This window comes from Rhineura floridana, chromosome 9 (assembly GCF_030035675.1).
Source record: "Rhineura floridana isolate rRhiFlo1 chromosome 9, rRhiFlo1.hap2, whole genome shotgun sequence".
In the NCBI taxonomy this organism is placed as follows: Eukaryota; Metazoa; Chordata; class Lepidosauria; order Squamata; family Rhineuridae; genus Rhineura; species Rhineura floridana.
Window position 1 is genome coordinate 79,622,371 of NC_084488.1, and position 288,358 is coordinate 79,910,728.

General features: G+C 41.0%; 1 pseudogene; it reads left to right on the top strand.

Annotated features, from left to right (window-relative positions):
• The first annotated feature begins 112,641 nt into the window (after nt 1–112,641).
• On the top strand, nt 112,642–112,894 carry LOC133364201 (small nuclear ribonucleoprotein F-like; annotated as a pseudogene).
• The last annotated feature ends 175,464 nt before the right edge of the window (nt 112,895–288,358 follow it).

A 288,358-nucleotide genomic window follows, 5' to 3' on the forward strand; every position in this document is an offset into this window, starting at 1 on the left:
GTGCCTCTTCCTTTTCTAAATCCAGCTTGGATGTCTGGCATTTCTCGCTCCATATATGGTAAGAGCCTTTGTTGTCTAAAAATAGTCAAGGTTAAAAAGACATAAGCAGTACACCTTTAAAAAAGCACTATGTGAGGGACATTAGAAAGCCATGAAACTTCACTTGACAACTTTTGAGAAGAGGAGACACTGCTGCGGAGAATGTGATCTTCTCTGCAGCCAAATTCAACCCTGTCATCATCATCCACATCAGTGACACGCTAACATTTTGCCATTTGTGGCCATCAGCACCATAATAATATAAGAGGAAAATTGTGCATTCACTAGCCTCAGAGGGAGGCAATGGTAAACCCCCTCTGAATACCGCTTACCACGAAAATCCTATTCATACAGTAGCCATAAGTCGGGATCGACTTGAAGGCACTCCATTTCCATTTTTCACAGAGTGTCAAAGTTATGAAAAGATCTGTCAATTTCAGTTCTCTCAGTTTCACATTTTCCCAATCTTAAATTCAGTTCTCAAAACTCCTGCAGTAGTTTGCAATTAAAAAAAAATCCTCATGAAAATTCTCCAGCATTTTAGTGTGAATTTCTCCTAATAAACACATTTTTGTAGGCAATTTTGACTAACATATACATTTTTTTGCAAACTATATCTCTCCATATAATGCATTTTGTATGTTATTTTCACTTATATATGCATTTTTATGCACACTTTCCCCTAACATATGCATTTCTGTAAACAGTGTTTGGTTGGCAAACTGCACTGCACAATTCAAACGTGCAAATTTCGAATGATGGCTGTGTTTCAGTTCTCATATTGTCTCAGAAGATGCAGATTAGATACATCTGATTTGAAATGAGAACCAAATCAAATTTCTCATCCATCCCTACTCCTGATACAGCAAGAGAGTTCCATTGTGAGGTCATAAGCCAAATAAGTGCTTTGGATTGTGCTTTATAGCAAAAAGATGAAGATATGCTCAGTGTCCAAGCCAGGGTGAGATTAAGAGTATTACAACTGGAGTTATTCTATAGTAGTAGTTCAGCTGGAACACTGGCTGGAAGCCCTTAGTTAAACGGAAAAAAGTTCTTCCAGTAAACCCCACAATGGTATCTGAGAAATGAATATCACAAACATACTTGTGTCTAGATATGCTGCTCGTGACCACTCTGAAAATAAAGTAGGATTTTTTCATATAGATTGCTCAAAAGTTACTCCTGATCTGGGGGCAAAGATTCTGGAATAGGGATTCCGCCTGTTTTTGGATGGGCTACTGCTCCTTTGAAGAATCAAGACTGTCTTTTCCCAGCTTAAGCTGGTGCACCAACTGCCCATTCCTGAGGAAGTCAGACCTAGTTGGGATTCTTGAAGTACCCCCACATGGGGCTACGTTTGAAAAATATTTGGAAATTTCATTTGGTCGAGCCTACAATGCAACTGCAAGAATGTTAGTGAATGCTTGTCCATGGGACCACATCACACCTATCCTGCAGCAGCTGCATTGGTTGCCAGTTTGTTTCCAGTTGCAAGTCAAAGTCTTAACTATGACAGAAGTCATTTTGCTGCTGCTTCTACTTCTATTTCCTCTCCTTTTCCCAATAAAAAGACTTACCTTTTGTGGAAGTGGAAGGGGACAGAAAGTAACAAGGGGCTCCAATTTCTGGTAACTAATGTGTGGATTGTATTTTCTCACTAGGGATCATGGGGAATTGATTATAAGCCTCATGATCCTCAACAGGAAATGATGCTCCATTTGCTGCTGAGAAGTTGAACTCCACAATCATTTCAGGAAAAGATGTTACAAACATCAGTTGCCACTGACGGGAAGGCTTTCCTCTTACCAAAATAAGCCTTTTTCCCCTCAGCAAGGGAAAACTGGCAGAGAGAGCAGGGAGTGGCAGAAGTTGAGTGTGGGCCCAATTTGAGCCCTAGTTAAAGGTGGGCCTGCTAGAGGGGGTTGTGTTTTGTCTCAGATTGAAACCATTCTATTTGAGTGGGGGAAGGATCTCTAATTTTTACACATATGAGTCCTGCTTCACAGAGGGCAGTCCTCTATTGGAAGGACTGCCCAGTCCAAGTATAATTCATTAAGAGGCAAAAAAGCTTGCGGTTTAAGAACATACTTACAGCCAACAGATCTTTCTATCAAACTTTAAAAAGAAAGGAAATTGAGCAGTTATAGTTGAATGCATCAGGGGACCAGGAGACCTGCTCTCCTCTCTGAAATACTGTACTGCTCTACACATTTTTAAAAATGTAAACACAATTTGGGTTGGTCTTTCACAGTCCAATCCACTTCCTGTGTAGCTTGGAAGAATTTGGTAATGTGTCTCTGAGCATAAGGTGAGAACACTTACAATTGGTTCTTATTGAGCATGCCTACACTTATCAATGACTCCAATATTAATTTTCTTAAATTAATTAAAAATCAGCCATGCATGATTTTATGCCATGCATGACTTTTTAACTGAGGAAGATGGATATCAGAGTATGGGGCAAGTTCAGTAATAGGATTACAGGTACTCTGTGAACATGGCTGATTTTTAATTAATTTCAATAAATTATAAGACCACTGAGAGAAAAATGTCCAACAGGGTTCTGGATTTTTTTACTCTTGTTTTGGAGTTTAGACTGATGATTCTTTCTGAGTGTTTTGTGTACTGCCACGAAAACTTAGAGGGTTGTTAAGCAAGCATTTCTGATTTCAGGACTATAAGTTTTGTAAGGTTTTTCTTTTTTAAATGAGCTTGTGGGAAGCAGCACAATGGCATGGGGATATTTTCAATGTAACATGACAGGATGCAAAAAATCCATGCTGGCTATAATATACAGCCACCCTCATTGAAAGAACCATAGCAAGAGAGAGTGGGGCCTAGAACCTGCTCATCAACAGCACTTGCTCATCAGACTGAGCAAGTTCACAAGTCACCTAGCCATAATCTTTCCTAAGTATTTGAATTACAGTAATTGTTCCTACATTTGCATATATATATATTACTGTGATCACTCTTCCTAAATGTATTAAATGTATTAAATGTGATCACTCTTCCTAAATGTATTAAAACAATAATACATTAATGGATATATATATATTATTGCTTTAATACATTTAGGAAGAGTGATCACATTGTTCATTTCAATAGTTACAAGAATCAGTAATATATTTAGCCCTTTATCTAGATTTATTGATCTCTAGTTTAGATGCATTCCAGTTTGGAAAGGCTGTCCGGAAGCAATTGTCTGATTTTCATCATTTTGGAGTAGATTTATCATGATGCTTGGCTGCTTTGGACGATACTCTGCTGCTCTGATGAAGCAAAACAGAAATCATCTTGCTTAACTAGTCTTGGTTTATGACTGCTATGCATGAGACTGAAAAGCTTCAGAACCAAGAAGGTAAATGTCAGCCAAGAGAGATCCAAATGTCTGCAGTGTTTCATTTTTACTTAGAAGATAAAGACATTGACATTATTGATCTGCTCAGAAAGTTCAACAGCACAGCTGATTGATTTTGAATTGTCATGGAGTCCTCAGTAAAGTAATATGAAACACCATGAATCAATTTTCCCTCATAATTTGCAATTGACAAGGGTAATACTGTGTGGTGACATGAGATGGAGCCTTCTCTATTATAGCACCCAGGCTGTGGAGCTCACTCTTTCTGGAGGCACTGATAGCTACAGTGTTATTAAGCTTCCAATGCCTGGTTAAAACACACCTGTTCTCTTAGGCCTTTGGGGGCATTTAATATATTTTGGCTTTGACTGGTGCCTAAGGTCTTAGGTGGCAATCAAAACCCCTTGCTGGCAACAGAGGGGCATAATGGAGCAATGAATCCACCACTGCATCCACAGCCTCCCACTCATGCCAGCCAGGGTGGGAGCAGATAAAAAAATATTTTCCTGCGCCAGCTCCCAGGCAGGCACAGCAAGGAGGCCCAGATCAAACCTATTTCCATCATGTGATGGCAAAAGGGGAGGCTCAGGATTCAGTGGATCTTGTGCCAAGACAGAACCCTACCCACTCCAAATTAGGGGTTTCCAATGACTACCAATGGCAGGGATGCACATTCATCTGCCCTGCATTTGGGTGGGTGCATTGGGATGCTCCTTGCCAGTGAGGCTCCCCCATGAATTTTGGGGACAGAGGCCAGTGGTTCTGGGCAGGCTGAGGGACACCTGCACTTCATCTGAACCACTCCAGTGTGGTGAATCAAAAATGTGGACTGTTCTGCATGTATTTATTTTTTTATTTATTTATTAAATTTCTTAGTCGCCCATCTGGCTGGCTATCCAGCCACTCTGGGCGACGTACAAAATAAGCATACAGATACAATAAACATTAAAAATCTGGACACAAAGATAATAAAATCTAGCCCTCCCCAAAAGACTGCCTGAAGAGCCAGGTCTTCATGCCCCGGCGGAAACTCATTATAGAGGGGGCATGGCGGAGCTCCGCAGGGTGGGGGACACAATTGAAAAAGCCCTCTCTCTAGTCCTCAACAGTCTGGCTGTTTTGACTGATGGGATAGAGAGAAGGTCTTTTGAGGCTGATCTTGTTGGGCGGCATAGCTGATGATGCTGGAGTCGCTCCTTCAGATAGACTGGGCCAAAACCGTATAGGGATTTAAAGGTCAAAACCAACACCTTGAATTGGACCCAGCAAGCAACTGGTAGCCAGTGCAACTCTTTTAGCACTGGAGTTATGTGATCTCGCCGATGGCTCAGGCGTGCCGCCACATTCTCTACCAGTTGCAACTTCCGGACCATTTTCAAGGGTAGCCCCATGTACAGCGCATTACAGTAGTCTAGGCGAGAGGAGACCAGAGCATGTACCACCGATGGGAGCAGGTGATTGGGAAGGTAGGGGTGCAGCCTCTGTATGTAAGTCTCTCTGATTTGCTGCTCTTTACCTGCAGTTATTTTATACTAGATTTTGACTTGTTAATATTGTATGATTTGATTTATTTATGTTTTTTTTTATATTATGTAGGAAACTGACCTCTGATTATTAAGTAATGAAGGGCAGTCTGCAAGTTTGGTCAAGAAAATAGACAAATAAAACAAATAATACTGAGCTCCCCTCTCCCAGACACCTTAATAAGAAATCTCAGACATATTTTGTAGTCTTGTATTTTGCCTGATGCCAAACAGCAAGGCAACAAATGATGGTTTACAACTGACAGATGCCATAGGAATGTTTTCAGGAAGCAGATCCAAGGTTCCTGTGATATTTCAGAGAACACTTCTCAGAAATAATCTTGAGACAGTTATACAAGAATGATGTCAAATTTTGTGGCATTTTATCCATGCACACAGGTACAAAAGCACATGACTAAAAGTCCACACGAAAAAAATCATGTTTTATCAACGGACAACTGTGCATTGTTAAAATTCAGAGGGCAATCACACACATTGACTGAAGGAAGTGAAATCTGTGACAAATCATGGAGAAATATTTATGAGGTGATTTTATTAGAAATAAGATTTGGTAACTGGGAACTCCATAACTAGGGGAGAAATTCTCATGAGAAGCATGTCTGAAGCATCATAACTGCTGTCCCTTGGTAGGGGTGACTAAAAACCCCATCATCTCCAACCATTGGCCATGCTGGCTGGGACTGATGAAAGCAGGAGTTCAATATCATGAGAGGGAGAGGTGCTACAGGTTTCTCACCCCGTTATAAAGTGGCCCACAATGGTTGCTCTTTTTAAATCAGTTAAGATCAGAGAAAGCCATTAACCCCCCCAAAAAAACAATAGAAATAAGATTATAATGGGAATTAAATAGGAGACAAATCATAGTTAATCAGACACTTACTCTCTGAAAAGTGTTCTAGTTATTTACTTCTTTCACTAAATGGTGTGAACAGAAGATATTCTTGTCTTTACTATAGCAAAGATGATGCCAGATTCTATTTGCTATTTGATTGCTTTTCTCAGACAAATTTTAAGATGAAAATAAAGAAAAAAACACCCTACACTATCTAAATACCGTCAGAGCTTGGGTGAGCTCTGTTTTGTGTATTCCATCTCCTTCCCAAGTCTGTTTATATTTAATAGGTAATTGATTACAGCCATTGAACTGCCACATCATAAATTGTATGCAATTTGCAGTGCAATCCCATACATGTTTACTTGGAAGTAAGTCCTTCTGTGTTCAGTGGGTCATACTCTCTTGTGTTAGGACTGCAATCTTAGTATCTAACAGACTTTAATTCATAGTTTTCCTCTAAGGCAGCCTTTCCCAACCGGTGTGCCTCCAGATGTTGTTAGATCACAACTCCCATCCGCCTCAGCCATTGGCAATGCTGGCTGAGGCGGATGGGAGTTGTGGTCCAACAACATCTGGAGGCACACTGGTTGGGAAAGGCTGCTCTAAGGCAAAGAGAGGATACTTGCAAATCTTACTGAAATCATTGGATATTGTATGTTTCAGCAGAATTGAGTGGACTACACAGAGACTACATATTCTTTCTCTTTGAGAGAACATTTAGCCCCAGAAGGCAAAAATACCAATGGACTAGTTCCCCTATTCTCACACTCTTCAAACTTGGTCTTTCCTACTCTGTACAGCAGGGGTGGGGAACCTTTGGGCATCCAGATGTTGCTGAACTACAACTCTTATCAGCAAGCATGGCCAGTGGCCAGGGATGATAGGAACTACAGTTCAGCCACATCTGGTGGGCCAAAGATTCCCCACACCTGCTGTACAGCTACATTGTAAATGAATGGGTTTGTAAATCCTTCTCTTTTCCTGTCATTGAACACTCTTTTTAGAAATGAGAGAAATAGATCAAGTGGTCCTTCTGTACAGGCTGAGGCCTAGGAGTCCTTGCAATGAAGTGAAAATTACAACTGTGATCACCCATTCTCCAAATAAAACATTTTTGGAATCAATCTGCAATTATCTAAGGAGGGAGCCTAAGGAAGCTGAAAGGAGAAGCCTGTGCCTTCCACAGTTCATATTTACTAACAAAAACAACTAACATATATTTTAAAACAATAAAAATGACAACTAAAGCTAATTTTAAAAACAATGCAGAATAAATACCGAAGCTAGAGACCTTTTTACTTAGCTAGAAAAGCTTGTCAAAACAAACATGTTATCCATTGTTTCTGGATCGTAAAACATGTGGGCTGCCTACACCCATACCACATACTCCCTACTTCAAACTTCCCCCAATGCATGGATGGTGGGGGGGGCAGGGCAGACACAATGGAAAGGCTGGGACCAGCAAGCATGTGCCCATTTCCCCCACATGCAATTGCAGCTGTTCAAAGGAAGAACATTTGAACAAACTGGAAGTAGAATGAAAACATGGGAGAGTATTTGTCAGGGCAACAACTTTGTTCACAATAAAAATCAAACAGCAAATGCCTGATATGCTCAACTCATATGTTGTCTCCCACCATCCATGTAACTTGAGAAGCCTCCTATTGTCTCCTGTTGGGAAATATGAATTCAACTCAGTCAAACAGCTCATTGATCATGTGTCCATCATGTGTTCCTGGAAAGGGCAAACCGAGGGGGGCGCCTGGCTGTTTCAATCCACCCCTGATGGCAGTGTTCAGTGGGCTAAAACCTCCACATCCCAAGGACAGTTAACTTTGCACATCTCCTCTAGCTTGCCAGCAATTATCAGTAGGATGGAAACAGTCCCTTCAACCCCCAGGTGCATTAGGGTGCTAGCAGGGCAACTTATCTTATCATTCATTGGCAATCACTTATGGCTGAGTAAGATTGTCTTCCAAGATAATGGAAGGTCTTTAATGGTGGGTCCATGAGTGATTGTGGAGGCCAATTCTACATCCACACAGCTTCCCACAGTGAGGACATAGGTTTCCAGATGGAAGATAGTCGTGATGAGGATTTGCTTGACATGCCTTCCACTTAGCTAGTTTGCCCTTATCTTATACTTCCATCTCTGCCTGCATCTCCTGTAAGTTGTGACTAAGGAAAATATTCAGTAACCAGTTAGCCAAACCCAATGAACATCAAATCCTTGTGTGCGTAGACAGTACAGAGTAGGTGAAAAAAGGTGACCCCCACATATCCAGTCAGGAAAACAACCCAAATTCCTATGCAGCTCCCCAAAGGGGGACTTGCTAAATCCAAATTGTTCCACCAGGACAGGTGGGTGGGTTGCTGCATTTTTAAAGAGGCTGAGAAGGGGGGCACCACCTTATAAAGGCAACTGTGATCATTTATCAGACATCCCCCTTGCATCAGGATGCTGGCATGCCCTCTTCATGTGCTCCCATTCCAGCATCAAAGAGGCCAAGACAAAATCACCCTGTCTTGAGATGGAGCAATGGTGTTCGCTACACTATAGAAATGATAGGATACCCTTTTGCTAAAAGAAAAAGAAAAACAAGGAGTGGAGCATTCTGATTGAATTGCTCTAATCAGATCTGATACCTGGAGTTGGTAGTTGTTTATATGGTTTCCACATTCAATACATGTGATAGGTTTCTGTAATATCTAAGAAAAAAGTCAATGAGATTTAAATAATGAAGAGGCAGAAGTGTTTTGAGATCTTCTGCCACAACAGTCATCTGCAGGAGGCTGCCTGAGCAAGAATTACATGGTACATGCCACACATTCTTATGACTCTGTTTCATCTGCCATGTGTTGCAAAGGAGTTGCGCTCTTGAAACACAGAAACTTTCAAAAGGCTTGGTTCAGTGATTTTTTGAGGCCTGTACTCCATTAAGTTCTGAGCCCAGCTGAATCAAACAGTCTGTACAGCCCCTGGCCTTGGTTTTGAAAGAGTTGGCGACCACTAATGAAATGGCATAAAAGACTGCTGAGCTAACCTTTTATTTTACTACCTTGGACTGAGTTCTATTTAGTGATGCCACAAACTTTCTATCAGGTTCCTTCCATACAGTCCTTTCATGGGCCCCAATAAAGGAATGAATACCAGAACAGAGCCTTTACCCATTCAGTTTTCAGCTCTATTAGCTTTCAATACCAGAAATGTATTTAAAACTGGGTAAGGTTTGTTAAATCTAATATACCACTGTCACTCAACCTGAGTCGAAAGAATAAAACTATATATGTGATGTGATTTGCAATTCAAATGACACCATTTTGCTTCTTGAAAAAAGGCTGCTCTGGGGAGAAAGGAGGGTGTGTGTATAAAGGATTGTGTTAACCTACATCAATAATATTATAGCAACACGGTTCATGATACCATAGTAAGAGACATGGATTTCACTTTTAATCCCTTCTGACGATTCACAGGAGCATTACTCCACAAGTTAAAATTGGAAAGACTTGAGAAAGGTCACAAACAAAAGGTTCAATTCTTGTAGAGTGAAATTATACAAAGCTGTATTCCAAATGGTAGATTATTGCAATGGTGCATTAAAGAAAACAAAAAATGCAGCTTTTTTTGGTACTTTCACACTTTTTAAAAAATGCAATTTTATAGCAAAACTGTATTTTTCATTATTGTGACCACAACACTATTTCTTGTGCAATCTCATGTGTCTTTATTTGAAAGTAAGCCCTTCTATGTTCAGTGGAGATTACTCCAAGGTAGGGATGGGTGAGAACATTCATTCAGTTACCATTTAAAGGCAAAGCTACCTAATCTGCACTTCCTGAAACAATACGCAAACTGAAACACAGACATCCTTCAAAATTAGCACATCTCTGAATTTTGCAATGCTGTTCAGCAAGGTAAAATGCATATGTTAGTAAAATTAATATTAAAATGCATTACATTAAGGGGAACTGATTGCAAAAATGTGTATGTTAGGCAAAATTGCATTGAAATATATATATTCACTAACAGGCAAAAAACCTTGCGGTTTAAGAATGTACCTATAGCCCACAGCTATTTCTATCAAACTTTAAAAAGCAGGGAAATTGGGCAGCTATAGTGAACGCACCAGGGGAGCAGGAGACCTGAACTCCTCTCTGAGATATTGTACTGCCCTACAAATTGGTCAAATGCAAACACCATTTGGGTTGGTCTTTCACAGTCCAATCCCCTTGCTGTGTAGCTTGGAAGAATTGGGTAACATGTGCCTCTGAGCATATGGTGAGTGGTGGCAACACCTGCAATCAGCCCAAAGAATAGAAAGAAGACATGTGCTGTGCTGATCTTGTTTTAGCAGGGAGGAAGAAACATTATTAAGACAGTTGATATAGTTCAGATGGTCACTTTGAATATGTCTGTTTTTCTTTGCAATTTTAGTGAAGTTTCCTATAGGAAATGAGGCCTTGCCTTTCAGCAAACCTAGCTTGCAGGTGGCAAGGCACCTTCAGGTGGAGCAGGGCCTAAGTCACCCAGGAGATTGTCCAGGGAAACTGGAGAGTTCCTAACGCTCCCTCTCCCTCAAGGCTCTCAAAAGTCTTGTCCTCTGCCCACTATTTCTGATGTGCTTGGGATAGCTGGGGCTCAACATCGGGTGACATATTGGCGATATCCTGTAGTGCTGCCACATTTTGCACAAGCTGCAGCTTCTGGACCAACCTCAAGGGTAGCCCCACATAGAGCGCATTACAGTAATCCATCCTGGAGGTTACTAATGCCTGGACAAGAGTGGTCAGGCTATCCTGGTCCAGAAATAGCTGCAGCTGTCTAACCAGCCGGAGCTAGTAAAAGGCACTCCTAGCCACTGAGCTCACCTGGGCCTCTAGCAACAAAGATGGATCCAGGAGTACCCCCAGACTATGAACCTGCTCTTTCAGAAGGAGTACAAAGCAGGCAACTGACCAATTATCCAACTCAGGAACCACCATCCACAGTGCCTCCATCTTGCTAGGATTCACTTAGTTTACTGGCCCTCATCTAGCCCACCACTGAGTTCATGCACTGGTCCAGGACTTGTGTGACCTCTCCCAGTTCTGTTCAGTTACAGATAAATAGAGCTGGGTATCGTCAGTGTGCTGCTGACACATTGCTGCAAATCTCCTGATGACCACTCCCAAGGACTTCATATAGATGTTAAACAGCATGAGGGACAAGATGTTACCCTGTGGCACACCACAGCACAGCTACTAGGGGCTAAAAGACAATCACCCAATGCTATTCTCTGAAAACAACCCTGGAGATAGGATCTGAACCACTGTAAAACAGTGCCTCTGATATCCATCTCACCAAGTCGGCTCAGAAGGATGCCATGTTCAATAGTATGAAAAGCTGCTGAGAGATCATGTAAGAATAACAAGGTTGCACTCCTCCTGTCCTTCTCCCAATAAAGGTCATCCATCAGGCCAACAAGGCTGATTCAGTCTGGACTAACGGCTCAGTTCTATGTAGGTCAACTCAAGCAAAAGTCCCACCATGTTCAGTTGGGCATACTCTCAGGTCAATTTGTATAGAATTGCACCTTAAAGGTGTTAAATTTATGGATAATTTCTTGTGTGTATTTTTGTATAGTCAGTATCTGAATGCATAATATCTAGTTCTTAAAACCCTGTGATTCTGGGTCTGCCTTTAGAAAGCTATATAACTATATACAGTATTTACCCAATATTCTGATTGCATTGCTAGCAATTCTAATTCTAATTTGGCTGAGCCAACTTTTCTTTAATTTTAGAACTTACTTTGAACCTAGCACATTCTAACACAACTGAATAAATAAAAGGAAAAAAATCTCACTCCATGGCAGGGACTTCTAAAAAACCATCTTGACCTGAGGGGCATTGCTCCCTCCTTGGAGGATTAGAGCTTTATCGTGCCAGGCTGAGAACATGCCAACAACAAGCCTTGGACATTTATAGCCAGTGGAGCAGGTGAGTTGAATTCAACCCTCTTCTGTAAGTCTCCATTGCATACTCTTTATGTCACCCCGCATGAGGTTGAGGAAACATCAGACCTTGCAATAAGAAGCAGGGTAACTACCTACAAAAGCAATGCACAAACTGTTACGCAGGCGTTCATAGAACATCACAGACAGCTGTTTTCTTTCTGCTCATGGTATTTGGCATTCAAACCGTTATCACTGTATATACACAATAAATCCCATGATATGCAAAACCAACATCTCTTATCAGAATAGAGTTTTGACCAAATAAACTTTGTAAAACTTCTATTCTAGAAACCCGTATAGCTGAAGAGAGGCATAAGAAGAGTTGCAAGGACTCGAGGAAGGGTGCTCACAAAAGTGATCAGCCCTAGCTCAAGTGGTTTTGAGCTGGATCAATGCAAGCACAGTCTACACACAGCCTGTTTTCAGCAGGGTAAGTTTAGCCATGCTAGGTTTTTTCCTATGAGCCCGCCCTTCCCCTGCTCTAGGAAGCAGATACTCACCTTGGAGCATGGGGAGGAGGCAACAGAGATAGAAGCCACAGGTGTGCCCAAGTCCTGGTGGAACAACTTTTCCACGGTGGGAGATTTGACACTCTGTGCTTTGTAAGTACTGGGTAGAAGGCCCTCAAAGGCATTTACAAGGCTAATTGTGACATCATGTACGTGGTATCAGATGCAAGCATTCCTATGACTTAAATCTACTCCTTCCCATGAATCTTCCACTTTAATAAACTTTGTAACTTTAAGAATTGGTGCCTGAGGCTGCAGTTCTATGCACACATATCTGGGTGTAGGGTTGGGGGAGAAATTCTATTCAGTTCGCATTTAAAGTCAAATCTATCAAATGCACATTTTCTGGAACAATATGAGAACAGAAACACAGCCATCCTTCAAAATCCACAATTATACAAATAGTGCGATGCAGTTCTCCAACCAAAGTTTAAGAAAATGTACATATTAGGGGAACGGGCACATAAAAATGAATATATTAGTGAAAATAACATTGAACAATGCATTAGGAGAAACATGCTTGCAAAAACATGTACATTAGTCAAAACTGCCTACAAAAATGTATTTATTAAGGGAAAATTTATTTTAAAAATGGCAAATTGCTGCAGGAATGTGGAGAACGGAATTGCTTATTAGAAAAATGAGAAACTGAGACAACCGAAATAGACAGATCTTTCAATCCCTACCTGGGAGTAAGTCCCAGAGAATTCAGTGTAAGGATTTGACTGCAGGCTGGCTGGCTTTTCTCTTTCTTCATCCCTTTTTCTTTTTGTGTTGTGTTTTTTAGACTGCAATCCTGTGGGCAGGACCATCTTGATTTTATTATCTTATGTAAGCCATTCTTTCAAGCTGAACAGCAGAACAAAAATGCTATGAATGAATGAATGGCATCAGGATCTCAGGAAATTATTATAGGATGGAACTCTTGGGTATGGTGGGAAAGGTAATTTCCCTTTTCCAAATGGTGAGTTTAATTATCTTGTCTGTAGAAAAGGCATTAATTTTCTCTATATACATTTATATAGCATGCCACCATGAATATAGCTACCTGTGTATCCAAAAGAAGTCCTAGACAGCAACAACAACAAAAATCTGGAAAGTTTTCAAAGAGGAAAAAAATTGTGAACTCAAAATGCAGCCACTCCATTGAATTCAGGGGCAGACCTGGAATGTTGCCAAGGCATATTTATCTTCTTAGAATGGTCCCAGAATGTTAGTTTATTTCATTTGCAATACAGACCACATAGTGTATAATCTTAAAACATCAAGAACTCTGATTTCCTCTTGTATGGAAATACAGATGAGACTCTGGGATATAAAGAAATAAGAATAACCTTGATTGGTGGCGGGGGGAGGTTGAGAAGAGGGGAGAGCAGAAGACAGGAACTGAATTTTAAATACAGTCATTCCATTGAAATGAGAGGATCTAATTTGGTGTCCATACAAGTTTTTTTTCCTGGTTCAAAAGGTACAAAGGGAGAAGGATAGAACTGTAGTTTAGCCTATGAATACGTTATTTTAACAGCTTTGCTAAACATGTTTTGAAATAGCTGCCTACATCATAATCAAATACTATATCTGTTGATCAAATAATTACACTTTAAAATGGTTTTGTTATTATTAAAATTGTGTGCTGTACCTTGATATGCAACACTTGAAATAACCCTGGAAAAAAGTCTTCTCAGACTTTTTATTAAATTTCCCATTGAAAATGATTCCCTGCCCCCTTCAAGATGAATGAAACACACACACACAAATCTTTTATAGATCAGATTTAATTGTCCCATCTGCTTTCCCAGGAAATTGTGCATTGGATTGCAGCCTGGATTTCTTTTCAGTATTACAATTTTAAGATATGAATGCAACATGAGCAGCTAATATATGCTGTATAGATAAATGCTCGTATAGAAATATAAACCTAATTCTTTTTGTATTCAAAACGCATGTACAAATTTGGCTTAAAATGGACGTGCAGAAGCAAGTCATAATGGTGTTAAGGGATGGGGGAAAAATTCAGTTCAATTCACACTAAAAGGCACACCTACCAAATCCACACTTCTGAAACAATATGCAAACCGAAACACAGCCATTCTGTGAAATTTACACTTCTCCAAATTTGCAGTGAAATTCTCTAACCAAGTAATATGTACAAAAATACATACGCTTGGACACATGCGAGGAATCTTTGGCCTTCCAGATGCTGCTGAACAATAATGCCCATCATCCATGGCTATTGACCATGCTTGCTGGGGCTGATGGGAGTTGCAGTTCAGCAACATTTGAAGGGCCAAAAGTTATTCACTCTCTGCTATGGTTCGGTGTACATAAAAATGCATATATTAATGAAAACAACATTAACACACATTATATTAGGGAAAAGTTCTTTGCAAAACTGTCTATAGAAGGGAAAATTGCATACAAATGTGGATATTTGGAGAAATTATTTGTTGAATTTTTATGAGGACTTTTTTTAAAAAAATGGCAAACTGATGTGGAAATGTGGAGAACTGAATTTAAGATTAGAAAAATGAGAAGCAGAGCAATGAAAATTAACAGATTTACCCATTACTAATTGTGCTACGATTTTATTTTTCACTTGCAACATGCCCACCAATTAGTGGCATGATATGTAGTCAAATGGTGGCATATGTAGTTGGGCTGTACCTGAGTGGATGAGCAAGTGCTAGCCCAGTTTTTCTTCCCATCTGGTCTTAATCCAGCTTTCTTTCCCTAGCCCATCCTTCCCCCCCCAGCTCTTTGGAATCCTTGCCTATGTTCATTGTCTCACCCTGCACCTTTACCTCAAATGCTCCCTTCCCCTTTGCCTTCCGTATTATACAGCTTTAGCTCATGGTCAAGCTCAGCATGGTGGTCTGCTGATATCTAGACATGAAAATAGGTATGAGATGATGAGGAGAAATGGAGTAATGGCTGCTGATGTCACAAAGGCCCTGTCTCTCTCTTTTTGTTGAAGGTGCCCTATAATAAATGATAAACATTTCCCTTTGCAGTTTTTCTAGTGAAGGGGCATTTGTAGAAAGCTTTTTCACAGGTAAGAGGTTGCAGGTTTCCTAAAGAAAGTCTGCTACTTTCTCCTGTCCCTCAGTTTTCAGATGAACCTCTTCACTTTTGCAAATAAAGGGATTCAGAAGAAGAAGGTGGCAGGCACACTTGCAAAAGTATGGGACATTGTTCTAGAAGATACTGTAGAACTTGCAAAAGATACTTCAGTTTTCTGTAGAAACAAATGATTATTATGTTATTATATGTTAGTTTCCTGCACAATGCGATGCATTTAGATTAATGTTAACTAAATTATATTGCACCAAGTGTGTATTTGATCACCTTATATGGAACAGAACTCCTTATAGCCTTGGGCTATCTTTTAATTCCTTTTCTATCTTAATATTCATTCATTTTCCAGTGGTTTTACAATGTCAAACTAACCCCAATTTCCTTTTGAAGAAGAAATACTCACTTGCTTGATTTAATTTCACTCTCCCTGTATTATGAGAAACACATTAACAGTGCAGAACAGCTCTTTGAAGCTCAATTTTCTTGCAGGGGCACAAATGTAGACTTTTTGTTTCTCCATTAATTTCCTTGTTAATCTTGAATAAACACAAGCCTTTTGTATCTTGATAATTCAGGAACCATAAACTGAAGCTTCTCATCAATTTCTTCTAAATCCTGGTCTCTAGTCAATATTATACCTTCAAGCATTTATCAGATAAAAATAATGCACTTATTTTCCAGTATGTGAGTTTCTCATACTAAGGCAGAGAAGAAGTGAAGCAAGGAAATGACTACTGCAGATTCTGGCTGCTGGCAAGCACTTTGAAAGATTTCTGAATGCCTTAATCTCAATGGGTTGGATCCAGAGTAGGATAGTCACGTTCAAATAGTCACGACTAGATTGTCTCATTTGTTTCAGTGGGAGTAAAGCACGACTAACATGCTCTGGATCCAGCCCAATATAAACATTTCTTACTTCCTCTACAGATTTAGAAATATGTAGATTTCTTACAGTATTCTTGAGTGTCAAGTAAATTGCATTAAAATCAAGGGAATGCATGCTTGCTTAACTTCATGCTGGTCTTTTATGTGTAATAATCAGAAATCAGTATCAGCACAATACATCTAATTCACATGAATATTCTAATACAGTTGTCTGGCAAGCCATCCCTAAGGGTGAGTTCAAACATTCATGTCCATCTCTCCATAATTTCAGCCCATTTATTCTTCCTCCCCAGCTCTGTAGGATTTCTCCTGTATCCTGTCGCCATCATTCTGAGTGCTTCCCCCACCCCCTCTCTATAACATTGGATGCTACTAGTGGATTGAAAGTATGGGCAATACTTTAGTGTCAGCCTTGCAATTATAATAACTGATTGAGCTTCCCTGAAATATTTACGTCAATACTTCCATGTATGAAACAGCCCTCACAGATAAATACCATGCAGAGAATGTTTATATCACCTTACAGCAGGGGTCACCAGTGTACCCACCGGTGCCTCCTATGAAGGCTCTGCAACCACTCAAGCCAAATCTCGGTTCCAAAGCTGAATCACAGTGATATAGGGTGGGGAAGAAGGAGACACAGGCAGGCTGCCTGCCTCCTCAACCACATGTTTAAAACCCCGATTAAACATTTTAAACATGTGGTCAGAAGGGGGGGGAGATGGAGATGCAGATAGGCTGTCTGCATCTACTTCTTCCCGCTCTTCCAACTGCATATTTAAAACAAGTTACACTTGTGGTAAGGGGGAGCAAGAAGGAGATACATGCAGGCTGACTGCATCTCTTTCTTCCTCCCCACCTCCCAACCACATGTTCAATTAGGGATTTAAACGCTATAGTAGGGTTTTAAACCCTAAACACCCAACCTAACCATCCGGGGACAACCCAACCCGTATCTGGGCCTCTGATTTGATTTGGGGCCCAGATCCAAGTTGGGTTGGGCCTAGATCATCCTAGACTGGATTTAAGTCATTCCAGAGTGCGGGATTGGGCTCCAGATCAGATGGGGGGCAGGCACAGCCCTACCTCCTACAGCACCTGTGAAAGGTCTCAATAAATATCCCTTCAAAAAACCACATTGCATGAGATGCTGTTTGCTTTTCCTGTTCAAATCCAGTTTGCACTGACTTGGCTTCTCCTGCATGTTCCCATGGCAGCCATTTTGTGTTATGTCATATCTCCCTCCAACCATTTTCTAACTGGTACCCATGGTATTTTCTCAGAATTCCAAATGTGCCTACTGGCCCAAAAAGGTTGGTGATCCCTGCCTTAAACCATCTCAGCAGAAATGGTTCACACCTTTAGTCAGCTGCAGTGCAAATTGCTCATACCTTTAACCACATAAAAGAAATACTTGTTTCCTTGTAGATTGCATATTGTTTTAGACTTCTTCTTTAGAACTTCTGGGCCAAGACTTAAGACCTTAGATCCACCACATTTAGGCTATTAATGCAAGACCACATCTGGTCCAAAAAGTGGCCCACTTCTCTACTGGTACTTTTGAGTTCTTAGTCAGTAAGATATGAGTACATAAGTAGCATGCATCCTGGAAGTTATCTGAATTACCATTCTCAGATTCTTGATCACATTTCTGATGTGCAAGAACCATGGTAGGTTTGAATACCATGGTAGGTTTCAATTTTCCCTACCTGGATTTAGAAAGGGAAGAGGCACCAGAGATCATGTCGTAAACATATGTTGGATAATAGAACGGACCACGGAATTTCAGAAGGAAATCACCCTATGTTGTATAGATTACAGCAACACCTTTGATTGTGTAGATCATGAAAAACTATGAAATGGGGGTGCCACAGCATCTGATTGTCCTGATCTACATGCTCAACATATCATAAGGAAAGCAGGATTGGACCATGATGAAGGAGGTGTGAAATTTGGAGGGAGAAATATCAATGATTTAAGACAGGCAGACGATACCATACTCTTAGCAGAAACCAGTAATGATTTGAAGCGAATGCTAATGAAAGTTAAAGAGGAAAGCATAAAAGCTGGACTACAGCTGAACGTCAAGAAGACTAAAGTAATGACAACAGAAGATTTATGCAACTTTAAAGTTGACAATGAGGACATTGAAATTGTTAAGGACTATCAATACCTTGGCACAGTAACCAAACTGGAGACAATAGTCAAGAAATCAGAAGAAGGCTAGGAATGGGGAGCACACAGAGCTGGAAGATTACTTTAAAAAAGTAATAAATTACAGTTACAGTTACATGGCCCCCAAAAGTAGTAATTACCATTACAATTACAATTGCTCTGAAAGTAACTGATTACTTTTTCTCAAAAGTAATCATTACAGTTACATTTCTGTGCTGGCCTTGGCTGATGCACATCTAAGTAGCCTAAAACAACATTAAAAGTAAATACACACATACAGAGGTAGTAGAATAATTATTTTTATCCATGATAGCAATGATGGCCTCTCCACTGGTAAGGGCGGTGGGGAGGGAGGCAGAGGCCATTACTCAGATCTTTGCAAGTCAAACCAAGTGCAACCCCCCTCACTCAACCAGCAAGCACAATCTCTTTCACTTAACCACCTCCCAGACCCTGCCCTGCCACCAGCTAAGGGACACTCACCCAAGCAAACATTTTCCCCTGAGATGCAAAAAAGTTAAAGTACTGCAAATGCAGCACAGTACCCAGAGAGGGTGATGGAGGCCACTTTGTGTGCCAAGTGCAAGCACACACATGTCATCTTTCACCTCCACAGTTCTTTATCTCCATTCTGCTGCTGCCTCCTTCTCCTTTATCCATGTTCTTGCCCTCCAGCTCCTTTTTTCCTCCACTCCATTTTTTTAAACAATTGTTTTCTCCACTCCACCCTGTCTCACTCTCCACCTCCTCCCTTGTCACCCCCTACCACCACTACACACTGACCATGATGATAATGAAAGAGGAAACCACAAAAGCAGGACTACAGCTGAATGTGAAGAAGACTAAAATAATGACAACAGAAGATTTATGTAACTTTAAAGTTGACAATGAGGACTTTGAACTTGTCAAGGATTATTAATACCTTGGCACAGTTATTAACCAAAATGGAGACAATAGTCAAGAAATCAGAAGAAGGCTAGGACTGGGGAGGGCAGCTATGAGAGAACTAGAAAAGGTCCTCAGATGCAAAGATGTATAACTGAACACCAAAGTCAGGATCATTCAGACCATGGTATTCCCGATCTCTATGTATGGATGTGAAAGTTGGACAGTGAAAAAAGTGGATAAGAGAAAAATCAATTCATTTGAAATGTGGTGTTGGAGGAGAGTTTTGTGAAAAAGACAAATAACTGAGTGTTAGAACAAATTAAACCAGAACTGTCACTAGAAGCTGAAATGATGAAACTGAGGTTATCATACTTTGGACACATCATGAGAAGGCATGATTCACTAGAAAAGACCATAATGTGGGGAAAACAGAGGGGAGTAGAAAAAGAGGAAGACCAAGCAAGAGATGGATTGATTGCATAAAGGAATCCACAGACCTGAACTTACAAGATCTGAACAGGGTGGTTCACGGCAGATGCTATTGGAGGTCGCTGATTTATAGGGTTGCCATAAGGCTCCAGGCCATCTGGGCATGCCCCAGCCACTGAAGGACAGGAAGCTTGCTCAGTATGAGACCTCCCAGAATGCAGTGCAACCCCCCATGCCTCCCATCCCTCCTTCCTGCCCAGTCGCTACCTTGCCCACCCTCTGCACTGTGTTGTTGTCTGCAACACACCCAGAACATGGAGGCTCCATGTCTGAATCGAATGGCAGTCCTGCAGCAGGGTGAACCATCCCCTTCCCCCCCAATGTGAGGGGAACTCTGCCCCACAATAAATGCAATAAAGTTCCAATGTGTTGCTGCTGACAACTGTCATGTTTAGCCATGGGTACCCATAGCTGGGGAGGGCCTAGTTCCAACAGCAGGGGTTGCTGCATGGCACCACAGGACTCTGCCATTGGACCACAACTTCCATGAACCCCTGTGGTAGAACAGACAGTACCAATAGGTGCCTCTGGGAGTTGTAGTCCACAGGCAGAACATGAGGACATGATGCACACACCAGGTAAACAGGCAGGTTTGGGAAGCTGACAGGAAGAGCCTTGGAACCCCAAGCAATGGGCAGGGAACCATCTCAGGGCCTGAAGAACTCTCTGACAATACAATCATGGGCAGCTGCTCCTTGCACTCCCTGGCCCTGTTGGGAAGGGGGCTCCATTGGTCACATGGGAACTCTCCCTGTTGCTATAGTTGATGCTGGAGAAGCCCTTCTAAGTGCAGCACATCCATGGATGACTGCAAGCAGTGAGAGCCAAACTGGCATACTGAGAAGTTCCTCCTGCACCAGCTGGTTGCAGCAGGTGCTTTGCACTCGGGAAGGAGGACCTGCCAAGGAAAGGCCACCATTGCCTGGATTGGCACACTCAGAAGGGCATCATGCACAGCCAAGTCCTGCCAAAAGTGCTGGAATGACACCTAGAGGAACATCCACAGACATTCCAAGGAGCTTGTGCGGGCTAGCATGCCTGTCCAGGCGGCTATGGCATAGACCTTGTCTGAGGATAAGGAGATCCTTGGGCCAATCCTGCCCACTGACACTGTCTGTGGGACTGGCATGGATTCCCTGTCTGGTAAGCACTTCCGCAAGGGAGGGAAGGATAGCATATGGAGAGGGGGCTTGGGCATGATGTTGTGAGTGCTTGATCAACATGGAGAGCTCCTTAGTGGCCCAACCAGCTTTCCCCCTTGCTGTAGCTCCCCTGCAACCAGATTCTGATGGGAACTGTGATGACAGCCATCCACTTGTGTAGTGCAATAAACCTGCAAGACCATTGTATTTCTAGGAGGTTTAGGTTGGAGCACTACACTTGCTCCTTTCATGCCTAGGGATCCTTACTGGGCTAGAATGCATATAAGTGGTTGGTGCTTGCCTATAATACATACTACTTTAGAATGTTCTCTGACTGGTTGTATTGTTATATAAGTGATGTATGCAATGTTCCCTATAGCATGCTTAATATAGCATATTTTGGGGCTTGAACCCATGCTTATTAGAAGCCATTATATGAGGACTATATTGCTAACCAAAGTCAGTAAGTAGAGTACCTTTCTCCAGGAGCTTAAGTAGCTTTTTTGCTGTTCCCACAGTGCCGGGCTGTCAACTGCAAGCTCAGCCCTCAGCAAGAGAATTGTGATGAATAGTAAATGTCTTAAGAGAAACAACTAGGGAATATCTCCCTCTGATGTAGACCATCCAACTTTCTCACATTAAATGAGCTCACTGTCTCATGTCCTGCACCTGTTGCTTAGAACTAGGGAAGCTCGCTAGTCTGTTACAGATCTCAGCTATTTCTTATGAGTGCTGTCTACTAAGTGCTATCCAAGCTTTGTGATAAACAAACATCTTCACAACAACCCAAGAACAGCAGGCATGCTTATTAGCATCCAAGAGTATAAAAAGGCCGCAAAACAGTCCCGTGTTGGAACTCGGCAAAGACCAAAGCTCCTAGGATGGTATGCTGCATACCAAAGCTATAACAGGGGTCCATTCATTGTCGTTCTGAAGGGTTCCCCAAAAGCAGAAGGAATGTAAGGTTGACTGCTTTGCTTTCTTTATCTCTATACTTTGCTTAGTAGTTAATAAACCTGTGACTTTTCACCCAATCTGTGTTTTTATTGTATCCAAATTTGCAAAGAACTTTGTCCTTGGACATTTCAACTCACCCTGGGCAATACAGCTCAACAAAGAGCCAACACCTCTGGCAAAGTGCACAGGGGCTCTTGCTGATTCTCAGAGAACCTTGCAAGGCAGAAAGCATCCTGAGTAGCAGAAGCCTGCCTCCACGCAGCCTGACTCACCAGCCTGGCCTTCTGGCTGGGAGTGGGTGGATTGGGCCCACAGCTAAACATACCAGCAGAGCCTGTTGAGCTGCTCCTGCAGGCGATGCCCACCCACCCCATCGATACCCTGGCAGAGCAGACAGTAGACATGGAGCATGTTGAGGTGGACCACCCTACTATCCCTGGGGTGGCACCTCTGCATTTTGGATGGAGCCCAGATGGTGGGTGCCCCCTGCCAGCATCTTCCAGCAAGCTTCTCCTCAAGTCCATTGGCGGGTGGTGTGGGTATTGTTGTGCACCCAGTGTGTATTTCCTGGGCTCCTCATGGGCAGTGTGGTGATGCTCTCTCCCACCTTCTTCCCTTGCAGACTCCCTGGTGGTGCAAGGACCTCCTATAGTAGTGCAGTTGCCGCTGGATGTACCTCAGGAATGCCTGTTAGGGTCTCTCAGGGTCCTGCCACCACCAGAGGCTGCTCCACTTGTCCTGTGCAGCTCCCCACATCCCACCTCTGGCATCCAATTGAGAGCCCACTGTGCTGCACTCCATCCTGTAGGAGTCTCCCCAGAGACCTCTCCCAACTGAGCTGCACCAGTGGAGTTGGTAGAGATCATTGACCTGCTGCTGCTCCCGGATGAGCCTACTGCCCTAGATGCCCAGCCTGACCTCCCTGTTGTCCCTCCTGGTAAGCCTGTTGCCCCTGCTGGCCAGCCTGCCCTCCCAGCACCACCTCTCCTTCCTCCCCCTGCTTAGGCCACTCCTGTAGGGGCCCCTGAGGGTGGTGGCAGAGGCTGCCCTGATGGTGGGGAGTGTGGGCAGAGCAGCTGTGAGGCCACCAACAGCCATGGTAAGGGCAGCAACACCTCAATTGGATCTGATGGCATGGGGTCTGGTAGCTGATTCTTTCGTTGCCCCCCTCCCTATGAGACCCAGGATGTTGGGGCAGGACATGATGATGATGATGGAGGTGGTGATGATGGGGAACATGGGGATGGTAATGAGCTGAATGACAGGGAGGGCATCCATCTGCATGCCAGGGGCCCTCTCCCTGTGCAGCAACTCCCTCGGATGGTAGCTGGGCTATGGCCTCAGGTGGAGGCTGGGCGCTGTGAAGCTAGGTGCCTCTGGCATGATGCCACCACTGCCTTGGCTGTTTTCTATTTATTCATATAATTTAGGCTGCAGTTGATGTGGGCTTGGCTGCCACGCACAGCCAGTCAGAGGCCCTCCATTGGAGTGTTCTCCACATGTGCCAGGACATTGCTGCAATGGCTGGAGGGATGCAGGAGCTGCCCCCCTCCTCCATGCTTTGATCACAGCAGTGAGGGGCAATCAGTGAGGGGCTGGTCGTCGTTGTGGCATACAGATGAGAGTGGGTGACATGGGGATACAGGGTTGGGGATAGTCATGCCACTGCCATGGGTGTGGAGGGGGAGGAGGGGTTCCATCTGCCCATCCCCAGGGCCATCCCTATTTGCAGATGCCCCTAATGGCATGTTCTGGTGTATTTGCATTTGGCAGTGTGGGTGTAGGTGTGTGTCCTGTCCACTCATTGTTTCTTCTGGGGCTGTAGATGTCTGTATGAAAAATTTTCTTTTTGCACCAGTTCTTTGGGCTGGCATCCTGAATGTGTACTTGGGGTGGTTGTGGGGTAGGTGATGTGGGTGCCATCTGTGTTGTGGAGTGTGCCTGCAGCCTCCACACATGTTTGTTTACCTGGGCACACTGTGCCATGATGCTTGTGTGTGTGTGATTGGCAGTGCATGTGGTGGGCATGCCTGGGGTGTGTGATGCATGTCCTGCTGGATGGCTGCCAGGGTGGCTGTTGCTATGGACACCGTGCATGTCCTCCTTGGTATTTGTTTGCATTCCTGTGCTGGTGCTTCTAAGTTGCATGCCACAGGCTATCTCTGTGTAGGTTCTCTGTTAGTACACAGCTTTTAAAGGGGCTTGGGAACTCTCACATGCTCAGCAACAGGTGACTGCAGTTCCCATGGTGATGCCAACTGAGCCAGCACTCTGTTTTGTCCTGTATTTCTTTTCTGTCCATCCAGCTCTGCTGGCTCAGCCAGCATTCTCCCCTCCCAGGGGCTGCTGAATGGAGTTATGATGTAGCATACTTTATGTCAGCATAATTTACACTGGTGTAACTTACACCATCATCGTCCATATAGGATTGCTCTGTTACCCACATTTCACCTTGAGGTTCCAGGGGAGGTCACAACAATTTAAAAATACAATATTAAAATCAATTAATAATAAAGGCCTCCGGGAAGGGTGACTTAGCCTGTGCCTGCTTTTGAGACGGGCTCCTGCCTCAAAAGAAGCTTATTCAGATATATCAGTCAGTTTTTTTTTTTTTTTGACTGATTAAACTTCTCCCGGGTAGGGAGAAACGAAGAGATTAACCTCAAAGCCTATTTTTGTTGGGACGACCAGATCTCATTAATTTATGGGACGAGGTCCAGCCGACGAAGGTGGGACGGATTTTCAACAACAAGCTCTATCTGATAAAGCGAACGTTCATCTTATCTTCTAAGAGAGAACGCACTAACAGGCAAGCACCCTTCTTTCTATATTTTTCTTTTACTTGACTTAAATTGTTGCTGTTTAAAAGAGATTTGCCAGATTGATCGGTTTTTGACATCTCACTGGGGAGCCATAACTTCTCTCTGCTACTCACTAATTAATAGCTTATCTCTGTTTTTGTTGCAAAAAGCTGTCCTGGATTTGCATTCTAAAGATATACACAGAAGAGGGATTTCTATTCCAGATTTTTATTTTGAAGAATATTATATTGTCTGAGACTACTCTCTTTTTGGTCTATTTTATTTTGACGAATCTGTTTCCTGACGACCGCCATTAATTGTTTCGATCCTGGGAACTGCATTTTGTTTACTTAAGCATGGAGAGATAAGGCTGTCTGCTCTGTTTATACTGTGATGTCACCAAGTTTGGAGTATTAACCCAATTGTTGCTGAAATAAGAAGTGTTTTTCCTATATTTTTCTTTTAAAATGGCAATTAAGAAAGTGGCTGAGAATCTGGAAATAACTATGTTTCAGAAAATAATGGATGAGATTGAGATAACGAAACAAAACCTGCGACAGGGTTGTAAGGAGCTGAAAATTGAATTGAGTAAAATGAAGCAGGAGATTAAAGATATAGGGGTCCCTGTGAGAGAGGTGACCCTGGAAGGGGTCCCTGTGAGAGAGGAGACCCCGGAGATTGGAACAAACGTGGAACAGGAAAAAGATTTGGAGTCTATGGACTTTAGAAACAAAATCTATTGTTTGGAGACACAGGAGATTAAAGACATAGGGGTCCTTGTGAGAGAGGAGACCCTGGAGACTGGAACAGGGGTCCCTGTGAGAGAGGAGACCCTGGAGACTGGAACAGGGGTCCCTGTGAGAGAGGAGATCCCGGAGATTGGAACAAACGTGGAACAGGAACAAGATTTGGAGTCTATGGACTTTAGAAATAAAATCTATTGTTTGGAACTCAATGTTATCTCTGAAGAAATTAATGAAGATTCTAGAGATAAAGTTATCAATGGCATGGATAATCTTCTGGACTGGAATGATGTGATGGAGCCCAATATAGAGAAAATCTATGGAATTAACTGCAGCCATGTGACAATGGAAAAACTTTCAAGAGATGACCCAGTGTATTTTGAAAAAAAGAACAGAGATATGATTTTACAGCAGTATTTCAGCAACCTATTCAGAATGGATGGCAAGAAAATATTTGGGATAGAGGTAATTCCCATCAGACTCTTACTATATGACTATGGCTTTGACAGCAAGATTATTATGGAATACTGATAATGGAAGATTGGATACTGAAATTACTGGACTTAACAAGACTACTGAAGATGGAAGATGGAAAATGGAACTAATAGGGATAATAGAACAATGGCTACTGAAATTACTGAACCTAACAGATTCTGATGTGATGGATTAATTGAAATGTTTATTTTGACTATGGTTATGACAATAAGATTATCATAATTAGTAATGAGATGGATTAATCGATATGCTTATCTGGAAAAAAAAATTGATAGATATATTTCTTAAAGAATTGAAACCTCTCTTTGACTTTTTGTGGAAAGAATAAAGTAATGTTTATGAGATTTGATGATTAAGTAAGATAACTACTGGAGGAAAGTGATTTTATAATATGACTTAAGAGACAGGATTGTTATATATTATAGACTTATAACTGATTTGATCTTTGACAAATGGGAAGTCAATATTTTACTCTTTATTTTTTATTTTTGTTTTTTTTTTCTTTTTTTCTTTTTGTTTAACTATTTTTGATTTTGTTTTTTGTCTTTGAATGTTTTATGATTTCGTCTTGTATGTTTTATGAAAATCTGAATAAAAATTATTGAAAAAAAAAATCAATTAATAATAATAATAATAATAATAATATAATAAACTTTATTTCTAACCCGCCCTTTTCCCAATAGGACTCAGAGAGGCTTACAACTAAAAACAACACACCATTAAAACATACAAAGTATAAAATTAAAAATAGAATTAAACTTTGAGAAAAATTAAAACCATAAAACATACATTAAAAACAGCAGATAATTACAAATAATAAGACCATATAATGTAGTCACCAATCCTAGGACACTTAATCCTAGTCGTTCTCTATCACAAATACCCGTTGAAATAAAAGTCTTTACTCGTCGCCGGAAAGACAGCAAGGAGGGAGCTAATTGCACCTCACAAATTACAGTCAGGATAATAGGTTGGGCCCTCAAATATATTCTCAGGTGTCAAAAGCCAAAGCTGTGCCTGTTCCTGGAAATGCCTGATTTGACTATGGTGATGCATGCCTTAGTTACATCCCGTTTAGACTACTGTAACACGCTCTACGTGGGGCTGCCTTTGAAGACTGTTCAGAAACTTAAACTGGTACAAAGAGCTGCAGCCAGAGTATTAACAGGGGCTGGTTACAGGGACCATACAACTCCCTTGTTACAACAGCTCCACTGGCTGCCAGTTTGTTTCCGGTCACAATTCAAAGTGCTGGTTTTGACCTTTAAAGCCCTATACGGCCCAGGTCCAGGCTATTTGTCAGACCATATCTCCCTATACGAGCCTGCCTGGGCCCTGAGATCTTCAGGAGAGGCCCTTCTCTCAGTCCCAACACCCTCGCAAGTGCAATTGGTGGGGATGTGAGATAGAGCCTTCTCGGTGGCTGCTCTATCTCTAGCTTCTGGAACTCCCTTCCTAGGGAGGCATGAATGGCCCCCTCCTTGCCATCCTTCCATCGGCAAGTAAAGACTTTTTTATTCCGACAGGCTTTTGGGATAGAAGGTGTTTAGGATTGGGCTTTACAAGGCTTGTTTTATTGTTTTATATTATTATTTGTATTATTTTAAATTGTTTTTAGATTTTTAAGTGCCTTTTACAGTTTTAAGGTTGTGCATAGTTTAATTGTATTTTAATTGTATGTTTTTCTATGTTTTTAACTACATGTAGTTCTATTTGTAAGCCGCCCTGAGTTCCAGTTTGGAAAAAGGGCGGGGTAAAAATAAAGTTTCAATTCAATTCAGTTCAATAAAGAGGTGCATGTTCTTTAGGAGCAAATTCATTTTGGCTCTACTCAGTCCTCAAAGAAACCGTCTTCTCTGGTCAACATCTATGTGAAAAAAAAGCCTAGCTAATATATATACATGAAGAAATATTGCTCCTCTTAGCAGACTCTGGACCCAGTGACAACTCACAGTAGGCTGATGTGAAAGGAACCTGTTGATGTGAAAGGAACCTGGCCACATCAATCTGCCTTGAGTATAGAAAGTGGGAACAGTTCTGTCAGACAGTTAGGTTCAGTGCCACCTTGCGATGTAGCTCTACAGCAGTGCCTGTAAAAGGTGTTAGCACAGCCTCTTTCTTTAGAATGAAATAGCCAATAAAAATGCTTTCCATTTTACTGTACAACTGTGGGAAACTGTTTTGGCACAAAAAACAATCCTTGGCTTCAGTGAAGGTTATTTCATGGTGACTTTTGCAGACCACACAATTTCTTTTTAGAACAAAAATGAATGGCCACTTGAACAAGGAGGGAAAAATCAGGAAAAATATTTTTTATAGTTATGCTCTTTCATTAATACTTTCACGTAAGGGCTATTATCATTATTATTATTGAAATGGTTACCTTCCCTTCCTGCATTTTTGGGTGCTAAAGCAAGGTTTTCATCCTTGAAAGCCTCAGAACTAATCCTGTTCAATAATTCTCTCCTCCTGGAGTCTTTCCATAAGCACTACTGCCTAGCAGGTTATTTCGACTGAACAACGGATATGATATAGGGTTATTTGAAGGTTCATGGAACACATTGCCATTTGAAATAGCAGTTTTGTTATTACCTGAAAGGAAAGTTTTGACATGTGAAATTGTCCACCCACCATTGAAGGATTCAGACATGCCTCATAATTATAATGGGGGAAACTCATAGGCTAAATGACAGTGTTGACCTTCCAAAACAAATAAGGGAGACTTGGCTGCCTACCTTCCTCACCCAAATCATTAGCAGAAAGAAAGACATATTATTTGTGTAGATTTCCTTATGGGAAAGGGCAGCGCGATTTCACTAAAATGATAGCATTGTATACTCCGGCTTGAACTGTCCTGGCAAACTGCGCTAAAGAAAGAATTGCCTGTCTTTTTATAAGACGTCGAATGGATTAGCAACACTAAAGTAATGCTGCTATGCTTTCTTAAATTTCATGGCAAGAAGGGGGGCATTGCTGTTATTTTATAAGAATTAAATTTTACGTAAGATGCTCTATAGAGCTCTCTTAATTTAACTTAATAAATAAAGACCCCATTGAATCAGACCAAGTGTTCATCTAATCCAACATCCAGCTTCCATCAGAGGTCAGTCACATGCTTCTGTGAAGAACATAAGCAAGGCATGAAGGCAGCAGGCTTCCCCTGATGACTCTTCCCACACACACACACACAACTGGCAGCAATCCCCAGAACCTGTACCTGAATCACTTTCTTACCATTGTCCCATCAGTGGGGGAAGTGCATTGTGTGGTGATGCAGGATAGGGCCTTCTTTGTGGTGGCGCCCCAATTATGCAATGCCCTACGCCATGATATACAACTGGCACTTATACTTTGGCATTTTGGCACCAAGTAAAAACCTACCTGTTTGTCGTGGCTGCATCAGGGAAAGAGTTACCTGTTTGGCCCAGCTTTTTAATGGGATATTCATTTTTGTGAGTTATTAGTCTGCCACTGCAAGGAAGTCATGGGTGGCTGTATGATTGAATGTGTTAGTGGTGTGTTAGATTTTTACATACTCTTAGTTCTACTGTAATTTGTTCTATTTTACTGTTATTGAAATTTGTTCATGTATTATATTGTGCAACCATCTCTGGCTCTCTGGGACTGTACAAGAAACATATTTGGGCAGAGTCCAAATATCCCCCAATTCCCCAATTCAGGGGAAATCGGCGTAAATTGTGCTGGAGCAAGAGAAGCTGGCGTAAAGTTATGCGGCATCCAGTTGCCATTCAGGAACCTCTGAGTTGTCTGAATATTCATGTTCTCACTGTGAGAATTCATCACAAATGACTGAGCCTCCCTGCAAATGTTGTAACTGCACCAAGTCACCTGCCTGCTGTCACTTCTGTCCTTAATCCAAAGCAATGCAATCAAAATAGAAGAGACGCAAGCCCTGCTCAGGTGTTTGCTTCCATGCATTCTCAGAACTTGCAGAGGACACTCCATTTGAAACAGCAGCTCCATCTGAAACAACCGGAGCTTGGAAGTAACTCATTATAAATAATGCATTAATTGTAATTTACTACTTTTTTGAGTAACAAGTGGGTAACTTTGTTACATTTTGCTGGTAATAGAACGAGTAGTCATTTCATTACTTTTGAGCTGCAACTTTAACGTTTCCAGCGTTACTTTTGGGTAATACTTGGGGGGGGCAGGGAAAGTCTTCTGCTCCTCTGATTGGTGGATGAAAGGCATGTGCTTCATAATGGACTTCTGTGCAGCGTTGCTCTTCCTTTGTGCTCTGTGGGTGTTAGGAGGCGACAAGAGAGAAAGTGGAGAGAGAGACGGTCATGGAGAGGAGAGAGAGAGAGAAAATTGCTTCAAAAATGGACGGTGGTGGAGAACAAAGGAATGGAGAGAGAAAGCCGGAGGCAAGGACATGGATGAAGCATGAAGCAGCAGAATGGAGAACTGTGGAGGTGAGTGATGATGATATGTGTGTGTGTGTGTGTGTGTGAATACTTTCTTGTCCGCTGCCCTTCCTGTCTACTTGCTCCGTCTGTGCTTGGTGAGCCTCGATGGTTGCTAGCTGAGAGGGTGTGTGTGCATGCTTGCACTGAGCGGGAGAAGAACCTGTTTCCCCTGCCCTTCGTGGCTACTTGCTCCATCTGTGCTTGGTGACCCCGGATGGAACACAAAGCAGCTGAGTGGTGGCCTCTGTCTTCCTCCCCTCCCCTCCTCCCTAGGGCAGTACAACATCTCAGAGAGGAGGTCAGGTCTCCTGCTCCCTGGTGCGTTCACTATAGCTGCCCAATTTCCCTGCTTTTAAAAGTTTGATAGAAATATGTGCTGGCTATAGGTATGTTCCCAAACCGCAAAGGTTTTTTGCCTGTTAGTGAATATATATATACTTTATATTGTTTTTATTGTATTTTTAAATGCTATAGTTGTTGTTTTAAGCATGTTGTAAACTGCTTTGAGGTTTTCAGTGAAATACCAGTATACAAATATTTTTGTAAATAAAATAAATAAACATGCTGGGAGATTGAGGGGTATGTGTACAGAAGCATTAAAATGTTTTATGCATTAAAAAGAAACATTTTCCTTAATCTTTGTTACTTTATTGATTTGTTTGCAGGACCAAAGGCCAATGCAAATTAAAACAATACATATACAAAACTTTAAAATCAAATGGAGACATTTAATAGGGAAGCATTTAAGTGGGGATCTCATGTAAGAGAACTTGCCTATGTAATATCTCGAAGGGCAATGTAATTGACCCTAAGTTTTCTTGCTGCTATTACAAAAAGAGCTACTTTGTGGGTTACTTCCAAGTTATGATCTGACATTAAAAAAATGATTTTTCCATCAAGTGAATCAAGCTGAGGGATTTCTAACCATTTACTAAGAAATCTATTTCTGGGCTGAGTATAAATTGGGCAGTAGAGCAAAACGTGGGGAAGGTCTTCCGCCGAGGGTGAGCCACAGACACAATTCCTTTGATCCTTAGGGACACCGGCTAGTCGACCTTCCCTGTCCGCATTTGGTAAGGAGAAAAAACGTAGGGCTGTAAACACCCGTCTAAGGACAAGGGGTATTGGTTGAAGGAGATAAGTAGAGCAGTGGGGGTCAAGCTTAAATCGCCAGTACCAGGGAGATACCTTTGAGTTGATGGAGGATAGCCTATCCTGGTTCATAGAGTGGAGGAATATGTATTCACGTAGAGATTTATTATTTGGCATTGCGTTGAAATCCTGCTCTAAAAGGTGGTAAGTTGATAGCAGTTTAGTTAATTTAGAGCACCATAAGATAGAAGCGAATGGGTGGTCAAAACATAATTGTAATAATGTCCCGGGCTGGGGCCCATTGAGTGTTCTCAAAAATTTCAGAAGGGTAAAATGTATGTGAGCCATCAGTGGGGGGGAGCCCGTCTCAATTTGAGTCATCGCTGCAGAGGTTCCCACAGGGAGAGATAACTAGCACCTGAGAAAACTATTTAATGTCATGACATCATCTAAAATAGGGTGTTTTTTTTACCCAAGTTAGACAAGAAAGATAACACACATTTTGAACCTCTGTTGATGAATTGTTTTGAGAACTAGGTCTGGAAACTTCAACTGATACTAAATGGTACCACTAGATATTTGGTGGCAGAGTTAGGTTTGATCGTGTAACATCATTGTTAAAGAATTGTTTAATAACTTGTACTGGTTGCCAGTTAGCTACCAGTCTAATTTAAGATGCTCACTTTGGTGTATACAGCTTGGAGACCTGGTACTTGAAGGAGCAGCTGCTCCTGTAGCTATCCCATTGTCTAAGATGTGTGTGGGAGGTCCTACTGATCTTTAACCACAGCATGTGCCATTGTGACTCATGGTAGGGCCTACTTAGTGATGGCTCCTCCAATTGTGGAATTCTCTCCCACTGAAGCTGTCATCCTGCTGATTGACATCTTTTTATCACTTACTAAAAACATATTGGTTTAGTACGGGAGGATGTTTGTTTCGTGACTGCAGGTTGTGCTGCTGCTGATTATTATTGTGATATTGTGGTTTTATTGTTGATACTTAATTTTTGTATTGTATTTTATTTATTTTATTGTTGATGTTTCATTTTGTATCTTGTGTTGTATTGTCAATTGTTGACCGCTCCAGCTTTTGTGGAAGGACTATCTATGTTATGATTATGACTGATACTAATAACAGGGTTGCTCAAGGATTTTGTTTGGCCTGCATTTTTCAGTAAACCAACCTGATTTGCACTTCTTGGACTTGTATGCAGATCACAAAGCAGCTGCACTTATGGCTCTGCATTTCTCTGAATTTTGTGCTAAACTTCTTAGCTCCAAAAAGTACCAAAACACATACAAACGTGTATTTTAGCTTAACATGCATACAAAAATGCATATTTTAGGGAAAAAATGCATGCAAAATGCATATTTTAGAAAAAAATCATACATATGCCTATTTTAGGGTGCAATGTATATAAAATGTGTATTTTGTGAAAAAATCCATTAAAAAGACTGTTAATTTTCTTTTTAAAAAACTGCAGACTGAGGCAGAAACAGGATAGTACAGACTTATGAATGAATGTACATGCAGAACAGATATGAACTGAAACTAGACTAATCCATCCAAACCTAATTAGAACTTAGATCTCTCATGCATGGTGAAGACTTTACAGCAGAATTCAATACTAATGGTGAAATCAGATGTAGCTTCCAATGTGTGATGGAAGTGGTTTCGCACATTTACTGCATTCCGAGGCATTTGCTTTTCAGAGCAGAGAATGTCTGTTGAAATCACTTCCCCATGCCTGTTTGTCTTCACCCTAACAGTAGAAGTCATTCCTCCCTTCTGGAAACTGCATGCCTTAATATATGAGAACATTGTTCATCAAACTGAATTCATTTCCAAAGTTTTTTTTTACCTCTTTCAGTTTTCCCTCTTCCCTATACTAAACAGTATCAGATGCATGTTCAGGTCACAGCAGGATGGGACATCGCAATCAAATAAGAGCCAGAAGTAAACAGTTGGATCCATTATGGTTCAATGGGCAGAGTGTTATACTTGAATCTGAGATGAGCAGGCCTGCTGCACAATCCTATATATGCTTTCTTCAAAATAAATCCCATTGAGTTAGCTGCTCCCAAATAAAGGTAGAGAGGATTGCAGCCTAAGATGGCAATTCTGAGTATATCTGAACATGATTATGCTGCACAATTTCTGCCCAGCCTTGAACACACCAGATGGACTAGTCCAAGTTTTCTATCATCTGCAGTTGCCCCATTAACAAAATGGGAATTACTATAATGACACCCCTGACAGACATTTTTCAAGGACAAGACTGAGAGGCAACTGAAATACTTTCCACATTAAAACTGCTGTATATATCTATTTACTATTCATTCTGTTTATTTATTAGATTTATATTCCACCCTTTCTACCAGTAGGAGCCCATATATGATGTCAGAGTGGCTTAAAATAAGAGGTTTGCTTTCATATCAGGACCAAACTGATCTGAGGTTTAGAAGGAACCAACTCCTTCCTCTGAAGCATGTTGCATGCTTTGCTTGAAACCCTAAATGCATTCTGTTTGGTGCTGGGCAAAACTAAAGCTGATAAGAATAATGCATACTGTGAAATTCATATCCAGACAAAATATCCTAAATTGGTTTTGGAAGAGATTCAGGTTCAGCTTTTCCCCCAACTAAATAAAAGTTCTGAAGATGGGAATTGGCCAGCAAGAATGTCTCTTTATGTGCCCTTGGAAACATAGGAAGCTGCCTCATACTGAATCAGACCATTGGTCCATCTAATTCAGTATTGTCTACACACCCTAGCAGTGGCTTTCCAGAGTTTCAGACTGGGGACATTCCCAGCCCTACCTGCAGCGGGTGGGCATTAAACCTAGAACCTTCTGCATGCAGAACAGATGCTCTGCCACTGTGATATGGCCCTTCCTACTCAGACTTGGTATATGTCTGGACATAACTATTTATTAGCCTTTTTCAGATGTTCAGTTCATCTGGGAATAGTCTCAGTCCGAAAGGGGGATAAAATAGAGACATACTTCACTCTGTCCTCCTTATCACCAGCAGCACGAAAAATGGAGTGCATCTATGACTGGGGTAGGGCCATATAGAGACCCATGGAGATTTGATACAATGGCATTTCATTTTGACCTATCCAGTAAGAAATCAACAAGGATAGGCCATGATGTTTTTTCAAAAAAAGGAGTCTTCAAAGAGCCATTGTTAGCCATTTTCTTGATGGGTGTTTTATATTTCATATTTGAAAAACGATTTACTAACTTCTACACTGCTTTCATTGTTTTGCCCTATCACAAGAGTCATCTTCAAGCATTTCTTCAGACATGCTGATGTGGTAGGAGAGGAGTGACACACCTTCTGATCCTAGCCCCTGCCTTCCCACTTTTATCAAACCAGTGCGCAGAACCTACATACATATATCTGAATACACATCAGCCCTGTGTTATTGGAGCAGCACTGGACTTCTAGCCCTGCCCTAACTTTGCATATCCACCTGTAAACAACTGTGGGTTGCTCTTTGGAGTGCACTAGGGGATTCTGCATGATTGGGACACCCTGTTGCGCAGATCCCCGATCACCTGAAGCCCTTCTATGCAAGTAGGAGCTCTCTTGCTGGGCTTTCTCCTCAGACAATGGCAGGCAACACATGGTTGTTTAAGGAAGGAGCAGGCCAGCTCCAAATATAGATGGCAATGACCTATCCACAAGCAACACATGACTAGGGCTATAAACTCCCAAATATGCAATACATACCCTGGGGTGAGCAGGTATGAGCCTAATTCTCCCCTCCAAATGTTGATATCTACCCAAATGAACACTTGAACAGGGCAAGTGTTGAATGGCTAAAAAACAAAATTGGTTAGATTATTGCTAAACACATGAAACATTGTGAAAACAGGAAATTCTTTTAAGGAGTATAAGAGCGGTGTGCAAATCTAAAATGTATCCTATGAGAATAACACTATTTTGCACATTTTTCACAACAAAGTCAAGGGACTTATTCCCAGGTGGCAGTAGATGGGAATGTCTCTATTTCAATCTTTCTGAGTTTTTGTTCCATTCTTTTGGATGGTGATGACTAGGCCAAACAAAAGAAAAACAGATAAAGGTATGGAAAGAGTGAATTTTAAATTAAGCTGAACCATGGGTTGTGAATTCATCTGAGATAGGGTGTAGGACTTTCCTGCTTCCCACCAGGTCTAAAAGTTATTTTTGGCTTGCAGTGGAGGTAGAAGTAAAATAGCTTCCAAGGACATTTGGCTAGCTGAATATTGCTGAGCCAGGTGTCTGAAATGTATGAATCAGCGGGGCAGGTTCCTCCCCAGAATTGATGCTCTGATTTTTTTCCCCCCAGTGTGTTGGATCCTGAACAAGGAGTCTGCTGCTTAATAAAGACTCCATTGAAAAGGTATTAACAAATTGACGTCTGCATCTACTTGTTACTAGCATTCAGGGACATATTAAGTACACGTAAAATATTGCTTAGGAAAGACCTACAAAATTTATTTGTCTTCAATTACCTCTTAAGAGAATGGGCTCTTTCAAGCACTGAGTGGGTTTTCCCTATTTGTCTTTTATGAGACTCTCTGTTTGGAACTCTGTAGTTTAGATACCTTGTTTTGCCCCCCACTACAAACTTGTAAATTACGCTCAGTGACATACTCAGTGGTGTAATACCTCCCAGAAGCCCAGAGATTGAAGGTATGAAGACAAAGGTAATTGCTAAGATGTTGTGATTGAGAGTTTCACCTGTTCTTTGTGTTACTATAGCTAAGACAATTCATTCCCCCCCAATTCCATGTCTCCTCCCCACCCCCACCCTAACAAATGCCATATAAATCCAAGCAAAATTATTTATATCGGTCTTTCCTACAGGCTGTGTTTGAATGGAGCATGGCTGAAGGGTTGGATTCATTTGTCCATCTCATCCATTTCCTCTTCCCTTTCTAATATCCCAGCAACACTGCTGTAGACAGGCATACTTTTTTCTTTTTTTAATACTTTTATTCAGCCTTTCTTCCATCACAGTTTCCCAGCAGTCTGCCATCCAGTAACTGGCTAGGCTCAAACCTGCTTAGCTTTAGCATGATGGCTGCATTATGTGCCCTCAGACCATTCCTTGTGTCCATGAAATAATTTTCTATCATATTTTTAAATAATAACAAAAATAGGGAACTGAGATTCACTTAACCTCTCTCCAGAGCTTCAACCACAGCAGGGCTCAAAACTTCACCTTTTGATATGGTCAGGAAGGGAATTGATAATGTTGGGTGAGGTGTGAAAATACCAACTTTAATTAGTTGAAATTTTAACAAATGAACTGGGACACTATACAGTATTGCTAAGCAAATGGAGAGCATCCTATTCCCATGATGCCACCCTGGACTCCCTTGGGAGGAAGGGGGAATATAAATTTAATAAATAATAATAAATAATGATGCAGTTGCATCTAAAACTATGTCAGAGATTTGTTTTGGTTGGATCTCTCACAAAGCAAAACCAAACTAGATACATCTTTTCAACAGAGGCTTGCCCTTGGATAGGGAGATCCAACATTGAAAGTCTTCTTCAACTCGTTGCAGAAAGGTTCACAGCTGGTTCTTCTATAATGTCAGAGATGGCTAGAAAGAGATGATCCGGGGCATTCCAAGAACCTCTTTCTTGCTGTCTATCTCACTGCCCTTTATGTAATGAAAATAGGCATTATGCACTGTTTATGATAGTAGGTGGAATTTTTGGCCTAAATATTCCACAGGAGTTTGTCTTTTTGCTGGGCAATAAGGATTCTAAATTTTGGCAAAGAAGTGACATCTCCTAGATTTGAGTTCTGGCTGAATGGTGCATGTATCAATCTTTATATCTAGAATGTGACAGCCTTAGCTAATATTTTTTTCTGATAGAAATCACTTATTCCAATACTTGCCAAGATAATGTACCAGGGGCTTCAGCAATGTTACACATGGATGCAAATACCACATGAGAAGATCAAAGACACTTTAATGGCTGGCTCAGATGTAACACAAAGCTATGGTTTAGCAGTACATACACAAGTGTCAGACTTGCATTCTCCCGTCTCCTCATTTGGCAGGGCTGTGAGGTCAACATCCATAGCTATTTTTAAACTTAACTAGACTTCTCTATTATATCTTAAAGCACTGTTATTCAACCTTGGGTCTGCAGATGTTGTTGGACTACAATGCCCATCAACATCTGGGGACCCAAGGTTGAAGAACAGTATCTTAAAGAACTGAGAGGGAGGGACTCTGCTGAGTTCACACTATGGTTAGTGCTTTCTCCTAACTTGTTCGAACTAACCATAATTTAAATTTGCCAGAATTCTGCTGCATTTGGAAGTAATAGGTTTATTTAAAAGTCAAAAGAGAAGTTTCTGCTCTACTCCTCACAGCTAAAGGCTCATGCAAGCTTTAGAATTATATCTGTCTTCCGTGAAAATTAAAATTTCAGAAATATGCATGTGCTTGGAGAATCTATTGTTCTCCATAGTAACATTATTGTTAATATTAAATTTTATATTATATATATTATTTCCATAAGTATACATAATGACAGGTACATAGATGGGTCTTTGCTGCCAGCCCTGCATGTTGGAGCTAAAGGTCTGAAGAAGTGAGCCTTTTCTATGCACATAGGTGTCCCATATGATTTAGAATGCTGTATAATCAGGGCTCTAAATCATGCGGCGAGCTCACCCATGCATGTAGAACTAGGTTCCCCCCTTCTGGCCTTTAGCCCCAATGCATGATAGTGGAAATGGGGGCTGGTAGGGCTGTAATAGTGGGGATGGGGCCAGCATGTGTGGCTCTGCTCTCCTGCTTGTGCAATTGTGAATGCATGAAGACTTATTACAGCTGAATGTGCTTCTAAGGTTTATATTCATTCATTCCTCTCTCTCTCCCCCATTAACTATGTCAAATTCTTATCTTGTTCTGTTCACAACATCAGAAATTAATATGACATGGAGTAAAGTATAAAACCAATTTACAGCAATGCATATGCATATCTACTAAGAATCAAGTCCCATTCAATTCAGTAGGACTTGTGCTGTCAGGTAAATGTGTATAGGTTTGCTGCCAATATATTTTAAAAAGTTGAGAAGAAGAAAAATGTCCATTAAGATATTACTTTTAACATTACTGATGAGAACTCCATTTATTGTACTTCTCAGGATGGATGTTAGCAAGCTCTGAAGAAAAATATGTCCACTAGATGGCAGTAATGTACAGGGTAGCCTACTCTGGTGTGTCTGTCTGTACCTCCTTTGTGTCTCTCAAAAGCTTTCAAAACCTCAACAACACAAGTGGATTGGTGCTTAAGGTGAAATTATAGATTTTATATTGAAACCACTGTGGTATTATAAACCCCCCCGTCTTTATTTGTATTAGTAGCATATGAACACATTCCTATAGGGAAAACTGATCATCCCCCGTTGACTGGTTACCAGTTTTTTAAGTGTCTTTATTTTGGTGGTGGTGGTGATGGTGGTGATGAGCAAAGAAATATTTATACAGTGTATACAAGGAAACTTTGTTATTGCTTGAATATTCATTAAATAACCCCAATGTTTCTGTTGTGGGCCTGATCCTCTGAAACTGTATGTAGGTGACAGTGTCGCCATCAGACAATCCCCACATGCATTGTAAAGAGCCTCTCTGCTGGGTATGAGCCTGTCCACTTCTATGAAAATTTCTATCCGAATTACAGAATGCTGACTCAGGGTGGTGCTTAAGTTGGCAATCCATCATATCACAGGGGCAATAAGAACTAAGACTGCACTCCTAAACATGTCTACTCAGAAATAGGGATGGGGAAAACATTGATTCAGTTTGCATTTAAAGCCAAATCTATGAAATTTGTACTTTCTGAAACAACATGAGAACCGAAGCACAGCCATCTTTCAAAATTCTCACTTATCCAAATTTTACAAAAATACATATTAGGTGAAAGTGTACATAAAAGTGAATATAATTAGTGAAAATGACACACAAGAATATATTACATTAGGAGAATTTGCTTGCAAAAATATATACATTTGTCAAAACTGCATACAAAAATGTGTTTCTTAGAATAAATTTGCACTAAAATGCTGATAAGCAAGTAAAAATAAATAAATAGCAACATTCATAACATTATTCTCTGGTCATACTACTTTCCAAAGGCCTGCTAAAAGAGAGAGGACTTTAGGTGGCAGCAGAAAATATACAGACTAGGGCCTATCAAATCTTAGAGGAGAGAGTATTCTACAGCTCTAGAAAAGACTATTGCCTGGAATCTTATTTTTTTTTATTTACAATAATTTTTATTCAAATTTTCATAAAACATACAAAACAAAATCATAAAACATTCAAAGACAAAAAACAAAACAAAACAAAAATGATTAAACAAAAAAATAAAATGTTGACTTCCCATTTGTCGCAGATCAAATCAGTTATAGGTCTACAATATATAACAATCCTGTCTCTTAAATTATATTATAAAATCACTTTCCTCCAGTAGTTATCTTAATTAATCATCAAATCTCATAAACATTACTTTATTCTTTCCACAAAAAGTCAGAGAGGTTTCAATTCTTTAAGAAATATATCTATCAATTTTTCTCCAAATAAACATGTCGATTAATCCATCTCGTTAATAATAATAATAATCTTATTGTCATAACCATAGTCCAAATAAACATATCGATTAATCCATCTCATCAAAATCTGTTAGGTCCAATAATTTCAATAGCCATTATTCCATTATCCATATTAATTCCATCTTCCATCTTCAATAGTCCTGTTAAGTCCAGTAATTTCAGTGTCCAATCTTCCATTATCAGTATTCCATAATAATCTTGCTGTCATAGCCATAGTCATATAATAAGACTCTGATGGGAATTTCCTCTATCCCAAATATTTTCTTGCCATCAATTCTGAATAAGTTGCTGAAATATTGTTGTAAAGTCATATCTCTGTTCTTCTTTTTTACAAAATGCACTGGCTCATCTCTTGAGAGTTTTTCCATTGTCACATGGCTGCAGTTAATTCCATAGATTTTCTCTATATCAAGCTCCATCACGTCATTCCAGTCCAGAAGATTATCCAAGCCATTGGTAACTTTATCTCTAATATCTTCATTAATTTCTTCAGAGATAACGTTAAATTCCAAACAGTAGATTTTATTTCTAATATCCATAAACTCCAGATCTTTTTCCAATTCCACATTTGTTCCAATCTCCAGGGCTTGTATCTTCCCTTTATTTTTTCTTTTCTCATCTCTGATCTCATTCTCCTCTCTCACAGGATCCCCTATTTCTTTAAGCTCCTGCATCATTTTGCTCAGTTCAATTTTCAGCTCCTTACTGCCCTGTCGCAGGGTTTGTTTCGTTATCTCAATCTCATCCATTATTTTCTGAAACATAATTACTTCCAGATTCTCAGCCACTTTCTTGATTGACATTTTTAAAACCACGAAAACAAAACAAAACAAAAATAAAGAAGAACCACTTCTTATTTCAGCAACAATTGGGTTAATATTCCAGGCTTGATGACATCACAGTATAAACAGAGCAGCCTGCCTTATCTCTCTATGTTCAAGAATACAAAACAAATTTAGTTCCCAGCATCAAAACAGTTAGTGGCGTCGTGAAGAAGCAGATTCGTCAAAATAAAATAGACCAAAAAGAGAATAGTCCCAGACAATATAATGTTCCTCGGAATAGAAATCCCTCTTCTGTTTATATCTTTAGAATGCACTTCCAGGACAGCTTTTTGCAATAGAAACAGAGATAAGCTGTTAATTTCGTGAATAACAGAGAAGAGTTATAGCTCACCCAGAAGTTCTTTAAAGCTGATTCATTTGACAAATCTCTTTTTGCTGCAACAATTTAAACCAAGTAAAAAAAATAATAGAAAGAAGGGTGCTTGCCTGTTAGTCCGTTTTCTCTTTGAAGAAAAGATAAACGTATCGCATTAATCAGATAGAGCTTGTTCGGAAGTCGGTCCGGCATTGCTGGCTGGACCTTTTCTCATAAATTAATGAAATCCAGTCCTCCCAACAAAAACAGGCTTTTGAGGTTGATCTCTACGTTTCTCTCTGCCCGGGAGAAATTTCATCAGTCAAAAAAAAATGTTCTGATTTATATCTGAATAAGCTTCTTTTGAGGCGGGAGCCCGTCTCAAAAGCAGGCACAAGCGAAGTCACCCTTCCCGGAAGTCCGGAATCTTGACGAGCCAATGTTAGTCCATATCATCAGCACTGAACTAGATGGCACCAAGTGGCCTGAGTCAGTATAAGGCAGAGGGCGGGGCCTGCTTAAAAGGCAATCTCCCCCCCCTGGCTCTATTGGCCCAAAGGCCCAAAGTGACCTCCCTCCTCCTTTGGGCTAAACCACTCGAGTCTTCCTTGTGCTAGGAGGGGAGGGGTGAAGGCAAAGGCATCCCCACATATAGTAGGAATGGCATGTTGACGTGTGTGCGTTGTTGCGTGAAACAGCATACATTATGTTGGAGTTAAGTTGAGCAAGAAACTTCTTCAGAGCATTAGAGCATGTTAAGAGTCTTTATTAAGACATTACGGCCAAAGGCTTAAGAGTAAATACATGTAGAGTTTCTTCAGTCACCCCCCCTTCTGGTACATCTCTCTCCAAAGGTACACAGAAGACAACCTCTCAGTTCAGAGGCAATACACAGAAGGCCAGCCTCACAGTTCAGAGGCATAATTCAGAAGACACAACTTACAGACTCTGTTAGAACTTTCCCAGTCTATCAAATGGTTACCATAGCAACGGCTTTGGCAGCCCATTCCCAGACTGGGCTAAGACATAACTCCCCCTAGTTACAGTTTTGCAGACTTGATGGAAAACAGACTCAGTGACAGTGCGGTTCAATGGTCAACAATCCCCCCATTTCCCCATCATGTCTGTAATTCATTACAACAATAACAACAATATATTTCTCCAATACATCTTGCAATACATTTCAGTACAGTTCAGAATTACATCTCAGTACATTACAGTACATTTCAGGACATCTCTGTACATTTAGCTAGAACTTTATTCAATCAAACTTTGGCTGTACACATGTCAAATACAAAGTGTCAGCATCCATTTCCACCAGTTTATGCATTCCAGGACTGGATACTAACCCCACTGTGAATTTTTCAGGTGGTTTCCCCAAGTTTGATCTTGTAGAACGTCTTAAAGGTACCAGAGCTTCTGCTCTCTTGGCCCCCCCATCTGTGCTTGTGCTTGGCACAGCCTGCACAGGAGATTCCATTTCCTCAGCCTTGCATTTCTTTGATCTGCGTTTTGCACAAATGAGCTCATTCAAAGCATCTCTGAGAGGTATTTGTGTGCCTTCCACTTTAATGTCAAGATCTGGCTTAAATGATTGTTTTTCTGTGTCATCTGACCCTGTAAGAACAACTGTTTCCCTTTGATCCCAAGGTTTTTCTGAGACTTTAATGCTTCTGCTCAGAATTAACTGCTGTGTTTCTGGACACCAAACTCTGTAATATGCATTCTGAAATCCCAAAACAAAACCTTGCTGTGCCCTCGGCGCAAGCTTGCCCCTCCTTTTTCCCTGTGGAATGTGGATCCAGCACCTTGCCCCGAATTTTTGAATGTGTTGTATTTTCGGTTTTCTGCCAGTGATTTTCTCATAAGGAGACATTCCAAGAGCACTGTGTAATACCCTATTGTGAATGTAATTTGCATAAAGAATTGCTTCTGCCCAAAAAGAATTCCCTAAACTGCAATCCATCAGCATGGCTCTCATTGCTTCCTGAAGCACCCTATTTTTTCTCTCAGCAGATCCATTGGAAAACGGGCTAAAAGGAGCTGTGAAAGTCTTGTTGGATGTTGTATCTGGTGCAAGCAGATGCCCAGGATGCAGAACAGTATAGTGACAGGCTAGATGCCAGTTGAAGCAATGAGCCAGACAAGTAATAAGTTTTAAGAGTCACTTTACTGACAATAGAATATATCACGAGCTCTCTCTCTGTACAAACTCCTCGGCCCCCACACCGACTGGCCAGATCTGCTAAGTCTTATAGATAAGGCCAGCTGGTTGCCTTGGATACTTGTCCTTGAGATCTGCACGGACTCTGTGCTTCTTGGCCTTGTAACTCTGCTGTGGAAAAATACATTCAGGCACTCTTTCTTTGCCAACAAGTTCAGATGTCACAACAAACCATAATTTGATGTTACATTTGTATCATCCTATTATCTTCCACAACATCAACATAACTGCATTAACTTAACTAAGAAACACATACTGTATATCTGAATGTATGCACATTCTAGACTCTGTGCTTCTTGGCCTTGTAACTCTGCTGTGGAAAAATACATTCAGGCACTCTTTCTTTGCCAACAAGTCTGGCGTATTCCCTTACTCTCAAGGAAGTCACTCAATGCTTTACTCGTGAATTCCCCTCCCTGATCTGAATGAATCACTTTCACAGTGACGTCATGTTGAGTTTCGATTCTCTTAATGAACAGTTTCAGCTTCTGCTCAGCTTCACTTTTCTGCTTAAGCAAATAAACATGAGTGTATTTCGTAAAATCATCAACCAGTACCATAAAGAATTTCGCACCTCCTCGTGAAGCATTTATTGGCCCTGATAAATCAACATGAACTAGCTGGTAGGGAGCTGTTGTGGTTCTTTCAGCCTCCCGGTTAATTGGTGCAATAGTCATTTTAGCTTTACGACAAGAATCACAATCCATTATCTGTCCACAATCCTTCAAACGCATGCCTTCACTATGCAATGAGGTTTTCTTAATCGTGTCAAGGTTTGCATGCCCCAGCCTTTGATGCCATTCATGAACGCAGCCCTGATGTACCTGTGCCTCAGCGTTTAACACAGCACACCCTGCTTGACTGCTCTTTATTACAAACTGTGAATCATTAAGGCTTCCCTGCAAACACACTTGATCTCCCCTCATTATATAACATTGGTCTTTGTGGAACAATATAGAAAAATCACAACTTACCAGTTTTCTGACTGACAATATGTTATGAGCCAATTCCGGAACAAACAAACATTCTGACATTATCCTAAGTTTATCAAATCTCACCAGTCCACGGGCTTCCACCCGTTTATGTGATCCATCAGCAAGTTGCACAAAATCCTGCACTTTTTCTGAAGTGTAAAACAAACTTCTGTCTTTAATTAATATATGGCTTGCCCTGCTGTCAAGCAGCCAGTCTATAGGTCGTAAATCTTGAGACTTCTGTTTACAAACAAAGTTCACACTTCCCTGCTTCAAGCCTCCATCCCTGGAGTTTCGCTTGACTGCACAGTCCCGCTGGAGATGCCGTCGATCTCCGCAAATAAAACAAGCCGTCAGCCTCTGCTGTTCCTGCTTGTTTTCCTGTCTGCTGCTGCTTTCTTCTTTCAGCTTGGCTTTTTGCTTTTCCTCAGCACTTTTCTCCTCTTGTCTCCGCTGCCATTCCTGGGTCAGCTTTTCCTCAATAAAGGCAACGTTCAGACCTCCGTCAGGCATGGCTTCGAAAGCCATGACCATATTATTCCAAGTCCCATCGGGCAAAGCCAGGATCAGATAGGTCTTCTGAAGTTCAGAGTGTTCGATGCCTTGGTCCGTCAACTCAGCAAACAGGTGTCTGAATTCCGTGAGATGCTCACACATTTCGCACTCACCCGTGAAGCGCATTTGATAAAGCTTCCGTGCCAAACACAATCTAGATCCCGCAGTCTGTTGCACATGAAGAGCCTCCAACATGTCCCACATCTGTTTGGCGTTTGTAACATCTCTCACATGTAGCAGTTGAGAGTCAGATAGAGCCAGAAGTATAAAAGCCTGCGCCTTCTGATCTCTACGCATCCAGGCCGCAGTCAGTACCGCCGGAGTGGGTCCATCTATTGTGTCCCATAAATCTTCTTTTATCAGCAAAGCCCGCATCCTCGGCTTCCAGCTGCCATAATTCTTTTCCGTCAATCGTTCCATAGGCAAGCCTCCCCCAGACAGGTTTACAGCCATATTGCTCACCTCCGTCTGGTACAATCAATCAAGCTGCCCTCTCTGGAACTCGGTCTGCCGTTTAGACCAGCAACTTACTCCTGTGTAATGCGCTGTGGATCTGGGCCCATAACCCCTGTTGACGTGTGTGCGTTGTTGCGTGAAACAGCATACATTATGTTGGAGTTAAGTTGAGCAAGAAACTTCTTCAGAGCATTAGAGCATGTTAAGAGTCTTTATTAAGACATTACGGCCAAAGGCTTAAGAGTAAATACATGTAGAGTTTCTTCAGTCACCCCCCCTTCTGGTACATCTCTCTCCAAAGGTACACAGAAGACAACCTCTCAGTTCAGAGGCAATACACAGAAGGCCAGCCTCACAGTTCAGAGGCATAATTCAGAAGACACAACTTACAGACTCTGTTAGAACTTTCCCAGTCTATCAGATGGTTACCATAGCAACGGCCTTGGCAGCCCGTTCCCAGACTGGGCTAAGACATAACTCCCCCTAGTTACAGTTTTGCAGACTTGATGGAAAACAGACTCAGTGACAGTGCAGTTCAATGGTCAACATGGCATTCCTTTGTTCCTAAAAGAGGAAAGAGACCCAATGGCCACAGTGACTCTGAAATTTATTTATGTATTTTACTTACAACATTTATAGACCACTTCATTGTAAAAAGCCTCAAACTGGTTTACAGAAGGAACTAAAGCAATAAAATTATTCGCAAAAACCAGTTAAAAACAGGTATTTTAAAACATTCAAAATAAACTTTGTAGCTGATTTCCATTTTAAAAAATAATTAAAATGATTTATATGCAGGCAAAGTTTATGAAGTGATACAGATCCACATAATACATTTGAAGCACATCCAACTCACATTTAAAGCCCATAGCTTCCCCCACAAAACCCTGGGAAGTGTAGTTTCCCCCTCACACTTAGAGTTCTCACCACCCTCAACAAACTACAGTTGATTCTGTGGTGGGATTCATGTGCTTCAAATGTGTGTTGAATGTGCTTTACTTGGTGACCATGGGCTACTCCCCATCTCGCAGCATAATCTGCCCCTCAGGGTGAAAACAATGGAGGGGGATCATGACCACCCCAAGCAAGAAGGGCACATTTAAAATGTAGAGGAAATCATAATGTACAACTATAGCATGAAATCAAGATACATATTGAGACATAGTATGAAGAAATATTTATATAAGCATACATGTCAAAGATGTTTATTATTTACACAACCTGTAGAGATATTTATAGTGCAATCCTGTGCATGTTTACTCAGAATCAAGTCCCAATGTATTCATTGTATTCAAACAGGGAAGTGTGCACAGGACTGCAACTTCAAATGATAGGGAACTTCACTCACCAAACCTAAAATTCAGAATCATGCCACTTTAAGCTGTTTTGCAACTGTTTTATACTTGTTTTATGGTTATTTATTTTAAATTGATTTATTTATTGTTGTAAAGCTGCCTTGGTTTCCAACTCTACCTCATAGGGTTGTTTGACAAATTCCATACACAGAGGAGATGTAAAAATACATACACCCTACACATTGCAGAACATTTTTTTTAAAAAAAGATGAGTATTAGTTTCCTACCAAATAAAAGCATTGACCTTTGGGTGAAGAGCAGGTAATAAATTCTAATTCTGATAATAATTCTAAGTAAGCCCTGCCTAGTTGCTTAAAAAAAAGGATTGGAGAGGGAAAGATTTCCAACACAATCCTTTGCTAGGTTCACTCAAAAGTCCCATTGATTTACAGCACAATCCTAACCATGTCTACTCAAAAGTAAACCCTACTGAATTTAATGGGGTTTATTCCAGGTATGTGGGATTAGCATTGCAGCTTTACTCCCAGAAAAGTGGATAATTGATTAAAATTTCATATTGGGAAGGTTTTCAAAACAGGCTATGAATTAAACAAATAAACTGCTCTCTTCAACAGCCCAGTAAAATTTAAACTTGTTCAACTCCTTATAATTAGAACAGTATAACATATTATACACTCACTCAGCTTCTGATGTGCAGACAAACAGAAAAAGGAAACTGTTTTCAATGGATGCTATATATATCTGTTCATGGACCAGTTACTTTATTATATGTATATAATATGTGAGAATTGTTTGTATTTTTAGCAGAACCTATATAAAAAAATAAAATAAAAACTTGCTTCTTGACAAGATCAAGAACTAAGATGGGAACTTTAAAAAATCCATGTGGATCAGCTCGATGTAGAGATTTTGAGAAAATGCCATACCTAAATGAGACTAAGTCCACATCTGCACCTGGCATTTAAAACCATGTCAAACCCTTTGTCATGAATTCCCTCAAAAAATTACACCTTTGTCGAGCAACAAGAGAAGGAATAGGAGGGGCGGTGCTGGCTTAAATAAGCCCCTGACACCCCGCCCCTCCCACACCGCATGTCACACGTGCATATTCCATGCAATGTGCGATGCTGCCCACCTTCAAGATGGCGATTGCGGCAACACCTCCAGATGCAATTATGCTCCGCCCATCCAGGCTGCGTGCAGGCAAGTGGAGTGTCATTTCCCCCAAAGAATCCTAGGAGCTGAGAGTTGTTAGGAGACACCGATTCCCCTCACAAAGCTACAATTTGCAGGGAAGTTTGGTAACTGAAGCTCTGTGAGGGGAATGGGGGTCTCCTAACAACTCTCAGCATCCTTAACAAAGTACAGTTCCCAGGATTCTTTGGGGGAAGCCACTTGTTAAAGTGGCATAATGCTGCTTTAAATGTAAAGTGCAGACAGGGCCTAATGCAGTTGCAACGCATTATCAATATACGATCACCATCATTCTCATCTCAGAATGGTAAGTGGGAGGAGAATGGCTAGGGCAGTGAACTCTGTGTGAATGTGTCTGGTGCATCTCTTTGTGTGTGATTCACTCATTATGTGTGCTTGCACTGGATACTGGGTGTGTATTTTCAGCTTGATTTGAATGTGGTCAGTGGTTTTGCGTGTGGCTTGTGGCACAGTCTCTTCATCCTATCAGATTTCAGGGCACCAGCTGTCACTCTGTGAGCCAATTGACTTTGTTGATTTCTATGTCCTTTTTATAGCAGACTTTTGGCCAGAAATGTGCAAGTTTAGATTTTCTTTTTTAAACATGGCACACACACATACACAGTTTTGTTTCCAAATCATCCTCTGTACTCATTTGGTTGCTGCTTTAACTTCCATTCTGTGTTTGTCATTTGTGAAAGTAAGAGAAACAACACTAAGAAAAAATGAAGGCAAAAGTTTCATATTAGATGGTTGATTAGGGTCACACAACAGGCTTATGCTAGCCTAGCGGAATTTTTGATTCTTTTTTGCAGCCATGCTATATTGCAAAATGCATTTGAGACTTTGCTCAATTTCAAGAGAGGTTTGGCATGTGGTATTGGGAACTGCTGTTCAACAAAAACAGAAGTTCCTTGGAGTCACAGAAGTTGTTTCAAAGCTCTCTGGGTCCCGCCCCCAGTTTGTAGCAAGGCAGGGCCAATTCACATGGTGAGCTGGACTGATCTTCATAGTAGTGATCATCTGAGTACATCAGCATGCCATAAGGTCATATTCCAGGCTCACACATATTGAATTTAGGACATTTCTGCATTATTTCTTGCTGCTGAGGTTGTTGCTGTTGTTGCAGTATCAGTGTTCATCTGAGTTTAATTTGTAATTCACTGTCCAAATGTGCCCTAGCTGCTTGCCACTTCTTTCATACTACTGCTGCTTATTCTTTGTTGTCAAACTTCTATATTTCATGCTCAACAGAATACAACAGATTTCCAAGATTTCCAGTGCCATGCACCTTGATTGTCTTCAAATCATTAGTACTTTGCCGGCATAGATTCTATTGGTGACAGATCATCACAGCTGTGCCGCTCAGTGTACTTGGTTACATGCTTTTCAAACACAGCATGTTATTTTTTGTGTGTGAAAATGTAAAGTTTTTTTAAAACACACACACACAGTGGAGACCCTCTTTCTTCCATTGAGCTTTCTAATTCAATTTCAGAATTTTATACAAAGCTATGTTTTTCAGAGTGCAAGCATTCTGCCATGCAAAAATATCCTGAACACAGTCACAAGGTCTCATATTCTAGAGCATTGGTCTACAACTGGTGGGTCAGTACCTATCATCAGTTTTCAGCCTAATTGAAGATGGGTCACAACAGCAGCACTACCACCACACAACGTTATGGTAAAAAATTACTGAAACAGGTTAAAGGCCTGTAAAGGTTGAAGACTACTGTTCTAGGGCTTTCAGGGCCAGCTGCAGGCTTTAGGGACTTCCTTCTGGTAGACCTCCTCATCAAGTACCCTCTCCCCGGGGTTAGCTGATGATGACAGTGTCAGCAGTACTCTGATCAGTGCTAGACTGCTGCCATTTAAATTTCCCACAATGCCCACAACATAGTGTTATTCCAGGTCATTGTGGAAAATGAAAATGGTGGCTGCCCTGACACTGAGCACTGGAAATTTAAAGTGGAGGCCATGACAGGTCCCAACAGCTGTCTAAGAATGCCACATGATTTTCACAAGCCTCTCCTATTTTTCACAAAGTGCATAGATAAATGATAGTGCTAGAACAAGATGTGTTGATGCTCACTGACTTAGATGGCTTTAAAAGGGGATTAAACAAATTCATGGGCAATAAGTGGCTTCTAGTGATGATGTACGTATGCCGTGTTCAGGAGCAGAGGCAGCAGACACCTGAATACCAGTTGTTTATTATTGTTGTTGTTTGTTTGTTTGATTGATTTGTATCCCGTCCTTCCTCCCAGCAGGAGCCCAGGGTGGCAAACAAAGCACTAAAAACACTTTAAAACATTATAAAAACAGATCTTAAAATACATTAAAACAAAAAAGCGTTAAAAACATTTTTTTTAAAAAAACTTTTAAAAAGGGTTAAAACATTATTAAAAAAACATATTAAGCAATTCTAACACAGACGCAGACTGGGATAGGTCTCAACCTAAAAGGCTTGTTGAAAGAGGAAAGTCTTCAAAAGGTGCCGAAAAGATAGCAGAGATGGCGCCTCCCTAATATTCAAAGGGAGGGAATTCCACGGGGTAGGTGCTGCCACACTAAAGGTCCGTTTCCTATATTGTGCAGAATGGACCTCCTGATAATATGGTATCTGCAGGAGGCCCTCACCTGCAGAGCGCAGTGATCGACTGGGTATATAAGAGGTAAGACGGTCTTTCAGGTATCCTGGTCCTAAGCTGTATAGGGCTTTGTATGCCAAAACTAGAACCTTGAACTTGGCCCCTTATTGGGGAACATTAGCAGGAGAGGGATATTGCACTCATTCCTTGCTTCTTGGCTTCCAGTTGGCATCTCATTGGCCACTGCAGGAAACAGGATGCTGGAGAAGATAGGCATTTGGTGTGATCCTGCAGTGGTTTTCTTATGTTTTTATATTCTTATTCCAGCTCTTTTCTGCTTCCAGATTATATGAAATACTCACCCTTACTAATTTGTGTATGAAGTGTATATGGCTATGGTATTTTGGAGGTTTTCCTAAAAAGGAGTGGCAAATAGTAGAGCAATTCACTTGCCAAATATTGTGCTTGTATGAGGATGGTGCAAATACGATAGTGTGGTATTGGAAGAGAAAGGTCACTTTCATGTGAAGTGTAGAATAGATAAGGCATCTAGAGGCACTGGATAATCCAAAGGGTTGCCAACCTTTCTGGATTAGTGGACGCATTTGGAATTTTGAGAACATGCCTTGGGCACCAGTCAGAAAATGGCTGTCATGGGGGTATGGCATAACACAAAATGTGTGCCACATCTAGAAGAGCAGAAAATAAGACTAGTCGACAAAATGGTGTGAGCATGCCCCCACTATCAATTGAAAAAAAGCATTTATATCAGTACTGCCACACTTTTTCAGACAGAAAGCTCTTTGCATATCCCCTTTGTTCAGAACAGGTGGGTGTCGAATCATGGCATCCAATGCAATGTGTTGTTTAAGGGGACATGTTCAGTGTGGGAGAGGCTAAGCCAGTCCAAACAGAAACCAAGCAGGAAGAGCAAACATTCTCTCACAGATTGTTGATTTTGAGGGAATATTTACTGAGACCTTTCACCGGTACCACAGAAGATAGTGGTGGGTACACTGGTGCATATGGGCACCATATTAGTGACCCCTGGAATAATCACACCAATAAAGATGAATAGTGAATGAGTCATACACAATCAGCATACTTTCACTGCCAATCTCAACTTGAAGTGCATCATTCAGAGATGCATGCTTTATCAAAACAGGAAATGGAGACTGAATTAACCACTTGCTAAAAGGGTCATGTGTCAGTCCTTAATCTGTAAAAATAATGTCAGGATTGTTTTATGAGACTTGTCGTTATATATACTGGCATGTATTGGCTACTAACAGGAATGCTGAAATCAATGGGCTTTAAGTATGCCTAATTTTACACTGGATTGTGGCCATTATTTTTATATTTTTGGATATTTCAATATACCTTTCCCGTTGAATTGGGGCTTGTCATTATCTGTCTTTCTCTCAAGTTACACTTTTTCTCATTTACACAAGGGAACCACATTTCAAGCACTAGACATATAAACAGCTAGAATCTGCATCTGTATCTTGAGTAAATACCTGCACTCTGAATCACTATGTGGATTATTGTTGTTGTTAAATTTATTGCCTGCCCTTCACTAGCAGGTCCCAGGGCAGGTCACAACTATTTAAAATTCAATTCAATGTTAAAAACAATAAAATTAAATCTTATAGCATTTGCTCTGTATTTTATTCAAATCTATTATATCGTGCCCCATTGTACAATAAAATAATGATGCTTGTTGAACATCATTAAGGAATTTCAATAGTCCTAGAATAGAGCAAACAGCCCTAGATGATCTAGAAAGGATTAATTTTTTTAAAGAAAGAAAATTAGACTGGCAGTCATTCTCAATGAAGAGGAAGGCATAGAGAACAAGGGTAGGCAGACTCAGAGCCAATGATAGGCAGCGCCACAGCCAATGACATGCAGAACTAACTAATTCTAATTTTGTTTCCATCATCCTCCCTGATGTGTACTACAAGGACAAAATGCAGACTTGAGGAGGAGAAGCTTATAGCCAGGGCCATGCCTTGGGCTGGTTGTAAGAAAGATGCAGACAGATGGGCTGGTTGACGACAGACTGTGATTGGTGGCTCAGTGCCCTGTTTGACCTAATGGACCAACCTTCACTGCAGGTGACTAATTAAATTCATTGCGACAAAGTCTTCTTTCTCATGAGTAAAATGCACATGCCAAAGAAAGCTTGCTTCTGCTGACTTAAGATGAAATAACTCAAAATTTGACATGATTGTGACCAAAACAGCAACAGCCAGATGTAATTACAGAAGTATTACAGAAGTAATATTTGCAATATTAAAGAAACAATAGTACAAACAAAACTGGATGAGATTTGAACTGATACAAAGATTTCCTTCGGAAATCTGCTCTGTGCAGCTGAGAAACCAGGAAGAATTTAAAATGGAATCCCATCTGTGGATTTCACATGTGCCTGTTAGACAAGGGAAATAATATAGATGACCTTGACTGCATTGGGCAGAGCTGAATGATCTGAGCGTTGATAGGCATTGTCATAGTTTATACTCCTCTGTCACTAAATAAGCATCTGTTTTTTGCTCTGCTGCTGCTGCTGTTGCTGGGTCTTCAAGCAATAAAAACACTTAAAGCTACTTAGGAGGCAGTGTGACCATTACTTTATAATTCAGTTTTTATACCTGTCATGTCCAAGCAGGAAAGATGTCAACAGCTGACGGTCCAGGCAGATTTCCAAGGTTTCCATCACTGAAAAGGGAGTCTGACTGGAAATCCCAGCTTGTGTGAAGCCACTTCCAGGACTCCTGGAGAGAGGAGACTAAGGAATGCATGAAGGCAGCTTCATAGCAACTCCACCCTGGTTGCCCCTATATTTCCCAGAAGTCAGTGGGAAGAGCAAGGGCAATTGCTAGCAACTAGCCTCTGCACTGTGCCCAATGAACTCTATCTTAATCAACAAGGATGGGGAAGTGAGAGTTCCAGAGTTTTCCTTGCTGAAGCCCCTTGCCTTCAACTAATACTGGGTCTATTTCAAAGCTACACTGTCCTTTAAAATAACTGTAGAAGGCACTTTGAAGTTTTCAGAAGGGCTGAACTTCTATGTGAGGGATGAGGAACCTCAGGCTCGGGGGCAGAGGTTTGCATGCAGCTCTCCAGGCCTCCTTATCCAGCTCTTGAGATTGTCCCCAGTCCACATCCTCTCTCCTGGCCACACCCTTCTTCAGCCCTGCTGTGCACTCGCTTTGAGGTTATGCCTGACTGGGATGTGTCCTTCAGCTCTGATAATGGGTTTTTGCTTGCCTGGATGGAGGATAGAGGGCCTATGTGAGTGTGCATAGAAAGAAGCCTATTTTACTGCCCTGGGCTCCTACTGGGAGGAAGGGCGCTGTCTGTCTGTCTGTCTGTCTGTCTGTCTATCTATCTATCTATCTATCTATCTATCTATCTATCTATCTATCTATCTATCTATCTATCTATCTATCTATCTATCTATCTATCTATCTATCTATCTATCTATCTATCTATCTATCTATCTATCTATCTTCTGCCTCTCACCCCAACCACTACATGGCCCCCGGAAGGTTGCCTAGAAGGTAATGTGGCCTTCTGGCTGAAAAAGGATCCCCACCCAGCTATGTCATAGATGGACACAGCATAACAGCAACAAAATGCTGCTGCTTCTTTTTTCCTTTTGTAAATGAGGCGGTTAGAATCCCTTATCTGTAGTAATTCAGATGCAGATTTGTACTTGTAGATGCAGGTGATCCTAGCATTCAGGGTATGCAGTAGAGAACTGGCTCTGCTTCCTGAGTGACGATTTTGTAGCTGTGAACAGTTAAGGACTCTTTGGATTCTAGTAAAAAAAAAAAACCCAACAAAGTACACTCTGTAAATATGGAGCCTGTCCAAGCCTTTGTCTTGCAGAAAAGTTAGTGGAAAGTTCTGCTTTGTTTGTTTAAGTTGCCACTAGACAAAGATTTTGGGAGGCTGGGGTGGGGCAACGATAGAGGACAATGCTTTAATTTATTGTGACTTGGTAGTTGTCAGAGGGCTGACCACAGACTACAACTCCAATCATAAGCACATAGATTAAGAAGTCCCATTGATTTCAACAGAGCCTATTGGATTCCAAGAGCTACTTCATGCGTGAATGCTCATCTATTGATTACTGCAACATACAAACCCTATCCCAGCAGTATGCACTTATAGGGTGGGGGAGAAATTCAATTCAGTTTGCATTTAAAGGCAAATCTATCTAATTTGCACTTTCTAAAACAATATGCACTTTGCATATCTGCACTTGCCGAAACACAACCATCCTTTGAAATTTGCATTTCTCCAAATTTTGCAATGCCGACCAAATAACATTTTCCAACGTGCATATACTCAAATAAAGTATGCATAAAAATGCAAAAATAACATTCAGAAATGCCTTTTTGTAGGGAATATTGCTTTGCAAAAATGTCTATAATAGACAAAATTGCACGCAAAATGTGTATAGGAGAAATTTACACTAGAATGTTGATGAATTTTCATCATGACTATTTTTTTAAAAAATTGTGAATTTTCATGAAGACCTTTATCAAACTTATGTGGAAATGTGGAGAACTGAACTTAGGCTGGAAAAATGAGAAATTGAGAGAAACCAAAATTGGCACATTTGCCCAACCCTATGCCCTTATACTGCCAACACTGCTTGAAGGGAAGAATGGGACCACGTCCAGTGACTCCATCCCTACTATAGCATCCCTTGCCAGCACACACACACACCGCTGTCCACACATTGTGGCAAGGTCTGAAAAAGAAAATTTGCTCTGAGCGCATAGGCTTCCAAGTCAACATGATCAGGGATCTCAACCATGTTGAGAGCATGCTTGTGCAGAGTATGTTCCCCTGTTCACCTCTTCTTCAAATGCAAGGATGGTGAGAAGCCAGAGCCATCACTCAGTGCTTTTAATCATGGTTATAATCACATGGAAGAATAAGGCTACGGTGATAACTTGAATGTGTGCATGAGCAATCACAGATCTATCTGACAGCTACTGTCTTCATATTGGCTTCGCTTTAAATCCAACAGTTTTTCAGTTTGCATCAGTTCAAAGATTCAGCTGCAAATCAAACCAGGACAAATGATCTTCAGTTGCAAAGTATATCCTTCTGGCTAAACTAGTCTCTCATTTTAATTTCCTCCAAAAGTCCTCTGAAAAGGCCCTGTTCTGCATATTCTACATTATAGAATGTTAATGTGTTGTACATCTGTGGACATCCATTTTAAAAATACCTGTCATCTCCAGGTGTTTGTATATCTTAGAATAAACGAATCAGTGATAAAAACAATAAAGGCAGTATATGATATAAAGTGTGTAGTAATGATATAAAGAGTTATTTCAGTGGCTATCCATCAATTAAATGGCTATTACTTGATTCTTACACAGTGCTCCACAGTCCATTAGAAAGCATAGAACCATGATAAACTGCCATCTACTTCATCCAGTGCTGGGTCCAAAAGGAGCTGACAATCACTTACTACTTATAATCCTCATAAATGACTCTTTATAAATAATGTACTTAAAACCATTTATAGTACACATCACTCATGTCTATAACAGGTTTATAATGTAAACACAATTTATGAGCTCTTTTTAAATAATTTGTTCTGACACACTTTTCATTGGCCAGAAGACTTAGAATGGATATATAGTACCTCTCATGTGCCAATCACTCAGGATTGTTTAAGCAGTTGTCCCTTCATGTCTTAAAAAGCATCTTATCTCACCATTTATTCCCGCCTCTCTTGCCTGCAATTGCAATGTATTTTCACATATCCTACAATTTCTCTTAGGCTTTGCACCTTGTTTATTTAAGAACACTTTTAAATTCCATAAGACAGCATGGAAAGAAATATTCCAATGCCTAAAAGTTCACGGTTCCTCCTAAGATTCTTCCGTAAGGCTCTCCAGCTGTCCATAAGCTGCTTCATTCTACTGATTATAAGAAATGTCACAACCTCTATGCTCCACTCTGATGCTTGCTTGCTTCCCCCCCCCAACCCGGGATTTGCTTTTCTGTTGTTCAATATTTATTTATCTAATGTTTTTTAAATTGCCCTTCATTAATTAGATATCAGCATGATGTACAAAATAAGATCAAATGGTCATGCCACCGTAGATACCACCATATAATATACAAGTAAAAAAATCCAACCAAAAACAGCTTTAAAATGCAGTAAAACATGGAGGTGTTAGAGGAGAGCTTTGTGCCTATCATGGACTGCGAAAAAGACAATTGGGTGTTAGAACAAATTAAACCACAACTATCACTAGAAGCTAAAATGATGAAACTGAGGTTATCATACTTTGGACACATCATGAGAAGACAGGATTCACTAGAAAAGACAATAATAATTCTGGGAAAAACAGAAGGGGTAGAAAAAGAGGAAGACCAAACAAGAGATGGATTGATTCTCTAAAGGAAGCCACAGACCTGAACTTACAAGATCTGAACAGGGCTTGGCCTCCAAGAGGTCTTCTGTATCTTTAACAGTTCTGCAGGGGGAAGGGAGAATTCCACCTTGTGGTTTTTCCCATTACAGTGTTGCAAGAACACCTGCACTCGTCTGACTTTCTCTTCTAAACATACAGGATCAGTCTCAGGTCCTCAACCTGAATGCTGACTTACCTCATGAGGTTGTTCAAAGCATATCTGTACAACTAGATAAGGCATGTGAAGCACTTTGAACACTTGAAAATGCTATACATAGAATTATAGATATCTCAGAGATCATCTAGTCCAGTCCTCTGCTGAGTGCAGGATCTGCAGTGCAAGTTACAACTACAGCATCCCTGACAGGTAACTGTCCAACCCCTTTTTAAATATCTCCAGGAAGGCCTGCCACTTTCTGAGTTAATCCATTCCACCATTGAACAGATCTTAATATAAAGAGGTTTCTCTCCATGTTTGGCTGAAATCTGCTTCCCAGCAGTTTCCATCCATCGCTTCTAGTCTTGTCTAAAAGGGAGCCTACGCCATTTTCTTTGTGAAAGGCTTTCAGATGTTTGAAGTGCTATAATAATGACGATGATGGTTATTAAAAATGGTCAGAGGTCTTTCAATAGAGGAATCTGTGGCCCTCCAGATGGACTCCCAACTCCCAGCATTACTTATCATTAGCTATGTTGGCTGAGGGCTGCTAGGATCCAACAATATATGGAGGGCCAGAGGTTCAAAGCCTCTTAATGGAACTTCTACATTAATCACCTTCCTGCTCTTTTCTGGAGACAAAAACCAAACAAATATGAGCATCACCCGCTGACCTTTTTGTAAGCTTCCAAAGGCAACTGGCTGGTTACTGCTGGGAACAGAATGCTGGACTAAATAAATATTGGTCAGATACAGCAAGCCAATTCTTATATCCTTAGATATATAATTTGGAGAAATCTGCCTGACTGCTAACCCTGTGTTTATGTATACTTGTTTACAAGGGCAGTATTTAGATTTTATATAACCACTGTTTGGCATGAACTTATCTGCCTTGTAATGGAAAATGCAGTGATGCTGGTTATGATGACTGATGCATTCCTGTAACCATCAGAGCTCCTTTTCCTGAAATGGGATGCGTTGCCTCAAATATAGGGAAGTTAATGAAAAAAGAATTCATCACAATTTACCAGCTGTATCCTCCTTCCCACTCTTTTGTGCTCATAAAAGAGAAAGGAAAATAGCTGAGCAAACCACAGGTTTTAAGAGACTCTGGATCCCCGAAGTCTCCTTGTAGTTGAAAAGCAGCTGCTTGTAGTAAAGTTTCTCTGCTGGTGCTTGGAAAATAAAGATGCTTTTGACAAGAGTTGGTTTGGGTGGGTGTTCCTGTAGCAAAGAAAGAGAGAGCGAGATGGAGGGACCCACTGGACTGGTGTTTTGGTTTTGCTTTTTGAGGATATATTCTGCAACATTATAAGCAAAATGATCGAGCAAGAGTGTTGCTATTCATTTCTACTAGAAAAGTGGCCTTCAATTAGATCCACCTCTGACTCCCAAACTGCAACATGGGATCCACTGTCACATTTTCACTTTTGATTTAGGGCCCTTCCAAACTGGTGTTCTCTCTCTGTGTGTGTGTGTGTGTTTGTGTATTCTGCATAGGGATGGAAAGATCTGTCTGTTTCGGTTCTCTCAGTTTCTCATTTTTCCAATGTTAAATTCAGTTCTCTACATTTCTACAGCGATCTGCACATTTTTTTTTTTAAAAAAACCTCATGAAATTTTTCCACCATTTTAGTGCGAATTTCTTCAAATAAACACATTTTTGTAGGCAGTTTTAACAAAGATATACATTTTTGCAAGCCATTTCTCATCATTTCATGCTTTTTTGCATGTTATTTTCTCATGTATTAATTTTTATGCACACTTTCCCCTAATATATGCATTTTTGTAAATGTTGTTTAGTTGGGAAACTGCATCCCAACATTCTAATAAATGCGAAGTTCAAAGGATGGCTATGTTTCAGTCCTCATATTGTTTTGAAAATTGCAAATTTGATAAACTCTGCTTGAATTGCAAACTGAATTGAAATTGTCACCCATCCCTAATCCTGCAACATGTCATTGATGCAATAATAGGGCATTAGTGGTGGATTTATTCTACACTGTCCATGCATCATTCTGCTTTATTAGTCATATATGAAGGCACATGAGGCCAGCACCCTGCTGAAACTAAGCAGGGTCAGGTCTGGTCAGTGCCTGGATGGGAGACTGCCTGGGAACCATATCTAAGCTGCCTTGGTTTTCTATCATGAAAAGAAAGGCGGGGTATAAATGTAATAATAAATAATAATAAATAAATATTGCAATGCTTCCCCAATATTACCACATTATTGCCATCTGGAGGGGCACTGTTGTGCTATAGCACAACAAAAGTGGGACAACTCCCCCAACAAACTCAGAACATTTGTGGTATAAAAACAATTTCAGCAGGAAGTTATGGGACATGCCCTGATTGGAATTGAAGCAGTATGTCAACCCTGAAACTTTTGCAGGTGCAAACAGTACTGTAATTTGGATGACACATAACTGCTTTGATACTACAAACCATTATGAATGCACAATAAAAATAACAACTGGAGAGGCCTGGAAAGAGAAAGGGGGAGGGATGGACAACAATTCTCAGACATCTCAGTCAATTTTGGGGGGGGGATATGTGTGTATAAACTGTTTTAAACCCTGAATAGCACATGGTTACAATAAAACCACTCTGAATACACTTTCTTTCCCAAGTAAGACTGAACAAAAATGATTGAGTGGCAGTCCTCCAATCATGCACTCTAGAATCATCATGCATAGTTTAATTGTATTTTAATTGTATGTTTTTCTATGTTTTTAACTACATGTAGTTCTATTTGTAAGCCGCCCTGAGTTCCAGTTTCGAAAAAGGGCAGGGTAAAAATAAACTTTCAATTCAATTCAAGTTTCAATGCTACAGTCAATGGTGATATTTCAGAAAAAATATAATGGCTCAGATCCTTCCCTGAATTTTATGGAATTCATATTCACAGAATGGGGCTCCCCACCCTTCCATGTGCAGCTCTGTGCACCCCCCCCAAAAAAAATCTGCTGATGGAGGGCTGGGGATCCTGAGATATGGTGTAGGTTATGTTGCAGTTGGAGTTGGCAGAATCACCCCACTTGCATGAATGGAAAAGTAACCTAGGATCCAAGCCCATAATAGTTTGAGGATTTTTGACTTTTCACTGAAACAGAACAATCCTAACTGGGCCAGAAAACACAAGAGGGGCAGAGTTCCTGCTGATCAGGTTGGAAGGTGTGTACATGTGTGTGTGAGTGGTGGGGGTGGTTTTTCATTTATTTTTTATCCTGTTCCAGGGCTGGTGAAGCTGAGAGGCCCTTGAGAGATCTGTGGGACCAGTGACCCACTCCCAAATGAAGGGATTTCCAATTGCAATTGCAAGGTGGAGTTTGGCTGGCAGTAACTTGCTGTCCTCTTCTACCAACAATAATCCTTCCTGCTGGCCGGAGCTGGTGGAGAGGCAATTGTGCTGCATTGAAACCCTCCTCCCTGCCATCAACATTGGAGCATTAGAATTGCAGCGTAACCCTTTCAGGAAATATCTGTGACGTTTTGTATTTGGGAAAAATCCAACTATTATTAAAAAAAGAAACCGGTGCATTTCAAAATGTATACATTCAGGGCCACAGACAGGTAGAAAGGGAAGGTTTCTAGTGGGCCTGGGGCCAGCAGGGGACCTGGACTCTTAGCTTTCATATTAAAAAAGAAGCAACTTTCTACCTGCTCTAGAACCAAATCTAGACACTGAAATGTAAGCCGTCCCCTGCCCTCCTTCCACAATTTAAGCAAAAGAGGCTAGCCAGCTGGTTCAAATCCCCGCCCCTTCAGGTTTTTAGCCAATTAATGAAGTCAGAACTGTGGTTGATGACTGGACACTCATAGATCAAAAGCTGCTGTTTCCTCCTCACTGGCTAATGGCTTGTCTCTTTGTAATCTCCATTTGATCATTAGGTACTCTCTCTGAGTTATTTCTGGCAGATTCTACCACACAGTAAATGTGGGTGTTAAAGAATCCACCACCCCCACAAAAAATGGCAAATGCAAAGTGAATTATTTGCAAAAACAACAACCCACCATTGTTATAAAAATCAGGAGTGCAATGTAGCAATCTGCTTTCCTGGCTTTATGTTTTTATTTGTAGAATTTCATCACTCCACTGAATTCAATAGGACTTACTCATGGTTAGGATTGTGTTGTAAATCAATGGGACTTTTGAGAAGACACATAGGATTGTGTTGTTAATGTCTCCCTCTCTCCTCCCTCCCCCCCACAATCCTATTTTTTCAAGCAATTGGGCAGGGCTTGCTTAGGTCTCATTGCTGTGATGTGGAAGGAAACAAATACTGTTTTTTTTTAAAAAAAATCTGCAACTACCAACTGGTTTGACAATAAACTATGATATAGGGCGTATGTATTTTTACATCTCCAGTGTGTGTGTATGGAGTCTTTCCAACAACTCTGTGAGGTAGGTTAGGCTGAGAGTTGGTTCAGACAAGTTGTACATGCTGTGTGTGTGTGTGTGTGTTGGCAACCTTTCTTTGTTACAGTATTTCTGTAAAATACTAGTGGGATTTTGCTGTTAAAGGAATGGAAGTGGGTGGGTTAGTGCTTGTTTTTTCCCCTCTGCATGATCTGTCAATATGACATGAAATATTTGCACCTCTCTTTCCTTCCTGGGTCCTCCCTGCCCCTTTTGTCTTTGCAACAACCCTGTGAGGTAGGGTAGGCTGAGAGTGGATGAAAAAAACAAGAAGATGGCATTGAAAACCACGTTCCAAGTAATTTATGCATTACATGATGTGATTTCATCTACTGCTGCCACTTGGATATTTTCAGAAAGATATGGGTGTTGTTGAATGCTGTCCTTATTCATAAAGAACTTGAGATGGTTTATTTCTGTTTGAAATCTGTTTGGAAAGTTTTTTAGCTGCTGCTGTCTTTTAATATTATTTTTAATGTTTAAATGTCATTTAATGGTTATAATGCTTGAACTATTTATTTCCCCTGTTTGAAATGTTTTAATAACTGCTATCTTATTAATGTTGTTTTAATATTTAATTTTTTAAAAACAATTATCTATTATATGAATATGGTTTTTGACCTATTGATAACTGTTGTAAAATGCCTTGTGAGGACAGGAACTCTGAAAGGCAGGTTAAAATCTGTTAAATAAATACATATTAAGACTGTGGACTCAAAATAACTGTCCATCTTGGTAATATATGTACATAAGTAGCAGTGCTTGCCAAACCAATAGATTGCCAGGAAGCAGGGATTAGGTGAGAATGTAGGGGCCCAGTACATACAGTGTACTGGGCCCAGGAAATCCTGTTGGCATCCTGAGTACATTTCAAAATCAATAAGCAAAATATTTCTTTAATGACAGAGATGTTGCTGAGAACAGAATTCAAGATCTGGCCACTATTGAACTGAACTTTTTTTTTGTCTGCATCTCCTCCTTTCAAGAGAATAATTGTGACAGCATTTAAAAATCTCCAAAAAGGTACAGTGTCTTTTTATTAAACTCTCAAGAATATAGTCATTACAACAAATAATTAAATACATACACATTATACATAACTGCAATGTACATAGTAATATTTTGGGGTTTTCAAGATGGCTGGCATGGTAAGGAGCGCATTATCTTCATTTCTCTGGTTGTTTTAACTCCCACCCCAAAAGCCAGTAATTCGACTATTTAGTGCAACATTGGTTCCTCTAAGTTGTCTCTGAAGGAGTTTAAGTAAACACAGTAAGACGGAAACTGCTTTTATTCCACCCACTGCCTAATAGTCTCTTATCAGCGGCGTCAGCTTGTGAGGAGGGCAGCCTCCTCCTCATGTCTTGGATATGAACATTGAGCAACATAAATCTGTTGGTCAGTGAAGCATTCTGTGAGACTCACAGACAGGGTTTTTAGCAGAGAGAGTGAAACCTGAAGCAGAAGGGTTAAGCTGGAAGAACAGAGCGCCAGGTTTGCCAAGGTCAGCAGCTGGCTGGCAAGCAGATAAGGAGGGACTCTTGCAAAAGCTCAGTGTGGGGGAAAAGAGTCGTCTGTGGAGAGAACTGTGTCTAATGTCTTATGCTAAGTAAAGACTCTTACAAGAAACTTGCCTGGCCTGGCTTATTCCTGTTCTATGCGACACTTGGATTTCTTCCTTGTATGATCTATATACGCACGCGCCGACAGGGGTTATGGGCCCAGCTTATCTTACAAGGTAACGGGTTCGAGAGTCGTTGACGTGACGTTGTTGCAGAGAGAAACGAAAGTGCAAGAAAGAGGCAAGTAAGAGTGGACAACATGGCTGTAAACCTGTCATCCGGGATGCCGATGGAGAGACTGAATGCTGTAAACTACTCCAGCTGGAAGTGGAGAATGAGAGCAGTTCTGATTAAAGAAGATTTGAATGATGTCGTAGAAAACCCCCCTCCGGCAGCTCCTTCAGCAGCGTGGTTGAAGAAAGATGAGAAAGCGAAGGCTTTTATTACTCTGGGGCTGTCTGATTCACAACTGTTGCTGGTGAGTAATGAGCCGACAGCTAATCAGATGTGGGAGAAGCTAAGAGCCGCTCATGTGCAGCAAACTGCAGGGAGCAGGCTGTGTTTAGCACGGAAACTTTATCAGATGCGTTTTACAGATGAAGTGACTATGACAGAGCATCTGGCTGAATTTCGTAGATTAAATGCTGAGCTGCAAGATAGAGGAGTGCATCATAGTGACATTCAGATGGTCTATATACTGTTATCTTCATTTGATCAAAAATGGGATGTCACGGTCTCAAGTCTGGAAAGTTTACCAGACGGAAATCTAAATTTGGACTTTGTAGAACAGAAACTTCAACAAGAGTGGAATAGAAGACAAGAAAATAAGAAAACTGAGTTAAAAGAGACTGTGGCTGTACAACAACAACAATATCAAAGAAACAGGCAAGAGAATAAAATATGTTATTTTTGTGGGTCCCGAGGACATATACAGAGACATTGTTTAAGTAAGAAGAGAAATAACAGGGACTTTGGAAGTCAGAGAACAAGCGTGAACTTTGTTACTAAGGAGGACAATAAACTCATTAACTCTAAGTGGCTTCTCGACAGCGGAGCGTCTAATTGCCTGATCACAGACACTAGTTTATTTTACACTTCAAAGCCAGTGCAGGAGAAGCTTTATCTGGCTGACGGATCGACTCAGGACGCAATTGCAAAAGGCACGCTCAGGTTGAGTAATTTGGGAACTATATTGACAGATGTGTTATTGGTTTCTGGTTTAAAATATAACATTCTATCAGTTAGAAAATTGGCTCAAATAGGTTGTAAAATTACATTTGAAGGGGATAGATGTTTTGTGAGAAAGGATGGTGAAATATGTATGCAAGGGAAATTACAGAACCAAATGTTTATGGTTGAGTGCAAGCTTGATAAACCCACGTGTGCCTGGATAGGAGTTAATAAAAATAAACATGAAAATTGTTTACATGAATGGCACAGAAAATTGGCACACGCACATTTTGAAAAGGTAAAAAACACCCCAAAGCATAGTCAAGATTTGAAATTAACACATTGTGAGCATGTGGATGAGTGTGAGGTATGCTATAAAACAAAAATGACTGTGACTCCGGTAAATAAGAACTGTGAAAGCACGACCACTAAACCCTATCAGCTCATACATGTGGACTTGGCTGGACCTTTCCAGTGCTCAAAAGGTGGAGTAAGGTTTTATTTAGTGATTGTGGATGATTTCTCCAGATTTACACATGTATTCTTATTGAAAAAGAAAAGTGAAGCAGAAGAGAAATTAAAGGCATTTATACAGAGGACAGAGACACAATATGGGGTTGTTATCAAAAATATCAAATCAGATCAAGGTGGGGAATTTACCAGTAATTCATTTAAAACATATTTGGAAAAGAAGGGAATAATACAGAGTCTCACTGCTCCCTTCAGCCCATCCTCCAACGGAACTGCAGAGAGGAGGAACCGGTCATTGCAGGATTCAATGAGAGCCATGCTAGCAGATGCAGATATGAATAACACTTATTGGGGTGAATGTATTCTGTACACTGTTTACATTCAGAACTGCCTTGTGCACAGAGTGATAGGCATGTCTCCCTATGAGAAGTTGACTGGAAGAAAGCCCAGGGTGAAACACATAGAGCGTTTTGGGGCAAAATGCTGGGTACATGTTGCAAAACAGAAAAGGCATGGTAAATTAGACTCAAGAGCTCAGGCAGGACGCATTTTGGGATTTCAGAATTCATATTATAGAGTTTGGTTGCCTGAGAAACAACAATTAGTGTTAAGCAGAAGCATAAAGGTGATAGATAAACCTTGGAGAGACAGTCAAACAGTGATACTTGAGGGTGCAAGCAAGCAGGAAGCAGCAGATGTTCCTTTTGGGCATCAAATTCCATTAAGAACTGCATTGACTGATCTAATACACGGTGGCAAACGTACTGTAAAAAGGCTGAGAAGTGAAGACATGGCAATGCAAGATACAGAAGTGCCAAGTACAAGTGCAGGAACAGGTGCAGGTCCAAGTAAAATTGAGAGTGAGGAAGAAATGGAAATAGATAATGTTAGGAGGTCAGAAAGAAAAACGAAAGGACAACCACCTCAGAGATTCACATTTAATGTTACACACAAACATGATGAGACAGATGAATATCCTGTAGAATGGGAAAAAGAAGGACCAATAGATAAAGAAACAATGGATCTCATGTGGAAGTTTTGTGTTGAGGAATGAAATATAAATGTGATCAAATAAAAGTGAACAAAAATGACTCTGTGAAACTTGTGTGAATAAAGAAATAAAGAAACAAAACCTGAACTGAAAATGTAAATAGAAACTGTAAGGAAACAAATCATGTACTGATATGTATTGTAATGAAAAGTTAATATTGTAGAAATGTAATGATGAACAATGAAGTTTTGTAATCTGTGAGTCTCAGGTGGGGGCTGTTGGTCAGTGAAGCATTCTGTGAGACTCACAGACAGGGTTTTTAGCAGAGAGAGTGAAACCTGAAGCAGAAGGGTTAAGCTGGAAGAACAGAGCGCCAGGTTTGCCAAGGTCAGCAGCTGGCTGGCAAGCAGATAAGGAGGGACTCTTGCAAAAGCTCAGTGTGGGGGAAAAGAGTCGTCTGTGGAGAGAACTGTGTCTAATGTCTTATGCTAAGTAAAGACTCTTACAAGAAACTTGCCTGGCCTGGCTTATTCCTGTTCTATGCGACACTTGGATTTCTTCCTTGTATGATCTATATACGCACGCGCCGACAAAATCAACCTAGGCATGGTGCATAGGAATTTAATTATAGTGATCCTCATATACGCTGACGTTCAAACTGATAGCTTTTGATGTTGTGGACTTTTTGGTCACTCTACCTTTAACAGCCGTGCTCCTTAATTGCTCGCCTCTTAAAGCCATCATTCACATATAATGGTTCATACAAGGAAAATGTACAAAGATCTTGGCATTACCTTCGCTGAGGACACAAGAGTGCCATCTAAGCAGTTAAAAATTACTCGCTTTTTTCTCCAAACATGGACAAGAAGAAACTTGACACACTGCCTACAGTGGTAGACAGCCCAAAGAATGATGACAAGGGCTCTTTAAACTACCAGTACTCTAATAGTGATCCCATTATTTGCACGAACAGGAACTTGGACTGGTCTATAGATTTGAAAGGCACCCTCTTACCTGGCTCCTCGTCTCCTCCTCCACAAAATCTGGCGCTAGAATTAGAACAGGCTGAGCTAGAACTGGCTGAACATCTATCACACCCAGAGCACTCTAGCAGGCCAGAAAACTCAGCCCAAAATGGGGCTCACAATGGAGGCGCCCAGGAGGGTGCGAACTTTTCATGTATGTCAACCTCCTACATGCTCCAGAACCAACCAGGCCAGAATTCGTTAATAGGCAAACAGTGTGCTCCTAGCGTAGGTGATTTCCACTGGATGGAATCCCAGTTTGACATAATCTTGAGGGAAATTTGCTGTATTAAATTTTTTATTATGGAGACCAATGGCTTATTAACCACCCTCACTGAGGAATTCAAAAAAGTGATTGACTGGCACAAGATCGACACTACTTCAAATAACCCCTTCACGGAACAGACACAGCACCGTAAAGCTAAGTCGGGCAACCATAAGATGCCGGGGACGTGCAAATGTTGTGCTAAACTGAAAAGGACTACAATTGGGAAAAAACCAAAAAATATTAAGAATTACAAGGCCCCAAGGGCTAAGAAAATGAACTTTAACAAACTATTTAAATTACTGGATGCCCAATTAAAACCTAGGTATACGCATAGCATCTTAAAACTCTCCCAAGACCGATGCTGTCCGCCATTGGATCACCATACTGATACATTTCTTTTAACCATGCGGTCTCCAGTGTGGGAGCAACCACATGAGAAAGAAGTGCGGACAGACTTAAATCTTGCTTGCTCATTGAATAAAGGGAAATGCTGGAATTTAAGATATAGTCAAAATAAAATAGTTTTACTTAACTGTCCAAGGATTAATCCATATGACTCTTTATACAGGCAGAAATTACATGTATCCAACTTTCTCCATTCAATGACCTTGATGCAGATAAAGGCGTCAGACATTTCCATTGTGGAACCTCTCCAGGACATCATTACGAACAACAAGGTCCTCTTCACTTTCAGAGACGCAGAAATTGTAAGCTTTTTACAAGCTAACAAACACACTTTGCTGTTATATGGGATAACTACTCGATGGCACTTCCAAAATGTAAATGGCCCCTACCCTTTGTTACCAGAATTGAAGCTGACTCAGCCATCCCGAGTTGATAAAATTGCTGCCCATGGATTGAAAATCCCGGTCAAGAGATTGCTGGTTGTTGATGGTGTATCACCAACAAAGACGATCTCACTCGACAGGACTGCTACATTTCATCATTCAGCAGGACTTTGCCCTGATGTAAATCTGTCAATCCATCCTTGCCAGGACCTCAGCAACCTTGCCAATGCAGATAACAGGGAAGAAGCTTTTAGCTTCTTCATCGATGAAGAGGAGGAGCTTTTTACAAACTTTATCACTTTGCCAAACTATGCTCAACAAGACATCATCTCTAGACTAAACAATCTTATTACCCGGTTACAGGCCAGGATGTCTCAACCCGATTCCTCAGCACAAGTAAGACCAGAGATTCAAATTATGGCAGAGGCGCGGAGATCCTCTCGGCCTGAAGTGATGGGTCTTGCAGCCCAGAGGGAGGAGGATCAAATACACCTTCAACACCCTGCCAGTGCTCCTTTGCTGAGTGGAAGAGTATACTTGAACACCTATTCTGCACCGTCCTGGACCAATGTAAGATTTTTAGAGGATACTGAGATGGGAGATCACCATCCAAATGTACACCACTGCCCTCGATTCCAGTGTGGAAGCACCCTATATCTAACATCTGCAGACTGTCGCACACATGTGAGGCTATAGTTCATACTACGGACCATCACAATTTGACTCCATTGGACAACCTGCTGGATACATCATTTTCTGACTGACCGCCTCTGCCATTAGCCATAAAGAAACAGTCCGTTACCAGAGTGGTGTTCTGGAATGTTGCCAGCTGGTCCACTAAACTTGTGGACAGCTCGTTCAAACAATTGTGCAACCAATCCCAAATTCTTTGTATACAGGAAACCTGGGTTACCTCATCATCCTTTCCCTCACTCCCAGGATTTGTTTTTTTTTTTCTCCCCGCCTCTAAGTCCCCAAAAGGGGGTAGACCGCGTGGTGGATTGGCCACGCTAATTTCGGCTGATCTGAATGTGATTGCTAATCAGGTAATGCCTACTAATAATATCTTAATTATGCAAATTACTTGGACACCCAATATGAAATGGTTTTTGATTAATGTTTATGCTCCTCCCAGGAATTCTAGGCAGGTGGGTAAATATATTTGGGCAGAACTAGATCAGGTTCTGAACCATTTATTCCAGGAGTCTCCCGACCCCTCAGTTTTATTGGTGGGGGACTTTAATGCCAAACTGGGCTCGAATAACATTGAAATAGGAAGTAAATTGGGTCTGTCATTGGAGGATTTAGCTTGCTTCCCCTTAAGGGAATCCAGGGATCCAACCATCAACTCTGCAGGACATTCGTTATTTGCTCTTATTTTTAAATATCAGCTTTTTATTTGTAATGGCTCCTCTAGATTCCCGACAGAGGGCATGCATACGTATTATGGTCCAAGAGGGAGGAGTGCTATCAATTTGATGATTCTCTCTCCCCCTCTTACTCCTCACCTTGAGTCCTTTGCTGTTTTGATTAGATCGGAGAGCGACCACATGCCGGTTAGTTCCCTTTTGACAGCACATATGTCCATTCCACCTAGTGTTTCTATTCCCGCTGATAATATTATTAAGCAGGGTGGCCAGAGGATCTGCTGGAATGGAAAGATTAAAGACGAGCTAATTTGCCGTCTAAATTCAACAACATTATTTAACTTGTGCGAGCAGCTTCTTGATGCTGCAGATCTCCTTGAATGTTATAATTCCATAATTATGACCCTAAGGCCATTGCTGACTCACTCCACTTTGATTCCCTTGAGGAATCGAGGTTGGTTTGATAATCAATGTGCTGAATCCAAAAATAATCTTGCCCACGCCATTAGGAACTTAAGGCGGATAGATACACCAGAAAATTATGACATCTTTATACAGGTCCGCAGAGCTTATAAAAATTTAGTACGTTCCAAAAGAGTAAACCATATTCAACAACAATGGCTGGAATTGGGATTTGCCTCTCTGGAACGCAACACGGCCAAGTTTTGGAAGCTAATCTCCAAAGGATTAAAAGGGAATATAGCAGCTTGGATAATCAAATAACATCAACTCAATGGTGCTCCTACTTTTCTGCTATCTATAGTAAGGTTTCCCCTCCCTCTTCCACAGATGTCCAATTTAAAATTGAACATCTGTTAGCTCAATGCCAGGAATGGGAACCTGTCACCCCCCGCAAAATATCCACTCTGGTTAATTCCCTGCCCAGGAAGAAAGCACCAGGTGAGGATATGCTTCTGGTTGAACTGCTTAAAGCTGACCCTGATTGGTGGGCCCCTGCCCTTGCTAAGATGTTCGCCTTTATTAATCAGCATAGTACAATACCTAAGGGCTGGGGTGATATCATTGTGATACCACTTCATAAAAGGGGTTCGAAAGCTGATCCGGCCAAATTTAGGCCAATCAGCCTCCTCGACATGACTGCTAAAATTTATGCCAAATTTTTACTGGCTAAATTGGATTCATGGGAGGCTAAGAACTCGATTATTGCGGAAGAACAGGCGGGTTTTTCCAAGGGAAAGTCCACTATGGATCATTGTTTTATACTCTCCCATCTAATCAAGAAATACTTGTCGATTGCCAGAAAGGAATTATTTGTTACGTTTGTGGACCTTTCATCAGCCTTCGATCTCATTGATAGGGATCGTTTCTGGCAAAAATTATCCACCAATATAGACAGGCGACTGTTCTGGCTGATTCGAATGCTTCATACAGATACCTCACTCAGGGTCAGGCTGGGTGCTAATGGTCTCCTCTCTGACTCCATTCAAACTGATAGAGGGATATGCCAGGGCTGTCTTTTGGCCCCATTCCTTTTTAATTTCTATATCAACAATATTGTAATGGATGTCTGGGCCAGAGTATTCCCCCCCTCAATTTTAAATGACAAACTCTAGGTGCTATTGTATGCTGATGATTTAGCCCTCCTGTCCATCACCCAAATTGGCATGAGGAGATTAAGACAACTGAGAACATTTTGTGATAGGGAACATTTGCTAATTAACTACTCCAAGACTAATGTAGTAGTATTTGGAAATAAAAATAAAACCCATGATTGGAAAATAAAGGATAAGCCCATTAAACAACGTTGTAGCTACAGATATTTGGGTCTCACCTTTAACAACAAGTCCACATGGAAACCACACTTTGAGTTGATTAAACTGAAGGCTAATCATTCCATCCAACTCCTACTTCGGTTTTTCACATTCAAAGGAGGTAGCCTGATCCCCCCTGTCATTGAGGTCTTCCAAAGGAAAATAATCCCTATGCTTCTATATGGGTCTGAGATCTGGGGTCACGCCAACCTTTCCACCCTAGAGAAGGTACAAAATTATTTCATTCGATCTGTGCTGGCAATGCCAAAAGGTACCCCCATAGCTTTTACGAGGGTAGAGGCAGGCATTCTTTCATTAGAAGCCATGGCCCATGTGGCCTTAGCTGGTTACTGGCTAAAATTGGTTTGCATGGCTGACTTGCGTCTGCCGAAAAGATGTCTGCTCGAACAATCTCAAAACCTTACGTATAACAGCTGGCTGACTCGGACCAAATCTCTACTGTCTGTATACGGAATAAGTACAGAATCTCCTCCTTCTCACTTCTCGAGACAGGCGAAGAGATGGGATCTTTATGCCTCTACTCAGTCTTCTTTCTCCCTTTGGTACCCCATTTTTAAAACTACTTTTGCCATGGAGAAATATTTCTCTTATCTAAACGTGCCGCTGTTGAGAAGAGCCTTTATGGCTCTTCGTTTTCAATCAATGCCCACAGCTGTGCTTGAGGGGAGATATGCTAAAACCCCAGTTCATCTGCGTCTGTGTATTTGTAAGTCTGGTGAGGTTGAGGATGTTGCCCACTACCTTATGAGTTGCCCTCTGTATAAAGAGCCGAGGTCTAAATTCCTCTCCCCGTTCATCCGCTCTCTGGCGAATAGGCTTCCGCTAGAACAAGTTAGTGTACTGTTAGCTGGTGGAGACGTGTTTTTAACTTGTCAAGTGGCAAACTTTGCCCTTGCTGCAGGCAAAATTAGTTCCAAACACCTAAAGCAAATTCTAGCCTAGGCGTGTTATGAATGAATCTTATTTTAATTTGACTCCGGACCGGATATTTTACATGACAAGCTGGTGCCAAGTTGACATATCACGACTATGGATCCTATGTGGTCCAATAATTTTAAGGGTACCTGCTATTTTTAAATATTTGTATTCATAGATGCTGTAGTCAATTTTGTACCTTGTACTCCATACTCTGTATTATATTGTGGCGGCCGATGGCCATGAGCAATAAAGTTATTCATTCATTCATAGTAATATTTTACTACATAGAGAAGCTATTATATTGTTATGGGATTGGGGGTTAAGATAGATTTCTTTGGGTCCCCTTTCAAGTGTATCTGGAAATTGGAATCTGCAAAGGAAGAAACCTTCTTCACTGGTCTAACTAGTGTCCTTTGTTAACCTAATAGTTTAGCCAAGTCAGCCTGTGAGTTAATGGTTTTTTTGAGTGGTCAACCAGCATATCATTATCCAAAGGGATGTGGCCAAGAGAGATCCTGTTGCTTTTGGAACTCTTTTCAGGGGGAAGCCCTCCTTTCCCCTATACTAGAGCCAGAAAGAGGCTTGTGTTTTTTCATGTCATATTGGGGTGAAATTGGAAAGAGACACAGAGAGGCCTGCTCTCTCCAACATGGCTTTGGGGTTCCTTCCTACAAGCCTGATAGAAAAGTAAGATCAATTGCGCTGTTAATGCTGAGACCCCCTCCATATTATGGTCAGGCTATGAATATGTGTAAATAAACCATATATTCTGTAAGAAACCACTGCTGACCTTCTTTCCAGGGGAACCAAACCCTGAGTAAGCGCAAGAACCCCTGGAAGTCTCTCACTACTCAGAGATTGGGGTGGTGCTAGAGATGGAGTCCAATTTCACAAAAATTGGATTTGGGATGGAAATTCCTGATAATTCATATGTCTGTTCTGGTTGTGGATCGATCCTAAAGGGTTCCAGTTTCTGCGGTTTTTCCCTGTTATCTGATTTTTCTCTGTAGCGAACTCAGAAAGCTTCAGTGAGATATCACTCTAACTTTCCCTCTGCTTTATCTCTGGAGCTAGGAGAAGGTGGAAGTGCAATGCCCTCATCCAATGTGATTGCTATTGGGCAGGGCTAAAGGACATCTCTCCCCAGCCTCCTGCCTGCCTTCCTGCCTCAGTAACAGGGAGAGAGAAGCCGGGGAGTCTGGGGTGGTGCTCTGCATGCAAGCGAGACTTTCTGTCTTTTGTCCTGTCCCAATAGGAGATACGAACAGCAAGCTAATTGACAGGAAACGGAAAGGGAGACAAAGAGGGAGAGAGACTGAGGCTTGCTTGCTTGCAAGAAAGATAGAGAAAGAGAGAGAGATGCTTGCTTGCAAGAAAGAGAAAGAGAGATGCTTGCTTGCTTGCTAGCATTCCATGAGCAAAGTCTTTTCCTCCAGCAGCACTTTAATCGAACCGGATTAAAGCAGCACTTAGTGGAAACGAAGAAAAACGGGACAAGACTGCATTCCAGTTTGTCGGAAATGCAGTTGGATCAGGGCCAGCCAGTGAGCCTCAACCCTAGGTGGTGCACAACAATATTCATAATTTACGTTATATTTATTCTTCATATATTAGAGGATTCCACTTACCTTACAAAAATCCTCTCCTTTCTATCATATGTCATTGTAATCAATTCTGTAATTTTATACATCATTGTTGCCTTCCAAAGTTTTGCTCACTATTTTATTCATTGGTGGTGACCTAAATATAAGGTGTTTTTAATGATATTATCCTTACCACATTTCCCCTAAAGATTTTAATTATTGAACAAGTCAGCCAAATATATTACATATCTGCTCTTGAATGTCTGTATCAGGTAGTATAAATTTTCACTCCATATGGAATCATATCCAATTGGTCGGACAGTTTATAGTTATTTTCTCTTACACTGACCCAAAGAAATTATGCTGATTCCTGAGGGGGGAAAAATGTCCCCATTCCTGTTCTGAAATTCCTCTGTCAATTATTTTTACCCATTTTTCCTTAAGACTGTGCCCAGCTGGGGTTTCAAAGTGCTTAATAAAGCATTTATTTTATATGAATCCCCTTTCAGACTTTTAGTTTTGTAAATTATTTTCTCAAAACCTGACAATACTCTTTCCTCTGTATAGTGCCTCAGTTGCCTGTATTGGAAACATTGTGGTGTTAGACCTGTTTGGGTTGTTTCAACAATATTTTTGCAACAATCACTGCTTGTTATTTCTTTATATAATTACACTGTTATTTATCCAATTAGATATGTGACCTCCAATCTTTATTAAAGTCTTTATTAAACATAATTAAAGATAAAAGATGTCTTTTAAAAAAACCTTTAAATAAGGGAGTAAGTGCTGGTGGTGTTATTAGAGGAGAAATTCTTGGCCCATATAGCTTCTGAAGAAATGTGGATATCAAATAATCCTTTCTGTAGTTCTGACTATCCTGAGACCAATGAAATAAGATATATTGGAATTTGGGAATAGGAAAAAGGAGATTGAAGGGGGGTGGAAGTGGACACTCAGACGACAGAATATTTAGCTTGTAAAAATTAGCAAAACTTTTAAAATAGTTTTCTTTTTCACACTAGTGCACATCTGGGCAAATAATGAAATCTGAGATAAAAAACCTAAGGTATATCCCCTTCCGTAATGCCCTGATAGAAACCCTTTAAACTGCTGTAGGGTGAATACTGTCAGAAAAATAAAACTTGGCATTTAATTTCTTTTTTAATTTCTGATGTGAACAAAAAAAATGTGCATCAGCAAAAAAAGAAAAAAGGGGGCAAAGGGGAATAATAGAATTCAAGATGCTGAAATGACAAGCAAGTGAATCACCAGTTAGAGAATATTACAAAGAAAGAAAGAAAAGAAAATGAGATGAAATGACCACAACATTCCACAGACAACACATCATCTAAATTGGTGGTTGCAAGAGTATGATCAGCATCAGGGTTTATGCCAATCCAAAGGTGGAAAATGTAATCAACAGAAGGAACCAATCTTACATATTGACCCCTTCACATAAATTATCTTATTAGCAGCCTAAACATGAAATGCTGTTAATACCCAAAATACAATTATCACTGCAGTGGATTAATTCATTTCAGTTTTGGAATCATACCACATTATAGCCATTGTGAACAAAGGAGCGTCTGATGTTAATAAAGAGATTACAACAGGTTAAGTGCCAAAAGAGCTTAATTTACTGCAAAGTACTAAAAAATCCAGTAAGGCTACATTCTGCAAACTTAGACAAATGAATAAGATTATATAAGTTATGAAATTGTTGTTTGATACAGTGACATAAAGGAACAGGATTGTGTTGAATATCATGGGGAAAAGGGAGTCCCAAGCACTATATTTATCCTTGGAGAAGGGTCTGCAGTGCAGTTCCAGAGAACATGATGGAGTAACAGAGGTGCTGCAAGGATTTTTATTGCAGCTGTTTATAGATTCATTTATTTCCAGCCCTCTGGCCCTTTCCAACCATCTTGTGGATATTTCTATCCATGGGATGAGCTCCTCAATCCTTGCTATCATGGGAAGAACACTCACTTCCCAGATAGCCCCCCCCAAAAAAGTTTGTCCTTAGCCAGATTTTAAACCTGTATACTTTCCCTACCAGTCTGGGATTGGCTTCCTTCCTGTCCCCCTCGTCCAGCCCAAAATACTGCTCTCTTCATTGGAGTCGGCTTCCAGTCCTGCATCTTCCAGTATGTCTTCAGATGTTAGGGCATCAAGGTCACGGACGTGCTTGGGGGAATTTAATCAGAACTTCCTTCTAACTTATATAAGTTAATTTACTCTCAGACATTTCAATCTTTCTTTTATAGCTCAGTGTGTTGTATTAGGGCCTGGGAGTCCAGGGTTCAAATTTTCACTCAGCCATGACGCTTGTTGGGTAACCTTGGGACAATCACTGTCTCTCAGCCTACCGTACCTTGCCAGATTGTCACGAGGATAAAATGGATATGGGAGAACCATGTGAGTGTTGGTCAGTGACGCAGGCTGTGAGACTCACAGACAAGGTTTTTAGCAGAGAGAGAGAAACCTGAAGCAGAAGGGTTAAGCTGTGAGAACAGAGTGCCAGACTATCAAGGTCAGTGGCTGGCTGGGAGTGTGATAAGGTGGGAAACTTGCAGGAACTCAGTGTGGGGGAAGAAATGTCAATGGAGAGAGCTGTGTCTAATGTCTTTGCATAGTAAAGACTCTTACAAGAAACTTGCCTGGCCTGTCTTATTCCTGTTCTATACGGCGCTTGAATTCAAACCACGTTTGACCTATTCACGCACACTCGCCAACAGGGGTTATGGGCCCAGCTTATCAGGCGTGGTAGCGGGTTCAAGAGCCGGTGAAGTGGCGTTGTTGCGGAGAGAAACAAAGCGCAAGTGAGAGGCAAGTAAGAGTGGGCAACATGGCTGTAAATCTGTCTTCCGGGATGCCCATGGAGAGGCTGAATGCTGTAAACTACTCCAGCTGGAAGTGGAGGATGAGAGCAGTTCTGATTAAAGAGGATTTGAATGATGTCGTGGAAAACCCCCCTCCGGCAGCTCCTTCAGCAGCGTGGCTGAAGAAAGACGAGAAACCGAAGGCTTTTATTACTCTGGGGCTATCAGATTCACAACTGTTGCTGGTGAGTAATGAGCCGACGGCTAATCAGATGTGGGAAAAGCTAAGAGCCGCTCATGTGCAGCAAACTGCGGGGAGCAGGCTGTGTTTAGCACGGAAGCTTTATCAGATGCGTTTTACAGATGAAGTGACTATGGAAGAGCATTTGGCTGAATTTCGTAGATTAAATGCTGAGCTGCAAGATAGAGGCGTGCATCATAATGACCTACAGATGGTTTATCTCCTGTTATCTTTATTGGATCAAAAATGGGACGTTCTGGTATCTAGTCTTGAAACCCAACCTGATGGGAATCTGACTTTGGACTTTGTGGAACAGAAACTTCAACAAGAGTGGAATAGGAGACAAGAGAATAAGAAAACAGAATTAAAAGAGACTGTGACTGTGTCTGTAGAACACCAAAATCAAAGAAGCAAGCAAGAGACTAAAATATGTTATTTTTGTGGATCACGTGGTCATATACAGAGACATTGTTTAAAGAAGAGGAATAGCAGAAACTTTGAAAGTCAGAGAACAACCGTGAACTTTGTTTCTAAGGAGGGCAATAAACTCATTAACTCTAAATGGCTTCTTGACAGTGGAGCGTCTAATTGCCTAATCACAGACTCTAGTTTATTTTACACTTCAAAGCCGACGCAGGAGAAGCTTTATCTGGCTGACAGATCGACTCAGGACGCGATTGCAAAAGGCACGCTGAAGTTGGGTAATTTGGGAATTTTAACAGATGTATTATTGATTTCTGGTTTAAAATATAACATTCTATCAGTGAGAAAATTGGCTCAAATAGGTTGCAAAGTTACATTTGAAGGGGATAGATGTTTTGTGAGAAAAGATGGTGAAATATGCATGCAAGGGAAATTACAGAATCAAATGTTTATGGTTGAGTGCAATCTTGATAAACCCACCTGTGCATGGATAAGTATTAATAAAGATAAACATGATAATTGCTTCCATGAATGGCATAGAAAACTGGCACACGCACATTTTCAAAAGATACAAAACACCCCAAAGCATAGTCAAGATTTGAAGTTAACACATTGTGAGCATGTGGATGAGTGTGAGGTATGCTATAAAACAAAAATGACTGTGACTCCAGTAAATAAGAGCTGTGAAAGCACGACTACTGAACCCTATCAGCTCATACATGTGGATTTGGCTGGACCTTTTCAGTGCTCAAAAGGTGGAGCAAGGTTTTATTTAGTAATTGTGGATGATTTCTCCAGATTTACACATGTGTTCTTATTGAAAAAGAAAAGTGATGCAGAAGAGAAATTAAAGGCATTCATACAGAGAACAGAAACACAACATGGGGTTGTTATCAAAAATATCAGATCAGATAGAGGTGGTGAATTTACCAGTAATTCATTTCAAACATATTTGGAAAAGAAGGGAATAATACAGAGTCTCACTGCTCCCTTCAGCCCATCCTCCAACGGAACGGCAGAGAGGAGGAACCGGTGATTGCAGGATTCATTGAGAGCAATGCTAGCAGATGCTGATATGAATAATACTTATTGGGGTGAATGTATTCTGTACACTGTTTATATTCAGAATCGCCTAATGCACAGAACAATAGGCATGTCTCCCTATGAGAAACTGATTGGAAGAAAACCCAGGGTGAAACACATAGAACGTTTTGGGGCAAAATGCTGGGTACATGTTGCAAAACAGTCAAGAGCTCAGGCAGGACGCATTTTGGGATTTCAGAATTCATATTATAGAGTTTGGTTGCCTGAGAAACAACAATTAGTGTTAAGCAGAAGCATAAAGGTGATAGATAAACCTTGGAGAGACAGTCAAACAGTTATACTTGAGGGTGCAAACAAACAGGAAGCTGCAGATGTTCCTTTCGGGCAGCAAATTCCATTAAAAACTGCATTAACAGATTTAATACATGGCGGCAAACGTACTGTTAAAAGACTGAGAGGTGAAGACATGGCAACACAAGATACAGAAATGCCAAGTACTAGTGGTGCAGGTCCAAGTAAAATTGAGAGTGAAGAAGAAATGGAAATAGATAATGTCAGGAAATCAGAGAGAAAAACGAAAGGTCAACCTCCTCAGAGATTTGCATTTAATGTTACACAACAGAATAATGAGACAGATGAAATTCCAGTAGAATGGGAAAAAGAAGGACCAATAGATAAAGAAACAATGGATCTAATGTGGAAGTTTTGTGTTGAGGAATGAAATAAATGTATCATCAAATAAAAGTGAACAAACATGAATCTGTGAAACTTGTGTAAATAAAGAATAAAAAGAAACTGAACTGAACTGAAAATGTAAATGTAAACTGTAAGAAAACAAATCCATGTACTGAACTGTATTTGTAATGAAAAGTTAATGTTGTAGAAATGTAATAATTGTAACATGAAGTTTTGAAGTCTGTAAGTCTCAGGTGGGGGCTGTTGGTCAGTGACGCAGGCTGTGAGACTCACAGACAAGGTTTTTAGCAGAGAGAGAGAAACCTGAAGCAGAAGGGTTAAGCTGTGAGAACAGAGTGCCAGACTATCAAGGTCAGTGGCTGGCTGGGAGTGTGATAAGGTGGGAAACTTGCAGGAACTCAGTGTGGGGGAAGAAATGTCAATGGAGAGAGCTGTGTCTAATGTCTTTGCCTAGTAAAGACTCTTACAAGAAACTTGCCTGGCCTGTCTTATTCCTGTTCTATACGGCGCTTGAATTCAAACCACGTTTGACCTATTCACGCACACTCGCCAACAGTGAGCTGCCTTAAGCAACTTAGAGGAAAGGTGGGATGTAAGTGTAATAATAAATTAAAATAAAAGCTCATCAGCATATAAGGCCAGCCCAGAAAAATGGTCTGAAGTCATATTATATTTTTATGAGTGACACAAGTCTAACTTGCAAGCTTCCTAGATGGAAGATGTTCTAGAAAGCATATGCAACTCTCCCTGAATTAATTAGAGAAAGAGTTGCACGTAAGTAGTGATAGGATTGCACCTTTAAACAGATTTGTCCATCCCTACATACATATAAGTGTAATAAAGAAACAAGCAGATAAATTAAGACCTGGTCTGGCTATACCATAGGATGCCTCTGTATATAGTTAACATGATTTACCAGTAATGTTACTAAAAAATAACAGTAATATTACCGATGGCCATGAAAGCTCACATTCTTATGGCCTGATAAAGTATATAAAGTAGTGGATTAGAGATGTACAATACAAAAATGCCAGAAGTGCAGAAGTGGTTTGTTCTCTTTTTTAAAAAAAATAGCTTTGATTTACAGAGAAAACAGCTGTAAGATTGCAGCACAGGGGCATTTATCCACATGGAAAGTTTTCAAAATACATAGATTAGGGGAGAGCATAAGAATATGAGGAGAGCCCTGCTGGATCAGGCCAGTGGCTCATCTAGTCCAGCATCCTGTTCTCACAGTGGCCAACCAGGTACCTATGTGAAAGCCTGGAAGCAGTACATCGCCTTCATGACTAGTATCTACTGGTAGCATTCTACTCCATGAATTTGACTAATCATTTAAATCCCTTCATGTTAGTGGCCATTACCACATCTTGGGGTGGCAAATTCCATAGATTAACTGTATACTGTGTGAAGAAGTATGTTCTTTTGTCTGTCCCGACTCTTCCAACTTTCAGCTTCATTAGATAACCCTTGGTCCCATTACACAATAAGGAGCAGAACATCTCTCTATTTACATTCTCCACACTATGCATAATCATTTTATATGCCTATCATTCACCCAGTACTTGCTTTCTTTCTAAACTAAAAAACCCTAAACATTCTAACTTTTCTCTTTTGCTCCAGACCCTTGATCATGGTGGTTGCCTTTTTCTGAACCTTTTTCCAGTTTCACAATGTCCTTTTTTAGGGCAAATGGTGGGGTTGTACTGTGCCTGAGGGTTTCTGCTGGTGCAATAGGACTTCTATTTTCTCTTGTCCCCCACCCCCAAAATCTGTTCTAGAGGATCCCCCAGACCCGCAGAGCTGATTTTGACAATATGGAGGGGCTGCAGGGACAGGAGAGGGATTTCTGTTGCACACATGGAAGTCCTTTGCCTCAAGGGACCTTGGATATGCCAGCAGCTTCAGGTGATTTTATCTATATATGATGTTGTTGTTAAAGGCCAAATAAATAAAAAGTAGTGGTAGGCAGAATTCATTAACTGTTCTAACAACAAATACCTTCAAAGCTATTTGTTTACTGATCTTTGTAAGCCTTTTGTATCTACTGATAAACAAGAGCCAATGTTACATTTTTCACTTTGGCAACAATTCTCTTTATGAAAACATGGAAGAACAATGAAAAACCAAAGAAAATGGAGCTGTTCATTAGGATCTGTGATCAGTTGCCTTGAGTAACATAACTGCATTGCAAAAAATTAATAAATGTAAAGTTATTTCAGTAATGAATGTGTGGCCACCAGTAATACAATATTTGGCAAGTATTATACTGCCACGAGAGTGGCTGTATACTATAGTCAGCATGGAAAATACCCCCCATGCCATTCTGATGCTTCCCATAAACTAATTTCAAAACAAAACCTTGCAAAGTGTATAGTCCTGAACTCAGAAATGCTCACTTCACAACCTTCTAAATTTTCATGGTGATACACAAAACTGTCAGAGAGTTCGAAGTGTAAAAAGAGAAAAAACAGACTCCTTTCGGACTTTTTTCTGCTAGAGTTCTCATAATCTGTCGAAATTAATTAAAAATCAGCTATGTTCACAGAGTACCTGTAATCCTATTACTGACCTTGCCACATACTCTGACCTTCATCTTCTGCAGTTTAGTTAAAAAAAATGCCTGGCTGATTTTTAATTAATTTAAGAAATTTTGCATTGAACTGAATGATAGTGTTGGGCATGCTCAGTAAGAACCAACTGTCAGTGTTCTAAAAACCAGACTCACAGCTCTTGGGCTTGGCTAATCGGGCCCACACCCACACCAGACCCTTTATTTCACTTTAGACAGTCATGGCTTTCCCCAAAGAATCCTGGGAAGTGCTTCCTTAATGGTATTCAATTAATGTGTGAATGAGTGATCAAAGGTAAAATGCCAGACAGTCCTTGCATATCACCCAGTGTCACCTCAAACCCACTTTTGCCATAGTATTTAATTAATTAACAAAATTTATATACTGCTTGATTGTCATAAAACCTCAAAGCAGTTTACCAATTTGTGTCCTTTGTATGTATTTTAAATACATTTATTTTACCTTTCATCAAAATAAACGTGGAGATGGTTTACAGAATTTTAAAAATGAAATGCATAAGATGGCAGATTTTATTTTAAAAGTCAGCAAGTTCAAATAAGTACCAACTAACACCTTTACCTCCCATGCGTCATGAAACTCAGCATGATCTGGTGATGATACATCAAATGATGGTATGTATTTGTGAACTAGTTCTCAAGTCATTATGGTGAAGAACAATTTTCACCAGCCTAAAGCCCTTCAGATGTTTTGGACTACAACATGCTGGCTGGAGCTGATGGGAGTTGTAGTCCAAAACATCTGGAGGGCGGCTGATTAGAGAAGGATAGGGCACAGGTTAAAGAGCTGGGAACTGAGATGGAAAACACAGTTTCAAAATTAATGCTTAGCCATGAAACTCACTTGTGGCCTAGAGCAAGACATTAGCTCTCAGTCTAGCCTACCTCAGAATGAGGGCAGTTAAATGTGAAATATATATATGCTGTCACCTGTAATGATTTTCCTGGTAGACATCTAGTTTTCTGGCCATTGACGCTTCTTCCTCAGACACTGAGAATGAGAGACCTTGTCCTCTGTTGGCTAAGAAAATAATAATTACATGGAAAGGAAAACAATTACAGCTTGTTTTGAGCCATGTTCTGAGGCTCACACTGAGGTATTTCATAAGTTTCCCTTTCGGCAACTGCCATAACTACATGTCCAACCTTCATACCATGGCTGCACACAATTTCAACACAACTACATAAAAACCAAGCTGAAAAGGGGGGTGTGTGGGGTACACACTTTGGTGCTGCTCCTCTGGGCAAGGTTTAGGAATTAACAGACCCTAATACAGGTGTGGGTTGACACAGGCCACAGCTTTATTGATTTCAGCAGGTAGTTGGGATTAGCATGGCATTGGAGACAGGATCAACATCCCCTCAAACAACACAATTGTTGTTTGACAACCACCTCGGAACAATTACTGAGGAAAACCTGGAAGTTGGCCAACATAAAATGGACCCAGTGTGGTGCATGTCAGACATCTGGAGACCTGCTGGCAACTGGAGCTAAGTAGCTTCAGATCCGTCACCCTAAGCTTGGGCCATACTATGAGAGCCATGCCCAGACCCCTTATGGGGGTCCCCTTATGTTAATTATTCTGCCCAATGCCATTTCCGCCTTTACAAAAGTTGCAACAAAGTGTAGATAATGCCTAACAGTTCTTGCTATTCAGTGAGAGAAGGGCAAAAACAACTCCCGTGAAAAAATCCTTCCTGGCCCTGTTATCCAGCAACTACTGAATGCGTCAGTGGAAGCTCTATTCCAAAGGAGCGTGAATTGAGTGAAGTCTGTGAGGGTGGGGATTCGAAAAGGCTGAGATGACACCATTCCAGGTCTTTAAAAGTTTATAGCACTGCCCATCCACAAGATACCAGCACTTTCATGAGATTCGGGAAGATTCCTCCCCTTCCCTCTAGGACAGTGACTCTCAAACGGTGCACCGCAACACACTGATGCGCCGCAAGCGGTGGCTAGGTGTGCCGCGAATATTATGAAAGTATATTTTAAAAATGAGAAGAAACCCATTTGTAGAGATTTATTACATCCATGATCAATGACCATGCTTAATTTATTAAAATAAGATAATAGTTTTCTATAGTTTAAGTTATTTTTATTCATAGTTTAAAATATATTAATATTAATTAATTAATATTAATTTTGTACAAGAAGTGCACCTGAAAATGTTTATATGTTTTACAGTGCGCCACAAACCAAAAAAGTTTGAGAACCACTGCTGTAGGGCCAGCTGCGCAACCTCACCACCAGGTTCCAACATATCGTTGCACCCACACCTTTGTTTGGCACATAAGATTCTAAAAGAATACCTTAGAGAATTTTCTTGAAACAGAAATGTGCAAATAGTATCTGTGCATACTACATGGATGACATGTGCACACACATCTGAAATGTCACCTTAGATTCAGAATTTGAATGACATATATTGTTCTGATACAGAATTTTGTGTGCACATGCTTGTATATGTAGTGTGAATGCACAGGTTGTCCCATTGATCATTTCAACAGAAGAATATGATTAAGTCAAGCATTCCTTAGGGGAACTTCATGCGTACTTAGTTGGCCCTCTACTCGTAAGCAGTCATGGGACCAAATCATATAACAGCACTAGCAAGTAAATGTTACCAGTGATTGCTAATCTCTGCCTAGACACTGATAGGAACAATTATATTACACAGATCCCAGACTGCTCTGGGATTGTGCCTTGCAGACTTATTAGGGAGGCCTCAAGGACAAACGTTTATAATCTCTGTAGGATCATGCAAAGGCTGATCCTATCTTTCTTCTGTTCCCTATCCATATGAAACAACTTGTCGCCATCATCAATAACATCATTATCTGGAGTACTGAGGTTTGGTACCATTGCAATGCTAATATATCTGCCTTTATGACTCATTTGACTCATATTCTGCACTTTCAATGTATATATAGTAGGGATGGAATTCTGTCCTTTTTTACTTTTCATTTTTAAGTGTGGCACCCTAGTGATCATTAACAATCCGATTCCTTTTTCCTCTGATATCTTTTCATTTTTCCGATCTCCTCCAATAAGATTTTTTTTGCTTTGCAGAGAGTTATCAATATTATAATTGCTATTTATTCATAAGTCTCCATTGGTATTGATCTTTATTCTGAACTCTGTAATCATTGCTTGTTTACATTTCTTTTCAAGTACATTGCAGAGCAGATTAAAGCAGATAATCAAGTCAATGTCTTCCCCTCTGCTGTTTACAATCAACACCTCATTCCCCCCTGTTGCCTTCTGTCTGTCAGTTACAATCAAAACTTGATTGACATCAGTGAAAGGGAATACACATTTGAAGAGCTCAAGAATGTTAAAAAAACAAAGAAAAAGAAGAATGAATCAAAAACCAGGCACAGAGAGTTGCTATTTCAAAATTCTCTCTGCAAACACAGAGAATATCAGAAAATAATCTGATGGCAAATCCTATTATTGCAGAAACAGAGCCTATCGCTGATATATAGTGTCTGGCTGTGACAAGTTAGCCAATGGAAAGACTAAATAATGATTATTGGAAGACTTTGTAAGCTGAGATAGGGACTCCTACGGGAGGAGAAGCCCTTGTTGGATCATATTCTCCAGGTGTAAGCACTGACACAGAACAGTGTGAGGGCTTGCCAGGGCTCTATAGACTAGTAAGCAGGAACAGAAATTCAGAGTACTGAAACCACATTCAGCAAAAGAAAGATGTCCAGTCCTACAATCTTCAAGCAGAAGATTGGGGAAGGGCCATATCTCAGTGGTAGAGCATCTGCCTTACTTTCAAAAGGCCCCAGGTTCAATCCCTGGCATCTCCAGGTAGGGTTAGGAAAGAATCCTGCCTGAAACCCTGGAGAGTCACTGCCAGTTAATGTAGACCAGTGTTCTTCAACCTTGGGTCCCCAGATGTTGAGACACTACAACTCCCATCAACCATAGCCAGCTTAGCCAATGACCAAGGATGACAGACGTTGTAGTCAAACAACATCTGGGGACCCAAGGTTGAAGAACAGTAGTGTAATCAATATTGTACAAGATGTGCCAATGGCCTGGTTCAGTATAAGGCAGCTTTCTATGTTCCTATGATGGAACAAGCCCTTAGTAGTATATACACATCTGTGAATAAAAGTTTGACTAATATACGGTTTTGCAAGTAATTTCCCATAATATAAAGCATTTTCACTAATATGTGCATTTTTATGTATACTTTCCCCTAATATATTCATTTTGGTCAGAGAATGGCATTACAAAATTCAGAGAAGCATGAATTTTGAAGGATGTCTACATTTGGGTCAATGTATTGTTTCAGCAACTGCATATTAGATAGGTTCACCTTAACGTAAAGTGAAAACTGGATAAATTTCCTCCCTCATCACTACCTACACAGCAATTCCCCTTTAGTTTCTTCCAAATTCTGCCAACTCTTATTTTAGTTCAGCTAAACTAAGTCAGCATTCAATCCAGACATGACATAAGAGCTTCACAAAAATTCAAAGCAAAAGCTTTGCTCAAGTCAGACTGTTATAAACAATACGCCCTAGTCCCTTTTAGGGTCCTAGTGGCTGAGGATTCGCTCCCAAATACTCACCCAATAGAGTTCAAGAACGAATGAAACAAGATGGAGGATACAGTATATTTATTTCTAACACGTGCACGTGGAGAAGGGCCAAGCCAGTTCTGACAAACTCTGCTGTGCTGGCCTTTTTATAAGCTTTATTTTACTAATTATTCATGCATCAATTTCATCACATCTACATCATAACTACATCATTAATCCATGCCCATTTCCTCCTAATAACCATATTTAGAAGTTGTTTTTCACACTTGTTATGTTCATATTGACCTTGTATATCTGCAACATAGTTTGCAACATAGCCTGATACTTTCTTCGACACAGGTGCATTTGCAACTAAAAGCCTGTGAGAACACAGTTATCTATTTTGCAGACACAGCTTTACACAAACAATGCTTTTACAATTCAGCATATTAGCATTTCTCTTTACACACACACAAGTAACTTAACTGTCAGCATTTTACATTTTAGCACACAAACAAGGTAATTTTAGTTCATTTATACTATGGATTCAAAATAGGCCTAGTATTCTTTTTCACTCTAATCAAGCAAATAATTAAACAAGATTTGTACAAATAAGTAGAGTTCAGTGTCACAAGACCAGCTTAACTAGGCCTTCACTGGTAGGCTTGGATGCTTCAACAGAGAGGAAGGAGCATAGTGTGTGTTTATGGTTAGCATCAATGGTTAAAATCACTGTAGTCCATTTGTTGAGTTTAATTTAAGGTTTTAAAGTTCAGCCCTATATGTGAAAGTCAATTCAAATGTAATTCTTGGATTTTGGTAGGCTAAGGCTCTGATCCGAAGAGCACTTACTCAAAATCAGAAGGGCATATGTCTGAGCAAATGTTTGGAGTTGAAGTGTAAATGTATTCATGGCTTTGCATTTCCTGATTAGATACTCTGCATTAAAAGAAAGTGCCTGGAGATGAATGGTCTGTAAAATATACTAGGGATGAGAGTCAAAAGGAAAGAAGGGGGTCTAGAGAATAAGGAAATATAAAATCATTTCCTGTGTTCTTTTGTAAAAGAAGAAGCTTTATCCTTGGATACATACCTGGATACCAGATCATCAAAATTCTTCTTCCTCAGAGATGAACAGAGGAAGCCATAAACCAAATTTATTTGCACACTAGCAGACTTTACAATCGATTTTCTGAAGTCATTTCTGCGCTAGGCCATTACCGTGCCTAAGATGGCTGCAAATGCACTTGCATTTTGAGCATATGTGTTCTTCTTAAAATGCAACGTGTAGATAAATGTGTAGAAATGAAATCTCATTCCTATATACTCATTTTACACAGACAGTTTTGATGTAACGTTTAAAATGAAATTGTTTCCAAAATGATTTGTGCACTTTTCATACTTTCAAAAGTCTGTGTCTGTGTTGGAATTGCTTTTTAATATGGGTTTACAGCTCTCTTTTTTTTTAATGTTTTTAAGATGTTTTGTTTTAATATGTTTAAGGATGTTTAGTTGTAATATATTTTAAAGTCTGTTTTTATGATGTTTTAGAGTGTTTTTAGTGCTTTTGTTTGCCGCCCTGTGCTCCTACTGGAAGGAAGGGGTTGGTCTAAATCTAATAAATACATAAAAGAAATAAATAGACATGAAAACCTTTTGTCATAACAGGCCAAACACATGTTGCATGTAGTAAATAATCCTGAAAACTGAGATGTGTTTCATGACTATGATTCAGGTATCTGGATGATTGGAAACATAGGAAGTTGCCTTACCACATGAGATTATTTGTCCTTCTATTCCAGTATTGTTTACAGTAACTGGCAGCAGCTCTTCAGGGTCCCAGGCAGAAGTCTTTCCCATTGTCTAGGACCTTCTGCATGCAAAAGATGCCCTTTACTGCTCTGCCATGACTCGTCCCCAAAAGCATGTCTCTGGTGTGATTGGAACACACAGCCTTCCATCTGGAGTCACAAGCACTTTCAATGCATCTCAAGAGCATTGTCAAATCATCCATTATAGCCAACTGAGATATGACTGCTCATTGTTTCCTCTGTCTCTGAAGAGCCTTCAATCAAACTGGTAGTGTGGATCTTCTTATAGCTGACTATCAGGTGACACAATTGGATTGCCACATTTTGTGATCATATCACTTTTTTCATTACTTTGAAAGGGATGATAATTGCTGCTACTCGAACATACAAAGAAAAAAATGGTTCTGGCTACAAAATATAGAAAACAACTTTGCTGCACAGCCAGCTGTGAATTTGCTACGTGCTCAAGGCCAATTGGGTGCTTGTGTGAATTGGTCACAGGACTTTATACAGCTGCCTCTCCATTTCTCTTAGGATGGTAGATGCTTTCAAATAATGGAGAGCTTGCCACCATTTTGTAAAGATGTCACAGTGGCTTGTTTAGATGCAAGACAATAAATCTACTTGTCAGTCCTATCAATGCTATACATTGTATTTATTTATTACATTTATACCCCACTTTTCTTTTCATGATAGAAACCCAAGGTGGCTTATATATGGTTCCCAGGCAGTCTCCCAGCCAGGCACTGACCAGACCTGACCCTGCTTAGCTTCAGCAGGGTGCTGGCCTCATGTGCCTTCAGACTATAGCCTGGTCTGGTCCCATTAACGTGCATCCACTCTTGTCATCATTTTTTCAGATCTTGGAAATAACAGTAATTGCTTGCCCCTGAAATTTTTAAAATGTCACACATGCTACAGATTTTAGTGTCATAAGCTGTAAGGTGCACATTTTTTCATGGCTCTCAAATGGAGTTTTTGCTTCTAATACTGTTGGGTTTTGATATAGTCTTTGTGTGTCCTAAAGTCTCTGGGTCTTAGCCAGTTTTCAGCCGTGCAGAATATGATATGCAAAACTAAGTATGGTGAGGCTATTTCTTAGACTCCCAAATAGGGCTATTTCTCAGTGGCTTGGCATGCAAAAAGACCAGGTTCAATTCCTGGCATTTTCAGGTAGGGCTGGGAAGGACTCTTTCCTGAAAACCCAGAGAGCTGCTGCCAGTCAGTGTCAACAATACTGACCCCAATGAACCAATGGGTTTGTCTTAGTGTAAGGCAGTTATTACTAGTATTTAAAGGGCCATCGGATGTGAAAGTTTTATTTATTATTTATTTATTAAATTTATTCATCGCCCATCTGGCTGGCTGTCCAGCCACTCTGAGCGACGTACAAAATAAAAACATACAAATACATTAAAACATTAAAAATCTCAACAATAATAATAAAACCTAACCCACCCCAAAAGCCTGCCTGAAGAGCCAGGTCTTCAAGGCCCGGCGGAAGCTCATCATAGAGGGGGCATGGCGGAGATTATTTGGGAGGGAATTCCACAAAGTGGGGGCCACCTGGACAGTGAAAAAAGCGGATAAGAGAAAAATCAACTCATTTGAAATGTGGTGCTGGAGGAGAGCTTTGCGGATACCGTGGACTGTGACAAATAATTGGGTGTTACAAATTAAGCCAGAACTATCACTAGAAGCTAAAATGATGAAACTGAGGTTATCATACTTTGGACACATCATGAGAAGACATGATTCATTAGAAAAGATAATAATGCTGGGAAGAACAGAAGGGAGTAGAAAAAGAGGAAGGCCAAACAAGAGATGGATTGATTCCATAAAGGAAGCCACAGACCTGAACTTACAAGATCTGAACAGGGTGGTTCATGACAGATGCTCTTGGAGGTCGCTGATTCATAGGGGCCCCATAAGTCGTAGTCGACTTGGAGGCACATAACAACAACAAAGGGCCATCATTAGATAAAATAACTCTTTTAGAAGTAGTAGGAGAAGAAAGTCTCTGTCTTCCCTAAAAAACTCAGCTAGTCCTGTTAGGTGGGGCAGGGATTTTTAAAAAAGAGAGGAAATCATGCTTTAAAACACATGATGTCAGTAACAGCAGGTTGAGCATGAGAAGACCTGGAAATATTGTTAAGGGAATAACTTCCTTTCCTCCCCCCCTCACCACTTTTTCATTTAACCTACACAGAAGTGCCAGAGGCATGAATAACTCCCTGCACTGCATTGCTGCATATTTATTTTGTTTATTCAATACACTTCTATATCATACTTTGTCATAAATAACCTCTTACACATATAAAATATATAAAAAACCTATAAAACTCACCAACGCATTAAAACCAGTACTAAACCAGTATTTACATAAGCATGTTCAGCTTTCTTTGAACTGTGTCCATTAGCTTTGATTAGCAACTGGGATGGAGAACCAGAGTCATTACATTGTTGCCTTGTAGAGAACCTAAGAGGTTGGGGTGTATTTGGAGGCTGGCTCCTCTTAGCTGTGTGATCTGTGGGGCTGGATATGGAATGTCTTTGTAGCTGCCTGGTCTCATATATTAGGAGCTGTATGGCCCTGGCATGAGGCTGGGGTTGGTAAATCTCCCTATTCACCTTAAAAGTGGGGCTCAGGTAAGGAGTTATGATCAAGTCATGCCCTTGCCCTGAGCAGGGTGGCTCGCACAAGTTGCCTTATTCTGAGTATGACTTAAGTCATATACTTACAGTAGCCCAGTCCTAAGTAAGTTTCCTCAGAACATAAGAACATAAGAAGAGCCTGCTGGATCAGGCCAGTGGCCCATCTAGTCCAGCATCCTGTTCTCACAGTGGCCAACCAGGTGCCTGGGGGAAGCCCGCAAGCAGGACCCGAGTGCAAGAACACTCTCCTCTACTGAGGCTTCCGGCAACTGGTTTTCAGAAGCATGGTGCCTCTGACTAGGGTGGCACAGCACAGCCATCATGGCTAGTAGCCATTGATAGCCCTGTCCTCCATGAATTTGTCTAATCTTCTTTTAAAGCCATCCAAGCTGGTGGCCATTACTGCATCTTGTGGGAGCAAATTCTATAGTTTAACTATGCGCTGAGTGAAGAAGTACTTCCTTTTGTCTGTTCTGAATCTTCCAACATTCAGCTTCTTTGAATGTCCACGAGTTCTAGTATTATGAGAGAGGGAGAAGAACTTTTCTCTATCCACTTTCTCAATGCCATGCATAATTTTATACACTTCTATCATGTTTCCTCTGACCCGCCTTTTCTCTAAACTAAAAAGCCCCAAATGCTGCAACCTTTCCTCATAAGGGAGTCGCTCCATCCCCTTGATCATTCTGGTTGCCCTCTTCTGAACCCTTTCCAACTCTATAATATCCTTTTTGAGATGAGGCGACCAGAACTGTACACAGTATTCCAAATGCGGCCGCACCATAGATTTATACAACGGCATTATGATATCAGCTGTTTTATTTTCAATACCTTTCCTAATTATTGCTAGCATGGAATTTGCCTTTTTCACAGCTGCCGCACACTGGGTCAACATTTTCATCGTGCTGTCCACTACAACCCCGAGGTCTCTCTCCTGGTCGGTCACCGCCAGTTCAGACCCCATGAGCGTATATGTGAAATTCAGATGTTTTGCTCCAATATGCATAATTTTACACTTGCTTATATTGAATTGCATTTGCCATTTTCCGCCCATTCACTCAGCTTGGAGAGGTCTTTTTGGAGCTCTTCGCAATCCCTTTTTGTTTTAACAACCCTGAACAATTTAGTGTCGTCAGCAAACTTGGCCACTTCACTGCTCACTCCTAATTCTAGGTCATTAATGAACAAGTTAAAAAGTACAGGTCCCAATACTGATCCTTGAGGGACTCCACTTTCTACAGCCCTCCATTGGGAGAACTGTCCGTTTATTCCTACTCTCTGCTTTCTGCTTCTTAACCAATTCCTTATCCACAAGAGGACCTCTCCTCTTATTCCATGACTGCTAAGCTTCCTCAGAAGTCTTTGGTGAGGTACCTTGTCAAACGCTTTTTAAAAGTCTAAGTACACTATGTCCACTGGATCACCTCTATCTATATGCTTGTTGACACTCTCAAAGAATTCTAATAGGTTACTGAGACAGGACTTTCCCTTGCAGAAGCCATGCTGGCTCTGCTTCAGCAAAGCTTGTTCTTCTATGTGCTTAGTTAATCTAGCTTTAATAATACTTTCTACCAGTTTTCCAGGGACAGAAGTTAAGCTAACTGGCCTGTAATTTCCGGGATCCCCTCTGGATCCCTTTTTGAAGATTGGCGTTACATTTGCCACTTTCCAGTCCTCAGGCACGGAGGACCTGAGGGACAAGTTACATACTTTAGTTAGCAGATCAGCAATTTCACATGTGAGTTCTTTGAGAACTCTTGGGTGGATGCCATCCGGGCCCGGTGATTGGTCAGTTTTTATATTGTCCATTAAGCCTAGAACTTCCTCTCTCATTACCACTATTTGTCTCAGTTCCTCAGAATCCCTTCCTGCAAATGTTAGTTCAGGTTCAGGGATCTGCCCTATATGTTCCACTGTGAAGACAGATGTAAAGAATTCAGATGTAATCATACTGACTCAGAGGGGTTTATTACGAGGTAAGGGCTTTTCCAAATGACCTGCTTATTGAGTATTTGTCCTGATTTGTTTTCACAAAGTCTGTGCAGAGGTTATATGGTATTCACTCTTTATTGGGCATTCATAAAACCATAAGAAGAGTCTGCTGGATTAAGCTAATTGCCTGTCTAGTCCAGCATCCTGTTCTCACAGCCAACCAGATGCCACTGGGAAGGCCAAAAGCAGGACCTGCATGCAGCAGCCCTCTACCGACTTGTGATCCCCAGCAACTGGCATTCAAAGGCATACTGCCTCCAGCAATGGAGGCAGAACAATAGCCATTCTGGTTAACAGCCGTTGATAGACTTAACCTCCATAAATTTGTCTAATCTTCTGTTAAAGCCATTCAAGTTGGTGGTCATCACTACGTCTTGTGGGTGCAAATTCCATAATTAAACTATGTGCTGTGTGAAGAATACATTCCTTTGTCATTCCTGAGAATCTTCCAATATTTATTTTATTTATTATTTGATTTATATCCCACCCTTCCTCCCAGCACAAGCCCGGGGCAGCAAACAAAACCACTAAAAACAATTTAAAACAGGATAAAAACAGACCTTAAAATACATTAAAACAAAACAACTTTAAAAACATTTTTTTAAAAAAGCTTTAAAGACATCTTTAAAAAAGGGTTAAAACATGTTTTTTTTTTTTTAAAAAAGGTTTTTTTAAAAAAATATATTAAAAAGCAATTCCAACACAGATGCAGACTGGGATAGGTCTCAACTTAAAAGGCTTGTTGAAAGAGGAAAGCCTTCAATAGGCACCGAAAAGATAACAGAGATGGTGCCTGTCTAATATTTAAGGGGAAGGAATTCCAAAGGATAGGTGCCACAACACTAGGTCCATTTCCTATGTTGTGCAGAACAGACCTCCTAATAAGATGGTATCTGCAGGAGGCCCTCACCTGCAGAGTGCAGTGATCAACTAGGTATATAAGGGGTAAGACGGTCTTTCAGGTATCCTGGTCCCGAGATGTATAGGGCTTTGTACACTAAAACTAGAACCTTGAACTTGGCCCGGTAGCAAATGGGCAGCCAGTGGCAAATATTTAACTTTATTGGATGCTCCTGAGTTCTAGTGTTATTCATTCTGATTTGTTTGCACAGAAGTTATGCAACATTGTGTCAAGCAATTGTTGTCCCACAGCATTTCCAATGCATTTTCCCATCACTTAACATAAAAAATCCAATTTTGGTGAGGCATTGAGTTTGATGTGAAAGAGCAACAAATCCACTTTAACTGTGCAACTTACATTTGCCAGTGCGTAACTGAATCCCACCCATAAAATAGTGACAATCTGGAAACAGGATTGTGCTTAGGATTTCAGTCTCAGAGGGTTTGAGTAAGACTAAAATGTATGATATTATTGCTGTTGACCATCAGAAGTAAGAGACAGAAGTGAAGTATAAAGAGACATGGATTCCTGAAGATCAAGGTCATGAAAAGCTGGAGATAATTTTTGCTTTGGCTTTCATAAAGCTTGTGTTAAAACTTAACAGTAGTCAAGAAATTATCCAGAGAAACATTTCTGCTGTGGTTACCATACATCTGTGACAGGGTTCAGTTATTGGGTGAACTGCATGCTAGGGATCTGTAAAAATGCCTTTAGTTTTTGGAGAAAAATAAAATGAATGCAATCTGCATCATTTAACTATCTACAATAAACAATAAAATGGGTACAATGGGGGTATTCATTCCCATATGGAAATCCTATATCGCTTTGTATATATTTTTATATACTTGCTTAAAAATATTGTATACATTTAACATTTCTCTCTATGTATAAACTTTTTAAATGTTTTGAAGTTAGCCAATATTCATAATATATACAGCAGCAGCAGCAGCAATCAACTTTAGTCATATTCAGAGTAAACTCACTGGAATTAATGAACTTACTGAAGACCATTAATTTTAATGGGTCTATTCTAAGTATGGCTAATGTTGGCTGTCACCCTGTATTTTTAAATAACCCATATCTTGAGCAAGTTCCATTGAAATCAATGGGAGCTCTCACACAGCTTCCATTTGTTTTTCCCAGTTGAATCGTGCCTATAATCATGAGATCATATATCATTTCTCACCTAAACATCATTTCCTTCCAAAGTTTGAGAATATGACTGTAGCATGAATTTTGAGGTAGAAGATGTTGCAGATGTGGAAAAGGAACAAAAAAATGGGCAACAAAGATGATCAGAGGGCTGGAGCAACTCTCCCAGAAAGACCAGTTTCAATGTTTGAGGCTATTTAATATTAAATTTAGAGATGAGTAAAGACGGACATGATAAGAGAAGTATAAAATTATACATGGAATGAAGAAAGTAGATAAAGGGAAGTTTTTATCCCTCTCTCATAGTACTAGAACCTGGGGTCATCCAATAAAGCTGAATGGACAAAAAGGAGTACTTTACTCAGTGCATGGTTAAATAATGGAATTCACTTCCACCAGAAGTGGACATTCATTCACACTGTCATCTGGTATTTTCCGTTCTTCTAAAATTGCTTTATTTTGCACAAGTCTTTCGTTCATTTCATCATCCATTCATGCAGAAATATATGTATTTTAAGTATCTCATTGTGCACAAGGACGGCATATCTCAGCCATCAATCAGATATTTACAAACCAATCAACTTTCCAAGGTAATCCCTTTCAAAATTCATGAATATGCAGAAGAGGTAAGCCTGCTAGTCTTTGTTGCTTTTGCTGCAAAAGAGGCTTGTGGCATTTCAAAGAAAAAGTCAATGAAGTGTCTAATGGCCCGTCACAAAACCATCTATGGCTGCAATTCTAACCATGTCTATTCAGAAGGAAGTCCCATTTAATTCAGTGGGGCTTACTCCAAGATAAATGGCGTCAGGATTGCACCCTATCTTGCTAGATTGATTTCACAGTTCAATATAAACTTGCCATCCCATCTCCTTTCCATCACTCAGGCATCACAGAGGGACAGTTTAGACTCTGTTGATAATTTGTTCTTTGTGTCCTGGATTGGATGAATTACTCCTTCACTCAGTTTTAATTCAATTAAACCAAATATAAGTTACTTTTACTGTAACAGGGGAGGGGGAGGAGAGGGATTGGGTAGGTGGGCACTGAGCAGAGGGAAATCTGCTTTCTTTCCAAAAGGAAAATATTGATGCCAATATTGTTATTTTTGGGGAGGGGAAAAATCAGAATGGTAAAAGCAAGAAGAAAGGGGAAAATAACTAACTCAAAATGGACCTACCTGCCAGTTCAAAGGAATGCAATCTAACAGATACCAACAAGCAGATCCCATCTCTACCCAGGGTTCCACCCAGGCTCTCTCCTAGGGATGGAAAGATCTGTCAGTTTTGGTTCTCCCTCATTTTTCCAATGTTGAATTCAATTCTCTACGTTTCTACAGAGATCTGCAAATTACCCACCATTTTAGTGTGAATTTCTCCAAATAAACATATTTTTGTAGGCAGTTTTGACAAAGGTACACATTTTTGCAAGCCATTCCTCATCATTCCATGCCTTTTTGCATGTTATATTCACTCATGTATTCATTTTAATGCACACTTTCCCCTGATATATGCATTTTTGTAAATGTTGTTTAGTTGGCAAACTGCATCCCAAAATTCTAATAAATGTGAATATCAAAGGATGGCTGTGTTTCGGTTCTCATATTGTTTTGGAAATTGCAAATTTGATAAATTCTGCTTGAAATGTGAACTGAATCAAAATTCACACTCATCCCTACTCTCAACTAGGACTCCACTTATCAACCCTATCAACACAAATTACCCCCAAACTCTCACAAGAAAGAAGATTCCTGGGTATCCCAAAGATGGCATTTAGGACAGTTTTTGTAGGCCTGGGAACAATCTTGCATGTTGGGTCTTTGTCTCCCATGAACTTGCTGAGTTCTTTGTTGAATGCTCAAACAGGAGCATAGGATTGTTGCAGCCAACCAATGGCTGTGCTCTGAGCTGGCCTGCTCCATTAGTATTCTGTCAGCCAGCATCTTGCACTCGGCTGCTAACCTTCAGATCAGAACCGCAGCACAAGAGCCCTTTTGCTCTCGCCAAAGGCTTGCATCCTTGCCAGGCACAAAGTTTAAATACGTGAGGAGGTTGGGGGGGAATACACACACCCTCTTCAGTTAGCTGCACCTCCTTCCACATCCAGACCAGGTCCACTCTCTGACGTTGACAAAGAGGTTTGGATTTTCACTGAGGAGGACAGATAAAGTCTACAGGTAAAAACAGAGATCACTTCTTTCCATTTTAAAACAAAGAATGATGCATTCCATTAGTTTTTAAAATTCACAGTAGGAAGCAGATTAAAGCTGCAGTTCTAATCCCATTTACCTGGAAATAAATCACATTGAATTCAACAGGATTTATACATGAGCAAACATGGCTAGGATTGCAGCCTTACAATGTCCCCCTGTTGGGAGTTCAGGAAATGAAGCCCCACTTACCTGCGCAGCATGGATAAGTGGGGCATAGTTGCGAGGAGGGAGCGATGCTGCCGCGGCCATCTTCATTAAGGGCAACGTCGTGTGTCGCAGTGTTATGTGTGCGTGACGTGTGGCAGGGAGGGGAGGGGCCATGGGCCTATTTAAGGCCAGGCCACCCCTCCTACCTCCTCTTTCAGCGAGCAACAAGAGGACAACAAGGAACATAGCAGAGAAAGCTGCAGGACAGTCGGCGTTGGTTGGGCCTATTAGGCCTAATTGGTTACCCCCAGAAGGGGTTTTGGGAGCCCCAACAGCTGTGGGTGGTAGCGTTGCGGCGTGGCTGAGACTGGGGCAGGCCTCGTAAAGGGGCCTGACCAGCGGGCCTCGTAGTGGGGCCTAGCAGCGGCATATACAATACCCCCCCACCTAGCAGTTGTAGAGGGGTTGATTGAGGGTTTTTATTGAGCAGCGCGACATTAGTGCTGCTGCTGGTTAAAAGAAAGACACAGGAAGTTTAAAAATAAATGAGACTATACTGGATATACAAACAAAATTAAATATAACCATGCTAATACACTGGTTAAAGACAGACTCATGCACATAAAGGGAAATTAAAAATAAATCAGAATAAAAGGGACGAACAAAAGAAATTGTATCTAATCCTTCTAGTTTAAGTTCCCTCTGAGCACTCTCCCCCCAACAGGTTCAGTTTAGCGCCCCCTGATGATATACACAGGTTGGTTCTTTATTATATTATTACAGGATGGATGCATGATGTGATGGCAGAGCCCTTTCGTGAGGCTTATGACTTCTTGCTAGGCCCAGACATAGGGGGAGGATTGCCCACCCCCGCAGGTTATCCAGCTTAGCCCCCCCTGATGATATACACAGGTTGGTTCTTTATTATATTATTACAGGGTGGATGCATGATGTGATGGCAGAGCCCTTTCATGAGGATTATGACTTCTTGCTGGGCCCAGGCACAGGTACAACTTCTTGCTAGGCCCGGGCATGTATGAGGTTTGAAGTACTTAATTATATGATTATTATACTACATACTAGTATATTGGTGGGGCCTAGTGAGCCTTTTTAGCCTTTGGGCCTTTCATAGTTATATGATAATAAGGGCGGAGATAACAGTTTGCTAGAAAATGTCTAAATCGCTGTATCTTAAGTGAGCGATCCTTTTGCATTCCAAGTGTTAATTTCAGGCTATTTGTTCACTCTGAGACAGAAGAGGCATTTACCTGAATTTAGTTAGGAATGGAAAGTTTAGCAGATGGTAATCATATTGATTGGGGAATAGGAATAAAGAGGAAAGCCCGATTTGCCTAATAGAGATCCCTCATATTACAGGATCTTAGACTCTTATTGACATAGGGCTGCCTTTTAAGGTCCAGGCAGACTCTTCTCCCCTTTACTGAGGATTGTGGCACCAACAACGAAACATCATTACCTGAAATTACATTTTAGTTAGGACTTCTGATATCATTACCTGGAATTACATATAGCGTGCAACTGTTGCATTGGCTCATCTATTTTGATATGTGTTGGAAAACCTGCTATAGTGCAGCCACATATTGGTGACAACAACACATCCTCAGCATCTGCTGCTCTTGGATTTATGATATCATTTACTAGAAAGGGATATAGGATGTTAATTTTGCATTTTGGACATCTGTTATGATAGGTGTTTGGAAGCCTGCAAGGGGGAGGCCGCTGCAGTCGGCCCAATATGGGTGGCAGCGCCATATCTCCAGTATCTGTGCTTTGGGGAACTGGGTTAGCTGCACTAAAATGGTGGCTGGGAAAGTGTGCTTACTCATAAATTATTTCCTTTCTTTATGTGAAACAGGGAAATATGAGGCCAGTGGCCCTCACAGCAGTGAGGAGAAGCACCCAGCAGTAGCTGCTCAAGGAAAGCGTTCCTCCCGTTAAGCTCGAGGTACTGGGACCTTGCTTGCCAACTGGCCAGTTTCTGGGGAGGTTTGTTTTGTTATGGGGTTTTCTTTCAGTTTCTGGATCCCATATTGTAGTCTCAGGGCTTGCCGTAAGTGCCTGCACTCTTAAAATTGTCTTGGGCATAGACGCAATGGCAATCAGTAATGGCTTCCTACCAGTTAGTTAATGCACTGCCTATGGGAAAGTATGACATCTAATCTGTTTTTTCATCTACTGTGGGGATACAAGGGGATTTATAGCTGCTGGATTTTTGCCTTTTCAGTCAATTCTATGAGGTAGAGCATTACATATAGGCTGCTGTATTCTCGCACGGAGCGCTTCAGCTCCTTCCTTGAAGGGGCTGTCGAGACGAGAGGGTAAAAAATTTGGATGCATGTTAACACCTGATGTCACAGATTATGGAATGGCTATGTAACTGGTTCATCTTAATGGCTGTGTCAATGGACCATCCTGCCCGGTGTTAACCTTCCTGGGCATACCACCTAATTTACCACCAATCATACTCATGTGGTCAGTCAGTAAGGGTTTCATGACAGTTAGGCCAAGAAAGTGTTTCTTGTCTGCCCTCCAGGTATTAGAGGTCTTTTCCGGTGGTTTATGAGGTCGTAGCAGGGCTTCCACAGCCTTACTGCAGGTTCAGGTTTGTGGCTGTATAATAATTTAATGCTTGTTGTGATCAAATATTGATCAAGAAATTAGAGCCAAACTGCAGGTTATATTTTATATTCTGGCCCAAATCATTTGGTCTAGTTTTCCCACACTCCTGGGGAAGAACTAACTAACTTGCTGTAGAATTACATGACATAGCTCAGGACTAGAGCCTCTGAACTGCAGGCTGAAGGTCCATAGCATCTCTAGGTGGGGCTGGGAGGTAGAACTGGAAGTCCGTGGATGCATCGGGGGTTTTGTGCTGGCTGCAGGCTTGGACTTATAGGTACTGAGGCTTGGGAACTCTCCCTTCCATTTTAGTGGGATAACATGGTCATGGGACAGGTCTGTGACTTCCTTCTATTTCGGAATGGTAGGGTTACGGCCCTTGTCTGTTCCTTTGTTCTCTAGTGCCCAGATTTTAATGTTTTCTTTTGGGGCATGGTAAGGTAGAGTATTGACACTGTTTTATTGAGGTGCTGTCATGGACTCAGGTGGAGTGGTTCAGCTGTGCTGTGCAACCGCACATTGGGAGATTGGGGAGCGGAGTCAAAGATGGCCATAAGCCAGTCTGTTGCCCCAGCATGCTCAACAGCTATCAGAATGCAGGAGGGGTTTTTCCCAGAACTTCTGGGCCGGCAAGGGCTATGCGCCAGAGTGGCCTATTTAGTGAGTCACCTGCTGGGATTGCCTAGTGAATGGCTGGAGACTGGGCCTCTCAGTCCAAGCACTTCGAGGTAAAGGCTGATGATTTTCCCACTTATTCCAGGGACTTTAGAGTCTGCCGTATGTTAGCTGGGTGGCTAGAGAACACCCTGCCACCGTCAATCCCTGTTGCCCTTTCTCACGGGACATTTTATTGAGTATGGTGGGCCAGTGAAAAACAGTATGCTCCTCAAGCTATAAGCCAGACTATTCCAGGCGGCAACCCTTATGCTGGTTTTTGGAGCTTTTAGGATAGGTGAGGTGGTGGCCGGATCCAAGGGAGATTTGTCTCAATGGGCCCTCCAGCAATCAGATGTCTCCATGGAAGTTAGTTGTACCTGTATAACATTGATGGACCGGCAATGTTGCTGGACAGGGATGGAGCAGCTGCGCACCCTATCCTGGGCTTACAGTTAGGCCTCAGTCAATGGGCTGCAGTGTGGTGGGTTGGCTGGCGAGGAATACTTTGGGACAGGGTCCTACCCACTTTGTTCCAGCTTGGTTCAGTGCGGACATCTCCGCATGTGGTGGTCATTCCCTGAGTTGGGAATGACCTCAGTATTTGAGGAAAGGCGCTCAGGTGGCGGGCATGTGTGGACATGCAGTTTGGGATGCAACGATGGCCTCGGTTACCTAAGGGCATGGTCCTCAGTTTGGCAGGCATGTGCGGACATGCAGTTCAGGAGGCAACGGAAGGGCATGGTCCTCAGTTTGGCAGGCATGTGCGGACATGCAGTTCAGGAGGCAACGGAATGGCATGGCCCTCAGTTTGGCAGGCATGTGTGGACATGCAGTTCAGGAGGCAACAGAAGGGCATGGCCCTCAGTTTGGCAGGCATGTGCGGACATGCAGTTCAGGAGGCAACGGAAGGGCATGGCCCTCAGTTTGGCAGGCATGTGCAGACATGCAGTTCAGGAGGCAACGGAAGGGCATGGCCCTCAGTTTGGCAGGCATGTGTGGACATGCAGTTCAGGAGGCAACGATGGCCTCGGTTACTTAAGGGCATGGCCCTCAGTTGCAACGAAAGGGCATGGCCCTCAGTTTGGCAGGCATGCATGGCATGCACTTAATAAGGCAACGTCGGCCTTGGGTACGTCTGCTTTGGTCAGACATACTCCCGCGAAGGGTTTGGCGTCGTGTCTGGAGCCCGATAGGGATGGACCAAGTGCAAAAGAAGGTCAACCGGCAAATTCGGTTGGCTATTCTGGGGCAGGGGGGGCTGGTTATTTCATACCCTGCATTCAGCGTTGGATGGGTGAACCTTACAGGGCCAATGGCGTTCACCTGTCTGACGCAGGTAATGTCTTTTTGGCAGACCTGCAGAGGTGTCTGCGAGAGGTGCTTCTCGGCAGTGGGTAAAAGGGGACTAAATAGAGATTTGTCCCCTTTTTGTGGCAGGAAGGTGCGGAAAGGGAAATAGGTAAGGACAGCTCGGTGGCCCCCTTAGGCACCTTTGGAGGTGATTGGCGGTTCCAGAGGCCTGTCTGTCAGAGCTTTGGGGCTTGAGGGCAGGATATGAGCTGCTTTTGGGGCCAACTTAACTCATCCACCCGAGGGTTGTGCGGCCCCGGGGGGTGGTGACCTGAGAAGGCCCCCCTACTCACCTGCTGGGTGTGGCTGGCGGAAGGGGTAAGCAGATGGGGCTTGCCCTTGTCCCAAGCAGGGGCTGGTCGCCCGTGAGCTGTATGGCAAGATGTTTGCTTATAGATAGTTCCGCACCTAGGTTTCCCTCTGCAGGTCACTTTAAAAGGTGTTTTTGTATAGTTTAATAAAGTGGCCCTTGTTCAACCCAAGCCGATGTGTCCTTGTCTTATTTCGCCCCTTCACTCGCAATTATAATTAAAGAATATCTTTTAAAAGCCACATTGCCAAGCAGTTTATGTATCTACATACAATGTGTGCATATTTGTTTGTTTTTAAAGTTTGTTGCAGAGAACTGAGGTGAAAAGCATTCATAGCAAGACTCTATGCCATGATGTGGTTGAATGGGTGGACAGAAGGAAATCCATTTGATTCCTCTGAGATTCCTCATCCACTCCTGACACACCTTGCTTGGCCTTAACATTATTGTCACAGTAACATAGTCCTGTATTTCTCTTTAAAAATTTATCCAGGCATGAATATTTCAGTCATAGAAACAGCTTCATCAACAGCAGAAATGTATGTATATATTGGTTGTTTAATGCACTCTTAGAAACGGCATAATAAAAATGGCATTTTACCAACCATGTTAGTAACTGCAGTATATAATTTAGTCTTTCTCACTAAGGCTTTCAAAGTCATGGCAAATGTTATTAAATAGCTAATGCTGACACAGTGGCATTTTCTGTGCTATCCTCTAAGATAGTCTTTGCCAACTTGGTGCCCTCCAGTTGTTTTGGACTACATGTGCTGGCTGGGGCTGATGGAAGATGTCCAAAACACCAGGTGGGGACCACAGACCTGAACTTACAAGATCTGAACAGGGTGGATCACAACAGATGCTACTGGAGGTCACTGATTCATAGGGTCTCCATGAGTTGTAATTGACTTGAAGGCACATAACAACAACAACAACGAAGTATTTAAGAACTAGGGTGGAACTTCAAATTCATCAGCAAAGATGGGATTCTTGATCCTGTATTTACAACTGTTGTGCTGCTTATCAAAGCTTGTGCTGCTTATTTATTTATTTATTTAATTTAATTTATATACCGCCCTAAGCCTGAAGGCTCTCTGGGCGGTGTACAAAAGATAAAACAAGCACAGTGTATAAATACAATAAATACAATAAATCAAGAAACAAAAACAAACAAACAATAAAAGAACCAAACAACGTCCAAAATACAAAATAATAGTGAAATACTGTTAAAATACACTTTAAAATGCCAGGGAGTATAAAAAGGTTTTCACCTGGCGCCGAAAAGATAGTAGTGTCGGCGCCAGGCACACCTCATCGGGGAGACTGTTCCACAGTTCGGGGGCCACCACTGAAAAGGCCCTAGTTCTAGTCACCACCCTCCGAGCTTCTCGATGGGATGGCACTTGGAGGAGGGCCTTAGATGTTGAGCGCAGTGTACGGGTAGGTTCATATTGGGAGAGGCATTCCACCAGGTATTGCGGTCCCATGCCGTGTAGGGCTTTATAGGTCAAAACCAGCACTTTGAATCTAGCCTGGAAACAAATAGGAAGCCAGTGCAGACGGGCCAGAACAGGTGTTATATGAGTGGACCTTCTGGTCCGCGTCAGCAATCTGGCCGCTGCATTCTGGACTAGCTGTAGTTTCCGAACAGTCTTCAAGAGCAGCCCAACGTAGAGCGCATTGCAGTAGTCCAATCTAGAAGTTACCAGAGCATGAACAACTGAGGCGAGGTCGTCACTGTCCAGATAGGGACGTAGCTGGGCTACCAAGCGAAGATGGTAAAAAGCATTCCGTGCCACCGAGGCCACCTGGGCCTCAAGAGACAAGGAAGGATCGAAAAGAACTCCCAAGCTACGAACCTGTTCCTTCAAAGGGAGTGTAACCCCTTATCAAATGCAGACCCCTCATTCACAGAGGTTCTGTCACGTCACATCCTAGATACTGGTTCATATAATATTTTGAAGTCTAATCCATAACTAGTCCATAGCAAAACAAAAATAACAGGACTGGGGAGGAGGGAGAGAGAGAGAGAGAGAGAGAGAGAGAGAGAGAGAGAGAGAGAGAGAAATCATGCATTGCAGTTCTCAGCTTTGTTTCTCAACAGTTGAAATTTGAGCAAGATTTTATAAAATGTGAATGAAAGAGCTGAACTGAGATGGGCATGGAATTGTGATGCAAACAGTAACTATTATACCTCTTACAAATATGTAAACTAAATATAGATTAGGTGACCATCATGTCCATGAGTTGACTTATGCCTTCCCTTCGTGTAAGCAAATGACTGGTTTCATTGTGCTTCCTGGGAAGAGCCCATGGTGTCCAAAACATACAAGTCCCCATCCAGCTTCCTGACTGTAGGTAATGCTGCAGTCATTTTGGATTAGCGATAAACTGTCATGAAATTGGAAACAGGCTCTCCCTGGCTTTACATAAGAATCTGCAAAAACATGGATGCTTGAACCCAGAAAGGGTGATTGCAATTCAAACATAATAAAATAATATACAGTGCATGCTTAACTGCATGCAAGACTATGTGAACATAATAAATGACATTGCCAGATGCCCAAGACAAATATGGTTTCAGCACTCAAATGTGTAGAAAAATTTAGTGAAATGTTGACTGTACCGACACTGCTGGTGAGGCTTTATTATTGTTAGAAACATTATTATTATTATTATTATTATTAGTAGTAGTAGTAGTAGTAGTATTCTGTTGTCCATGTTTCTTGCCATTAAGTTGTGGTGTTAATCCACTTGATCCTGGGAATGCCAAGCCACAATTATGATATCCATGCCTGACTGCCCTCCATCCCCAGCACACATCTGCAATGTTCCAATGCACCTATGTCTGCCATATGCCTATATGCATACAGTATGTTTTAGGCTTACATTGCATTACATTACACCTAGTGTGGAGGACAAAGTCTGCCACTGCAATTCCACCCCTTCCCTGTGTATTCATTGAACAGCTGCACTTTTATTATTATTATTATCATCATCATCATCATCATCATCATCATTACCATTATCATTATTTAAATTAAATTTCTATACCGCCCCATAGCTGAAGCTCTCTGGGCGGTTTACAACATAAAAATCAATATACAATATATAATATACAATTCATATTTGGTATAATTAAAAGGAAAAACAATACATCACATTTTAAATAAACATAACTAAACAATAAATCTCAACAATGTACATAACATAACAGAATAAATAAAACAAACCCAACTTAACAATTATAGAAATATCTAAAAATATTCTCCAATGTCCCACTGTGCTTCTCCCCACCTAACCCCGTCTTCTACAACCAATAGCACTATAAACATTTCTTTCATTGTCTTCTTTCTCCAAGACAACCCCAAGACAACTCCAAGTGTGACGCTAAGTCAGAAAGCATCTAGTATCTGTGATTCATATGCCAAGTTTGCCTATCTTCTATATTATCAGATAATTGCCTCCTACTAGGAGGATGGGTGGGATATAAATCAAATAATAAATAAATAAATAAATGTTGATCAAGGGTGGCTAACATGCGCCCTCCAGAATTTGTTGACTCCACCTCCCATTGGCCTCAGCCAGCATAACCAATGGTCAGGGATGATAGGAGTTGTAGTCCAATCAATAGTGTCTGGTGTGGTGGGGCAATAGCCATGAAGCCACTCTCCTGTCACTGGCATCACTGCAGCGTACCTGGATGAGGATGGGGCAGGACAGGGTGGTGAGGCTGGGGCTGCACTGATGCACTGGTGGGAGTGCTAGACTGATTCTGCTAGAACACACAGAGTCCAACAACACCTGAAGGGTCACAGATTAGCCACTTCCTGCTATAGAAGGAAGGGAAATGGCAGATAAGGAACGTATTGAAATGTTCCAACAATATGATATAGTCTGCCTGCAAGAGACCTGGACTTCTGAATCTAATCCCCCACATTTGCTGGGTTATAAAACATTTAGCCAGCCAGCTATAAGGAAATCCAAGAAGGGATGAGGAAGTGGAGGCCTGATGTCTTTCATATCATTAGAATTAGCAGGAGAATCTCAAATGGCCAACTCTGGACTACAAAACAACTATCTTTTGTCATTACAACTAAAAACAGAGACAGGAGATAACTTTTTTTGTATAAATACCTATTTTCCATCTACTAACTGCCCGCTAATAGCCCCTAAGATATGGAAAGATCTATTCCTTTTGCTGGAGCAGATAGATCAGAAGTTCCCACAAGCATATATTTTTATATGTGGAGGAGACTTCAATGCCCTAATTGGGGCAAATTCTGAAGGTTTCCTGCAACCTTTGGGCATAGACTTGGAAGATATTTTTTCAACATCCCATACCTCCATGGATAGTAAATATAATCAGCAAGGATTAAAATTCTGAGATAGATAGGTAATATCTGGAGATGCAGGGACTGAACCTGGAACCTTCTGCATGCAAGGCATGTGCTCTCTATTGTTGAGCTATGACTTCTCTGTTATACAATTGTACAAAGATCTATAAACAAATTGGTATAATAATAAATAATAATAATAATAAATTTAATTTCTGTGTCGCCTATCTGGCCAATGGCCACTCTAGGCGACGTACAGCAGTTAAAACACAATAAGATAAAATACAATAGTACAATATAAAAACAATAGAAAAACAGTACAGCAGCAGACAATGATATTAAAACAGGGTATTAAAACAGGATAGGAGGCAATTCAATCCAGTAATTAACCCTCCCCGGAAATCCCAAAGGCCTGTTGAAAGAGCCAGGTCTTTAAGGCTTTACGAAATGTATTTAGGGAAGAGGCATGCCGGAGATCTTGTGGGAGGGAGTTCCAGAGGGTGGGGGCCGCCACTGAGAATGCCCTCTCTCTAGTACCCGCCAACCTGGCTGTTTTTGTCAGCAGGATTGAGAGAAGGCCCTGTGTGGCTGATCTTGTCGGGCGGCATAATTGGTGGCGTTGAAGGCGCTCCGTAAGATAAACTGGGCCGAGATCGTATAGGGATTTAAAGGTTAATACCAACACCTTGAATTGGGCCCGGAAAACAACTGGAAGCCAGTGTAGATCGAACAACACTGGTGTGATGTGATCCCGGCGGCGACTATTCGTAAGTAGTCGAGCCGCCGCATTTTGTATAAGTTGTAGTTTCCGGACCGTTTTCAAGGGTAACCCCACGTAGAGCGCATTACAGTAATCCAAACGAGAGGTGACCAGGGTGTGTACTACCAGTGGGAGCTGATGAACAGGAAGGTAGGGTTGCAGCCTTCGTATGAGGTGTAGTTGGTACCAGGCTGCCCGGCTCACTGCCGAAATCTGAGCCTCCATGGACAGCCTGGAATCAAGTACAACCCCAAGGCTGCGGACCTGGTCCTTCAGGGGTAAACTCACCCCATTGAACTTCAAGTCAACTTCTCCCAACCTTCTTTTGTCCCCCACAAGCAGCACCTCAGTCTTATCAGGGTTCAGCTTCAGCTTGTTCCTTCCCATCCATCCACTCACGGATTCCAGGCACTTGGACAAGGTCTCCACAGCCGACTCTGGTGAAGATTTAAACGAGAGGTAGAGCTGAGTGTCATCTGCATATTGGTGACACTGCAGCCCAAACCTCCTAATGATTGTCCCCAGCGGTTTCATATAAATGTTAAATAGCATGGGAGAGAGGATAGAACCCTGTGGCACACCACAATTGAGAGGCCAAGGGTCTGATACCTCCTCCCCCAATGCTACCTGTTGGTACCTGTCGGAGAGAAAGGAATGGAACCACTGTAATACAGTGCCTCCAATTCCCAATCCCTCCAGGCGAAGCAGAAGGATACTGTGGTCGACAGTATCAAAAGCCGCTGAGAGATCGAGGAGGACAAGAAAGGAGAATTCTCCCCTATCTAGTGCCCTCCTCAAATCATCTACCAGAGCGACCAAGGCTGTTTCAGTTCCGTGACCAGTCCTGAAACTTGATTGGTATGGATCCAAGTAATCCGTTTCATCCAAGTGTGCTGACAACTGGTTGGCCACCACTCACTCACTGACCTTGCCTAGAAATGGTAGATTCGAAATTGGGCGGAAGTTTCATAGGAAGGGGGCATGTGTTTGGATGGTGTATTGATTAGGCAGGGGGAGTCCCTTACCTTTTCTCATCAGATTGTGTCTACAAGCATACAGGTCTTAATCCAAGACCTAGCTGTATTAAGGTGAATTTGAATAGTCACTGTGGAAAGACATTAATGATTATTTGCCACCCTGGGCTCCTACTGGGAGGAAGGGCGGGATATAAATCTAAATAACAACAACAGCAACAACAATAATTTAAAAGCAGGATTGTAATGCTTTACCTTGCATAATTCTTCAGATACTTTCACAGGCCTAAACTAAGCTAAACATAATGTTTTAAACAATTCCGTGTTAGGCAGATAGGAAGCAAAACCTGGGGAAAATACTGTGTCCTGATTTTAGAGAAAAGAGCAATCAATATGGAATTGTGACTGCTACTTTTCACAAGACGTAATGCACAATCTGCTGTTAAAGTTACTGAAGCATTGCAGGCTTTTATGAGAGACTAATAATGTTCCAGTGAATAGCCTGCATGTCTCACCTTTTCTAAATGTGTTTAATGACCTGGATACAGAACATGGCCCAGATCAGTGATTTACACCTGTTTGTATAGAGCAGTTATAGGTCTTGGTGCAGGAAATTTGCTGGAAGCAAAAAGCAGATGGTTGGACTTGATCTGCTCAGCTACAGGTTGCAGGACACCATCTGGGCTCTGCATCAGCAGGCAGCAATATGTCCTGGACTGGCACTGGGTCTCAACAGTGGATGTTACAACATTCCCCTCTAAAAGTTTGAGAGGTGTTCCCCCATCTCTAGTTCAAAGATAGAAAGGAACAACAACGCAAAAATGTGCTGGCGAGTCCACTATTCATTGCTCTAGATCATGTATGAAGTCTTCCTTTGTATGAATGATTATATGGAAATCTGTCTATCCAATTTGTTTTGTGGAATTTTAACTCACCTTTTCCTGGACAACCTTTACTCCAAAACTTCCAGTTCCCCAAAGGGAAAAAAAATAGAATATAATTTAAGCCTCTTTGGCAAGGGGCTGGTTAGGGGTCACTCAAAATGACCTTGATTACTATGCCAGTGAATAAAATGTCACAAGTAATTCTGTAAAGGCTAAAGCAAAAAGTAATTGAAAGGCCCAATCAGTGTGGGTTACACAAAACTGCATCTGTTTCTAATATAATATGATCACTTGAATTTATATTATATTGCATACAACAAGATACACATTCTGAAGTATACTGGCCTATTTCTACTATTACATATGGCACCACCCTTTGGAGAAACCGTATCATGCATTTTGATCAATAAATGAAAACTATTGAGATTTAAAATTGCATTGCAACTGCACAGGCGTAAGAACATAAGAAGGGCTTGGCTGATTCAGACCAAAGGCCCAAGCAATCCATCATTCTGTTCTCACAGTGGCCAACCAGATGCTAATGGAAGTCCACAAAGAGGACCTAAATGCAACAGCACTCTCTCCACTTGCAGTTCCCACCAATCGATACTGAGGAGCATACCACCTCTGATACTGAAAGTAGTACACAGCCATCATGATTGTGGGTCATTGATAGCCTTCTTATCCATTAATTTGGCTAATCCTCTTTTAAACCCATCCAAGTCATCACTGCATCTTGTGAGAGCAAATTCCATAGTTTAACTATGAACTATGAAAAAATACTGTACCTCCTTCTGTCTCTAGTCAACATTTAGCTTCGTTGGATGGCCATGGGTTCTGGATTCTAGTATTGGGCAGGGGAGGAGGCTTCTCCTTTTACACCTTCTCCATGCCATGAACAAACTTATACCCTTTTATCATGTCTTCTTTTATGATGTATGATGAAAATAGTTTATGATTTTAAAAGTTTATATACAAATTACCAGAAAATAATTTTTGTTTTCCTGATTATAAAAGATATTTCAAATTTTACATGATACAATATTAATGAAATAAAATGTCTCTTTGATTTTAAAAATAATATTTTATCAACATGAATGGCTGAACATTATCTTGTACTTTCTCATTCTAGAACATGGTAAACATATTCCATTTTTCATCTTCCTTCTCTAAAGCTGAAGATTTTGGCCAGTTTTATTATGAACACCAAAACCCAAAACCTTAAATAAGCACACAGTCATGAATGGTGGGTGACACAGTCACTCCCCCCCAATTTTTTTATTGCCATTAAATAATAAAAATGTATCAGTAAAAGTAAAGGTAGTTCATAAGTCATCCTGTCTTTTATATGCCTCAGAATTGATTTCTAGTAAGATAAAAACCTAGGACATTCCCAAGAAATGTGGAACAAATTTGCACTATTAGTGTTACATTTTCAGCACTTAACATTGACTGTTGCATATTTGATTAGCCAAGATGGAGTAAGATATCATCTAACATAATCTTATAAAAGCTCTTCCTGAAGTTTACGTAAAGAAGATAAAATTACGATGAACCCACTTGTGTGTCTTTCCTCATTCTTTGCAATTGCTTAATAGTGTGCTTTCTTTCTTTCTTTCTTTCTTTCTTGGATTACAATTTTTAGGAATTTCATAACAGATGTAATGAAATTCCCTCTTGAGGAGGATGACTGTTTATAACTTAATGATATACATGTGGGACACTTGCTACCTTAAACTATAACTAAGTGCCAAAGTAGTTGTTGATTACTGTTTCTGTGCTATCACGTAGGATACAAGATTCAATATACATACAATTATATCTTCTTCCAAAATGGCTTTTGTCCACAAATATTAATGTCTCTATAATTCACCAACCCAAGCTGGCCCGGTAAATGATATAATTTTTAACAGGGATATACAAACCTCCCTTGAGGAATTCAGCTGCTCTTAGCAACACTTTTATAGCTTCTCTCAAAATTCCTCAAATGTCATGCACAAGAAGTAACCTCCAAACTCACATTGTTGCATTAGATGGAATTCAGAAGCAAGGATATGAGGAATTACTTAGAGGGGGAAATGGTTAGTATTAAAAGTTTTTAAGGTTTTAGTCCAACTCCCCCTATGAACCTCTGCTGGTCTCTGCCTCTGGAGTGCACCAGCATCAGTCTGTTGGCATAGAGCTCCTCATTCTGCCCACTGAATGGCAACCAGAGGAAAGCCCCCCAAAAGATATTTCACGGATGGGAAGGGGTATCCTGAGCCCATCCTATTGCTGTCACATGATGGCACTGGACCCAATTCGGGCCTGATTTGCCTGCCCCCGTTCTACACCATCCAGCATGTACAGCAGGGCTGTGGATGTGGTGGTGCGCACCACTCTGTTAAGACTAGTCAGGCAGCAGCTGGAGTTATGATTGTACCCTTACCTTGGGACCCACATTCCCGAAGGACTGCCACTCACTATATCATCCTGTGCCCAAAGATTTTCAGAGAGGCTCTTCTCTGCATGCTAGTGTGAGATACATGTTATGTGGTGGTGCAGAAAAGGACCTTCTCTGTTGTGGCACCCAATCTATGGAATGCTCTCCCCTTGGAAGCATGTTTGGCAATGACACTTTTGTCATTTCGGCATCAGATTCCCACAGTGTTCCTCAGATGATTTGCTCAAATAGGAACTTGCAAATTTGCTTTTGAATTTCTCGTTAAGAGCAACATTGTTGGCAAGTCTAGTTTTGTACCTTCAGAGCCAAGGAATCCATGTGTTCATTAAGAGTGGGTTATTGTTACAACTGTTGTTTACAATGGTTCATAATAGATTCCAAACACCGAGACAGAGCAATGTTATTACAGTGGAAAAACAGAGAGAAGTTATCCCAGGTCTGCAAATTGTTACTGGAAAATGACTTAATCTGATGTCTAAAGGCTCTTTTTCTATACATAACCAAATGGGCTATGACCTCTTAATTCTTTCATGCCTTTCTAAAGAGATGTTTTTGGTTAAGAACGAATGGCAGATATTCCTCTGGGGGAAAGTCATTGCCAGCTCATACCCTTTTTTCTTTTTTTGTGGGTCATGAAAATACTTCTTCTTCTGTTCAGACACTTGGTGGGGGGAATAAAAGGCCAAAGTAACAAGACAAGACTAATTTCACTACAGTTTAAAGAATTGCAAGTCATTGACTTTAGAACAGACAATAAGCAACTGTTTAATTATTTAACTAAAATCAACTATAGTTATATACAACTAAATAGTAATGGGAGCAAATGTAAGTTTTACCATGCTGTGATCAGTCTTCTGTGATCTGTTGCACAATGGCAGAATCATTTAGAATACAGCATTGTTTTCTGAGAAAGGTAGTGTAATTTCTATAGGACTCTGCATTGGCAGAGTAGGTTAATGTGAAGTCCGTCAAAGTGGTTCCCTTCTGATGTTGTTGGACTTCAACTATGATCAGCCAGAATGGTCAATGGTCAGGGATGATGGAGCCAACAACATCTGGAGGACACCACATTGGCTACATTGTCCTAACAGAATACACAGAAGGGCAACCCAAAATCATCAAAGAATTGGAACACCTTCCCAATGAGGCATGGGTAAGCATTCAGGTATTTTCAGTTCAGAAAATATATGGCCCAGTGATCATGGCATAATTTGATAAATTCCTAAATCTTATGAATGTATACAATTATGAATGGCTTATGCACAGTAACAGGAACTAAGAGAACGGCTCTAATGGGGCCCAATAATAGTCTTCATAGTCTTCATCAAAGTGTAGGGAGGAAGCCAGACCATAAATAAACAAACAGGACAAACTTGAATTCTTAGTGCAGGAAGGTAAATACAACTTGATAAGTATTACTGAAACTTGATGGGAGGACTCCCATGCCTGGAATTCAGCAATTGAAGGGCATAACTTGTTCAAAAAGAACAGAAGGAACAGAAAAGGAAACAGAGTTATCACGGCCACCCTTTGCTTGGTCAGGTTGCTATGAGTTTGCCCCTCAATCCAAAGCCCTTCCTGAACATGCTGATTGGGAAGCCAGTGATAGTGAAACTGAAGTGGGGAATGGAATACAAAGGCTTCCTTGTCTCCATCGATAGCTACATGAATAAGCTTGCAAATATAGAAGAATATATTGATGGTGCACTATCTGGACACCTTGGGGAAGATAAGGTGCAATAATGTCCATTATATAAGGGGTGTGGAAGAAGAAGAAGAAGATGAAGAAATGAGAGAATAACTATTTTGGGGAAAAAGCCTTTTTTAACTGTGTTTTCTTAAATGTAATGTTTGTCATATGTTCTAGTAACATTTTTTCTGGCCAAAATGAATATTGTTGCTGAAGAAAAAGGATCACTATTCATGAAAAATAAAGATGCTATTTCTGACAAAAAGAAAAGGAGGCAGAGTCACACAATATGTTAAAAATATATATCCCTGTATAGAAATACAGGAGGATGAGCTTGGTAGCCCCACCTAGAGTATCTGGATTTTAAAAAAAAATGGGGCAAGGAATAAAAGGAACATGGTAGTTGGAGTCCACTACTGACCACCCAATCAAGGAGAAGAGGAGGATGAAACTTTTGAAAAGCAAATTGCCAATGTTTCAAGGAGGCATGATGTAGTAGTAATGGGGAACTTACCCCAATATCTTTTGGGCGACAAATTCTGCCAAACACAGCTTTTTCAAGAGATTCCTGACTTGTGTTGCTGATAACTTTCTCCTACAGAAAGTGGAGGAAAGAACTAGAGGATCAGCTTTCCTTGAGTTGATTCTAACCGACAGATCACACTGTGGATGAAATGGCAGTTACAGGAACTCTGGGGGAAAGTGACCATGTTATATTTAAGTTCCTTATTTTAAAGAAAGCAAAAGCTGAGAGCATATCCTGGACTTCAGGAAAGCCAGTTTTAATAAACTCAGAACTTAAGGTTCCATGGCAAGCAATCTTAATGAGAAAAGGAGTCTAAGATGGGTGGGAGTTTCTGAAAAAGAAAACTATAAAGGCACAACTGCAAATGATTCCAACAAGAAAAAAAGGTGGAAGACAGCAGAAGAAGCAATGTGGCTTCACCAAATTCTTAGAGATGACCTGAAAACGAAAAAGACACATACAGGAAGTGGAAGGAAGGCCAGAACACAAAGGAAGCGTACAGATAGGTAGCTCGAAATTTCAGGGATGGCATCAGGAAAGCTAAAGCTGAGAATGAGCTGAGATTAGTGAGGAATGCTAAAAGCAGTGAGGGATGTTAAAAGCAACACACACACAAAAGGTTTCTTCAGGTACATCCATAGTAAAAGACAGAGAAAAGAAATGGTGGTACAGCTACTCAATAAGGATGGCAAAATGATAACAGATGACAAAGAAAAAGCAGGTCTCAGTTTCTACTTTGGCTCAGTCTTCTCCTAGAAGAGGGTCTATAACCTTTTCTGGCAAACTTGAAGTATAAATTGAAGGGCAGGATTGCAGCTTGAGATTGATAGACAAATAGTCAAGTAATTTAAGCAATTACTTTGAACGAGTTAAAATTTCCAGGCCCAGATGAACTGCATCCTAAAGAATTGAACTCTTGGAACCACTGTATTATATTTGCAAAATTATGAAGGATGGGTCAAATGCCGGATGACTGGAGGAATGCTAATGCTGTTCCTATCTTCAAAAAGTGCAAAAAGGAGGAACCTAGGAACTAGAGAACAGTCAGCCTGGCATCAATCCCTGGGAAAATTCTGGAGCAGATTTTAAAGTGGCCAATCTGTAAGCACCTTGAAAACAATACAGTGATTACTAGAAGGCAACATGATTTATGAAGAGCAAATCCTGCCAGACTAATCTTATCTCAGTTTTTTATTAAGTAAACTCCCTGGTAGACTGTGGGAATGCTGTGGACATAGTACATCTCAACTTCACAACGCTTTTGACAAAGTGCCCTATGATATTCTGATTAGCACACTAGCTAAATGTGAGCTGGATGGAACTATCAGGTGGATCCACAGTTGGCTACAGAATCATACGCAAAGAATGCTTATCAACAGTTCCTTCTAAAAGTGGGGGAAGGTAATGAGCAGGGTGCCACAGGGCTCAGTCCCGGGGCCAGTGCTCTTCAACATTTTTATCAATGACTTGGATGAGGAGGTGCAGGGAATGCTCATCAGATTTGCAGATGATACAAAATTGGGAGGGATAACTAATACCCTGGAGGACAGAAACAAAATTCAAGGGTCCCATAGTGGGTTACAACAATTTTAAAAACATAATTAGAAACAGTTAAAAACAACCTAAACATCACAGAATATAGGGTAGGACTTAAAAATATGCATCTCAGGTATTGAAGACCAGGGTAAAGAGGTGCATCTTCAGCATTCCCTGAAAGTTGTACAATGAAGTTGACAGATGCACCTCAGTAGGGAGGGAGTTCCACAGCTTAGGGGGTGCCAAAGAGAATGCCATCTCCCAGGCCACCCTCTCCTGAACCTCGGAGTACGGCAGAACTACCAAAAGGGCCTCCTCTGCTGATCTCAACAGCCAAGAGGATCTGGAGAGAAGGATACAGTCTTTCAGATATTTTTATTTGTGGTTTTAAATACTAATGTGAGCATTTTGAACTGGGCCCAGAAACAAACTGGCAATCAATACAGCTGTTTCAAAACAGGGGTTATATGAATTCTAAGCAGAATCCCAGCCAGTAATCTGGCTACTGCATTTTGGACCAGTTGAGTTTCCAAATCATCTTCAAGGGCAGCGCCATGTAGAGCACATTGAAATAATCCATTCTGGAAGTTACCAGAGCATGGAGCACTGTGGCCAAGTCTGCTCTGTCCAAAAGGGTCCGAAGCTAGCAAATGAGCCAGAGCTAGAAAAGGCACTCCTAGCCACTGAGGCCACCTGAACAGGCACTCCTAGCCACTGAGGCCACCTCCAGTGACAGTATTCTATCAAAGAGTACTCCCAGGCTGGAAAGAACTCCCATCCAGAACAGGCTGTCTTCTCACCTCCTGGACATGAGAACTCTAGACACATAACACCTCTGTCTTTTAAGGAATCAGCCTCAATTTATTGGCTCACATCCAGTCCATCACTGCCTCCAAGCACTGGTTCATCACCTCAACTGCCTCTCCTGATTCAGATGGAATAGAGGGTGTCATCTGCATATTGATGGCACCTCACTCCAAACCTCCTGATGACAGCTCCCTGTGGCTTCATATAGATGTTATATAGCACAGGGGACAAAATGGAACCCTGCCGAACACCACAGGATAATTCCCATGGTGCTGAACAATAGCTTCCCACAATTACTTTTTAGAAGCAGCTCTGGAGATATGAGTGGAACCACTGAAGCACAGTGCCCCCAACCCCCCCCCCCGAGATAGATAGAAGGATACCATAGTCAACAATATCAAAAGCTGAAAACCTCAGGATGAAATTTAACAGGGATAAATGCGAAGTTCTACACCTAGGTAAAAGAAACCAAGTGGACAACTATAAGAAGGGGGATACTTGGCTCAGCAATACTACATGCGAGAAGGATCTTGGAATTGTTGTTGATCACAAGCTGAATATGAGCCAACAGCGCAATGTGGTACAAAAAAAGGCAAATGGTACTTTAGGCTGAATTAACAGAAGTATAGTTTCCAAATCATATGAAGTACTAGTTCCCCTCTATTCGGCACTGGTCAGGCATCATCTTGAGTACTGCATCCAGTTCTGGACACCATCCTTTAAGAAGGATGCAGACAAACTGGAACAGGTTCAGAGGAGGGCAACAAGAATGATCAGGGGACTGGAATGAGAGACTGAAAGAACTGGACATATTTAGCCTTGAAAAGAGAAGACTGATGATAGCACTCTTCAAGTACTTGAAAGGTTGTCACACAGAAGAGGGCCAGGATCTCTTCTCGATCATCCCAACCAATTAAAAAAAAAATCCAATTGATTTCCACATTTACTTTCCAATTGCTTAATTAGTCCTTTATGTAATTCCGCAATTAGTTTCCAATTGCTGAGTTAATCCTTTATATAGCAACCAGTTAAAACATTTCGCCTTGATTGTTCAAACAGGAAGGACTAGAAGGAGGGATTCTCAAAGAGAAGTTAACAGACACACTGCCCTTCCCTAAACTTGTAGAAAAACAAAAACAAGTTTGTTTTTCAGGTGGAATCTAAAATTGACATTTATTTATTTATGACATTTATACCCCGCCTTTCTTTCATCATGGAACCCAAAGTGGCATAAACGTGTTTGCCAGGCGGTCTCCCATCTAGGCACTTGTCCAGATCCAGACCTGCTTAGCTTCAGCAAGGTTGTGTCCTCATGTGCCTTCAGACTATAGCCTCGGACCTAATGGGATACCTAATGTAGCATCAAAGCCGAGCTCAGGAGCTCGTCATTTCCAAAGTAGATTAGTTCATGAAAATTCAGAACACAGGGACAGACCACAGGTGAAAGAAGATTGTAGCTATAGATGAAGTCAAGCTTTTGAGTCTGGTATTCCTGAGGATCTCTAAAAAGGGTGAGATACTGATGTCCTCTCCATCAGTAAAGGGGCAGAACTGGCTCTCCCCACCCAATGTCCCCCCTAGAAATATGGCTGCCCCACCTAACAAGGAAGGCTAGCTACAGGGCTGCCAGGAAAGTAGCAGAGCACAGACCACCAGAGTTATGGTATGAAAGAAAGGACACTCACAAGCATCCCTTGACCATCTGAAAAGTAAGATAAGCACAACACAATCCCTGCATCTCTATGATAAGACTTTCACCAAAACATTAATAATTTTTGAAAACATTGTTTCTTATTAACTGCTGGAGAAACATCACAATAAACACAGGAGAATTTTTTTCCACACAAAACTAAAATTCTTGGGGGATAGGCCTACGCTAGGTTATTAGACCTGATAACTAAGTAAAGCTTCTGTAGTTCATAAGCAACAAGGCTGGAGGGCTATTCTCCTTATCCTCTGCTTGTGGGATTCCCAATGGCATCTGCCTAGACCAGTGGTTCTCAAACCTTTTTGGTTCACGGCGCACTGTAAAACATATAAAAATTTTCTGGCGCACTTCGTGTACAAAATTAAAAATATATTAATATATTTTAGGTCCTAGCCTAGCTATTAATTGATCTTGGATGTAATAAATCTCTATACAAATGGGTTTCTTCTCATTTTTAAAATATACTTTCATAATATTCACGGCACACCTAGCCACCTCTAGCGACGCACCAGTGTGCTGCGGCGCACCGTTTGAGAATCACTGGCCTAGACATTGCTGGAAACAGGATGATGGAATGGAACAATGTAGTGTCCTCCAGATGTTGTTGTACTTAAAGTCCCATCAACCTCAGCCAGCATGGCCAATAGTCAGGAATGATGGGAGATGTAATCCAACCACACATCAGGAGGGAACCATGTTGGCTACTGCTGGACTGTATAGACCCTGATTTGACCTAGCAGCAAACCTCTTCTTTTGTTCTCAAGCAGACATTTTCAAACTAGAACTGAGCTGAGATTTCTTAGAAGACAGTTTCCTGAGATAAATTCTGAGCCCCCTCCCCTTTTATCTTTCCCTGACAAAAAGAAGGCCACTCTGCAAAAAAAAAATTCAAATATTTGCTACCATTTTTTATTTTTATTTTTTTGGCAGCCACCATTCCCACCATCACTACCACCATGCACCAGAACAACGCTAGAGCAAAGGTACTGTGGAGAATACAGCTGTGATGGTCTCCTGCCTCTGCAAAAATTGGGTGGAGAATTTTGGGAGGCCATTTCCACACAATTCTGTTTCAAGCACAACTTCTAGCAGATGGGTATCGTAAGACGGGTGGGAAACCCATGGCCTTCAAGATGCTGTCTGACTATAATTTCCATCAGACCCAGCTAGCTGGCCAATGCTCAGGGATTATGGGAGTTGTAGTACAGTAACATCTGGAAGACCACAGATTCTCTGCCCTTACAATAAGATATAGTATTCTCATCAACTATAGCCCTCTTCAGATGTTCTGTTTGCATGTAAAGCTGACACACAAGTGGGGAAAGTGGTGATAAGCACAGTAAACTCCACCTGTATCCCTGTCACCCTCCATGATTTGAAGGGCGAACTTTTGAAATGAGGCCCCTTCATGACTCCCTACTTCAGAAGTTTGTCCTCCGACTTATGGAGAGCAACCAGGTGTGAAGCTTAGCATACTCATCCACACTCTCCCTGCTCACAAAGTGGACTTATACATGAGTACAATGCCTGAGAGTTCTTATGTTCCATGGGAATGTCAGATTGCAAAATAGTATGAGACACTTGACAAGCAATCCTATGTTACAAACTCAATTAACAATAAAATAAAAGGGATTTGATTGGCTGCATTTATCTGTGTTCTATTGTGCATCTGGCAAAATCATTGCTTATACTGTTCTTCAGTGTAATGGAGTCAACAGCCAATATAGGAAGTTGGAGAAGAATGCTTGTCTATGCAGGACTGGCACCTTAGCAAAAGGAAATTGTGGCTGCTTATGTGAAATCAGGTAACAACTTGCTTGCTTTCACATATGTTTCAGCAAACTTGGTACAAAGTACAATTCATATGGATAAAGGGGAATTAAAATCAAGTGATCACCAGATGTGCTACTCAGAGTAATTAGCTCAAAAGGTCATAATTAGCAAAACCAGAAGGTAACATGATATGACTTTAAAAGAACTATTTATTGAAGAACTGAACACCAGCTGGTCCGGCACTGCTGTTTCTAATGAACTTTTTTTTTTTTACAAAAGTACCCTTCACATGAAGCTTTGATTGGTAGCTGGTACAGTTCTACAGGCATAGGTTTATTTTTAACCACAGAAAATCTAGAAACAGCAAGACAACTTGAAAGGAGCCATAGGCTCCTGTAAAGCCAAAGTCTGTTTCTTTATCAAAAGTATCATTGGCATTAGCACTGAAGGAATTGTAAATCATGTTCAGTGAAACAATATGCTTTGTTAGGGAGAAATCAGTTGGAGCTGAAGGATTGGGAAATATAGAGTTGGGAGGGATTTGGAAGTGTGAAGGAATGGGAGAAGGGTAGAAGATGCAATTCCACAGGGTATGACATTATTTCTTTCCAGTATGACTGACTCCTGTGTGTGGAAGGGGAGAATATGAACTGAAAACATTGGGTTGTATTCAATGGAATTATTCAGCTGAACTTCAGTGGAATGGGGAGGGAAACAATTTTCAGCTATTTGCCCTATACCCTACTTCAGAAGGTTGGGGGACCCTACAAAGCAGATCTAGGGGTGAGGGTTCTGGGGATGGGAAATCACTAAGAATTATTTCCTTCCTCATTCAGCTGGCAGAAGCCTTACCATCAGTTGAGCAACACCATGAGATATAGCCCATTATTTGTCATCTTTCTTTGAGAGCTCTTTGAAATGATGTTTAGTTACAGAAGAAAATGGGAAAATAAGTGTATACTTTTTACTCTGGTTTCATTTTAGAGTGTGGTAGATTTAAGATAATTGCATTTAAATTGCTAGTCAATTATTCCTTGGATCTGGAATAACAGAATGCATAAGTTAGGGGTGGAAGACAGTGAACACTTGGTACAATAACATCTCAAGAAACTAAAATGAAATTGATTATTTCATATGTGAAAAATCAGATTCATAGTTGTGAATAGCCCTATGCACATGTTACTTATGTGTAGGGCATACATTGGTACAGATTATAGTGGGATGGTGCAACAACCATCCATTGAGCATAGGTGTCTGTATAGGAAGACCAACACACAAGTGCTTCCTCACATATAGAGACTCCACATGATCACAACACCTGGCTGTGTAGACGTGTCCTGCATTATTCATCTTGCTGTCCACTATGGTGGAATTTTACATAAAAGTTATGTTATTCCACACCATTCATTTCAAAGCAAAGAAAATGCAAGGTACATGAGGGCGGGAAGTCATGGATTACATATTGTTTGCAGACTGAAAACATCACCATCAATGAATACTGATCACATTCACTAAATTGATTTCTGTTCTGGAGTTGGGATGAATAAGCAAACCCCAGCAATTCCCCCTTTCTTTTCTGTCAGAATTCTCTGACATTCATACATGGTGGTATCTTTTTCTGACAGGGATCATGGGGATTGAACAATATCTTCTCAAAGTGCTATTAAGGGCTCCTCCAGATGACCTGTTTATCAAGCATTCACCCTGATTTCATTGCATAAAGCTTACATGAAGGTCAGACTCTATCCGGTCTTTATTGAGCATTTGTTTTGATTTGGTTGTGGAGAGATTATAGGACAACGAGCATTCATCCTGCATTCATCCTGATTTGCTTGCAGGGTGTTCATACATCTTCCCAATAATCATTTGTTCATGCCACACTTTTCAATGCATTTTCACATCACTTTCACTAGGATGACAGAACACTTTAATCCACTTTAATTCAGCAACCCTGCAGAGCCCAGTATGCAATGGAATCCTTCCCACCTAATACCGACAGTCTGGAGTCCTAATCATTCCTTAGTAAAACATGAAATTAGCAAGCCTAACTTCCTCCACCCTGACTTCTGTCCTGTTGGTTCAACCCCGCACCTTGCTACCCTCACACATATCTTGTGATTAGAGCTTCAGTGTCACATGAAATTTGTCACTTTATATGACATACAGGATGTCTTGAAGGCTACCACCTCAAGCAATGATGGTAAGGGGGAACCTGGTCCATATTTTCATTTCTACAGACATCTCCACCCCAACTACAAGCCTGGCTGTTTTAGCTAAGGGGTAATCAAGACATTTATATACTTTGTTTATCCAGGCATGGTGGGCCTCTCTTTTTTTCTAGGCCATGCCTGTGTAATGGAAGGGGCTGCTGATTCTATTGTTCTAATCTGGTGCTTTATTTATGTACCTAAACAACTGGGAACTGCCATACACTGCATGGGGGAGAAAATGATATTGCTATAAAGAATTGCTAGAATGAAGAAAAATGTTTAACTGGAGAGACTGACAGACCAAAACATTCCCGAGAGTCCTTAGCTGATGATATCATTACATCCCAATGTTTCAGACTCAGAAGCAAAACGTATTGTGTAACTCAGGACTGGGGGCTGACAAAAACCCAATATAGACAAACTTTTTTAAAAAAGGACCTGCATAACAGTAACACATGAGGTTTATCTACTCATTTGCAGGTTCCATTAATGTCTCTTTTGTAATATGCTCCTGGCAAATGAAAATAAAAATGGTGCTGGTGGTGAAATAATTTCACAGTAACTAGCTGGGACTGTGTTTTAAATGGGGGAGTGATGAGTACCAGTTTGACTAGCAACCTTTCCTAGCTAGCTGATCTATGTTTAAACAGGGAACGTCAGGAGCATCAGCTCTATGTCTCCACCAAGCCATAATAAATGGTCTGCTTATCTTTTGGGGCCCATGGGAACATTTGCAAACCTGAGAAACTGTTGTGCGCACCAAACACACACATATACATGCACCACAACCAAGCACACACCACAACTTATTCTATTGACTAGAACTGAACACTTCTTTCAAGCCTGATTTCAGCAATGGAAGGGTACCCTGTGGATTCCAGGGAAGGAAACACTGAAAAACCAAGTTTTTCACATTCACACACAGCTGTTCTTTTCCTTACAATTGAATGGAAGGGATTTTTTAAAACTGTCTTTGCTCTTTTATAACTACTAGCCAGACAGAACTACTATCTGAAGTATTTTTCAACAAGTGAACTACAAATTCACTGTTGGGTCCAAGGCCTCTTGAGAGATTAAAACACATGTACAGATAATGACTTTTGCAGATATAAAGAGAGAAGAGTGACAGCCTCTAAGTATCTTTACCCAAAAGCAATTCTTTAAGTACCTCCCATCCAAAGCAGCCTGAGAGTGTTACTAATAACTGTATTATCTCGGAATGTAAGCCATTTATATTTAGTGTTGACATTCACATTTGATTTATTGCATGTTAGCCAAAAGGAAACCTCTGTCGTTGTTCAGGCTTTTTAATAGCACAATCCTTTGTGTGTCTCCTCAGAAGTAAGTCCCACTGAGTTCACTGATGCTTACTCTCAGGTCAGTTGATATTAGACTGTAGCCTTCATGTACTACTATCTTATTTATGCTGGACTGGGAAAAGTTGGATATGGCAGATCCCCAGGTGAGCCTGTAGGGTCCCAGCTCAGATGGGCTCCACCGGCAGAAGACTCTCACCGTGGTTTAGCCATGGTAGAGGGGGTACCCTGCCAGCTCAGCTGGGGGACCGCTGGGGAAGCCCAGCCCAGCAGAAGGGGAGCTGGCAGAAACCAGCAAAAGGGCTGAAAAAGGAGCACTCTGGGGGCATGTTGGAGGAGGGGATGGGGGGGACTTAGGCCACATCCAACTTGTGTCCAGGGCATCATCCAAGGTCCCAAGTCAGGGAAAAGTTATGCCGGGAAAAAGGATGGTCTAAAGAAACATTCACAATGGAAGGCAAAGAGGAAGGCTTGATCTCCTCTCTGATATGGTGGAGTCCACGGCCAGTTAAGTGGCAGCAGCAACAGGATTTCAATCAAGCATGCCCCAGCCCCTCCCCACTCCATACACTCACATGGCACAGCATCCTACCGGTCAGCCTCCTGATGGAAGGACTTTGTGCTCAGGACAGGGGCTCAGGGCACTTGTGGAAAGGGCACTTTGCTCTGGGGAGACACATTCCACAAACCCTGGGGACTTTGAACACACACCCAGACTCTATCAGTGCCAGGGGGTAGGCAGTGTCCGCAGCCCCACATCCAGACACCCACAATGCCAGCCCAGGCAACCCCTGCACAGGGGAGGTGGCCCTATGGCCACAGCGGTAAGGCAGCCATGGGAGCCTGCTGGGTGGGGAGGACTTAACCACAAGGACACAATGTTTCCCTTGCAGGCATGCCATTACCATGGAGGCAGCAGCAGCAGCACTTGAAGCCACACCAGAGGAGCAGGTGCAAGAGCCAAACTGGCATGCAATCAGGTGACGTGTCCAGAGAGCCTCTCCTTGGTCCCCTCACAGTGTGTGCTCTTGCTTTTGCAGGTGTTGTTCCAGTTGTTCTGGCCAAGCAGCCCACTGGGACCAGCACACCAATACAAGCAGCAGCATCAGAGGTAAGTGGCAAGCATCCCCAGGAAGCCCACCCATGGATAAGAGGGAGAGGCCATCTGGTGCTGCAGCCAAGCACCGAGAACTGCCATTCCAAAGACCCCACAGGCCTCCCCTGCTCCTGCTCTCCCCTCACTAATGATGTGTCCCTCTTTCTTCACAAGCAGAGCAGTGCCTATCATAGAGGTGTTCTGTCCCAGTGGAGACAAGGACAGGCAGTCCCAGAGAACCACCTTCCGGGCCAGTTGACCACAGGAGTGGCCCCATGCTCCTGACATGCAATAAAATTGACTTGTGTTGCTGCTAACTGTTGTGTGTTTTCTTGGGGGTCTCAGCTGGGTGGGGCATGGGAGGGCAACAGAGGTCTGCTAAGATGCCAGCCACAACCCTCAGGTGGGGTGAGTGCCCTGCAGGTCATCCCCATGGGAGTTGACCTCTGGAAGCGGGAGGTGAGGAAATACTACACACACACACACATATACACCCCTCCACCCGCATGGCAGAAGGGTTGGTGTGGCTGGGGCCAAAGGAGGCCTCCCCCTAAGCATGGGCAGGAGGGAAGGGAGGGGTTGGAGAATGGCAGAAACATCAACTGCCTGCTGGGGAAGCAGGAGGAAGCAATGGGGGGTGGCGGACGGGGAAATGAGCCACCAGGCCCCAATGTCGGTGAGGCTGCAGTGAGGGAGAGGCTGGAAACAAGCTGGAAAATCACTACATAAAAATCTGATCTGCAATAATAGAGAATAAGCTAATTAATGGGAAATCTGATATCAAATCCAAACTGGACAGAATTCTAGCACATCCCTAGCAGATACACAACTCACTTGGTATCTTCCTCACTGTGTTGGGATGTACTGTATTTCTATTTAAGTTGTAGCAATTATTTCTAAAATATTCAAATATCCTTTCAGTGGCAGGTGAAGACCTTCTCCTTTCCCCAGGTCTTTTAAATATTGCTATAGTTTTTAAATAAATTTTGGCTATGTTTTATTATTCACCCTTCGATCTTAATTTGGAGTTTGCTTTACTGTGGCATCCATTTTTATTGCATTAGCTCTTGTCATTGTTGTCTTATTTATTTATTTATTTATTTGTTAGATTTTTATACCGCCCGACTAGCATAGCTCTCTGGGCAGTGTACAGCAAAAATACAAATACATATAATAAAACCCATCATAATAAAACAAGAACACATATGGGAAAAAATGAAAATCTAAAATCAGTTATAACAAGTTTAAAACTAAATTAAGATTAAAATTAGAATAAAATGCCTTAGAAAAGAGGAAGGTTTTAACTTGGCACCGAAAAGATAGCAAAGTCGGTGCCAAGCGCACCTCATCGGGGAGACTATTCCACAGTTCAGGGGCCACCACCGAGAAGGCCCTAGTTCTTGTTACCACCCTCCGAGCCTCTCTCTGAGTCGGAACTCGGAGGAGGGCCTTCGATGTGGAGTGTAGTGTACGAGCGGGTTCATATCAGGAGAGGCGTTCCAGCAGGTATTGTGGTCCTGCACCGTATAAGGCTTTATAAGTCAAAACCAACACTTTGAATCTGGCCCGGAAGCATATTGGTAGCCAGTGCAAGCGAGCCAGAACAGGTGTTATGTGTTTGGACCGCTTGGTCTTCGTTATCAGTCTTGCCACTGCGTTTTGCACGAGCTGCAGCTTCCGAACTGTCTTCAAAGGTAGCCCTACGTAGAGCGCATTACAGTAATCCAATCGCGAGGTTACCAGAGCATGTACCACTGATGTTAGATCTTCCCTGCTCAGGTAGGGACGTAGCTGGGCTACCAATCGAAGTTGGTAGAACACATTCTGTGCCACTGAGGCTACTTGAGCCTCAAGTGACAAGGAAGGATCTGAAACAACTCCCAAACTACGAACCTGTTCCATTAGGGGGAGTGTAACCCCGTCCAGGACAGGATGTATATCCACTATCTGGTCAGAGAAACCACCCACAAGCAGCATCTCAGTCTTGTCTGGATTGAGCCTCAGTTTGTTAGCTCCCATCCAGTTCGTTATCGCAGCCAGGCAACGGTTCAGCACATTGACAGCCTCACCTGAAGAAGATGAAAAGGAGAAGTAGAGCTGCGTGTCATCAGCGTACTGATGGCAACGCACTCCAAACCTCCTGATGACCGCACCCAACAGCTTCATATAGATGTTGAAAAGCATGGGGAACAGAACTGACCCCTGCGGGACTCCACATTGGAGAGCCCACGGTGTCGAGCAGTGTTGCCCAAGCACTACCTTCTGAAGACGACCCGCCAAGTAGGATCGGAACCACTGCCAAGCAGTGCCTCCAACTCCCAACTCCGTGAGCCTCTCCAGAAGGATACCATGGTTGATGGTATCAAAAGCCGCTGAGAGATCAAGGAGAATCAACAGAGTTACACTCCCTCCGTCCTTCTCCCGACATAGGTCATCGTAAAGGGCGACCAAGGCTGTCTCAGTGCCAAAACCGGGCCTAAAACCCAATTGAAATGGATCTAGATAATCGGTTTCATCCAATAGTGCCTGGAGCTGGCCAGCAACCACTCATTCCAAGATCTTGCCCAGGAATGGAACATTCACCACTGGTCTATAGCTGTTAAAATTTTCTGGGTCCAAGGAAGGTTTTTTCAGAAGCGGTCTCACTGCCGCCTCTTTCAGGCGGCCAGGAACCACTCCCTCTTGTAAAGAGGCATTTATCACTTCCCTGGCCCAGCTAGCTGTTCCATCCCTGCTAGCTTTTATTAGCCAAGAGGGGCAAGGATCTAGTACCGAAGTGGTAGCATGCACCTGTCCAAGCACCTTGTCCACATCCTCGAGCTGAACCAACTGAAACTCATCCAATAAAACATGACAAGACTGAGCTCTAGACACCTCATTAGGATCAACTGCTGTAAACTGAGAGTCTAGGTCCTGGCGGATGCATAAGATCTTATTCTGGAAGTGTCCAGCAAACTCATTACAACGGGCCACCGATGACCCTACCATGTCCTGAGGGCCAGAATGGAGCAACCCTCGGACAACTCTAAAAAGCTCCGTTGGGCGGCAGAGAGATGACTTAATGGTGGCAGCAAAATGTTGTTTCTTCGCCACCCTCACCGCTCCTAAGTACAGCTTGGTAGAAGCACTTACCAGCGCATAATTGCATCCGTCGGGAGTTCGTCTCCACCTCCGCTCTAGCCGCCTCCTATCTTGTTTCATCGCTCTCAGCTCTGGGGTGTACCATGGAGCTGTATGAGCTCTACACAGGAGAGGGCGCGCAGGAGTGATCGTGTCTTGTTTATTTTTATTCTGTAAGTTGCCTTATGTGTTATAGAGGGGTCTATCAATATCAAAAATAATAAAATATATTAGGAAGCATCATTAATTCTAGACAAGAATGGCACCCACCTGGCATGTGATGGGGGTGAATTTGCTCCACTTCTTTCTGCTGGGATGAACTCAAGGAAGGGAAGGACAGTGGCACGACACAACAGCATGGGGCAATCAAGAGCAAAGGGTGGCTTGCCTTAATCAGGGACTACCTCCTTGGGCTTGGCCTAATTGTCTCCAAGTGGCAATAAAAGACCACCCATGCTGCGGACAGGCTCATGCCAAGACCTTAAGCTGAATAGGTAGTGGTGGATTCTGGTGGAAGAGTGGCCATGGTGGCAACAGTGGTAAGAGCGTCTTGAGGGACAGAAGGAAAAGATTCTGTTGCTAGTTTTCCCCGTTTTATGCTGCTTTCTTATAATATTATTGTGATTTATTGGTTTTTATTTTGTATTTTGTGATTCATTTCTCTGATGTTCAGTAAATAATTGCTGGTTGCTGGTTAAAAGATTACTGTTTTCTTAAGGAAGGAAGAAAAAAGTGTGAGCTTTTTAATGAATTGTGAACTTTTGTAATGAATTGTGCCTTAACAAGGCTTATGAAAAGTGTTATTTAGCCATAATTGCATATGTTTGCCCTAGTTCCTCATTCTGTAATTGTGAGAATCTCATGATCCCTCAGACGCTTGGCATGGAGAATTCTAGTTGAAGTTATCATATAACATAACAATTTTCAGTGACTGCTATTTATTGATTTTATATGTTAGTAAAGTACCTGGAGGGGTCAAGAGGTATTTCCATTCCAGTAAAGTTTTTGAAAGTCTTGTTAATATTAGACTAAAGAATATTAGCATGGGGCCAATTCAACTATCAATGGATACAGGTTCCTGTTTCTCTTTTGCATTTTCAGTATTGAAGATTGTAGCTGTCTGTAGTTCTAGGTAATCTTTAAGGAATTATGTGCCATTATAATTTTATAACAGCTATTTCTTAAATTAATTCAATATGAGAAATTAATACTGTATTTCCAGATGTTTTCCCAGACATCAAGGGTTATAACTATAAGCTTTATAGTATAACCTTTGAGCCTAAGCTATCATGATTTTTTTACTTGTTCTGTTTTAAATTTAATCAATAGTTTGTATATATATGATACTAAGTAGATTTATCCATTTTATTTAATAATTTCAGATTTATTCATTTTCCAAAAGAAGTTAGTTATTTGAGATGGAATTGGCTTTCTTTTAGCTTTGCAATATTTTTGATTTTGATATTTTTGATGTGCTGATATTCAAGACCTTTCCCAACACCTCTGAAATCATACAAAGAGGAAGCAGGAGTAGAATTAGGAGTAAGAGTAGAAGTAACTTGTCTTGCACTCCCTTTTCCTAAAGTGGAGTGATGGGGCAATAGGTGTGCAGTTATCTCTATAGAAATAGCATCTCAATGAGCAGCATTTATCTTCTCAAGGCATTTCAGTCTGCCCACTTTTTAGCTACTAGGGGAAGAAAGGTTATATTGTGCAAAGATCATCTCTTCCTCTTGAACTTGGCACCTGTTCCAATTGTGCCATACTTCCTTGCAGGCTCACCCCAAAGCCTGAGAACTTAAATCAGAGGTAGCCAGTGTGGCAGCCTCCAGATGAACTTGGACTACAACTTCCATCATACCTGACCATTGACCAGGCTTGCTGGGGCTGATGGGAGTTGGAGTCCAACAACATCTGGAGGGCACCACAATGTTTTTTTTCTCTCACCTAAAAGTTTGTTGTACTTCTGCCAGCTTCTGGATTCTCCCAAGCATAGGACATGTCCTTCATGTTTGCTTCTTTTGGCTACATAAAGATTAGTATATAAAAGTGGCAGCCCACAACAACAGACATACAGTGTATGTGGGGGAGGGGCTTCAAAGGTTCCCTTTCTTAGACAGGAGGCTGTGAACCAAAGGGCAGTCACTAGCTGGCCAGTGACTGAGCAGGTGAATGTCTGAGGGCTGGCTGGCAAGGGAATGAATGAATGGGTTGGTGCTAATGCATTGCTTCCTCAGAGATTTAACAGCTAGTGACAGGGAAGGGGGCTAAACCCAGCTTCTGTAGTGAATGTGGCCTGTCTCATTAAAAGACATGCCCTCTGCTCCCTGGATGTGGTTCCTCCATAGTTCAGTTGGGAACAAGTTGGAAATTTAGTCATACCTATATAGCAAGTTCTCACTGCTATACTGAGTTGTTGATCTGTTGTTCACAAATACATAGTTACGGAGACTTCCGGGAAGGGTGACTTAGCCTGTGCCTGCTTTTGAGACGGGCTCCTGCCTCAAAAGAAGCTTATTCAGATATATCAGTCAGATTTTTTTTTTTTTTGACTGATTAAACTTCTCCCGGGTAGGGAGAAACGAAGAGATTAACCTCAAAGCCTATTTTTGTTGGGACGACCAGATCTCATTAATTTATGGGACGAGGTCTAGCCGACGAAGGTGGGACGGATTTTCAACAACAAGCTCTATCTGATAAAGCGAACGTTCATCTTATCTTCTAAGAGAGAACGCACTAACAGGCAAGCACCCTTCTTTCTATATTTTTCTTTTACTTGACTTAAATTGTTGCTGTTTAAAAGAGATTTGCCAGATTGATCGGTTTTTGACATCTCACTGGGGAGCCATAACTTCTCTCTGCTACTCACTAATTAATAGCTTATCTCTGTTTTTGTTGCAAAAAGCTGTCCTGGATTTGCATTCTAAAGATATACACAGAAGAGGGATTTCTATTCCAGATTTTTATTTTGAAGAATATTATATTGTCTGAGACTACTCTCTTTTTGGTCAATTTTATTTTGACGAATCTGTTTCCTGACGACCGCCATTAATTGTTTCGATCCTGGGAACTGCATTTTGTTTACTTAAGCATGGAGAGATAAGGCTGTCTGCTCTGTGTATACTGTGATGTCACCAAGTTTGGAGTATTAACCCAATTGTTGCTGAAATAAGAAGTGGTTTTCCTATATTTTTCTTTTAAAATGGCAATTAAGAAAGTGGCTGAGAATCTGGAAATAACTATGTTTCAGAAAATAATGGATGAGATTGAGATAACGAAACAAAACCTGCGACAGGGTTGTAAGGAGCTGAAAATTGAATTGAGTAAAATGAAGCAGGAGATTAAAGATATAGGGGTCCCTGTGAGAGAGGTGACCCTGGAAGGGGTCCCTGTGAGAGAGGAGACCCCGGAGATTGGAACAAACGTGGAACAGGAAAAAGATTTGGAGTCTATGGACTTTAGAAACAAAATCTATTGTTTGGAGACACAGGAGATTAAAGACATAGGGGTCCTTGTGAGAGAGGAGACCCTGGAGACTGGAACAGGGGTCCCTGTGAGAGAGGAGACCCTGGAGACTGGAACAGGGGTCCCTGTGAGAGAGGAGATCCCGGAGATTGGAACAAACGTGGAACAGGAACAAGATTTGGAGTCTATGGACTTTAGAAATAAAATCTATTGTTTGGAATTCAATGTTATCTCTGAAGAAATTAATGAAGATTCTAGAGATAAAGTTATCAATGGCATGGATAATCTTCTGGACTGGAATGATGTGATGGAGCCCAATATAGAGAAAATCTATGGAATTAACTGCAGCCATGTGACAATGGAAAAACTTTCAAGAGATGACCCAGTGTATTTTGAAAAAAAGAACAGAGATATGATTTTACAGCAGTATTTCAGCAACCTATTCAGAATGGATGGCAAGAAAATATTTGGGATAGAGGTAATTCCCATCAGACTCTTACTATATGACTATGGCTTTGACAGCAAGATTATTATGGAATACTGATAATGGAAGATTGGATACTGAAATTACTGGACTTAACAAGACTACTGAAGATGGAAGATGGAAAATGGAACTAATAGGGATAATAGAACAATGGCTACTGAAATTACTGAACCTAACAGATTCTGATGTGATGGATTAATTGAAATGTTTATTTTGACTATGGTTATGACAATAAGATTATCATAATTAGTAATGAGATGGATTAATCGATATGCTTATCTGGAAAAAAAAAATTGATAGATATATTTCTTAAAGAATTGAAACCTCTCTTTGACTTTTTGTGGAAAGAATAAAGTAATGTTTATGAGATTTGATGATTAAGTAAGATAACTACTGGAGGAAAGTGATTTTATAATATGACTTAAGAGACAGGATTGTTATATATTATAGACTTATAACTGATTTGATCTTTGACAAATGGGAAGTCAATATTTTACTCTTTATTTTTTATTTTTTATTTTTGTTTTTTTTTTCTTTTGTTTTTTTTTGTTTAACTATTTTTGATTTTGTTTTTTGTCTTTGAATGTTTTATGATTTCGTCTTGTATGTTTTATGAAAAGCTGAATAAAAATTATTGAAAAAAAAAAACAAATACATAGTTACTGATTTTTTCCTGGGTCCTTCCTGTTCTTCTCACACAGTGAGTACCCTTCCGAAATCCATGGGATATTACAGCCTAGGTTAAACCCTGAAGAACAGCAATTCTAGGCTGTACAGAATAGAGATAAAATAAGAAATGATATTTAACAGAAACAAGTATCAGAATATAGGAGATTTCTTTGGTTAATAATAATGGTTAGCGTCTATAGAATGGGCATCGTTTCCTAAAAAAACCTTGGATATGATTGCTTCATTATGCAATATATTTTCCAGTAGCGAATAGCCATGTAGAAATGAGCTCATACTCTAAAGATGAATTTTCAGTGCACAACTATGGTCTCACTAATGTAATGTTTTCTAAGCAGGGACAATGTTTCTACTTGTAAGTATAGTAGGGCCCCACTCATACGGCGGGTTAGGTTCCAGACCCCCGCCAAAAAGCGAAAATTGCCAAAAAGTGGAACATAGCATTAATGCATATAAAAGCCTCCGCCGGCTCTCTCGCTCATCCTCCCCCTCGCTTGCTCACCTTCTCCCTCTCCTCACTCCCTCACTCGCCCTCCACTAGCTCCCTCACTCATCCTCCCCCTCGCTTGCTCATCCTCCCCCCTGCCTGCTCGCTTGCCCTCTCCCCCCACTCACTCACCTCCCCCTGACCTCTCCACTCGCTCACTCGCCCTCATTATGGTGGGGGAGTAGTGCTCCCCTTCTGTGGCAGGCTCCAGAAGCTTTCAGAGGCACCACAAGCCCCTCCTGAACTGTAGGAAGGAAGCGAGTGGACAGCCACCTCCCTCCACAGTCAAACAGAGTCACAGCCGCAAGTTCCATTAAAGATATTAGGGCCACAGTAGCGAGGCCCAAGGCGGCCAAATAAGGACAAAGACTCCCCCCCACAGCCAACCGGAGCTGCGGCCGCAAGCTCCGGTAAAGGATGTTGGGCTGCAGATGTGAGCCTCAAGACGGGAGAGGAAGGGCAAAGGAAGTTGCCTCCATGGATTCCTGACACCTGCCAAAACAAGCACTGCAGTTCCCCACATGCACCGTGTGGGCAAGAAGAGCCACCTCAGTGAGCTCCCGGCAGCCGCAACAGCCTGCCCACCCATGCCCACTTGCTCTCCCCTGCTCAATCGCTCATTTGCCTGCCCGACCTCCTGCCTCCCCACCTGCCTGGTAGGTAGGTAGGTAGGTGGGGTGTGCGTGTGGCTGCCAGGGCCCAGGGGAGGTTGGTGCACACACATTGCTTACCTTAGAATTGCTTACCTCCCCGAGTGAGGAGGGAGTCACTTTCCAGAAACGAGTGCACCACTTGTGTCAGCCCGCCCAGTTGGTGGCCATCCCTCCCTCCATTTGGACGCATGCCCACAACCCCCCTTTCCCCGACCCCAAAGAAAACTGCTGTATTAGCGTAACACCGAGGAGCGGAATGCCGAAAAACAGGACGCTACTGTAGTCTTAACAACTGACATAGGCTGCTTTGACACTGCAATTTATTCTGTTATTCTGATGATTTCTTACTTGGTAATTTGTTCTGTTGGAGGTCGCTGATTCATACGGTCGCCATAAGTCGTAGTTGACTTGGAGGCACATAACAGCAACAACATTCTGATGATTTCTTACCTGGTAATTTGTGCATTCTATTTGGTCTTCCACACAACATACAAGCTAGCTCCAGAATTCTAGTGGAATCTAGTGCAAGTTTAGCACAAATTTCCATGATAAATGATACCAGAAATAATCCGTTAGCAAGTCTGGGAACCTAGAAGATTGTAGATGTTTTTTGCTAGCTGCAGCCGCTCATGTGACAGGCATCCCAGCATGCAGTGTGTTCCTGCCCTTTAGTCATGCAGGAGTAGTTTTGTCTGATGAAAATTGTACTGGTATTCTGGCATTGGCGCAGATAGCAGCAGCAGCATTTCCTGCACACAACCCTGTGTCGATACAACAAAAATAATTTTAAAAGTCAGATCCTAAAGGGAGAGGGTTTGCATGGTGATGAGACGAGATCTTAGACCTTTACAGTGGAGAATAGTGTGGATGTGTATAATGGGTGAGGGACAAAAACAAGCTGTGTGAAAGACAGTTGCGCGAAATGCCAGTATATCGGCTGAAAAAACTGTTATTACTTAATGCAACAAGTACTGCAGTGTGAAAGGATTTTAGAAATCAGGACAGAAGTGCTACCTTTTTAACCTGTTAAACTAAAGCAATCAGCCCCATGTGTGAAAGCAGCCTAAATAATCTTTGATAATTGAAATCAGTTTTCATTGTTAATAAAACCTGATATCTTGGATGCAACATTTTGGAAGGGGTTGTGAGGCAACATTAATATTAGGCCTGCAAATGACAGTCAATGATGTTTCATGTTTAATGGAATCTTTTAAAACACATAATTTAACTCAATAGAAAACATAATGTTTCAGGCATATTATATAACCTTAGCCACTGGCTTTAATCCTTCCTCTGTTGATGTCAAAGTTAAAATTACCACTGACCTAAAAATACATAGGATGTCCTACTCTCCAATCTGTTATATATATTATGTGTGGGAGTGATGGAGACTTAAAGGCACAAGAGACCTTTTTTTTCTGATCAAGGATGGCCAAAACTCCAGCCTTGAGACCCACTGCTTTTCCATTCCCATCTACTGCTTTGCTCCTCCCATTTATCAGATTCCACCATCCTGAAGTGGTTGGGATATTCGCAGGGAGACCAAAATGCTTATTTACAAAGCCATTGTACTACCGACCTTACTGTATGCCTGTGAAACATGGACCATCTATAAATGCCACTCCCAACTTCTTGAAAGATTCCACCATCTCTGGAAAATTCTGCAAATTACTTGGGAAGACAGACGGACTAATGTTAGCATTTTGGAAGAAGCAAAGACTACCAGTGCTGAAACAATGATCCTTCAACATCAACTTTGCTGGACCGGCCATGCTGTTTGAATGCCTAATCACCGTCTTCCAAAGCAGCTACTTTACTCCCAACTTAAGAATGGAAAACGGAACATCAGTGGACAGCAAAAGAGGTTTAAAGATGTTCTTAAAGCAAATCTAAAAAAATGTAACATGAACATCGACAACTGGAAAGTTTTGGCCCATGAACATCCCAAATGGAGGTCAGCTGTTATCAAAGGTGCTGTGGACTTTGAAGAAGCACAAATACAGGGCGAACGGGACAAACGAGCTAAGTGGAAGGCACGTCCAACAAATCCTCATCGCGACCATCTTCCATCTGGAAACCTATGTTGTCACTGTGGGAGGCTGTGTGGGTCCAGAACTGGCCTCCACAGTCACTTATGGACCCGCTGTTAAAGACCTTATCTTGGAAGACAATCTTACTCGGCCACCAGTGATCACCAATGAAACTGCTTTGCTCCTGTCATTTATCAGTTTTCACCATCCTGAAGTGGTTGGGTATCATTAAGGGGTATTATTGGATGGTTTTTGAGGAAGTGTGGCTGTAGCAGTCTACTATATCAATGGTTCCCAAACTATTTCCCCCATGGACCACTTGAAAATTACTTAACATCTTGGCAGACCACTTAATGATTGTTCTACTGTTGTAACAATTGTAGTTACGTAGAAGTCAAATTGTAATACCATAAAATGCAATATAAGAAATAAAAGAAGCAATTACAATACAATTAAAAATCAATGTGAACATTTAATGTGATGGATGTGCCATATCCTGTCTTCAATCATAAATCCACAGGCACTGTGCGGACCACCTGAATGAAGCTCATGGACCACTGGTCCATGGACCACAATTTGGAATCCCCTGTACTATATATTTTGAAAAGTTGTTTGTCTGTTCTCTATATGTTTTAATACCTCTTAAGATATCATAACCACATTTTATTACTTGTTATTTATTTATTTCTCACCCTCCCTCCCAGTAGGGGAGGCCCCCTTAGCAAATAAACTGAAGACTGGAAAAATTGTAAAAATACATTTATTGCAGAATGGTGGAGCTTCATCACATATACTAACAAAGCAAATAATAAGAATAAGGTTACCAAAGCCATTCAAAACCTCAGGATTTCATAAATGTGACCAAATAAAATTAGTAGATTATTTGTTTGTATGCTTATGGGCAGAGAAAGTTGTTTTGTATATGATGTATCCCTCTCAGTTTTAGTTTATGTATATTTTGTTGTCAATAAAAAATAAAAAAGTGCCTGGCGCCAACACTGTTATCTTTTCAGCCCCAGGTCAAGACTTTCCTCTTCTCCCAGGCATTTTAGCATGTGTTTTAAATTGTTTTTATATTGTTTTAAATTTTAAAATTGTGTTTTAAATTGTTTTTAAAATATGTGTTTTAATGTTTTTGATTGCTGTAAACTGCTCAGAAAGCTTCGGCTATGGGGCGGTATACAAGTGCAATAAATAAATAAATAAATAAATATCATAACCAAATTTTGCATGATGGTTTCTGAGATCAAGGAGCAGTTTTTTGTCTATGTTTGGATACAAGTGGATGCCATTTTGAATCAAGATGGCAGACTGAACCTTTCAAAACTCCACTAATCTTAACCAAATGTAGCATGATGGTTCTTTAGCTCAAAGAGCAGGTAATTGTCTTATGTTTGGTTACAATTGGACACCATTTTGTACCATGATGGTGGACTGAATCTTTCAGAACTGCAATACTTTGTTTAGAATTCACAAGCAATGTGGTGTATGAAACTGCTCGTGGGGGGTAAAAAATGAGGTATTAGTACTCATATCTTGATAAAAGTGCCATGGGGGGCAGCATAAAATGTGTTGTGCTCCATACTCATGGGTACTGTCACCAAAAAAAGCCCTGGGGTTAGGTACTTGATGGCGTGCTAGTTTCAGCCTCAACATAAAAACAACTTTGTACTTATATGCTTGATACAAGAACTGATAAGAGCAGGCAAATCTAACTGATGTGCACTTCAGGGTCAAATTAGAAATCAACAAAAAGAATTCCACTTACTTAGCAACTCATAATAATTACTGCCTGTCAGTATAGCTTTGCTTTCTGTTGTTCACTTTATCACTAAAACAGTGAATTACTGAAATTTAGTGAATATTGACAGTCTCATGTACAGTACATTTTAATCTCTTCTTTCCTGCCCATTTTATCCTCATAACAACCACATGAGGTAGGTTAGACTGAGATAGCAAGTGACCCAAAGTCACCAGTGAACTTCATGCCTGAGCAGAGTTTTAAACTGATGTTGAACTGAGAGTCCTATTTAGCCACTGTGCCCTATTGGCTCTCAAATAATACCAATGAAGGTTGAAAGCCACATAAAAGTGATTTCTAGGATTCCTTTGTGTCTGTCTGAAATGTGAAATATATCTGAGATTCACAGTTCTCACACAGGAATGTAAATATTTGTGACATTTTGTCATACACTTTGGAAGGCCTCCTTAGCAACATTTGATACAAACAAAAAAAATCACAGGAAAAATCATTGTGAAAATAACCACTATAGCTATGCATTTCAATATGTTTTTAACCATGGTTTGAAGATAAATCTTTTTTTTTACTCTCCTTGTCAGTTGAATCAATGAATTTAGTCTGTGCAATAAGAACAAAATAAAACAAAGCTGATTATGAACTATTTAAGTTTGACAGTAAATCAGTGTGGGATCTCACTGAAATAGTTTTACCCTTCCAAGGCTTTATGTGTGATATAATAGATACCCTTGTAGCCAGAAGGTCTAAGACAAAAAACAGTTACAGGGAAATATACACTGTTTAAGTTTGCATTTCCTTCCAATATCTATTGGTTAGATCAGTCTTTCCCAACTAGTGGGCCACCAGATGTTGTTGGACCACAATTCCCATCTTTCCTGAACATTGGCAATACTGGCTGAGGCTGATGGGAGTTATGGTCCAACAACATCTGGTGGCCTACTAGTTGGGAAAGGCTGGGTTAGATAGAAAGTATCTGAATTTTGCAGTGTATACATGGGAGCATAAGGCCTAGCCCAACCTTCTACACAGTTGACCCAATGTGACTCTACTTCATAGGTAATAAACCAGGCCACCGATAAAATTATTTCGTATAAAACAGGAAGGTATGAGAATACTGCTATTCTCATTATAACCAAGAATGGTGGGGCTCAAACACGAGAAGTCGAATGCAGATCTCTGTTTCTTATACTTGGAGGTCATCACGGGAACTTTACAAACTCAGAGGAATTATGCAGCATTTCCATGGATAAGAAATGACAGCAGCTGTTAAACCTGCCTTCTTTCTTCCTGTGCATGTAACACTTACTGTGAAAGGAATAACATAGTCCTTGCAAGTGAGATTTAATTGGAGCCAAGGACTTGATTCAAGCTATTTTGAGGCAGACATATTTGAGTCTTGGAGGATTGAAAGGAAGGTGATATACCTATCACTGCTGGTAAATATAACCCTTCCAAGCAAATATTTCCCAGCTCCATAAAATGCCAATGAAATCTGGTCTGCCCTCATCCCTCTTCTTCTCCATCCACTTCTTTAGACAAGGCCGTTACATCAAGAAATGCAGTGCAATTAGGCATGGAGTTCCCTTAAATTGCCTCATTTTTATTGTTTTATTGTTAGTCAGTTGTCATGAGGATGGAAATTGCAACAACATAGAAATGTTTCAGTGTCTGAAGACTGAAGGTGGCATCCATGCAGTATCAGCATGAAACTCACAACAGTTCAATGAATGAGGCAATTAATAGAAACATCTGCAGGGATGGCAAGTGTTCATGCCCAGGACTGTATGTCAGGGCCAACCCTAGAAAACTAAAAGAGCAGAGAAAAGCCAAGATGTTAAAAGCCAAGACTATAAATGTAATTGAAAAGCAAGATTGAAAACAAGATTAATTTAAGGATTCATAAATTGTTCAGTCAAATGTCAGACTCAGGGCCTGAGGCGTGGAAGCAGGACAAGATGTTGGTCTGGAATGCAGAGCAACAGGACACAGGAAATGTGACAGGGAGTGGGTGCATTTCACTTGCACCCAAGTAGCTCAGTTTGTAGAGCATCAGATGCTCCAAGGTCTGAATCATTATCCAGGCATGTTCAAGCCCAGTTCAAACTGTTGATGCTTTCCCTTTAAAGGCTGTTATGGCTTGAAGTCAGAGACATTAGGGAATAATGCAAAAAGACAATATCTCTAATAAAAAAGAGAGAAAGACCTCAATGGATGACTGATGAAACTCTTAAAATGGTTAAAGAAAGAAGGAAAGCAAAAGGAAAAGGAGATAGAAACACGGTCAGAACCCTAAATGCAATAATACAGCAACTAGTACGTAAGGACAAAGATAACTATTACAATAACTATTGTATAGAAATAGAAGAGGATAATAAAAAAGGTAAAACAAGAGCCTTATTCCAAAAGATTAGAGAAATTAAAGGGAAATTTAAACCAAGAGTAGGGATGTTGAATAATCAACAGGGGAACACATTGACTGATTGAAATAAAATAAAAGGAAGATGGAAGGAATATACTGAAGAACTGTATAAAAGAGATGCAAGGATGACCGATTCATTCACGGAGGAACCATATGAAGAAGAAGCAGAAATGTCAGAATGTGAGGTGGAAGCTGCTCTTAAAATACTTGGAAGAAACAAATCACCGGGAATAGCTGGCATTCCAATAGAGTTGCTACAAGTTAGTGAGACTGAATCTGTCCAAATTTTGGCAAAAATTTGTCAAGAAATATGGAAAATAAAGCAATGACCCATAGACTGGAATACATCCCAACTAGTAAAGATTCTCAAATGCAAAGATGTATCACTGACCACCAAACTCAGGGTCATTTAGGCCATGGTATTCCTGATCTCTATGTATGGATGTGAAAGCTGGACAGTGAAAAAAGCAGATAAGAGAAAAATCAACTAATTTGAAATGTGGTGTTGGAGGAGAGGTTTTACTTGGTGGGGAGCAGGGGAAGTCTTCTGTTCCTCTGATTTGTGGATGAAAATCATGTGCCTCAAACTGGGCTTCTGCGTAGCATTGCTCTTCCCTCGTGCTCTGTGGGTGGAAGGAGGTGAAGAGGGAGGAGGTGTAGACCAAGATGGGGGTGGAGTGGAAAAAACAATTGTTTTTTAAAATGGACAGTGGTGGAGAATGGAGTGGAGAGAAAAAGGAGCCAGAGGGCAAGAACATGGATAAAAGAGAAGGAGGCAGCAGCAGAATGGAGATAAAGAACTGTAAAGGTGAAAGATGACTCGTGTGTGTGTGTGTGTGTGTGTGTGTGTGTGTGTGTGTGAACACTGTATTTGCACTTGGCATGCAGTGCAGCCTCCACCACCCTTTCTGGCTACTTTGCTGCATTTGCAGTGTTTTAACTTTTTCGCATCTCAGGAAAATGTTTGCTTGGGTGGGTGTCCCTTAGTTGATAGCAGGGCACGGTCCGGGAGGTGGCTGAGTGAGAGAGATTATGCTTGCTGGCTGAGTGTGTGTGTGTTGGGGGGTTGTACTTGGTTTGACATGCAAAGATCTGATGAGTGGCCTCTGCCACCCTCCCCACCTTCCTTACCAGTGGAGAGACCACCACTGCTATCTTATGGATTTAAAGAATTATTCTACTACCTCTCTCTGTGTGTTTATTTTTAATGTTGTTTTAGACAACTTAGTGTGCAGCAGCCAAGGCCAGCACTTTGTAGTTTTTTTAAAAAGTAATGTAAGTGTAATTGTAGTGATTACTTTTGAGTAATGGTAATCAATTCCTTTCAGAACAATTGTAGTTGTAATGATAATTTATTCCTTTTTGGGGCCATGTAACAGTAATTGTCATTTGTTCCTTTTTAAAAGTAGTCTTCCAAGCTCTGGGAAGACCAAACAAGAGATGAATTGATTCCATAAAGGAAGCCACAGACCTGAACTTACAAGATTGGGACAGGGTGGTTTACAACAGATACTACTATTTGTAGGGTTGCCATAAGTCGTGATCGAGTTGAAGGCACATAACACACACACATGGCTTGATACTGGGGTACCTGAAGGTTTGCCTGTTTTCATGTGAGCCTGTCTATACATCTTTAGAGCCTGAGATCATCTTCAGAGGCTGTCCACCAGATGCCATCACCATTGGAGAAAGGGCCTTTTCAGTGGCAGTGCCCCATTTGGAGAATATTCTACCTACAGAGATGTGCCCAGCACCCATGCTGGTGTCATTCATTGCTGGTCAGTGACTGGATTTACCCTCATTTGTTTTCTTTAGTGTTTATAATTTTATTGCATTAATTTTTAGTATTTATTGTAGGAATGGAGAACCTGTAGCCCCTCAGATGTTGTTGGGCTGCACTCTTATCAGCCCCAGCCACCATGGTCAATGAGCAGGGATGATCGGAGCTGTAGTCCATCAACTTCTGGAGGGTACCATGATAGCTACCCCTGGTTGATTGTATTTGTATGACTGTGGACCAGGCATTCCTGACATTCCTTTTGATAGGAAGATTGCTGACTAACGCCTTGGATGGATGCTTGATGTTTTCTCAGTGAGAACAAATGGTTGGAAATAATTGAATATCTCTCTTTAGTACTTTGAATGAGAGAGATTTCTTAGAATGGGCATGTGTGAAAAAACTATAGATTTGGAATACATGGTTCCTTTCCAGTGAGGAACCATTTTTAACACCTCTTAACTTCCCTTATGTTGATGCTGGATCTGATGGTCTATAGTCTGGTTTCTTTATCCTTAATAATTAATTATTCTTTGAAACAAGCCTTTATTTTTTTCATCTTGATATGGCTCAAGACATAGAAAATGCACAATGATAGAAATGCTGCCTGTTGCATCTGGAACTGATATTCATTACATTAATTAGATTTCTGTTAGAATCTTATACAAGCAGAACTGAACCATAAACAAAGTGATATTTGGTGGATGGTCCTAAATATACTTTATTATTTGATGAAGGAGAGGAAGGAGAGAAAATGAACAGGTCCTATTTCATTTCATTGAACCCCATCAGGCAGTTTATGCATTAGGAGAAATGCAATTTTTAATCAGAGAACTGCCAAAGAATCAGTGGAAAGTTTTATTTGAGTAATTAGTGGGGACTGATTTAATTGCTGAGGGCAAACGTTAATTGGTGATGGTTATGGCACTGAGTTAAGGGCACACATTAATTTTTAGAGGCTATTTTGGTTATAGTATGCTACTGCAAAAGGAAATGAAAAAGGAAGAGTGGGGCATAAAAGCTGGCAATAGGGATGGAAGGGTCTCACTATTTTGGTTCTCTTGGTTTCTCATTTTTCCAGTCTTAAATTCGGTTTCAGTTCTCCACATATCTGCAGCAATTTGTGGGTTGTTGTGAGGGCTTCTTGCAGGTACCATCTTAGAAGGGTCCATTACACACAACGTAGAAAAGTGGACCTTTAGTGTTGTAGCACCTACACTTTGGAATTCCTTCCTCTTAAATATTAGACAGATGCCATCTCTGTTATCTTTTTGGTGCCTATTGATGAACTTCCTCTTTCAACAAGCCTTTTAAGTAGAGACCTTGTCACAGTTTGTGTCTGTGCTGGGATTGCTTTTTAAGCTGTTTTTAAAGTTTTAAAGTTTTTGAGATGTTTTGTTTTAATATGTTTTTAAAGATGTTCTGTTTTAAAATCTTTTGTTTTTAAGACGTTTTAAAGTGCTTTCAATGTTTTTATTTGCCTCCGTGGGCTCCTTCTGGGAGGAAGAGCGGGATATAAATTTAATAAATAGATAGACAAATAAATGATAAAACAGCAGGACATATAAACAATAAAATCAGCTGTTAAAAACAGTGTTATGTTTTGGAAAGCCTGAGTTAAGAAAGGAGGTTTTGCCTGGTGTCTAAAGGTCATTAAATTTGGCACCAAGTTAAGCCTTTTTAGGGAGAGGATTCCATAAAGGGGTGCCATGACTGAAACAATCCTTTACCCAGTTATCACCTATGTAATCTCTGGTGATGGGAACATCTAGAGAAAGAGCTCAGATGATGAACATAGCAGGTGGGTTATGGTGGAGCGACCAGTCTTCCAGATCTTAGACCCCAAACTGCGCAGGGCTTTAAAGGAAAAGCCAACAGTTTGAATTATGCTCAGAAATTAACTAGGAGCCACTGCCAGTTTTTTTAAAAAAAACAAACACAACCAAACCAACACTGGTATGATATGTTAACCAGTTGGAGTTAACAGTCTGGCAAATGTAGCTTGGCCAATTTCAGTTCCTGAATGGTAGTCAAATGTAGTCCCACATATAACTCATTGCAGGAGTCTAATCTCGCTGTTTGGGAAGCCATGGTTCAATGGAAGGGCATATGTTTTATATGCAGAAAGTCCCATGTTCAGTCTCTGGCATCTTCATTTAAAAGGATCAGGCAGAAGGTGACGAGAAAGATATCTGCTGACGACCCTACGGAGCTGATGCCAGAGTAGGCAGTAATAGCCAACAACTGGAACAATCTTCATGGTCCAAGGAGGGCTTCATTAGGAGCAGCCTCACAAAGAAGTGTAGCTTCATTGCAGAACAGTAGATCCAGTGACAGGCTTTAGTCCCTTCTTCTTAACTATCTTGCTTTTAGAAGAAAATGCCACTTATTTATTTTGTCCTAATAGCCCAGCAGGAGTGTGTGAATAGAAACACTTCAAAAATTACAGGCTTATAAAATTCATTAGTTAAAAGAGATGCTTTGCTCCTTGTGAAAGAGGTGCTTAGGTTCATGCTGCTGTCACTGGGGTCTACCCAGTTGGCACATACCCATGACACGGCCTTTCCAGTGGCAGTTCCCCGTTTGTGGAAAGCCCTCCCTGTTGAGGTGCATTTGTCTCCCTCATTATTGACTTTCATGAGGCATTTGATGGCTGAAAGATACTGTTCCTGGCAACCCTGAAATCATTGTTTTTAGAATGTTTTTAACTGTTTTTAGAATGTTTGAAATATATTTTTATTATTGATGTATTTGCCACAATGGGCTCCTTTGGGAAGAACTCATAATACTAGAACTCGTGGACATTCAAAGAAGCTGAATGTTGGACGATTCAGGACAGACAAAAGGAAGTACTTCTTTACTCAGCACATAGTTAAACTATGGAATTTGCTCCCACAAGATGCAATAATGGCCACCAGCTTGGATGGCTTTAAAAGAAGATTAGACAAATTCATGGAGGATAGGGCTATCAATGGCTACTACCCATGATGGCTGTGCTCTGCCACCCTAGTCAGAGGCAGCATGCTTCTGAAAACCAGTTGCCGGAAGCCTCAGGAGGGTAGAGTGTTCTTGCACTCGGGTCCTGCTTGCGGGCTTCCCCCAGGCATCTGGTTGGCCACTGTGAAAACAGGATGCTGGACTAGATGGGCCACTGGCCCGATCCAGCAGGCTCTTCTTATGTTCTTAAGGGAGGTATATAAATTGAAAATAACAACAACAACAACAACAGTGAAGATGTTGATGATGATGACGACGACAACAACAACAACATTGATGATGATGGATCGGAGGGAAAGACTTGAGATGAGATACGTGTTTGCAATTAGCTTAATTTCATGAAATTAAAGCATTTGGGTAGAGTTTCAGGGATCTCTCTATAGATGATCTTATAAATGGAGGTTAGGGGCAGAACTTGGCACCACATTGCTGCTGCCCCTCCTACCCATGTTCATTCTACCTCAGGGAACATCGGTAAAGGGCTTAAAATAAAGAAGAATGAGGGGGAAAAGTCAATCTAATCATCATTGTTTTAGAGGGGGACACACAATGTTCTTTTTGCTAGGTTATAATTAAGGTATTCCTTGTCTATCTCTCGCAGTTATGCTCTTCCTAGAAGAGACCATTTGAAAGCAAATGCATGTTAAGATTGGGGAAGGGCTGTAGTTCAATGGTAGAACATCAGTCTTGCACACAGAAGGTCCCAAGTTCAAACCCCGGCATCTCCACGTAGGGTTGGGAGAGACTTCTGTCTGGAATCCTGGAGAGCCACTGCCCGTCAGTTTAGACAAAGCTTAGCCAGATGGACCAGTGGTCTGACTCACTATTAGGCAGCTTCCTAAGATACTGATTGTTTCCACTGAGTAGCCCTTTCCAAAAGGCTAGCCAGTTTCTAAGTGAATTCTTCTTCAGAACCGCAAGACAAACAAAGCTAGACTTCTTCAGCTTGCAGGGGGTGTGTGGAATTATTGTCTGCGGCTCCCTGTCTTGAATTGCATTCAATACTATTAAAATGCAATATAAGGTATTAACAAATATTCATGTTTTCCCGAAAGAAAAAGATTGCTAGATTAGTGTTATGTGAACATGCAGAGATCCTCAGCGGTTCGAACTGCATGTGTGCCAGTATGTGTATTTACCTAAGTAGCAGGCTTTTACCCTGCATTTAGATCACTGAGACTTAAGACTTAGTAAAATAAGAAAAGCTACTTTCTCTAGAGAAATACATAGCATATAGGAAAGGCATGCCTAGTTCAAACTAACTAACTAAGTTGGAGGTGCAATGCCCAGACTTGGGTATTTCCCCCATGGCTCAGGAGAGAGAACAAAGACAGAGTTGTCTCCTCTCTCCTCAGACAGTCGAAGAAGAAAACGAAGGAAAGAGGGGCAGGTCAGCTTCCCTGAGCATATCAGTTTACAATGGAAGGAAGTTAGGCAGCGAAGAGCACAGGTAAATATAGGCAAGCCTAGCCGGCTGGAGGACCCTAACTCTATCTTTCTTCTCGAATACAAACAAAAGAATCCAAACAGGAGTTGCTCTTGGCCCACTTCCAACAATTAGCATACTCCTCAACAAAATGTATTACAAGTTATGAATGGATATCAAAGTTTATAGATTTAGTGGTAGTTTGAAATAATGGATTGTCCTACTCAGAGTGTACCATAGAATTAATGAATCTCAGTTAGTCATGCTTATTAACTTCAAAGGGTCTACTCTGAGTAGGACTAGCATTGGATACTACCCAATCTACACGTCACAGCAGGATAAGCATACGTGGTGGTTCATATGCCGTAACTCAATAATAGTACACATGCTTTGCATGCAAGAGGTAATAGGTTCAATCCCCAACTTCTCTAGTTTAAAAGGTTTTAGGAAGCATGGCTCAGAAAGTAGTAGGACTGGAGAGTTATTACCAGTCAGAATAGAGAATACTGACTCTGTCTCAGTGTCATATGTAGATTTTTGTAACTGCTTTAATCTTAAATCCCTTTTGATTGCTTACTTTTCCAATTAAAGGCAGTAATCAGACATATTTGAGAGAAATTGCCACTTCTCCCCCTTTTTAGCATCCTTAGAAAAGACACAACTTATTTGAATTTCTCAATTGGAACATTGCAATATGATGTTGTGGACCCAGACAAAATGAACTGACAAGCAGTGCTCATAGAATCATGGTGCTTTTGTTTACGCTGTGTGGTCCCACTTGTAGCCTTTGTGGAGTGGAATCTCTGTGTGACTTGTTTATATGTAGAACTTGGCTGGTACTATTTATTTCTTTGCATTTATATCCCACCTCTCCTCCAAGAAGCTCAAGGTGGCATGCATGTTTCTCCCCCTCTCCATGTTATCCTCACAACAACCCTGTGAGGTAGGTTAGGCTGAGAGGCAGTGACTGGCTCAAGGTCACCCAGGGAGCTTTATGGCTGGGAAGGGATTTGAACCCTGGTCTCCGAGGCCATAGTTCAACACTCTAACCACTTTGCCACACTGGCTCCTACGATAACATTTGATGAAAAATTGATGGCACCACCAGAGGCCAGCAAATGTTGGTCTCTTTAAGACCACTTAATTACAGTGAATCTGAATCCCTATAAAGGTGGTGCAGGAATGATAAAAGCCTTAACTGAGTACAATGGAAGATGAGGAGAGAGTGAAAGAGAAGGGGCCAGAATAAGAACATGCCAGCACAAATTACACAAGGATTGATTTGTATCCTCAGGGCATTGTAGTAGTGGAGGCTGCTCCATTTGGTCAAATGGGGCACTGCCCCATCAACCGCAGCCTGCCCTCAAGTCAGCCCCTGCCTGCCTGCCTTCTTACTTACAACTAATGCAGGGGGTAGACCTGCATATCAGCTTCTTTCTCCTTAGTCTCAGTCATGCCCTAGCAAAACTCAACAGGGAGGAGAATGGGGACAAAAGAATTAGTTGGCTCTGTCTGCCATTGGTTCTGACTCTACCTATTGTTGGTCTTCATGGCTTCTGCTTAGGGGTGGATGAAAAATTCAATTCAGTTCATATTTAAAGCTGAATTTATCAAATTCACGCTTTCAGAAACAATATGAGAACCGAAACACAGCCATCCTTTGAAATTCACAATTATCAAAATTTTGCAGTGCAGTTCTCCAACCAAGCAATGTTTACAAAAATGCATACGTTAGGGGGAACTGTGTACAAAAAACTGTGCACCAATACATTGGTGAAAATAACATACAAAAATACACTATATTAGGATGAATTGCTCACAAAAATGTGTACGTTAGTCAAAACTATATACGAAAATGTGTTTATTAGGAGCAATTTGCACTAAAATGCTGAAGAATTTTCAGGGTTTTTTTTAAAAAAAATGGCAAATTGCTGCAGAAATGTGGAGAACCAAATTTAAGATCAGAAAAATGAGAAACCAACAGAAGCAAAGCTGACTACTTCTGCCCCACCTGCCCGAATGGGCACCAGCCACCACTGAATGGTAGGTAATGATTATCAATGAAAAGGAGTGAGAATGCTCCACATTCCATTGTTTAGGTTCTGTCTTTGCCCTTGATCAATTTACTTATCCAATCATGTCTCATGATAGACTCTTAGATTACTGTTCATGTCCTTTCCTCTCAATATATCCGATGCTTCATTTCAGTATTAGAAAGCAAAGAATCTGAAACAACTTCTAATGGTCAAGCCTTTGTGGATCAGCTAATTCACGACTGTGCCCTTAGTTACTCCTGAGCTAGCACCGCAAAGTAAAATAAGACTGGAGTCATTTCACGTAAAGTCCCTTGTATGTGTTTTTTCTCAGCAACACCTCATGCCATGTGAAAATCCCCATAATCCTACCCTTAAATATCATGTACAAAATATATTAGTTTTATTATGTTTTCATATTAGTACTTCAAGTCATTTAAAACGGTAATGAATGTGCTTAATTATACACAGGAATGCTTTGCCGCAGGGGAAATGAGCTCTTTGCAAGCTTGTGTCTTTGCTTTGACAGATGTGACTGTTCTAAATTACGCTGGAAGAACATGAGAGAAGTTTTAAAGACATACATCCTTTCCTGCTTTTCTTCTTTTGTTTGGTGTGCAGCGGAAGCTTGGCTGCCTGTGTCAAACGACATCCCTGGCGCTGAGCAAAGAATGGAAGAAGTGCCCATAAATCTGCCACTATCTAATCATCAATCTGCCACCAAGCGGAGCTCTTCAGAATTGTCCAGGGGCTGTTATACGCTGGCCCCAAGGACATGGTAGAACCATCTGAGGCCCGCTATAATGAATTTGCTAGGCACTTCCAGGATAAAATCTTTAGCATCCGCCAGGATGTTAAACCCAGTGTTATAGCAGGTGAATCAAGCGGGGTATCCAGAGCACAACCTTGTCCCAATTTCTTGCATGAGTTTCAGTTGGTGCAGCTTGAGGATGTTGACAAGGTGCTTGGACAGGTTCGGGCAACCACTTCTGTGCTGGATCCTTGCCCTTCTTGGCTAATAAAAGCTAGCAGGGATGGAACAGCCGGTTGGGCCAGGGAAGTGATTAATGCCTCTCTGCAAGAGGGGGTGGTCCCTGGCTGCCTGAAAGAGGCGGTAGTGAGACCACTCCTGAAGAGACCCTCCCTGGACCCAGAAAATCTTAATAACTATAGGCCTGTAGCAAATGTTCCATTCCTGGGCAAGGTCCTTGAATGAGTGGGTCAGGCCAGCTCCAGACACTCTTGGATGAGACCGATTATCTGGATCCATTTCAGTGGGGTTTCAGGCCTGGTTTTGGCATGGAAACAGCCTTGGTCGCCCTGTATGATGACCTCTTTCGGGAAAGAGACAGAGGGAGTGTGACTCTGCTGATTCTCCTTGATCTCTCAGCAGCTTTCGATACCATCAACCATGGTATCCTTCTGGGAAGACTGGCTGAGTTGGGAGTGGGAGGGACTGCATGGCGGTGGTTCCACTCCTACTTGGCAGGTGAGCTCCAGAAGGTGGTGCTTGGGGAACATTGCTCGGCACCCTGGACTCTTCAGTATGGGGTTCTGCAGAGGTCAGTTCTGTCCCCCATGCTGTTCAATATCTACATGAAACCATTGGGTGCAGTCATCCGGAGCTTTGAAGTGCTTTGCCATCAGTATGCTGATAACACACAGCTCTATTTCTCCTTTTCATCTTCTTCAGGTGAGGCTGTCAATGTGCTGAACCAGTGCCTGGGCTGTGACAATGGACTGGATGAGGGCTAATAAACTGAAGCTCAATCCAGACAAGACTGAGATGCTGCTAGTAGGTTGTTCTTCTCATCGGATGGTGGATGTCCAACCTGTCCTGGATGGGGTTGCACTTCCTCTGAAGGGGCAAGTTCGTAGCTTCGGGTTCTCCTAGAACCATCTCTGCCACTTGAGGCTCAGGTAGCCTCGGTGGCACCAAGTGCCTTCTACCAACTTCAGTTGGTGGCCCAGCTACACCCCTATCTGGACAGGGATAACCTGGCTTCAGTTGTCTACGCTCTGGTAACCTTCAAGTTAGATTACTGCAATGCACTCTACGTGGGGCTGTCTTTGAAGATGGTTCAGAAACTGCAGCTTGTGCAAAATGCAGCAGCCAGATTGGTAACAGGGACCAGACGGTCAGAACATATAAAACCTATTCTGACCCGCTTGCATTGACTGCCTGTATGTTTCTGAGCTTGATTCAAGGTGCTGGTTTTAACCTATAAAGCCTTACATGGCTTAGGACCACAATACCTGATGGAACACCTCTCCCAACACGAACCCACCCATACACTATGCTCAACATCCAAGGCCCTCCTCCAAGTGCCTACTCCGAGGGAAAATGGGAGTGTGGCAACAAGGGAGAGGGCCTTCTCAGTGGTGGCCCCCAAATTATGGAATGATGTCTCTGACGAGGTGTGCCCGGCACCAACACTGTTATCTTTTCGGTGCCAGGTCAAGACTTTCCTCTTCTCCCAGGCATTTTAGCATGCGTTTTTAAATTGCTTTTTAAAAATGTGTTTTTAAATTTGTATATTTGTTTTTAATGTTTTTAATTGTTGTAAACTGCCCAGAGAGCTTCGGCTATGGGGCGGTATACAAATGCAATAAATAAATAATAAATACATAAATTCTTTATAGAGTCTAAATATAAGCTGGGTATATATCACCCATTTAAAGCACATGGTCTCACCCAAAGAATCCCAGGAACTGTAGGAACCTCACAGAGCTACAATTCCCAGAACTCTTAAACTATAGTTCCCAGGATTCTTTGCGGGAAGTCATGTTTTAAACGTATCGTGTGCACACAGCCTGTTCACTGACATATAACCCTCTTTATTTGTATTTTAAAATATCTTTTACCTTTTGAATGTGTTTTATTTTTTCTATGAATGTTGCCTTGAGTGCAATTTTATACTTGAAAGATAGATATAAGTTATTTCAATAATAAATAATCAAATCAATGAATCCATAAATACTATCCAAGGAGCCCAAGGTGGGGTGCTATCCCCACACTTTATTCTCACAATATCCATGTGAGTAGGGATGGATGGATCTGACCATTTTAGTTCTCTCAGTTTCTCATTTTTCCAATCTTAAATTCAGTTCTCCACATTTCTGCAGTGATCTGCACATTTTTTGGAAAAAAGTCATATTTTTTTCACTCTTTTAGGTGAATTTCTCCTACTAAATACATTTCTGCATGACATTTTTGTATGCTGCTTTGACTAATGTGCACATTTTTGCAAGCAATTTCTGCCTACATAATGCATTTTGTATGCTATTTTCAGTACTATATTTTCACTAATATATGTATTTTTGTAAATATTGATTGAACTGCATTACAAAATTAGGATAAGTGCAAATTTGATAAATTTAGCTTTATATGCAAATTGAATCAAATTTCACCGCCATCCCTACATGTGAGGTAGGTTAGGCTATGAGAAAGCGACTGACCTAACAATACCTTGTGAGCTTCATGATTGTGGAGATGTTAATATGGTCTCTTCAGGAGTAGTCTAACCACTGCATCACACTTGTTAACAGTGTTTCATTGCTTGTATTCATGATGCTTTTCCCCTTACAGCATTTATTTATACAAACCTTTATGTTCACAGATGTCTGCTAAATGCTATCATGCATACATGTGTAAATGAAGTATTGCCTCTTAATATAAACACCACACCAGTCATCATTATTAATAACCATGCTCTCCCATTCCAGGGAAAATCATTTTGATCAGCATTAAATAAAGAGTATTTTCCATTTCTGGGAAATCTGACAGCAGCCACATTGTGGGCACCTCTCACATAATCTGGGGCTTCTGACATTTTTTTCCAGCTGAGGAAGATGGATACACACTGCAGCAGCTCCCATGTCATTACAGAATGTCAGATGGGGACCTTAAATAATATCTTGATGCTTGGCTTCCTTCTGCCTAAAACATAGTACATGATATTGTGATTCACACGTGCATGCACATCACTGGAGTACTTGAAAATTACTGCTTCCACTTGATGACTGTGTGGAGTCTTTTACAAAGCATTACATTTGTGATCTGGTCTACAGATGCAGAAGAAGAAGGTGGTAGAATCCTGAAGTGGTAGGGTGGATTGTACCACTGCAGGTGGGGAATCATTTTGTGGAATACTCTCTCCTCATCCCCAAACAAAAAATCATCCTACAAGTAAGAAACTAGGACTTAGAAACTTAGGAGGTTCTAGTCCAAACTGTTCTACTTTCATTTCTTTTCGGCAGGGAGCATTTAAAAATGGTACCTGCCACTGGAAATGGTGCAGTCTGTGCTGCCACTTCAGAAATCTATTGTCTCTTCTACTGCCTACAGAGGTCAGCTCTGAGGGTATCATTAGATACTATCAAAGTTCTAGCATGATTTGCGTCGGCTCATTCATATCCAGGAAACCACTTGATGTTATAGTCTCTTACTGATAATCAGGTTTGGGTGAAAGCCAGCCCTCTGTGGCAAATTGTATCCTTCTTCCATGCTCAGACTATCATACCAAACATATTTAAAAGCTTGCCACTTAGCTAAATACTTGTAATTGAAACAGTAGCACATTCAAAATCTGTTCATCTCTGACTCTACTTCCTGTGTTCTGTTCCGTGTGCTTGTAATATTAGCTTGTAAGATCTTTGGGACATGGATCTGGCCTCTTGTACTCTATAAGGAGTAATGCGCATTAGTAGGGCAATAACCTGCCCTGGGACCTTTGGGTGAAGGGCAGGCAATAAACAACAACAATACGACTACTACTACTACTAATGTAGTAAAATGCAAGGAAAGCAGGAATTTAACAAGGACTTCTTCCTTTTTATATGATGGTGCTGCTGATACTGTCAACTCATTTGGAGTTGCCTGTATAAAAATGCTCATGCAATCAAGGACAATAACCACACCATTTGTTTGTGTTTATATGGCATGAGAAAGCTCTGGGCATAAGCACTGAGATTCATTGTGATTGCTACCAAGTAATCTTTTGCAGGCTTGCTAATCAAAACTGTGGTTGATTTTCATCGATGTGATTGTCATGTTTTTGAAACTTAGCTAATTAAAACTTTATGAACATGCCATTAGAAAGAAGACAGCCCTCCTTTTCTTTTCTTTTCTTTTTTTGGCATTTGAAATAAAGTAAACTATGGAGACACAGCAACTATGAGCATCTTTTAGACTCATGTTTCCTTACCAGAATTTATGGGTGTTGTTTTTTTCATTTTAGGCTTTCCAATTTGTGTATCGCCTTCACTCCTTTTAGCTTGTGGTTTATTTATCACACCATAACTTATCTACATACAAGAACATTTGACAATAATGGCTAACAGCAAAGATGATAAACCCTGTTCCCCCCACAGAGCTACAATTCTCTGAGAGGCTTAACAATCAATCCCTCTGTCCTGGGAATTGTAGTTCTATGAGGGGAACAGGGGTCTTCTAACAACTCTCAGCACAAGCTACACTTCCCAGAATTCTTTGGGGGAAGCCATGACTGTTTCAAGTGGAATAATAGTGGAATAAATGTACAGTGTAAATGCAGCCCAGAAAACCACCGATCATTCCCTCAACCCAAAGGAAGTAATCTTTTATGTCTATTTTACAGATTGCTCTTTGTGAGGCAGCTTACCAGTAAGAATGAAACCCTTTTCAGATATTCATGTCAGTAAAGAGACTCACATGTACATCTATACATTTGTACATGTGTTGGCTCTCTGTCAAAGGTTGCCAGTGTAGTGCCTGCGAATGCCAGTATCCCTGCTAGTACCTCCTATGGCAATATGGCACCCATGAAAGGTCTCTATAAATATCCCCTCAAAAATCCACAATGCACAAGAGGCTGTTTGTTCTTCCTGTTCAGTTCTTGATTGCACTGGGTTGGCCTTCCCTACACTGTACACATCCGCTAATCATGCCTACATTTCATTGGATGCCAGGATTAGACATCCACCCTCCCTTCCATTCCAAACAGAGGAGAGAGGTGAAGAGTTTCTCTCTGTCAGTGTGGCAGTGGTTGATGTAGGTGCCTTTCTGCGCATTGATGGGGGGCTGATAGGAAGGTGCATATCTGTACAATTGTGTGACCCTATCTCTTTTTTTGTTGCTGTTTTAGATGTGGCAGCTATTTTGTGTTATGCCATGCCCCCATAACAGTAATGCTACATTCCACTGCAGCAGTTTTGTTATGCCACGCTCCCATGGCATTGCACACCCTAGATTCTTCACTTCCAATTTCTAGGTAAATCAGGTGCAGAAGCCCAATCACCCAATCCGATGCATACTTATGTAGAAGTCCTTTTGTATGGAAGGGGGCAGTCCTAAGTTAGTATGCATATGATTCCAGTGCACACCTACCTGATAGAAAGTCCAATTAAACAGTGGAACTTCCTTTTGAGTGGACATGCATAGCACTGGGCCACACAAGATGAACTGCAAAATTCACCTATCATTGTCAGTGTTTTATTCTGAAAGGAAATGCTAGCTACATTATTTATTCAGAATATTTATTTATTTAACAGGTTAATATCTTGCCTTTTCTCCAGCATTGAGCACAAGCTGGCAAACAGCACAATAATAAACCTGATGTCAACAAAGCATCTTTAAAACCATACAATAAGCAACAGTTATGGAATCTGTTGTATTAAACCAGTAAAGGAATTCAGCATGATAATGTCACTCTGCTTTGTGAGATTAAGAGAATTTACACAGACACACATTTATTTATCAAGTAAAATCAAATCGCCTCTTTTTGGCCTTTAAAATACTCTGTTTTCTGATACATTAATAGTAGAGCAGACATTAGTGGATAAAAATGTGGGACAACAGATGTCAAGGCAATTTTCAACCAAATGCTAAAATTGCTCCAGAACTTACCCTACACCATGCACTATGGGGATGTGTACTGTTGCGTTATATAAACTGCACCTGTTCCACACCTGGAGCCCTACTGACATCAGTGGGAACTCTGCATGTGCAATGAATCTAGAAGAAAGAGGAATGGAAAGAAGAAGAAATGCCTTAAAGCTATAATAGACAAAAGACAACTCTCTGTATTTCCAACTTTGTGGGACACAGTAATGCATGCCCAACCGAACAATGCTAATTAAGAGGTCTGTTATTTTATTGCTTTCATGCTGTGTTAATTTGTAGAGACAACATGATATAAAGAGTATTTGGTTTTGGTCACTATTGCATCAATAATGCAGACACAGAATTGTAATTAACTGCTGTTTGATTTACATTAATGGTGCGCAGAATGGATTAAGAGTATGCTGTGATATTTAAAACTATTTCAACAGGCAGCAAACCCTTTCCTTATTAAAATGAGTGAAAGTCTTTTTAAAGGGTAAGAATTTCAGGCACTATTTTATTGCATTTTAGGGACATATTGGGCCTCTTGCATCTGCAAACTACTGAAAAGCTACTTACCGTAAGAATGATACCTTAACATATATTTAGGTAGGAGGAGGGATGGAGGGAAATCTGAGTCAATTCACATTTAAATACATAAATTGTACTTTCCAAAACAATATGAGAACCAAAACACAGCCATCTTTGGAAATTGCGTCAGGCCAGAAAGAGGCCGAGGGGAAGTGAAGCAGGGCTTAAATAGCCACCTTGCTCCACCCCCTGTGTGACAGGCATGCATGGCCATGCCACACCCAAAAGGGGAGGGGCGTTGAAGCCATGCCAGGTCTTCCCCAGCATGACTGCAAAGGCCCGCCATTGGCAGAGCTCTTGGGTCTGACAATGATGGGAATTTTGGCATTATGATTGCTTTGTTCTTCTTCTTTAGCTTTACTCTGATTTTTGATATGACCAGTTCATGATCTGTACTACAGTCTGCTCCTGGTCTTGTTTTTGCAGAAAGTATGGAACTTCTCCATCTTCTGATACCAATTATATAATCAATTTGATTCCTATATTGACCATTTGGTGATGTCCACGTGTACAGTCGTCTTTTCGTTTGCTCAAAAATGTGTTCGCAAGAAACAAATTATTGGCTTCACAGAATTCAATAAGTCTTTCTCCTGCTTCATTTCTGTCTCCTAAGCCCCATTTCCCCACAATTCCTAGTTCTTCTCTGTTCCCTACTTTTGCATTGCAGTCCCCCGTGATTATCAGAACATCTTGTTTTGGTGTGTGATCAATTTCTTCCTGTACTTCTGCGTAAAATCTCTCCAATTCCTCTTCTTCTGTGTTTGATGTTGGAGCGTAGGCTTGGATGATGGTTATGTTAATAGGTTTCCCATTTAATCTCATTGATATCACTCACTCAGACCTTGCATTGTAGCTCCTAATTGCTTTTGTTACATCACTTCTCACTATTAAAGCAACCCCATTTCTTCTTAATTTCTCATTTCCTGCATAAAATGTTTTGTAGTTCCCTGATTGAAAATGTGAGTGGCTTCGGCCAGATAGGCGGCCTAAAAAATTAAATTATTATTATTATTTATTATTAATGTCCCATTCCTGTCCATTTTAATTCACTCACACCAAGTATTGTATATGTAATACTATACTAGTATGCATATACTAGGGTAAAGTGTGCATTAAAATCCATATATTGGTGAAAATAGCATACAAAAATGTGTAAGGTAATATTGCGTACAAACATTGCACGTTAGGCAAAATTTACACTTACTGCTTATGTTTTTAAGAACAATTCACAAACTGATGTGGAAATGTGGAGGACTGAACTTAAGAATGGAAAAATGAGAAATGGAGATAATCCAAAACTGGAATGTGAGTTAATGCATACATTAGTGAGAAAAAGAGTTCTGCAAACATCTTAGGGGCTCAGAGATAACCAAGACTTGGTCTTCAGGTTCCTTCTTGGCATAGTAACACCACAATTATTATTCCCCATCAGTCTGAACCTGTCTTCTGAACATGTTCTTCTTCGATGCTTTGTGTGCATATGGCCTTGAATTCAATTGCTGGCATCTTGGTTAAATGTGCTCATATGGTATGAGTATAAGGCAGCTTCAAAAGTTCATATGGACTTCACCCAGGTTATTGCCTTCTGTCTATATTTCCTGAGCCAGCTAAGGAGTGACAACTGAAGGTTTTAATAATTTTTATGTTTATTGCGGCTAGATTAATGATATTTCAGAATTGGAAGGAAGCACATAATATGAATATAGAAGCATGGCATAATAAACTTTTATTTATTGTAGTTTCAGAAAAATTAACACATCATCTGAAAATGCAAAGGGGCAAATGTGACCCGAGGACTTTGCTGCTCTATGATGGCCATGCATTTCTTATATGTTAGATAAATTTGTTATGAATTTGTTTGTGATTGTTTGTAATATATTTTTCTACCAATATTTCCTCTCTCATTTTCCCTTCAATGCGATTTTGATATCTCAGTTTTTACTCTTGTGGAATAAGTGATAATTGCACAAATTTTTGCATGGTGGGAAATGTTTATTGATGATACAAGTATAAGCCTGTACTGGTCTGTGGGCTATAATGTTGCCTTTGATGATGATGATGATGATGACACAATGATGACAACAACGACAATGACAACAATAACAACAACAATAATAATGGACATTCTCACTTTCCTAATAAGGATTTTTAAAAGTCCTCTGAACTGAGCTAAGACAGTGACAGCTCACACTGGTAAGAAGGAAATGACATGAAATCCCCACCTCTTCCACACAGAAACTGGGGTGATGCTTGTACACATGCCACATAAATAAAAATATTGAGGATCCATTCCAGATCTTTCACAAAAGTCTGTTTTTTTGCAGTAGAAGAAAAAAACATGTTTTCTAGTACATTATTCTGGAATACTAGTTGAATAATGATAAAACCCAGCAACTATACCACTATACATGGCTGTGTGGAAAAGCCCCTACTTTAAAATTGAAGTGCTTTGAGGAATGCTAAATAAATACTAGACCTCACAAGTTGAAGATAATTGCAGAACTCACCAACTTCAGAAGATAAGCTCAGCAACAGGAAAAAGATTTTTGTACAAAGCAAGGTGATGTCATTTTACCACATCAAAATGCGAGGGGTGCACCTTAAACAATAAAGAGCCAATGTGTCTGCAAAAGCATAAGCATTGTGTGCTGTGAATCACCTCCTGAATGCCATGATGGCATGCTTTCATTGGGAATAGAGGAAAACAGTCAGTAAAACAAGGTCTGTGACCATTGCAGTTCAAAGTCTAATGCATGGCAACTCCTGATTTATTGAAACTGCCGCAGCAGCCTCATATATGATCTTTTGGTCTAAAAACTATGATGTTTTTGAAGTGCCAAGTATGAAAAGTTATCTTGGAAAAAATGTGTTGTCTCTGAATGTGAGACATGGTTTTGCCTGTTTTTCTAATAAACCACCTCTTCTGGAATAACAACTGGCAGACTTATTATAAGCTGTGGCCTTGCATTGTTGAAGCCAGTTGAGAGAGAGGGAAAAAACAAACCCAAAACTGTAAAAAAGTGACAAGCATACTAGTTATGAATTACTCTAGACCAGGTCTTTTTAAATTTAGCTAGGGAAAATCATAGTCAAATATCTAACCTCAAATAACTTTCACATCTGGTGGGCACAGCTTGCAACCTATCAAGAGGATTATTACTCACCAGTCATACAGGGGGCAAAAATGAAGAAGATATTGAACATCTGACAGGCTACAACACATGGCTGCTGTTCACTTTGGTGGGTCATAGTTGTGTTAGCCTGTTCTACATGGGATCATTCAAATGTTTATGATTTTTCCACTGATACTGTTTTGAAAAGGGAAGATTAATGGTAAGTGATAGTGAATACTGAAAATGGCAAGTGATGGTGAATGGTGAAAGTTACACAAGTCATTCAGTTACTTTGCATAAGGCAAATAGCACTGTCCAAAAGTAGTAAATACATGAGCTGCTCAAAATCCCTACATATCCTGTGATCAAAAGCACAGTAATGGAAATTTCCAAGTTATCCAACTGTGCTATGGGATTTCTGAACAACATGGTACATCTACTACCAACATGTCCAATATCACGTGAATATCATTTAATAACATTTAGAATTCGATTGCACATTCATTTTCCTCTAGCCCTTGGTTCATTTTAGAACAATGGGGCTGTGAGATGGGAAAATCATGGTCCATTACAAATGTCTGTGTGTCTCTATTTGCCATGAATGAATGAATGCCAGGAGCCGAAAACTTTTCTTCTCTCTTAGATTTCTGGGGAATCATATCTCTTGGAATTGCCACTCTTTGGACTGTGATTGCTGCCAAACTCTGAAGTTGTAGGAAATGTTACTTCGGAATGAAATCTAAATTGGGCTCAGTTCCTATAAAGACAGTGGGGTTGATGCATGTGGATGGTCTGTTGCACTTTCAGAAGGGCTGCTTTACACCTTGTGCTATTATGCAAGAAAAATAAACCCACATATGTTCTTCTGCTTATACATCTGTTTACAGAAGCATGAAAACCAATATAGAATTGACCTAGAACAGCACTGCTCAAACTCTTCTACTAGCATTTCCACAGTACTGGCTCCAGGGCTGCCCCAAGACATTTTGCTGCCTGAGGCAAAGGACAAGATGTCCCCACCCCTCCATTCCACATACAGAAGCTGATTGAGTTGGCAGTTGAATCATATTTCAGCAGTGGTAATGGGATGGTATCCTCTACTGCACCTCAAGCAATAGACTGTTTTCGGGGAAAGGGGTCAAGACAGGCTGCATAGCATACAAAGGTCTTTCCTTCAACAGTGGGAAATGGCTGGGGGGATTAGAAGGGACAATCAAAGGGCCTGTCATTGTTGTCCTCCAGCATGTGCTGCCTGAGGCAATCACCTCACTTTGTTTAATGGTAGGGCTGGCCCTGAGCAGCTGTCATAGCTCTTTGGATCCAACTCAATACATCTTGTATTAGCCTCCCCCTGCCATTTAACAGGCAGCCTTTAAACCTCTGTGATAAAGACTGGATTCATACACTTCTGTATTTCCTTAACTTTTGGCTTCAAACTGGTAAATAATATGATCATTTGAGGAGAAAGTATTGCTCTTGAGTTTATAATGTTTCATTTTGGATTACTATAAACTTAGATTTATAGCAGCAGGAATATTTTCTGAAGTTCTGAACAGGTTATTCATCACATATATGCAGTCATTTGATCACACAGAGCAGCACAGTGTTGGTGGTTTCATAAAACTGCAATCATTTCTGCTCTCTTGCTAATCCCCAGTGATAACTAAATATACTTTTATTTCATGGCTGCTTTTTTCTACATACCAAACTGAATGTAAAGTAGCACACAATTGAATACACAAACTGCATCTCATTATTTTAATAGCTCCACAACTGCATTCCCCTTGTGTGGCCTGCAGAACATAGGTACAGCACTGTAACAGCAGCTGTGAAAACAGCCAGCTTTCCCTGTGTTTAGATATCTATCTGTGGCTAGGGAGTAAATGTGTGGATATTAGGAGGGGCGGGCTCAAAGCTTCAAGAATGTAACAAGGCTTGCAGATTGTATGGTAGGTACATTTCTCATAATTCCTTCTCAGGTGTATTTGAAGACCTATCTCCTTGTCCACAGTGGTAGACACAGCTAGACTCCCCAACAATGACCTTGAACTCTGACTCAATATTTCTGGGGGGCACAGCATGTAATATTTAAGAGTTCTATTTGATTGACACAGAAACCTAAGGAGCCTTCAGTCATAGATAAGAAAGCTAGCAAGCCCAGAAGTAAAAATCAGATTTCAGCCTCAAGGGGAACCTGCTTTATGAGGATATCCAGGTTTTTGCTTTTGGAGCAAAACTGTCATAAAACTGATAGACATCTAACAACTCAAAGGTAGCACTGCCACTGATTTTAAGCCATGGCTCTTCAAGTCTAGTTGGGTAGAAGAAGGTGCTCTTTATGCATTTCAGAGACTGGCAGAGCAATCCTACTCAGCGGAAGCTGGCATAAGTGGTGATGGTGCAAGAGAAACCAGCTGCATCCAGTTGCCATTCAGGAGCCTCTGGGTTGGCTGAATGCCATTTCAGCTGGGAGTAGGTTTGCCAGGTTTAGGGCCTGAGACTGATCCTGTATCTTTAGGAGAAGAGAAAGTCAGCCAAGTGCAGGTGTTCTTCCAATGGGAAAAACCACAAGGTGGAATTCTCTCTTTCCCCTGCACAACTTTTAAAGATACTGAAGACCTCTTGGAGGCCGGGCCTGGCAACCAAGAGGTCTTCTGTATCTTTAAAAGCTGTGCAGGGGGAAGGGAGAATTCCACCTTGTGGTTTTTCCCATTACAGTGTTGTAAGAACACTTGCACCTGGCTGATTTTCTCTTGTCCTAAAGATACAGGATCAGTCTCAGGCCCTGAGCCTGGCAACCCTAGCTGGGAGCTGTGCACAGGGACCAGAAAGCACAAGCCGGCTCTCCCAAATACCCCTACAGGATAGTATGCCCTCTACATTGACTTCTTTTGTATTAATTTTCTTAGACTAGCCTTTTTCCCTGCATTACTTTTGCCTGAATTGGGACCTGTAGGACCCAGCTAGCTCAGCTGCAATTCCACTGCATCCAACTCCCCTCAGCCTAGTATAAATTCAAGTTGGATTGTGCCCTTACTCTAGAATCCTTTATCTAAAATACTAAAAATGCCATGATGAAGGCCACCTTTACATTCTATATTTTAAAATATGGCACTTTATTGTAAAGTGGTTATTCTTGCCCTGTTTGTAGAGGACTCATCCTAGCTTGTTTGCGCAAAGCTTATGGGGAGGTTAGATGATGCTGGTTATATTGAACATTAATTCTAATTTGTATGTGGAGAGGTTGTACAACGTTCTGTCAAGCAATAATTATCCCGTGCTTTCCCATGCATTTTCCCCACCACTTTCCTTGTTGCGAAAAGGCTATTTTAGGGGGATGAGTAGGTTTGTTGTGCAAGAGCGCCAAATCAACTTTAACTGCATGAACTGAATTTGCTGGTATGTGATTGAATCCCATCCAAAAAAGCAAGAGTCTGGGCACCTTTAATTATGGACAGCTACTCTGATGCTCCAACAGACTTTTTTTACCCATACATTTGGAAGCCTATTACTATGCTGCCGACTCTCTGAACAGATAAGCTGCAGTGGTACCATGTTCATTTTATCACACATCAGCAACAACAACCTGCTCCCATTTTGAAAGAATGGAGTATCATTTTATCACTTTTGACCAATCTGTCTCTGATTCCCAGCAGCATGCTTCTTTACAGAAGGAGCAGCAATTTCTTAAAGTAGCAATGATGCTAACCCTGTTTTAAAAAGTTCACAAAACCTCATAACCAGGAGAGAAGATAATTGGGATACCTATAATTCTAAGACATATAAACCCTTCAGTCTAATCATGGAAAGGGGGTAAGGATGAACATGTGGAACGAGCACCATCCCTTTAATGACATAGTGTGTACTGAGCGCACTCCCTCATCAATTGGTTGTCCTGTCCTTCCTGTCCTGTTGGAAGCCCTGCTCATGCATAAAATAGCCCCCGTCAAATGGCAGCTGATCACCCATTGGCTGGGGAGTGCACCTAGTATATGCTGCTCCATTGAAGGGGTGCTCTTGTTTGCCCCTTTGTTTTTTTGTTTTTTTAAATAGTTAAACAACCAAAACAGCAGAGTACAAAAACAGGAAATTAATAATCACTTGACAGAGTATTAACAAAATAATATTGAAAAATTATTTTTTTCTGCACCTAAATACAAAGAAAAAGAATATAGTACAAAAATAGTTATTCACCTTTACAAAACCCATAGATTGTGGAAAGCCTTGGAACTTTATATTACTATCTGCCTTATTAGTGTAGGAAATAAAATCCCACCATTCTATGACAAATGCGTCCCTTTGTTTTTACCTTTTGCAATCTTTATATTTTGTGTTTTTCTATTAATGCTAACTGCCAAATTTAAAGAAAATTGTTTGACCCTTTGTATGTTCAAATAGAATGCTTGAAGAGGTCTAGCTTGTCCTGTTACTCAAATGTCCTTTAGGCTTTGTATAGCTTCATTAATAACAATATGTAGTAATTAATTTCTAGAGGGATAGCCTTGCTGATCTGTTGCATCAAAAGAGATGTAGGAACTTGGCAACACTCACCTCAAAGAGAGGTAAGCAGTAAAAAGCTCTCAATTCTTCCCTGGCTTGTATTAAAATCTAATCCATAGAAAACTTCCCAGATCACTCTAGGAAAGTAGAGCATAAGAAGTCTGATTGTTAGTCCACCTAGCTCAGTGTTGTCTACACTGAATGGCATGGCTCTGCAGATTTTACGGCTGCAGTCTCTCCCAGCCTTACTTGGAGGCACTAGACTGTTACCTTCTGTGTGTATAGCAGATGCTCTACCACTGGGTCACGGCCTCACCTTGCTTTGAAGAGCTGTATATTGACAAACTACAACTGGGAGGCAAAAGCCCACCCTATGCAAGGAAACTTTCTTGCCCCAGCGGTCTCCTGTGAGGACTTCAGCAACAGTTTTTAAGGATGTTGGAAGATTCAGGACAGACAAAAGGAAGAACTTCTTTACTCAGCGCATAGTTACTATGGAATTTGCTCCCACAAGATACAATAATGGCCACCAGCTTGGATGGCTTTAAAAGAAGATTAGACAAATTCATGGAGGACAGGGCTATCAATGGCTACTAGCCATGATGGGTGTGCTGTGCCACCCTAGTCAGAGGCAGCATGCTTCTGAAAACCAGTTGCCGGAAGCCTCAGGAGGGGAGAGTGTTCTTGCACTCAGGTCCTGCTTGTGGGCTTCCCCCAGGCACCTGGTTGGCCACTGTGAGAACAGGATGCTGGACTAGATGGGCCACTGGCCTGATCCAGCAAGCTCTTCTTATGTTCTTATGATGTAACTTTGCTAACAGCCTCCATACAAATGGATAGAGTCAATCATTACAGGAGAAGGAGACCTGAGTCTGTTGCCTTGGGTGGCAGCCACATGTGTGTCATATCTTTTTCTGGTCCAGGTCTTCAAATGGATTTATAAGAGAACCAGACTCCAAGGTGGGTGTGAGAAAAATCACAGTGGCCTCCATTTCACGCCTCTTGGACCAAATAACTGAAATGAAAAAGATTCTCTCTCCCAACACTTTCTCCTTCATGAGTGATTTGGCTTTCTTCATCAATCAATGACTTGTAAAAACTAAAGCCAAGTCTGTACACTACCTTGGCAATCAGAGGACAGATGTCTCAAAAGAGAGAACCATACTGTACTTATTTCTGCCAATTTTTCCATTTATTTCTGGTTTGTGAGGATAACATAATTGACAATTCCCCAAAGACAACCACAACACTGGGGGTATTGGTATATTTGTGGCATCACACATTTCCCCAAAGCAAGATGATTGATAGAAGTGGAAAAATAGTATAAAATGATTTCATAAATCCACATGAACCTTTGTACCTGAAATCTCAAGTTCCTCATAGCTATAAGCATTTATACAACTCGGTTTATTGAGTTTCTAACCAACATAGGGGAAATATTAGGAGGCATGCTATTGTGCATCATCAGAAAGACATGCTTATTCTCCATTTGCTTATCTTAGCTTTGATATGCTTTTTAAAAATGCCAAAAACTAAAGTAACCACAGGTTTTTTTAAAAAACCAAGTGTGTATTACTGCCTTCTGATTACACGAGAATATAAAAATCAGAAAAAATGAATTGGAGCTATTATAATTGTATAATGTAATGGGTGAAACAGAATATCAAGATCATTATATTGGGTCTGGCACTTTGATGTTCACAAATGTGCAAGAATTATTTTTTGGCTACAATCCTATGCACACTTACATGAGACTAAGGTCGCATCTTCACCATACATTTAAAGGAGTATCATAAAACTTTAAACAGTTGTGGCTTCCCCAAAAGAATCCTGGCAAATGTATTTTGTTAAGGATACTGAGAGTTGTTAGGAGACCCCTGTCTGCTCACAGAGCTATAATTTTCAGCATAGTTTAACAATCAGTCCTTCTTTCCAGCGAACTCTGAGAATTGTAGCTCTGTGAAACGAATAGAGGTCTTCTAATAACCTTCAACATCCTTAACAAACTACAGCTACCAAGATCCTTTGGGGGAGCCATGACTATTTAAAGTGATATGACACTGCTTTAAATGTATAGTGAGATGAGGCCTATATTCCAATTAACACAGTGCCACTTACTTCTATGAAAACATACATCACATGTTATGCATTACCACATATTTATTCTTTAACTGCAGGTACTTTTAATTACTTATTTCATTGCCATCCGCTCTGGACCTGCAGGAAAGGACTGGGTTAAATAATAGATAAATAAGCACTGGTCAAAGCCAGTGTGAACTGACATGTTTACCTGCAATCAGTTTGGTTATTCTTCAGGTGCTATGTGAGGTCTGGAGTGAATTAAGCAAAAGGTTTCTCTTCTCCCTTTTAGAATTAAGGAATTAACTTGGACTTGACATTTTTTCCTGACTAAGATGGGTTGGATCCAGACTTGCAGCATGTTCCTAACTACAGCATGTTGATGGCTGAGGGGAGAGGTAGGATGGTCTCCACCAACAAAGAGGAATTCCTTGATGGGGAGGGCTCCACTATGGTAGAGGCACTGACTTCACTGTAGCAGGCAGAACACTGCCACTTCCAGTTATCCCTTAGGGAGTACCAGCAGTAATCTCTGTGATGGGGTGTTTCTCAACAGGGTGGGGTGCTGTAGACTTTCAATCTGATAGATCTTAAGCCCCACAGATCCTCTGATCATCAGGCCACTCAGCTATGCCAACCTGCAGGTGGGGTAGCATAAACTTAAAAAAGAAACCTCCTCCTCACCTTCTATAGAAGCTGGTGCAAGGCAGAAGGGCTTCTGATGCATTTGTGGTTCAGTTGCTCCGGCTTCATTTCAGATTTCTCTGCCTGTCCTGCTTAGAGTAGTCTAATTGAAATTATGATTCACTTAAGTCAATTGATTTCAGTGGGTCTACTTTCAGCAAGACAGTCTGGATCCAACACAATATTACTTTGAGTTTAATTCAAGTAGTCAAGGCTAGGGTTGGACAGATTAGTCTATTTCCTCTCAATGTCACCTTTATGTGTGTTAATTCAGAAGGCTGTTCCATGAGATTTCTGCCTCAATCTGCATTTTTTTTAAAAAAAACACAAAGATAAAATGTGCATTTTTTCACAAATACACTTTTTTTGTACATACTTTATCCTAAAATAAACCATTCATATACATTTTATCATAATATATATATATTTACACATTTTGGTACTTTTAAAATAATAATAATATTTATTTATTAAATTTATATCCTGCCCTTCCTCCCAAAAGGAGTCCAGGGCAAACAAATGTGTCACAAAATTTGGAGAAGCGTGAAACCCAAAAGACAACTGTATTTCTTTGACTCACATATTAGTTCAGGAACTGTGCATCAGGCCAGTTTGCTTAAAAAGATGAAATCCTTGAGCAACCTTAGCCAAAATCTAAAAGTTGATTTCAGAGATAATGAAACAATCATGTGCGTGTGTCTGTTGGGGAGAGGGGAATCGCTGGAAAGTTAAGAGTCTACTGAAGCTTGTTTATTCCTGCTTGGGGGAAAAAAAACCAGAATGACAACTGATGAAGACTACATCATAGGCACTTCTAGACTGGATTTTTTTAAATCATAGCTGTGATATGCATAGGGGAGATTGTATACAAATTTCTCTTTACAGATCAATTCTGTCCATGTTTATTCAGAAGTGAATCCCATTGTGCAGTGGGACTTTCAAGAAGGTAACTGTGCACAGGATTGCAGCCTTAGAACAGTATTATTTTGATTTTGAAAAGCAAAATGAGAAAAGGTGGATTCATGCTCTCCAAACAACTAATAGGAAGCAAACATCAAACCAAAACAACATGTCAGTGTGTTTTTTGTCACACACAACCTCTTTTGTTGGTGTGTACTTGGGCCAAGCCAGATTTAGACTTTGTATAGCAAGTTGCCAAGCATGTGCTTTCATTTAGATGCATGCGCCTGGGCACATACATATCAATAACAGGAATTTTGTTGAATAAATACAGTACAGAAGACTGGAGTTGAGCTAAAGATTGGGCTGCTGCATGCTTAGTGATGAATAAAGAGACGAGACACAATTTTGGGGGTGGGGGTAAATGGGCCACAACTTTTAAAACTATTTAACAAGCAAGCATTGATCTGCATGCTGTGCATGCAATGTGCACTATAAGGGCTATTTCTGGGAGAAGGTCATCCTGGCTTTCACCTGGAAGCAGTTAGTGTCCCCCACACACTTCATCATTGTCTCACACCTCTTGGTATGTTGAGGGGTGTCACACACATCCCAAGGTAGCCACCTCTGGTTGGGCAAATCATGCATGCAGAAAGTATGCTCCAGTCCCCACACTGGGTCTGTTACCCCTGGAGGACTTGTCTGAAGAATATGTATTCACCTGGCATTTGAAACCTCAGGGCATTCACCATTCATTTGCCTGCATTATCTTTGCCAGCTGTGATATGGTGATCACCTATCTATGGCTACCATGCCTTGGGCACCATTCCTGGCTCATCAGTGCAGAATAGGCCAACACTTTCCCCCCCTCCAAGGCCACTAGATGGGGGCAGGGGGAAAATAATCCATACTCACTCTGTTGGTAACAAGCTAATTCTGCTGAAGGGAGGATGGATGGGTGGCCGAGCTTCTTGTGAACTGCAGCTGGGTGGAAGTGCCAGCAGCTTAAATTGTTAATATGTGCCTGCCTCCCATTAGCTGTATGCTCCTGCATCCATGAGGTCAGCCACTGATGCATGATTCCACTTTTTCCACTGTACTAACTGGAGCAGCACTAGCCTTTCATGAAAGTCTTTGGCAGAATCAAGTCTTCCCTTTTCAGTATCCCCCCTCCCAAAGATTATTGAAGGGCTGCAATAGAGTTAATTTAGGAATCCCTGATTAGCTAGAAATGCCCACGCGTCAGGTGTAGAAAGTATTGCTCTTGCTCTAACTTGCTCTTTGAGATGTCCACAGACAAATTGAATGGTTACATAGTATTATGACATGATCATGTCTGATTGGTTGGGGTCATTAGAGGAGGAATGAAACAGAAAACAAAAAGGCCAATACGGTAATCACATAATGGGGAATGCCCTGCAAGCAGCAGTAAACATATTATGACCAGAATCAGGAACAAAGAGATGAGACACATGAAATGGGTTGAACTAAGGCCAAATTTGACATCTACAGGGGAAAATAAAAACTGTGGAAAGCTAATCTCAAGCAACAACACAGACACCAATGTGCATGCACATGCCTGGCATTGCTACATGAAAACCCTATTCAAAGGGTCGCCATAAGTCAAAATCGACAAAGGCAGTCCATTTCCATTTCACCTAAATGTTTAAAGCCCAAAAGGACTTAGGCCTCCAATATCTGAGAGACCACCTTCTTCCCTACAGAGCCTCTCTGGTGTTAAAATTAGCAGAGGGGGTCTTCTTGGTAGTTCCACCACTCTCAGAAGTTCAGGGGATGATGGCCCAAGAGAGAGTATTCTCTATGGCAGCTCCTAAGTTGTGGAATTTCCTTCCCACAGAGGTGCAACTGGCATATTCACTGTACATTTTTCAGTGAATGCTAAAGATGTACCTCTTTACTCTGGCCTTTAACACTTGAGATGTGTGTTTCCGGGACCCTTTTTTGGGTGAGTTGCCTTGAGGGCCTTTTTGGCCAAAAGGTGGCATAGAAATAAACTATAACATAACATAACACCCTAATCCTGTGATTGTAATTTGTTTCAAATGTTTTTAATACTGAATTTTAAAGTGTGGTAACCCACCCCGGGACCTGCTGGTGAAGGGCAGCAATTATGAGCATCATTATCTGATTATTGAAAGGATCTATATATCCAGATATAATTTGATTATGAGAATATGACAATTCTTCATGATTCAGGAGGGAAAATTAAATACTGAAAGCATCAAGCACCTTCCAGCATCCTTAAGACAGCCCAAATGATAGTTAAAAGACTTCCTAACTGTTAGAGCCATACGACAATGGAACCAATTACCTAGAGAGGTAGTGGGCTCTTCTACACTGGAGGCATCCAAGAGGCAGCTGGACAGCCATCTGTTGGGAATGCTTTGATTTGAATTCCTGCATTGAACAGGGGGTTGGACTTGATGGCCTTATAGACCCCTTCCAACTCTATTATTCTATGATTGATTTGGTTTCCCCTTGATGATTTCTACAGATATGTCACAAACTTCTCATAAAGCCACTTAGTGAGAGTTGGTAATGGAGCAAGTAATGGAGCAAGGAGAGAATGGCCACATTATTCTTTAGTTAGCCTTCCAGGAACCCTGAAGTAGACCTGAAATACAGAATTTATACTTTAGTTTATAGAAGTGTGAATTCTAAGCATGCCCACTTGAAGCAAACCTAGATGGTTCCAAGGAGTGAGAGAGTGAAGGAACAACAATACAAAGTGCCCCATTGTCTCCCAGACTAGTGAGAGAAAAAGTCTGAGGAAAGTCTCTGTGAGATACAAGCTTTCAAAGCAATCTTCAGTGAAAACAACAACAATCTATACAGCAATTTGACAGGTGCAGAGCATTGAAACAGATGATGAGGAAAAAGCAAGAAGAGATAGCATGGCCAATAGTCAGGAATATGGAAATTGTAATCCAGCAACATCTGGAGGGCAGCATGTTAGCTACTCCTGGCAAAAGTAGTGCAAAAACTAGTAAATAGAAGCAAAGAACTGCATTATCAATGCCACCCTTGCTGGAAGCATGGGACTCAGAAGACTAAAGGAATCCCATTATACAAAGATGTTCCACCTATACCAATTGGTTGTCTGTAATACTTCATCAGCCCTATAAGTCAGTATGTGTGAATCTGTCAATTTTGGTTTCACTAAGTTTCTCATTTTTCCACTCTTAAGCTGTCCTTCACAGTTCCAAATCAGTTTTTTTTTAAAAAGTCCTCATGAATTTCATCTGCATTGTAGTCCAAATTTCTCCTAATATACACATTTTTTTTGCAAGGCAGTTTTCACATATATAATGCATTTTTGTATGTCATTTTCACTAATATATGCTTTATTATGCACATTGCCTGGCTGGACAACTGCACTGCAAAATTCAGAAAAGTATGAATTTCAAAGTTTGGCCGTGCTTCAGTTATTGCATTGTTTTGGAAAGTGCCATTTTTATAAGTCTGTCTTTAGATATGAACTGAATGGAATTTCTTCCCTGTCCCTCTGCCTACAAGTAATCCTCCTCAGATGAGGGTCTAGAGCAGCCTACTGATCAAAGTCATTCATCTAAGACCCCTGTGAATAATCTCCATGATTTTTCACAAGTTCCAACTTCTAGGTTTCTGCAGTGGCCAGGAATGCTTTTGCACAGTTAAGATTAGTGTGCCAACTGCGCCCGTTCCTGGAGTCGTCTGTTCTGGCTATGGTGACACATGCCTTAGTTACATCCCACTTAGACTACTGTAATGCACTCTACGTGGGGCTGCCTTTGAAGACTGTTCGGAAACTTCAGCTGGTGCAACGAGCTGCAGCCAGAATGTTAACTGGGGCTGGTTACAGGGACCATACAACTCCCCTGCTGCAACAGCTCCACTGGCTGCCAGTCTGTTTCCAGACACAATTCAAAGTGCTGGTGATGACCTATAAAGCCCTATACGGCTTACGTCCAGGCTATCTGTCAGACCGTATCTCCCTATATGAACCTGCCCGGGCCCTGAGATCTTCAGGAGAGACCCTTCTCACGATCCCAACACCTTCACAAGTGTGACTGGTGGGGACACGAGATAGGGCCTTTTTGGTGGCTGCCCCTAGGCTCTGGAACTCCCTCCCTAGGGAGGCAAGAATGGCCTCCTCTGTGCAGTCTTTCTGCCGACAGCTGAAGACTTTTTTCTTCCAGCAGGCCTTTGGAACTGAAGGTTTTAAGGATAGTGACTGAAGAGGATGCTGTATGTTATTGTTTTCCCTGTATGCTCCTAAACTGGGTTGCAGTATTTTAAGAGTAATTGGTTTTAACATCTTAATAGTTTAATCCTGTTTTAATGCTGATTTTATATGTTTATATGTTTTATATTTTTATAGGTTCTTAATGATGTGTACTTGTTTTTATCTGGAAGCCGCCTTGAGTTCCAGTTTGGAAAAAGGGCGGGGTATAAATAAAGATAATAATAATAATATTTACAAGTTAAAGATCTAAAGTTATAACCATAATTTATTAATATCAGTAGCTTGAAATTCAGAGAAAAATATGATGGAGAAGATAATTTCATCCAGTCATCTACTGGGACTGTGTCAGCAATGCTGGCACTTTGCTAGGTGATAATATCAAGTATGCTACTTAATGCATTCACTTATAGATATGCCCTCCTGATTCTAATTTAGTTGATGCTCAAATGTCTTACAGGGCTTGTGCTTACAAATGAATACTGCATGAAGATCCGGGTCTAATTTGCAAGGTAAGCTCTGCTAGGGAACCTCTTGTGTCCATTGCCTTGCTGAGCAAACACAGAGAAATTGGATTTTCACAGCTAAAGGAATATAAATGCCGTCATGGATCTGATGAAAGTAATGGTTTAGCTCTATACTGTGTGTGATCTTTGTAATAGATTTTCATTATCTGACATTCTGAAATACTTCTTGACAGTGTTATCCCATAAACTGAAATAATCAAAATTGTTCTGTACCAGATGTGAAGGAATCCTATCTCCAAGTAGACATATGTTAGAATGGTTATAAAAAGATGCTGAAAGCATCATGAAAAATCTGCATTCGTGGCTGGAGGAAGGGTATCACTGATTACATTTTTTTTCTTTCAGCTACACCATTGCTTATCATGGGGATGAACAGCTCACTTTATTTCTGGTCTGTGTTGCTTTTGCATATGTTCACACATAAATCTGTTCAGCCCATTTCTGCATTAATCTGCTTTTTTTTAAGTCACATTTAAATAGCATTTATTTATTTATTTAATTTATTTATTTATAATATTTATATCCTGCCCTTCTGTCCTACAATAGGGCACTCAGGGAGGCTCACAATAAAATCATACCACAACAAAATCATACACAAAAAATCCCCCACAAAACAACATTAAAATAGATAAAAATACAGTTGAGAAATATAGGGGAGTGATATTAAAAAGGACTAGAGAGGTAAAACTAAAAAGGGGGAAAACAAAATCAGTTAAAGGCTCTACCTTCAGTCCCTCCTAAAGGCTTTCCAGAAAACCATCAGGGAAGGAGCAGAGCGGACTTCTTGGGATAGGGTATTCCAGAGCTTGGGGGCCACGGCTGAAAAGGTTCTCTCCCGCGTGCCTGCCAGTTTGAGATCTTTCATTTCAGGCACACAGAGGACACCAGAGGCAGCTATCTTAAATCATGGGCAGGTATATATGGTCATAAGTGGTCCCTCAGGTACATTGGTCCAAGGCCGTTTAGGATTTTAAGGTCAGAACAGCACTTTGAACTGGGCTGGGTAACAAATTGGGAGCCAGTGGAGTTGATAAAGCACAGGGGTGATATGCTCCCTGTGCCACTATCCAGTTAACATTCTGGCTGCTGCATTTTGAACCAACTGCAATTTCTGAACCATTTTCAAAGGCAGTCCCACGTACAGTGTGTTATAGTAATCAAGCCTCAATGTCACAATGCATGGCCAAACCAACTGCTTCCAGGAATGGATGCAGCTAGTAGACCAGTTTGAGTTGGCCAAGAACACTCCTGGCTACCGCAGCCACACGATATTCAAGCAGCAGGGCAGGATCCAGGAGTACTCCCAAATGGTGAACCTGCTCCTTCAAGGGGAGTGCAACCCTGTCCAAAACAGGTTGCAGGCCTATTTCTGGCGCAGTTTTCCCCTTGACCATCAACACTTCCATCTTATCTGGATTAAGTTTCAGTTTGTTAGTTCACACCCATCCATTCATAGCTTCCAGGCACTGGTTTAGGATGAGCACTCTCTCCCTGATTCAGGTGACAGAGAGAAATAATAGTTGTGTGTCATCAGCATATTGATGACATTGTACTCCAAATCTCTGGATGACCTCTCCCAGCAGTTTCATATAGATGTTAAAGGGCATAGAAGACAGAATAGAACCCTGCAGGACCCCATAGGCCAATGGCCATGGGGTCAAGCAGTAGTCTTCCAGCACCACTTTCTGGTGGTAGGACCAGAGCCACCATAGAATGGTGTCTCTCAATTCCATCCCAGTTAGACAGCCCAGAAGGAGACCATGGTCAATGATACTGAAAGCTGCCGAGAGGTCCAGCAGCAGCAACAGGGATGCACTCCCCCTGCCTGATGCCCAGCATAGGTCATCAAGCAGGGTGACAAAGGCAGTCTCTGTCCCATGACCAGGCTTAAAGCCTGATTGAAAAGGGTCTAGATAGTCTGATTCATCCAGGAAAACCTGGAGCTGAGTAGCCTCTACCTTCTCAATCACCTTTCCCAAAAAGGGGAGATTAGAGACTGGGCAGAAGTTAAGATCTGCAGGGTTTAACAAAGGCGCCTTTAACAAAGGTCTTATCACAGCCTCCTTCAACAATGTTGGCACAGAACCTTCCCTTAGGGAGGTACTAATTAAATAAGCCAACCAGCCAGCCACTCCCCCTCTGGCTAATTTGATTGACCAGGATGGGCAAGGGTCAAGACAGAAAGTAGTGGCCCTCATTTCTCCCAGAGTCCTGTCCACATCCTCTGGCTTACAACCTGAAATATATCCTTAGAAAAATGACCAGAGAAAGCCTCAGGGACATGTGGTACAACTGTAGTTAATGAGGAGTCCAAGCCAGTCTGAATGTGGGAGATTTTATCTGCAAAGTGCCTCGCAAACATGTCACAGCAAGCGACTGAGGGCTCAGGATCCAGTGTAAGGCCAGAGCCTAGAAGACCCTGGACCACATGGAAAAGTATTGGTGGAAGACACTGAGCAGACACAATGGTGGCAGGGAAGTGAGCTTTCTTCACTGCCATCACCGCCACATTGATAGGCTTGAAAATGAGCTCTAGTCTGTGTTCAGTAGGAAGTAGATTGAGTTTTTCTCCATCGTTGCTCTAGCCATCGTTCCTGTCATTTCATCAGGCCCAAAGTTTGAGTAAACCAAGGTGTGTTGCGAGCCCTCCCTCGTGGGAGAAGGCACTTTGGAGCTTTAGCATCCACTGCCCAGCCATTTAAATGTGTTGTTAAATGTACTTTCAAAATTACACATTTTTAAATATTTTTTCAGTTTCGTATCAGAGCACGTAGAGACATGTGAAATCCAGATGGATGGGAAGAGACATAGCTCTGTGGTAGAACATCTGCTTTAAATGCATATGGTCACAGGTTCAGTCCCTGGCATCTCCATGTAGAGCTGGGAGTGTCCCAATCCTGAAACCCTGGAAAGCCTCTGCTAGTCAGTACAGAGAATACTGAGCTAGATGGACCAATAGTCTGGTTCACTGTGAGGCAACTTCCTATGTATAGCTACATTCTGATCCACTCATTAGTCCGGGGGTTGTGGATGAGATACATTCATATTCATTGAGCAGGGGGTTGGACTTGATGGCCTTATAGGCCCCTTCCAACTCTACTATTCTATAATTCTATGAAAGGTTGAATTCCTCAAGTATCCCTAGCATACAAGCGAAATGGAGGAAGACTGGTTGCTATCCATTTGCACAAGAAGAACTACTTGATAGAATGGCTGCTTCCCTATGTCCTCAAATGTTTGTGAGGATATTGCCATAAAAAGAGAATGTAGCAGACCATGTGTGGTCCATGAGGATTTGCAAGGAACTTTTGCAGGGATGGGGAATCCTTTTCAGACCAAGGGCCACATTCCCATCTGTGCAACTTTTTTGAGGCCACATGCCAGTGGTGGTTTGGGGCCAGAGGCAAAAGTGGGTGAAGCAATGAATGTACATTTTACTCTTGCACCTTTGGCTAGTTTCTACACATGCTCACACATCCTTTTCTATCCTAGCTACAACTGGCAGAGTGGTTTAACAGTCAGTCTCTCTTCCCAGAAAACTCTGGGAATTGTAGCTCTGTGAGGGGAATCTAATAACTCTTCTAATAACTCTCAGCACCCTACACTTCACAGAAGTCTTTGGGGGAAGCCATTACTGTTTAAAGTGGCCCCATTGTACCCAGGCATATGAAGTCAGGCACATGATGAGTGAGGCCTGGGGAAAGGGAACGTGGCTGAGAAGGGATTGTGCCTTGGGGAGAGTCATGGGGCCAGATGGAGAAGCCTGGGGGGCTACATTTAGCCCTCAGGCCTGAGGTTTCCTGCCCCTGCATTATAGGGAAACATAGAATGGAGATGTTGGGATTGGGATACCATCACATGTTGATCATCTTTGAGAAGAAATTATGTATGCATTTCTACACATGAAATGTGAGTTGTACTGATGCCAGACATTTACTACCCTGCAATACAGTAGCTTTTCATACTGTTCACCTTTGTTCACTATGGCTAGGCTCTAGTCAATGTAGCCAGTATTGCTCTGTTACATTAGTAGAATTATGCTACTAATGTGTGCCAGGTGTGGATATGATCAAATCTCCCAAAGAAACTCTGTAATCCAATGGACATCACATCCTTTCCTGGCATGCTTAATTGGCTCTTTTGCTCCTATACTTGTCCACTTCATGTGCACAATTATCTGAATGTTCCGCAGCTTCATTGTTTTGAAAAGGCAGACTTTAATAGGTTGTCGCCCTTGTTAGTTTTGATATGCATGGTGCAGTGTGCTCTTTGCAGAACAGAATTCTTTTCACTGGAGCATGAAGTGAGCACTGGAAACAAGCGCTGTCATTTCCATGTTTATGCAATAAAACAAAGGGAAAGCATGCTCTTCTCTCCTTTCTGTTGGGATCTGCAGTTTTTGTTTTCACTCAGCTTTCAGCTTTGAGAATTTGCTTTCGGTTTGTGTTTCCCAGCATATTAATGAAGTGCCATTTATTTTTAAAAAGATGCAGATGTCTCTTTATTACAGATCTATCAAAGGGGATCAGAGCAATTTTGGATCTAAAAGGCTAATAACTCAATGGAAGGTTCTCCTTAACTTAACAGTTATAAATCCTGTTTTAGGTTGGGGGGCAGGGGGTATACTTGTATGAATGTCAAAAAAACTCAGTTTTTTGATAGCCGTTTCACAGAAATGTAGTGCTACGGAACTGCTGTGCTATAAGCTAGTGAAGAGGTAGAGGTTTCATAATTTATTGTATTAGCTTATGTTCAGGACAGACAAAAGAAAGTACTTCTTCATACAGCACACAGTTAAACTATGGAATTCACTCCCATAAGAGGTAGTGAACCACTAACTCAGACAGCTTTCAAACATGGTGAGACAAATTCATAGAGGATAAGCCTAACTATGGCTATTAACCACAGAAGCTATGCTCTGTCTCCACTGCCGGAGGCAGTATGCCTCTGAATTCAAGTTGCTGGGAATCACAAGTGGGGAAGGTGTTGCTGTGCTCAGGTTCTGCTTGTGGGCTTCCCATGGGCATCTGGTTGACCACAATGAGAACAGGACTCTGGACTAGCTTGGCCTTTAGCCTGATCCAGCAGGGCTCTTTTGTTCTTAACATTGACTTTCATTATTGTTGGCATCCTTTCGAGATGTATTTGCAATGAAGGAGCCAAAAGAGTAGTTTTGCTTCCCTCAAAGCCAAGTGATCAGCTTGGCAATCCTCAGCTTATTTACTCCACAGTATTCTGACTGAAGCCAGTGGAATTTCCTTGAGTGACCAACAGTGCACCTCTAGCCAAACATTTCTAATGAAAATAAGTCCCATTGAATTCAGTGGTATTTGCAATGGAATCCAAATTTTCTACCCTCCTGTGACTATTTGCCAAGGACTCTTTTCTTCCAAACCATGGCTGAGCCATGTTGCTTGAGTTTTGCTTAAATCCATGAGATAATGGTTGATCTTGTCAAGCAAGAAGAGAACTATCTCAAGTCTGTAACTCTTAAAAGTTTCTTCCATGAACAAAGCAACACGAGAAGTATTACTCTCCTGTTTGTGAGTTAAATCAGAAATTCATAATCCTGTACAACTAGATACTGGCTTTCACCCCATGCCAGTCCCAACCCACACGTCCTGGAACACAACACAAAGATAGCTTGCTTTGAACATTCGTTCACCTTCATCTTTCTTTGCTTACAGAAACTCTATTTGTCCCTTTCTGGGGTGGAACCCATACAATCGGCATGAAGATGGATGTTTCACTTTCCTATGAAAGTTATTGAAATTAATTTTAGGATCTTTTGCAAGTGTAAGGATTAGTGCTGTTCTGACTCTCACTGCCATTTAGCAAAGCTCTTCATTCCCCCTGTGAACGCTTCAGTAGTTTTTCTGCCTCTTTTGTGGGAAGCACAAGAATCTCTGAGAACTTCCAAGACTGAAGATTGGAGGAGGGAGCCAAGCACTTACCTTAATTATTAAGATTATAAGGTGGCTGAGGGGTGTGCTTGAGCTTTGAAATAACACCTGAGTGCCACTTTGGTGCTCTGAGATTTCCCTCAGCTTTTTGGAACTTCCATAGGAGATCCTTCCATGCATCATGAACCTGGAGTCAGATTCTCATGTTCAGGGGATAAGGATGAGGACATTAGTAGGGGAAGGGCATATGGAGCCATTGGTGCCTGTTCCTTGACCTGAAGATGTAGCATTGCCATCCTGGGACTCAGAGGACTCCAGTGCCAAAGACCCAATCAGACCAGTGGCTCCTCTGCTCCATTGCAGTTTACTGGAGAAGGCTGGGCCCCTTTAAGTAAGGCAGCATCTTGCCGCACAGGTGGTGCTAATAATTAGGCTGCACCTGCTGATGCTCCCATTACAATTTCAGCTTGTTCTTTGTTGGAGCTACATCAGACCACTGTTCTCCCATTGTGGAGCTGGAGCCTTGGCATCTGAGAGCCTGCCATTTTTTTTTAAAAAAAGGGAAATTTAAAAGGACTTTCTTTTAACCTAAAAAAAATGTCCAGCTCTCAGGCACTCCATAGGTAGCCTCCTCACATGGGAGGGGTTTTGGGTTTTTTTTGTAGGGGAAGAACATTTTCACAAACTCACCACATTTCTCAATTTAAGTTCAACCCTTAATCTGGGAGTAGGTAAGTCACCCCTAGCTCATCTCCTGCTTTTTAGCCCAAGGGCCACATTCTTATGTAGACAAGCTTACTTAGTTATTTATTTCTGTCCCACCCTTCCTCCCGCTAAGAGCCCAGGGCGGCAAACAAAAACACTAAAATACTCAAGAACATCATAAAAAGAGACTTTAAAATATATTAAAACAAAATATCTTTAAATGCATATTAAAGCAAAACATCTTTTTTTAAAAAAGCATTAAAAACATCTTAAAAAGCAATTCCAACACAGACACAGACTGGGATAAGGTCTCTACTTAAAACGCTTATTTGAAAGTAGTGGAGGCTGGTGGCTCTGATAACAGTAGGGCAGTGAATCCACTCCAGCTTTTAGTCCAAACTTTCAAGGACATCAGAACTACCGGCCTACACTGTTTCAGATACCTCATGCCAGTGCTGGCTGGACAGGTTCAGAGGAAACGGTATAAGCAGCATCTGGTGTGATGTATTCTAAGGGCAATGAAACAGGCTGGATGAAGGCTAGAGTACAAATGACAGAAGACGTGCTGTGAGGCTGATTGGGCATGAATAAAAGAACTTATCCATGCCTACTGTGTGGTGGTGGGGTTGGCAAAGATGGTCAACTTCTCTGCCTCCATCACATCCTCAAGTAGCCATCTAGTGGAGCTTTTTTATATTGTCGGGTCTGTTAACATCAACTCCAGGAAATGGAGTTTTAGAGCTTTCAGAAGCCCACTGTGAATTGTGTGCAAGGCAGTTCAAGGGTAAAGTTGCTCACCTCCATAGCACTCATGATGCCCCATTTTTAGCTCTTCATTTCTTATTTCTCATTTTTCCAATCTCAAATTCAGTTCTCCATATTTTCATATGGCGCCAGGTAAAGACCTTCTTATGCTCCCAGGCATTTTAATCACTCTAATCTTTTTAGCTTTTTAATCTTGTATACTAAGCCTTTATCTTTTATATGCTGTTTAACTGTATTTTGTTTTTCTTTATGTCATATATGTTTTGTGATTTTATTATTATGATGTATGTATTTTATCCTATGCTGTTTACCGCCCTGAGAGCTACTTGCTATGGGCGGTATATAAATGCAACCAAATAAATAATAAATAAATAATATGAGTTTGCATTTTTTTAAAAAACACTTATGAAAATTCATCAGCCTTTTAGTGCAAATGTCTCCTAATATACATCTCCTTGCAAAGCAATTTCCCCTAATATAATGCATTTTTTGTTATTTTCAGTAATATATGCATTTTTAGTACATGCATTTTTGTACACATTGTTTGACTGGAGAACTGCACTGCAAAATTCAGAGAAGTGTGAGTGTTTCAGTTGGTACTTTGTTTTGGAAAGTGTAGATTAGGTAGGTTCACATTTAAATGCAGACTGATAACCCCTGCTCTCAAGCAATCAGGTCCTGAGTTGTATAGACCTTATATGTCACTACCAACTCAACTAAAATAAGCTACTAGCACACACAAAGTGTGTAGGAAGATGTGCATTACATTGCATCTCTCTTGATGGTTGCTTGGCCCTCCTGTGGCAAATTCCTTCATTATGCCTGCCAACAGAGCTGTAGCTGAAGAAAGAACATGTAACAGATGTACATAACATGGGAAAGATTAAATGACGGCTGCCTTGGTTAACAGAGCAAGTGAAGGTGGGAAAGAGCCAGTATTAATTCTGCTTCAGCACTTTTCTTTAGAATTACTTTTCAGCCAATAAGATCACACTGTGAGAATCACTTACCGCACGAAAAGCTGCCTGTATAAATAGCACTCTCCTTCCTTCCCATCAGTATCCAGGTGGCTTTGATGTGACATATGTATGCAAAGTTGTGAGTTTTTCATTCTAGAACCATATAAAGGACCTACCCATTCCCATTCCCTGAGACAATATGGCAATCAACAAAAAATGTTGCCACACTTCTAGGATATATAATTGGGATCTCCTGAAATTCATTAGAGGAAAAGAGACTGAGCACACCTTTGTGCCTTTTGAACAAGCAAGTTTAAGTACTTTTGATCCTGTAGTTTGTGTTTCTACACAAAAGTGCACAGAATCATTTGCAACAATGTAGCTGTAGAATCATTCTGTATTTAGCATGGATGGGGCACAGTGGTATATTGCAAGACAGTGGTAATCCTGTTACTTAAAAAATTGCCAAATGTAGGCACATAAAATTACATCAATGTCGCCTATAGGAGAGCTGTTAATGAGCCAGCCCATGCTCTGTTCCTCTCCCTAAGTCTTATCCTCTTGTGATTCATAGAAACGTGTTGAAAAGTCCATATTCTACTTTTTTTCCATAAAATATATTTTACATAAAACGTGTGTGCAAAATTGGGCAATTTAAATGTAGCCTTTTCATGTATTCTCTCAAAATATCTGCACAAAACAGGATGGAACCTCTTTATGACTGAGTGCCAACTAAATTGAAATGATTAAGTGCTGACAAGACAGAAACAGCAACTCAGTCTATCCCTAAATGCTCTATTTTGTTTTTGGTTTTTTTGTAAAAGCCTTGACAATGTTTATTACCAGAGGTTATCGGTGTGTTAGCCACCGGTATTGTCTTTCATGATTATTTCAAGATTATTAAAAATCATTTGACATGGGAGTTCCTGGCACCATTTTTAAGTAAGTCTGTGAGCATGGCAGAAGCTGAATGGGACCTAAGTGAGGCTTTGCAGAAACCTTGTGTGTTTATACCTTCATCAGACCATCACATCCAGGCAATATTTTTGGTCAGTTTTCAGTTTAATAATGAGACCAGCAACAGATGTTACACTGCCATTAGTTAGAATATGTGCTTCTGCTTCCTGAACTAAAAGTGATCATTAAGGGTTCACAGTGGCTGTGCTTAATATGCATTATACTACCATTCTGATGATATCTTGACTTGCACATAGTCCACCTTTCATTGCCACGTCTGGAACATCAGCTCTATGGTTCACTTCAATACTCAGTTACACACATGTATATTTGCTATGGCTATATGATAGCCCAAGGTCTAGGAAAAGGGGACATGGTTTTTGCATTTTGCATGACTGTTTAGCTGTTCACTGAAAACATCTAGGGCATAGGTGGGGAACCTCAGGCCTGGAGGCTGAATGCAGCCCTCTGTGCCTATCTGTCAGTCCCTCAGGACTGTCCTCAGTAGGGGTGGAGGAGAAATTCAATTCAGTTCACATTGAAAGCTGAATTTATCAAATTTGCAATTTCTCAAACACTATGAGAACCCAAACACTGCATCATTTTACACCAGCCGCAACTTCCAGACCAGCCTCAAGGACAACCCCACATAGAGGGCCTTACAGTAATCCAGCCTGGAGTTTACCAGTGGATGGGCCACAGTGGTCAGGCTGTCCTGGTCCAGAAACTGCTGCAGCTTTTTTACCAGCTGAAGCTGGTTAGGCACTTCTAGCCACTGAGGCCACCTGGACCTCTAGCAACAAAAATGGATCCAGGATCACCTCTAAACTACGAACCTGGTCTTTCAGAGGGAGTACAATCCCGTTCAAAGCAGGTGGTTGTCCAATGATCCAAACTCGGGATGCCTCCGTCTTGCTAGGATTCAGACTTAGTTTATTGGCCATCATCCAGCCCACCACCAAGTCCAGTCACTGGTCCAGGGCTTGCATGGCCTCTCCCGATTCAGATGTTACAGAGAAGCAGAGTTCGGTATCATCAGCGTACTGCTGACACTTTCCCCAAATCTTCTGATGACTGTTCCCAAGGGCATCATATAGGTGTCAAACATAATTATGGACAAGATTACCATCTTGGAACCCCACAGCACAACTGCCTGAAAGCCCAGTTGTGCCACTGTATGTGTAGAACCTTGCTAGCACATGGCTGGCAGCTCACTGACAGGCTGCTCTGTGGCTTAGGACCTACCCAGGAAGCCAATCAGACGTGTAGACTGGATTTCAAGGTGGACCTGAGGAACAACTTTTTGATGCCTGAATTGCAGCCATTGCCACTTCATCTGTAGGATCTGCACTGGATGCCAATCTGCCATAGGGCCAAGTTCAAGGTGTTGGTAGTGACATATAAAGTCTATACAGCTCAGGACCTGATTGCTTGAGAGTAGGGATTGGGTAGAAATTTGATTCAGTCCGCATTTAAATGTGAACCTACCTAATCTACACTTTCCAAAACAATGTACCAACTGAAACACAGTCATCTTTCAAAACTCACACTTCTCTGAATTTTGCAATGCAATTCTCCAGTCAAGCAGTGTGTACAAAAATGCATATGCTAAGGTAAAGCATGTCTAAAAATGCATATATTACTGAAGTTTTTTTAAAAAAATGCAAACTCATATGGAAATACGGAGAACTGAATTTAAGATTGGAAAAATGAGAAATGAAGAGCTAAAAAAGACAGATTCACCTATGTCTACTTGAGAGATTGCCTTACGCTTTACATGCCCAGTTGATTGCTTCAGTCACTTACTTCTTTCTGCAGGAAGAAGTCCCTAAAATATCAGAAGCTCATTCCACAGCAAAGTTCAATGTAGCTGCATTCCTGTTTTGGGCATCAGCATTCCCATTGAGATACAATACGTACCCACTATTTGTAGTTGCCAGAAACAATTGAAGGCATTTTTGTTTTGACAAGCTTTTCAGGCTGATTAAGAACAAATACCTTCTCTAGGGTGCACAACTTAACGTGGTGAGGGGGTTTGAGAGTGTTGAAGAAGCTGAGAACAATGCCATCAGGAGTCTAGACCAAGAGGCTAGGCTCCTAGCAGGGGCACCCAAGGTGGAATGGTCAAAGCTGAAACACCAGACTAAGATGCATCCAAACTCAGAGGAAGGCAATGGTAAACCACCTTCTTACCATGAAAACCCTATGAACAGAGTATCCAAAATGCAACACAAGATAGTGCTGCAAGATGAGACCCTCAGGTCAGAAGGCACTCACCAAGCTACTGGGGAAGAACAAAGGACAAGTACGAGTAGCACTGTGACTAATGACGCAGATGGGTCAAAGCTGAAAGGAAGCCCAGAGGCTGATGCGCACAGATGCGAAATGAGAGTACGGAGTTGTACAACACACACAATAGGAACATGGAACACAATAGGAACGTATCAAAATTACAATACTTGGCATGGGTGAATTAAAATGGACAGGAATGGGACATTTTCAATCAGGCAACTAAAAATATATTATGCAGAAAATGAGAAATTAAGACAAAATGGGGTTGCTTTCATAGTGAGAAGTGATGTAGCTAAAGCAATTACGCAAGGTCTGAGCAAGTGATATCAATGAGATTAAATGGGAAACCTATTAACATAACCATCATCCAAGTCTACGCTCCAACTGCAAATGCAGAAGAAGAGGAATTGGAGAGATTTTACACAAAAGTACAAGAAGAAATTGATCACACACCAAAACAAGATGTTCTGATAATCATGGGGGACTGGAATGCAAAAGTAGGGAACAGAGAAGAACTAGGAATTGTGGGGAAATGAGGCTTAGGAGACAGAAATGATGCCGGATACAGATTTATTGAATTCTGTGAAGCCAATAATTTGTTTCTTGCGAACACATTTTTTGAGCAACCAAAAACACGACTGTACATGTGGACATCACCAAATGGTCAATATAGGAATCAAACTGATTATATAATTGGTATCAGAAGATGGAGAAGTTCCATACTTCCTGCAAAAACAAGACCAGGAGCAGACAGCAGTACAGATCATGAACTGGTTGTATCAAAAACCAGAGTAAAGGTAAAGAAGAAGAACAAAACAATCATCATGCCAAAATACAATTTAAATAACATCCCAGAAGAATAAAAAGATCAAATAAGGAACAGGTTTGAGGCTTTCAACTTAGTTGACAGAGAACCAGAAGAACTATGGAGTGAAGTCAGAGACATGATCAGGGAAGAACGCAAAAAGACAATACCTCTAGTTAAAAAGAGAGAAAGACCCCAATGGATGACTGAAGAAACTCTTAAAACGATTAAAGAGAAGGAAACAAAAAGGAAAAGGAGACAGAAACACAGTGCAAATGCAACAATACTGCGACTAGTACATAGGCACAAAGAAAACTATTACAATAGTTATTGCATAGAAATAGAAGAGGACAACAAAAAGGGTAGAACAAGAGACCTATTCCAAAATATTAGAGAAATGAAAGGGAAATTCAAACTAAGAGTAAGGATGTTGAGTAATCAACAGGGGAACACACTGACTGAGATGAAATAAAAGGAAGATGGAAGCAATACACTGAAGAACTCTATAAAAGAGATGCAAGGACGACAGTTTCATTCATGGAGGAACCTTATGATGAAGAACCAGAAATTTTAGAATGTGAGGTGACAGCCGCTCTTAAAATACTTGAAAGAAACAAATCACCAGGAACAGATGACATACCAATAGAGTTGCTACAAGACACTGAGACTGAATCTGTCCAGATTTTGACAAAAATCTGTCAAGAAATATGGAAAACTTAACAATGGCCCACAGACTGGAAACGTTCAATATACATCCCAAATCCAAAGAAAGGGGATCCCAGGGAATACAGTAATTATTGAACTATTGCCTTAATATCCCATGCAAGGAAAGTAATGCTCAAGATTCTGCAACAAAGACTCTTACTATATATGGAGCAAGAAATGCCAGATGTCCAAGCTGGATTTAGAAAGGGAAGAGGCACCAGAGATCATACTGCAAACATACATTGGATAATGGAATGGACCAAGGAATTTCAGAAGAAAATTACCCTGTGCTTTATAGATTACAGCAAAGCCTTTGACTGTGTAGATCATGAAAAACTATGGAATGCTTTAAAAGAAATAGGGGTGCCACCGCATCTGATTGTCCTGATGTGCAACCTATACTCTGCACAAGAGGCTACTGGAAGGACAGAATATGGAGAAACCGATTGGTTCCCCATTGGAAAGGGTGTGAGACAGGGGTGTGTTTTATCACCCTATTTGTTTAATCTATATGTAGAATGTATACAGAAAGCAGGATTGGGCCAAGATGAAGGAGGTGTGGAAATTGGAGGGAGAAATATCAATCATTTAAGATATGCAGACAATACCATACTACTAGGAGAAACCAGTAATGTTTTGAAATGAAAGCTAATGAAAGTTAAAGAGGAAAACACAAAAGCAGGACTACAGCTGAATGTCAAAAAGTTGAAAGTAATGACAACAGAAGATGTATGTAGCTTTAAAGTTGACAATGAGGACATTGAACTTGTCCAGGAATATCAATACCGCAACACAGTCATTATCCAAAATGGAGACCATAGTCAAGAAATCAGAAGGCTAGGACTGGGGAGAGCAGCTATGAGAGAACTAGTAAAGGTCCTCAAATGCAGAGATGTATCACTGAACACTAAAGTCAGGATCATTCAGACCATGGTATTCCCGATCTCTATGTATGGATGTGAAAGTTGGACAGTGGAAAAAGCGGATAAGAGAAAAATCAACTCATTTGAAATGTGGTTTTGGAGAGCTCTGCGGATACCATGGACTGCGAAAAAGACAAATAATTGAGTGTCAGAACAAATTAAACTAGAACTATCACTAGAAGCTAAAATGATGAAACTGAGGTTATCATATTTTAGACACATAATGAGAAGACATGATTCACTAGAAAATACAATAATGCTGGGAAAAACAGCAGGGAGTAGATAAAGAGGAAGATCAAAGAGATGGATCAATTCCATAAAGGAAGCCTCAGACCTGAACTTACAAGATCTGAACAGGGTGGTTCATGACAGACGCTACTGTAAGTCGCTCATTCATAGGGTCACCATAAGTCGTAATCGACTTGAAGGCACATAACAACAAGAACAAATAAAAACAAATAAATATATTGTAGGTCTCTGCCTTGGGTGTTTATTTGTAATGTTTTAAAACCCATCTTTAGATTTCTTTTGCATTTTTTAAAACCTACTTTTTATGTTTTCTAAGTTATCTTCAGACTTATGCTAAAGGCAATCCATAAATATATAGGACACCATTTTCACTTGTGCCCAGTTATTGCTTCTGCCCTGCAATAATTGCACTCCATACTTCTATCATAAATGCCTATGGCAATAGATGCCAGTTAACGTTAAAGTTATAAACTTATTTGGGAAGAGTACATGAAACTGAGCCTTAATTCTATACCTGACCTTGTCCCTGTCATGCTTATAGCTTTAAGAAGCAGAACTGTATATGAACTGTCACCCACGCTGCCCATATTGAGACAGTAGATTAATTCTTAGTTTGTTTTAATGTGGCTAGGAAAATTTGGATTTTTAGGGAGAGTAGCACTAAGGTGATATCAGTGAGCTCTATGATAATTCAGGCATAGATTTCCATTCCTGTTATTATTATTTTGTATAACGGAATGCATGGATTTCAGTGATTCATTTGTAGTGCCCAACAGATGGCTAGGGATGGACCAGTTTTATTTCAAGGACGTCAGATTTTTATTTTTTAAAAAAATGGGTTTCACTTTTTCTGGCTTGTTTTCCAAGCAAGCCCAAGATGTTGCACAGGGGGTACAAGGATAGGAAAGTGTCTGCCGTAACTGGTCAAGGACACAAAAATGATTCTCTTCTCATCACTTTCCAAAAATGAAACCTGCCAAAACTATTCTAATTGGGAAATAGTCTCTCCATATTATATTACTGCTTGCCAAGACATGGTTTTTTAAAAAAATATTTGGCAGGAGTTTTCATTCAGGATAAAAGAAAATGTAGAAGACTGGAAAACAATTAAAAGAAAACCTTTGAACAGAAGAACTAAATATGCATAATCCTTTGAAAGTGGGTGGGTGACTTTTGCCATTCTCATTTAAATGTTACCATCAAGGGAAAGGAGATAGGTATAAATAATAAGGATAAATAAGACTATAGCTATGCTGTACCAGTAACAGCCAAAGCTAAATATCTTTTCTCTTAAAATACATTACAGACAAAACTATTCTGTTCAGCAAAATATATTTACAACTCTTCAAGAGCCTTTCTTGCATTACTCAGCCCTGTGATGACTTTATCAGCTGCTGTTAATGGAATAATATACTTAATTATAATAAGAAGAAATAGGGCTAACTAGCAATGGGCTGGCAGCCTTAAATATATTCTTCCTCCTCCTCCTCCTCTTCTTCATAGTATTCAATTAATTGATATAGTCCTTAATGCCAAAATAGGCTTCTAAGCGGCTTACAAAGTATAAAAACAAATTACACAAATTAGCACTCATTTCCATGAAAATGATGCATTTTGGAACTGTGTGCAGGATTCCAGCGAAAATATGTAAGAACTAGCTTTTTATATATATATGTTGGCTGATACTGATTCAAATGCCTCTTTGATTCAGAGAAACTGCTGTTGTGAATCTCCTTAAGTCAAGCTAACAACTGCTTGAGCTTCCCCAGTTGCGACTTAGACAAAACAAAGAAGTTATCTGGTTTGGCAATTCTCACTCTTCCCCCTTAGCCAAGGGACAAGGGGGGGGGTGAGAAACCCAAAGGCATAAAGCTGAGCCACCCAGAAGAGGAATCCATGTGAAGCAAAAAGGCTCATTGATTTCCATCACTGACAATCAACATAATGGATGGGCCCCCCAGATGTTTTTCTTGCTGCGCTTCAAATGGGCTGACAGTGGGTTGTCACTCTGCCTTCTGGTGTAAAAAAGTAAGTCGCAGGAAGTTTTCAGAAAGGAAACTATACCTCCCATAGTAACTCACCATACATCCCTAGAGGCATTCTACACTGATTCTGGAAATATCGTTCCTAGTAAAGGGAGATTTTTTATTCCTAAAAACAGAAGGTACAATCTACCTATCATGTACTGTCAATAGTAAGGCTTTGATTGATTTAAATTCTAGGGCAAGCTATGTTAGTTAGTTGCAGGAAAAATAACAGAGTCTTGTGGCACCTTAAAGACTAACAAATCTACTATGGCTTTCACTTTCATTTACACCCCACCCCCCAAAAAACCCTATGTGTATATATACTTGTAATTCAGGAGGATAACACTTCATACATCTGATGAATAAGGCTGTACTCCACAAATCCTTGTGCCATAATACATGTACTAGTGCAACAAGTCTCTATAGATTTAAATGAAGCTGAATTTCATATCTTGAGAGAATGCTTAAAACTGGGATATGTGTAGGGTGGCTATGTGTTCTCCTTTACAGTTGACAGCCCTTTCTCTGAAGGTATTATCTGTTGGGGCCAAATCCAGTTTAGAGATGACAAATCATAAAAAAAGGAAAGCAGGAGCCTTGGAGATGTCTATCAACAGTTAGCACATGGACAGCAGACCCACGTCACCTGGTCTTAGGCTTCCCCATGATGGTGAGCCGTATTATATTTCTGTTAATTAACAGTAAATAAATGTGCATGTATATATGTAAATTAGCATATTCAACATTTTATGCAAAATCTGTGTCCTCTTTTGGGGTGATACATGATGTGCATAGTGATGACACTGATGTTCATAGCCAATGTGGTGTAGTGATTAGAGTGCTGGACTAGAACCTGGGAGAAAAGGATTCAAATCTGCACTGTCATCAAGTTTAGTGGGTGAACCTGGGCCAGTCACAGCCTCTCAACCTAAACTACTTCATCAGGTTGTTTTGAAGATAAAAATGGGGACAAACAGAACCAAGTACATCACCTTGAGCACTTTGGAGGAAAGTGGCATATAAATGTAATACCTAAATTAGCACATGATCTGCCCAGTTTGCCATGTTCAGATGTACTTCAAACTGAGCATGATTTTCCCCAAAAGTTCTTTTCTGGTTCAAAATGTAGAAGAAGCTGTAATGGGCAAGCTCTCTACAGCTTGATCTGGAGTTGGATCAGCAATTATGATCATCTATGGCAGATGTAGGGAACCTTTGGTCCTCCAGATGATACTGAACTAAAACTCCCATCATCCCTGGCAATTGGCCATGCTTGCTAGGTCTCCTGGGAATTGTAGTTCAGCAACATCTGGAGAGCCAAAGGCTCCCCACATGTGATCTATGGAGAACTTTATTTGATTTTATCTTTCCTGAGAGTGTTAAACTGATTCATAACTATTCTAGGCAATGAGCAAGCAGGCTTTTGCAAAAAAAGATCTACAATCGATCACTGCCTAATATTAAGATTCTTGGCAGAAAAATATATGAGTGACACAAAAAGAGGCTTATATGTCGCTTATATGGATCTTAAAATGGCCTTCGATACAGTACCCAGAGATCTTTTATGGGCAAAATTGAATATGACCTCAATAGACAAGCGATTGCTTCTTCTGATAACACAACTCTATCAGTGTACCTCGCTGAGAGTAAGATATGGAACAAATGGAAATTTAACCAGTTCTATTCCTGTAAATATAGGGGTACGCCAAGGCTGTGTTTTGGCGCCCTCCTTATTTAATCTTTTCCTTAATGATTTAAATGATAAATGCCACAAAGAAAATCTACACTCGCCTAATATTGCAGGAGTGTGCTGCCCCCTGCTGCTCTATGCTGATGACACGGTTCTGATGTCCTTTTCAGAAATCGGTCTCAAACGCCTCCTCCGAATTTTTATATCCTACTGTGAAAAATTTTCCTCATTATCAACTATAATAAATCCAAACTAATGGTCTTCTAAAAAAAAACACGATTGCAAATATCATGGAAAATAAAAGACAAAGTGTTTGAGCAGGTTAATAAATATAAATATTTAGGTATAACATTTTGCTCTACACTTTCATGGAATCATCATATTCGGGTCGCACTGCAAGCTGCACATAATATTACCAGAGCAACCATTAGATTTTTCTTTACCAAAGGTGGCAGTTTCATTCCTGCAGCTTTAAAAATCTTTAAAATAAAAATTCTGCCGCAACTATTATATGGCATCCCAATCTGGATTATAGATTTTAATAAAAAAATAGAACCAGTGCTCTCAGGGTTCCTTCGGTCCATTTTCGGTCTCCCAAAATGTGCCTCTCCAGCTGGCCTTCGATTAGAGGCAGGAATTTCATCAATCGAATGCACAGCTTGGATCCAGGCTTTTACCCTTTTGGCTCAAGACAGCCTATTCTGAACTTCCTTCAGGATTCTCACACCTAATTTGGAAAGACCCTTTTGTCAGCTGTTGGACAAAATCCTTTAGCGAGAAACTAAATTATCTGGGTTTATCCCTTGAAATTCTATCATCATGGGACTTTGCCCTAGCTAAATCGGTAATAATTCAACGAATTAAAGATTTAGACTACCAATATCTAATCTCCAAGGCACAAACATCGTGCTCTCCACTTCATTTTAAATTGAACTTTTGCTTCCCATCCCCAGCAAAATATTTGGAAGAGCTAACTTTTACACACTATAGATTCTTGTTCTCTCGAGCAAGATTTAATTGTTTACCATCTGCTCTTCTAACAGGTCGTTATCAAGGTATTCCCGTAGAAAGCCGTCACTGCATATGTAATCTGAATATACCAGAAACTCTAGAACATGTTTTACTAAACTGTGAGATATACAATAATCTAAGAGCCAAATTTATTTTACCTTTTATTTCTAGTCTTTCAGATAGTTTCCAGAAAGAATAGTTTATTTTCTTCTATCTGATACAGACAAAATTTTAACAGAATCAGTTGCTAAATTTCTTTTTGTAGCTCAATCGCTACGGAAAGATCAAGTTCACAATATGTATTGCTGATTTCATTAATTATTTTAATTTTTATTTACAACAACCAAAGAAATGAAGGTGTCCATATATATGTAAATCTTTGCAGCTTGGCCTATCTGTATTTTCATTCTACGGTATTGTTTATATCCCTGTAATTATTTTAAATGAACATAATTATATATTCACGGTAAATTTGTTTACAAACTGTTTGGGTCTATGACTGTAATAAAGTTGTATGTATAACTATTCTGGTTATGCTGAACCATTTTGCCTTAAACTTGAATCTACTTTTTCTCTAAGCCACTCATTTTCTCCTGGCCACTCATTGCAGCTCACAAGAGCTAAGCAAATGCCCTCAAGAGGATTTTGAGGTTCCAGGTAACCTTGGGAAAAGCTCAGGAAGTTCTGGAGCAACCGTTGCCAACATGGTGCTTGCAGACACAAACGCACCCACTGCATTTATTGGTAATTTTAATACATATTTTATATTTTATGTAAACCACTTAGAGGTTTTGATGACTGAGCAGTATATAAATCCCATTAAACAAATTAAATTAAATACATAAATAAGTTCTCCAATTGAAACTGCTTATTGTTTTTGTAACTTCTTAAAATCATGCTCTGTCAACTATCCTCCCAGCCTATACAGGCAAAACTGTTTTTCAAACCTAGTGAGTATGAAGTTTGGTGATGTAATTAAAAACTAGACTTGGGCCAAACTTTTGAAAGGCCCAAAGCTTTGCCTGAATTTCGGGTGGATGTGGTGACAAAAGAAGGGGCCCAACTGAGTACATTCTGTTGCATTTTCAGAACATGATTTTCTTTCTATCTTTGTGTGTAGGACTTACCAGAGTTTTTAATGATCCATCAAGCAGAAAGACACCATTAGAATGCCATGGTTGGTTAGGGCTGCTGCAGGCTCAGGTATCTCAAGAGGTGAAACAGAAGAGAGAGGGAGTGACAGTAGAAACTATGGTGGGACAATGTGCCACTGTGTGTGTGTGTTTGGGATTTAAGTCATGGGGTGAATTGGTAAAGCAGAGGCCCAATACAGACAACCAAAGCTGCAAACCAGTACACACTTACCTGGGAATAAGTCCCATTGAACCCAGTGGAGCTTACATCTGAGTAGACATGTAGTGGATTGCAGTCCAAGTCACTGAGTGGCAAGGTTTTCCATCATCAATTTGCTTGGTTGTCTCTGTAATTCAGGGTTGGGGAACAGTGGAGTCTGGTGGAACCTAAACCTGGTGGAATGCCTCTACGGTCATGCAGGTGAAGTCTCTGAGGTCCCCATCTTCCTTCCTTGCAAACAAACAGTGGGCATTTAAACAGTACAGTTCAACAAATACTTAACATCTAAAAGCGTATTAGCTTGGTTCAAGAAGAGGTCCCTGTGGTCACAGTTGCAGTCATTGCTGCTGCTTCTCACACACCCCATCCCCAAGACAACCTCGTGTTTACCGTGGGAAGTCAGCTATGTATTGTTGGGAGTAAATCACCAACACCTCTTGCAAGTGACCTGAACCAGTAGAGGGGTGATAGACAGAAAGGCAATCTATTCTTCCCTCTGCTGATTCGTCCAATAAAATGTTTGCTATTTTTGTAGGCTTTGATCCCCCCCCTTCCTCTTTTCTCTTCCTGTCTTTGTAAGTCAGTTAGTAATCCCTGAATGCAGGCCACAAGGCTGAATCCCCATCTTTGTTAGTAATAAACCGTAAGTTTCTTTATTCTTTCAACCACCAGTCTTTACAGACTAGTTATTTCTGCACTCTGCTGTAATATATATACAGTATATCCCCCAAAGCTCTAAGACTGATTGTGGAAATACAGCTGTTAAAAAACACAAGAACCCTGCTTTCCCCAATGCCAATCCTCAACCATATAGAAGAGATACTTCCTCCCTTTCGTGTTTGTGGGTCCTCTTTATTCAGTAAGAGATGGTTTTCTTCAGACATCAGTTGTGTGTTTGATTTTGGATACCCATCCTCAAGAGGTTTGTGGTCCTGTCAAGACATTTGTTTGAAGGAGAAATTGTTTGTTTGATTAACATAGTATACCCTAAATTATCCTAAATGTTTTGGGTATTCCGCTTCCCGCTCTAGTAAAGTTTGGAAGTTTGGAGTTAGGAAGTGGTTTGATACCAATAATGCTCTTCTGTTATTTGCCTCCTTCAGCATATTCAGAGGCACACTGAAGGAAAGGTATATGTCAATTGATTGCTATATGGAACCTCCAAATTCAGAGGCACTCTACTGTTGAATATGCTGAAGTTGGGGAGAATAACAGAAAAGGGCTTTTGGCCTCAAAACCTGCTTTGTCCAATCACTTTTTAAAAGGTGTCTAAACCAGTGGCATAAATGGACTGGCTATTTCTGTCACCATCCCATCCACGTTTTACAAGAAAGTAAGAGGGGTTGCCTCCTTACCCTAATCAAGGACACCTGTGGAGAGGAGATCTCCTGTTGCCATATAGTATCTCTGTCTTGTAATAAAAATAAAATAAAGCAAAAATGAATAAAATGGGTGGTGGTAATGAAAAGACAAATGGACACTCCCTCTCACACATACACACAATCTTCTTTCTTTCTCTCCCCTCTCTTCTCTCTGATGAGATGGCTAATAAGAGGGGCTTTGCAAAAGAAAATACAGCTTCAGGGAACCACCTTACTTATCATAGGAATCAAAAAGCCAGTCTGTGGTAGCTCTCAGGCATGCACACCAGCTTTTAAGAAGGATCTGGTGACTTCAGGCACACAACTTAAACTTAGGCGATCCCTAGGGCTAATGACTCCTGTGAAAGCAATAAAATTTTACAACCACTGATTTCTCTGCAGTCACTTTTGCTTGTTATCTTCTCTCAAGTCAAAAGAGAGAGCAGAGCCCCTGTTTTCCTCTCTTCCATTCATTTGAGGCTCTGTAAGGACACCCTCAAAGAATAAGTAATGGTATGGTATAAAACACATTCTAGTTGTGTTTTCCTCTCCTGGCACCCTTCCCTGAACCCATCTTCTCCCAGCACTTAGGTTTATTCTTCATACTTTCCTTCTGGACTTTGTTTTGGTGGGCTGGTTGGTTGCTGGGTGTGGATGCCTGTGTGAGTGTGTGTATGTTTTAAGCAGTCGTATTCTTTCCTTTTTGGAAAAAAGTGATCCAGGCATTACAGTGGACAGGATTATTGTGGTTCTGCAACCCTTCCCTCTCAGCTACCCACTGCCTTTTTCTCTCTTTCTCTCTCTCTCACTCACTCACACACATGAAATAAGTAAAAAAGGGTAGGGCTGCAGCTACGAAGCTTGCTAGCTGACCTTGATGGGAGTGTTCTGCAAATGAGGGGATGGCTGCTGCATGGACTTAGCAACACCCACAGGAAGAATGCATGGTTCTGATTGACTGGGGGCGGACCTCTGGCTCTGGGCAGCCTCCTGGTTGCCTCCCCGTTCTTTTTTGTGGCTTGTGTCCATTAGCTATTAAGAGAAAAAGAGGGGAGAGGGAACAAATAGACAGCCTGTTTCATCCCATTTCTTCTTACCAACCTGCCCACTATCTTTTGAATGTGAGCAAGTAGTTGCTTGATTTTTTAACTGTTTCCCTCCCAGGCAATGGGTGGGAACCTGCTTGTAGTGATTATGACTGAGGGTATGGAGATGGGCAGAAGCATATAGGAAGCCTCTCAGTCAGTGCCAATTTATTACTATGACTGTGGGTGACAAGATAAAGACTAGGCTATGAGTTGGGGGTGTTCAGAATATTGGGAATGTGCCGCCCTATTTGGCCCAACAGAGAAGCCTCCTCTGATGAAGAACCTGTGGCTAGCAGTGACCGACAGGGTGGCGCAGGCAGGACAGAATTCCACATCTCGTTTCCCAGCATTGAGTGTCACTGCCACTTACTGGGAGGGAGAGAAAAAAGCCATGGGGATCTCAGTGCTGTGTGGGCATGGCAGCAGAGCCAATCTGATGCTCCTGCCAGGGTGCCCACACCACACTGAGCTCCCCACACTTCACCCTCCTGGTAAGCAATAGCATGGAACACCACACTGCATGCGCCGTCCCACTAACTGCTGCTGCCTGTGACCCCCAAGATGTTTCTGGATCACAACTCCTATCTTCCCTGACTATTGGCCATGCTGGCTGGGGCCAGTGATAGTTGCAGTACAGCGACATCTGGGCAGGACACAGGTTCCCCATCCCTGTAGTAATGTACTGACAGAAGCATTATGAGATCCCCCCCATACCATGAATTCTAATGTGTGCTAAAGGCTGGGAGCATTATCAAGTGGTAAACCTTCCACATATTAATCACTTCGTAGGGATGTGGGAGAAATTCAATTCAGTTCACATTTAAAGGCAAACCTACTGAATTTGTACTTTCCAAAACATGTTGAGAATTGAAACATATCCATCCTTCACAATTTTGCAGTGCAGTTCTCCAGCCACGTAATGTGCAGAACAATGTATATACTGGGGTAAAGTGTGCACAAAAATAAATATATTAGTGGAAATAACATGTATTATACTAGAGGAGATTGTTTTGCAAAAATGTGTGTATCAGGCAAAATTACAAAGAAACATGTATATTTGGAGAATATCACACTGAAATGCTGATGCATTTTCATGAGGACTTTTTTTAAAAAAAATGCAAACCGATGTAAAAATGTGGAGAACTGAATTTAAGATTGAGAAAGTGAGAGAAAAATGAAATTGACAGATTCACTCATCTCTACCACTTGATGAGTTGTTGGTCCTCAGTACTAGCAATACATGACATGGTGCAGACTGGAAGCTCTAACATGTTTTGAAAGAGGAGGGACCAAGGCTGGTGCCAGAGGGTGGCCAGGTTGGGCCTTGGCCGAGGGCCCCTGGGGCCCAGAAGGTATAGTGGTTAGAATGTTGATCACTCATCCATGTAGCTCCCATGGTGACCTTGGATCATTTATAGCCTAACCTACCTCACACAATTGTTATCAGGATAAAGTGGCATGGGGATAGAACCATGTACACTACCTTGAGTGCTTTGGAGGAAAAATGGGATATAAATGTAATAATATTTTTATTATTTATTTATTTATTTAATTTCATTTATAAACCGCCCATAGCCAATGGCTCCCTGGGCAGAGTACAACATACATTACAATACAATAAGTCCGCAAAAATCACTAAGTATAGAATACAGATACATAATAACACAAACAGTATTTAAGATAACTAAAGCATTAAGACATTAAAATACATAACAGTATATTAAAATGTATTAAAATGTGTTTAAAATGCCTGGGAGAATAGGAAGGTTTTAGCCTGGCGCTGAAAGGATAACAACCTAGGCGCTGGCGTACCTCCTCGGGGAGACTGTTCCACAATTCGGGGGCCACCACAGAAAAGGCCCTGGATCTTGTCATTACCCTCCGAGCTTCTCGATGACTCAGTACTCGGAGGAGGGCCTTAGATGTCGAACGAAGTGTACGGGTAGGTTCATAGCGGGAGAGGCGTTCCAACAGGTATTGCGGGCCCACACCGTGTAAGGCTTTATAGGTCAATACCAGCACCTTGAATCTGGCCCGGAAACAAATCGGCAACCAGTGCAAACGGGCCAGAACAGGTGTAATATGTGAGGACCGATTGGTCCTCGTTAATAATCTGGCTGCTGCGTTTTGCACTAGCTGCAGCTTCCGAACCGTCTTCAAGGGCAGCTCCACGTAGAATGCATTACAGTAATCCAATCTAGAGGTCACTAGAGCATGAACAACTGAGGCGAGGTCGTCACCGCCAAGATAGGGGTGTAGTTGGGCTACCAAACGAAGATGGTAGAACGCATTCCGAGCCACCGAGGCTACCTGAGCCTCGAGTGACAAGGAAGGATCAAAAAGAACCCCCAAACTATGAACCTGTTCCTTCAGGGGGAGTGTAACCCCATCCAGAACAGGATGAACATCCTCCATCTGTGCGGAAAAGGCACTCACCAACAGCATCTCAGTCTTGTCTGGATTGAGTTTCAGTTTATTAGCTCCTATCCAGTCCATTATCGCAGTCAGGCAACGGTTCAGCACATCAACAGCCTCACCTGAAGAAGATGAAAAGGAGTAATAGAGCTGCGTGTCATCAGCATATTGATGGCAACGCACTCCAAAACTCCGGATGACCGCACCCAGAGGCTTCATGTAGATGTTAAAAAGCATGGGGGACAGAACCAATCCCTGAGGGACTCCACAATGGAGAGTCCAGGGTGTCGAGCAATGCTCCCCAAGCACTACCTTCTGGAGACGATCCACTAAGTAGGAGCGAAGCCACTGCCAAGCAGTACCCCCAACTCCCAACTCCGCGAGTCTCTCCAGAAGGATACCATGGTCGATGGTATCAAAAGCAGCTGAGAGATCAAGGAGAATCAACAGAGTTACACTCCCCCTGTCCCTCTCCCGACAAAGGTCATCATACAGGGCGACCAAGGCTGTTTCTGTGCCGAAACCGGGCCTAAAACCGGATTGAAACGGATCTAGATAATTGGTTTCATCCAAGAGCGCCTGGAGCTGGCTGGCAACCACCCGTTCCAAGACCTTGCCCAGAAATGGAACATTCGCTACCGGTCGATAGTTGTTCAAATTATCTGGGTCCAAGGAGAACCTCTTCAAGAGAGGTCTCACTACAGCCTCCTTGAGACAACTAGGGACAACTCCCTCTCTCAAGGAGGCATTGGTCACTTCCTTGGCCCAGCCGGCAGTTCCAGCCCGGCTAGCTTTAACTAGCCAAGAGGGGCAAGGGTCCAGTACCGACGTGGTTGCACGCACCAGTCCAAGCATCTTGTCAACTTCCTCAAGCTGCACCGACTGAAACTCATCCAATAATTGAGGACAAGACCGTGATCTAGGTACCTCAATGGATTCAACTGTCTTAACATTAGAGTCGAGGTCCCTACGGATGCATGCAATTTTATTTTGGAAGTGCCCCGCAAACTCGTTGCAGCGGGCTTCAGATGACTGTATGATATCCTGAGGGCCAGAATGTAAAAGCCCACGTACTATCTTAAAAAGCTCCGCTGGGCTGCATAAAGATGATCTAATAGTGGCCGCAAAATAGCACTTTTTTGCTGCCCTTACCGCTTCTATGTATAACTTAGTGGAGGCACTTACCAAAGCATAATTGCATCCATCAGGAGTTCGCCTCCATCTGCACTCAAGCCTCCTCCTCTCTTGTTTCATCACTCTCAGCTCCGGGGTATACCACGGAGCTGTATGAGCTCTACATCGAAGGGGGCGCGCAGGAGCTATCGTGTCAACAGCCCGGGTCATTTCCGTATTCCACAGTTCGACCAGGGCCTCGACAGCAGCACTAGTCTTATCAGCTGGAAAATCTCCCAGAGCCTTCTGAAAACCCAAAGGATCCATTAGTCTCCGGGAGCGGACCAACTTAATAGGTCCCCCACCTTTGCAGAGGGAAAGGGACGCCGTAAGCCTAAATCTCAGCAGGCGGTGATCTGACCATGATAATGGGTTAGATGAAAAACACCCCACCGCCAGATCACCATCTCCCTGTCCAGTGGCGAAGATCAAATCAAGAGTATGTCCCGACACATGCGTTGGTCCAGTAGAAAATTGAGACAGCCCCATTGTTGTCATGGCGGCAATGAAGTCCTGAGCCACTCCAGATAAGACAGCCTTGGCATGGATGTTGAAATCCCCCAGTACCAAAAGTCTAGGAGATCCCAACAACACCTCCGAGACTATCTCAGTCAGCTCAGTTAGGGAAGCTGTTGGGCAGCAAGGTGGGTGGTACACCAACAGTATTCCCAATCTGTCTCGCTGGCCCAACACAAGGTGGAGGCACTCCAAGCCAGTCACCATCTGGACAGGGTGCCTGGTGAGAAGAAAAGAACTCTTATAGACCACAGCGACCCCCCCTCCCCGGCCCTCGGATCTACCACAGTGCTGAACCATATACCCAGGTGGGCAGAGCTGGAAAAAGGGCAACTCCTCCCTGCTCCCCCACCCAGGTCTCAGTTATACATGCCAGGTCGGCGCCCTCCTCCACAATTATATCATGGACTAGGGAGGTTTTATTATATACCGACCTGGCATTTAAAAGCAGCACTTGGAGATCCGAGAGCTGGCTGATAGGACCACCCGAAATCCCGTGGATATGAGGAGAACCGGAACAAGGCACAGACACGACTTGTCTGGGACGAGTTCCCCTTACCTGGCCTGTTCTCCTCCTAACACCATACCTCCCATTACCCGTCACTACGTCAATCGGGGCCCCCGAAAGTCCCCCCGCTACACATAAAATCCTCTCTTCCAGGCACATATTAAAAACACAGAAAATTTCATACACACACACACACTGACATACACACAACACAGTCCTCACTCATACAACACAACAACATAAAAACAACAAATAACAGCAATAAAGAAGACAACGTCCAGACTCGGGTCAATGATAAAACAATCAGGTTGTAGTAGCAGCAACAGCAGCGCCCACGACCAAAACCCCGACGGCAATTTAGTTCCAGGCAAGCGACAGATGATAACAAATGGCAGTGGCAGATTATAATAGTAGACAGCAAGTGGCAGCAGCAGCTGATAGTAACAGGCAACGGATGGCAGCAGAAGATGGCAATAGCAGCAGCAGTGATGATATCAGCATCCGCAAAGACTCAGCCCAGGCGCAACAGCGAGCAGAGAACAAAGCCACCAGGAGCCACCAGGAGCCGCCACGCCGGCGACAGCAACGGCGACACCAACTCTGCCCACAATGATGACGACAACAACAGCGACGGCGTCCAGACAGGCCCCCACTCCCAAGCGACAGCGACGGCGGTAGCCCGAGAAGCAACCCTGGAGCACAGCACGCCCCGTAAAACCGCTAAGGCAATTGGAAAGCCACAGCCGTTCCTCAGCTGAAGCCGCCACAATTAACAGTACAAGCCCTAAAGCCACAATCCAGGCCACCAAGATGAACGCGGCATCCACACTCACGCCCGTCCAGCCAAAAGCCGCCGGGGCGGAGGAACTAAAGGGCTCAATGTTGCGAGGCCGCCAAGATTGAACACGGCAGCCCGAGATGTTGCGATGTTGCGAGGCCGCTAAGATGGAACACTTACTTACTTTTATTACATAAAACTGTTCCCTTTTTAAGTAATCCATGTGGAAGAGTACGCATGTAATGAATTCCAGCTTTCTATCAGTTGTTGAAGTACCTTAACAATTTTGATGACCCCATGACAAAATGAGTCCTAACCTGCTATACACTCATGGGGTCATCCTACTTCTTAAGTTACTTCTACCACTGATAGAAAGCTGGAGTTTGGTACACACATAGTCTGACATAATAACTATGTAAAAATGGAAAATTCAACATATTTATGATTTCCACCTGAAACACTGGACATGAAGTCTATTTCACAATAGTGGCCAAAGAAGGAGCCAGGCCAATGTGATAGAATGGAAGTATACGGGAATAAAGAGCCCAACATTACAATAAAACACCAGTTTTCCTTGGACATTCATACACCACAATTCCTCCCAGGAGAGAGATGAATCTGAAAGGGAATGGTAGAAGAAGGCCCGAAGAGGCTCATCTAGCATTCAGCGCAATATTGTCTTGTAAGAAAAGAATGAGGGCTGTTGCAGTTGCTCCAGTGAGAGATGTTTGCCAATGGAAGATGAGAGGAGACCATTTTTGCCAAATTCCCCTCCCCACTTAATACGATGAAAATCTGTTTTGGAGCTTTTCGGGGGGGGAGGTCCAGATTTTGGAGGGGATGAAGGGAGGAGTGGAATCACCAAAATGGTCTCCCTCTTCCTCAGACATCTCCCACCAGATCAAAAGCCCAATATGACACATCCTTTAGAAAATAACTGAGCTGCATCATTAACAGCAAATATAAGCTTGAAATGAATAATAATAATTTTCATTTATGGAGAGCTTCCGATGAGGCATCCCAAAGCAATTTCACTGTAATAAATATATATAACAGTCGCATATATTAAAAAACCGTTAAACCAACTGCACATAGAAAAACAAATTTTAGAAATAAAAAAGTATAAAAACAGTTTAAAACAATAGTAGCATGTACATAAAATTGATTCATATCCAATATAGGTATTGTCATGCCAGCTTGCCAGCCTTACCCTGGCCTGCAGTTAAAATGGCTAACTCCCAAAGCCTTATGGGGAATTCTTCCTCTTGACATCTTCCTTGTTAGCTTGCTAGCAAGCAGTTAAATCTTTGATGTTCTTTCATCACTGTGACTTGGTAATTTTTATAACACAGCTGTACCAGCTTACAGTAATTTTGCACCTTCTTATCAGTGGAAGGGGCCTGGTTCCCTCAAGGCTCCTTGCTTTGTTATGGGAAACCAAGAGGAGGCGCCAGGTGCTGTGGGAACATCGTTTTTCATCCCTTTGATGAAAATGTTAATTGGTTAATTGTCTCTGGCTGGGAGGGAATTTTCCTCCATAAGAGGAGGCTCAGAACTCTGGGTTTGTGTCCCACTTTGGAGCACCATCTTGCCTATGCTGATGTTCTGTTGTGGATCCATTTACATCTTGACTTGCAACTCCCGGAGGAGAAGAAGGCTATCCATTGAAAGATCCTATGCTCTTGTAAGTATAGCAAAGGCAGATAGCTTTGTTATTTTGATTTGTGCCAAGAAACTTTCCTTTCCCTTTGTTACTAAACACCTTACCCGCTTGGGTGTATGGTTTTAGGATTCAATTTACTGCTACAAATTATTTGTGTGTACCTTTTGCTTTTTGTAACCTTTTTTATGCTTTTCTTATTTTCTTTTTAATAAACTTTAACTACTTTAAACCAATGCGTGTTTATTTCAGAGAAAGGGGTCAGTTTCTAAATTCAGTCCTTGCCATTTGACCACAACTACCATGTAACAGAGAAACGTTTTTACCTAAGACTTCAGAAGGGGCCAGGAGTGTATCTAGACTCTGGTCCTGAGAGGCTCAGATGTTTAAGTGGGCGCTGGGGTTCCCTTTGCCCCAGAGTAGCTAACCAGTTGAAGGGTGGTGGCAGTACTACCTGGCAGGGTTGGTGTTGACGTACACAACCTTGGCAAACCAGGATTTGCTGGGATCAATTGCCCAAGGCCGGGGATTGACTCCTAGGACAGTGAGAGCAGACGGGGAAGAGCTCACTGCTTTCACTACAGGTATCAACTGAGATAAAGATAAAGAAATGCATGGAGAGCATGAGGGAAAACAAATCTCTTGTTTGAAGTGGATAAGGGCCCTTGGGGAAAGGCCGTTGCCCATAGAGCATCTGCCTTGCATGCAGAAGGTCCCAGGTTCAATCCCCAGCATCTCCAGGTAACACTGGGAATATCCTCTGCCTGAAAGCCTAGACAGCCATTGCCAGCAGTCAGTGTATACAGTACTGGGCTAGATGAACCAATGGTTCCTGTGTTTCTAATTCAGTGGCCAAAAAACAGTTTTGGAGTCTCACAGATACTCCAGAGCATAGCAGAATAATAATGTGACATGAAGCATTTTTTAAAGTATCAGTAGGAATGACTGTTTTGTGACTTTTATTATTTATGTATTGGAAAATTTTATATACTGCTAACCACTTAAAATGCCAGACGCAAAAATAGTACAGATGCAAATACACAGTATAATTACATGAAATCAATATAAAAGAATTTTATTAAGCAATATCAAAACAGAAAAGATCCATTTTTTTAAAAAAAAGGGCACCTTCTGGTGGTTATATGTTTATCAATGAAGGAAATTCGAAGAAGCTGGTTGCAGTGGTCCTTGTGAAATGGCCTACAATTTTATATTGTGAATAGCAGTCTGGAATGAAGATTGCAGGTACCAGTATATATCCATATATGTATACATCCTTCATTGTGCTATTTATGATCAAAATTACTAACATTCTGAGACTGGACAAGGACTTTTGAATTCTGGGTTTAATTTTGAAAAATTAAATGTAATTCTAGTGGGCTAATTTGTCTCCAATCATTTTCTCAGCATGCAGGGCTTTGAAAAGATTAATACAAGGTGGAAGTTTTATCCCTTCTCCATTTTGAAGTGGGATACTTACCAATTTGTCCTTAGGGTGCTCAGCACGCAACTTGCCGGGTATCCCTGTTGGTCTTACGCCCAGATACTGCAGGAAGGTTAATCAGTGGACTTAAACCCATTCACTGTAAATCTTTTATAAACAACATCTTTATGTCAATTGAAACCATCTGTGAGTGTCCATTTCAGATGATTTATGGCTTCTCTTCATCCTTCCACGCAGACATTCCAAAGAATCAGAACCTGGAATGTAGATATTGTACATCTTAACAAGTGATGGTCGGCTAAAGTTCAGCAAATATTGTGTGGCAGGAAAGAACGAGATAAGTGTCGTCAACTCACATAGCAATATGGTTTGGAATGCTAAGCAAGGGATTTTGACACAGTAGACAGACTTATCAAAATGCTGCACCAAATCCTAAAGATCCTAGGCTTCCCTTTATTTTCACATGTCCAACAGGGCAGAGCTTGTCAGGACTGCATGGAGACCCTTTCAACCAAATCTCCCAATGTGGTTTCCTGCTTCATTTCCCATTCTGACAGCCCTTCCTCTATAGCCCTGAATTGCCATCCCTTTTACTTTCTTACTTACAGAAACTGTAATCCTAACCCAGAGCTTGGAAAAGTTACTTTTTTAAACTACAGCTCTCATCAGCCCCAGCCAGAATGGCCACTGGATTGGGCTGATGGGAGTAGTAGTTCAAAAAAGTAACTTTTCCAAGCTCTGTACCTCACTTACCTGGGAGCAAACCCGATTTAATTCATAGGATTTACAGGATTGCAGACTTACATGCATATCGGTAGGGATGGGTGAATCTGTCAATTTCATTTTCTCTCAGTTTCTCATTTTTCCAATCTTAAATTCAATTCTCCACATTTCTGCATCACAGCAGTAATTTACACTGGCGTTGTTATGCTGGATTGCTCTGCTGTCATCATCAGCCCTTTGAATTCATCCAGAATGTATTGGAAGCCAGTATAAATGTTTAAAGGAGGGAGTTGTGTGCTCCCTATATGCAACTTAACAACCTGGCAGCAATATTCTAAATCAACTGTAAAATTCAAGCAGTTTTCAAACACAGCCCTACGCAGAGCAGATTGCAGTAATCCAGATGTGATGTATAACTAATATGTCACCCTGGTCAAGTCTGCACTCTCCAGGAGTAGGTGTAGTCAGCACTCCAGGCTGCAGGCAATACGTGAGCATCTAAGGCCAAAGCTGGTTCTAGAATAGTGATTCACAATCTTCCCTCCCACCCAGACCAATTGAAAATTGATGAGGGTCTTTGCAGATCACTTAATCATTTTTCTCCCTGTTTAGCAATTGTAATGCTAAAGCATGTTTGTTTGTTTTTTTATATAGATGGAATATAAATTCTAATACAGCACAATAAAATAAGAAATAGAAGAAGCAATAAAACACCATGAAAACCAATGTGAATATTTTAATGAGATGGTAGGCCTGTTCCATTAAAAGAAAATAAACTGACAACTCCCACTCTGAGTTCCTCTCTGTTTCTTAGCGTCTTCCCTGCTTTCTCACTGCTTCTTTCTTCTTTTGTTCCCATGTATTGACTCTCCACTCCCTTTGTGCCTTGTTGGCCACTTTTCCCTGTTCCAGACCTTCATCTGTCTTGCCAACAGCTGCAGCTTTGTTCCTCTGAGGAAGGAAGAGCCTCATCCCCCACCTCTTCCACTCTATCCCTCTCTTCACTTCTTCATATTGGTCATATAAGAAGAAGATAGTCATATATGAGAGCATGTCTGTTCAAAAGAAGCATTTTGTTTTTGTCACCTGCTCATTATGACATGTACATTCAGGCTTGTGAATGGTCAGTCACATATCCAAAGCTCTGCTCATCACATCCTCAAAAATCCCCATTTAACTTATGAAGGCTTAAAAATGTAAAAAATATATATAAATGACTCAGTTCACAGCTAGCTCCTCAAACATGTGGTAAGACATGCCTAAGTTCTCAACAGCCATCTGTTTCTATTGATGTGTTCTTGAGCTGTTGGGTAGTATCATAAAACTGCCTAATTATTATGGCAACAGAGTTAGACATGTGTATTCACTGTTTTTAACATTTTGCAAATCAGTGAAACCCATTAAAATCAGAAAATTATAGACCAAGCAAATGTTTTCAATATTCCAGACACTGTTATTTCAGTCTACACTTTCATCATCTGCATATGTACATACTTTAACATTCAAACTGAATTTGATGTCAGTGGATTTCATTCCAAAAGGTTGATTCCATAATTGTATGCAAGATGTTCTTTCAATGTAGTCTGACAGCTTCAGCCATGTCATGTAAAAACTGGTGGTTGATAGCAGTGAACTTGGGATATGACCATTTCTAGGAGAAAAACCAAAAACTTAATATCCTATTTGACTATAATTTGGATATTAATCTTCCTGGCCATCTATGTTGTGCTTTACACAGTCTGGCTTGTGCAAGCACAAATGGATAATAGGTACAAATAGATGCAGTATATAATGCTTAGAAGAAATTATCTTGGATGTTTGAGAATATGATTAACCGTTACTGCTTCTTACTTTATATTTTCATGTCAAGGAATATTAAAATATTGCCACCCTGGGCTCCTACTGGGAGAAAGGGTGGGATATAAATCTAATAAAATAAATAAATAAATAAATATTGAAGACCCTTAATACTTTAGAAATTGTTAATTACTGATCACATTTTTAATAGGGCAAATCATTCTTTGTTTGCTTACTTCAGCACTTTGGAACCTGCACATATTGCTGGAGTCCAACTCCCATTACCTTCACCATTGGCAATGTGGGACTAGTGGAAGTTAGAGTCCAACAACATCTCCAGGGCCACAGGCAGTAATGGCCGGTAGGGCAGCGCAACTGGAGTTCCGTTGCTTTCCTGGCTTCCCAACATGGCAGGTCAGGTCACTGCTGCAGACCAAGAGGGAGAGAGAGGGGGGCAAGGTGCAGGGAGATTGGCTCTATCGCAGCATGCTGCATCATGCCAATCTAATGCTCCTGCCACCATGAACCACACCATGCTGATCTCCCCACACTTTCTGTCAGCGGCAGCAGCCTGCAACGCTGGGAAGACAGGAGAGAAATGGAGCCCCACCCATGTTGCCCCACTGGGTGGTACTGGCCACAGGTCCCCCATACCTGCTTTACATTATACACACATGCATGCATACATCACTTGAAAATTGCTGAGGGTCTTGGCAGACCACTTAATTATTTTTCTGCCTATTGTTTAACAATTGTAATACACTGCTAAATACTAAAGTATTTTTTAAAAATTATATGGAATTCAAATTTAAATACAATAAGAAGTAAAATAAGCAATAATATATAATTAAAATCAATATGAATATTTTGATGTGATGGATGTTGTGTTAAACAAAGTTCCTTTGCCCCCAATAAACAGACAACTTCCACTCTGAGTCACTCTCTTTCTCTTGCATGCTATCTCCCATAGCTTCTTCTCTGCTTTCTCCCTGCTTCCTTCATTCCCATGTATTGGCTCTCCCCTCCTTTCAAATGGCTTGCCAGCCACTTTTCTCTACTCAGGGCTGTCCCTATCTTGCCACCGACTGCAGCTTTATTACTCTGATGAAGGCAGGGCCTCCTCTCTTTGTCACTTCTGGTCTCTCCCACTCACCTTCTGGATGGACAGCTGGGTTCTAAGAATGACAGAGCAGCCACTGTTCATCACACAGACATAGCTATGCCACTCCCTGGGGCAGGCACCATGGACCACTTGAATGAAGCTCACAGACTACTGGTAGTTTGTAGATCACTCTATGGGAACCCCTGGTATATGATGCTTTACAGAGTAACATAAGTAAAAGGACCCTAATCAAAAAAGCTTATCACTTTAATTGTGATGATGGAGAAGGGAAAGGAGTGACAAAGATCACAGACAACCCTAGAGAAAGGAAGCAAACATGCAACAAGGAATGAATGTAAGCAAATGCTGTTACCTTAATTCAGACATTCAGTAATTGTATCCATCAAGGGGCCATGGGTGCCAGCCCCTTATCCTGCTTCCTTGACGAGTTGAGCAAGAAGGTCTGAAGAGAGACTGTAAGTGTGTTCAAGGGAACATACAATCTTCTCTGAAGTTGGGAATGCTGAGATGATCTGAAGGAGAATAGCAAGGCATTCAGCTGAACACAGTTCAGTTCTTCCTGAGACTATAACTGTGTTCAGCCAAATATGCTTACAACCACCCTTCAGACTTTCCCACACAACTTATCTCAACAGTTCTTAAGCTGGTTTCAGGCCTGTTACTCAAGATAACTCAAAGCACTGGTTTTCACCTACAAAGCTATCTAGATGGCTTGGGACCACAGTGCTTGAGTTAAAGGGCCATTTTCATCTCATGAACATGCCTAGGTGTTAAGATCAACCTCTAAGGCCCTTCTTTAGGTCTTTCCACCTTAGAAAGTGATGCAGGTAATAAGAGCAGATGGATCTTTTCTGTTGTGATACCCCACCTTTAGAATTTCCTTATCGGGGGGGGGGTAAGCTGAGGCCATCCATGCCTTCTATTCAGTGCCAGCTTAAAGTCTTTTTATTTGGCCAGGTCTCTTAGGTTTCTTTTTTAACACAGCCCTATGGTCCCTGCAAGGCACAGGGGAGAAAGTATGCCAGACCTTGGACTGGTGTACCAATTTCCCCTCCATTGGAACCAACTCAAGGGGAAATGTACACACACAAAAGGGAGACAAAATGGCGATGGCAAAAAACCCAACAACCACCTCCCATCCTCTCTGTCCTGCAGCCAGCAGAGCTGTGGAATTCTCTTTTCCATTCCCACAGGATGGCTCTGCCCAGCTGCAATCCCAAACTCACTTTCCTGGGGAAAAGACCCACTGAAATGAATTTTATTCCTGAGTTGACATATAGAAGAATGTTTGAATGTATAGTTTATTATCATCAATCTTGTTTGGATATCTATTTGGAAAAATGAACTGCCTATATGACATTTAAGTCAGGACTGATGGAATGTTTTTATTGTTAATACCAGCTGACAATTTTTAAGAACATAAGAAGACCTGCTGTATCAGCCCAATGGCCCATCTAGTCCAGCATCGGGTTATTGTAGTGGCCAACCAGTTGTCCATTGGAACCCCCTTTTTTTCTTCTGTTATGTTTGCAAAAATATCAGATAATAAAAAGACGATTGCTTAGTTAGCCTGTACATGTTTGTTTTATGCTAGTAATTTATGTTATGCTGTTTTGCTATGATTTATTTCATTTTGCTTCTATATGTACTTTGGTAAGCCACACAGAGCTTCAGCTGAAGAGCAGGGAATCAATCCTATAAATACAATGGAATCAAACGAATGACATTTCATCCTGCATTCACAGTATCTACATAAGGCACAACGAACTCACAAGAAACTCCAATGAACTTTTAAATATCCCAGTCAGGGGTGGAAGAGGGTTGATATTAGATAATGCATTGTTTCTTTCTGTTTGTCTGCACCCAGCTCTATCTGGAGTAAACAAACCAACCAACCAAAGTAAACAAAAACATTTTGCAAATCTGCAAACATTGTCAGCAAACACTCTCTTGACTTTTATGAAAGCTGCAGTATTAAAGCAGGACTGCTCCGTCCACATGGACTTTAGCTTGTGTCCATCAGGCGCACCCTTGAGAAGAAAAAAGAGGCTAAATAGCAGACATCCTGACCTCTGAGCCAAAAACAACTGATGTCTTTTCAGACAGGATAGACAAACATCTCTATTCATCACCAGTGGCAGAGTAATCTATATGCATGTGCGCGCACAGTGGATTAGATACTCTATTCTCATACGTTTGGTGTTTGTGGCAAGCTAACAGCAGACCACTTCCTTCTCCTTGATATTTGCTGCCTGTCTTTATTGACTAATAATAACCAGGATTTGCTTCTTTCTTTTGGGAATCAACTTTAGACTGTCCCTGTTTTCTTCATTGAACACTGACCCAAAAATATCAGGAACACACTGTTGCCAGTAACAAATTTGGGATACCAACTGCAGTGACTTTAAATGTGCTAAAAAATACATCACCTGAATATGTCCATACCAGCACCAATCCACAGTACTATACAGGGACCTTTCAAACAGGCGTATGATGTCTGGAGAGAAGCACACACTACTTTGAAACTGAAACTATTTAATATTTGCCCATTATTTCTCTGCTACATGCTTCCAGCTCTCTCTAAATCAGAGTGATTCATGTATCTGCATTTGAGTGAACACTTTTTATTTCTCCTCTCTGTTGCTCTGTCAAGGTTGTGTCTATACAGACATTTCCTGGTGGTTAACATATACATCCTGCAGGGTTGTGACCAATCCTTGCTCTTCCAAGAGTGTGGCATATTAAAATGAAATGTAGAATTTAGTACAATATTATCTAGACTTCTCAAGAGACCTGTCTGATGTATTTGATTTCAGGTTAAAATTACTGATACTATATATAAATAAACACTCATATGGGCACAAGACAAATTTCGATATGCTGTTCTTGGTAATGAAATTTGGCACATTCTGAGCTAACCAAGATCACTACATTTATGGGTTTCCATGCAGACAAGAAAATATCTTGGCACGCAGCCATGATTCTCTTCTTATGGAATAGGTCCACTCATTTCAGTGGGGCTAATCCAGAATATCTGCCTTTCACATTTGCTGCTTTACTAAATCTACTTTTTCAACACTATAGCACCTCAGTTTGAATACGTATTTTGGTGCCTAGTTTAATATAAACTGGTTGTTTTATTTAAATTGATAGCAGAAAACATAAATCTAGAATGTGCATACATTCAGATATACAGTATGTGTTTCTTAGTTAAGTTAATGCAGTTATGTTGATGTTGTGGAAGATAATAGGATGATACAAATGTAACATCAAATTATGGTTTGTTGTGACATCTGAACTTGTTGGCAAAGAAAGAGTGCCTGAATGTATTTTTCCACAGCAGAGTTACAAGGCCAAGAAGCACAGAGTCCGTGCTGATCTCAAGGACAAGTATCCAAGGCAACCAGCTGGCCTTATCTATAAGACTTAGCAGATCTGGCCAGTCGGTGTGGGGGTCGAGGAGTTTGTACAGAGAGAGAGCTTGTGATATGTTCTATTGTCAGTAAAGTGACTCTTAAAACTTATTGCTTGTCCGGCTCATTGCTTCAACTGGCATCTAGCCTGTCACTATACTGTTCTGCATCCTGGGCATCTGCTTGCGCCAGATACAACATCCAACAGAACTAACATCTTCCAACATATCATTTGTTGTGACCTGTCACCAAACTAGGATCTGAAAGCTTGTTTGTGCTTACCACAGGCTATGCATTGTATCCAGTACTGTTCTTCCACTCACGGAACAGACTTCCACTTGTGCAATGGAACATCCCCCATTCCCCTGCAGCCCCCAGTGCACGTTCAGAGGGTTGAAGGCAATCTGGAGAAGATCTGGGGGGAACACAAGGAGAGGAGAGGAAGTAGAAGTCCAATGGCATGAGCAGAAGCAGAATATTAATCGTGCAGTGTTGGATACAACTATCTGAGTGTAAAAAGAAGATAAATTCATGTAAGGGATGAGCACTTCTGGGAAGGTTTACATTGATGGACATGCTGATGAATAATCAAGTTTTTAAAAGGTTAATTTTATGCAAGGAGATTTGTTAAGATATATGTCTATTTGAGGGTGTAGTCCACTAAGTCCTACCCAGAGGAGACCTATTGAAATGAATAAACCTAAGTCATGTTGACTAACTTAATGGGTCTACTTTGAGTAAAACTAACACTGAATACCAACATTGTACCATTTTTTTTATTAGAGACTATTGAAAATTGTTGGTTGTTCTAGGTTGGGTGTTAATAAAGAAGGTGTGAAGTGAATTGTTTTGCCCTTCTATGTCTCATGTACAAGAGCCAAAGCTATTGGTATTAGCTTGTACTTTGTGGTTTGAACATTTCAATCAAACTCTTGCAAAAAGCTTTGCAAACATTCAAGATAAATGCTCAGAAATGCCCAACCTCTTTTAGGATCAGCAGTTATCTATGCATTCTCTAGTATCAATGGATTGTTACAAGAGCATGTCCACTAAAGTCAGTTTGATGGGGTTTTTTTCTGTTGTTGCCAAGCAACAGGAAAATTGATAATGCTATCTGGGACTGGTGGAATTTGAAGTTCAACAACATCTAGAGGACACTTACCCCTGCTCTAAAATGAAGCACACTAAAAACTCAGTAGGTTTATGTAACTTTGCATCACACACCTCAAAAACCACATAGATAAAACAAAAGCTGCAACACACATTCAATACATATAACAGAACAACAACAAAGAAATACAACTTACCAGCACAATCCTAGCCATGTCTACTCAGAAGTAAGTTCAATTGAATCCAGTAGGGCTTACTCCCAGAATTGCAGCCTTACTCATAAACAACTTGATAGCTTGATGCATGCTGCCACCAGTCATCAAATTTGCAAAGCAACTGCTCCAGATAATGCCTTATTGTTCATCATGCAGCTATTCAGTACTTTCTAGCAGAAATATTTTTCTCTAGAAGCCTAAATATCCATCTGCAAGATGCATATTCAATTATATTAGCAGCACCCACAGTAGTAAAAACTGTCATGCATGGATGCCCTTATGAGTTTTGTGCTCCAAAACTCAGCCTAAACATATTTGAATGGCTGCCCTGTTAGCTTGCCCAGTCTGCCTTGCTTTATTTCCTCACAAAACTCAGATCTCTGTTCATTGCATCTTCTATGAGGAAGGTTAAATATCCTTTCTGTAGGTTTCCCTCAACCTGCCACATCCAGTAATCACATAAGTACTCCCCCCAAAAAAGTATTGCAAATGCCAATTGGCTCGATTTTGTTTCTTAAGGGAAATATGTATCTTTTTTTTGGATTAAGTCCTGCTTATAAAGTATTCTTTCAAGCTTTCCTTTGTTCTTGTTTTAATGCTAATGCAGCAAGTTGATAGTTGTGACCCTGCCCCTCTTTTTTGTTTTAATGAGAAAATTAATCACAAAGCATATTTTAAACAACATTTAAACATGATTGCCCCCACACGCAAAGAAGACTCATGGCACAAAACTTGGAATAATGTTATATTTATTAAAATATAACAACAATTTTAAACCTTAAACCAATTGAACCAAATTAACAAGATTGAACCATATGCGGGCAGGTGAGGATAAAACCTATCTGGTAGGGATATTCTTACTGCTGGGAGAAAGGGCGGGATATAACTCAAATAATAAATAAATAAATAAATAAATAAAATATTTCCCTGCAGTCCCCTGGGCATGTCAATCAGTCACTGGCTGTAGCTCCCCAGCAAAGGATGGGGAAGAACTTGTCCCTCCTTGCTAGTAAAACCAAGGGTGTGGGTCCAACCTGCGCAACCAGGCCCCACTGTACTGGCGTTTGCCCTGATGCACAAATTAGGCCCATGAGGACATCCCCCAGATCCCCACCAGGCCAGAAGCACTAGCAGTTTCCCAGAGGGTGTCCTTTACCTGAGAATGCGTCAGTATCCCGCTGTTTACCCCTGACGTCCTCACCTGCCTGAATTCCATGCCAGCCCAGACAAGCTACCACACCCTTCCAAAGGCCAATTGAATTAACCCAAGCAGTAAGGAGCAGGCAAAACAAAAGGGAATCTGAAATCAGAAAAAAACCCCAAAAAAATCCTACTCAGCCCCAACAGGCGACTAGCATAAGCCCATACTGACAAGACGGGGGGGTGCCACAGGGCAAAAGAGCGGCAAACCTGAGGGCAGAGCTGGCTTATAAGCCCACATGTCCTCCTTCAAGATAGGCCACTTGGCCTACATGTGATCCCACACCTCTTCGGGAGCCAGTCCTGAGCCTTCTTAAATTGGTGGGGGGGGGAGGCAAAGCCGCCCCCGCAAAAGGCAGGAACAGAATTATGAAAAATAGTCCCAAATCACCTGTGACTAATACAACAGTAGCACTTCTGTCTCAATTTCTAACATCCCTGTCACATTGCAGTACCTGTTGCATTATGGAACTTTGGCTTTTGACTGATATACTGCCATGTGATGCTAAATTTCATTCACACCAGTGGGTGTGGTGTGACACAACAGTTAAAGTCATTGGACATGTGGCTTATCCCTCAGCCTCTCTGCACATGCACAGTTCTGTCCCCCTGTGATTTCTTAATGAAAATGGCTGGAAAGAACCGTATACCAGTATACCATCCCAAATTTTGTCTTTTTACTCCCACAATTTTCTGGGTTAATAGGGTTGCGAACAGATTTTTTTCTAGAATTATTTATTGTGGAAATGAGTGCTAAACATCCATTGTATTCTTCTAGATTTCTGGAACTGGCTTTTATTTCATGTGAAAGATCAGATAAAATGAGGAAATTATCGGGTACAGAAAAGTTGGGAAATCAGAATAAAGTACAGTGTGACTGTACCCAGCATATGGCATCCCTCATTGGGAACCTGGGAAATTGAGAATAGAAATGAGGCAGTCCTTTTCCTTGCAATAAGTTTCTCAATCATAGGAAGCAATTTGATAATTAAGCAGACCATTAGTCCATTCAGCTCGGTATTTCCTACACTGATTGTATTGTCTACAAAATTTCCATTTATTCTGATTTTGCAATCAAGTTCTCCAGCCGAGTAATGTGTATATACTAGGGTAATGTGTACATAAAAATTAGTAAAAGGAACATACAAAAATGCAGTCAATTAGGGAAATTTGCTTTGCACAAATATATACAGATTAGGCAAAATTGCATACAAAAATGTATGTCTTGGGAGAAATGTGCACAGAAAAGCTGATGAATTTTCACAATAATCTTTTTTTAAAATGCAAATCTGCGCAACTGAACTTAAGACTGGAAAAATGAGAAAGGGAGAGAAACTGTCATTATCGGACTTGCCCATCACTGCTCACAAGAGAATGTTTGCTGAAGCAAAAGGGAAGAAGCAGGAGCGGAGCTTGTGCAGTCATAGCATACAAGGCTACATGCAATTTATGCTAAAGTCTCTCCAATAAAAAGCAATTGTTTGGCTTAGCAATCATCACAGATTTTTCTCAGGCTCTGGCTGCCTATTAATATACACTGAACATACAAGCAAGCAAAAGAATGCTCCAAACTGGAAACGACTGTGGCAAATTAGTTAGAATTGTCTAATTTTTCACATTATATTTTCAAAATTAATTAATGTAGAGGGTAACCATTTTTTGACATGTCAGTGCTCTCATTCTCTCTCTTTCTTTGCTAATGTAAACTTTTATTGTTCATTTCATGGAAAATTGCCATTCAGGCATTTCTCAGCTTCAATAAAGATTATGTGTTCAAATGACAGAAACCTCTTTTGTGGTTCAGTACATGGATGTTAAGCTTGGTTTGGATACAATTAAACAAAAAGTTGAGGTATTGACTACTACTGAGATAAGGAAATGGAAACTTGACTATATAAGGACAAAGGAGCATGTTGGGAGAACATTGCGGGGGGGAACACTTTATTTCTGTGGCAATAGTATAGCCCCCACTTGCACAAGACAAGGCAGTAGTATTTTGAAAGCACTGAAAGCCTTGTTGCAAGAAGAAATCCTCGCCCTCATGGGAACAACTTGATAATGCTTCACTTAGCTAATAATTAACAAGGCTGCAGGGCAGATATGATCCGGCTAAAACTAGGGATGGGAATCAGATATTGATGCTTGCGGGTAGCGATGGGCAAATCTGTCAATTTTGGTTTCTCTCTGTTTCTCATTTTTCCACTCTTAAGTTCAGTTTTCCACATTTCCACATCAGTTTGTGTGTTTTTTTTAAAAAAGTTCTAATGAAAATTCCCCAGCATCTTAATGAAAATTTCTCCTAATGTATGCATTTCTGTCTGCGATTTCACCTAACACTGACATTTTTGCAAAGCAATTTTCCCAAATAAAATGCATTTTTGTATGTTATATTCATTAATATATGCATGTTATGTACACGTTAGTATATGCATTTTTGTAGACTGTATTTGGCTGCATTTTTGTAGACTGTATTTGCATAATTCAGAGAAGTGTGAGTTTTAAAAGTGGCTGTGTTTTAGTTCACACATTGTTCCAGAAAGTGTGAATTAGGTAGGCTCACCTGTAAATGCCAGCTGAATTGAATTTCTATCCCATCCCTACTTGTAGGTTTATTTAAGTGTTTCCTACTCCCCCGCTCTCCAATAATCCACTTCACAATCCAGCTTCCTACGGTCTCTAGAAGATGCAACCACCTCATTAGAAACCTCAAGTTCAGAAGGGAGGGAATGGAGAATTGCATTACTTTTAGAACTAATGGTAGTGATGGCTGCTTCCTATCTCATTAAGCCGATTTGTTCTCTTGCACACACCCCTTTCTGCAGCACACAGTCACAGCCTAGATACTGTTAATTGATCTGAGCCAGGTTCATCTGATATTGTGTACACATTTACTGCTTGGTGGCAAGGGAATGTAAGCACAAACAGTTGTACTCTTTAGATAAATGAAGTGTCCAGCCCTGGGATCCACTCCCTGATGTTTCCAGGCTCTGCCTTTTGGTCTTTTGGGGCCCCTGCCTAGTTAATATTTCAAGAAGCATCTTTTAGATGGTCTCAGCAGCACACAGAGAGAAGAACTGAGGAGGAATTTGATTTAATTCACATTTCAAGGAGAGACTACCTAATCTGCACTTTCAGAAGCAATATGCAACAATATTCAAACTGAAATGCAGGCATCTTTCAAAATTTGCACTTTTCTGAATTTTGCAATGTGCACAAAAATGCATACATTCTGGTAAATTATGCATGAAAATGCACATATTAGTGAAAGTAACATACAGCAATGCATTATGCTTGGGAAAACAGATTGACAAAAATGTATGTGTTAGGCAAAAGTGCATACAGAAATGTGTATATTAGGGAAAAATTGCACTAAAATGCATCAGGGCTTTTAAAAATAATGCACTGATGTAGAAATATGGAGAATTTAAGTTTAGAAAAGTAGAAACTGAAAGAAACTGAAACTGATAGATTCACCCATCCATGCACATGCTTGCTAGGAACGTGCATCCCTGCGATCAACCAAGATGGCGGCAGAGGCATCAGGCCCTTATGGAAACCTCTGCTGCCATCTTGGTTGATGGCAGACATGTGCAAAGTGTCCTGGCATGCCTGGTGCTGCCCTGGCGACCAGCATTTACTTCAAGAGGTAGGCGGACCATGTTGCAGGCAGCCTTTGCAGGTCTGCATGGCAGTGGGGGGTGCCTTGGCTACTGCTACCCACCCACCCTCAGGGGCCCCTTGGGACCAACCTGGCCCCCCTCTGGCACTGGCCCTGCCAACAACATCTGGAGGGTGACAGGTTTCCCCATCTCTGAAGTGTGATAAACAATGCTAGCCTTGGCTGATGCAGAGTAAATTAATATAGCATTTTGCTTGAGGGGAAAACCTTAAGAAATGTGTACTGGGGTCCTTAGACCGTGATCCTCACTGTGAGAATAAGAGTGTTGCAACCACAAAAATGTATCTAATTTTAACCTGTGAAATATTGAAGAGTATGGTTTCTCTTCTGCCAAGTCCACCTCTCTCCTCCACCACTGAGGCCCGTTACACACACCAGGAACGCTTTAGCCCAGATGCATGGTGGCTGCTGCTGACACATTCATGGAAAGTGGAGCGGACAGGCAACGCACAGGCAAAGTGGGCGACTGAAGAAAAAGATCTGCAGCGTGAATGCTTCTCAGAGGTGGCATTGGTGGCAGCGGCATCAGGCAAAGAGGGTTGGGAGGCAAAGTACAGCCACACTCGGCTCAAAGCTGAGGTCAGGAAGGAAGGAAGGAAGCCCAAGCCATGCTGGGCTCAAGACTGCAGGTGGAGGGGGCTGGTAAGTGGCTCACGCAGCAACAGCAACAGCAGCCTCAGCAAGAGGCCTGTAAGCAGCCTAGGCAGGGCAGTGGTTTTGCTCCAGGCCAAGGGGGAATGGAAGGCCGTTAAGCAGAGCAACAGCAGTGGCAGCAGCGGCCTGGGCAGGTGGGCGGCTGGTGAGGTTTGTGGGCGCCTGGGGGAGGAGAGTGGTTTGTGAGTGCTGGGAGAGGGGAATGGTTTGAGAGTGCCTGTATGTGTGTTTGGGTGTGTATGTTTGGAGGTGCCTGGGCTGTGTGTGTGTGAGAGAGAGAGGGGGGGAGAGAGAGTCCTTGTTGTGTGTGTGTGTGTGCGCCTGAGGGTATTTTGGGGTGCCTGGGGGTATTTGGGGATGCCTGGAGGGTATGTGTGTGGGGTGCCTAGTGTGTATGAGTGTGTTTGGGGTTGGGGGTTGGTGAGCAAAGTGACCAGGGGGCTCCTCTCTTAGTTAATAATAAACATGAATTGCTTGCAACAATCATTTTCCTGAATCCATCTCAGGTTGCTCTCTTTTTCTGCAATAAATTAATAAATAAAACCACACTGGAACTTAATTTCTCTCTGATTCTATGTAGCTTTTTCTTTAAGACCAATTAAAATAAACAGAATGAATATGGAACACCATTTGCTTGGTTGTTTTTCATACAGCCATGACATAGTTTCATGGAACATAGCTTTTATAGAGGCTTACAGGTTTTATACTTTCCCATAATCTCAAATGCCCTAATTCATTTGTGGATATATCTAGGGCTTGGGGCTGAATGCTCAGTGATGCACAAACCCTTCCAGTGAAAGGCTTTCATTTTATGTCTGCTTTTAGGACATTTACAAAGTCTAGAGAATCCAAAACAAGTAAAGCTTTCCAATGCAGCAGCAGCAAAAGGAAACACAATAATGACAATTTTCCTATTTATGCTGGCTAATGGACAAGTTGACATGGTCTAGTTCACAGAGGAATATAACCTGAGATGAGTCTCATAACATCCCATAAATTACATTTTATGTTTCTTTTCATAATAATCCTCAAGTTTCATTTTTGTACTGTATAATCTCATTCTCTCCCCGCCTTGCTATATGTACTGTTGGCACAAAAAGAAATGGCTCAGATGCTTTCTTTTCCTAAATAAATTGGAAGGTCATTATATACCCTCTAAATCCATTCTTGTCAAGAGACTCCCTTTTAGTTTCACAAATTCAGCTACTGTAGTTTTCAAGAAGTATATTTCTTTTTCTTATTTTACAGTTTGTTTACTCCAACCCATAGGAGCGCACACAAAGGACATACATGTTTGATAACATATCTTGAACAACAAGCTGCAGCTTGTGCAAAAAGCAGTGGTTCAGCTGCTAACTGGAACAGCCTACCATGGGAGGCTGACACTGTTGCTCAAAGAGCAGCATTGGTGCCAATTTGCTGCCAGGCCACATTTAAAGTTCTCTTGTGGATTTAAAAAGCCCTAAACAACTTGGATCTGGTTACCTGAAGAAATGTCTTCCTCCATGTAGACCTGCCCAGTTGTTAGTCCTCCTTATGCCACAGCTTATAGTTGTCCCTCTGGCAGCAACCAGAGGGAGAGTCTATTTTCTTGTGGCACCTAGTTTGTGGAATCATCTCAGTCCTGAAATAGGGCAGGCACCAACTCTGCTAGAGCTTTTGGCAACTCCTGAAAACTATTTGGTCACCTAGGCATTTGCTGGTTATTCATCCCAAGTCACTGCAAATTGTCCAGCTACTGGAGCTGTTACTGTTTTCACTGGATTTTGTGGACTATTTTTATTGTGTTTAAAATTACCCTGTAATTTTTAATGAAGGATGATTGATATATATACATATATTACATTTATATACCACCCCACAGCCGAAGCTCTCTGGGCAGTTTACAGCTATTACAAACAATAAAAACAAATATACAAATTTTAAAACACCAAAAACAATTTAAAAACACAATTTAAAAAAAAATTAAAAACAATTTAAAAACACATGCTAAAATGCCTGGGAGAAGAGGAAAGTCTTGACCTGGCCCCAAAAAGTGGTGTTGGTGCCAGGCAAATCTCGTCAGGGAGATCATTCCATAATTTGGGGGCCACCACTGAGAAGGGCCTCTCCCTTGTTGCCACACTCCCAGCTTCCCTCGCAGTAGGCACCCGGAGGAGGGCCTTAGATGTCGAGCGTAGTGTACAGGTGGGTTCATGTTGGGAGAGGCGGTCCATCAGGTATTGTGGTCCTAAGCCATGTAAGGCTTTATAGGTTAAAACCAGCATCATAAATTGAGCGTGGAAACATAAAGGCAGCCAATGCAAGTGGGCCAGAATAGGTTTTATGTGTTTGAACCGTCTGGTCCCTGTTACCAATCTGACCGCTGCATTTTGCACAAGCTGCAGTTTCCGAACCATCTTCAAAGGCAGCCCCACATACAGCACATTGCAGTAATCTAGCTTGGAGGTTACCAGAGCATGGACAACTGAAGCCAGGTTATCCCTGTCCAGATAGGGGCGTAGCTGGGCCACCAACTGAAGTTGGTAGAAGGCACTCCATGCTACCGAGGCTATCTGAACCTCAAGTGACAGAGATGGTTCTAGAAGAACCCCCAAGCTACGAACCTGCCCCTTCAGGGGAAGTGCAACCCCATTCAGGATAGGTTGGACATCCACCATCCGGTCAGAGGAACCACCCACTAGCAGCATCTCAGTCTTGTCTGTATTGAGCCTCAGTTTATTAGCCCTCATCCAGTCCATTGTCGCAGCCAGGCACTGGTTCAGCACATTAAAAGCCTCACCTGAAGAAGATGAAAAGGAGAAATAGAGCTGCGTGTCATCAGTATACTGATGGCAGCACTCCAAAGATCCGGATGACTGCACCCAACGGTTTGATGTAGATGTTGAACAGCATGGGGGATAGAACTGACCACTGTGGAACCCCATACTGGAGAGTCCAGGGTGCCGAGCAATGTTCCCCAAGCACCACCTTCTGGAGCCGACCCACCAAGTAGGAGCGGAACCACCGCCATGCAGTCCCTCCCACTCCCAACTCAGCCAGTCTTCCCAGAAGGATACCATGGTCAATGGTATTGAAAGCCACTTAGAGATCAAGGAGAATCAACAGAGTCACACTCCCCCTGTCTCACTCCTGACAGAGGTCATCATTCAGTTCGACCAAGGCTGTTTCTGTGCTAAAACCAGGCCTGAACTCAACTGAAATGTTTTAAATAAAATAATGATATAGAAATGTTTTAAATAAAATAATGTTTTCCTGAGGTATTAGCTTTAATACTGTGCAGGTCTGTGATAGTGTCCCTGTGAACAGGGCCAGCCCCAGGCATGCTGGGGCCCTTGGGCACCAGCCTGCCCCGGGCCCCGACACTCCGCTTCTGCAATTCACGGCAGGATTGGTACAGTGGATTGCAGGGTGGGAGATCCCAAGCCGCCCCCATTCCCCTGCTCTACTTACCTTTCTCTGTGCTGTTTTTTTGGTGGTGCACCTGCACGCACAGGTTTGCCATCAATCAAGATGGCGGCCAAGGTTTCTTCAAGGGGCTGAAGCCTCTGCCGCCATCTTGGTTGATGGCACGCACGTGTGCTACATGCGCGCATTGCTGCCATCAACCAAGATGGTGGCATATGCTTCAGCCCCTTATGGAAACCTTGGCCGCCATCTTGATTGATGGCAAACCTGCGTGCACAGTGCACGCAGCCACAAAAAACAGCAGACAGAAAGGTAGATGAAGCGGGGGAATGGCAGGCAGCTCTGAAGCTCCTGCCCCGCTATCTGTGGCAGCAATCTTGCCGTGGATTGCGGAAGGGGAGTGCAGGGCCCCCACAAGGGCCCCTGTAGTCCCAGGGGCCCTCGGCCAACACCCCACCTGGCCGCCCTTTAGAACCAGCCCTGCCCATGAACAATATAAAAAGTCATCACAACTCATGTTGTTCATGTGAGTTGACTGATCACATAAACAGGTTTTTGTTTTTAGTGCAAATACATTTCCAGAATTTTGCTGGAACCACTTTCTGTCTCCAGCATCTTAAAAAAATATGTATTATATTTATATCCCGCTTTTCTTAAACAGAATTCAAAGAGGCATACATGCTGTTTTTGGACAGACTCCAATCCAGATATAGAACAAATTAAAGTTGCTTAGCTTCATCAGGGTGGTTGAGTCCATATGCCATAGTTGCCTCTGGGAAACTCACAAGGAGTGAACACTGTTGATAACTCTTTTTGCTGGGCCATAGTTTCTGCTAATCAGAGAGGTATGCTTCCTTTGAAACGAAAGGTTCTATCTTTAGCTTTCATGGATATTTGCTATTGATAGACCTATCCTAGTTTCCCGAGGAGCCAGTGTGGTATAGTGGTTAAGGTGTTGGACTATGACCTGGGAGATGAGGGTTCGAATCCCCACATAGCCATGAAGCTCACTGGGTGACTTTGGGCCAGTCACTGCCTCTCAGCCTCATGAAAACCCTATTCATACGGTTGCCATAAGTCAGAATTGACTTGAGGGCAGTACATCTACATCTAGTTTCCCAAGAGGCCATTGCATGTTGTGGCAAAAAAGAAGGGTGGGGGCAGCACAGAGTTGTCTGGGTGATGCCAAACCATAACTAAGTATGACACTTATTTGTTAGTTTGGCTTTGGTATTTTGTTTATTTGCTCCATATATCTTTTCATCCAAGACGTGGGAAGATTATCTATTTACTCCAGAGTAAACATTTTTGGTAGAGAGTTTTTGATTTTGGAAATGCTTTCTGTGTGAGATTTATCTCACTAAAATCCATGAAGCTCCTCTTTCAGCTATGAAAATACATTTTTAAGTACATGTGTATGTGTACCTTGCTCAATTCATGTTCCTCTGGCAAAACAACATAATGGTTTGGTTACTGTGCCTGTACTTCCTTACTTGATCGTGGAAAGAAAATGGATTGAATTAAGGACATACAACGCACTCTTGTGTATTAGCACTTGCTTTATATGAAGGGAAAACACATAATAAACCAACAACAAGACATTTCCTATGTTGTTTGATCAGGCTCCATTGGAATTTGGATGCGGTCGTTTTTGAAGATATAGGTCTAAAGAGAACTAAGAATAAGGCACTAGGAAGGGCTGTGCTGGACTTTCCAGTAAAAGATTAAACTTGAAAGTTCTTCATTTGTTTTCAGACACATTCAGGTGGCAACCTGTTTTGTCTGCTTTGCTAAAGCAGTTAGAAAGTTCTCGTTTCTAGCTAAGCCAGATATTAGGGAATTGTAGCCCTCCAGATGTTGTTGGATTAGAACTCCCATGATCTCTTACCATTAGCCATGCAGGCTTGGGTTTGATGGGAGTTGTAGTCCAACCACATCTGGAGGTCCCTTATCATTGAGCTAAGCCAGCACAAAGGTCCTATAGAAAACACTGCTTTAATTTTCATACTCAAATACCTTGCACTCCTATCACAACCTTCTTCCTAACGCTGAGCTGATTTTGATGAAGACCCAAATTAAAACAAATAACATTGATAAACCATATTACAAGCCCCAACCCTTGCTACTTTAATTCACCCCGTCAAAGGAGGAAATGTTTCAAAATATGTCCAAACTTGGGTTTCAGCCGATCTCCAGAGGTTTTGAGCCTGTCACTAAGGGTGTGTTCTTTACACGTGCCTGATTTCCTAACGACGGAGCTAAGAAACACATTTGGTCAGTCTTGATGAATGAAATAGGATATACAAAGAAATGTAAAGGAAGGAGATGGAATAGACCCTCCATACCTGATTACAGTTTTCTTAGCTAATATCCATTAAAGATTTCCATTAGGCTGCAATCCTATATACACTTTCTTGAGTGTAAATCCTATTTAAATTTGTATACTTGTTTTTAATGTTTTTAATTGTTGTAAACCACCCAGAGAGCTTTGGCTGTGAGGCGGTATATAAATGCAATAAATAAATAAATAAATGTTTAAATCAATGGAGCTTATTGCTGAGCAGACATATGTAGGAAGTAGATGCACAGTCTGTAGCTGTTACATGTTAATTGATGGATTTCTACCTTTATGGCAGTACAACACATTATTAAACTTGGGACTGCCACCATACATGACAGATCCATGTCCAATTTTTTCCTTCTCACCATTAACAATTCATACAATTTAATTCATAAGCTAACATTATTAAGTGATGTGTTCCACCCCTGACATCATTGGGTGCCATGGCAAGGATACGGGGAAGCATCATAATGATATCAGCACGTGAAATAAGTTGTACTGCTACAGATTACAAAGGGAGTTGGGAATTTTTGATAGAGAACAACTTGATAGTACTGCCATTTTTGCTTTTTATAACATGCAGCCCCAGCACTAGTCTTCACCAAAGTAAAGCTCTGCTCATTAACATTAGAAAACAACTGCCTCTCATATAACTAAAGACAACTGATAATACTATGACTAAAAACTTTTTTTCCTTAACAGGCTGTGTTGTTCCAACCTCACCTCATATGACTTACATTCTTCCAAGCCATTTAAAATTGTTCTTCTCTGAATCCAATTTGGTACTAACTATCCTTCCTGAAATATGATGCTCATATCATAAGACTGCTTTGAATTAGGTGTGATTTTTATAACCCTGATGGTGCAGATGCTTCATGTGGCTTGGATCCTGTGCTCCTGCTAGAAATAGGTGCATCTGTCAATTTCAACCCTTTTCTCAAGGTTCTCATTTTTTCCAATCTTGAGTTTAGTGCTCAAAATTTCCACATCAGTTTGCATTTTTTTAAAAAAGTTATACTATTAGTATTTTAGTGTGCATTTCTACAAATATGGAATTTTGCCTAATATGCACATTTGTGCATGCAGTTTCCTCTCATGTACTCATTAAGATTATCTGGATGAGTCATACTAGTTGCCCCCCATGTTACCAAGGCCCAGCGGGCCTCCATTAGAAGCTGGGCATCTAGTGTTACTGGTCCCATGCTGTGGAATACTATTCCAGCAGAGATTCGGCAGGCACCCACACGTTTGATTTTCAAATGTCTCTTGAAGACCTTTTTATGTAGGCCTATGTAACTTTTTTTTAATCAGCCAGTCATTTTAATTATCTTTTCTTTTACTGTTTTCATGGTGTTCTTTATTTTATTATACACAGTTTTGTATACACAAATTGTTGGTTGATAAATAGCTGTTGGTTGATAAATAGTTCTATTATATATATATATATATATATATATATATATATATATATATATATATATATATATATATATATATATATATATATTTGTCATATATGGATTGGATCCATTTTCACTAACATATGCATTTTATACACATTTTTGTACATGTTCTTTGGTTGGAGAACTGCATTACAAAATTCTGAGAAGCGCAAATTTCAAAGGATAGCTATGTTTCAGTTTGTGTATTGTTCTGGGAAGTGTGAACTAAGTAAGTTCTCATTAAAATGCTGAACTGAATCTCTTCCCATCCTACTTCCTATTCTTATATCCCCAAACAACATGAACCTTCTTTTTTCTATTGTCAGGAATCTCCTTGTAATACAGAGATTCACCTAATCTTTTTCGTACTTTGTCCCGGGATTACTTAGCAGGACCCAGCAGTAAGGATAATTCTGGCTCAGGGCTGGTACCAGAGGGTGCCAGAAGATGGCAAAGTTGGGCATTTGTCAGGGTCCTAAGAGCAGCAGAGGGCCCACCTCCCTATCATTTTAACCCTTTCCAGTTTTTACAAAGCATCCAAGACCATCAGATGCTGCAAGAATTCTTAGTTTGCATGTGCCACTACTTCCAGGTTGGGGTGGGCACTCAAGTTGCCATGCTCATTGGCCTCCCAAATCCTGTAGCCCACACTGTTCTGGCTTGTTTCTTCTTCTACTAAGAAGATTGGATCCATTCAGATTCAAACTCCACCTCAATGGATAGACAACTGCGTAAAGGAAAAAGGTCAGTGTGCATGTCTACACAATCAGCCTTTCATTCCAAGACTGTATCTGATTTAGAAAACATAATGTTGCTTTCTTTACCTAAATCCTAGAAGAGTTCTGAATTCTGATCCTTCAGGAAAAGGATTAGAAAAAGATGAATGGAGTTAGTTCTTTATTTGATGATGGTCATGTACAAAGGAGGCCATCAAAAGGGCTAGGCTTCCATTTATTTTTCTAGCCAGGTTCCATTTATTATCAGAAGTTTCAAATAATGTGCTGGTTTTTATTTCTCACTTCCAGTTAACAAATACCGTATAATTATTATGTTTTTCATACTCAGGTTTCCAAAACCTCCAACAGATGGCTTGCCAACAGCAAAGATGATTAAAGGTTTATATGTTTATAAAGAACAACTCTGCTGAAAATATGAACAAGGACTCTGCTAAGCCTAAGCCTTTTGGGCAGCCTTATTAGAAAAGGGTTTCCTTTTGGAATGAATCTTGGAAAAAGCAATCCTGTGCTACTGCACAATGGCTTAGCTTGGGAAGAGCATTTAGAAGCTATAATGTTGATGTCATCTTCAAAATGATTTCAGGGATTCATGAAGCCCACCCCATTTCTTGCACTTATTCTGGCAGTGTATATAATTAGTAACTTTGAAGGTCAGGCTCCAATGTACAAATATATTACAATGCAATCATATAAATGTCTGCTAAAAAGTATGTCCCATAAAGTTCGTCTTACTCCCAGGTTACGATTGCAGCCTTAATTTAGTAGGGGAATGCAGCACAATCCAAATCCACGATCTGTCAGGATGAGAGAGTTTGTATTCGGTATATCTTGGCTTTTTCTAGCTGAGCTGTATATACACCGGCGTAAGTCCCTCACTCCAGTTCAGCCAGGGCTCAGCTGGCAGAATTTAAGCTGGTATAATTTATGCTGGCATAAGTCCCCCAAGAGGGGCACTCTGGGATCTCGGTGTGTGTGTGGGACAGGGCAAAGAGAGATTTATACCTATTCTAAACCCCTTTCAACTAACACGTGACCTAGCATCCCTGGCAGAAAAAGGCTGGCAAAAAGGGTTGTGTAAATCAAGTCTTCCATATTCCTTCTGAATGGAGGCTGGAATAAGGATAGCTTATGCCAGTATAATTTCTGCTGATGTGAATGAGACCAGTTTTCTATTGTTAGGATTGCTCTGACAATAGCCCCAGATAGTATGGGGGAATTAATTCACTCAGCTTTGGAGCAAAAGCCTCATACACTGTTTCCAATCTTCCCTAATTATGTGTTTATGTTATGATATTTGTTGTGTCTCACCAAGATGGGACAGGCATATGTAATTACTCATGTCCATTTTTAAAAAAAGTTCTAAAAACGGTATTTTGTAGATGACCATCATCAAATAAAAACCACAGTGAAAATAGAAAATGACTTATGTGTTACTTGTACCAATTTTCATAATATCCAAAATCGTCTTTCATTCTCAACATGTTTGCTAGTCCAGATATTCATTTAACTGCTTACTCTCATGTTGTTGGCCCCCATTAGATAAACATGTCAGTTGAGAAGGAAGCTGGTGGTTGGAGTGGGGCAAACGCTTCCTTTGTATATGAAATGGAAACCATATGTCTAAAAAAGTGTCCAGCTTGGTTATTCCTTGAATCCAGGGGTAGCCAATGTGGTGCCCTCCAGATGTTGTTGGACTCCAGCTCCCATAAGCCCCAACCAGCATGGTCAGTGATGAGGGATGATGGGATCTGGAGTCCAACACCATCTAGGAGGGCACCACATTGGCTACCCCTGCTCTAATTACATGGCTTTATGCTGTCAGGTGTTTTTTAAATCTATTATTTTATTTATTTAAAAAAATGTATATACCACATCAACAGTGTGATGTGGCTGCAAAAAAGGGAAATGCTGTTTTAGGCTGCATTAACAGAAATTGTGTGAAGCACTAGTTCCCCTCTATGCAGCACTGTTAGGCCTCATCTTGAGTACTACGTCCAGTTCTGGACACCACACTTTAATGAAGATGCAGACAAAGTGGAACTGGTTCACAGGAGGGCAACAAGGATGATCAGAAAACTAGAAACAAAACCCTGTGAGGAGAGACTGAAAGAACTGGGCATGTTTAGCCTTGAGAAGAGAAGACTGAAGTGAGATATAACACTCTTTAAGGACTTGAAAGATTGTCACACAGAGGACAGCCAGGATGTCTTCTCGATCATCCCAGAGTTCAGGACATGGAAGAATGGACTTAAACTAAGGGAAGCCAGATTTTGGCTGAACAACAGGAAAAACTTCCTGTTAGAGCAGTATGACAATGGAACCAATTACCTAGGATGGTGGTGGGCTCTCCCACACTGGAGGCATTCAAGAGGCAGCTGGACAGCTACCTGTTGGATATGCTTTAAGTTAGATTCCTGCATTGAGCAGGGAGTTGGACTTGATGGCCTTATAGGGCCCTTCCAACTCTACTATTTTATGATTCTATGAACGTAAAGACTTTTCAGTGGTTTGCAAAAAACATTAAAATTATCAATAAAACAGGTTAAAAACAAGTAATTTTCTGTAACACAATCTGTCAGATCCATCTATGCCATGCATTAACTGCATACACAGAGAGTGGCTTCCCTTTTCTGCTACCTTCATACTTGCAGAAGCAGTCATGAAGGTAACTATTTCCTCAGGCAATGGCTTTCTGGGTAATGTAGGTTGCTTACTTTCTTATTTGTGAAGTTATATGTTGCCCTGGGCTTCTGCTGGAAGGAAAGATGGGATATAAATCAAATAATAAATAAATAAATATTTGTGTTTTTCTGGTTAGCAGGCTGTGTTTCCAAGATCCTGATATCAACTAGTTTATTTTGTAAATAGCACCTAGGGAACTTATTTTCTCCATATGAATGCATACTCAGGTGCATGACTATGTGGAAAATATTTGTGCGAACCAGCTACTGGGAAAAAGAGAAAGTGCAATTATTCCAAGGGCTACAGATGTAAGGTGCTGGTCCAGAACACCACACTTTGTAAGATCTGGCTTTTTGACCAATGCGAACATTATTTCAAATCTGTCACAAGCAACCCGCCCCCCAAAAAAACCAGTCCAGTTTTGAAGCCAGTGGTTAAAATCAGTGCAGTTTTGAAAAGTTCAATCCACCACCTTGATTCAAAACGGTGTCTTATTATATCCAAATATAGACAAAAAACTGCTCCTTGATCTCAGGAACCATCATGCAAAATTTGGTTACATCTTAAGAGGTGTCCAAATGTATCGTGAACAAACCACTTTCCAAAATATAAAGTAAATGAGGGATGAAAAAGAAGCCTATCATTGTCTACAATTGCCTTTGGATAAAGCTTAGAATGATAGCATGGAAAAAAGGTTATGAGTTGGAGAAGAAATAAACAGAAGGAACAGACACTATTGCTTAGGGCTTAGAAGCATTAACACAGATGTCTATAGCAATGGAAAATAGTGCTGTTAAACAAAATATAGAGCATAAGAACATTTAATAGTTTTCCAGATTCCAACATCTGCATTTAGTCAAGTCTTTAAGGTTGTATCCATAGAGGGACACAAGATAACAATCATACTGCATACTTTGCATTCACATGACAGTGATCTGTGCACACTATTTCAATCCTTCATACATTTATCATCCCCAGAATGTACAAGAACATGCCAATTTGCATTCTTACTACTTTCTTTGTTGGTAGAACAGTTTCTTCATCATCTTTATTCCTCATAATACTGGAGCAGCCAAACATTAAAAAACATTGCCCAATAATTTTTTTCATCTGCTATTTTTCACATTATCTAGTCACATTTCACACGTCTACAAATTCTCCATGTGGAAAAGGAAAAGCACACTGGATTGGAAAACTTGTGCAGCAAAAGGAAATTGTTTACAGTGGAATCTATCATTCTGGGACAGATACAGTGATGCAATTATGACTTGTCTTACCATAGGTAAAGTGCATCCCCTGCTTTTCTGATGGCCCAGGGATGGCTTGATCTGTACAACATCATTACCAGTCGGTAGGGGAGGAGCTCATCATTAAAGCCTCCCCCCCAGTCATTCCTTGAAGAAGAATCCTTAGCAAGGGCTGGTGTAGCTGTTTGCATGTTGAACTTTGTCTGGGGAGACTTGGGTTCACATCCCTGATCAGCCATGTGGCATGAGTGCAATTCTGTGCATAGTTCCATGGGAGCAAGGTTCACTGAATTCAGTGGTGCTTACTTGGGATTGCATGAGTTCAACTTGTAAAACATATTTGATCTTCAGCCTTCTGAAATGCAAGCTAGCTTTTAATAAGAGATGCAAACTGTCTTGCAAAGAAGTGGGACAATTTAAACTGCTCACATGAAGTAGGAAAGGTATTTCAATGCCTCTGCTTGATTATTTTCCTCACACTCTGATTTCCTCTATGCTAATCGGTCACAAACACTAGGAAAATGTGAAACCTTAAACTCACTCACTTTCCAGAGCAAGAAGAGTCCCTCAATTGCCCTGAGATTCTGAAAGATGATCTCATTGCTTCTGCTATGAAGAAAATCCCGGAGCTGAATCCCCCCTTCCATGCCTGCATCACTACACCACTGGTCATTGCTTCTGATTCCTATCTCACATGTTACCTCCTGGGTTTACCACCTCCTTGGAGACACAGATGGTAGTGGCTGTCAACCGTCTTGTCATTTTTCTGCATTCTCCATGCCCTCACAAAGCTGTGCTCGTTGCATGACATAACAAAGCCTACACCAGAAGCATGACATAAGAAGCCTACACCAGAAACAGGGGTCAACAAGTAAAGCAACAGTGCTAATTACTGCTGCACTTTTTTAAAAAAATATTTGCTTATATATTATTTTTCATATTTATAACCTGCCTCATGGCCTATTGTGGCCTTTAAGGCAGCTAACAAAATATTATGAGCAAAATCATCTGCTACCTATTCAAGAGCGCTATGTAACTTTGGAAAATGACATATACTCTTGACCAAAAAAACAAGGGTATCTGTATATATTAGCCTTGGTGTCTCTTAAGAAAGACAAAATGGGTGATGTTTTCTTTCTCTGGATGGGCAAGACGATGAAGAGCACAGAGATTTTAAAGGAACATAGAACACTACAAGAAGTAGGATGGAAAGGTAAATCACCTTTATAGACTCACTAATGCCAATACACATGCTATTGATGATAAACAATGATCTAATCTTTTAGCACATCTAAAATTTACAAATCATGAATGAACCTGAACAGATCCACATTAAGTTAAAATGGCCCAAGAACGTTTGAATAGACCCTTAGGCAAAGGAAATGAGACCACATGACATACATTTTTAAGGATGTCATGTGGTCTCATTTCCTTTGCCTAAGGGTCTATTCAAACGTTCTTGGGCCATTTTAACTTAATGTGGATCTGTTCAGGTTCATTCATGATTTGTAAATTTTAGATGTGCTAAAAGATTAGATCATGACATACATTTTTAAGGATACGGACTTCCGGGAAGGGTGACTTAGCCTGTGCCTGCTTTTGAGACGGGCTCCTGCCTCAAAAGAAGCTTATTCAGATATATCAGTCAGATTTTTTCTTTTTTTGACTGATTAAACTTCTCCCGGGTAGGGAGAAACGAAGAGATTAACCTCAAAGCCTATTTTTGTTGGGACGACCAGATCTCATTAATTTATGGGACGAGGTCCAGCCGACGAAGGTGGGACGGATTTTTAACAACAAGCTCTATCTGGAAAAGCGAACGTTCATCTTATCTTCTAAGAGAGAACGCACTAACAGGCAAGCACCCTTCTTTCTATATTTTTCTTTTACTTGACTTAAATTGTTGCTGTTTAAAAGAGATTTGCCAGATTGATCGGTTTTTGACATCTCACTGGGGAGCCATAACTTCTCTCTGCTACTCACTAATTAATAGCTTATCTCTGTTTTTGTTGCAAAAAGCTGTCCTGGATTTGCATTCTAAAGATATACACAGAAGAGGGATTTCTATTCCAGATTTTTATTTTGAAGAATATTATATTGTCTGAGACTACTCTCTTTTTGGTCTATTTTATTTTGACGAATCTGTTTTCTGACGACCGCCATTAATTGTTTCGATCCTGGGAACTGCACTTTGTTTACTTAAGCATGGAGAGATAAGGCTGTCTGCTCTGTTTATACTGTGATGTCACCAAGTTTGGAGTATTAACCCAATTGTTGCTGAAATAAGAAGTGGTTTTCCTATATTTTTCTTTTAAAATGGCAATTAAGAAAGTGGCTGAGAAGCTGGAAATAACTATGTTTCAGAAAATAATGGATGAGATTGAGATAACGAAACAAAACCTGCGACAGGGTTGTAAGGAGCTGAAAATTGAATTGAGTAAAATGAAGCAGGAGATTAAAGATATAGGGGTCCCTGTGAGAGAGGTGACCCTGGAAGGGGTCCCTGTGAGAGAGGAGACCCCGGAGATTGGAACAAACGTGGAACAGGAAAAAGATTTGGAGTCTATGGACTTTAGAAACAAAATTTATTGTTTGGAGACACAGGAGATTAAAGACATAGGGGTCCTTGTGAGAGAGGAGACCCTGGAGACTGGAACAGGGGTCCCTGTGAGAGAGGAGACCCTGGAGACTGGAACAGGGGTCCCTGTGAGAGAGGAGATCCCGGAGATTGGAACAAACGTGGAACAGGAACAAGATTTGGAGTCTATGGACTTTAGAAATAAAATCTATTGTTTGGAACTCAATGTTATCTCTGAAGAAATTAATGAAGATTCTAGAGATAAAGTTATCAATGGCATGGATAATCTTCTGGACTGGAATGATGTGATGGAGCCCAATATAGAGAAAATCTATGGAATTAACTGCAGCCATGTGACAATGGAAAAACTTTCAAGAGATGACCCAGTGTATTTTGAAAAAAAGAACAGAGATATGATTTTACAGCAGTATTTCAGCAACCTATTCAGAATGGATGGCAAGAAAATATTTGGGATAGAGGTAATTCCCATCAGACTCTTACTATATGACTATGGCTTTGACAGCAAGATTATTATGGAATACTGATAATGGAAGATTGGATACTGAAATTACTGGACTTAACAAGACTACTGAAGATGGAAGATGGAAAATGGAACTAATAGGGATAATAGAACAATGGCTACTGAAATTACTGAACCTAACAGATTCTGATGTGATGGATTAATTGAAATGTTTATTTTGACTATGGTTATGACAACAAGATTATCATAATTAGTAATGAGATGGATTAATCGATATGCTTATCTGGAAAAAAAAAATTGATAGATATATTTCTTAAAGAATTGAAACCTCTCTTTGACTTTTTGTGGAAAGAATAAAGTAATGTTTATGAGATTTGATGATTAAGTAAGATAACTACTGGAGGAAAGTGATTTTATAATATGACTTAAGAGACAGGATTGTTATATATTATAGACTTATAACTGATTTGATCTTTGACAAATGGGAAGTCAATATTTTACTCTTTATTTTTTATTTTTGTTTTTTTTTTCTTTTTTTCTTTTTGTTTAACTATTTTTGATTTTGTTTTTTGTCTTTGAATGTTTTATGATTTTGTCTTGTATGTTTTATGAAAATCTGAATAAAAATTATTGAAAAAAAAAAAAAGGATACAGGATAAATTAGCAGACTGACCTAATTCACTGGTCCCAGATTTATATACAGATCAGAATGCAACTATCATTCAGATTACGCATTTCCCCAAATTTTGCAATGCAGTTTCAGTTCACAAAATGCATACAAAAATGTGTATTTTAGGGAGAAATGCTTTAGAAAACAAACATACAAAGATTCATCTGTTGGGGAAGAATGTCTACAAAATGTGTAAAAATGCATGCAATTTAAAATCCTGCATTAAAAACACACACAAAACAAACAAACAACACAACAAACAAAAAGACATGACTGAGCACATGTGAAAATGGAATGTAATGTAATTAGGCTAATCCTTCCCTCCCTATATATTTTCTGGAATTATATTGTGGGAAATCTTAGAGCAGTTTGTACAACGTACAATGCTTCCACTGAACATTTTACAGAGCCTCATAATACTTGTTCCACATTTTCTTATTCTGGTGGATATTTTTGCAGATTAGAGTCAATAAAAGATGGAGCACTCATAATGTGCAACAAATTGCACAATCTGTTTTAACAAAGCCTCTTGCTCTCATAAAAAGTCTAACAGCCCAATCCTATGCACATTTACTCAGAAGGAGTAGGACTCACTTCCAAGGAAAGTGTAACACTGCATCTGAAGTGTAAACCTGCATCCTTCAGAGTAAATGTTTGAGATTGGGCACCCAATTACGGATTGTGATTGGCTGTAAACTAACCAATAATCTATTTACTCTACAAATTAATCCGCAGTGTCTTTTCATGTTTTGTGTATAAATCAGGCTCAGTATTTAAACCACCAGCTCTCACTATGAATTTCCATCCAGTGAACCAGTTCTTTGAGTGACATGCCACAAATGCTAGAGGGATTGCAGACAACAACTTTCCATGAATTTGTCTGCTAGTTATGCCTCTGATACATTCAATGGCCATACCCTGCTATCCTTCCTTTCCATCAGAATGGCACTTCAAGGTAGTTATAGAAATCTGTGAAGGTGTTCTGTGTTTACAGAGTGAGTCTCTGTTTGTGCTAAACAGAGGCTCACTATTATCATCTGTGAAAAGTAGTTCTTCTCCTGTTTATCCATTTGAAACTTAGATATAATCCTTCCAGTTGATGAGCATCTGGAACTTTCATTGACTTTGGTGCTCAACAGATGCCAAGATGCTCTCATGGTTTAGGGATAATCAGAAACTTCCAGCACCTGGCTATAAGGAAGATTTGGCATTCTCAGGGGGGCTATTATTTACTGGCATAAATAACGTCACAAAGAAGTATAGTCTGATGAAGAACATCCCTCCACTCAAATAATGAATCTTAAGATATTCAGTGACATTATTTGTTAGCCACTGGATATATAGTAATGAATATTGGAAAGCTAATAATCAACAAGGATCAACATACCTTTTGAAGTTTCATGCAAAAAGAGCAAACTCTCAGATTTAGAATATATTTCACAGAGGATGTCAGGAATATTGATCAAGGCAGAGAAATGGGAAAATAAGTAATTTTCCAAATTTAGCATGTTATGTGGGCTCATGAATCATCACACAATGAACTTCAGGTAGCTTCTCCTATTAGACTGGGTAGTGACTAAGCAACTGCCTTCTAAGAAATTTACTAACTCTTACATTGTTAATGGTTTTTATATCATTGATCCTACTTCATGAAATGACATAAATAACAAGGTGGTATCTTGAAATCTCATATAACTCAATGGTTAAGAGTGTGAACTGCTAATAGTGGCCTGGTTCAATTAGAGCTTAGCCAAAAGTACTCACTTGAAAACTTTCAGCTCAAAATGGGTAGGGGTGTATGTGTGTTCAGATTCACAGGGTCAAAGTTGAGAGAGATTCTATCTATCTATCTATCTATCTATCTATCTATCTATCTATCTATCATCATCATCATCATCATCATCATCAACTGGAGCACAGATGACAGAAAACTTGCTCCAAAGCTGACCCAATACTTGTTAGGTCACACAATTCTGCCTACCAAGTGGTGGTGAAGGCAGCAAAGAACAACATTGCTCCCAGCATCGCATCCTAAATGTGCCATCCATGTCCAGCACAGTTATTTCAGGTGGTTCAGAGGCTAACCATACCAGAAGTGGTGGATAGTCCTTTGGAGCATTTCGTAGCGTGCTATGAGCAGTTTGCACAGCACTTTGAGGATAATGTCACTCAGCTCCATAGTGCCTTAGATGCAACAGTTCTTGCAAGTTCAGTCAAGGTTTCCAATGTAGCACCTTCCCATATTTTATGGGATCAGTTTCAGTTTATGTGCCCTGGTGATGTGGATAAAACTCTTGCAATGCTGTACTTGTTTTCTTGAACTCTGTCCATCGTGGTTGGTGAAAGCCAGTTGAGGGGGGCTGTCTGGGTGGGTCCAGGGTGTGGTGAATGCATCTTTATTTTTTATTTATAAATATATTTGTATACCATTTCATTTTTTTTAAAAAAACCCAAAGTCGTTTACAACAAATAAAAAAACATACAGTAAAAACCATTAAAAATACAGTGAAACCAAAGATCAATTATTGTAAAAAGACATCTTAATCAGAAAGGTTTTCAGCAGGCCTTTAAAGATTAAAACAGAAGGCACCTGTTGAATCTCTGTTGTCATAGCATTCCAGACAACTGGGCCAATGACACTGAAGGCTCGATGAGGCTGCAAACTCAGGGGATGACCAATGATGCTCTTGCCAATGATCTCAGTGATTGAGCTGGGATTTAAGGTTCAGGCGGTCCCTAAGATACCCTGGACCTAAGTTGTTCATTGACCTTCCCAGCCACCATAAAATTCACTATATGTGTATGAGGTGACTGGGAAGCATTTTGTTTCTACTCTAGTTCAAAATGTATCTCAGCAAAAACTAACTGGTGTACTGAGGCAATCCAATTATTCCCTCTGCTTTAGGCTGCATTTAGACAGTAGTTTCCTTATGTTTTCATGCCTGAAGATTTTCACATTTTATTTGTTGTTTCACACAACATAAAAGCTACTTCTGGAAATGTAGTGAAATATAGTGGAAGTTTAGTGCTCATTTCTTTGTTAATTGCTTCCATAAAATATCAGTTCGCAACCCCATTAACCCAGAATATCACAAGAGTAAAGTGAGAAAATTTGGGGCAGTATACTGGCATACAGTTCTTTCCTGCTGTATTCAGGGGGGAATCATGGGGGAACAGAAGTGCACATGTGTTGAATGAGGGAGTAGCAACATGGCCAATGATGTTTAGTGTTGTGTCATACTATGTTCACTAGTGTGAATGAAATTTAGTGCAACTTTGTAGTATATCGGTCAAAAAGCCACAGTTCCATAAGGCAGCAGGTACTGCAGTGTGAAAGGAACATTAGAAATTGGAACAGAAGCACTAGTATTACAATCAGGAAAAATAATAGAATAAACCCCACTGAATGCCGCCTAGAAGGGGTTCTATGTGCACATCAGTGTACTACAGGAGGAAAGGCCATAACTGGGCCTTCCTATGTATGGCAGCAGCACACAGAAGTTGGGACAGGGCTAGCCTGTATGGCCTTGTGGTTCCCTCCACATGTTCTTTCTACATGTGATGGATTTTGTGTGGAAGCACTAAAGTTATTAATTCATTATATTCATCCAAATATTAGCAACCTTTCATATTGTCAGAAAGATTATCTGACTTATTTGCATTAGTGTTTTTAAAAATATTAGTATTAGTCTCATATACCTCTTAATGTAGATATAACTTAAAATCCTTTTCTGATGACATTTTTTGCTTACTGCATTTCATTTTTTTATTTTTTTTATTTTTTTGCATCTGCACAATCTATCTGAATATAGCAGAACGAAAGAGCTGACTAATAGGTCTAATAGCCTCATAAGAGATGAGTTCTATCCATTTTTATATGCAATCCCCACATGGCTAAGGCAAATTGTAGAAAATCACTTCTCCCACTGATTGAGTGTAACCTCATTAATGCCTTGGGCTCATAGGATTTTAAATAGTGCTTGCATTCTTCAGGATAATTTAATGTGATCATGTATATGAATGTGTTCCTGAAGCATTTTTATGAATGTACTAGATATATTGCAAATTCCAAATTTAACCCCAGAAACATTAACTGAGAGACAGGTTGACAGTGTCTTGATGTATCTTCAGGAAACTCAGCCCCTCCTCTCTTTTTCTTGATGAATGCATTGCTGTTATTAGTCACAGTGTTTACACCATAGCATCTGACTCCTGTCTTCCTCACATTGGCATGCTATTCTGTTCTATTACTTAGTGGTAGTAGAATTGTATATTTACTTTTCACTTCTAGTATCAAAGTCAGACAAGAATGATGTGTATTGGATAGATTATTTAGTGCTGAGCCAGGCTAGAAAAAGGAGAAAAACAAAGTATTTTAATGTTCTTTTAGGGGTTTTTTTCTCATGGTTTTCTCTTTACATCCATGGAATGTACTCTTTGTGGAAAACGATCTCCTCAGTCTGTTACTCATATGAATAATAATCCTAATAATTGAGTTTGGTCAATTACCTCTTGCCTGATTTCCTACTTTTTCCTTACCCGGTTCCTTATTTGAAAATAAGGAACAGCTGCCATTTCTGATCCCCTCATTAACAGTAGATTCAAGTTTCAAAATAGCTGTCTGTTTGTATACCATTCTTCTCAGAGAACCATTAGTGGATGAGAAACATTTGTTCTAAACAGTCCAATCCTATACCCATCGAGCTCATGTAAGGCACTCTGCTGATCAAGTGATGTTATTGGGGTTTTTGGTATGAATACTGTCATGGAAGGCTTAGAAGATTCACCAACCAGGAAGTTAGTTGAGAACTTTGTCTGCCTTAAACAAGAACAGAACAACAACACAAAACTTCTGACTAGGGATTGATGGGTTAATTTATTTCCATCCCATGTCAGTTTCACATATGCTCTTTCATAATTCATGAATACCCAGATAGGCTATTAGCTATGGGCTCAGATGAAATGTATATTGGGAACTCTTACAAATTTCACAGAACTTGGTGAGGAGAGGGGCTGGCTGTGCTTGCAGAATTTGGAATGAAGGTATCACAGAATTTATAACCTGTCCATACAGTTTTCACTATTGCCCCCACACCAAAGAAGACTCGTGACACAAAGGTGGAATAATGTTATATTTATTAAATATAACATACTACATCAAATGCAAATAAGCCAATTCTTCAAATCTAAAATACTTCGGGCAGGTGAGGCAAACCTGACTGTGAGGGAATACTCCCTCGCCTTCTAAAGGCAAATAATTCTCCTCAAACTGCAACTCCAAAGTCAAGGCTGTGGGTGAAAACCTCCCTCCTTGCTGTTGGAGTCAGCTGTGGTTCCTACCCCCGCACCATGACCCCGCCATACAGGCGTTCACCATGATGCGCAAGCAGGTCCCACAAGGACACTGACCAGATCCCCACCAGGCATTAAGCCCTGATGGTTCCCTAGGGAGTGCCCTCTACCTGAATGCCTTAACCGCCTCAATTTAACCCCAATATACCTCACCTGCCCGAATTCCATGCCAGCCAAAGCAGACACACCACAACCCAACCAGACAAGCCAATTGAATTAAACCCAAGCAGTATGGAGTAGGCAAAACCAAAGGGATTCTGAAATCAGGATCCCCCCCAAAAAATTCCTACTCAGCCCCAGTATGGCGACTAGCAAAGCCCATACTGACAAGGGTGGGAGGGAGGGTGCCGCGAGGCAAAAAAGGCAAACGCTAAGGGGAAGGAGCAGCCTTAAATACCCTGCTCAATCCCCGTCCTAATTGGCGCAATGATCTCACGTGGCACAACTGCAGAACTTCGAGAACTTTCCCAAGTCTTCTTAACTATTTAGGGTGGAGGCAAAAACGCCCCTTAAACAGGAACGCCATTCTAATTGGATGGCAAAGATTTTTTTTTTTGGCCGAAATAGAGCCAATGGGATGAAGCATCAGAAAACAAGTACTGTTCTGTTGCAAAAAGGCAAATGCCTTTGACCTGGCTTGTGTAATATCTATATTGTAAATATCAATAAGTGTTTAACTTAAGCAGCAGTTTCAGAGATACTAGAGATCTATGCTATTATTAATGCTTGTTTTTAAAAAAGTATTAGACTTATATTACACCGTTCTTCCAAGGAGCCCAAAAGGGGACATATCATTGCTAGAAAATGCAGGAGGGTAGAATGCTTTTGTGCTCAGGTCCTGCTTGCAGGCTTCCCATAGGCATCTGGCTGGACACTGTGAGAAGAGGATGCTGGACTAGATGGGCCATTGGCCTGATCCAGCAGGCTCTTATGTTCTATAATTCTCCTTGCCAAACTTGAAAAAAAAACATGCACAATGGAGAGAAATGATATAAATTGATATAACCACCTATTTTGCTTGGTACCTCCCAACTGTTAGTATTTTGCAGGAGGGTTTCAAGTGCATATTGTAATTTTGGTTTGCACATTAAAGTGGACTACAGTCCATTTCATCAAATGCATGAAGGATTATCCTGAGTTACAGGTGTATATGTGGCGGGATAAAGGAAAATGGCAAACAGTGAGGTCAGATGGAAATGGAATGCAGAACGTATGGATAATGGTAAATATGTTATTAACAGTAGCCATTCACAAAGCAATTATGACTATGCCCATGATAGGCATAATGCAAAGATGAAGAGAGGAAAGTGACTATATCATTCAGAGAGAATTATTGCAATGCAAGAACCTTCCACACACCTTAATTTAAATCTAATCTTAAATCCAAGCTTCTTATGCATAATTTTGCAACTCTACTGAATTTTAAATTCCATTTTTCAAAATCCAGGCCATAATGCTTACACAAAATATTGTCCCCCACATCTCATATTGGTAAATGACTAAAACATACATTCCAAACCTAACAGAGTTAAAGAATGGGAACTATATTGATAGACATAGAACCAAATTAAAGCAGAGTGGCAGGGAAAAATATTTTTACTTTTTCCCTCCAAGGTGAACAAATCAATCTTTTCATAACAGTAGAATAAGCCGACATCAACAAGTTGAAAAAGTCAGCATGATGTCTTGCTATGGTAAATCATCTGACTGAACAATGGACATGAATGCAAATATTAAACTTAAAAGTAATGGAGAGAGAGAGAGAGAGCACAACAAACAGAACTTCACTCAAGCTTGCTCTGGATCCCTATAAGGATTCCGTTAATCACCTAAAAATATATATGAACGTAATTGTGATTAACCAAACAGAGGTTTTTATTGTATTAACAAAACGTTTCAGCTTCCGCCTTCATCAGCTGCTAACATACAAATGCTGTTACCAAGGTGGCAGTTATAGAGCTTTGAGGATGGAATGCTCAGAGGGGCTTCACTTGCAAAAGCTAAGTAGTGATGGTACTGTCCTCCAGGTTCAGGCCATGTGGCGCCAATGTGTCCAGAGAGTAAATCTAAAAGTTCTCCCTTTTGGTCAATGCTGCTGGATCTGCTGGCATCTCTATCGCTGTTATGGGAAAGTCCAACAGGCTATGACCCTCAATGTTAAAATGCTTTGCAACTGGTTGCTCCACTTTTTTTTGTCAAGATTGCCAACTTGTGGTTCCTGAAGCGCATGCGCAGGTCAGTTGAGGTCTTTCCTACCTATTGGATATGACATCCTGGTCTTTTGCATTCAATGATGTAAACTATATTGCAGGACATGCAGGCGATGTTCTGTTTGATGTAATATGTCCTGCCTGTCTTAGTGCTTGTAAAAGTGGCTGTCTCCCTGAGGTACACACAGGTAATACAGCGTTTGGAGTGACAAAGATGAGACCCTGGATTGGTGATAGGTGGCTTAAGCACAGCTCTCACCAACAGTCTGCACAAATTAGGAGGTTGGCAAAATGCTATAACAGGAGGCCTGCTGATGGCTCTAGTAAGATGCTCAGAGTTTGCCATCAATGGGTAGCTCTCCCTGATTGCTCGGTGATAGTTAGGAGATGCTGGATGGAAATCTACCACAAATGGAATCCGTATATAGTGTTTCAGTGGTTATTAAATGTCCAAAAATATTTCAAATTCTATTGTTTCTAATGTTTTAGCCTTCATTTTGTGCTTTCATTTTTTTGTGACTTGTGAATAACATTTCTAAACAAGAAACAATGAGAATCTCTTTCCTCTAATATTGTTCTTCATCTAATAAAGACTTATGCATTATAATATTTTTGAAAGTTGAGGATTCCCAGCCAACTTTTAAAACTCCTAAGAATATTTTATTGTTTAAAGGAGAGCTAATCCTTTGAGATCTGTAATGCATGACTAAAGAATTCTAAGCATTAAACACCTTTCCTGTACCAAATCTCTGGAGGTTTTTGCGTTCCATTTACAATGATTTCTAGCATCCAAAAATTATACTATGCAGAAAACAAGGGGCTGAGGGAAATATCCCCATACATTTCAGTTTGTTTTTCTATGCTCAGAGAACAAAGGGCAATAAAAGAATGAAATTGGAATTGTCAGTAGAGAACATTTACTGATAAAATGCACAACCCTCTGTATAGTGAAATCAGAGATCAAAATCCTTAGATTATGTTTTTCTTTTGAAAAGATGGAATTTGCAAGGTACCATGAGGGCTGCATTTTGATCCTTAACCACTCTGCCTAAGGGAGAGGTGCTTCAAGGTAGATGGGGTTGGAGCCAGAGCCTCATTCCAGATGTTGCCAGTGATGACATCTGGAACTCTGGACAGTATGAGGTAGGGCTTTTCTCAGTCTCAGAGTCTGAGATTGACCTGCCTGTAAACTGACCTTACATTAAAATATACACTGTTTCAGCCTTTCAGACATGGACTGTGCCACTTCCCATCGTCTCTAGAGCAGGCATGTTTCTGAGTGTTCAATATAGTAGTGATTATACTGTTACCTTGGACTGCAGGGTACGTGCTTTGTGCTGCCCCAGAGCTCTGTGTGGCTTGAAAAGGGACACAACTTTATTGATTACAGCAGATAAGTGGGTTGGCATAGCATTTGGCATAGGATTATCATCCCTTCAAACAACACACCTGTTGTTTGATTCCCGCCTCAGCACTCCAGGCATCTGGAATCCCACTGGCAACTGGACACTCGTGAGATCAAATCCAGACCACCTGAACTCAGACTGGGCTCTGAGCCCCCTCCTCTAACTTAGAGGGGTCCTCTCTAAGTTATGGATCCTGCCCAATGCCATTTCCATAAAGCTGTGACTGAATTCAAACCAATGCCTAATAAAACCTAGCTATCCACTGAAAGAAAGGCAAAAAAATGCCTCCCAACTGGAGCCTAATTATGACTGAGAGTAAATTTCTTTTCTGACCCTGTCAACTAGCGACTACATAAAGCCTCAGTGGAGCTTCTAAACAGAGGGAGGGTGGGATGAGGCCAGGAGGGAGAAGAGCAGACACTTTTATAGGGTCACTGTCCTGCCCCCTCCACAAGATCCCAAAGACCTCGTAAGAGCAACTGGACTCCTCACAAGAATCTGCAGGAGCTGGCCCCTCCCTTGTCACAGGCAGCCGCATGATGCAACAAGCCGGACTTGGGGCTCAGCTGTGACCAGAACATTGTTTCAAACCTCTACTGAGCCATGAAGCTCCCTTGGTGACATTGGGCTGGTCACTATATCTCTCAGCCTACCTCACAAGGCTGTTGTGAGGATAAAATGGAGATGGAAGAACTATGTATGCCACCCTCAGCTTCTTGAAGAGTGGAATTAAAAATGTAACTAATACTATTTTCTGCTTGTAAGTATTCTAAAGCAAGGAACTAGGTAAGGGAGATGCATGGTGTGAGGCTCCATCCCTGTACTACAGGAATGTTCTGGAGGAAATAAATAAATAAAATAACTAAGGCCACCCTTTCGCTTTTCCAAGCTGCATACACACACACACACACACACACACACACACACACACACACACACACATACACACACACACACACACAGAGAGAGAGAGAGAGAGAGAGAGAGAGAGAGAGAGAGAGTATTACGTTTGCGATCTGTTGGCCAGTGCCGGTTCGAGAGCATTCTGTTGACCTAACATGCTGGCATCGATTTGAGTTCATTCTTTATCCACTAGACTCTGTTTTTACCAATACGTGTGTTTTTCACTCTGAAGAAAATATTCATATTAATATTGATATTTTAAAGGAAATATCAATATTTTGAAGGAAATATCACTATTTCCTTTTGAAATATTGATATTTCCTTTAAAAATTTCATTTTTAAAGGAAATATTGATTACATTCTTAAAATCAATTTTTTAAGAGGCAGATTTGATTTTACAAAAAAGTCCTTTTTTAAAAATTAGCCGTGGAAATTCATTACATTAAAGTGCAATATCAATGACTGAGAATGAGTGAATTAATGGGAAATTTGGCACCAAATCCAAATTGGACAGAATTCTGGCACATCCCTACATACAATAAATTCAGACTAAGAGCAATTCCCAAACCTAAAAGGGAATCTGTGGTCTTCAGAGATTGCTGGACTCCCTACTCCTATCAGCCCCAGCCAGCATGGCCAATGGTCAGGGATGATGGGAGTTGCAGTTCAACAATGAGGCCACAGAGGCTCCCTATTCCTGCAAGGGTAGTCTGGGTGGGTGGGTGGAGGAGAGAGAGAGAGAAACTGTCCTTCCTTATTTCCCCTTCCTGAAACTCTCAAGGTAGAACAATACTACAAGGCTCCTGTTCCAGGATAAACTGGCAAACTTCTATTAGGGCACAGGGATAAACTGTAACATTTTGTTGCAGGTCCCAATTTTATGACAATATACTGACAACTAGTTTAGATGTCCAGACAATACCACTATCTCTTTAAACAAGATTTAGCTTTAAAATCTCCCTTTGTTATGCAGTCAAATGGAGCAAATATAAATCCGGTAGTGAAAAACATAGTAAGACACTGAAAACAACAGCAAAACCTGTCACTTTTGAAATCTAAGTATAATTCATTAATATGCAAAAAACCTTGCGGTTTAAGAATGTACCTATAGCCAACAGATATTTCTATCAAATTTTAAAAAGCAGGGAAATTGGGCAGCTATAGTGAATGCACCAGGGGAGCAGGAGACCTGACCTCCTCTCTGAGATATTGGACTGCCCTACAAATTTGTCAAACTGCAAACACCATTTGGGTTGGTCTTTCACAGTCCAATCCACTTCCTGTGTAGTTTCGAAGAATTTGGTAACATGTGCCTCTGAGCATATGGTGAGTGATGGCAATACCTGCCATCTCCAAAGATGGAGAATTATATTTGTGTATGTTCGTTTGTGTTCTTCTTACTTTGCTTCTTTCCTGTGTTACTAATGTTTCTACAGACAATCTAAACTAGAAAATTTTATTTCCCTCATTATTCATCCTAGAAATCTGTGTCAAATTTATTTTTATTAATTTCAAAGCCTTTTTATTGGTCGATGCCATATGATGATGAAGGTAGCCTTTTTTGTTTCAAACTGGAGGTTATGATCTATTTCTATTTTGGGTGCATTTACAGTGGAATCTGAAACTAGTTGGATGGAAAATCAGACTGATCCCAATATGTTGCTCCTTCAGCAATGACTCTAGCTGTTGGAAAAAAGAGGATGCATATTTTCAGCCTGCTATGTTTAAACCACTTCATATCAGGCAAGGTGGGCACAGTCAATTAAAAACATAGAGCACACCTAGCATTTTGCTAGAATATATTTCACCTACCACTGTTTTATCTTGTGCAAATTGAGACACTCCTGAGGTCCACTGGAGAATATTCTGCAGAAGTCAGTACCATTATTTCACAATTATGTTTGGAGTTTTTTTAGTATAAATTTTGCAAAGAGTTGCTGTACTTCACATATTCACAGAAATAGAAACAAAAGAAAATGATTTCCTATAGGAAACTTCACTAAAATTGCAAAGGAAATCGGACATATTCAAAGTGACCATCTGAACTATATCAACTGTCTTAATAATGTTGCTTCCTCCCTGCTAAAACAAGATCAGCACAGCACATGTCTTCTTTCTGTTATTTGGGCTGATTGCAGGTGTGGCCACCACTCACCATATGCTCAGAGGCACATGTTACCAAATTCTTCCAAGCTACACAGGAAGTGGATTGGACTGTGAAAGACCAACCCAAATGGTGTTTGCATTTTGACCAATTTGTAGGGCAGTCCAATATCTCAGAGAGGAGTTCAGGTCTCCTGCTCCCCTGGTGCATTCACTATAGCTGCCCAATTCCCCTGCTTTTTAAAGTTTGATAGAATAGCTGTGGGCTATAGGTATGTTCTTAAACTGCAAAGTTTTTTGCCTATTAGTGAATTTCCCTGCTTTTTAATCCAGGAGGTAAGAAATGGGATCCTGTCGAAGTTTGCTGTGAATGGATGGATCATTTGCATGCTTATTGAGTTCAATGGGATTTACTCCCCTGCAATCATGCTTAGGATAGGTGAAACTGACCACAGAGGATGGGGAGGGGAGGAGGAGGAGGAGGAGGAAGGGGAGGAAACGCAGAGGGGAGGACTGGGATGGAAGCAGACAGGATGGGGAGGGGAGGAGAAGGACAGGTTTGATCATTTGCATGTTTATTAAATTCAGTGTGATTTACTCCTGTGCAATCATGCTTAGGATAGGTAAAACTGACCGGGGGAGGGAGGGACGGAGGGCTGGAGTGAGCAGGGGAGGAGGAAGGGAGAGGAGAGGAGAGGGGAAAACCAGGTCTGATCATTTGCATGCTTATTTTCAATGGGATTTACTACTAGGCAATCTTGGTTAGGATAGGAAACACTGACCATGGGGGAGGAGGAGTGGGAGTGCGAAGGAGCATATTGGAGGGGGGCAAAGGAAAGTGGAGGGGAGGGCAGGTTTGATCATTTGCATGCTTATAGAGTTCAATGGTATTTACTTCTGTGCAATCATGTTTAAGATAGGTAAAACTGACCATGGGGAGGAGGAAGGGGAGGAGGAGGGGGAAGTGGAAGGGGAAAGAGGGGATTGGAAGGGGATGGGAAGTGAGGGGCAAAGGAAGGGGGAGGGAAGGGGCAAGAGGAGGGGATAGGAGGAAGGAGAAGGGAGGGTGGGTTTGATCATTTGCATATTTTTTGAGTTCAGTGGGATATATTTCTATGCAATCATGTCTGAAAATGAAAATGGACTGCCTTCAAGTCAATCCCCACCTATTGCGACCCTTTGAATAGGGTTTTCATGGTAAACGGTATTCAGAGGTGATTTCACCATTGCCTTCCTCTGAGGCTAAGAGGCAGTGACTGCCCCAAGGTCACCCAGTCAGCTTCATGGCTGTGTGGAGATTCGAACCCTAGTCTCCCAGGTCATAGTCCAACACTTACCCAGGGAAGGGGCAGGGAGCAGGAGGGGAGGAGATTGGGTGGGTGGGCACTGGGCAGAAGGGAAGCCCCTTTCCTTTCCAAAAGGAAAACATTGTAAACAGAATCATTCTTTTTCAGGCTTTCCCCCACCTTTTATTCTAAAGCAGACACATGTAGCCTCCCTCCCAAATTTAAACCAAAGCTTTCCCTGGCCACATCCACACCAGGCCTTTATTTCACTTTGGACAGTCATGGCTTCTCTCAAAGAATCCTGGGAAGTGTAGTTAGTGAAGGGTGCTGAGAATTGCTAGGAGACGCCCTGTTCCCCTCACAGACCTTCAATCAGAGTGGCTGACTGTTAAACCATTCTCTCAAGGGAATAGGAATCTCTTAGCACCCTTCACAAACTACACTTCCCAGGATTCTTTGAGGGAAGCCATGACTGTCTCACATGAAATCAAAGTCTGGTGTGAGTGTGGCCCCCTGATTAGGCAAGCCCAGCAGCTGTGAGGCTTTTAGAACTCTGACAGTTGGTTCTTACTGAGCATGCTCCTCATTATCATTGGGTCCCAGCCAAAGTTTATTAAATGAATTAAAAATCAGCCAGGCATTTTTTTAAAGTTTTAAACTGCAGCAGATGAATGTCAGAGTATGGGGCAACGTCAGTATTAGGATTACAGGTACTCTGTGAACATGGCTGATTTTTAATGAATTTCAACAGATTATGAGAACTCTCAGAGAAAAAAGTCCAAAAGGGCTCTGGAGGTTTTTTCTCTCTTTTTACACTTTGAACTGTCTATTCTCTCTGACTGTTTTGTGTATCACCATGAAAATTGACAGTGTTGTTAAGCAAGCGTTTCTGAGTTCAGGACTATAAGTTATGTAAGGTTTTGTTTTGAAATGAGCTTATAGGAAGCATCAGAATGGCATGGGGGTATTTTCAATTGCGGAATGTGAAAAATCCCTGCTGGCTATAGTATACAGCCACTCTTGTGGCTGTATAATTTATAACTTGTTCTCTGCTATGTGGCTTCATCTCAGAGTGCTGACATACAGTGCCTGACATAAGGAGTTTTGCTTGGTTTAGATGCAGTGATCAAATTGCTTTGCCATTGCAACCTACCACAAAAATAACAAACCCTTCACCAGCCATACGCTGTAGATTATTAAATGGAAAATTTCCAAATGGCATATAAACTCAGTGGCAGTCAGAAAGCATTAACTCAGCTGCAGGAGGGTGAGTGGGGGAATGAAGGCAAGCATTTTACATGTACATGTATTTATTTAGACAATTCAGAGATGGCATTTTTACTTTCTGCTTAGGGGTAATATTACATGCTGCAGAGTTTTTTATGTTGTTCACTCTTGGCCACATTTTCTATTCACATATTTCTACAGAAATACCACAAAGTGTAAGGTCCATTCAGGGTCCTTTTAAGAGATGTTGTCCATATCATCATGATCAATAATAATTAGATTTCTTATCCACCCTTTAACATAAACTCCTAGGATGGGTTACAACAATGTAAAACTACAATTGCAGGGTATGGTCTGAAGGCACATGAGGCTACCACCTTGTTAAAGCTAAGCAGATCTGGGTCTGGTCACTGTCTGGATTAAAGGCCACCTGGGAACCACATGAATGCTGCATTGGGTTCTATGATGAAAGAAAGGTGGGATATAAATGTAATATTAAAATCAGTTAAAGCAATTTCCAATTGTTCTAAAATATTCCTCTCAGGTGTCATATTTATTACCCCCTCTCTCCTGCAGTTTCTGTGTTTATTCAATGCAGCTGAAATTAGTGATAGTGAAGTTTGTAATTACCTGTTTTATAATATAATTTTTGTCCAGTTCGTAATTGCCATTTCCTTCAAAACTTCTTCAGCTCAGAAAGAGCAATAACATTCTGCAAGAGGCTATATACATACACAGTCATCATTCAGCAGATTAGGTGCCCAAAGTCATCTGCTTTATAGATGCATTCACAAAAGTTAAACTGTTATTCTCACACCAACTGTCAGTGACTACTAAAGCTCTATACAAGAGCCACCTGACCAAGCATCCTTGTATTTGGAAAGTGTATTTTCTACATGGGCCAATTCTCTTAATTTTTTCTTGAAAACCCAGATATGCAGCCCTCTCTTGTTTCCAGGCATGTTTGTCTTCTGAAGGGGATGGTTGAATATCCAAGTGGCTGTCTGCCATGGCTGGTGCTGGGAACTATAATTCCCAGAAGGCAATATGATAAGGTGCATGGATGAAGCACCATCAGCAAGCATGTACCAACATTACCAGCTGAGACAGACTCTTTCCCCAGATATTCACAGAGTAAGCTCATAATTCTCATCCTGATCCTGGATCAAGCAGAGGAGATTTTGTCCATCATTGGTTAAAATAGGATTTGAATTTGAATACTGCTGTATCCCAATCTGGGTGCTAGTCTACACATTACACTGAAAATGGTATTTCTGTGATGATTCAAGAAGATTTAACTGATGTAACACCAGTCTCTGTTGTCCAAATGCCTCATCATGTGGAGCATCTCTGTCATGCCACTGCCTGTGCTAGTGATGGCATGAAGACACTGACTCCACATAATAAGGATCTTAGAGGTTGTTATCAATTGTACACATTTCAGCTGTAGTGGAATAGATATCAGTACACAGGCCACTTCAGCTGGCTGAAAGTAATGCTTAAACCTCCCTAATACTATTGCCACTGGAACACTTTAAATTGCAAAAAATAGCTGCTGCAGAGAAAAGATTATACGATAGTATAATCTCATCCATCTAGCCTTCACCCTATACTTTGTTAGTTAACTGGGCGAAATAGCATTTTCCTTTTTGTCCATTTGGAATGCAGTCTATCCAGACATATCTCGATAAAAGTCCATTTTGAATACAATCCACCCCAATTTATTAAGAAATCTTTCTTTGAATTATAAAAGCAGTAGGACTTAAAAGGCAGAAATGCTTTCAAAAAACATCACCAATTATCTTTCCTTACATATCAGAACCCCTGTTAGTTATAGAAAGTAAGGCAGTGTCAAAGCTATTCTTACTCTTTCATTTTGTTTTTGGCTTTGTCAAAGTTGCCACTGATTTTTCAACCTCTTTTAACTTCCACGTTCAAGTGTTTTTAGCATTTTCACCCAGAAAGCCATGGTCCCATTATGAACTGACATAATGGATTATGACATTTCATCACTATTAATGTGCATTCACTGTGATTAGCCAATAAAATAAATTATGATGGTGTTTGTGCAAATAAAATACCATCCAGCAGAAACTGAATCAGCAGTAGTGGGAGGGATGGTAGTAGTAGCATTTTAGCTGTCCTATTGAAAATAGAAAATTACTGGGACTGTAGAGTTAACACTAGGCAGTGAAGAATGGAAAGAAGTCAGTGCTGTGCTGAAAAATTCATTTTTTCAGCCATTCTCCATCAATACATGAGAAAAGAAGATGGGAATGTTGCTTATCATGTGCCTAACATCTGTTGATTGATGTGAAGTCTTTTTTATTTTTAATGATATTGGTATAAAAAGATCTATTTAAAAAAGGAAAAGGAAGGATTCCCCATAAAAAATAAAATCAGCAAGCACATCAATCTCAGGTATTATAGGCAGCCTCCCTGGCTTCCTGTACTTCATCTAAACTCCACGGAAAAGGTGTCATGAGATCATCTGATGGGATTTTTCAGATCTGTAAGTGTGAGCAGCTGGAGAGGCTGCAGAGCACTGGAGTAATGTCTGTAGAAAGGAAAGCACACACAGCACCCCATGCTCCCTGCAACGATAAAGTAAGCTCAACCCAGCACTCAACAAAATTATAAAGGAAATCTAAAGTGCCCTGTAAATGAGGCACAAAAATGGAAGGCTCTTTGTGTGGGGGAAGAAAACATTTGAAAAATGGGAAGACAGGTTTCAGCACAGCACTGTTTTGTTATTTCAGAAAACTAAGTGAGATTATTGAGCGGTTTTTTTAATCCAACATTCCTTCTATTTTCACCTGAAATGCAAAGCCAATGCATTTGTTTTGCACAATTCTAATAGAAAGGTCAACTACATTTTTTACCCTTTAACTTGGTAATGTTGGTTTGGTAATTAAATTTTAAAATAGTCATTTTCCAACTGTTTACTTCTAGTAGTTGATTCTTCCTGAAGTTCTGTTCCATGTGTTTTTTTTCCCATTCAGCTTTTCTCTATGTTTACACTGTACTGAGGCCCCCTAGAAGCCTTGGGTATTTGTTCCTCCCCTTCTCTTGATTCCTTCCTCCTTCCTCTATAATAATAATCAGAGCTTGGAAAAGTTACTTTTTTGAACTACAACTCCCATCAGCCCAATCCAGTGGCCATGCTGGCAGGGGCTGATGGGAATTGTAGTTCAAAAAAGTAACTTTTCCAAGCTCTGATAATAATACAAAAGTCTTGGCTCTCAATGCATCCATTTAAACTTTTGGAAAAGCAAAGCAGAGTTCAATCAGTAAGAAGCATATCAATGTGAATATATTAAAATGCAGAGCCAAGATCTCACTGGAAACAATAGAAAAAATATCAAGTATATTAATGTAATAACTGCAGTCAATAAGTTACGGGAAATGTAACTGGAAGGCTACCAGGCAATGCAGTTAATAACTGTTTTAGCTAAACCAATGCATAGGCAAAACAATGGAAAGAAAAGCCAATTCATCAACAGCTGCCAGATTCACTAATGATGAATGGAATTTAGTAAAAATTGGACAATTTATTTTTAATACACTTTGGGAATTTGCTTGAGGTCAATTGGAGAAAATGCTGAACAGGATCCAAAATATGTTTCTCTGTGCTTTATTAATTTTGATATAATATAGCAGAGGCATTGGCTTTACAGGCTGCTGAAACTGCTTCCATGCAAGACTCAGCTCTTGCATGCATATTTTTTACTGTCAATAATGCTCCCAGTGAAATCCATAGGCACTTTGGGACTCTAAGAAGTGAAGTGGAACACAGGCCCATAATTGTAATGGGCACCCTCTCATCAGAGGTTGATGGCTTTGCAAGAGTAGGACCAACAGCAGTAAAACCCCAAACACAATTCAAGACCAGGCAGTGTTCAAGTATGAAGGAAGGATGAAGGTTGGGGAGGAAAAGGATGCTGGATGTGCAAAGAAGCTGGAGGCAGATGCTGGTGGAAGGTTAGAAGTCAGGGAAAAGTTGAATGGAAACTAAGAAAAGCCAGAATTTGTTGATCAGACCATAGGCAGAGTTGCCAACTTACCAATATTTTACTGGTGTGACCAGTTAATTTTGATCTGGCAGTTAAAGGAGTATTAAGCTCTGAGAACTCAATGAACGTTGAAGTGCACTTTGCTCAGTAGTAAAACACATGCTTTCTGTGTGAAGTCTCAAGTTCAGTTTTAGCACCTCCAGCTTAAAAGAACCCCACAGTAGAAAGATACAGCTACCAAACTTTGAGTCCTCAGATGTTGCTAGACTACAATCGCCATCATTCCTGCCCATTGGCTATGCTGGCTTGGGCTGATGGGAGTTGTAATCCAACAACGTCTGGGTATCCAACAGTTGGGAAAGACTGATCTCAGTCTTTGCCTGAGACCTTGGAGAACTGCCACTCGTCAGCATAGTCAACAATATGGACTAGATCATGGGTGGGGAATGGTTGGAACCTGAACTCCCCAGTCCCCAGTGCGGCTGCCCACCTGTCTATTACCTGGCATCACCATGACATCAGGTGATCCATTCTTCCTTTGCAGCACAGCTTGAATTCCAGATACTCCAGAGTGTAGCCAAATCCAGCTGTCCTTGAAGTTACCACCAATCAGCTGATGGATGCTGTCTTGAAGCCCTGCTTTCAGCAGTGATTGGTATAACTCAGGAGCACTGACTTGGAGCACCTGAGAAGAACCAATCCCAGTGGGGGTTGGATTTGGTGCCAGTATTAAAAAGTTACCACATTTAACCCCTGATTGCCAAAGAACAGTCAGGAGTGCATTTTAAGGATCGTGATTTGCAGCAACAATTTTACCAGCTGCACACCTGATGTCAAGTTGTGGGGCAGGTGAATGTGACTTGCAAAAAACAGCCTCAGAGGCCTGATGGGGCTCAATGGGCCAAAGCTCTGACTTGATATAGACTTCATATGTTTAATGCACAAGCCAGACTAATACAGATTTTTTTTCTATTGAACCTATTCTCAGACATGACAGGTTCCTTCCATGAGACCTGACCTATTCGATTCTGCTGCTAGGCCTATTCAGGGGAGAGAGTCAGTATTTTTGGAAACAAGGGTTGACACTGGGAACTCTAACTATAAGTCCTTGAGGGGCTGTCATATGGAAATGAACACAAGAGATGCTTCTGCCTCTTTTTGATGCACAATCTCCACTTCACATTCCATAAGCCCCAAGAAGTCATTCTCATGTTTTTTTTTAGTGTGCTAAGCTTAGCTCCAGAATTTCCTGGTTTGAGATCTCCTGTTATGAGCTTTAGATGCAGCGACCAAATATATTTCCCTTCCATAATACTTTCCTACTGAAGTAACATGACAGATTGTGCAATTCCACAAAATTACTGGATGCATCTGGTTCATTGTGAGGCATAAGGCCCAGGCTGAATTGTATCAACCACCACAAATATCCAACAGACTCTTAGAAATTATACAACCACAAGAGTGGCTGTATACTATAGTCAGCATGGATTTTTCACATTCCGCAATGTGAAATTGAAAATACTCCCATGCCATTCTGATGCTTCCCATAAACACATTTCAAAACAAAACCTTACAAAATTTATAATCCTGAACTCAGAAGTCTTGCTTAACAAACCTCTAAATTTTCATGGCAATACACAAAACAGTCAGAGAGAATTGAGAGTTCAAAGTGTAAAAAGAGAGAGAGAAAACCAGAACCCTTTTGGACTTTTTTCTGTCAGAGTTCCCATAATTTATTGAAATTAATTAAAAATCATCCATGTTCACAGAGTACTACCTGTAATTCTACTGACCTTGCCCCATAAAACGAGCTTGCTTTCAAACAACTCTCAAGAAACATCTACCTATGGAACTCCTTGAAAACGTTGAGGGACACTGGATTAAACTGAACATTTCCATTATTGCAGCATTGGATACCAAACTAAGAAACATCAGGATTGGTATGATGATGTAAATGTTCTCCCCAAAGTTCCTATGAATCCTGCATAGGGATGTCAGAGAATTGTGGTAGAACAGAAATAGAGTGGAAACTTGCCCCGTGTCCAGAAAAGAAATCAATCCTGGAAATACAATCATTCTTTGCTGTTGTTATTTTCAGTCTGCAAACAATATATAATTGATTACATCCCTACCCTTTTGCATTGCATTTCCTTTGCACTGAAATGAATGGGGTGGAATAATGTAATAAGAATGTAACTTATGTAATTAATAACATAAACTACGTAACTTGCATAATGTCACCACAGTGGTCAACAAGAAGAAGAATGTAGTTTTTGGTGGAAGACACAAGTGCAGTGGAACAGAAACGATGGTGCAAGCAGTCAGTACAGGGCAGAACAGAAAACATTGCCTTTTTATGTCCCTAATCTCAAGCATGTTTACTCTGAAGGATGCAAGTTCATGTTTAAGATGCAGTGCTATACCTACATCTCTAGTCATGCAGTAATATATTATTGTACTTGTATATTTTTCTACTGAAGGGATAGTATTTATTTATTTATTATTTGATTTATATCCCACCCTTCCTCCCAGTAGGAGCCCAGGGCAGCAAATAGATATGCTAAAAACACTTTAAGACATCATAAAAAGACCTTAAAATACATTAAAACAAAACAAAGTAAAAAACATTTTTTTAAAAAAGCCCCCAAAACATTTTTTTAAAGGGTTAAAAACATATTATTAAAGAAAACATATTAAAAGCAATTCTAACACAGACTCAGACTGGGATAGGTCTCAACCTAAAAGGCTTGTTGAAAGAGAAAAGTCTTCAAAAGGCACCGAAAAGATAGCAGAGATGGCGTCTGCCTAATATTTAAAGGGAGGGAATTCCACAGGGAGGTGCCGCCACACTAAAGGTCCATTTCCTACATTGTGCAGAACGAACCTCCTGATAAGATGGTATCTGCAGGAGGCCCTCACCTGCAGAGCACAGTGATCGACTGGGAATATAAGGGGTAAAACGGTCTTTCAAATATCCTGGTCCTGAGCTGTATAGGGCTTTGTACACCAAAACTAGAACCTTGAACTTGGCCTGGTTACAAATGGGGCAGCATGGATGGAGACTGATATCTGGAAAACAGCAAAAGGGTAAGGCTTAACCCACTCTTGAAGTTGAATAAAAAAAAAGTTCAATAAGTTGATCACAAGTTTCCTGCATCATGTCTGTTTTGTTATTCAGGTATTAGACAACCCCCTGTGTATTCTCAGCCACAGAAAGCTTTAATAGATAATTTGGCCATTTTTTTCTTGTGGCTCCATATTGCAGTGCAGAGCCAGGAAATGAAGAGGCAAGACAAGATGAAGTGTGGGTAAATCAAGGGCCATGTTTATTGAAAGAAAGCCAATTAAATACTTGATTGCATAATAAATGATCTGCAGAGACAAGTGTGGGACCTAACTCTTACCCAATTGTGCGAGGACACCCTGCCATGGGAAAGGGGGTGGTCCAACCACAATCCCCTTCTCTGGGCCCCATCCCCACAGGGTAGTTAGGGAGGCCTTCCTGCCCCACCCCCCCTCAGGGCCACACAACTCTGTGGGTGTCACAGGTTAGCCCCAAAGGTGAGCCTTATCCTGCAAACCGGCCGCACAACCTGGAAGGCAGACCTCAGAACCCACCAATCACCTTAAAGGGTGCCTATGGGTGGTCACCAAACCCTCTCCTGTGAAATTCCCGCACCTATCTGCCAAACATGACCAGATGAACCTATTTACAATATTAAACTACCAGGCCAGGCAACAAATCAGCCAAATCACATTAAACCGGAATAGCCAGATAAGCAAGAGCCAATCAGCCGAATTAGAACAGTACAGGGTAGGCAAAAAACTTGTCAGGAAACAAAGGCTGACAAGCTAAAAATTGCTACCCGGCCCCAAGGCTACCAGTCAAACTTGTACTGCCCTAAGAGAGGGAGGGTGCGCGTCGCGTCAGGCCAGAAAGAGGCTGAGGGGAGGTGGAGCAGGGCTTAAATAGCCACCCTGCTCCACCCCCTACATGACAGGCATGCATGGCCATGCCATACCCAAAAGAGGAGCTTTAAAGCCATGCCAGGTCTTCCCCAGCATGACTGCAAAGGCCCTCCGTCGCCAGAGCCCTTGGATCTGATGGTGGTGGAAACTGCAGTGCATAGCCGGGAAATGAAGAGGCAAGAAAAAATGAACCGTGGGTAAATCAAGGACCATGTTTATTGAAATATTATTATTATTTATTATTATCTTTATTTTTACCCCGCCCTTTTTCCAAAGCTGGAACTCAGGGCGGCTTACAAATAAAAAATGAATACATATAATAAAAACATACAAAAACCTGCATTTAAAATTGAATTAAACTATATACGACATTAAAACATTTAAACATACACTTAAAATGTTAAAACAGTTTAAAAATAGTGCAATTAAGGCAGTAAAACAATACCACACACCTCTTAAACGCTATCCTTAAACATCTTCTATTCCAAAGGCCTGTCAGAATAAAAAGGTTTTTACCTGCTGACGAAAAGACAGTGGGGAGGGGGCCATTCTTGCCTCCCTCGGGAGTTCCAAAGCCTGGGGGCAGCCACTGAAAAGGCCCTATCCCACATCCCCACCAATCGTGCTTGTGAAGGTGTTGGGACTGAGAGAAGGGCCTCTCCTGAAGATCTCAGGGCCCGGGTAGGCTCATACAGGGAGATACGGTCTGACAAATAGTCTGGACCTAGGCTATATAGGGCTTTATAGGTGATAACCAGCACTTTGAATTGTGCCCGGAAGCAAACTGGGAGACAGTGGAGCTGTTGTAACAGGGGGGTTGTATGATCCCTGTAACCAGCCCCAGTTAACATTCTGGCTGCAGCTCGTTGTACCAATTGAAGCTTCCGAGCAGTCTTCAAAGGCATGTCTTCAATAGAGCGTGTTACAGTAATCTAAACGGGATGTAACTACGGCATGTGTCACCGTAGCCAGATCAGGCTTCTCCAGGAACGAGCGCAGTTGAAATAAAGCCAATTAAATGCTTGATTGCATAATAAATGATCTGCAGAGAGAAGTATGGGACCTAACTCTTACCCAATTGGGCAAGGACACCCTGCCATTGGAAAGGAGGTGGTCCAACCACAATCCCCTTCTTTGGGCCCCATCCCTGCAGGGTGGTTAAGGAGGTCTTCCTGCTCCCCCCTCAGGGCCGCACAACTCTGAGTGTGTGTTACAGGTTAGCCCCGAAGGTGAACTTTATCCTGCCAACTGGCCACACAACCTGGAAGGCAGGCCTCAGAACCCACCGATCACCTTAATGGGTTCCTAAGGGTAGACACCAAACCCTATTGTGTGAAATTCCTGGACCTATCTGCCACAGAAGAGGACAAGCCTCAGTTTAGTCCCTCTTCCCTCACCTGTGACAAATAATTATGCACAGGACACTCTGCAGATCAGTCAAAAACATATCATTACCCAAGTCAGACATATGAACACCGTCCAGCCGGTAAAGATTAGCCCTGCCACACTTCACCTCTAGATGATGTATTACCTCAACGCACCAACCAGCAACGGCGAGCCAGACTTCCCTATTTACCTTCCGACAAGCCTTGTTCAGGCCCCTGGGGTCAATCCCACCCCTCCAACTCTTCCTGGGGAAGATATCGGACCAGACAATTACGGTCCCAGGCCACCTCCGTCATATGGCCACAAAGTCCAGGCAAGCCTGAATGACAAGGGCTTTCCCCTTCAACAATCCCAGGTCACTGCCTCCCAAATGTATCACCAAAACATGTGGAGGGTGCTGCACCAACAAAGCATAAAAAAGCATTGGCAGGAGGTGTTCCCACAGTATGCCATGTCTACCCAGCCACTGGACCAAAGAGCAATGGCTGAGCCCCAACTGGGTTCCGTGCATTGTCTGCGACGCCCTCCTCTTGGCCCACAACTCCATCTGTGGCCACACATGAGTACCTTGACTCTCTCCAGCACCCTCCAACCTGTTAAAACAGAAACAACAATTAACAATATGCTCAGCAGCACAACGGTTAAGGAGGGCCCTTAAATGGCCTACCGCCAGTGCCCCACTGCCTGCATGGCTCTGCTCCCACAGCCCAACATAGCTACTATAATTGTAATTTTCTCTTGTAAAAACATTACGTACCTTGGGTTATTGTTGTGCATATATATATGTAGCCATCAGCAGAGCTTTAACATCAATGCTAGAGTGACAAAACTGTTTTCTTATGCTTTTGTATTTTGTATTGGAATGTTATGTTATTAATTTGATATGTTAAGTTATTAATTTGATACATTTTAATTGATTGATAGCCTGTTTTATTATGACTTTAAATGGGATAATGTTTAGGTAATCAATTGCAGTTATTGTTGGATTGTTATGTCTTGAAATGATTTGAAACTATTGTTATGTTTTCGAAATGATTGTTATTGATGTAGTGATTTGCATTTTTGTGCTATTGTAAGCTACTTTGAGCATATTTATATGGAAAAGTGGGATATAAATTCAAGTAATAATAATAATAATAATAATAATAATACTATAGAAGCCACACCCATCTGGAAAGAGTGTGTACCAAACTGGTTGGGATCTTACCACAAACATGACAGTAATTCAAAGCTTCAGTCAGCCCCTCAAAGGCAGAGAGCTGTCACTGCACTCTATTATAATGTGAGTAGTAGTTTCCATAATGTCCCATACTGGGTAATCTGCATCTCTATTATCCGAGCAGCCCTTGCTGGCTCAGCATAACAGTAGATCAGCTGGGATCAGATATGGTATGTTCTGAATGTGGAAAGAATTGATGAAATGATCCCTAATAAATCATGGCCACAACAGTTTTGGACACAATACACCATGTGCAAAGTCCATCCCTCCTACTTCTCAGGTGTGTTTGCTACTCCTGATACAAGTCTCGAAAATGGCTATTTCTGTTCCTCCCGTCTCAGAAACTGGTCAGGTTAAAGTGACAAGGCCCGTCTGCCAATGGACCAAAACTGAAACTTAGTCAAAGGCTGACCATCCTGGTGTCAAAATAACAACCCTTTAGACTTACCTCTAAGCCGCAAAAATGAGCCTAAAGCCTGGACTGGCCAAAGTGATGACCAAACCTCAGCCCCTCTGGTCAGTCTCTGACTTGTGCAACTGAATCCAGACACAGCTGCCACTTACCGAAACATCACCTCCTCCAAAGCCCGGCCACACCTGTCATTCCTAAAAAGGGGGCAAAGCAACCCTCCCATCCAAAAGCTATAACAGTACTGCATGAAATCAGACTGCCTCAGAGCTAGAACTACATAAAGTTACCCAAAGCCCATGAAAGCCCAACATCCTCAGCCCATTCCACTGGCTATGCCTTTACACAAGTTATCCTGAAAAATAACCCCCAAACCCAAAGCCCCAGAGGAAACAGAGTGAATTTACATTTTTTTTGTACTGCTGCAAATTTTGGGTTTCCCCCCACCCCAAGCCTGCTGATATGTGCTTCCTTTGGGTTGGTGGTAGGGATGGAAAGATCTGTCAATTTCATTTCTCTCATTTTTCCAATCTTAAATTCAGTTTTCCACATTTCTGCAGCAATTTGGGATTTCTTTTAAATCCTCATGAAAATTCTGCAGCATTTTAGTGCAAGTTTCTCCTAATGAACACATTTTTGTAGGCAGTTCTGACTAATGAACACATTTCTGCAAGCAATTTCTCACCATATAATGCATTTTTGCAAGTTATTTTCACTCATACATTCATGCTTATGCACGCTTTCCCCTAATATATGCATTTTTGTAAACATTGTTTTGTTGGCAAACTGCATCACAACATTCAAATAAGTGTGCATTTCGAAGGATGGTTGTGTTTCAGTTCTCATATTGTTTCGGAAAGTGCAAATTTGATAGATTCAGCTTTAAATGTGAATTGAATTGAATTTCTCACCCATCCCTAGATGGTGGTGACATTTTGGCTACATAAACAATCACATTTACATCCTGAAACAGAAGAAATAATATTGTGTTTGGACTAGCAGGCTAGAACCCTCCACGCGCAACCCCCTGACACGCTAGCTTTCCCTAGCCAGAGGATGTGTGATCTGGATAAATATTCAACAATATAACCTTATGTGCTCTACCTGCCCCCTTTTACTAGGAAAGGAAGGACAATTTGTTTGGTCCACTTTTTGCAGCAATCTCACCCAACACTCTTGAAGTTGCTTGTGGATCAGAACATAACTCTTAGTCAGATTCTGCTCTTCTCTGAATTTTGTGGTGCAGTTCTGGTACACAAAAAATGCACACAAAATGTGTTTGGTGTTTAAAAAATACATATAAAGTACATATTTTTATTTATTTATTTATTTATTTATTTTATTTATTAAATTTATATCCCGCCTTATGGCCAAAAGGCCCTCAAGGCGGCTTACAAAAACACGAATATAACACATCATAAAGCATAAATACAATAATGCAATTCTCAAAATTAAATAACAAATAACATTATTAAAAGAAAAGAAAAAACATTTAAATGTGTCACAATAAGAGAACCAAACACTTTATAAAAAGGCCTAGATAAAAATCTTCAATTTCCCAGCAAATAAGTAGCATTTTTATTTTTAACATATAAATATACACAGTATATAAGTAGCCTTTTACATCAGCCTTTGCCAACCTTGTGCCCTCCTCCAGACGTTTTGGACTACGACTCTCATCAGGTGCAGCCAGCACGGCCTATGCCGGCTGGACCTGATAAGAATTGTAGTCCAAACCATATGCAGGGCACCAGCTGGAAAGGACATAGCTTAGTGGTAGAGCATCTGCTTTTCATTAAGAAGGTTCCAGCTTCAATCCCCTGGAGAGTCACTGCCAATCAGAGCAGACAGTACAGAGGTAGATGAACCAATGGTCTGACTCCATTTTAGAGAACTTCTTTTATGCAGACTTTTCATGTATTCTTTTAAAAAATCCACACAAAATGGAATGTGATAAAACATTAGTGAAACTGAAATGGCATGGAATTCAGCTGCTCAGTCATTCCTGCTTTTTGCCAGGTACTATTTTTTAGGCCCTTGTCAGTCACTATCCATATTATGCCTATTGTTTTGCCTTTAGGGTATAGCTTGTTAATGCTAAGTGTGAGTCGCTAGTGTTATCTTTCTTCAAATTCCAGAACCTCCCCCCTGGAAATCTAGCAGGATGGAGTGGGAGGAAAACACAAATACCTGCACATGAATGTCGTACACAGCCTGCCATTTCGAATGCTACAGCTAGTGAGGTTTATTCTGAACTGTTAGTTAACCTAAAGAACACCCTTTTGGTTTTTCAGTCGGGAAGGACACGCTACCACAACAAAGAGGAACACAGCAAAAGAACAGACAAAGCAGAGACTTCAGCAATGTGTAACTAGGAAGATCTTGACATGAGAATAGGCTTGTCACTATTGCCATTAGTGAAATATTATTTTGTTATATTTATTTTTTATTACATTTATACCCCACCTTTCTTTTATCAAGGAACCTAAGGAGGCATACATGTAGTTCCCAGGTGGTCTCACATCCAGACACTGACCAGATCCAGATCTGCTTAGCTTCAAGAAGGTGGTGGCCTCACATGCCTTCAAACCATACCCTGGAGAGTCTCTCCCCTGCATTCTGAAGTGAGTGGTACATTTATTATTTATTTATATATTAGATTTATATCCTGCCCTTCCTCCCAGAAGGAGCCCAGGGCGGCAACATTCTTGGCAGAACTCTGAGGCAGAGGTCCAGGGCTCCATTCCCTGGACCTCTGGATCCCAATTGGTCCTGTAGGTCATAGTCCCTTCAGTTTTCTGTAATTTCATTAGCCTTCTTTGGGCATTCTTCCATCACATGAGTCCAATCACATGAGGAAGGGCAAATAATGACAGTGCACACTCTGGCACTCCCCGTTACATGCCCATTGTTGGCCATCACCTTCCTGAACTTCTGCAGCTGAACTTCTGCATTAAAGAGCTTCTTCTACTCATGCAACCTCCCTGCATGACATAGAACCCTAATTTTCACTACCATATTCAGGAATTCATCTTCTGCAGGGGTTGCCAACATTGTCCTGATGCCCACAATGCCTCCAAGCCCCTTTCCACTTACAGCCCCATTGATCATGGGATGGGGAGGATTGTGGAGACATCTAATCTACAAGCAGGCCTGTTGAAGAAACTGAGGGAAGCTTATCTTATATAAATAAACACAGCAAGCACTGCTGATTCACAGCAGTATGCAAATTCATATAATAAGGAAGACACAAGTTTGATGACATGTGTAATCCCTCTGTGAATATACTATTCACCCAATGAAGAACTGCAGCTATTTTTCAATTACACCAACATGCAGTACATTCAAAAAAAGGTAGAGTGGTTGAATAAAAATACAATTAACTCTATGGCTGTCTTTGCTAATTTATACCAGCTGAACATATGGGTTTCTATTTCTTTGTCATAAGTGAGATCCTGCTAGATATAGACATTGCTCTAAATGTCCTATCTTTTTCTCACATTGTGCCTTAATAAGACTACAAACAGCTTATACTGATTTGCACATAGAAATATGTGCCCTCCCAAATCAGTACCTACGTCTATCATAAATATGCTACCACACTACCAGCAAAAGAATTTTTTTTATTGGACTTCTTTAAAATGCTGATTTAAAAATAAAGAAATCTCAAATTGATTTCAACCAGAGACAACACCTCTCATAACATCTCAAACAGTGCTTTATGGGAGCGAAGGGAAATCCCTTCAGATGTTGTTGGACACCAACTCCCAGTCAACATCACCCAATGGTCAGAAGTGATGTGGCCTGAAGTTCATCAATATCTAGTAGACCACAGGTTCTCCAACCCTGCTTTATGGGCTTACCTGTAAGGCATCAAGTATGGAACAATCAAGTAATGAGAAATTGAGGGATCTACACGCTGTGTGAACAAACTCGTTGTCAAATAGCAGTTAGTCCCAAGAATACTGTGAGAAGTTAGAAGGTCATGAGCTACCTGTTCACCAGATCAGCACAGGGGTATAAACAGAGCAAGCACCAGCTGAATATTTGGAAATGCATGCCACGGAGAAGTTAGCACTATGATTCAAAACTAAAACTAAACAGAGACCTTACAAAACTTTGAACTTTCCTAATGCAGTGACCTGATAGCAATTGGTTATGCCATGCAATATTGACCCATAGCCATATTGAACAAAACAATGATGAAGCTGTGCATTTTAAAACTGCCAGAAAGCAAACCAGTGGCACTAGCCACATTACAGGACAACAATAACACTAATTTAACCAATGTGTGATTTGCTCTAATTTATCATCAGAATTCTGCCCCCCTCCCAGTCTCATAGCAAGAGTAATCATAGATCACTTCAGCCCTAAAAGGAAAAGAAGTACTCTGAAGAGAGTAGGGGAGGATTCTTACAACTCTTTTTCCCCAACCAAGAAATTTCATTTCTGAAATTGCTTATAAAAACTGGCCTGATTTCATTTTGATTCATGAAATTTGAAAAATAAATGGCATGTTCCTTGTTTCTTCAGGATCCATATTTAGAAAAGCAGTTAAGCATGAAAATTCAAGGGTTTGTCTTTACATGTCTTAATTGTCTACTTAAGATGTACTGAGAACAGTTCTTTCCTGTGAGCAGTGCCTGCATTTGGTGAGGATTCCCAGTGAATAACCAATCCTACTGCCCCCTTCCCTCAGCACAATCATAAAGTATACACACAGGCCCTTTGTATATGGGAAACATCAGGACACACCAGAGGTCTTAAAGCTCAACAATTATTTATTGAAACCATAAAGAACACAGAGCAATGATCTTTAACTTGTAAGAGCAACATAAAAAACTTAACTGAATAATGTTCTGATTACTGAGTATCTTGGCCAGAATTGCCCAGGCCTTTTAGCAGCTTAGTGACCTAACCTCTTTATCAGCTTTGGCATCCCAAAGTGAAAGCACTCCTTTCTATTCCTGTGACATGAACGGTTAGCCGGAAGCCTTCTAAGCTTTCATCTTAAAGAAGCAGTACGCATCATGCGCCTTCCATATTTGTACCCTCTTGTTCTTATAGTGTAAACATGTTTCATTAAGACAAAGGACTTGCAGGCTTCAGATCAGAGGTAAGATCTTTATTCAGTTCTGAGGGTTCTTGCACATCAGTCTGTACTGGGGAAGCTGAAGGAAGCATATGAGTGGGACCTCTCCCTGACTTCCTGTCCCAGCACTTTCTGTTTGCTTTCTAGGTCCTGAGTCTCTTTGCATAGTTCCATTACTGATGATACACCCCTCCCCAGCTCCTTCCCCACTCCCCAGGCCACACACTTCACAAGCTGCTTTGCACCCTCCTTGAGTGGGTTTGCCTGGCCAGAATGTGTGTTTGAATCCTGATAGTGCTTCTTGTTTGCCTGGATGGAGGATAGAGAGGCATATGTGAGTGTGAAAAAAACCTAGCCTACTGCACAAAAGTAAGATGCACATGTATTGCTCTGTTTACTTTTATCTCTAGCTCCACCCACTACTACATGTGGCCCCTGGAAGGCTGCTGAGAAGGATGTGTAGCCTTTGGCCTGTAAAGATTCCCCACCCCTGGTGTATAGGATTGCAGTCTCCGTTAAATAATACCATGTGCCTATGGGGGGAAGCAATCGGGAAAACACAACTCTGCTCTTGCTTGAAGGCTGGATGGGATGGACTGCCACCCACCCACTTTTTAGGCAGACAATGTACCACCTCACAACTTGACAATGGATATAATTGAATTTAGTCTAACTGGAAACTAAACTACTCCACTTCCTTTCCCCTCCCATTCTGAGAACCATCTATCTTCTTTTTTTCTCTATTTCAAGCTTTGGATGTTTGAGGTATTCAGTATTTGCTAATTCCTCTATGAAAAACCTGATCTGTATCTCTCAGACTAATGTGTGGGGCACAACAGTGCAATCCTAACCCTTTGTATTCAGAGTAGAGATGGAAGGATCTGCCAATTTAGTCATTTTTATGCACAATTTCTCATATCTGCATTTTTGTAAACATTGCTTGGTTGAAGAACTGTATCACAAAAACTGGATAAGTGAGAATTTTGAAGGTTGGCTGTACTTCAGTTCTCATATCGTTTTGGAAAGTGTGGATTTGATAGCTTCAGGTTTAAATGCAAACTGAACCGAGTTTCTCCCCACATTTTAAAAAAACTCGCTTAAATCATAGCACCATCATGGCAACAGGAATAAAATCGTGTTTGCTTCCACTGCTCTGATGTCAGGACATTTATTTGGGAATAATTAACACCATCTTATTGGTTTTTTTTAAAGGATAATATATTTTTGCACACACCCCAATGTCTGAGCAGTGAGAAACTTCCAGGGGCTCCAGTGCTTACCCAAGGTTCGGTTTCCTTGGAATGAAGGCCAGTGGAGACTCTGGGGTCTTTATAATATATGCTTTTATTTATGCATATATACATCCTGCCCATAAGATGGAAGGGCTGCCAGCATTAATACTCCAACAAATATTGCTTTCCCATTAGATTTCTAGGGGAGTCGTCAAAGCCACAGCTTGGGATTCATCACAGAGAACAAGCCTCTCTCTCTTTCCAGCTCCCAGATCAGACTAACTAAACACACAGGCTATGTCCTGGCTGTAGCCAGTTGTGTGTGTGGGAGGAGCGAATCCCCTCCTGAAGGAGCATCACCTATTCCTATGGCCAGAGCCGCCCCTAGGCACCGGGAAGCAAGGCAGTTGCCCAGAGCCCCACACGTTGGGGGGGCCCCACGCTTGGCAATCTGCATATAAAAGCAGCAGCCGCGTCCTTCTCACGCCCGCAGTAGCGAGCTAAGGGGAGTGTAGAAATGAGCTGGGAGGAAGAGGTGCAGCGGCGGTCTCCTGATGGCCGCGGTAGTGAGCCAGGAAGGAGAAAACCTCGCAGGGAGAAACGCTAAGCGAGCCTACAACAAAGGCTGCAAAAAAGGGAGCCGCAGCCGAAAAATACAAAGCTGCTGCTGCCGCCAATAAAAGCTGCAAAAAAGGGAGCCGCAGCCACAAGCTCCTAGCAGCCGAAATACAAAGCCTCCGCCGCTGCCTGGAGGAAAGGATATATATAGAGAGAAAGAATGTGGGGGGGGGCAACTATGCTTTTGCCCCAGGCCCCACACATGCTAAGGGAGCGCCTGCCTATGGCAATACATCTGCTCTTGACCAAGTCTTTAGATATGTAGATTGGGTAATTGACAGACCTGGCCAGAACACAATACCCTAACAAAGAAAGTGGCTTGACCAGTTCAGCAGGTTTCTTCCAGATACATAATTACAGGCCTGGAGGGTACCCACAGACATCACCCAAACCAACCCTGCAGTCCTCTAACAATATATTTAAACTAAAATTAATAACATGAGCAAACATGTACATCCGGCCAGTTGCCCCTGTCATTAATGGAACCCAGGATCGGAGGAGGAAAGTGGAGAAAACAAGCCATTGGTATCAGTTTTTTAAAGTATTAATTTCATTATTTGAGAGCTGTTGGTCATATAATGCATTCACTCATGTTCTGCTTTGATAAAGTTACCAATGGTAGTTGTTCTGCCTAACTAGATGGCCATTCTAGTAGCATGGAAGACAGAGTGGAATGACGTGGAAGCTCCATACTGATCATTGGGGTGCTGCAAAGATCTTTGCCCAAAGATGGCTATGACTCTGAAGTTCTTATACTCTCTGGTCAGACTTTTAGACTGATGTGCCAATTGTAGATGCTCCTTTTGACTGGAAGGACCACATGGCAAGTACACTTCCGCAGGATTGCAAGGCCTTTGCATCATTTTTCAGACATCCTATGGGGTAGTTCTAAGCAAAGAGGCACAACTGTCCCAAAATGTGACATTCTTGTTCCAAGGAATGCTGTTTCGCCATCTCATACTCTGACTTTTAAAAAGTTATGTCTGTTTAAGATAGCCATCAGCAACTGTTTCTCCTTGGTAATCTTCGCAAAGGCTCACATTCATTTCAAAAATCCATTCATTCATATTCATTCATACCATCTTGAATTGATCATTTTACAAATAGTGATGTTATAACTCTGGGGCTGTTTGCTGCTGCCTCCATAATCTGCCACTGTCTGGATGGTCAGTGCATGTGTGTGTGCTTGAGATAAGGTCTCACTGTAGCTGTGTCATAAGATCCAGCTAGAGCTACACCACTGCAAGGATTGTGCCTAATATGTCTAAAAGGTTATATCTAGTAAACTGTCCAAAACTTGAAGCATAACTAAACAAGGACAATATCTTTTACATTCTGAAACTAGTGAAATCCTCCAACAAACTTAAAATAAGCCTTGCACTTCATATTTCTAAGTCACCGGCAGGAATAGTAATCTTACACAGCTTAATTTTCACTATTAAATATAAGCATATTTATTGTTATACTTCTCTTAGCTGATGAGGCAACTTTGGTGGATGAAACCACAATGCCATATGGATACAATGTGCTTAATACAGTTTTCCAAATAAATTCTAATTAAACATTACACAGGGCATTTAATAGAGAATTCCAACATATTATTCTAAACTGCCATTTCAATAATATTACTGCAGGTGAAATGCTGTTTAAGAGAAGGACATCCAAGTATTTAAATGCTATAGTTTATAGGATTTGGAATGACACAAATTTCAACCTCTGTCTCATCATAGCAAGGGTGAGTAATGAATGCTTTTCATTAATTAGAACTGACAACAAAATAAAATGAATAGTTTCTCTAACTGTGTTCAAGTTAAGCTAAAGCAGTGCAGGTTTGTGCTGAGTGAGATCCAGAATGTTAATTAGAATTTTAAATGTGAAGTTTAAATGGAAACATTCTTTTGACTATGAAATCCCAGTTTTGGCAAAGTGTTAGGTAATGGATGCCTAGCACTGAAATTTAGAGGCATGTTAATCCCACATGCATTTGTTTCCCAATGTTTGTCAACAAGTTAGATTATCACGTTGATTCAGTCTTCAGAAAGAACTGGCACTAAAACTAGTTTCCAAGAAAAGGCAAGATACAAGTACAAATAGCAAGAAGTTAGTAGGTTAGTACAGAAATACCTGATGTGGCAGAAAACTCAAGGTTCTTTTGGAAGCTTGTGGGAATAAGTCTAGGCATTAGCCAGACTTGCTGGAACCACGGGTTCAACTCCTGGCTAAAATCCTGTCTTGCTCCCAAGGTAAGATAACTACATAGAGACATTATTTTTATTTTATTTTATTTTATTTTATTTTATTTTATTTTATTTTATTTTATTGTCCTCCTGGAAATCCAGTCACTCAGTAACAGTTTCTTAGCAGTAAGAAGTTACTATTCTGCTTTGGTCAAAATTTCAATCTTCCATATTCATGAATTGTGCTTTGTATGGACTGTCAACTTGGCACTTCTTCAAAATGCCATTTAATTCTTGCTGCCATCATTATTGTCATCGCCATCATCTGCACTGGCAGCCACAACTACTTAGGGTTGCCAGGTCAGAAGCATCCCAAACTCTGAGGTTTCAGGGGCGGGCCCAAGTGACATCATTAAGCATGATACATAAAGCATCAACCACAGTTGCTTGGAGCATACAATTCAAACAGAAACATTTCTCTGATTAGAAATTAAGAAATCTTAGCTAAAAGTATGGCTCTTACCATATATGGAGTGAGAAATGCCAAATGTCCACACTGGATTTAGAAAGGGAAGAGGCACAAGAGATCATATCGCAAACATAGGTTGGATAATGGAACAGACCAAGAAATTTCAGAAGGAAATCACCCTGTGCTTTATAGATTACAGCAAAGCCTTTGACTGCGTAGATCATGAAAAACTATGGAATGCTTTAAAAGAAATTGGGGTGCCACAGCATCTGATTGTCCTGATGAGCAACCTATAATCTGGACAAGAGGCTACTGTAAGGACAGAATATGGAGAAACAGATTGGTTCCCAGTTGGAAAGCGGGATTGGACCAAGATGAAGGAGGTGTGAAAATTGGAGGGAGAAATATCAATAATTTAAGATATGCAGACAATACCATATTACTAGCAGAAACCACTAATGATTTGAAATGAATGCTGATGAAAGTTAAAGAGGGAAGCACAAAAGCAGGATGATAGCTGAAGGTCAAAAAGACTAAAGTAATGACAACAGAAGATTTATGTAACTTTAAAGTTGACAGTGAGGACATTGAACTTGTCAAATCAATACCTCGGCACAGTCATTAACCAAAATGGAGACAATAGTCAAGAAATCAGGCTAGGAATGGGGAGGGCAGCTATGAGAGAACTAGAAAAGGTCCTCAAATGCAAAGATGTACTTGCCAGAAGCAAGTAAGCTAGATTAAATGTTTCTTACTCAGACTCCATCTTTTAGCTTTGTTGTTATGTGTCTTCAAGCTGATTATGACTTATGGTAACCCTATGAATCAGTGAGCTCCAAGAGCATCTGTCATGAACCACCCTGTTCAGATCTTGTAAGTTCAGGTCTGTGGCTTCCTTTATGGAATCAATGCATCTCTTTGATCTTCCTCTTTTTCTACTCCCTGCTGTTTTCCCCAGCATTATTGTCTTTTCTACTGAATCATGTCTTCTCATTATGTGTCCAAAGTATGATAACCTATGTTTCATCATTTTAGCTTCTAATGATAGTACTTGTTTAATTTGTTCTAACACACAATTATTTGTCTTTTTCGCAGTCCATGGTATGTGCAAAGCCCTCCTCCAACACCACATTTCAAATGAGTTGATTTTTCTCTTATCCACCTTTTTCACTGTCCAACTTTCACATCCCTACATACAGATTGGGAATACCATGGTCTGAATGGTCCTGACCAGAGCTTGGAAAAGTTACTTTTTTGAACTACAGCTCCCATCAGCCCCAGCCAGCATGGCCACTGGATTGGGCTGATGGGAGTTGTAGTTCAAAAAAGTAACTTTTCCAGGCTCTCCTGACTTTAGTGTTCAGTGATACATCTTTGCATTTGAGGACCTTTTCTAGTTCTCTCATAGCTGCCTTCCCCAGTCCTGGCCTTCTTCTGATTTCTTTACTATTGTCTCCATTTTGGTTAATGATTGTGCCGAGGTATTGATAATCCTTGACAAGATCAATGTCCTCATTGTCAAGTTTAAAGTTACATAAATCTTCTGTTGTCATTACTTTAGTCTTCTTGATGTTCAGCTGTAGTCCTGCTTTTGTGCTTTCCTCTAACTTTAATCAGCATTCATTTCAAATCATTACTGGTTTCTGCTAGTAGTATGGTATCGTCTGCATATCTTAAATTATTGATATTACTGAGAACAAATCTGGGGAACTGAAACTTGAGATTCATGACAAGCGTATCAGGGATTGATTGTACCTGGGTCCCATAGATTCTGTTTCTGTTTGATTTGTGGAAAAACAGAAGGGGGGAGCAAACAGTGCTCCAGGCAAATTTCCGGTATCACCCAGCCATCAGAGAAATGTTAGAGCCAAATAGACCTGAAATAATGGCATGCAGCTTTTACTTTTATTTATGTAGACAAATGCTGAGATGCTACATGCAACTCATGCACCAGCTGTATCGTGGGATATTTCTGTAGCTTGCTAACTGCCTACTATAAATTCATGCTGAGCTATAATCCATCTATCATTACAGCTACAGGTGTTTGGTTCTTGCCTATAGATGGGATCAGTAGTACTGTCGGCAGTCACCATATGGAATATCTTACATGTTGTTTGCAATGGTAGCAAAACTGAATTGTTCATCATGCTGTCATAAAACATAAAGCCATGGAAACCAAATGAAGCAATAGGGGTCCAGCTTTGAAAACTGAAATTGTGCAGTAGGTATGCTTTAAAATGTGCAGAAAATGCATTCTTTGATTGATTCACTATGCCTGGTTTGATGGTACATGAACACCAGGCCTTCTTAGTTAATAGCTTGAGAGCTAGAAATTATTATGATGTGACAGGTATAATCCACAGAGCCTGAAGATAAGGTTTTCCTGAGCTGAGGCCCAAAAGTTGGGAATATTTGTGCTCACACATTGAATGGTGCTTTATCGTCAGTATACTCTTACCACAGTTTTATGCTTGTTGGGAAAGGGGGTGAGCTGGGAGCATTTAGGTTGCAGTTTTCAAACTTAAATATGGGAGGCATAGAACTTGGCATTGCGAGTTCAGGAGGGAAAGGCTAGCAATTCAGAGGGGCTAAAGCGTGACAGGCCAAGACAAACATCCCAAAGACTACTGAAGAGAGACACTGTATATACCTGTAAGTATTTATACACTAATGTTAGAAGCCTCCAAGCCAAAATGGATGAACTTGAGTGCTTGGAATGGAAACCTGATGGAATGGAGAGAACCAGTGGGACATGATGATCTCTGGATATATTATCTATAAGAAACATAGGAAAGGACATAATGGAGGTGGTGTCCCTCTGTATGTCAAAGAGAGCATTGAATCCACCAAGCTATACTTCCCCAAAGGGACAGACTCCTTCACGGAATTGTTGTGGGTGGTGATACCTAGCTCCCAAGAGTGATTTAGTACTGGGGATATGTTATCATCCCCTGATCAAAGTGCTCAGGGGAATCTTGAGATGAAGAATGAATCAAGGAATGAATCAAGACTGGCTACATATGTGCTCCAGTCATGACAACGAGATAAAAGTTTAGATATCCTAAAAGACTGCACCCTAGAACACTTGATCATGGAACTGACCAGAGGGATGGCAACCCTTGGCTTAAGCAGTGCCCAGGACCTGGTGTGCAATGCAAGTGCTATTGAACCAGTTGGGAGCAGTGACGATAATGCAATTAAATTAAATTAAATTAAATATACATGTAAAAGGCCAATTGCCAAGAAAATCCAGCAGGGTCACATTTCACTTCAAAAGAGAAAACTTCCCCAACATGAGGGGAGTGATAAAAAGGAAAGGTAAAAAGCATTTAGAATACTGTGTACAAAATCTGATCTGGTCACCTCACCACAAAAATGATATTGTAGAGTGAGAAAAGATTCAGAAAAGGGCAACCTCCATTATGAAGGGGATGGAGCAGCTCCCCTTTGAGGAAAGGTTGCAGCACTTGAGGCTTTTTAGTTTAGAGAACAGGCAAGTGAGAGGTGACATGATAGATGTTTTTAACATTATGCATGGCATGGAGAGAGTGGATAGAAGTTTTTCTCCCTCTCATAATACTAGCACTCGTGGAGATCTGATGAAGCTGGATGTTGGAAAATTCAGGACAGACAAAAGAAAGGACTTCTTCACACAGCACATAGTTAAACAGTGGAATTCTCTCTGACAGGAAACAGTGATGGCCACCAACTTGAATGGCTTTAAAAGAGGATTATACAAATATGGAGGATATGGTTATGTCTACTAGCCATGATGGCTATGCTCTGTGTCAGGGACTTCCTGATACCAGCCTCTGAGTAGCTCTTACCTCAGACCAATTACTACCACTACCCTAGACCTCCAACCCGGCCAATTACCCCCACAACCCAGTCCCGCTACTGGAGACAATCTGCTCTGAACCACCAAGCTCCTCTGGTTGCAGTCCCAGCTGCTTGGACAGTTTAGCCAGCATTATAACCGCCCCCCAGGTGTCACTTCCTTCTAGCAAGACCTTTCTTCAGGGCAGCCTCTCAGACCACTGCAATCACTGGTTCCCATCTGATCTTCATCAGACCACTATTAATGATACCTTGGGTATTAATATATAGGCCTCAGTCCATCTCTCAGCTATTCTCACCAACCAACTCCTTACTCCTAATTCTAAGCAACACCAACTCCAACTGCTCTCCCTAATTGACAGTTAACTCCCTACTGCCTGGAACCTTCAGCCAATCAGAAAGAATTTACTGTTTCCAAACCCAACTAATAGAATCTTAAAGCGATCATGTCTCTCACTTCTCAGAACCTATCACCAAACAACCACTGCCAGGCAGGCTTGCAACAATGTAAAAACACAAGACCTCATGACAGGCACAGAGGTCACATAACATTTATTTAAACACAGACACATACATAGCATTTCTCCACACTCTGCCTCCATAGTTGGAGGCAGTATGCTTCTGAATACTGGTTGTTGTATAGCATAGGAGGGGATAGTGCTCTCGCCCTCAGATCCTGCTTGTGGGCTTCCCATAGGCATCTGGTTGGCTTCTGTAAGAAAAGAATGCTGGACTAGATGGGTCATTGGCCTGATTCAGCAGGCTCTTCTTATGTTCTTACTAACTCCAAAGAAGTTCTACTGAAAGTCAGTTGAAATGTATTTACTCTGAAAGCATTGTTATGAGATTCAGGGATGAGATAGATGATTTTGTCGTGTCCTCTTCAAGCCTGTGAATTTGTGTCTAAAGTTGGAATATGCAAGCATATTCTACTGGCCAGACTAATTTCCTTTGTTAAACTAGCCTGTAAATTCAATGGACTTATTAAATAGTTAATCTGCATGTCCAAAGGGAGCTATTGGAACTCTTTTCAGGGGAGAGGCCTTCCTCCTCATCCTGGAGCCAAAGAGAGTCTTGTGTTTTTTAGTCTAGTGGGGGGGAAAGGCTGGGAACTGGACACAGACAGAGAGTCTTTCTTGCTGTCTGTACCCCCAAAGCTATGAGCAATGGGGAGCAAGATCTGATGGACTGTTAATGCTGTGAACCCCTCCATCTTAAGCTCAAGTTGGAATGTGTGTAAATAAAAACCATATATCCTATAAGACACCATAGTCCCCACTGATCTTCTTTCCAAGGAAACCAAAACCTGGATAAGTGCAGAAACCCCTGGAAGTATCGCACCGCTTGGAGATTGGGGTGGCATGCAACAGTATTTTGCAAGAGGCAGCATTATCTTAGTTCTTACATAAACTATGAACATTTATGAAGCATTCCTTATCTGCTTTCCCCACTCAGGATGCTTGGGTTGTGATATTAAAGCTCAGGATGCTAGAGAGTTGTAATATTAGATCTCAAGTGAAAGTGAAACAGTATCATCCACAGCATCAAAACTGACTCACAAGCAGCGATGGGGCAGAAATTCGTTTCAGTTTGCATTTAAAGTTGAACTACCTAATTCACATTTTCCAAAATAATATGTGGACCTAAACACAGCCATCCTTGGAAATCACATTTCTCAGAATTTTGCAATACAATTCTTTAGCCACATAATTTGTTAAAAAATGCATATACTGAGGTAAAACGTGCATAGAAATACATATATAGTAAAAGAGCACTTCCATTATATTAGAGAAAATTGCTTTGCAACAATTTGTATATTGGAGAAAATTGCATGAAAATGTGTATATTAGGAGAAATTTGCACTAAAATGCTAATGAATTTTCAGAACAACTTTTTTTAATGCAAACTGATGTAGAAATATGGAGAACTGAACTTAAGAGTGGAAAAATGAGAAACTAAGAGAAACCGAAATTGTCAGATTTACCCATTCCTACTCCCAAGGGATAGCAAATGGTTAGGTGCTCCCCCAAGATATTTCTCTCTATTTGAGGGTGCTTCCAAAGCATTCATCCTGATTTGTTTGCAAGGAGATTAGATGACACTGGCAATGTAATGAGCATTCATTCTGATTTCTTTGCAGAGTGGTTAGATGACATTGCAACAAAGCAAAAGTCATCCCATGCTTTACAGTGCATTTTCCCATCACTTTCCTTAGTGCAGAAAGTTTGATCTGTTGCGCAATACCTGCCAATCAGTTATAAATGAGCAATATGAATTTGCCAATATGTGATCAAATCCCACAGTAACATCCACCTGGAAGTGCCCCCATTCACTCACCCAGCTTTGGGCCACATTATATTAAGGTCCTGTTTAACAAGTGTTATTGAGCTCAGTTTTGCAGGGGAATCTGTGTGAATGGCAAAGGCGATCATCACATAAGCTATGAAATGGAATAGAAGCAACTTTGGTCAACAGATCTCTGGCACATGGCTGAACTAGGCCTGAATGTCTGCTTTAGGTGCAGAAATGTCTCTGTCTGCCTAGCCCCAAGGCTGGAACATGAGAACAGATGGTTTGGCGAGGCTTTAGTCGAGCTGAGATCATATATCAGAGTGAAGAAGATACAAAGCTTCCTAGCAACTTTTGAGTGACCTTCATGAGACCCTCTATATTGCGATAAGACTTGGGATCACATCAGCCCCTAAAACAACGAAAAACTATTTCTGTGATCTGCCATTTACCAATACAAAACAACATTTAATTGTGAGTAAGGGGAGAATTAAAAAGAACCAATCATCAAGAAGGAAAAAGGTTTCTGAGATGTTGGTGAACAGAGAGAAGTGGCACTTTTTACTCTGGACTCCATTTTAGATCTATCTTTCTTTCAAATACATAGTTTCTTTGTGTGTGTGTGTGTGTACGCGTGTGCGTGCGTGCTGTAACTTATATCTTAGAACACAAACACAGAAGAAACTTTGCTTATAGATTCCATTCTTACTGGTTGTAATAATTTTACTTGGACTAATTTTGTGTTTGGATTTTTCTCGATACTATATCCTGGACACCACTGATTTCTAGTAGCATGCATCAAAGCCCACAGGAGCGTTTCCTGGAACTTCATTCTGAATTGGTAGCGATTTTCTTCTCTTAAACTAAAAGACCACACAGTTGGGACAGCTGCATTAATGCAATAAGCTTTAACTAGGGGGCTGGCGAAGCAGGCCGATGTAGGATTCAGTGCTGGTTAATTTGTAATTTTAATCTTGCATATTGTTCTTCTGAGTAGAGTTAAGTTTAGAAGTTAAGTTTCATATTCATGTTCTGTTTTTTTATGTAATCATTATTCACATATGCTGTTCCTTTGTTCTTCCTTCCCCAAGATTCACCCATGTACAAGGCACTGCTGATTTTTCTTCAATATTATTATGCTCTTATCTTTCATAAGGTGAAATGCATTCACTGGTCTTCTGCTGATGTATTTAAAATAAATCTTTCCAAATGAATGTTAGCCTCTTTGGTCCTGTTAGGCCACCATCCTCTTGTCCATTGGGGCAAATTGAGAACCTCATTTTCAGCATGGATTAAATCTTTGCTTCCCTAATAATGGTAAGGGAATTATAGTTTCGAATAAACCATGTTCCTTCTAAAATATTACACTATATCAGTGGAACCAGGCTTTTCTCACGTGCCAATATTGGCATATAGTTTAAAGAGAAACATGGTGTTTTATGTATGAGTAGAAGTTTCGCACGCAATGCTTTAGGTCTATGTATTTTGTTTCCATTCCCTTTTTTGTACCTATGCGCAAAAAGTATGAGAGGCCTATTTCATCAGACCTCAAAAAGTGTAAGAAGAAGAGGCTGTCCTTCTCAAGTATCAGTCCCACATGAGCATTGCACATATTTACAAGTGTCAAAATTTACCCTGAGTGCATTCTTAGGACTAGGGTGGCCAAGTGTCCTACTTTACAGAGGCCAGGCCTCTATCTAAAAGGCGGTTGGTGGGCCGTCCTCTCTTTGAAGGTGTCCTGTATGTGAAGGGATGTTCCATTTAAAGATAATAAACCATAAGAAGAGAGAGCTTTGAAGAAGGCCCTTGAACATGCCCATGAACAATACGTAGACAGCCTGCAGAGGAGGTGGGTCACCTAGCAGCCACAGTATTTCCACTATGGGCAGATATATAGCATAGTAATTTGTATCAATGCATATCAATCTGTCCTCTTTTTTGGGGGGGTGATGGATTTCCTCTTTTGGTAATAAGTGGATTCTGTAATGTTAACATATTCTTGGTTTCAGTTTAGTATGTGCATAAAGATTTGCATTCTTAATGTTTAACATTCATTAACAATTAAGGTGGTCATATGGAAGGAAATACAAACTCACAGTAAAGTCAAATCTTGAGTGTGCCTCAAATAAAGAGTCAGCAAACTCTACCTGCCTATAAGTTGAGGCAGATGTGGATTTAGCTACTAGGTTGTAGGATGATGCAAACAAATATATGCTGCTCAATGCTCTTTTTTAAATGATTGGTTTTCTGCAGAGTCTTAAGTATTCTGGGAGCATATTGATAATTCAAACATTATTCTTAGAATAGACCACAGCTTCTTTATCCTGAAAATTCTGATTTTCATCTCTGTGAAAGAACTGCTTGTAGATTGCAATGCTATTCAAGGCTTGTTAAGAATAACATTAGAAAGTGTAATTTAAAGGGTGTCATAGCAAAATGAGAGAGAAAGAGAGAGAGAATAAAGGAGATGTGCAAAAAAGTTGGCAGGAAGATTGTGAAGAAGGAGAGGCCGTTTATAATTAGCCTTTGGGTCCCCCCCCCGTTTGCTTGGAGCATAAAGTTTTTTAAATCTCAGCTTCAGTTTTACTCTCTATTTATTATTTATTTATTTATTTATTATTTATTTATTTAATTTGTATCCCGCCCTTCCTCCCAGCAGGAGCCCAGATGTTTTGATTATGTCTACATGAATTAACACATACAAATAAGCAATGACTAGTTTTGTTTAACTGTAGGAGAGGTGGCTGGCAATCCTGAACACTGCAAGAGCGCATAGGTATTACTGGTGATGAAATATGTGAATTCCACACTGAACATTAAAGCAGAAGTGTGGAATTAGACATAGAAGTCATTTGTGCTTATGATGTTCTTGCAATGAAAATTAGCAATATCAGGATTTTCTCTTGGCTATTAAGAGTTGCCGGTTAAGAGTTACATTATTCCTCACTGTCTACATAGTGTCTTTGAGAGCTAACTAAATAAAGGAAGGATTACTCTGAAACAAATGGAAGCATGGACTCAATATACACTACCTAGACTATGATGGTCTACAGCTGGGTTGGAGAGGCCCCTGCTCTTGGACAAGATGCAGCCCTCAGCCTAATCCCATCTAGTCCAGTGTTGGGGGTGGGGAGATTGGTGTACTCCTGTGATTTTTTTTCTTGATCTTTTTTGGCAGGGATTGCTGGGCTGCTTCCTTTGTGGTAGCCACAGCTGAGCTGTGTGCCATTGCACCTGGGATTAGCTGGGGGCGACTTTCTTCTCCGTCCCCAGCTAGCTGGCCTCTCATCTCCTTCCACGCTCATTATTCCAGTGCTAGGCATTGTAATGAAGGCGGAAGGAGCTGAACTGAGGCAAGGTAGGCAGGGCCTAGGACAGAAGAAGGAACTGGAGGAGATTTGCCTTTCTGATTTACTTATATACTGTACTGCTTAATCATTTGCATTTCTAAATGGTGTACATAAAAAGGGGTGAGAGAGTGGTTGTTCAGGGATGAATGGAAGGAAAAGAGACTGCAGGGCAGGCACTGCACTCCATCAGGTGCCAGTTTTCCTCTGTGTGTGAGAGAGAGAAAAAGAGCAGGTGAATGGGAGAGTACTGGGGAGAGGAGAGGGGGGCTAAGAGAGGAAGAGTGTCGGGTAGTGACTGTAAAAAGCAAGGAGTATACAAAATGGAGCAGAGGGTGCAGGAAAGGCAAAGTGACTGGAAGAAGTGAAAGTTTTTCTTTTCCTTCCAGCCAACATTTTTCTCTTCCTTCAGGCCGTTGAAGATATCTGTTGGAAGTAGGGATGCTCAAATAAGTTGATTTCACTTAAGTTTCTTATTTTTCCAGTCTTAAGTTCAGTTCTCCACATTTCCACATCAGTTTGCAAATATATTTTTAAGAGCCCTCATGAAAATTGATGGGCACGTTAGTGTCAATTTCTCCCGATATACAAAGTTTCAAACACAATTTTGCCTAATATACATGTTTTTGCAAATCAGTTTCCCCTAATATATTTTTGTATGTTCTCTTCATGCATATATGCATTTATATGCACACTTTAGCTGAGTATGTGCATTTTTATGCCATTTCATGGCTGGAGAACTGCACTGCAAAATTTGGAGAAGGGCAAATTTCAAAGGATGGCCATGTTTCAGAAAGTGTGAATTAGGGAACTTCACCTTTAAATGTGAACGGAACTGAATTTCTCTCCCATGCTCAATCTAGGGAAGGAATCAATTAGTGGATTTTGTGTGGGTGGGTGTCTGTTGCTGTTCTAAGCCATCCAAAGACGCTCTTATTACATCTCCTCCTTCATCCTGTTATCTATGACCCCATCAGCACTATGCATTTAAAAAGCAGTATGATACTACTTTAAAGAGTCATGGCATCCCCCAAAGAATTCTGGGAACTATAGTTTGTTCAGGGTGCTGAGAACTGCTAGGAAATCCATATCTCCACACACACCCCAGCTACAGTTCTCTGGAACTGGTTCACTTGAAAGAGGGATTGACTGGGTAGCCACTCTGAGAATTGTAGCTCTATAAGGGGATTAGGGGTCTCCTAAGAACTCTCAGCACCCTTAACAAACTACAGTTCCCAGCATTCTTTGGGGGAAGCCATGACTATTTAAAGTTGTATGATTCTGCTTTAAATGTATACCCTAGAAAGAAAGATTGACTGTTAAACCACTATAATTCTCAGAGTGATTAAATAATCAATCCCTCTTTCCAGTGAACTCTGGGAATTCTAGCTTTGTGAGGGGATTAGGGGTCTCCTAATAACTCTCAGCAACTTTAACAAACTACAGTTCCCAGTATGTAGTGGAGACATTACTGTTACAATTGTATAATAGTGCTTTAAATGTATGGTGCAGAGGTGGCCCAAGATAACGCTATGTGGCTGAGCCATTTTTAAATGTTATCCATGTTCCAGCAATGGCTCCAAATGGTGTGCATATGTGCATGTGATATGTATCCATTTCAACCTTCCTTTAGTAAGTTCCTCCCCACGCCTTCTGCACTTTTCTTTACCTCTGCCCCATCTCTCACTTGCTCTCATATTTCCCCACAGCTTTGCCTTATGTTGAAACCTCGTCTATGTTCATATGAATATGGAAACATTCCAAAATAGCAGTGCTGAGATGTACTTGGATTACTCCCTAGAGCACCTGAAATGCCAGGAAAGAAAATCAGATATATTTGGCATCAGATCTGAAACACAAGGTCATTATATGGCCTATTAAACTTTGATAATATAGGATAATAAAGATGTTGGTGGAACTAGATCAGAGATCACATGTTTTAGAGAACTTATAAGATGAATTTCAGGTGACTTCATTCAGCCTGAAATGATAACCAGAGCTATCGTATGCTAGGCTGCTGAAGCACATATTTTAGAAAAAAGGGGATTCAGACCTAAAATGAAGAATATGACTAACTATTCCACCTTTTTTTGGTCATATCCAGGCCTCTGCTATTAGCTGAATATTCACATCAAAGCACCCTTACATCCTGTACAAATATCTCTTCCCTTTTTTATTTTCAGGGAACCCAACAGCTGCATGGTAATAGTGATTTTTCTTGCATTGTATGGTACCTCCCACGACCCTTGTAAGCCTCTAAGCTATTGGAGCTCATTTGGGATTATGCTCAATCTAGAATGTAGGGTGGGTCCAGGAAATTGAATGTTTGAGTGCTCTTTCACATTAGGGATGGGGGAGAAATTCGGTTTGGTTTGTATTCTAATATGAACACACCTAATTTATTTATTTGTTTGTTTGTTTGATTGATTTATATCCCGCCCTTCCTCCCAGCAGGAGCCCAGGGCAGCAAACAAAAGCACTAAAACTTTAAAACATCATAAAAACAAATTTTAAAACACATTAAAACAAAGCATCTTTAAAAATGTTTCTCTAAAAAGTGTATCGGTTGGGCCAATGGTATGGGTAGTAGCCAACAGTGCACACATGAACACAGGTACTGCAGATACCTAAGATGAGCAAATCATCTCCAGAAAGGTTTCCTCCTGTTAGCTTGTGTTGCAGAAATCCACTTGCATTTCTCAGTCACAGTGGTGGAGAGCAGGCAGGCAGCGGCAGCACTATGGCAGAACCTCCGTCTTGAGGATATTCTTCTCTATGTTCACAAAGAAGTGGAGCAAGCAGAAGATAAGCTGGAATGGGATGGGTAACTATGTACTCTCAAATCCTATGTTCTGCGGATGTTGATGTAAGTTTCTTTTTCCTTTGTTGTCACCCTTTGAGGGTCACCAGTAGCACCATAATTTGTGTCTTTCAAACCCTTATGTGGACTGAAATGCAACTATGCTTGAAAATCCACACTTTTCCAATGTTTGTGATGCAGTTCTCCAACAAAAGTCTGCATATTATGGGAAATTGTGCTTTAAATGCTCATCTTCTTCAGGTGAGGCTGTCAATGTGCTGAACCAGTGCCTGGCTGTGACAATGGACTGGATGAGGGCTAATAAACTGAGGCTCAATCCAGACAAGACTGAGATGCTGCTAGTGGGTGGTTCTTCTGACCGGATGGTGGATGTCCAACCTGTCCTGGATGGGGTTGCACTTCCCCTGAAGGAGCAGGTTCATTGCTTGGGGGTTCTCCTAGAACCATCTCTGTCACTTGAGGCTCAGGTAGCCTCGGTGGCATGGAGTGCCTTCTACCAACTTCTGTTGGTGGCCCAGCTACGCCCCTATCTGGACAGGGATAACCTGGCTTCAGTTGTCCATGCTCTGGTAACCTCCAAGTTAGATGACTGCAATGCGCTCTACGTGGGGCTGCCTTTGAAGATGGTTCAAAACCTGCAGCTTGTGCAAAATGCAGCAGCTAGATTGGTAATAGGGACCAGATGGTTCGAACATATAAAACTATTCTGGCCCGCTTGCATTAGCTGCCTATATGTTTCCGAGCTTAATTCAAGGTGCTGGTTTTAACAATAAAGCCTTACATGGCTTAGGACCACAATACCTGATGGAATGCCTCTCCCGACATGAACCCACCTGTACACTACGCTGAACATCCAAGGCCCTCCTCTGGGCGCCTACTGCAAGGGAAGCTGGGAGTGTGCTAACAAGGGAGAAGGCCTTCTCAGTGGTGGCCCTCAAATTATGGAATGATCTTCCTGTTGAGGTGCACCTGGTGCCAACACTGTTATCTTTTTGGTGCCAGGTCAAGACTTTCCTCTTCTCCCAGGCATTTTACCATGTGTTTTTAAATTGTTTTTACATTTTTTAAAATTGTTTTTTGTGTTTTAAAATTTGTATATTTGTTTTTAATGTTTTTAATTGCTGTGAACCGCCCAGAGAGCTTTGGCTATGGGGCGGTATATAAATGTAATAAATAAATAAATAAAATGCTGACAAATTTTCATGATGACTTTTTTTAAGAAAATCACAAACTGATGAAGAAATGAATTTGCTGTAAGATTAGAAAAAATGAAAGACAAACTAAGACTGACAGATTCATCTGTCCCTCTCTCTCTCTCTCTTAACAAGGCAAAAAGGTAGCCCAGAATCCCATGTTTGATATTCTGGCTTCTCACATGAGTTGCAAAGGGATTCACATATGGAAACTGGCCTCTGTATTTAACTGAGTAGGGAAGATGTTGCAGATCTGGGGTTCTGCGTTTAACAGGGAAGGGAAACATCATTTATTTATTTCATCTGTTAGGAATGGTGGAGTTAAAGGTTCACCAACAAAGGTTTGATTGGACTAGGTGACCCTCAGCATTGTTTCCAAGTTTAAGTTTCTTCATTTTTTTTCTTTATGAAGGAAGCCTAATCTCATCTCTTTTGTGCTGCTTTCCATTTCTTCTTCCTCATGGATACTATGACAGACTAATTGTACACTCTGTAGCATTTCTCTCCTGAATGCTCATAGCCTATATATTATATATGGATAGAGAATTAAGGTAGTATAAAACAAAATTGAATAAATCCAATGAACCAGGACTAATGACTTTTTTAAACCTCCTCTTTTCAAACCAGGCTGGTACCCCCCTTTTTCTCTTACTCTGTTGTAAACATTTGGGGAAAGTTACACCTCTTGTGATAGGTATGGTGTACGTTACCTGATATCAAGGCATGTTTCCAGTTTGGGACTGATTGAAATGTGCACATTCTCAGATGCGTACATGAACAATCCCCTATGTGGAAATCATAACCCACATTACAAAGCTTAATGCAAATTAAGGCAAACATATATGTACATATTACATATATATAGTTCCTTCTATATCCATACAATGAGCCATGTCAACTCATAGCAGGGTCTTCTCAGTTATGATGCTTTAATTAATTATTACAGATACATTTGTCCCTCTTGTTGATGCCTTTTCAGTGCCTGTCAAAGACTTATCTGACTCATCAGGCTTTGGAGATGGAAGAGATCTTTAGCAGGTTCCAGTTCACTGTGATGTCTCTATTGCTGGTATTTTGAAACTGAATTGTGTATTGGATGATGATGATGATGATGATTTATTTAGGCTTGTTCGTCGTTTGCTACACAAAGGTTTCCAAGAAAACAGCAACAACAATCTTCATACAACATTTTATTGTTGATTTTATGTTACATTTTGCTGTATTCCTGTATGCATCCTGAGAACTTCATGTGGCTATGGCCACACTAGCTCCCTAAACCTCCTGTTTTGCAAAGCTCTCAGACCAGTAGGTCTGCTGCACTGGGGCCCCTCAGCACTGGTTAGGCCTCATCTGGAATACTGCATCCACTTCTGGTCTCTGCACTTCAAGAAGGATGTAGACAAACTGGAACGGGTTCAGGGGAGGGCAACAAAGATGATCAGGGGACTGGAAACAAAGCCCTATGAGGAGAGACTGAAAGAACTGGGCATTTTAGCCTCGAGAAGAGAAGACTGAGGGGAGATATAATAGCACTCTTCAAGTACATGAGAGGTTGTCACACAGAGGAGAGCCGGGATCTCGTCTCAATTGTCCCAGAGTGCAGGACACGGAATAATGGGCTTAAGTTGCAGGAAGCCAGATTTCGACTAGACATCAGGAAAAACTTCCTAACTGTAAGAGCCATACAACAATGGAACCAATTACCTAGAGAGGTGGTGGGCTCTCCGACACTGGAGTCATTCAAGAGGCAGCTGGACAGCCATCTGTCAGGAATGCTTTGATTTGGATTCCTGCATTGAGCAGGGGGTTGGACTCGATGGCCTTGTAGTCTGCTTCCAACTCTACTATTCTATATCTCACTTTTCACCATCTAGATCTCAAAGCAGTTTACAATGATAAAAACATGCAATTAAGGATGGAAAAATCTGTCAGTGTCGGTTTTCTCAGTTTCTAATTTTCCAGTGTTGAACTCAGTTCTCCACATTTCTGCAGCAATTTGTGATTGCTTTTTTAAAAAAAATCCTCCTGGAAATTCTCCAGCATTTTACTGCAACTTTCTACTAATATACACGTTTTATAAGCAGTTTTGACTAATGCACATGTTTTTGCAAGCCATTTCTCATCATATGTGTTCTTGCATGTTATTTTACTGATATATTCATTTTTGTGCACACTTCCCCTAATACATGCATTTTTGTAAACATTGTTTGATGAACTGCATCACAAAATTTAAATAAGTGCAAATTTCAAAGGATGGCTGTGTTTAAGTTCTCATATTGTTTTGGAAAGTGTAAATTTGATCGAATCAGCTTGAAATGCAAACTGAATAGAAATTCTCACCCATCCCTAGATGCAATGCACAAAATCTAAAACATAAATTAAACCTCATCAGTTTAAAGCCTCAGTATTGCACAGTGGGGAGGAGAACCTGGCTGGGAGTCCAGAGTCAGTGAGTTCAAATCCCTGCTTATGTCTCCTGGGTGTAAAGGGACAGCTAAAGATCACCCCCACAGTGAGTGGCTCAGGGGTTACGTGCCCTGCCACCTGTGCAGCCGTGGGCAAGTTGCATAGTCCCAAGGAGCCCAGTTGCCCCCCAGCTGGCAGTTGCAGACAAGGAAGGGTCTGGCTTGTGCAGCTGTGGCAAGCTGAGCAGGCTCTAGCCAGCTAGGGAGGACTAGCCTCAGAGGGAGGCAATGGTAAACCCCCTCTGAATACCGCTTACCATAAACACCCTACACATAGGATAGCCATAAGTCAGGATCAACTTGAAGGCAGTTCATTTCAATTTAAAATCAGAACATCAGGAAAAAACCCTGAAACATCAGATAAGCATTCATGATACAAAGGTCTCCTGAAATAAAATGATAATTTTATATACATGCACAAATCCTTACGTGCACAATGCAGAGAACACCTGGTGGGTGCTCAGCCGAGGACATCGGTTTTTGAGGTGTTTTTTTTAAAAAAAAAATAAAATAATTCTGAAAATACAAACACTTCACTTGCTGATAGTATATAAAAAAGTTATGCTCCATCATCTCTTCTTGCACATGCCAAAATATTAGTATCCCATTTAAATATCTCTGCAATCTATTTTAGCAAAATGCTATGATTTAAGATGTGAAGTCTGTTGCATTATTTTTCCTGATTATAACGTTAGTGCTTCTGTTCCAATTTCTAAGGTTCCTTTCACAGTGCAGTACCTGTTGTGTTATGGAACTGTGGCTGCTTTTATCAATATACAGCCATGTCACACTAAATTTCATTCACACCAGTGGACACTGGGTGACACAACAATGGACATCATCAGACATGTCCCCTTCCCTTTATGAGCACATGCTCACTTCTGTATGTCAGAACACACCCCAATTTTTTTAACATGAATGAATGGCAGTGGTGTGATCCCAAGAAAACAACAGGAAAAATAAAACATCAGACTTTTCCGGGTTAATGGGATTGCAGACAGATTTTTTTCTGGAAGCAATGAACACAGAAATGAGTACTAAACTTCCACTTGATTCTGCTAGATTTCCAGAAGTGGGTTTTATGTTACGTGAAAGATGGCATAAAACACAAACATTAATAGGTAAGGAAACGGCAAAATAGAATAAAGTGCTGTCTGAATGCAGCCTTAGAGAAAGGAGAGTTCATAAAAGACAGATGAAACTGCAGGGCTTACTATGTGGCTTTTTATTTACTTTTAATACCTCTGCATATAAATAATTCAGCTCTTTAGGTCCACAGCTGTTTAGTTTTCATATCCAGCAACAGGAGCAAGTCATTTTTGCCTCTCCTTTTACTATACAAACACTGTCAAGCACATACCCTGACTTTCCATGTAGTGACCTTTTAATTGCAATAATAGTGGTTTGAATGGTAAATACTTGCAATGTGATCAGTCTGTCACTGTTGTACAGAGCTCTGATATGCTTACGGAGCTGTGCATGAACCCTGTGCTGCCCCCCCCATTCACATGATTGTTTTGAAATCATTGGGTCATCCTTGATGGTATGTTTATAGGGGTAATTAAGCAAGCAGAAACAAAAAATAAGCTTGAGTTTGAAGGCTGATTTTAAAAGAAACCCCTCTCCACTGTTCAGATATGCATTTCACAACCATTTTTTTCTGCTACATAGATTTTCTACACTGAATTCTTAATTTATAGATCTAGCTTCTCATATTTGTTTATTTCCTTATTATATTCATATAAGGTTGCCCAATTATATTGCTCACTAATTGGCAGTGTGACATAATATGATATAACAATTAAAATACTGTGTTGTAAAAAGTGAATATAAAATAACTTGCAGCCTAAACATTTCCAGCAGATAGAATAAAACCAGATGACTAAATTTCTCAGCATATACACAGTGGCTCAAAACTGTAAAATCACAGATTTTCTTTAAAGGTCCAAGGGAATGAAATAAAAAAACACCTTCACTTGGCTCCAGAATGACCATAAAGAAGGTGCCAGGTGAGCCTTACTCCAGAGCACATGCCTGTTTACTCAAAAGTAAGTCCCATTGAACAAATGCAGTATTGCGATTCTTTTACTTAATTGCCTTTGCCATTTGACATAAGGAAATTATTGATTTTCTTCAATGAAGCCACCATTGAAGTCACCACTTGATTCCTTGATTAACTAATAGTTAGTTCCAGTAGAAATCTTCATGGTTTCATCCCAATAGGAAATGATCACATGAGCATTGTGTACTATCACCCTTTTCACTGTATGCACATATTTGAAAGGACTTTTAAAAGATCCTGTGGTCAAGTGGTTTTGTTCATTTCTCCTATATTGAAGCCTCCAAGGGTATCACAACAGCCTGTGGTTCCAATTATGAATCCAATGTGGTTGGCAATGCTCAACAAAATGTGGACATAATTTGAAGAAAGCACATGGCTTAAAATGTACAGTCCTTTGGTTCATGTTAAACATCATAAGGGATAGAACAGTTTCTTAAAGTATTTGGGGATGAAGAGGCAGTGGGGATGAGAGCCAAGCTAACAGGGTGGCCTAGGGGAACAGAAGGAGTAGGCTTACAAATGGGCTCCAAGATGTGTTGGGTCATATCTGTTACAAATAGTCTGTCACCTGAGCTTTAGCCATCTCAGAGACTAAATTTTCCAGCAGCTCCTCAGAAAATTAAAGAGCCACTTTTTTCCTGGTCAGTGGGCAACAGCATTGACCACCTGGATTAGTTTTCCATTCCAGAGATGAACTGGGGCTTTCACAGGAAGGCTTGCTCGGAAATAACTGCAAGACATCTCGATGAAATGAGGAAGCTTAGTGTGGCATGCTCCATCCCCCTGCTCTATACTCCTGACTCACGCCCCTGCGCATCCCAGCCAAGTGGGCTTGTTGCTTTCTTTCTCACCTGGTCTATTTAGAATACAATAGTACATAAGTCTGAGAAGCTTTGTTGATATAACACAGAGGAGGTAAGCGAGGCTCTTAAATGGCAAAAATAGATAGTGGATACCAACAGATTATTAGGGAGGAATGTTTTCACGCACTCTGCTAAGCGCTGGGAACTTGGCCTTTGAAGGCAGCTGTGATGAATCAGGCTGCTATAAAGCAAGGACACTGAGCAACTGAATGAATAAACAAAGGCAGAAGTGTGAGACCCAAATTAAAAAAAAATCCCCACAGGTATATCTAGTCACAGGTGCAAACTTACACTCAGGTCCAGGGGCTCATTTGGGTATAAATAAAGGTCCCTAACTCCTGCTCGGGGAGCCTCAGCCCAGACCCAGGCCGGTTGGGGGTGCTGTGTAAGGGCCAGCTGGGGATCTCTCCGCCATTGTTAGTCTGGGGCTCCCAGCAGCTGAAAGGAGATGTAAGATTCATTAGCTGCTTTATCTGTCTATTGTCTGCCATAAACCGCTAGCTAAATTTCTCAGATAAAGCACTGTAACTTTTCCCCCCCACTTGAGTGTTCATTGCCTCTGGAACCTCTTGAATTTTCTTACCTGTTGGCAACACATTCAACTTGTGGTAGACTGTAACGCCAAAGGATCCAACTGCCTTGGCATGGTGGTAAGTCATCCATATCTCCAGAAGCTACCAGTCTCCATGGTTCCAATCATAGTTTAGATGAAGGAGGCATCAGTGTCTCCTCCAATCACAAGTCCCCTTTTTTGGGCACTGAACACTGATGTGTGGCATCAACAATGAGATCAGAATATCCCTCCCATTTAGTATTTTTGTGTTACACGGTTTAATTGTATTGAGCTGTATGCAACTTGCCCTTGGACTACATGGTGAATAGTGGGCTATAAAGCCTATGAATGAATAAATAAATAATGGTGACTGGTTCGTGAACGAGAATTTAGGATTGCCTTGCAAAAATATGGACTCAGTCACCCAGTCATGAACAGCATTCACTAAATCAGAATTAAACTCTCAACAACTTTTAAATGATTTTTTTTAAAAAATGTTTGGGCTTTCTGCTGCAAAGCAAATATGTGCAGATATTTAGCATGGATAATGTTAGAGCACTGCAGTCATACTGATCACATTGTCCTTCAACAGAACAGGCTGTAGATTTTTCCATTGTTTTCTTTAGCATATCATGCATCCTTTGTATTTAGAATGTAAATGGCTGCATCCTTTATATATAGATAGGGAAAGCTGGTAGGAATATATGACATTTTCATTTGATTAAAAATGTATTTATTCTGTCATGAGAAAAAACATTTTTAGATGCTGTACCTGCCAATCAGTCCAATTATTCTCTTCTGTTTGCCATATTAAACATGAAGGCTACAGACTGAACACTAAAGGCTGAAAAATAATTACAACATCTGAGGAAACACTAAGATCTTCTCAGTCTACAACTGTTTAATCCTTCATGATTGACAGAATAGCTATAAACCATGGCAGATTAGCACCACTCAGTCTGGCACTGTAGGCCAGATAATTTCTTCCACATATCTTTAAATTTCATTACAAGTCTACTTCAATAAATGATGTGAACTCCGTTGTACTGAAACCAGGTTAGAGTAATAATGTCACATGAATTAATACTGATGCAGGATGGATTAATCATAATTTTGTGTGATTAATTCCCCTTCCCCAGTACAGACAATTATATTTTCTTCTAGGAATTACCCATTATAGGAAATAGAAAACTACCTTATTGTGAGTTAGACCATTGGTCCATCTAGCTCAGTATTGTCTGCACTGACTGGCAGTGGTTGTCTGAGTTTCAGGCAGTGGTCTCTCTCAGCCCTATCTGGAGATGTTGGAAGTTCAATCTGGGACCTTCTACATGCAAAGCAGATGCTCTACCACACCCCTTCTCTAAGGTGTGGTGGTGTTACAACAGCAGGACCTTCCTTTATTAACGAGACTGCTTGCTAATGGGTGGAGATGAATGGATGATGTTTCCTCAATGGGAACTACTGATCAGTTGATCATTTTTATTGAGTGTTTTGAACAGGAAGGTAATGTGACCACTTGCTTCCAGCTAAGAGTAGGGACCAAGTGTGTGAGTGGGCACTACTCAGAAAAATGGGAGTCTACAACAATATTGTTGAAGCTTGGTGGGCAAAGTTATCAATCAATCAATCAATCAATCAATCAATCGTTTATTCGACCCTAGGGTCAGCATAAAACATAGTAAAACAGATCATCCAATATGTAAAAATAACTAATATATAACATTTTAATACAATTCATAAAATAGGACTTAGATTTAAAATAGTTATAAATTTTTCCTAATTTTATATCTTTGTTGAGTTCGTTGAAATTTGGCACCATATTTTGATGTCAGAGTTCCATTCTTCTCCTGAGCTAGTAAGGTAATAAATAGTCCAATTAAAGTTTTGGATTTCAATTAGGAGAGCTTTTTAAAATATTACGCCTTATCTTTTGAGCAAACACACTAAATTTTGCTACTATGGTGGTTATTTTCGAGGATGTATCTCCTAACAGACGTTCTAGCCAAAAATGTTCTGATTCGTACAGAAAAGGAGTCAAAAGAGGAATGATTAGCTGTTGCCTTGGTGTCTTGTAAAATGGGCAGCGAAACAATACATGAGCATTGGTCTCGACTTCTTCTTCACCACAAATACATATGCAATCTTTATAAGGTGTTTTAGTTAGTCTGCCATCCATAACGGCTGAGGGTAGAACGTTCAATCTGATCTGTGAAAAGGCTTTGTGATATTTAGGCAATCCTAGATTTGATAAATATGTCATTGGTATAAAAAAATTAGGATTGTGTCTTTGATTTTTCGTTTCCGAAACTTGCTGTTGGTAATCTATGTCTTTCAACCGTTGACGAATGTTTACTAAGGCTGCTTCAAATCCCATCAAAGTGATAATTTGGGGGGAGAAACCTATCTCAGAGATTTTATCTGTCACTAGTCTAGCCCAAGTGGAATGAAAGTTGTCATTTAGGATGTCCGGAGCAAG